Below are 206,974 nucleotides of genomic sequence, written 5' to 3'. Positions count from 1 at the left end.
CTGTTCCTAGAGGCTTAGGCAGGACTGACTGACTTCCTGGAGTGTTCGCTGGTTGTTCAACAACTTCACTGTGACAACAACACTCCTGAAAGTCACGGCACCTAGCCAAGAAATAGTCCAGCAAATAACCCCCATAAAACCACAACATCTGGTACTTTAGAGTTGCTGGTCGGGGGATTTTGTTACGTTTGAACAGATAAGCCAGGCTAGTTGTTTCCTCCTGTTTCCAGCCTTTGTGCTATGCTAAAATCTGTCCTATCTAACAGACACAGATGAGACTGATCTCGATCGCTCCACCTTGCTCTCAGCAAGAAATCAAAATGTCAAATTAAAAATACTGTTGTCTTCCTCCTCCAGGATGTCCTGTCTCCTCATGTATCCCACCACTCTGCAAATTCACCCCCATCCACCATTTAATCAGCACACTCATCACCCACTCCTCACCCCCAACACCATCCTCCTCCCGTTTCTTCCATATTTCCCCGGCTCCTCATCCCAGATAATCTGGGACACATGATGCAGAGTGTGTGGTTCAAGCCGGTCTGCAGCAACATGGAACCCCCCACAGACTCTCAGCTGCACACATATAGAGGCACTTCACCAAAACATGAATTATGGATCATATGAAAATGAATAATGAAGGAAAGATAATATACATAGCCGGTACTGGAAGTTTGCAACTAGGAAAAAGCAGTGAGAGACGAATCATTCCAGAGAGGTCATGATTAGATTCAACACAATGTTTGCGACAGCAACGTATTGACCAACAGACGCACACCATGTTCAGTAAAGAAATTACAAGAGGAATAATATTTCTCACTTCTCTGAAGCCCCGTCTGTTGAGCAAGACACTGATCATGATTCAGAGGCCACTGTGGCAATTATGCTGTCATTCTCAAAGCAAAACGCTCTCTTTAATCCTCAATATCAATTTAGAAAGTCACGTAAGTTTCTGCTTTGCGCAGAACCAAACTGAGAGCGTAGCTTTAGCCTATGGAGAACTGCCCCAATTTTCAAAGAATGAATTTTGGCTCAGTCGCTTTAGAATATGTGAATAATACTTTGTTTTTTCTCTTGAACTCATAAATTATGAGGGTGGAGTTGGGTCCCTTTGTCAGAACAAAGTGAGATTATGCAATGATCTTTGCCGCTCAACATACACCCAACATGAATGTGTCTTCACCATACTGAAACTGCAGGGGTGTGCACCATGTAGACAAGAGCTGTAGGACGTGCCAAAGCCGAAATTAAAGACATGTGTGCACATTAGACAAAAGTTTGGCCCTGAATCATATGATAGATCTTGTTTAACTTAAAGTCAAAGATATGTAGTTTGACTGTTGAGAGCTGCTGTCCTCCTCTTTAGGTTGGTTGATTCAAAAATATCCAGGTAACCAGGTAACCAATTGCATGATCTATGTGGTTTGGATGACGTGGACAGTGAGTCTGACTTTCTTTTGTACTTCTCAAATTATGATGATTTAGCAGAATTAATGTTCCATGAAATGGCTCAACAACATCCTGAAATATTCTGGTTTACAGATGAGCCAAATTGGAATGGCTGTCTTTAATTTTGCCAAATTTGACCTATAATCCCAGAACAGAAGGCGCGATAGACCAATTAGTATCATACCAATTGGTACAATAGTACCAATTAGTCAGAAATGTTTTTGTCACTGATTTATGAGTTCTGTTGCACTCAGTGATGGTCTGAAGATTTGATAGCAAAAGACGCTTTTGCTGTTTTTCTGCTTCTGGATTGAAATAGAAAATGTGTAAGCTGCCCTCTGGTCTTGGCTTGAATTAATTTATGGTGTCCTGTAAGCCCATGGGCTTGGCATAGCTATGCACATTTCACTCTAATAAAAATTTCATTCATTCATTCATTCATTCATTCATTCATTCATACATCTGACATCGTGCATTGCTTTCATCTATGTCTGCCAGCTTGCAGTCTTCGTCTTCACTTCACATTTTGACATTTTGTGGCACATTTTTGCCAGCTGCTGATGGAATACCATGAAACCAGCCACAGGAATGTGTCTGATGTCGCCTGTATGCTTATATATGTGCATGTGCATATGTGCACAAATACAATGGGGACCCACTTCTAAAAACAATGCTGCATAGTGCCACTACTGGTCAAAAACTCCACAGGGTAACTTACTGCTCAAACAACCTTAGGCAGGTCCATCCTTCACTTTTGGTGCTCTGTGGGTCACCTGATTGGATACCAGGCTTGGATGGCACTCCTTTCCAGAGTTCCTGGTTCTTTTCCCAGGGTGGGTGAGTGCCAGCATGTTTCTGTCTGCGTTGAAAACCATGGATTAGGAGCTTTTTCTGTCTCTCTGTTGCTGCACGCATTGCCATCTTACCAGGATATGACTGCAATGCAAACATGTAAAACATGAAATATGAAGTCTTCGCAGGCAGTTGTTGAAATGTGCGATTGTGCAAGTTGGCTAAACATGCATTTATGAGTACACTTTAAACTGTGTCAACAGAAACCTGATTAAACACTGACATGCTCTGCAAGGGGTCCTGCCCTGTAGCACGTTTGTCTTCCAACTGACAAAACTGTAAAGGTACATGTCCTCTCTGTCTCCACATGGCTGTGTTTGAATGACTCATATCAAGCATATTGTTCCAGCAGTGACTTGTTGCTTGATACAGATCAAGGAGCACATTCGTTTTCCTTTGAATTTCCCCTGAAGTAGCTTTAACCTCTGGTTAACTTATTTCCACGCCTACTTTCCTCATTCCAAAAATTTACTGCTACTAGTTAAGACTCACTGTTCAGGGTTTTTACATGTTGAAACCCAGTGTAGATAATTCAGTTTTTGCCTGATTCAGCTGTCCCTATGCACCCAAAAGTGTGTGTTCATGGCAATGTCATCTTGCAATTCAGTGTACTGACTTTGAGCACAGCATAGAATGTCTTACTGGTAATGAAAAATGCTATGAATGGCTCAGGCCCATCCTACATCCAGGACATGAAACCATACACGCCTGTCTGCTACACTGACGCTGCCAATTGGCTTGTTACTCCTTCACTACCAGCAAGGCCCAGCTTAACAAAATCATGACTGTTAGCTCCACAATGGCAGAATGAGCTCCCCATTGACATCAGGACAGCAGGAAGTCTACACATCTTCTGTCACAAAGTGAAAGCTCATCTGTTCAAACTGCACCTCGGCCCAAAAACAGCCTTTCTTTGTTATTTTCGAATTGTTCTAAATGTTGCACTTGAAGCAGCTTAGCATATCAAATATGCTAACATGAGTTCATGTCCTTGCATGATTTTTGCAATATCCTCCTGACTACCACTAGTTCAAATTTGTCGTCTGTGGAGGACATTTGTAAACCTGAGTATCTCCCACCCACTGCATACTACTGAATGAACTCCTTCGCTATCTACAGAGGACATGTAGGGCTTTTCAATGATACCAAATGTGAAGGGGTGGGGCTTTGGTACCTTTCTCTTTCTCTATATATTTGTATATAATTCTTGGGGATGTGTGGAACAATGCTGACAGAAAAGGTTGTCAGTGCTGATCACAAAATATGGAATCTAACAGTACAAAATGTTAGAAGTGAATGTGGAAATGTGATCTAATAGTTGAGTTGGTAGAGAATAGAGGCCTGTATCAAGGAGTAAGTTCACCTTAGTCTGACTCTCTTTGGGTTGCCTGGTTTCACTGAACCAAACGCTGGTTATTCTAAATAATAATGACACTTATCTACCTTTACAACTCAAAGAAATACGTGTGCCCTGCGACATGAATACAGTTGAATAACTGATAACAAACCAGCATTCCCCTCTTTGTCTATAGAAGAAAAATCATTAGCACCAATTAGATTAGGAGCTGACTCATTCCTGTCACGTTTGCATGAGGCCCCGGGCGATTTTGGCCCCTGAGCAAAATAGACAGAGGTGACACAAGAGAACACAGTCTTGTAGATAAATTGGTATTAAGTTAATTAGGGCGTAGCTGGGAACCCCATTGGGTCGGGACCCTGGTATTGTATCCACAGGTGATCCATCATGGGAACTGAACCCTTGCTGACACACAGAGGAAGGCTCACAGCTTTCAGGGCATTGACGAAACAGACCCTTCACTGCCACGGTAACCAACCAACACAACAGAGCTAAAACGGACCGCACAGGCATACTAACAGAGCCAGGACAACGTCTAACTAAACCCAGTGAGGGTTGAACTCGAGCTTGCGAGATGTTGCAGAATTTGCTTTCATCTGTCAGCAGTAACAAGATTTTCCTGATTTCTTCATCACAAAATGATAAACTTGCTTAATCAGGGTAAAGGTTTAAGAGAGGCTTTGTTTATAGGGATAGATTTCTTCAAAGTGACAAATTTAAAGGAAAACCTGAATAAATGAGTGGAGAACTAATGAGTACAGATTCTCTCGTACATGAGGGGCTTACTTCAATGAAGTCAGACAAAAGAGCGGCCTGATTATCAGCACTATGGACCAACGAGCTGCACTGAATAGACAATAAGTTAGTCATCTACATCATCGCACTTGTGTGATTATGTGGCTGTGGAAGCACTTGAGTTTTGAAAGGATTGTGTACATGTATATGAGGAAGATCTAAGGACGTAGCAAAGATGAATAATTGCAGTGGTAGGTTCTTGTATCCAAAAAGTTAATTCACAGTCTGACTAAACCTGAAATGGACAAATACACATAAACTGGTTTATTTCCACCTGAACAGCTATTATTAAAATTCAAACACATTCTCACAGTTATCTGATTGTCTTGTGTGTATATAAACGAGTGACTGAAGAGCAGTGTTGTTGTTCTTCTTCATCACAAGGACACAACTTTCCTGGATGAGGGGAAATACTACAACTGCAAACTGAGGGCAAGACATCGTGCCCAGTGGAAACAGGACAGAGCCGAGCCTGCGACAACAGACGGTGTTATCAAGGAGACGAGGGGAGAGAAAGAAAACAAGGAGAGCTGATGAGGCACTGAGTTATCCAGGTCAGCATCAGAAAAACAAACAGTGAAAGTCGTTCCTTGGATGAATATATGGAGGGTAGCATAGTACATATAATGAGTGACACTGAACAACCTACTGAAGACCATGCCTTCTGATCTGCCGCTCCAATCTGGAAAGTTGCATGTTTGTCCAAAATAAAATTCCTATGAATGTTCTTCATTCCCAACTTCATGATATGTAGCTGTTCCCTGAGGAGGCTTATGTGAGGGTGCTGGAAAGGAGACTTGTGCCTACTGACAAACCTTGTTTCCGTCCTGGTGATCGACCAGCTGTTTACCTCTGCAAGGATACTGGAGGGGACAGCAGGCTCGTGGGAGTTTGCCCTTCCAGTCCGTATATGTTTTATGTACAGTACTTGTGTAAATTAATGTGTTAATGTGTAAATTCAACAACAACAACACACAACACTGTCCAGCAGTTAACGTCACCATGACAAAGATGTCAACAACAGGGAAATAAGCGACATTAAAACCACATTCATCTGGAGACAGGGCATGCTGAAGGACCGTCACTCTCAGGGCGTACTGGGTCTACATGCATTCTGTGAATTCATTAAAATTCTGCGGGCCCGATGGTAATGTGGGGGGCTGGATGTGAAAACATTTAAACAGGAGGAAAGCGGTGGAGAAGGGTAGAAAACACGAGAATCCAGAAAAATGGAGGGTTGGCATGTGTGGCCAGGGCTGTTACTATGAGCTGTTTGGTCTTTGTACAGCTGGAGTGAGAGGTGTGTCTGCATTCTTGGCAGGAGGTCAAGTGCATTCTTAGTGGGCGTTGGGATCTGCCAGGGTTCTGACGTGTCACCAGTTCATGGACAGAATCTCCCGGCACAGCTGAGGCATGGACACGGTGCAGCATGGAGGCCTCAGGATAACATCTCTGCTTTCTGCACGTGGCTCTGCTGACTTCATCGAACCACGACTTTCCCAGTGCGCACTGGGAAAGCAGCAGGGATGAGCGTCACCTCCAAGTCCGAGGCCATGGTACTCTGGAAAGCATGTTGGACACGAGTCAGTATTTTGGGGTCTTGCTCATGAGTCAGAGTAAAATGGAGTGTGACAGCGTCAATGTAATGTGGATGCTGTACCAGACTGCCATAGTGAAGAGGGAGCTGAGCCTAAAGGCAAAGCTTTCCACTTACCAGTCCATGTATGTTCTAACTCTCACCTGACTGACTGGGTTCATCCCGACTGTATGTTCAGACAGAACCTCTGAGCAAATTCTAGAAGTGGCACAATTGCATACAAAGTCAATGGAAAGGCGCAATTAGATATGAATTCTCAATGAGCGGCATGAATCAACATTTGCATGGGTCCTGTGGCTTCATGACTCTACCTCATAAACATACAGAGAGGAAAAAGAAGAGAAACTGCAGAGAGATAACAGAGTAACAGGCACGACGCGACAGACACAGTCAGTGCATTTGTTGCTTGCTGGCTTGCAGTAAACGTCTGGCAGTTGGTACATTGGCTGTTTGGGGTGAATAAGCACAAATGGTTCACTGGTCAAATTTGCCCAAAGGACGCAAGGCGAAAACTCACTTCACTTTCTGTCTGAATACACAGGGTGAGGAGCTCAGATGTCCAAAGGGAGCTCTGAGGAGAACTGCTGCTCCCTTCAGCTGAAGAGAGTCAGTTTGAGCATCTGATTAGGATGCGTACTGGATGCCTTCCTGCGGAGGTATTCTGAACATGTCCAACACAACGAAAATGTTGAAGGGATTACATATCCAATCTGGCATGGAAACACTTCTGGATCCCCCAGGAGGAGGTGGAGGATGTGCACAGGGAGTAGGATGTATGGGCTACTTCACTCAGCCTGCTGTCACCACAACCAGAGCACAGTTAGCAAAAAATGGATGAACGATATATATAATTAAACATACTGAAATGATGAGTATTCAACATACACTGCAGTAAATAATCAAATATTGAAATGTAGGCTGTATGTTTGGCTACTGTTGTGGATTATGCATGCAGAGCAGGAATTCAATCACAGCCAATTCCCAATGCTTTTCATCCTTAGTCATGCATCGGTGTTCTCTTTGAGGGGATGCCAGTAAGGGGGTGAGGGCAAAGGGCCCACCAACACAACACAAAGCAAGCAAAGCAGAATGTGGCAGGAGCGATTGAGAAGAGGAATGGTGAGGAAGAGGAGGAGGAAGAGGAGCAACATCGTTAGCATCGGAGGCTATGGGATGGGATGGCAGTATGACCCAGTTATGCACAATGCCTCAAGGGTGGAAGCAAAGGGGACAGATAATTGTGCAAACTCATGTGTTGATGCGCACGTGCATGCACACACACACACACACACACACACACACACACACACACACACACACACACAAGATCATATTCTGCCAAGGTCCAGACAAGTTCCACAGCAAAAGGGCAAGGCCAACTACAACAAGCCTGGACATGCTGAGGTTAGGCAGTAACAGATAGAGCCAGGCACGAGTCTGAGGCTTACACACACACAAACACACACACACACACACACACACACACACACAGAGAGAGAGAGAGAGTACAACAGAGCGAAGCAGTGACAGAAAGATCTGAGGCCACACACCATCAGACTGGGTTTTTGCTTTCCGTGACCTACATTCACCATGTTAGTGGAATTAAGGGTTGCTGTAGACTCATTCTCATGACTGACAAGCAGACACTCAGTCCTCTCCTTCTGTTTCTCTGCCCTGCGGTTTCCCCTCAGCTGAGTAAGCTGTAGCACTGTTATGTATGCTGTATATGAAGAGATGAAAGAGAAACTTGAGAGAAAAAAAACTTGCAAAGCAGAGTGGAATCACAAGAAACGAGTCACCCTCAGAATCACTTTCCTGCAGGGTAAACCGAATTGAATTCATTAAAACAATGTGACGAAGCGTTGATCTCGACTAAAGGAGATGGCGAGGATGACAAAGCACCGGCGCTTTCTCTCTCATCAATAGCAAAGTGTCACTGTCAGCAAGTGGTGGGCTGAATCTGTCTTTTGTCAGGATGTCAGATGGGAAAGATGCTCGAGTAGGCTGCAGAGATCTGCCGTTAGGGCTGTTTAAATATCTGTGTGAGAGGGTGCCTATGCATGTGTGCGTGTGTGTGTGTGTGTGTGTGTTGGTTGGTTAACGTGCCAGATTGACTCCAAGCTGACACTCGGAGGGCCGAGTCTTTCCCTTCAATCTTAATTTCTGCTGCTTTATTGTTCTAAAAAGGGACAATGGATGAGCAGTGAACAAAGGGGAGAAGAGGGATGACTGATGGCAAGCGTTTCCTCCAGAGGGATAGAGAGAGAGAAACATCTCCAATTCTAATGGGACAGGAGAGGGCCGTTGGGTCGACGTGGGGAGAAGCCCTGCAGGGGGATAAAGGACAAAGTGTGTGCGGAAGAAGGGGAGAAGGGGGTTTAGGGTTATTTGCACCGTCACAGTCCTCACCTCATTTCCATAAATGAATCAGGGGACGCGTGCCCTGCTGTGTCTCTGTTGTACTGGCAGCTGCTGTCATGTTTTACGAACGCAGTATCTTTGCTGCATGTCAACAAGCTTCAGCACGTTTATTTCTGTCTGGGGAGCTAAATGCATTTTATCAAGCCTGACAGGTCGCTGAATCTTCTGCGAGCTTGCTCTGGACGTATTTCTGGAAAATCTGCTGCACAGCAATCATGTTTGTGTTTCTTCTGTTGCTTCAGATGCTTTTCCAAAAAATGAAAACTGAAACTCAACTGGTCGGGCAGAATGTGGCTCCTTAATGGTATTGACAGACAAGAAACTGGAGCGCTCGCTGATGCATCTGTCTTAACCATTAAACCATCAAGGAAATACTTGAGTATCATTAGTTCATGAATGATCAAACAATAACATTTGTCTCAACTATCCACTGGAAGGTTATTTACTTTGATAGACAATTTAAGCAATTGCATGTATTTCCACTCTGAATCATTGTGCAAGTGGTAATAATTTCAAAACGGATACGCTGTAGGACTGAAAGCGAATGACAGCTTTAGACACCAATTGTTATTCACTGCTTCAGAGAAGTTGTTTGTCCTGTTTCTAATTTTGCATTAGTTCAGCACTGTTGAAACACACAGCACCTGTTTGGGCCGTTGCACCACCCTTAACTGTAAGACATTGCAGAGAGTGGTGAAGACTGGTCAGCACACCTCTAGGACAGAGCTGCCATCCATGAGGAGCTCTTACTGGTGCTGTACAGACGTATTCTATTACACTGGCTCCACCTGCTGACTTAGCTGGTTACTTACTGTTTACAACCTGTTACCGTCTCAGTTTATGTATTTATTACTGCCTGTTCATACCTGTGCACATCACAGCATATATTCCTTTGAAAAAGATGAACTTGAACATGAATGCTGGTAATTACTCTGCACATCTGGGCAAGTGTTAGTCAGAGGCTGAAAAAGAATGCAAACGTTCCAACCCGGTGAAATATGGTCAGGATCAGATCCACCAAGGTGATCACATGGCTTTGTTTCAGTTTCCACTGACAGACGTGTCACTGTGCTGCTATTCAAAACGCTTTCGGTTTCAAATGTTTTGCATCCAAGGAGATTTCATGTCTGCTACTGCCTCAAATGTTTGTGTGCTGCTGCTATCTAGTGGACATATATGGTCTTTAAGCAACATTCAGTATCCATAGGAAAGGATCAGTTCATAGTTTCTCATTTAACTGTAATATTGAGCTGTGCAGATAGTTTTGTGTAGCCAGGTTTGGAGAATCCCATCTCTTAAAAGTCTGCCTCCAGCCCAACACAATAGAGGTGTATGGAATTCTTTTGTGCACTGAAACAGCAAAGTGTATCTGTCACTCTGGAGAACAAACCATCAACAGTTTTCAAGTGTAAGTAGCAGTACCACATTGTAAAAATAAGCTTACTCCATTAAGTGCATGTAATGCATTCAAACACTGAATTAAGACTAAAATTCCCTTTTTTATTCACAGTGGCTCGAATGACTATGTGAAATGTGAAAGTTGCTTGTGGTGAAGCATCCGCAGAGAATTATCACCTGACCCTGCAGATGGGGCCTGATGGCATGCAAATGAAATGCTATGGCTCAATCTCACCTCTCTACTAGTTGTAAAAGTGCATATGAATGGCAGAATGGCCCCTGTCATTGTTACATGACATTACACTCGACTGCTCTTGCATGGTGTGGGAGCCAGCATGGTGAGCCGGCTAACGACAGCCAGCAAAGTGTTTATTTATACTGTGTTACACTTGGCTGTCATGAACTTCTGCCATTGTCCTTGCACTTGCTACAGACAATCAGTATCCCCTTGTCGCTGCTCCTTTTATTATTTCACCACACAGTTATAAAAAATGAATATAAACTACATTTCCTGAATGAGAGGTCAGTCCCTCCTCCTCACTCAAGCCTGTTGGACACTGATGAGCCTGATGTGGTGTCACACTTAAATCAGATTGAAGTGAGCTGACCTTCTGAGCGGCCAGAGGCAAGTGTGTCACGTCCAGTTCCACAAATAAACGAATGGGAGGTGAATTTCAGTCTGACTGCTCCAAAATATGTCTGCAAAGGACAAAAATAGAACAAAACATTATGAAATACATCACACAACACATGCCATCTATGACAAAGAGTCTGTAAAATACAATACACAAATCACATGAATCATCCACAATACAAAAATGGAAAATAGAAAATAATAATATAGTTGTCCAAAAGGGTTTCCAAAAGCAAGTAGACACTAGCAATGGTGCTTTCTGAGCGTGTGTCTGGATGCTCTGCTCTACAGTCTTCATCAATGAGGAAACACCGCTAAAGCAGTTTCAACAAGAAGTTCACATCATAACCTCCAGCGCAGGGCAGTTAGACTACATTCAGTTTAACTAGGTGTGCCAGAAAACTGCGACTGAGTGAATGTTTTGATGTAGAATCTGCTTATGCAAACCAAGCTGTACTTGCCTAGATAAGCATAAAGAATTATACATGGGATAATAATTCATAAGGACTTGCCCGTTGCTGCCAAATGGCACTGTGACTCTGAATGTACTTTGGCCTCGCTGGTGGAGGAGCAGCAGCTGAATCTGCAGACTGTGAATCCAGGCAGGGCTAGTGAGCCACAGCACGTATTCCTACTGTTATATGACACAACACTTGTGTTGAACAATGACACAGAGGCACCTGACTGACAGCTACATTCCCTGCTATCTATCTGATAATACAAGCTTAACAATGTCTAAAAGCAATAAAGAGTCAAAGAACATTAGTTTGAGTCTAGTTTGAGTTTCTGAAGTTTAGTCAGAGTTGCTGAATTAAGTTTAAACTCATCAGAGATTCAAGCATGATTAATAGCTGTTTTTCTCTGTTATCATAAGGTTTATTGTCCATTTCAGCTCGAGCTAAGCTGTGTTTTGGGACCCTTACACAGCAGCAGTGTGGGGTTACTATGAACAGGCCTGTCCTTATCCGACCCCTTATCCCTCCCCTTCTCCCCGTCTCTGTGTTGACTGTTGGCTGCCTTGTGCTCCACACTCCACCTACAGGCAGTCAGCCGCCGGGCTCCCCGCCAGGCGACTATGGGATAATGGTGGCATGGTGCCAAGCTGCACTTGAGGAGGCTCTAGTTCGGGTAAAATCTCACAACTTATCCCTTGTTGTGTCTGTCTGCCTTTACTCTCTCTTATGTCCACAAACTTGTGTCACACTTTCTCATGCATATGCACACACTCATGTGCACTCCCATTTCCTGCCCACTGTAAAATATAGTCCCCTCTGTGTCCTAATGTAACCTCACCTAAAGTGACCCCACAGCCTCTGCTCTGTCTGGAGAAGAGTGAGAGGTGTGTATGAGAGGGAAGAGTGAGAATAAGTATCTCTGCGCCATGATCTGCGCCTAAACTCGACCCACTTTCTCTTTATCGCATACTTTTCAGGATTGTTTACTCGGCCTGGTTCTCTTTCCTTTCTGAGCTCCCTCCCTCTCTCTCTCTCTCCCTCTCTCTCTCTCTCTCTCTCTCTCTCTCTCTCTCTCTCCCTCTCTCCTTCCCATACAGTCTCTGTCACCCGCCCACCAGTTGGTTCCTGCTTGGTGATATGTGGTGATAAGAGCAGAGAAGAAACTAAAGAACGAAGGCCTAAACTGCCCTTTTCTCTCAAGATTTGCATCGTCTAATTCTGCAGTTTTATTCCCTTACGACGACCGTGAGTATCTGTCTTTGCCAGATTAAATAAACAGACTGCAATGGTGTTTGGCAAGGAGGACTTGAGGGGATGACAGAGGGCTAGTCTCCCCCTCCTCTAACCCCACACAGCTAGAGAGAGTGGCGGACGTGCAGAAAAGAGAGTAAACCATGCCACAGATCGAGATGAGAGATTTCTAGAGCTGCATGAAAGTGCAGCAGCAGCTGTGCTAATATGGGAAAGTAAAAATGCTCTGGAGACAGGCAGAAGTAAGTCAAGTCTAATGGTGCTATATTTAAGCCAAAATAAAAGCAATATCTAGTGTTTAGGAAGAGTGCTGCATTCAATTGCATGCCATTTTACACCCTGCAAGCATTTAACAATTGGTGTGTCTTCGCAATGTTTAAAAAAGCATGCAACATGAAGGTAAACACTGCTCCTTCCAGTGCCTTTTCTCATACAGTACAAATAAATTAGAGGAAAGACTGTTTTATAACTCACTTATTTTTCTCTAAATAGGTGTTAGAAAAAGGTTTGATGTTTCTGTTTACGTCTGTGTCCCTCTCAGAAGGTCAGCTCGGACTCTGAAATTGAGCCTCTGCCAATTTCCGCCATTTTAATTTGCTCTGTGTGTGTGTGTATGTGTGTTAAGCACAACTACAAGTGAAAGTACACACACAAAAGCAACATGTGAGAAACTTTTTGAAGATAAAATGAACTGTTGCATGTCACCAACCCTCAAATTCTTCTGGAAATTTCACATAGGACACAATCCTCCTTTTATAAGTAAATGTGCTGAATCTTAGAGTACTGCCAGATCATCAGACTGATGATCTGTGTAAAGCCCTGAACACATCACCTGGTAACTGTCACTGTGACCCAAAGCATCCCCTTTTCATTGGAGCATCAATAATCAGGCTGGATTAAATATTTTGTGGAAGAACCGAAAGATCATATCCAAACATTTAAAGGTCACAACCTTGAGTTCTGTTTCAGCGGCTGTGTTTTCATTTTACGTTACGCCTCAGTGTATTTAACAGAAAAGGCTAATGAGCTAACCAGACTGGCAAAGAAGGGATTTGGCATTCATACTGACCAGCATGCGTGTACTTAATTAGATCTTCTGATTCACAACACATAGGGATAATTATGTCCACTGTTTGTTTTTAAAATAGAATCAATGGCCAATTAAATGTTCAGAGTACTGCAACATAAAACATGATGGTCAACAGACAGATTTAGAGTAGAATAAATGAAGGCCATGCATGCGTCTGTGTGTGTGTATGTGTATGTGTGACCAGGTATTTATCACATTGTGGGGACAAAAATCTGTTTACACAGTCACATTGTGGAGACTCACCTGCCTTATGGGGACAAAATGCAGGTCCCCTTAATGTAAATCATTACATTTTAGGGTAAAGACTGAGGATAGGGTTACGGGTTAGGTAAGGTATAGGGTTAGGAATAGGCAGATAGTGGTTATGGTTAGGGTAAGTCTCCAGGAAATGAGTGTAAGTCTGTGTAATGTCCCCACAAATGATGAAAACACAATGTGTGTGTGTGTGTGTGTGTGTGTGTGTGTGTACACAGTAGTGAAATTCCTTCCAGCCTTAATGAACTGTTGGTTGTACTTACATCTTCCTCTAGCTGCTCTTCTGTGAGACATAAAGTGGCCCAACATGAACTGTATTTCAATGCTTTTGTCCTGCTTACAACATGATTTACTTTGTCACAAAATGGTACTGTGTGTGTGGGCTTGCTAATCACTGTCCAAACTTAGTTGTTGCACATGTAAACAAAATTAATAGTCAAACAGAGAGTGAAACAAAATGAGAAATACTTTCAGCAGTCCGGTGTATAAATGTCAAATTCAGCACGACTACCTTTATTTGGATGATGGTGGTGTTGTCCTTGAAACAGGCCCTCCTTAATATGGACATATTAAACACATGTTCCAAAGAAGGCTTCATGTCATGAGAGAATGTACAAGCTACAATATTACTTTTTAAGAGATTTCCTACAGGACCTGAAGGCATTAGTGTCAGCCAGCAGCTTAATCTAATGACATAATTATATATATATGTAAAGGGTTTTGGTTTTTTTGTCTTTAACACCTAATTCAGTCACCCTCATCTAAAAATAGGTCACTCCTCTTTTACCACTCATTCTGTATGCAGCCCCAGTTATTTCCTAACTAGGCCTGCTAACTAATTAGCAGTTTCTAAGATGCTTACAGGCAGTTATGTCAAAGCAAAGCCTGTGCTGTTGAAATATGTAATAAACTTTGCTGTCACTGTGTCCAGATGCTCCACCTGACTGCAGGGCGTATGGGAAGCTTCATGGCCAGGCGCGCCACAGTGGCTTTGACCAGTGGTGGCGTGAGGATGGCGAGCCACGGCCACGGTACCGTGACACCTATGTGTTGTTCATAGCTGACATTTCACTCACTGACTCTGAAGCAGAACAGCATCAGCTCGTCGTGCAGGAACAGTCTTTGCTGTGGAAGAAAGAGCTGTGCTGCTCAAAGGTCTCCATAAGGCCTACAGGTGCTCCGTGACCCAGTTAGTCATTTCAGCTTTATTGATACTGCAAACGTTTTATCCTTCTGAATACCTTACTTTGATAGCTGCTGTCACTGAAGACTTGCCTCATTTATGCAGAGGATCAGAAACGTTGAGAGCAGACACTGGAGTGTTCAGCTCCACCTGTCCACACCTGCTCCAGCCTTATGGGTCATTTTTGTGTCGTTAATCCTAAAGCATCACAGAATCTGAGGGGTTTCAGAATTTGGTGGAACAACATAATATATTATTCCAGAAAGCTTGGTATGAGCTTGTTAGTGTGGCCATTTCCTGAAATTGGTACAAACCTGGAGAACACAGCAAAGTCTGAATCAGAATCAGAGACAGTGGTAGGTTAAGCTGCATGAAAGCAGATGTAAATAATCTAAAGTCAATTAATAAATCATTCTCAGAGTTTTAATTTAATGCACCTTTTTTCCATTATTCATGAAGCTGATGCATCAGAGGAGGCTGCCAGTGTCTGAAGTGGGCTGACACCAGCAGATGGCGCTGCTGCACCAGCATGAATGGACAGCCATGTAGACTGGGCTGTTCAGTTTAATATGTGTATCCACACAAGCCTGTTTTCTTAAATCCTGACTGTAAATCGGTTTAGCAGTTCGTTCCAAAAGTGACCCTTCTTGTCTCTGTCCATCCAGAGGTGGCAGAGTCGGTGGACATGTCCCAGCCAATGTACTGGGACCGCCGGGACACCCCTCTGCCTGACAGAGCCTACAAAGATGTCCTGACTGCTGCTGACAAGAGCCTGAAACAGAAGGAGAAAGGACCATGGAGCCAGCTGACCAAAGAGGAGAAGATCGCCTGTAGGTTCTCCGTCACTCACAGGCTGAGACGGCGCACAGTGCAGCCAAAACTACACAGCACAACAACAAAGACTGTTAGATATCAAGTATTATTTCTAAAATATAACTTAGAGGGGCCATGCATAGTGGGTACATTTTGCTGATCAAACTGATGCTGCACTTTTACTTCAGTAAGTCAGTAAAGGTAACTAAAGGATCTGGAAACTTCTCCTCTTGTGGGTAACATCATAATACAATGTGTAATGTCATAAATTATCTTCAACCACCTGACTGCTGAGGTGCTGAAAATGACACTATGGCGACATTTTTAGGTTCTAAATCCAACAGTTAGTGTGCAGGCTGAAGTGTTCGAGAGACCCACTGCTGAGGCAAGAGTCCAAGTTCAAAATGCACATTTGTTATGTTCATATGTTTCTGCGTGAGGTTTAAACTCTGCAAAGAGGGAACAGATCTATTTGCGTTAATTAGGAGTTGACCTGTCACAAAACATGTCTGGGCTCATATCCAGTTTCTTGTTTTTCTCTCATTTGATAGTGACAGTAGAGTTTCAGACAGGAAACATGAATCTTACCATAGTGACACAATACAGAGCAAGAGAAAGGAAAAATACAGTAATGGCACACTTCCCTAATTTCTTTTGTTGACCTCTATCCCATCCCACCCGTCCTTCACTTCCTTTCTTTGCCCCCCCGCAGTGTACCGGCTGTCGTTCCATCAGACCTTCCCAGAGATGAAGCAGCCGTCAGCAGAGTGGAAGACTGTGATGGGGGGTATCTTCATCTTCCTGGGCTTCACTGGCCTGTTGGTCTGGTGGCAGAGAGTCTATGGTAAGTCCCAGACCTCTTTTTGCCTCAGTGTCACACACATGGTGCCACAGTCTCTTACAGAGCTGTTTCACAGCAGACAGTTTGACTCAAAGCACAGCTGTAACTAACAGCGTTAGAGACGGCTCTGTTCCTTTTATGTATCCCAGTAAGCCGTAACCAGCAGTAATCTTATGAGTTATACCAATGTCTGAATGGTGAAAATGACCACTGTGAGGTCCATTACCAGAATAAAATGTCAATCAAATGTTTTTTTTTGTGTGAGTGAACTGACTAGTCCGCAGACATGTGACTCTATCCCTGGTTTGCTCTAGTCTACCCTGAGCGGCCCAGGACCTTTGACGAGGAGTGGCAGGCCAAGCAGGTGAAGAGGATGCTGGACATGAGGATCAACCCCGTCGAGGGCTTCTCAGCCAAGTGGGACTACGAGAAGGGCCGGTGGAAGTAGAGAGGCGGTGGCTGAGGTGGCACAGAGCTCGGACCCGTCACCTCAGAGACACGTCTGTGAAGCTGCTGTTGAAGTTTGAATGTTGCATCACAGCTGTCTCAACCACTACAGAGGTGGAGCCCATCCGCTCTCAGCATCTCTGGGGTCATTGCGCTCTGTGCCACCTGTGGCTCTCAGTCAGTCGCCTCCTCTTCAGCCACCGCAGCCCTCTGTCATGGTGATGACTGTGTCCGTCCTGTTGTAACCACATGCAGTAACAATAAATGCTTCTTTGTGCCGAGGTCATGTTTATTCAAATGCAAAGCACAAAAACATTATTAAATCTAATAATCTGACCATCAGGTGCTCCAGTGGTGGAAAATAATTTAATAACTTTACTCAAGTGCTATTTAAGTACAAGCACTTATGCGTTTATATACTTGTACTTGAGCGTTTTCATTTTACGACCTTCATAGTGCCACTTCACAGTTTCACTCCACTCCGCTTATTTGATAGCTGCACTTTGCAAGTTATATTTCATACAAAAGACCTCAGCTTCTAGAAAATTATCTATTATTCAGTGATGATATAATAATTTATGTTATTTTAATCTGCAATTAGAGTCTAAGGTAGACATATTTCAACCTGTTTTCAATGCAACATATTTGTATCAAGTACTTTTAAAATCAGAGTTTTCATAATTCTACTTCAGCTGCATTATTTTCATTTTTTAGATTTATTTAGAATAAAAGCAAAATTGTAAACTAAACTACTACATTTTTACTACTCATTTATAGACAGGAAAAGCTTTATATATTTTTTCTTTTCCACATATTGAGTACTTTTATGAACAGATTTTGCTGATGGTACTTTTTGCTTGAAATGAAGTATTTGACACATTTTTTCCTTTTAGTTCAGTAGTAGCAGGATCTGTGTATTTCTTCAGCCACTGCATTTCACCAGGTACTGGGATGTGCTTTAAATATTAATATGAATTCATGGAATTGCCTTCTGGCATCTAAACATCGATAAAGAGCCTCACACATATCACAATCTACATGAACTATTGTAGGCAACATTTAAAGGTGACTGTGGGACTTCACACAATATCAGCATCATTTCCACTTCGGTCCAGAGATCGATTGCCTTGAAACGTTCAGCCGATGTTCAGGGTCCAAAGAAGATGATTTCTGTTGACTCTGGTGACTTTTCTTCTGGTGCCATCATGAGGTTGACATCTGTGGATTTGAGTGAACTTTCTCTCTATTCCATCTAACGAATGGTTTGCTATGAAATTTGGTTGACAAATTCATGTTTTCAATACTTAGTTTCATGACTAAATACCTCAAAAACTAATAACAGTCCCATCAGCCTCAGCTCCTCTTTGTGTTTAGTGCTAATTAGCAAATGTTAGCATGCACAACAAAAGCAACACGTCGCTGTGGCACCACTGTGCCGACTGCACAGAGCTGCCAGTGTTACTGTAGCCCCTCAGCGTTTTTAAATGGTAAGCAATAGATATTAAGTTTATTAGAGTATAGATCTTATTCTTGGAACTTGAAAGTAAACTAACAAATGGATAAAATAAGTACTTTTTATCTGCATTTCCTCTTCACGTTAACCGCAAAGGTTAACCTTTCTTTACAATTCCATTTCCTCAAACTGACTTCAGCAGTGATTTTGGGCCTAAAATGAACCTCGTTCTGGCTGATTTCGTCTTCTGGAAATACCTTGAATATTTAACGACGTGTCTTAATATTAATAGCCAACTCTTCATGCATGCATGCTTTAACACACCCACCCACTGTCCAAGACAAAGACTCAGTCCATCTTTCAGCATGGGCTTTATTAGGTTCAATGTAATTTAAGATTTTACAATGGCATCCTAAGACACAAACAGACCATTGGACATGGTTGTTATCTTTAACTCTGTGTTATTTATGACTATCGAGAATGCATCAGGGACCTAACTTTTTGAAAATATGCTTTTACTTTGCATTTTCTTGTCTAGTGGCAGTCCAATAATCCTAAAAAAAAAAAAAAAAAAAAAAAAACACAACAAATGACAATTCACATCAATGTAAAGATGGAGTTTAAGGCCATTTGAAGGGGCACAATTACACTTTTTACACCATATATAAATAATGTTTCAAAGCCGTCAGTTCTGTTTTTCTTAAATATGTTACTAAGCTAACGTACTATTCTAATCAGTTTAAATAACTAGCATATATATAGGATCGTGCCAATGCTGCCACACTTCCTTCATTTGTGCCTCCTTCAAGAACATTTTGCCACACAGAAATTCACACACATGCACACGCGCGCGCGCGCGCGCACGCACACACACACACACACACACACACACACACACACACACACACAAACACGCTCACATATGTGTAGGAAGGGAATTTATTTCAGTGAGGGCCAAGACAGCAGAGAAAAGCCTGCGAGCAGCTTCTTGTTGGGGCTTACACTAGAAAAATATATATATATATATACTGTACTGGAATGTATGAGAGCAGACCTTGGCTAATAAGATACTCATCAATGGTCAATGCGCTTTGTTTGGTGAAACGTTTGTTCCAATGGTAATCAGGACTTTTGAAAGAGAATTCCATGTATGTGAGTGATTGATGATATGACGATGGAGAGGAGCAGAAGTCGACATGGGTGAAGAGAGATGAGTCCTGCTTTGAAGATGGAGGGGCAGCTGATCGCTGGCACTTGCACTGACAAATCGTGATGGAGGTTTCATGTGTAAATCCGGATATTTTTCTTTTACAGTGTTTACTCTCTGGGTTCCACTCGGCTGAATCTCCAGTTGAACCCTTGGCGCCTGTCTGTCCTGCACCAAAGCTGTTTTGTGCTTAATGGAGCTGCTATGACACACGTGAAGAGAACCAGGTTGTTGCCGTTACCTGCAGACAGTATTTAGAATAAGATCCAGATTAAAGCACCTTCCCTTCTCTCCCAGTAAATAAATGGAGCAGCCATTTGTTGGTGCGTGAAATACCAGGCGACAAACATCCGTCTGACTTCAGCTTTAAATTAAAGATAGAAGATGTTTAGAAACAAAGGCGAGGTCTTCCTCTTCCCGTCTCTTGAGGACTACATCTGACTGGCAGGTGTGTACGTTACAAATGTGTGTGTGTGAGTGTGTGCAGCAGCAGGTGGGCCAGCTGTGACTGACACACGTGACTAGGTGCAGTGACAGCCGGGGGACTGCAGAGGAAGAGGTGGAGCTGGATGAAGAGGGAAAGAGGAGGAGAGACGGATGGAGATTTGACAGATTTGAGGTGTCTGGGGAGGACGGAGGAGGACGAGACGGGGTGGGGGGCAATGCTTGGGTAACTTGGAGTGAGCGTGTGTGAGATGGGATATGAAGGTTTGGGTGTGTTGTTTTTACGGTCGTACAGCCAGTGACAGTTGCTGATTGGCTTAAGATGGTAAACAGACACATGATGACACATTTCTAATCAAAACTAACTCAAAGAACATCTGATGCAGAACTGCATTAGCTCGTCAAAGACAGCTGCTTCATCGCTTTGCTACATAAATCTTCAAAAGGCTTTGACGTTCACTCTGGTGTTGACATGAAGCATAACTGTGTCAATGGAAGATTCGACTAAAGGTTCGAAATAAGGACCGATTACTGAATTAGCACATAGAAGAGGAACTGGGGAGAGTCGTCTTCTGTTTGAGCACTGCAGCACACGGTTAGCATTTTATTACAAAATTATGACAGAAGTGACGCTTTATTTCAAACCTGGCTGCAACTACAGGGCACGTCTGTTGACATTATGTCTTGTTTTGTCAGATCAGCCAACTTTACGTGAACTCTATAACTATATGACATAAGACGAAAGGAGCAAATCCTCACATCTGAGAAACCGGAGCCAGTTTGTTTTTGACATTTCTGCTTGATGGTTATTGATCAATCGGCTAACTGTTGCAGCTCTATAAACAATAAATTCACAGTTTATGACACACTGTAATGTAAACTGATAGAAGAACATCATTAGACATTAATGGACTGTTTCAACCGTTTAACTTAGCATCTATAACTGGAATATGAACAGATGATTGATGAGTGACAATATAACACAGCTAGATCAATGTCAATGAGGGTTAAATGTCCAACTCAGTGTGTATGGTGGTCTCACACAAAAAAAAAACCTAGTTATCAGCCTAATATCACTGTCTAACATCACACTGTACGGATTTGTTCATGTGTACAATCATTCAATAAACATGATCCAAACAGTGTTATCATTCACTGACTGTCAATACATCAGTTATGGATGCTTTATAGACGTTAGAACTGTCGACAAATACATTAATGTCCTTACACCTGCTCACAACTATATTATAGTGCGTGTTTACCTTTAGTAAATGTTTATATACTGCTTGCAAATACTAAACTGGAGGTGGGGTGAGGGGTTTAAAATAAAGTGTTACTGAGATGAAAAGTTAAATCCAAATATCCAACCCTTCAGTGAAGCCTAGTCTTTGATGCTGAGTGTCTGTGACTGGTGCTGCTCGATCTATTGTTTGTGTTGCTACAGTATTTGCTGCATTCTTCAGCTACTGTGTAGTAAACATGGAGGGCCTGTGCCACGGCGCCCTGCTCGTATGAAGTGCAGTTGCACCGATTCTGAGAACTTGCCACACACAGTGGTCTGGCGCTCAGCAGGCTGACTGAAAACAAACAGGATAAAACCAAGGCCAAGTATGACCATGAAGCACAGATCAGCGGGAGCAGTGGGGTTTTAATGGTTCACAAATCCAAAACCGAACGCACCAACAAACACAAACAAGCAGGGGAGTTATTGTCCCGTTAGGTTTTAAGACTCCCATGTTTTATTAACTAAAATCTGCTCACCATTCATACAAAACCCAAGACAAAGACAAAACAATCGGTGTATGGAGCCATGGATTAGGATGTTATACTTTCTGTGTTGGTGATCAGGATGGTTGGCAGGAAATAGGAACTACAGAAGCTGTTCAGGGGCAGGTGCTACATCCTCCCCTGCTTTCACTCTCCATATGGCACATACAAAGCTATTGTAGAGCTGTCTGTGGGACGAGCAACAAAACAAGCTTCAAGACGAGACGTGTAGATCAGTCCAGGCCCCACGACACACTGACCCTATATATCAGACAGGTTCGGGTTAACTGTGAAGACTGGAGTCAGTTTCAGTTTCTTTTGAGAGCAAAAATGGGAAACCAAAATTTGTTAAAAACTAATACATACAAACATGGAGAAAGAGAAATAATACAGGAACCAGTGGAGGAAAGAACAGAAGGAACAACTGGTTCAGTGAATGAAAGAATAACATGTCTGTCCCTGTATAATCAGATTTTTCATCAGGGTGCAAGAAGGTGAACAAATGAATAAGAGTGACTCTTCTCTGTCCTTCACTCAAAAGTTCAACAACATGTGAGGATTCTTAGTTCACTGTGGGATGCGTGGAAAAAAAAAAAAAAAAAAAGAGTAAACATCATCAGCAGTTCTGACGACACAAACAGGACCTTCATTTGTACTTCCATGGTGTGTAGGTCGAGGGGAGTGAAGGAGGCAGGTCGGGGGAGAGTGTTGGGAAGGTTGTCGTGTGTCTCTCTTCACAGGCGTTTCTGGGCAATGAGCGATCCCACCACCACCCCGGTCACCAGGGTCATCCCCGCCAGCAGCCACTTCTTGAAACTCTCCTGAGACCTCCTGCCCTCTGCCGCTGCGTCCTGCCCGAAGATTTCGGCAAAGCGCTCCTGGCGGACGCGACAAAAGAGAGAGAAAAGGGAAAGGAAAGGGTTAACACCAGCACATTTGCTGCTGACTGTGTGAGATGTATTCAAATCTGAAAAAAACCCACAGACATTCCCTGAAACTCCCCGTAAAAGAAACCTGCCACCAGCAGGTTCACAGTCAGTCAGGTGGATTCCCTTCTGTAAAGGTCAAACTGCTGCCTGGCTGCCCACAGCTGGGTATCCATATGACTGGCACAGCCCACACAGTTACATGTGGAAATTTCCATGCACTGCAGTAATCATACAGGTGAGGCATCATCTCAACCGGCAAAAAGCCCCAAAAGCCACCTGCATCGATGCTGTGCACAGTAACAACAAGATCTTCTTGACTAAAGGAAAAAACCCACATCATTAAATTCAGCGATAGGACCTGGTCACGACAACTCTAGCTTTAAAAATGTTCCACCCCCCCACCCCCCCCTCCCCTCCCCTCTCCGGCATCCCATCGTGTTCTGCAGCAGATCCCTGTAGAACCGTTGTTGTTGCTGACATTCTTTCCCACTGTTGTACTCAGATTGCCAAGCCTACATTGCCGCCCACTGAAATCATTTCCTGGAAATGAGCTGCAGAGCACGCAGTTCTAATCTCTGGCCAGAAGGAGGCGCCAGTCAGAGCGAAATCTCATAAACAAATACAGCAGATCAGCTGAGCAGGACATGACCCACTGAGTCACTGCTGATGATGCTCATGTTGTCCATACTTCAAACCTGCGAGTGCTTCACCTCAGTAAGCGTGATTTGTGAGGATAAATGTTCCTTCTTAAGAGCACATCGTGAGCATTCTGTCTGAACAAATGTGAAAATGACTAATTCAGTTGTCTGATTCTTAGTCAGAGGTGGATTCAACAGGCCGGGTGGGACAGAAGGTGTTTCACTGAGGGAGGGGGGCTGTTACTGGAAACCCTGCTGAGAAAGGAGCCAGGAAGAAGAGGGTGAAAGAACAGAGAAGTAATAATCAGTACAGGGGGTGGTGGTGGGGGGGGTTACTGGAAACAGAGTAATGAAGCACAGAGGATATAGAGGACCTGGGACCTGTTCCAAAGAGCCTGTTTAACAAGCTCAGGACCTAACCCTGAACTCTGAGTTGACCAACCACAAGATGATGCAGTCGCACCCGTTAATCACGTGCATGGCTACTGGAAAAAAAGCCATCATCAATCCAGCTATAAGAAATTTCACCATGACAATGAGTGAATAGAGGGCACAACCTCTCTTTTAATCCTTCAGGTATTAAAGCCTGATGCATATCTTTAAAAACACAGTGAGACAGCAGCAAGTGAGTCAGTCGACAAGTCAACACTGAACTTTACATCAGTGCGGTCTCCTAATTCATCACTGACCAGACTTGGATTTGCTTAATGAGTGATGAAGTGATGAAATCTGACTGCAGATTACACATTCATTTGTCAGACCTATTTATTCAGGTGTAACGTGACAGGGACAGAACGCAGGTGGCAGCAACTGAGAGGAAAAACAAAAATATGACACTTATACGGAACAGTTTAGATATACTGTACTTACAGACCTGTGACTGCAACCTCGCCCAGTAATAATGGGTTAGGGCCAAGTTTTATGGCTGTTCATTGATCAGTGTGGCTATGTGTGTATGGCTTCACACTGAATCGTGTCGGTTCAAAACAACACAGCAAATGGCCCAGAGTTAATGACTGCTGGAAATGTAAACTCTGATATGAGGGGAAACTTGTGGTTTACAAACTCAAGTTTCCTCTGAACCCACTTTCTGGAACAGACCCCTGATGAATATGAGTGAAACAATACCAAGAGATAAAGGGGGAGTGGCACAGATCAGAGGTGGTGCACACACATAAAAGGCTTGAGAGACCAAGAGGAAGGTGGAGGCGTAGTGCTATCATTCCATCATTCCTGAGACATTCCAGGAGCTTTAGGTCAGTCTGATTTCTGCGGGATAACAGAACCGTGCAGCCGAGTTTCTTTCACGCCCCGGGTTCTCTTGCTGCCTGATACGGTGACATCACCATCACCAGTGAAGCACAGCAATACAGAGCCAAACCTGAACAATGAAACTGGCTGGCCCCTGAGTTCTCAGGAAACACACATACCATGAGATCACAGGTTATGGGATGACTTCTGCATAATATACATGTATGACAGGGCTGAGTAAGGATTCTGAGAAAACCATTTTGACTTTGTGGCTAATATTTCTAAGAATATGAGTCAATGTGTTGGAAGATAAGGGGCGAGATGGTGCGGTTGTGGCCTCGATTCCGTGTTGTGCGCTACCATGTCAACCAGAAATGAACTGGTGATACTAACATACATATGTCACGCTTACTTTGACGGTTTTAGAGCTCTTTACCACAAGATGTCTGAAAGTGTGGTGACATTTCATTTTGCAAAAGAATCCAATGAGAATCCAAAAATAAATGTATCCTGCTAACAAGTATTGTCTGAAGCCTGATGTATCTTATTCCTCTGTGCCACAGGCCTCCATTGTTGTCCAAAAAACACATCCGTGAGCCACGCTGCTGCACTGAATGACATGTTCCTTCATTATGACCAACGCTGACACTGTAGTTTATTTTGAGTCAATCCTAACTACACTGTCCTGCAGCTGGGAATACACACTCGAGCCCCAAAATGTGTATTAGTCTGCAGCTGAAAAAAGCCCAACACAAGCATAGGTTCATCCTGTCTGAGTAAAACTTGCTAAAAACTGCAGTGTCCAGCTGTTTTAGGGAATCACTGAGCCAATTTTAGCAGGAGCAAGCCGGCTTTGGGCTGAGCGCCATAGACGGCGTCAGAAAACACTGAGAGACAGACTTATCTGACAGTATGAAAATGTCAGGCCGTGCTAGATTAAAACGATCAGTTCACCAGAATTACAAAATGATCAAATACAGTAGATACAAAGTATAAGCACAAAAAACTTTCTGATGAAGTCAAACTAGCCACCCTTTCTACCTTTGAGTGAGTGGAGTCAGTGGCTCTAGTCAATGAGTAGACATTTCTAAAATATTTGGCTGAGTGCACAGAGGGAGGTTTGGAAGTTTCACTGGAGGCAAAGTTGACTCAAGGTGAGAATTTCACCTTCAACTCGATGATCGTTCCTCATCTCTCACTCAATAAACAGTGTGGTCCTGCACACTGACCCTCTGATCCACTTGACCAAGGTCTTGTTAATGACTGTGAGGAATCAAAGAGCCTCTCTTTACTGTACGCTTGGGAGGAAGAAGGGGAGGAAGGAAGAGGATGAGTAAATATTAGTCTTCAACGTCCCCGTGACCTCCAACAGACCTTGATAAAGGACATGAACATTGTCAGAAAAGATAAACTGGCCTTCCAGCTGGCCATAAATCCAAAGTTCACTATCAATGTTACAAAGATGGAAACATGGAAGGAGCCTCATTATAACTGAGCTGCATTCAAGTAAAGCAGCTCAGATTAGCCACAAGAGGTTGATAAATGCTACTTAAGTAAATAATGACACCGTGTGATTGGACAGGGCTGTACATCCTGTAACATGAGTCAGTGCTTCACTGCAGCCTGACCACTGCCTATCCCTTCCTGTGACAGATTTCAGAACAATGTGAGGAATGTGGGTGTAGAGAACAAACTGCAGCACCTTGTGATGGTGACTGACACCTGCAAAACTGACATGTCAAGACATGTAGGCTTTCATTCAGCAGCAGGAGCCAAAATAGAAATAAACATAAATAAAACTGAATGTGACAACTTGCTATTCCTTTTTGACATATGCTCACATTGAAAACAGTACAAAGACAGTATATTTAACGTTTGACCTCATCGGCTTCATGGATTTTTGTAAATATCTGCTGATTCTGAATGTGATGCAGCAACATGTTCTGAGTGCCAGCTGTTTTTGGTACTGGGGTTGTATATGATGACACAGTGTGTACAGATTACGTTGGTAGTGCCAATGAATGCAAAGGAAAGCTCCTTCATATGCTACACAAAGCTCTACATGACCTGTTCCTGCTTATATGTCTACTCTTATTGGGTGTGACAAGTATAGCATATACTGAATACATACTGACAAAGATTCTCTAGAGTTCATAGATCTCTTTTGTTTGATGTTAATATTCCACTGATTAAATACCAGATCTGCACAGCAGTATTAGTGATAAATATTTAACTGTTAAGTTTCAATGGGAGAGAATGTTGTCTGTTTGCTTAAACACACCTTAGCTCAACAGCAAAGGTCTACAATTACTTTATACAAGCCCCACAAATATATTCAAACATACACAGGCTGTTGGAAAAAATGTTTACGATGGTTCAAACAATCTCTACCACAATCCCCACAAATGTGTCCGTGAGGGGATGAATCTCTCGTGTCACCTGGGCTCACTGAGGCAGAGCTTGGAGCAGCAGTTACAGGTTTTACTGCAGCAGCCGGGCTCATTTGGTGTAATTGGAACAGCCCACATAGACCAGAGGCTGAGTAATGGCTCGAGGGGTTAGGCTGGTGATATTCCATTTTTTTTTGCTATTGTCAACAAATCTCATGTGAAGATCAAAGCTGACCATGTGTTAGTCTGTTTCTTGAATCTCAGACCTTCCTAGCCTGCGGCTCTCTACCCAAGCCCACTGTTTCCTACTAACTACGTCAATCTTTAAAAACAGGCGCAAATGAATACACATTTGGTGTTACGCTGAGTTTTTCAGACAGCAGGACAATGAATCAATATACCATCAAGAGAATACCTGAGGGGCTCCTGGCGTATTTTACCAGCATTACCAGTCAGCTCACTATGCACATGTCAAGGCAGCACCGTCGGTTTGATATGCTCAGTCTCCCCTGGCCCCACCTGGTAGGTAAAGCCAGTCTTTATCTACTCTCCCTCTTTCCCTTTCACACGGTCACACCTTTATTTCTTTATCTCTGCTCCATTCCCACAGGAAATCAGGTGCTAGGCAGCGGCCTGCGGAGCTCTTTCAGGCCCCGTCTCCTGTTTCTTTTTTTTTTCTGCTTTTGCAAAGTCTTGAACTTTGTCTTTCTTCGTCAGCCAGAGAGAAAAGAAAAAGGATGAGGGAAGGATTAGCTCATGAAAGCAAAGGGCTGGATATAAGAGAGAAAGGGAGAGGAATAGCGAAGGGGCACAGGGAAGGCGATTCTGCAGTTGGTTGCCACGGCTACTGGAAAGCAGCTGATTAGCGTGTGTGATGTGTGCGAGTGTGTCTGGGCCTGCCGGTCCATCCTGTGGCTGATAAATGGCCCAATGCTACATGTGGAGAAAGCAGCGTTTTAACGATCATTAGCAGCAGCTTCCCATTCATCAGCTCTGACTTGTCGGTTGCTCCGGTGTTGCACCATAACAAGCTGCAACACTCAAATCCCCTGATTGTGAAACCCCCTGACCACGACACGCACACATATACACACACACACACACACACGCACCTCACATAACACCTCACATCCTTTTCCTTTTAGGCAAAATGGGGATGGAGATGAATTGAAATTCAATAAGTTGGGGACACTCTGAAAAGGCACGCTGCGTTAATGTTAGTAATCGTATGAGTAATCATGATGTCAGGCTGTGTGAGCAGGTATTGGAACACGTGTTTAGCTGCTCAAGTATTTCAGGAAATTGCAATGGCCAAAGGTTGACACACCATAAACAATTCTGAACGACTGGTAGTATTTATAAATGCTTAAACAACCACTGATTGATGGACAAAAGTGGTCGATAATTGATGAATTCACATAATTTATGAAGCAGAAATGCCAAATACAGTATTTGTAAGGCCAGTTTTTTGCGACCTGCTGAAGAATACCAATTAGTTGTAGCTCTGATATTCATGTCATTGGATTAGTACTACAATTTAAAGTTCAGCTGTACATGTAAACACAAGCCCTCAATACAACAGATAAACAGGTGTCTTTTAAAAAGGTCAGAGCCCCTCTGTCTCTTTGCGTGCAACATCTGATCTAGACAGCTTGCTTTCAACAGACACGGGCGCTTTCTAGCAACCCGCAGAGCACATGACGCCCAGGCCATGCCGGCCACAAGCAGTGGCTGGAAACCTGTTGAAAGACGTAGAGATGGTGGCTGTTACAAAACTGTGCTGACGTTAGGAAGGAAGCCCAAGGTCTCATTCACACAATTCCAGACTGTTCAGCGTGGCTCGCTGTTAAGTGCTCTACGGTGATAGAAAGCTGACAAAGGCGCTTCCCCTTGGACACACACATGCGCTCTCACACATAAGAGCCACTCTGAGTGTATGTGTGTGTAGGTGTGCGCGTGTGTATGCATGCAACACTCCCTCTGAATAGCAATGACTTTACAAAAGCAATCTAGATGAACCAGCTTTGAACCAGTCCCATGCAGAGAGAGGGGACAATGATCACATGAGGGACAGTGACTGGAGCCGCTGGGGGTCATGCTCAACGGGGAGCTGGCCATTGTGGACAATCAAATCAATAATGGCTGAATTTTTCTCCGATGAGAAAGAGAGGTGTGGGAAAGGTTTTTTATTCTGGCTCTGAGACTAGAACTGATAACAAAGCAAACATTTGCACGGGGTTTAAAGGAATTCCCAGTTCTAATATATTTGGGACTCAGTTCAGAACCTTTCTCGACACCACAGCCTAACTCTGTGATACTGTTTCAGTCACCTGATACACATACATAACTCCAAACTACCAAGAGCATGTTTTGAATTCCATGTGCATGCGTTAAGAAGAGCATATCTGTGTGTGTGTGTGTGTGTGTGTGTGAGAGAGAGAGAGAGAGAGAGAGAGAGAGAGAGAGAGAGAGAGAGAGAGAGAGAGAGAGAGAGAGAGAGAGAGAGCAGTGTGTATGGCAGAAACAAATGTAAGGAAAGGGAACGCTTATACTGTCTGTTTCCCCTGTAGACTGAACCTCAGGCAGACTTTCAAACTAGCAGTGACTGACAACTTTTTATAGTGTACTGCAGACAAACCATCAAGTCTATTTCCAGGCCTCTGAGCAGGCTGTCTGGAACTGACGACTTATTATAGAAGAGCAGTTTTGTTCAACCCCTGTGAGTGATGGCTTTGTTACACTGATTCACAAAAACTCACAAGGAGAGACCCCTAATGAAAAGGATTAGAAAGCAGAGGTGAGCAGGGAAAGAGTCTGAACACACGGTCTGAGGGAGGGAAACATTCCCCGACAGTCGAGAGAAAAAGCAGGCTCTTAATGCACTTAAAAATGTCAACTGTCACGGCTGTAGCTGAGCAACACTTCCTGCAAGCTGCAACACTTGGGATGTGTACACGTGAACACTGAGCGGCCTTGTGCGCACACACACGCACTGCGGTGTCCCTGGGCCCAGAGTACAAGCGCGGAACACAACACACTTTGTGTTTTTGTTTATTGCGTAAAGTCGCTGTTGCATCTGTTTGACAAAACACAGTTTACAGGCCGACATGAGGAGGTGTCCTAGCGCTCAACAAGATGATGTCATTTAATAGGAGTGTGTACTGTGAGGGTGTGACAAGTGACTGAATGTGATGTGTGCTATGACCTCCGCCTTACACGGTGACAAACAGTCCATGAGCTGATCATAGGATCACAGTGACTTGGCAAGGCCAAAAGAAAGAGCAGATTAACTTCCAAGGTTTAGATAAAGCACCTGAGGAAATACAGGCACACTGTAATGACTAGTTTCATCCTGGATGCCATACTGTGTCCGACAAATCCAATGAGATCATCCACATTTTAGCACAAAGGCTCAAACGCACATGAGAAACAATCTCTTGTTTTGGCATTATGTGGACATACCAGTGTGACGCTTGCATTGGCTGCCCCGCTACCTCAACACAGTGGTCACTGAAATGAATGGGGGGGCTGCCCTTTGTCACACAGCACTTATATCAGTGTCAACGGTCTCATAATGAAACACAATGATCTTACAGTTTAAGTGCAGCACAGCCTCATAACCCTCATCCTCATCAACACTGTCGTCACCATCATGTGATTAGCGTTTCTGAATTCATCACTGCTGCTAGTACTGCTATCATTCTCCAACACTCGTGGTTGCATGACAATGTGAATGTCTGTTCCATCTTCCTTATCAATGTCCTCATCATCTTCAGAAGTGCCCTCTCTTCCTCCTCCCCCTCCTCAGATTTACACCCCTGACCACAACTCAAGAAGAGTCACTTGGGTTTATTTTCAATGGCCAGCTGTTGCGCTGATTCTCGTGTATTTTTGTTGACTTCCTGGGATCCCGAAGAGGAGTTTTCGGTTGAGATGAGGACTCACTGACTGGTAGCTGAACTGTGGATTTTGATTGCCGCATTGGTGGAGATGTGACAGCATTTTCTCATTAAGTATCTACCTGTCAGTATGGCTTTTTAGGAGTCTGTTCACACAGATATAGACTAATAAAAACACTTTTGAAGAAAGTGAAAATATTACACAATAACAGGCTCATTAGCCCTAAACACTTTTTTATATTTGGTCTCTGGACAAATGAAGTTGAGGAGTCCTGGTTTACAGATTCTACTCTGATGCCAGATAACATGAAGAAGGAAACAGTCAATGGGACAATGGGAATCAAGTCCAATCCAAACAGGCAGACTGCTCAAGCTAACAGATGAAAGCGAAAAACCGGTACTACACTTGCTGATGCCTGAAGAGGAGCGCATCCATTCGAATCGTGTTGCTTAAAATGTGCATATTTCACACAGCATGTTTCATATGTAGCTATTTTATATTTAAGCGTTCACTTGAATAAATAGGGCTGTTTTCACTGGATGTGGTTCCCCTCGAGTTATTTTTCTGATGCACTGCTAGGAATAAGAAAACATGACATTTAATCAACAAGCTGACAGGCAGCAGCTCTACGCACAAAAGGACCCAACTGTCACAGCTCTGAATCAAGTGGGAGAGTTTGAGAGAAAGTGTTATAATAATAACTAGACAACCTTTCTTCATTCTTCTTCTGTATGTCCCTTATAGAAAACACAGAACTTTCAAAAATGGCTCCAATTAGTGTGAGGAATGAGGATGAGCAGCACAACAGGAACCTGCATGGGAAATTACTGCCATCAGCCACTGAGCTATGTCACACTCCTGTTGACTTAACGTTCTGGGTTAGATCATTGCAACCTGAAGTATGTAGATCAATGCTGGTGTTGAGGGGGGGGTGGAGTGGGGACATCAGAACTGGTTTGAAGTGTGATGGATCATTTCCAAGGAGCAAGAGAGAAATGAGGAAACTGAATGATTAAACTTCGCCTCAGTGGTGACACTTGTGCCAGCATCGATGTGTCTGTATGTTCTCTTTCGTCCCCTTTTGGACTTTGGAGCTGGCTCTGCGTCTCTATGTGTGTGTCTGTGCCTGAGTGTGTGTGTGTGTGTGTGTGCGCGTCTCTGTGTGTGTGCACACGTTGAGCCGGCGGTGAGACCATGAATTAAAGAGGAGATTAATGAGTCAGGACATGGAGGCTCAGACTCCAATCTGTTCCCTGCCCGACTCTGGGGGCTGTCTTCTCTACAAAACCCCATTCTGTCAGCAAACACATACACACATACACATGCATACAGGCACAAACACACACGCACAAACATATATATATATATACATCACTGGAGCACAGTAGGAAGGCCAAGGACTCAGGACCGTGTGTGTATGTCTGGCAGAGAGAGCACATGGTTAGGAAGGTGTTAAGACAGAGAAGGAGAGAGAGGAGAGGGGTGGCTGAAGGAAAGAAGACGGGATTCTCTTTGAATGGATGTCATCCGCAGTATAACCCTCCACTCTGTAGGCCATCACCCCACCCAGACACCTCACCATGACCCTTAGACCTGCCATCTGTTTGGAAGGCACAGAAACAGGAATTAAGAGAGGAAACAGTGAGACTGAGACAGAACGAAGGACACAAAGAGAGGCAGGGAGTGAGACAAAATAAGAAAGAAAAATGAGAGGAAACAAGAACAAAAGAGCAAGGGTGAAGCAGGCTGCAGGGGGAGAGAAGGCTGACGAAAACCACTGGAAACTGAAAAGCGGGAAACCCATGAGGAGAAAAGTATGCGGAAAGAGGAGCAAGTGGCAGCAGTGGGGCTCACCGACACGTTTCCTTGAAACTACGCTTCCCATCGCTTACTGTACATTTCCAAAAAGTTCAACAACATGAAAAGAAAGCCATTCCCCAGAATCACTTCAGCACAGATGAATATCTATAAGCCCTGCACAAGTCTGTTTCTGTTCTATGTCTATTATCTCTTGTCTCTTATTGCAGAGCAACTGAAGACATCTTTTGTCTTTATTACTTTACCCCCTCGGCCATTCAAATAAGCCTGTGATGAATATAACCATGATGGCCTTGATGCTCTTTATCATCATTTAGTCCTCGTGCTATATGCGAGTGGGTGCCACATTACCATGAAATACTCATCAACCCTTGCTATCCATCCCTCAGCTCTCCCACTTTAATACATGCCATGAGACTCACTAATCCCATGATATGCCTCATAATCTGATCACAGATATGAGCATAGAGAGAGAAACAGGACAGGGTGAGACACATAGAGAGAGAAGGATGAGAGGGGTGAAATGCAATCAGAGAGGAGAGGGATGCAGGCAGATGCTCAGGCTTTGCACTCAGCTGCATGAAGACAGAAGATGGAAAAAACAGAAGAGAATCTGCAGTGGGAGGAAGGGTTGGGACGTGGGCTGGAGCAGAGAGGTAACGAACGAGGGGCCAAGCAGACAGAAGGAGAGGGGAGAATGGAGAGGAAGATGGAAGGAGGGGGAAAGACATGCTCGTGACCTGATTTCACCACTAAGCCTCGGAGAAGTGGAGCAGCACGTAGGCAACCAAATACAGTGTCTTCGCTCTGCTCCAAAAAACATCCAGCTGTTCTGTTCCTGCAACATGTAAGCTACACGTATAGAAATCTACACCACACACACACCGCAACATGCATGCAGTGTAACCTATTAACCCACATGCTGCACTCTCATCTAGCTGAGTCACTGGCCTCGTCTTCCTCTCTGTTTGCCTTCCTCGCCATCTGCATCTGCCCCTCTCTGCCCTTGTCTGATTCATTCTTGACTGCCGCACGTTTGCCAGAAACTTCCAACGGGGAGCGGTGCACAATGGTGCGCTACAGTGGAAGTCTAATGTCTACCAGTCTGGCAAAGTCGCTCTAATAGCTCCACGCTCTGCAGTGTGCTGGCAGTATAGACACACACGCTCATCTATTACACAGCTGGATATCTGTCCTGTATACATAAACAGCGTCTGGATGTGGAACATACGGGCGGCTGGCTGCTGTGACACCAGTGTGTGTGTTTCTAAATGAGAGAGAGACGAGACAGAGAGAGATTCTGATGCAGTCTAAACGTAGCAAATGTAATCGTTAGAGATTGTATTGATGTCCCACTGCTGTGTGCGTTTCCCTTTGTGTGTGTGATGCTCCAAGATTACAGGTCTTATCTTTCACATGACCAACTGATGTTCTGACAGAAGCTGTAAACACACACACACACACACACACACAGGGCAAAGTTGTTGTCTAAAGGCCTGCTCTACCAACAATTCCCTGCTATAGAAATGATCAGATGAGTGGTTATCGATGGACTGACTGTCAGATTGCTTGTTTCATAGGCTAAAATAACTATCACAATAAAGTGATTACAAATTTTTACTCAAGTCTGTCCACATCTGAAGTTGTGCTGTGCGTGCATTTGTTTGTCACCCTGGCTGTAATGCCCTTTGCACCAGTTTGTCACATCTAAAATAGAGCAAAAGGCAGATGGGATAATCCCGCAGGAATGGTACAGTCCTAATTTCCTCAAACGTGAGCATGAGGCTGCCCCCTGCAACCACATGAGAATGGTTTGGCCAAGAGCCTCTCCTTAAAGGCAAATAAGAGCCTCTAAACATGTAGGACGTACGTTTTCACATACTCACAGAAACACGACCAACACACACCTAAAATCATGTGACATGTCCCTGATGTTCTTGTCATGGAGCTGAAGGCAACTGAATGAAACAATCTGTTTGCTGCCATTTTCAAGCTGTGACTCTGACACACACCATTGACTACAAACACACACGCACACAATACACATGTCGGATCTCACAGATCATGAACCACTGAGTGAGCTGATGCACATGCATACAAAAACAATAGACACATCCATGGCTGAGCAGCTACATTCATACAAAAACGTTCAGAGATCCATCTGCATAGAGCAACAGACCACAAAGAGGCGGTTATTGATGGCGCTCGAACAAAAGTGTCTGCCATTGATCCAATGCAAAAAGGGTTTACGGGAGAACCGTCTGTGTGTGTAGTTCTATACGTTACAAAGTTGAAGAATGAGGCAGTGAAAAAGTCGCTTTGAGATCAGCGATGGCTTTGTCTGCGAAGCGACAACACACCTGTGGGCACAACTAAAAAGCCAGTAGAGCAAATTCCTGTGCATGTGTATGTGGCCACAGGTCCTTTGTTTGAGATAGTCACATGACCAGTCTGACTTGGCGCCGTCCCCTCCCCTCTGCAGCGCTCTACTATACAATAAAACGGGCAAATGTATGAGACAACAACAACCCGCACCACGTGTCTGATTATGAACAAACACAAAATCAGTTCATGGAAACTTTGCTGGCTTAGCAAAATACTATCCTTCAAACAAAATCCAGAAAAAAACATCTCTCCTAATTAGCCGCATGTGAGCCGTAAGCAATTAAGGGAAGGGGAGGTTGATGAGATGGAGGGAGTAACAGAGGGATGAAGGGACAGATGAAGGGATGATGGCAGCAAGACAGGTGGGAGTGGAGGTGTGGGGGTGGTGAGTGGGGATCAAGTCTGTGGAAATCAATAGCGCTTATGATGATGTTATGGGAGATGTATGTGTGTGTGTGTGTGTGTGTGTGTGTGTGTGTGTGTGTGTGTGGTGACAAACATGGGAAAAAGCATTGGAACATGGGTACACAGGGTTAACGGCAAGATTGATGGGGCGTGTGGTAGCATGTCTTCTCTGCAATATGTTGTGCCACTGTAGTTTGTGGGGTAGAAGAGAGAAAGAGGCAGGAAAGGGATGGAAAGGAGGAGGCAAAGGAGAGGATGTGCAGACAAGGGGGGAAATAAAGGAGCTCAAAAATGATGAATAGAGGAGGAGGGGGGAGGAGGTACAGATAGAAAAATAAGGGACAGAAATCGATCAGTGGCAGGGGGAGGAGCACTTGTAGAGGAGATGGGAGGACACAGGAGAGAAACAGAGGGAGAGACGTGTAGAAGATGAAGGGTGGGGGGGTGATGGTGAGAGGGCGAGAGAGAGAGAGAGAGAGAGAGAGAGAGAGAGAGAGGGAGAGGCGGAGAGGGGCGGGCTGGATAGGTCCCAAGGGTGACATTTCCTTCTCTTCCCTGGTAGGATAGTCTGACAGACGACACGGTGGATCTTAACTGCCTATCCTATGTGCATGTTAATTACAGAGAGAGAGAGAGAGAGAGAGAGAGAGAGAGAGAGAGAGAGAGAGAGGGAGAGAGAGAGAGAGAGAGAGAGAGAGAGAGAAAGTCTGCTAAGGAGAATGGCACAAAGGAAGCTCAGGTGTTTCCGTTGTCAAAACAAGTCAATGGACTCAGCCTGCACAGGCCTTTAATTACAGCCTCAGAATCAGTATAGATAGTCTTACATTCCCAATCACACATATAGATCAACATACTGTTTATGTTGCAATATTGTATATCTGTGTTACTGTCGATGTGTTGTAGGCCAAAACAGCAAAACAACATCTCTGGATACATTCGGACTTCCCCAGCCCGCCTGAGGCTCTGAGGCCAAAGCCCGCTGGTTCCTACTGCAGATGTGAGCCTTTGAATATATATAGTTAGATTTTTTTCAAAAGGATCAGTAATTTCACTTCAAAAACAAGTAAGTGGTATTTGTTGGGGACTTTCTGGCTGCGGAAACACACACATTTGGTGCTCTTGCATTTCTAACAATGGAGCTCTGTGGCACTGAGGGATGACATACGTCAGATACACAAACAGTACTTGTTAGTAGATATAGTACATTCATTAGAGTCGCCATTTCAATGGATTTGTTGACGACAAGAAAAACACAGAACATCAGCGGACTTTTCATTGAAATGCTCCTGTTGAAAATGGCATAACAACGTGTTCCATATAGAGCCATAGGCAGCAGCGGTGATGAAAAAAACCAAGGCATTATGGATAGACTTTCACTGCTTGAGGACATTTTTCTTGTAGTTAACTTCTCCTTGACCTTACCAAGACCGTCAACAGCACAAAGCAGAACAATTGGGATAATGGTCTCTATTTCTCCACTAGAACAAGCCCCCGACCCAACAGCCCCGTCCAGCTCCAGCCAAGCTTCCCCAGACCGTGGCAGTGTGGCTCTTCTAATGAGTTTAGCCTTTATTAGTCTGTCAGAGGGAAAAAAAAAAAAACATTGTTTCCGCCAGTAGCAGGTCGAGATATTATTCATCTATAATTGGTAATAACCCTGTACCCCCACCCTGAGGCGGCTCAATCTCCACTGAGTAATCACTGCCATCGCCTGCTCTGCTGGAAACAGCATTATTAGGTCGATGGCGGTGTCTCTACCTCTGCTGTCTGCCAAGGTTTATTATCTGACAATATATGGCTTAAGTCCTGCGCTTCTTTTAAAACCACAGGCTGTGGAGGGAGAATCTGGCTGAGCGTATTTATCGCACATCAAATATCTCAGCATTCTGGACAGCGGAGGCTCCAAAATAAGCTCCGGCGGGATCATTTAGGCTGAGGCTTTATCAGTTTTTATGACAGCGAGGCTGGCTCTGTAGTGCAAAACACCTTTCACTTTTCAATATTTAACTGTCACCCCAACAGCTTCACCAGTTCAACAGACTGCCTCGCTTTGTCTTTGGATTCATATATTGAAAATCTACAGGAACACTGAGATTTTGTCTACGCACTGTCATATTGAAAAATGCCAATTATAATTTCACAGAGTCAAAGAGTCATATTTAATACAATTTTTTATTTTATTAATTAATCGCTTTTCTCGTGTAGGAGGTGTATTCAAATAGCTTGTTTTATCTGAGCAAAACCCAAAGACATTGAGTTAAATACCATATATTTTACAAGTGATTTTGTCAATCCACTCATAACCAACTAGACAGAATGGAGCATTCTTGGGCAGTAACATTGGAAAATTACTGCTTCCCTGATGACCTGACCTTAGCTTGCAAATGCGATGTTAAGTGTCAGATAATGGAGCTTAGACAACCACAAATTCTGTAAACTCTCAACTTTTGGGAAACACCCCCAAGCGCAATCAGGAAGTTATGCCAATACTGATTACCTCCAGATTACCTTCATAAGATTGACTTAGATCATCCATTCACACACAGAGAGAGAGAGAAAGAGAGAGAGAGAGAGAGAGAGAGAGAGAGAGAGAGAGAGAGAGAGAGAGAGAGAGAGAGTGACCTTGCTGCTGCTTAGAGCAGACTTATATTTCATCAGCTAACACTAAGAGCACACCTGCCTCACAGCTTTGCTCAGGTTCCCACATCTGCCAACGGCTATGTGCTTCATCCCTGTGAGGAGGCGTCAGGGGAGAGGAGGAAGGAAGAAAGAGGGAAATAAAAGACAGAAAGGAAGAGAAACAACAGAGTCTCGTGTGGGTTTACTCGGAGACTCTGGTACATTTCAGGGAAAGTGTAGGTGGCTTTGAACAGAAAAACCACAAAAAAGTAATGATATTGTGACAAAGAGTGGGAAAGCTCTAGACTCTACTGGTAAACCCCCTACCGAATGTAGATTTTAATTTAACACTGCAGCTTGATGCTACCCCCTGTGGCAAGTAGAGGTCGACTGACTATCAGCTTCTTCCTGCTCCAAACTTATTATACTGGATTTAAAAATCCACTATCGCCACCTCTAGTGGCAAATGTATAAACTGGTGACACGGGACTCATGTTGAGCCAACGCTCTGTCCCCATCGCCATCCAACAGTCAACCATACAAAACCTGGTGCGGAAGGAAATGGCATCATGTGCTCAAGACAATGTTATCCGCTGACAGGAGAAGTGAAACCACACCAGTGGATACTCTCAACATGCTGATCCATTCAACATTTCAGACGAAGTCATTCACTTCTGCAAGCCAAGGTTAGACTGACACACGAGCCACTGACCACGAGCCGTTACAGCATGCTAACTGATGTCGTTGGTCTAACGATGCTAAGCAAACTGTGCTGTGCGAATGTGTGAACATGCTTGTGTTTGAGGGGGTGTGTGTGGGTGCCTCGATAATTCTGACTACATGAGATCATGGATCACCCACACATGACAGATGTGTTGATTATACCGTGTTGATGACAGTGATGGTAAAAATATCTATTAGTGGTCAGGAGGAGGAATTAGATTAACCATTAGATCAACCTCCTCATCACTGATCTATTCTCACCGTGAATGCCCCTCCAGTTTGTGAAGTTGGTAGAGGAATTCTACCATGGTGCTGTGGACGCGTTGTACCTTTAATAGAAAGTGGCTGAGTTCCTCATTTAAAACGACATCCGCCACAGCAAATAAACACACTCACATTTCCCAGAGTCTCCGTCATCCCAGTTTACAACTTGCTGTGAGATCTGACTTGCCACTCATCTGCATACAGCATTCAGTAAGGCTCAGTTTGCAGTGATGTTGTTAGGTATGCTTCCTGCGTAAGTGTAGGATAAATAAAAACGCTGACAACATGGCAGTGCTGGACGACAAGTTAGAGAATGACCAAAGCTACCAATTCATCCTGAAGGGATATGAATGTGTGTTCAAACTGTCATGGCAATACATCAAATAGTTGTTGAGCCATTTCACTCTAAACCAAAAATGTCAACATCATGGTGGCAGGAGAGGAAAAGTCAGAGAATCAGATCATAGAATATTCACCCTCTGGGGAACATGAATGTCTGTACAAATTTTGATAGCAATCCATTCAGGAATTGTTGCGATATTTCAGTCTGAAGTGGAGGACTGAAAACCAACAGCACAGCACTGTCATCCATGGTAATGACACTAACACGGCTAAAAACAGCAGCACCAGAAATAGGGTCGTATTGCATTTATGAGAACATACCTCTGGGAGCTGCTAAGGAGGATGCTGCAGCATCCCTTCAACAAAGGAACAAGAAACATCAGTATGCTGGAAAGCTCTCGTCTGCACAATCACATACCGTTTCCTCAGGTTTCTATAACCTCATCCTCACCACCCGCCTCTCCTCTGTGTCTACAGGTTTCAATCCAACGTGGAAATAAATAAAGAAATTCTATGTGTGCAGTGCAAACATCACCAAGTCACTTTCTGCCCAGTGGGATTTTCTTTTAGGCATGCTGTTCAGCCGCTATAGGATCGACCTTCGACCTGGTGTTGTGCAGCACGGGAGAAAATATAAACAGCCCCTCCCTTCCCCTCGCTCTCCTTCATACCATCAAATGGCCGCCACAAAGGAAAAGAGCTGACCTTAACTGTCCTGGAGGTGTTCACACACACACACACACACACACACACACACACACACACGCACGCACACACACGCACACACAAGGATTGTCAGTACCAGGATGGCCCACTCTCCAGCTAACCCCAGAAAAAAAAAACCTATAGCTTTCATCTGCATGCAGCTGCCTTGGTGAAGAACATAACAGAAGAGAGGACAAGGCAGGGGGGACAGAATGGACAGATAGTGGAAGAAGAAAAAAAGCAAAGCACAGAGCCAATCGACTGACCGGAGTAAAACAAAGGGCTATCTGTAAAAGCCCTGGACTTCAGCCCACCCTGTGATGAGAGAACTTCGATCCCCAGGCAGGCGGGCTGCAGAGAGCTACAAAGCCCTGATGTAGCCTGTTAAGCTCCCACTTCGATTCAGCTCATTGAGCTCCATGCTGCTGATCAATTAGAGAACAGCTGAGCCAGCTGCTGACCACAAAAAACATTCTGTTTTTACTGTTTTTAAGCACAAACAGGTTCTTTTAAGACCGTGCGTGCTGCCTGTTTTCTAGGTCTTTCCATTCTATCTAATCTGAAGTCTTTCTCCTCCGTCAGTCACAGAGCCAACCCCACCCCTCCGCCATGTCACAATCTCATGGAGGCTGATGCAGCTGAAATGTTGGCATCCTGACTTATCTGGGCCCATCTGCATTAGATAAGTATGAAGCAATAAAGACTATGCTCTGGGTTTTCTTTTCCCATGGAGATACAACTCATCACCAGTGATACAGTATCACTGGAGGTCAGGCCACTGTTAGAAACGCAGCTGACAAACAGGCACATGATGCACACAACATGCCAGAACACTGAAGCAAATCTAGTCTTTTCACTATTTACCAGAGACAGAGAACCACATCTGAAACCGCACATACAACCAAAAATGCTAAAAGCCGTTAGCATCCACACACATTTTCCAGGACTAGTTGGAAAAATACGGACAGGATTAATCTGAATTTTCCAACTGGTGGCTGCTCGGTGCTGCAGCCAGCCGTGGTGTGTAGGAAAAGTGTCAACATGGAAATTTTTCCATACAGGCAACCTCAGCTTACCGTGAAAGGAGCTACACAAGCAAACAGCATCATATGGCAAGCGCTTGAATACACTTCTCATCTCTGTGTATGTTTGTGTGTTTCTGTGTGCCTCTATGAGAGACTCACCCATCCTCCTTGGGTCTGGATCCAGGGCTGGATGTGGATGTCCAGGTAGACCGTCATCCACTCTATGATCCTGCCCACCAGCGGACTCATCTCCTTCTCCACGCACTCTACGCACAGCGCCCCTCCGAAAGCAAAAAGCCCTACTATGCGGCCCCAGTTGACTCCATCCCGGAACACCTCATCCATCACGTTCTCGAAGCTTTGGTAGGCTGTGGCCGGCGTGATGTGCAGCTGGTTGTGCAGATCGCTGAAGGCGCGGGCATATCGCAGCTCAAACTCGTTGGCCGAGTCACGGAGGGCTTCTTTGACCGAGTCCAGGCTTGTCGTGGATGGCAACCGTTCCTGCCGCAGCGGGGACGCTGGAGGGGTCCCAGGGCTCATGCCGTTAAAAGTCCCGTTGGCGTGCGTTGCTACCTGCTGTTCCTCTCCCAGTCCTGCCTCCTCCCCTCCATCAGTCCTGTTTGGAGGCTCTATGAGTCCCATGTGGTAGAGAGGATAGTTTCTCTGGGAGAGTTTATAATTTATGTAGAAAACCACCAGTTCTCTGTTTTGAGACATTTTGTGTTTAAATAGGTTTTTCCTCTTTACCCCGGTCCGTCTCTGCTCCCCTCTTGGTTGAGCCTTGCTGTGTTAGAGTGAACACACTGTGCGAGGCTTTCTCCTTGCTTCTCCTCTGTTCAGACCACCATGGTCAGCTGATATCCAGAGGACACGTGGGGGGTGAAAACCAAACCTACACAAGGCTGACAAATCAGCTCAGGTCCTGTAGAGAGACAATGAAACAACAATGAAAGGTCAAAATCTGGACGGACTAGAGAATGCTGTGATTGTGTGTGTGTGTGTGTGTGTGTGTGTGTGTGTGTGAGGAAAGGGGCGTGTGCAGGGATGGCTGTAGACTTTCAAATTAAATTTGGACAGGTAGGGTCAAAGTGCATTTCTCTAATTGGGCTGCTACATATGGAACAGATGGCAGTGATATTAATGAGAAAATAGCAGAGCGAGTGTGTGTGTGAGAGGAGTGGGGGGGGGTGGGGAGGGTGGAGACAGTAAGGAAAGACAAAGGGCGGTGTTAGGAAGGTGAGGTTTTGGTGAGGAGAGATCAAAGGGACAGTCTGAGCTTTAAGGTCCACACAGTCGCCCTGTCCTAATCAGTGACCTCTGACCTTCAGTCTGGACTTTTAGGCACTGTGTGTGTCTCATCTCTCAGCTGTCTCTGTTACTGACACACTGATCTGCACCACCATATATCACCATACAAGACTGCCTTTAAAGCTGATGACTTATTATCTCAGTATTGGTTTGAACGTATTAATACTCATTATCTACATTGGCCTCATCACTGCTTCATTATGAAGGTGTGAACGCAGGTGTCTGAAACACTAAATAAACTCTAAGATGACTCGAACCTGACAGCAGTTGCTGGTTGCCACTGCCAACCCTCTCAACGATAAATTTTGCTCTTCATCTGCCCTACTGTAGCGTTAGTTGTTGCACTAAAATTAAACTACTTTGCTTGCAACATTATTGAATTTCCAGTGTACATAATGCAGTGAACTCTTACTGAACTCCGAGCTGAAAACTCTATTAGCAAACATATTTCAGGATATCTTGAGTAATACTGTGGTTTAGCATTGATGTATGGCAACAACTACAGTCCTGCTTTAACACACACACATGAATTTACCCTTGACAGCAGTCTGGTATGAACGGGTCAAATGCAGGTTGAATATTTGATACCTTTGTTAAAAACTGTCTGTGTGCAAATGTATTGGAAACAATGATGGATATAAGAACCCCCATATTGGTACTGTAAATAAAAATCAATGTAAATCCACTACTGCTTGAAAATAAAAGCGTGATTAAGTATGCAGCTGCTGAAAAAGAGGAAACATGATGGTTAAAAAGCTGAATATCTATATCTACAAACACATTCATGTTAGAGGTGCAACGATTATCGCTTCGTCAACAGACAGGAAATCCAACTGGCAACTATTCTGATAAGTAATAAATTAAGTCTGTCATTTTTCAAGCAGAAATAACAAAAACATTGTCTGGTTCGCCCTCTTGACTTGAAAGGATTTGATGCTTTTCTTTGCCATACATGATGAGGAAACTGCGTATCTTTGGCTTTGAACTGTCGGTCAAATAAAACAAGGAATGTTTCTCCTTTGGGCGTGGAAACTATAAGAGACATTTTACACAATTTTCTTCCCTTTTTTTTTATTTAAAAAAAGAATCATGAAAACAATGTGTAGATTAATTCACTAAGAAAAGAACTGTTCAGCCCTCAAATGTTTAAAAAGTAGTTTGTTTTAATTATTCTAAAAAGCATGTATATGTTAATTAGTAGTTATATGCAATCTGTGTCTATCAACACAAGTCTCCCATCTGCCTTCTGACACGATCTTCAAATATTCTGGCTTTGAGCCCAGTGATAAAAGCCTTTCCATCATCCTCTGCTGTCACTCATCATTCTCTGTGAATGTCGCCATGAAGAGGTGTATGCAGGTATACAGAGACGAGGGAGGACCATGACCGACCGATGATCCCAAACTGTCAGCCTATCATCATGTGAGAACCTGACCTTTCCGACAACAATATTGACATTTAAGATGATAAAAAGGTTGGACCTAATACTTGGTGTGTGAGACAGACGGAAGGAGAGCTCCATGCAAATTGAGTCATTATTACATAACGCATGAACTATTCTTCCTGACAGCACAATGGACGCCCGATACAGTCTCTGCTGGTTCCTGGCCGATCAAGCGCTTCCAACCAAGTTTCATCAAGTCCAAAAACTCCAACTTCTTACACACATAACGTCTGCAAACTATTTGGGCCATAACTAGTAGTCAAAGACGCAGAAAGAGCCTGATCCAGCGGATGAAGAGCCACAAGGCACCAGTGTTTACAATGGCCACATGGTCCCAAGCTCCCAACACGTGGCTCGTGCTTAAACAGCACTGATGTAAACACCACACAGCTCCTACAGGAACACCACCGAGTCACGACGAAATGTAGCACCTAAACGCAACATTTGCAGCAACAGTGGCTCAAATATTAACTCAAATAAAGCAAAGTGAACGCTGTGTCCGTGTTTATTACGGTGGAATCTGGACTGTCACTTACAGATAAAGAAAGCTATGCGCGTGAGGGAGTCTGTGCTGCCTCTGTGGGCTGTAGATGTTGGTCGTGTCAGCCCCATCTGTGTTTCGATATATATCTCCATATTAAACATTTATTCCCATTTCGATCGCCGTCTCTGGTGTGTAGACTATGTAAAATGTGAACATAAGCGCCTTACCAGCAATCCTGAATAAAATGACATGGAGTAATCCTCGGCTCGCTCTCCGTTTCCCTCAGTCAAAACGTCCCGAAGCTGTCTGTCAATCAGTCTGTCTGTCTGTCGCTCTGTCTTTACAAACGCTGTCAAAATCCAAGTGTGTAAAGCAACCACTTTGTGTAAGGAGTGTGTACGTTCGCACGTCGTCTCCTCCTCCTCCTCCTCCTCCTCCTCCTCCTCATCCGTCCCCCCGCCTCTCCGTTCTCTGCATGCCCAGCCCTCCTCTATTACGTAACACGACGCCTTCGGAAATGTCTGAATCTCTGGATCACGGTCGTGTGGAGAATCCTCGCCGATGCTGGCCTTTAAATCCAGGACTGCACAGATGATTTAACTCGATCTAGTGCTCCAACCCGGGACGAAATTATAGCGTTTCCTATGCTATGCTGCAACCCGACAAACAGCGTGCGGCACAGTCTCCCACACTGATGTTTCGATTCTGTGTACATAACTAATGGGGGTCGTATGTCTTTGTGTCATTATAACATTTTAATTGTTGCACAGTTTACCAGTTATTTTGCTTATCACATTAAGTAAAATATAAAGGACACCTCTCTTGTCTGTACTGTCTCTGCGCATCAAATGAACTGTGCGCCTCATCGCTTTATCCAACCAGCATTTTGATATTTGCAGTCAAAAGCACACCTCACAAATTGAATTTACTAACGGATGAACGGGCTTCGTAGGAGCCCCTGAAGGCAGCACATTGGGCTAAAGACCTTTAATCACAACGCATAAAAAAGCGACACCACCCTCTGTTCCTGCTCTCAATAGACGTGAACGCATAAGCGATAAGCATTTCAGAACTACTTCTTAAGCAAAGCCGTACAGACAGAACAGCTCCGCCTGGACGAGCGGACCGTAGGCGATTCCCTGACTGTCTACCCCAACGCGGGACTATCCCCGGTCGGCACTCTCCCGCTAGCCAGACTATCGAGCCCACCGACATATAACGGAGCTAGTTATCTTTTTTTATGTTAGTTTTTTGTTACGTACAAGTGTATTTGACATATAATTAGTGACATATTGTTTCAAATACACCTACAGTATGACCATTAGCCTATGAATTGACTTTGTCGTTACGTTTTAACAAGTGGTGGATAAATCCTCTTTCCGTTTCCGTTAACAACATTGCTAACTTGTACCGCAGAGCTAACGAAAACTCCGGACCATTCTATAACTCCCGACCATTTATGCGTGTAGATTCTATAACTCCCGACAATTTATGCGTGTAGAAAAGAGCGAACAACAACTCCGGACTAGCAAACCAGTCCTATTACTGGCCAAGAACGTCCTGTTACTGGCATTACTGCCGCTTCGACTGGCATACTCCGCCGTCGTTTTATCCAGTAGTGTTATTCTTACTGGAGTGGTGTTAAGAAATAATACGTGTGCCAATACATAATATATGCTATAAATGACACGAATACGTGAAATATAATCAGGGGGCAGTGTATATATATGATAATACGTGAAATATAATCCGGCGGGATAGATCGTCTAAACCACCTGGGGCTACGCGTCCGTGAGCGAACTCAGTTGGGAGTCTCCGTCTATCTACCCCGTAGGCAGCTAACGCTACAGGCTACTGAAGATGGCTGTCACTGTCATGCACAGGCTTCATTCGTCAACTGTAAACCTACAAAGGTGTATTTACAGTGGCAAAAACATTTAGTGCCGTTTTCGAATATGCTTTGCATTAAATAGAGTGACATTTAGCGGGGAGAGCTAGCAGGAAACACAATGATAGCTACGCATTCTTCCAAATGTGTCGACCTCCTTCCTGAGTATAGCTGGATTCAGACAGGAAAATCCACCCTCTCTACCATCCTTTCTCCCATAATTCCGCCAACGCAACAAACACAGTCATTAGAATCACATTCGCAGACTGACCAGAAACTCTTACTTGTAGGATGGTCTCCATGAAATCATGTCTGCTGGCTCACAATCCAGACCCCGGCAGGAATAATCCTATCCGTCATTGCTAGCCTGTCTGGCTAACGCCGACGGAGATCACCCAGCCAGCTACTGGCTACCACAGATCCGCCCACAGCTACGTTCCTGACGTAAGTTCACGCCAGAAAGATGACAGGTTTCATCCAGCGTGGAGTCTGCAACAAATGCATTAGGGATAAATGTTCTCCTTCACCAGAGAATGGTATTTCTGAGTCACTCCCCGACTTTTTATGAGGGCTAGCTAGGCCGGCTAGCAGCAGGGAAGTTCCAGCTAGCGTTAGTGGGAAATGTTACCAGGCTAATGGTAGCGCTAGCTGGCTAGAAGTGAGCCAGTGTATTTGTTGGGGGTCTGACCAACTGACTCACATGAATTGTGTAAGTTGATAGTTGAGTTAAAATGTCACACTCCCCATTGTTTACCCATGTAGTCCCTGGTTTATAGATTAATAACATGGCGTTCATATGATTTGTCTTGAAAACAAAGGATGTGAGAGGTCTCCATGGTAACCTTTGTTACCCCAAAATGTAGCGCGCCTCAGGCCAACCACCAGTTTGAGCACAGTGCCACCCTGTGGACATCTTTATATAGACACACTGGAAATCCCTCTCAAATGCCACAAGGAAATTAATTAACAGCCAAATGACTTACTTTAAACACACACGAGGCATTGTGAAGCAGACTTATGGTTAAAGAAAGCAGGTTAAATCCAAGCATCAGCAAACATGCCGGGCTTAAGTTGGCTTTAGGACCCTTGGCCAAATCACATCTTGTCTTGTCATAGCAGGAAAAGCACAAGTAACAACATTTATGATGGCTCCATTTCGTTCAGTTGCCCAGATTAACCACAATGTTCATAGCCACAGCTCTGGAACTGGAAAACCTTGATCGCAATGTGTTTGCCAAGTCAAAATGTTCCACATGAGACAGCTCTAAACCACTTTAAAACTGAATCCATAGTCACTGGAGTGGATTAGAATTCAGATTTATTGATACTTCACCAAATGCTTGGAAGATTACATCACAATATTATGTATAGAACCGTATAGCACTTTCATTTCTATGTATCTTACATTGAAAACTTTACAGTCTGCATTTTTTCATTTACTGTATATATATATTTATATATTCCCTAGCTTTAGGGAAGAAAAGTAGACATCCATAGTTGCGAGGGAAGGAATGCTTCTCAAAAAATATTTAAATGCACTTTAAATAATTACATACATCCTTCTTTAAAAAAGAGGCATGGAATAAACTACGAAGGAGCCAGGATACAGCGATTCCAGTATCTCCGTGGATGCGAGTTTTGGTTTCGCCTCCGTTCCTGAACCTTACGGTTGAACTCTACTGTTGAATGTGACACAACACTGATGGGCATTCCAACCACGCAGAGCAGGCTGGCACACTGGGCGGTGTTAATGCACGAGCAAACTGTTGGTAACAAATGTGCAAAAGAGTGTGGGAAATAGACAACCACTGTGTCGGAGGGCCAATTGATGGATAGGCGGAGGATTTTATGAGCCTGCAATTCTAAAGCCAGGAGGGGTTGACTCCATGTTAAGTCCTTCAGTGTAAGGCTTACTGGGTCAACACACAAGGGAATGCATGATAGAGGGAAGTAATCAGCCTTTCAACCAACCTTTCATTGTAAACCTGCAATCAACCTGAAAAAATAATCATAAAAGAAATTAAAGCATGTGAGCAAAATAAATAAGTAAAATCTCATCGACAGGCAAGAAATGATAAAGATGACGGGGCGGTTGTGTCACAGAGAGCAGAGACCTCACAAACACAGCTGCATTGATCTTTGATAGTGTTGTAAGAGATGCAGGTTGTTTTCACCTGCAGCTGAGAGTTTCAGTCTCCCCAACAATGGCAACAGCCGCGTCCATATAACACAGACATGAGAGGGAACATAAACATTAAAGTGACGAACAACGCTTTGGGATGGGCACTGATACATGAGGGTTCAGATATTACAACATATTTTGATTAGATCACCAAACTCACAATAAGGGTGACACTGACAGTGTCGTCATTTTTCTAACAGGCACAGGCGGCCAAAGGAGATTTTCAAAAAGGAAACAAAAGCTTCATCAAATTCAGTGGTATCGTTCATTTGCTTTCAGCATGTAGATATATTCTTTTTCTGTTAAGTATTAAAAAAACAAAACAAACAGAAAAACAAAATCCGGTACAGGGTTTGCAACAATATCAATAAATTATGCGTTTATAGTTCCTTTCTAGTCATTACAGTTTGAGATGAGAGTCGGGGGATGTTGAATGACTACAGTCAGCAGAGAGTGCTGGTCACAGTGCTGTTCATCCCCGAGAGAAAGAAGGGAGGGAGGGAGGGAGGACCGGTAAAGACTTTTCCACAAGCTGAGTGCCGTAGAAAAGCTGAACACTTAAATGCAGAGTCCTGAACTGAGACAGAAAAGCTACAGTCTTTGTCGTCGTCCTCCTGACATTGCAGCCCCTCTGTAATCCTTCCCCATCCAAAAGAGGGGAAAGCTTCTCACGTGTCCACTTGTGATCAACTCATCAATGTCCCCGGTTATGTCCATTTCTCCATCTGTCCCTCCACCTGACCCTGCACCCCACTCATTCTAGGACATCAGAGTCCGGGCGTGTGCCGCCTCGGGAGCGGCGATGCGGAAGACGGAGCCGATGCGCAGGAAGAAACGCCTGAGAACGGCCCGCAGCTCGGGGATCAGGTCAAACTGCATCATTTCACACAGGTGGGGGTAGTAGCAGGAAGCATGGGGCTTGAACTGGAAAAGAAGGAGGAAGAGGAAAAAATGGAAATGAGCATCACAATTCAACCAAGACACATACTGCAGGTGCTTTAATCCCTGCTCACCTGACTGTCTGCCAAAGCTGTGAGCTGTATATTTGGAAATATCAAGACTATAGATGACAGAGAAAGGATGGGCGGTGTGGGCGCTGCCGGGAGGCCGCAGAGCTCACAGCAGGGCGTTACTTTAATGTGTCGAGAGGCCATTTGTATCTTCACTGATGTGTTTTTGCTGCTTTTTGGAGCAATTTCATTGAGTTACGAAATTGCATTCAGGCAAATAAACACAATTTGTAGCACAAAGATTTGTTTTAACAACTTGAAGAAAAACCCCAAATTCACAGCAGCTCTTGCACAAGATAACGGTGCCGGCCAGTCCACTCTAACAATACTGCTTTAATTCTTGTTGATGCAGTGGTTTGCGTGGTATTGGCACTTTCCTCTAAAGCTGGCTGCGAGGCATCAACATTTCCTGCTGCTTCAAGCTGTGTGCTGGGTTGTTTTCTAGCAAAAAACTGCCATAGTTTTGGCCTAAATGCCTTGGAAAGAAACCCTGAATCATGGGCTGCCATGAATCATCAGTGAATCATGCGCTCACACAGAGAGGGCATGATTCATAGGTGACAGCTTACAAAAGTGTTTATAATCACAACAATATGAAATAAATAAAAAAAAGGAGATATAAACAGGTTACATACATTTTGACCCTGTCACCTTTAACATATGGACATTTTTTTTTTTTTAGCCCAGGCCTCTCTTTAATCTGATCCTGGTTCAGATTTAATCAAATGTTTAATGTTTGCAAATACAGGTTTGAGTCCTGCTTTTTCAAGCTCGTCCTTTCCATGCACTAAATATAGTAGACCTCCAACTAATGTACACTGTGTAGTTAGAAGAACAGTGTGTGTGTGTGTGTGTGCGTGTTTGTGTGTTCCTGCCTTGTCATCGGGCAGCCGTAGCGTCCTGGTGAGCAGCAGCATCAGCAGGCTGTTCCAAGCCTCTCTGTGGCTCTCTGAGGTCAGACTGATGAAGTAGGCCAGAGCTTCATTGCACACCCTGAGAGACCACCCAGCACACACACACAGCGTTACGACCAACACAACACTGATGCACCTCCAACACTGCACAGGCAGAGGGCTTCAGTCTGTGCGGGAGAGCGGGCCAATGCTACACATCCTGAATTAAGCCCCCACTTAATTAATGATTAACACCACACATAAGTATTGTTGATGTAAGACATGAGTCAGCTGCTCCAGCACAGCTGCTCAGTGACGGTCACGACAAGGTGATTTGTACCATGCCGATATATACACGCACGGTGTACACCTCATAAATATATAATGAGATATGAGCTATGTGTCAAAACAGCTCACTGAACACGGAGCAAACACCAGTACTGCACTTTCTGTGACACGGTTGGTGCTTACTTATCCAATACTCAATGTTTAACCAGGAAATCGCACTCTGGCATTATTTTGAGGTCGTGGACGTGAGCCACTGCAGTAACACTTGCGTCAACTATGCTTTTTACAAGGCATTTAAAGGGCAAGTCTGGTGATATTCCATATTTTTCTTACTGACACATCAAAACCAACAACCAATGATGACCATTAAACACAGCCACATGATGCGCTGGGTGACATGTTCCTTCATTACAGTGAACACACACATCCACCATCCTGCTGCTGGAAAAGCTCACAGAATGCATCAAATCTGTGAAACAAATATACTTTCTGTTCTTGTTTGAGGAAGCAGCCTGTTGCTGTGTGAAAAACTGAATGATCACGTCGTATGTTGTACTCACAGCAGCAGGCGTGTCTGGATGTCAGGCCATGAGTCCTGCAGCTGGGGGTCAGAGTACATCCTGAACAAAATCCTCAGGCTGCAGGCAAGACTGCTGGTCTCCTGCTTCAATAAGTTGGGCTTGGATTTCCCTTTAAAGCCTGAGGGCGGAAGAGAGAGACATTCAGTGGTTTCACAAAAACAAAACCAAAGCAGAAGCTACTGCAGCGTCCCTGGATGATTGTGGCCTTTGCTGCATGTCTCGCTCCTCTCTCTCGTCCCTCATTTCCTCTCTGGATCTCTGTTGTTTCGATCAGATTCACAGACAAAAATGCCACAATCCCCCTGGTCCAAGTCTGGCCAGGGACCTTTGTTGCATGTCTTTATCTGTCTCTTTCCCGATTTCCCATCATCTCTCCACCATCAACTCTAATCAAGGCTAAAAATGTCCAAAAAACACCAAACAACAACAGGAGGAGGGACCGAATGTGCAAAAACAGATGTAACTTATTACCAAAATGATCATCCTCTGTGAATGAGCTGAATACTCACAGCACAAAGAATGGATTTTTAGAGGACCTTGTAAACATTAATCATTTTAGAACCAGAAGACTTCTTAAGATGGTGAGGTCAGACAATTTATTCTAAAACCCCGTAAGACTGTTTCAGGACCTGGTTTGAGCAGATGATGGTCTGATAACTTTGACATTTCCTACACAAAGTTACATGTCACATATGTACAGAACAAGTGCATACAATTTACTGAACTGAAACACCATGGAGGATTTGTTTTGTAGTTACCTGCCCTCCAGAGCGCTGTCCTCTGTTCGTTGTTGGAGTTGAAGTCCTTGGCGAAGGTGTGCGACTCCAGCAGACAGTCGAGCAGCTTGAAGAGGTGTGCAGAAGTCATGTGTCTGTACATACCCTGATCTGGAGCCAGCTCGCCTCCCTCAGCCTCCGACTCCTCCAGAGCATCTCGCTGACAGGACGACATTTTTACACTTTACTTTAGCTCGGTATATCTGATTACTTAAGATTACACAGAGCTGTGGCTTGGTCTGATCTCACATATGATCACTTCCCCATAGTTCAGATTAGTAAGCAGCATTTCAGAGAAGGCCAAGAGCAAAGAGAACCCTCTTTGTTCCTCTATTTCACTCTTTCTGTAACTCATTTTCCTTAAATACTGTCTAAACAAATGCTGTGAGTTAAAGGCAACGTTGGGATAAAGATCAGTCCATGTGGTAGCTGCTGGAGCCTACCTGTGCAGCAGCCATGTTCTCAGCATCCTCTTTCTTGCTGGTTGCTGGGTAGAAGACAATGTTGTCTATGGTCTGGATGAGTTCGAGCTGTACCACACATTTAATCAGCAGCCCTGCAAACAGCTTCTGGTCTGACACTCCTACAGAACAGACAAACCCGAGAGGGTGTAGAGATGTGAGCAGGTAAGGGGAAAACTGACTGTGGCACTCAGACTTAACAGAGGCAGTCAGTAAAAATGTTTTTCATGTAGATTTTCAGGTTGAATTTGAGTCTGCAGTGGGTGTGAGTGTGTGTGTACTCACTCGCATTGGACTTGCCCTTCCAGGTGTCGTCGCTGGACATCTGGCTGTGCCCCCTCTCAGACAGAGCTCTGTCGTAGCTGCTCTGGGACTGGCTGTCAAAATCAGCATCCTGGAGACGTTAAGCGACAAACATTGAGGACATTCACAGGTTAGTGAGGAGCATGAAGCATCTGCTGAGCTGCTGCTGTGCATACTGTGATTACTGCTAACAGGTGTATTTGTTTATGTTCTTACAAAATGTTTGCCATCTCCAGTTTCCTCTTCCTGTCCAGTCGGTCGCCAAGTCAACAAACTGATGAGCAAAGCAAAGAGAAGGGCAATCAGGTGTTGTGATAACTTCCATCCCGTCTCTGCAACACTAAAGCACTTTGATTTACATTAGCCTTAATTCGTTTCCCATTAACTTCCCGCTGAGAATACTGTCTTCAGAACAGTTAGGATGAATTAAATAACAGGCTGAATGAGATGTTAACATGCAGTTTCATTACCCCTTTCGAGCTGAGTGAATTGAAACCGAATGAGCCGAATCCCTGCGTGACAGTTCAGCAGTTCAGGACTTACGCGTGAGGGCTGGTGTTCTGGAAGATCTCCAGCATGCAGGAGCAGGTGATGTTCCAGACCTCGGGGCTGAACTTCTCCCCGTTCAGAATCACCAGATTCTCCAGACAGTTGGTCCCCGACCGAGCCAGCTGCTCGTTGTCTGCAGAGGAGAAGTGAGAGCTTGAAAACACGTCTGCCACAGAATCCTGTTACCACAGCTGAACGCTTGGACTGTGATACCGAACACCCACCTTGCCTCACACACCACTGTAGCTGTGTGAAAATGTCAGCCAGCAGGATTTCACTGAGAGGCTCATAAAACTGGGTGAACACGTCGCAGATGGCATACAGTGCATGGTTACACGTTGTCGTCATCCACTCTGTTTTCTGGAAGCAAACATGAAGCAAACAGAAGTTGATGTAAGACAGGCTTTTAAAACGCCCTGCCTTTCAGTCTGTATGTGTGCATCAATTGTTGACAGATCTTCTGACTATCTCCAAATCACAAAAGAGGATATCCTTCAAATGTTTAAAACATAAACAGCCATGGGCCCTGACGGCCTGCTGCCAGTGACCTCTGACCTCTGTCTGCTGCTCGGGGAGCTTCATGTTGTCGAAGATGCGGAAGACGATTCTGAAGAGGTCGTGCCACCAGTGCTTCTCGAAAGTGTGACCGTAACTCTTCATGATCTCAAACATGACTGTGAGACCTCTGTCAGAAGAAGACAAACAGTTCATGCATCAGTCTGGATGCTCAGAGCTCTGCAAACAGCAAGATCAACGGGGACACAAAGAGACGAGACGCTTCCATCCTGCTTCTTTCCACTGCACCCCTGTCGTCTTTTTAACTGATATCCCAACACACTTTAGTCTTAATTCATGTATTTAAAAGCCTAAATGCCAGGTTCCAAGCTAAATACAGGTGTTTGAGAGAACTAGAGAACAAAACAGGTGTAACAATGTGCACAGTCAAAATTCAATCAAGAAAAAAATCATAGACATGGTTCTTTTCATTTAAATGCTTTCTATGTGTAGAGTCCAAAATGTGGAACAGCTCACTGAGTGTTTCTAAAGAGAAGTTTAAACTTCTTATTAGAGGAAATAGAGGCGGGTGAATGTACTTTGTATTTCAGTGAAAATGAAACGACCTTTAAAAAGCCAAACGTGTCCTCCTCAGGACCGAAGGTGACACCTTCAAATGTCTTATTTTGTCAAAGATATTCCATTTCTAATATTATAAAACACAGAAAAGAAGCAAATGATTATATTTAAGGAGCAGCTGGACCCAGCAGAGATTTGGCAGTTTTTCCTTATTAAATGAAAGAAACAATTACTCAAAATGATCAAAATTGTTGCAGATCAATGTTGTTCTAATAGATGAATACATATAATAACACCAACAACACTGACATCTGCATGTTAACTGTCACTTACTGTAAGTCTGAGAACAACTTCTCTTAACTTTTTATCCAGTCATGCTTCAGTTTTATGCAAAACAGCCTGTTTGTGTTACATCCTACTATTTAGTTTGTCTTCTTTAATTTATTTTTATATGTCTTGTCTTTGCAGATGGGAGCAGGTCAAGCACTAGAGGAGACAAAGTTTTGGAGGACGTGTCCATGTAGCAGTGAAATGACAGCATGAGCTTCACTCTGCGGCGAGCTGTTTTTCTACCTGGTCCGAACATCCAACTTGCAGCGGTTGATGATACAAGAGAGCTCGAACAGAATGGGAAACCAGCCGCGAACCCACACCCGATCACCAGGGGCAACATTCATGTCATCACTGGTGTATTCCCTCAGGGTCTGGACAGGGACACAGCAGGACACAATTTCATGAAGTGTAATATCGCATAATCATGTTTGAAGACAGCACATAACACAAAGATGGACAGGCGCCATTACTGCGTCACACAATTGCCTTTTTATTGAACCAGTAAAGTCTCAGCTGAGTCGCTCCCACCTGTGGCCTTTCGGAGACGTATTTAGCACAGTGTCGGATGAGTCGGATGGCCTCCATGCTGGTGTCAGGAAAAGCTGCGTTACACACAAACTCTGACAGGCACTTCACAGCATCCTGGAACGAATCAATAGCAGCTGCAAAGTGCTCCTGGAAGGTGTTCACTGAGGACAGAGAGTAAGAAAACCAGGATCAGCTCGTTGCTGATTTGATTTGTTGTAGCCTGGTGCACACTGGAGGAGTTTCAAATCTTAGCAGCTTTTAGAAACACCAGAAAAATCAGGATGTAGGACCACACACTTGGTGTTTATACTAAGGGATTTCAGAGTGGTGATTCCAAAATCTGCCCAATTATCTTCGAATGTGGGGCCAGCTTAACGGTATGAAACCTTCATTCTCACACTCTCATAAAGCTATGCAGGACTGAGGATCCAGTTTGGCACAAACCGCCTCCGTCGCCTGTTCTGCATCACCTGAGCAGACAGCTGCAGTCATACTCACTGACAATGTGCCCCGTGGTCTGGAAGGCCAGCTCCACTATGGTCTCATCGTGATCGGAGGCTGCCTGGTGAAACACTGAGAAGATGTTCTTCCACCCTGAACGGATGTTGGCCGCCTGGGAGTTTACCATCTGAGCCACACACCTGATCACCATGTCCTTGATAGTGGGGGACCTGTGGTGGGGGGAGGGGGGATTATTAAACACTCACTACAATGCGTACTGCATCTAATAACCACTATGCTACTCTATATATCTACTGGATATAACTCATTAGTGCCCAACCACTGTCACTCCTATGACCCTGTAGCTTTTTACTATACATACCTATAGACGACTTATGTACTAAGAAAGAACAGACCCTCAATATTCTCAATATTCTTTACCTGTTCTTCTTCATGATGTGCTCAAAAGGCCTGAGGAAGTCCTTCTGGAAGCGGAAGTTGGCCAGCTCTCCTTTCTCCAAGAACTTCATGGAGAGCTGCCTCAGTGAGTCCACAGCAAAGATGGCGACATCCTCATTGGGGTTACAGCCCACCTACAGGAAGCCAGTCATCAGAGGAGCTCAGCGATGCATCGTTTGGTCAGTACGTGAACTGGACAATCCTGATTAAACCTGCATTTCCTGATTCTTTCTGGCCATTTAGGGGAAGCACCACAAGCTATATTCTTCTGTATTCACAGTATTCTTTCTCCCTTTATGCCTGTTTTTGGTCTCCACCAATTCCTCTCTGGCTGCTTTAGCTGCTAGATGGAGCACTTTATTCATAAGCTAATAACTAGCTTTGCATGTCTGCTGTCTGGTGCTGAGCAGGTAGTACAGTGGGGGTTTTTTTTTTTAGCTGAAAAAGATGAGATGAGCTGTAAGACTGAACCAAAACAAGGAAAATCGCGATTGATAAAAGCTAAGCGCTAAAATGCTACAAACAGCTGGGAAAAACGTCTCTGGGGTTTGTTAATATGAGCGACCTCTTCCACATTACACAGTCATTCTTAGTATTTAAAAATATCGATTAGAGTAGCTTCAAGTCTGATACAAGAGATTCTAGTAAATGTCAATATTTCAGCAATAATTATTGAGTGACAGATTGTCTTTGTATGTTTCATGTACTTAAAGCTGGGTGTTCAATCTCAGGCCCAAAACATGCTCCACTTAAGAACACTAAACTAACTGAGAGTGTCTGGCTTGCAATAGCAAACACACAAACTCTGCAGACATAATTAGCACTGTGTCATCCCGCTGCTGCCTCCCACACCACCCCTCACTGACACACATGAGATCGTGGCTCACGCTTCTGCCTGCTGAAGAATTTTCAGCTGACACGCTTTTAAAACCCAAACTGTGCAAACCCTCTGCTCCACCGACCTTATTGAAGTGGTCTCCGATGACCTGCCAAATTCGAGACCACTGCAGCCTGATCCGGTTCATGTTGTAGTAGGAGATTTCTACAATCTTTTGTAAACTGAACATGCGCGGCTGGTGTGTCGAGGCCAGCTCATCCATGGATACTGCACACAGCCACCGCACAAAGTCCACTGGAAACAAAGGAACAGTCACACACAATGAATTATTTCCCTTTCTTTGTAACACACTCAAACGGAGATGCCGGACATAAGGACGAACACACGCTCACCGATCGCATTCCCGTCTAGTCTGGTGGAGCCAGTGAAGATCCTGCAAATAAAAAAGCAACTTTATTATCTGTAGGGAACAGAGATCTTCATCATGTGTTCAGTATGTTACTCATGTCCAGTATCTGACCACAGTCTCTTTTCTTACCTGTCCACAGCGACCACCACACTCTGAGAGCTGGTCTCTCCTACTGACTCCTGGATGTGAGCCATCTGTCTCTTGTCCTGACTTCCCACGAGGTTTCCTGCGTCACCAAACACGTTTAGCACAAGCTAATGTAAACATTCATCAGACATACAACAGGTGCATGAGATCTTTAAAAGCACACACACATTCCCAGTGTGTGTGTGTAAGTGTATCTTACCCAGCCCCAGGGGCATGAACTCCTCTGTGCCAGAGGGTAAGCCCTTGATGCCAGCCTCCTTGTCCCGGACCACCCCTGAGATGTAGCGTGTCTTTACCCCTGTGCCGATCAACTGGGCCAGTTCCAACTGACTGATACACCTCAAGATCTACAACACAAATGTAAAAACCACAAATAACTTTCAGCCTTAACTTTCAACTGCCTTAGTTTCATTTAGGTGTCCTGAATAAACTGGCCACTGTTGCTCGTTATCTGTAATCTTATCAATCCATAATAGATGAATATTTGTCTGTGTTACTAATGCTCATCAGTCCTTGGAGCAGGGAGTCACCTCATGCCAGGAGTTGCCCAGGTAGTTGCCGTCAGTGTGGGCCACGGTGATCAGGGTCTTGATGGTGTCGATGTTCTTCTGCTTCATCTCAGTGATGCTGGAACTGGCCGTCAGCAGCGTGAATCTGGCCAAGGCTTGGACATACGCATCTCGCTCCAACTACAGACAGGAAAGCCGGTTACTGCACGGTCACATTCTCATGCTGTTTTAAACACTAGGAACACTGAGCCAATTACACATGATGAACACCGCTTCTATATTAGGCTCCATTTGTGTGTTAAAGAGCACCAGACCTGCATGCTGAAGATGCAGGCGATCCTGATGGCACATCGAATGCCCTCCAGACACAGTGAGGCCACCTCTGGGTCGTCACAGTCCTGCAGTCCCACACTGAACGCTGCCAGCAAGGGGGTCCACGCCAGCTGCAAAACACAGACGTTACAGGCAGCTGTACATTTCCAGTACATCCACATCTGATATTTCACTTGCTGTAACAGTTTGCCTCTATTCATCGCACAGTGTAAAGCTCTGGTTCAAGCGAGTTGGGAATGTAAAGTAAAAAACCACAAAGTAACACCTTGAACATGGGCCTGACATGCTCCAGGTGTGTGGCGCTGAAGAAGGGGGCCTGGGCGTGGCTGACTGCCTCCATCAGAGCTTTAGCCGTCTTCGCCATCTGCTCCATCTCCATGTTGTACAGCAGACGACGCTGCTTCTCACTGGCTACACCTGGAGGGAGGAGAACATACATGTCTCTGATGTTTGAGTTTGAGTAGTGCCAGGTGCAGAGCCTGGAGGACACCTGTTCAGAAAACACACTTCAGAGAAAACCGTTTTCTCTGAGTAATCCTGACAGAAAGTGTTTGAAAGGTGACAAGTACTCACTCTGCTTGGTGGACTTTGGGGTGATTGAGAACTCTTTGCTTTCCTTCATGGCAATCTTCTTGCCCGCAATCTCATCGTATATGGAAGATAGATACTCTTCAGGCAGGTCCTTACTGTCGTTAATACCGCGATTCATCTTGATGTACTGCTCCTTCGTCATCTTGTTCTTCACCTACATGAATGAAAACAATCAGGGGAGGCATTCAGGGTGATTAATTAAAAAGAGGAAATTGAGAGTGTGAGAATGGAACACAGTGGATGACTCTTCCCATCAAGCTACTCGAGCACTGCATATGTTTGAATTAATGAACACAAAATTAGCTACCTGATGTCTTGCCATTATCAGGTGTTAGCTTCTATCATGTTTGGTCTTTATACACAGGGGAATATTTACTAAGTCTGCTGCACACGACTGCCAGGGTTGCTAAATTTTTTGGCACTGCAACTGCAGACATAACTGAACCAAGCCAACCAGTTCAGCTGACTGGCTGTTCTGATGCATACTGCACGTCTGGAAAGCAGAGGAGATAAAGCAAGTGTGTTTTCTGCAGCTGAATCTTTAGTATTGGGCTAAAAACAGACACCTTTGGATCTGCAGCCATGTATTCATCCAGCAAGTGGAAGACAATATGTGAGAGAAAAAAAATGAATTAAAGTCAGATAGTCAGCTGAACAAAGACGTCAGAGACTGAAGAAAATGAATGCATGTGATTTTTGATTTAACTCCTTTGTTATTTGTGTAAACTTTATTACAGGCTGTCAGACTGCACTGGTCTGGATCTGTTATGAGCCATTAAAAGTTAGGAAAAAAAACAGATTCAAGCAGAAAACCACTGAAGGGAACAGAAGATAAACATTGTATGGACTGCTGCTGTTGCTCTGGAGTATAACACATCCTTCAATTTACTTTCCCTTACAGCTAAAGTGTTGAAGTGCTTACTGAAGTGTTTTCATTGTCTGACATTGTCTCGTCGTCTCTCTCTGTGCCACATTTTATACCTTCTAGTCCCACACTTTAAATTTCAGATGTAATTTCCTCTCTCACAGTGGTGTGTCAGCAGTGATAAATCAGAGGCTCCTTGTAGAAGACAGATACAGGCCACACGGTGGTCAACACAGCCAATGAGGAGGACTTTGGAAAAGACACGCAGGGTCATCCAGCAAAAAAGCCAAACCTCGTTCAGCTTTTGGCGAAATGCAACGCATCATCACGCAGCAAGGCACTGCTGTGGACTATCTAATTCATACAAGCACTAGCAGATACATTTGTGCTGTTTATACTGTCTACTTTGCAATTAGAGTGCCAAAAAGTAAAACAGCTGTCACCGTAGTAATTTTCCCAGAGTTGTAAAACCATGTCTTAGAGTGTTATAGACTTTGGTGACGTCCTTTAGTAAATAATGACAAATGCAAGGTGACCCTTTACTGCGAAAAGACCGACTGACGAGGCTTAATGAACGCTCCACAGAGAGAAATGACACCGTTGTGTCCTTGATGATACATGGCTGACGTATGGTGATCATGGTGAGGACGGTGACAGGACATAAAACAATGCACAGTTCTCACCTGAGGACTGTGCAGGTCTGTGGTGAGCATAATGATGGAGTATGCCAGCACGTAGGCAGTGTCTGCACTGGCAAACAGAGTCTGTCTGTAAAGAGGACATATGAGGACAACAGTTAGCAGCTGCACTGTTCTAATGTTTGTTTGTTTTTAATCAAACGTAGACTCTCATAGTGATTAAAATCAAACACACTTCACAAGTAGCAGTAAATCTCCCCAAGCCCTCGTGTTTTAATAGGTGACCTAAGATGGGCCTTACCCCTGGTTGCACTCCAGGTATCGAGCAGCGAACTTCTCCATCAGCCTGTCAATCTTCTGGGCCTCACCAGGCAGCCTGAAGCCTTCCAGGAACGCTCTGAGAGCAGAGACAAAGTCCCGCCCGCAAAAGTCCAACTGGTCCACGTAGCAGTACATCACTTCTTTGTTGAACTTGATGTTCTCACCCAAGAACTCTCCCACCTGGGTCTGTGGGTGCAGAGGTAAAGTGGTTGGGGCATTATTAACTGGAATGAACATTTTTGCTGCTGGAGAACTTTGTATAATTTGAGTGCCAGCCTCACAGTGTCCAGCCTATCCTCCTGATGGAGGAACTGGGAGATGTCCTCGGCTGTGGCACCCAGCATGCCCTGGTCCTGCAGGTACTGGATACCTCGCTTTGGCTTCTTGTTGAAGCTGGGGGCAGATGAGAGGAAAACGTCAGCGCTCGTCTTCTTTAAACGAGAATTAAAAGCATCAAGGCCGACATTACCACACTGAGGGATTGTTCCATCAATAAAAGTTGATCCTAATTAATCCTAAAGTAAATCCAAACCAGGCTGAGAAAAGCTGCTCACAGTTCGATGCCGTGCTCGATGATGTCCTTCTGCTGTTTGATAACCTCGTACTGCTCCGGATGGTCCGCCTGGGAAACCGGGACGCTGGAGGAGACGGTGGAGTCCAGCGAACTGATGCTGTCTCGACGTCCCACCAGCTGCTCTGTAAGCTTCAACTCTCCACCGTCACTGTCAGACGGATGCTCCTGGCCTGCAAACAAATCACACACACAGACGCAGCGATCACATACATGCACACTTCCCCCGTCTCCCGTGCATTGCTCACACATGTACGGTCCACTACACACTTACCCAGGTTAGCTTGAAGGTTTGGATTGACATACATGTCTTTGCTCCACTCCACCATACATTTGAGGATGGACACCAGACACTCTAAACCCTTTTTACGAAGGCTCAGCTCCTGTGGATATTATAGAACATACAATCACACATGTAAGTGGTGTTACACACTAAACACGACAAGGAAGCTACGGCCAGAAGGGTCCTGCCTCCTTTGACCAAATTACAACTGGGTTTTTAAAATTTTGGTCATGTATGTTGTGAACAGCTTAATAACTAGGATGTAAATCCTAAACATGAAACACTGAGGAGACAGAAGAGGAGAAGCCTTACAACATATTAGACAGTGCACTGAATCCCTGAGTGTATGTGTACCTGCAGAGGAGTCATCCCAAGCTCCTGACCACTCCTGCCCTGAGCAATCTTGGACAGGTCGTTGACAAGGCGCTCAAAGATGTTGGCTGCATTCAAGTCACAGTCGTAATTCACGTAGATATCAACCACGCACTGGGCATCTGGTCGGGAAAGAAATGTATTACAAGAGCCTTTCACTTATTTTCTCCAGGGTGATAACATACTGTAATCTTAAGAAAACAGTAAATACAATAATTCTAGGAAAAACCTGACTGTGCTGTTCAATGCATCACTACCAACTGACAGAACAGCAGCAGAATCCTTTCAGGGCTGCACTCGTAGAAAAGATAACAAGGCAGGATGATACACTAGCCGATGCATGTCACTATCAACCAATGTTTGCAAAGCATTTTTCAACTGTCATCTGTTTGTGGGCCCATTTACTGCTACTAACTGTTACTGCCCTCTGCAGTCAGCAGTCGCTCAGGCTACCAGAGCAAAAGAACATGCAAGGCAATCAGCGCCAGGAATGGTGACAACTGCAGCATAGTCATGAGACGCAGCTCCAACTGGGACTGTTCAGGCCCCCTTCAGTCACGCACCTTGTAATGGAAATGTGACAGCATGTTGGTCCCATGTCTGAATAAGCGCCTGAGTCACTCTGACATTTAAGTTCCAACAGCAGTCTTACTCGGTCTGACCTGTAACACTTCTGTAACACTCCCAACATGGTACATGTCTCAGTCTAATGCTGTCAGAGTAACATACAGGCTGAAGCTGCACAAGTTTACACCGAGCGATTAAACACAAATTTTGTCCCATCATATTACAATCAGAACATTCTCAAATAAGTATCGTGTCCTTTGCTCAAAGGAAATAAACTGAGTGAATGAGCCGATGACAATTTCTTGAGGAGATTATTCTCATGTCAGATCAGTGTATAAAAAGCATTTCTTCCTCTTGTCATGCAGGACAAAACGAGATAAAAATAACCCTCATACAACCTCAGTCATCTTCAGATCATGTGTCTCCCTCCTCATGTTTATAATCTATTAAACCATGCCAACTGCATGGATGAATAAATGAGTCCCACATCTTGGTATTCTTTCCATAAATGACTTCTCATGTGTAAATAAAGCTGTAAAAGTCATCAGCTTGATATATTTCTTGTCTGCAAAGGGCTTTAGTTTGACTGTATGTTTCATTTCTTAGTTGTTAATTAGGCGTTATTTAAAATTTTGGTTTAAGAAAAACTTGTACAGTATCAGCGGTACCTGCACAGATGCGTGTTAGTGTCTGGATAACCATCCACTTGTGCTCAAAGGAGCTGGTCGATGTCTCCAGGATGGTCAGAAAAATCTCCCGGAAAAATACCTGAAGCATGGCGGAGCAGACGGGATAATCAAACAAGCTGCACCAACATGAATATTAAAACAAATGTCTGAGACAAACTAACTCAGCACAGATGACACAGTCTGTCACTGTTACTCTGCGCTCTGTACCTCGATCTGCATCTTCAGGTGGACCTTGAAGTGGGACAGCAAGGTGAGGAAGATGGCCAGTGAGAGCTCAAAGACCTCAGGCACAGAGGAGACGCCGTTTTTGGACAGCGCCACGCACAGATACTGTTTGATGGCGTTGACAAACATCTCATGAGTGCGAAACACAGGCCCAGCACCCTGCAGCACAGAGAGCAGCAGCTGCAGAGAGACAATCTTAGAGCGCAGCTCATGGGACCTGCAGAGAGGGATCAGACAAGCGCCAGTTAAACCATGTGCATTCAGTGTGAATATAAATGAAATAAATCTGAGGAAGTGTTTCAATATATCAGTAAAAATGACTCCAGTTTACTCTAAGTTGATGGAAACACAAGATACTTTTGTATAATGGTGTTTCATTATGGTATTTATTGAATGTAGGCCAGACTGACTTCTTTGTGAGCTTCTTCTGGGCTCAGTTTACGCTGCCCTATTCACACTGACTGGCTCAGAGTCTAACGTTACAGTAACTGGAGATGACAGAGCCACACCGGAATGGAAAAGGACAAGGTAACCTGTGGAGACTGAGGTGAGGCTCTGTGCGCAGACCGAAGGCATCTACATTTATTTTGGCAAACTGTAGCATGACGAAAATAAATATGTAAAGAAATGTTGACCAGCTGAGATAAGGTCAGACTGAAAAGGCCTGGTGATGCAAGTTGGAAAGCATTAGGAGGAAGATACACCTCACTCACTTTGGGTCTGGGGGTCCATCAGCAAGGGGCTTCATGGAGAGTTTGCACAGAGAGCGGAACACCAGAAAGGCATCTTTCTGCAGGATGTGAGAGAAACGGGCGGCGTTGTGCGGTCCCTGCAGGGCCTCCGCATCCTGAAACAGACCAACAAAATCAGTCTTACCTTTAATGTAAACAACTGAAAACAAAGGAAAAGAACAGCTCTGATTGGTCTAGTCCGAAGCCATTTCCACACTGGGACACACATTGATTGAGGCTTGTGGTCAAGCTCCAGATGTGTCCTGAGGCTGGAGTTAAGGATCTTACCAGCAGGATCAACATGCTCCCTTTCATTTCACTTTAAATCCACTTTAATCATCATCCTCACAGCAGTAATTCATTCAACTATTTTACCATAATTTCAAACAAACTAGAGTTGGAGTTGTCTCTAGCCATTACAAACCCTCAACTTGCCTTGGCTGTGACTGAGAGGAACTAAACTGTGCTGATGCTCAGTGCAGTAGAACATTTCTAAGCAAATGAAGTCAGCTTTCTGAGCTGCTATGCTTTCAACATACAAGAAAAAAAAATTTAAAATCAATCAAATTCCCTAAACTTTAATCTGAAACGTAAGTGTGATCATTATCGCAGCTGAGGATAAATAATGTAAGAAATGTCACACACATATTATGTCACTTGATCCATTTTTGAGCAGTTCAAATGTCATCCACCCTGTTTCACTCAGCAGTCCCTCACTACACTACTGATCAACAGTAATAATATTGCTGTTAACTCACCAGCATATCTGTGGAGGAGACAGAAGAGCGGTCCTCAATGATGCCATTCATCTGCTGAGCCTCTGCTCTGACTCTGGGGGGCTCTGACTGCTCACTGACAGGGTGGGCTGGGTTTTGACCCCCTGCAAGACAGGTTAGGATGGACACTTTCAGGTCAGGGTCACAAGAGAAAAACACGGACGAGCGTACTGACATTGATCAGTAGAAAAAGAGACAGAAAACATGAAAGAGATAAGAAAAGACAAGCACATGCCGACCTGTCCCGCTGTGCGTCTGTGTCGACCGAAGCTCTCCATCCTCTCCTTCAGTGGCCTCTGACTCTGCTGGATTTGGACTGCTCTTTGGTTTGTCCCCTTCCTCAGCCGACTGAGCTGCTGTAGGAGGCGTCTCAGCACCTTCGTCTTCAAAAACCGAATCTGATGGAAACAAATGAAGAGTATGAAGAGCCATGAAAGACTCATGAAGATTGAGGAGGCTGTTATATAAAAGCTGTACAATCCACAGTTCAGATTTTCAAGCTCCAACTGAACTGTAACTTCATATTCAAACAGAGCTGGAGGCCCAGGTTGACACATGCCTCTTGATGGCGTGACCGGTTCCGCTCCTCCATTTATCGGAGCGCTGCCGCCCTCAGGTTCTCCATTCATTGATGGTGTGTTTGCTGCTTGGTCTTGGTCCTGGTCCAAGGCTGGTGGTGGCGGCACAGAGCTGGTGGGGTTGGTCGCAGTGAGGTCTGGAGAACTGGCCGCTGGAGACGGGGAGCTCTGGGGCTCCGGAGTAGGTGTCCGGTCAGACCGTGGGGAGCCGGACCTCCGATTACCTGGGACCGGGGACGGGTTCTGCTGGGGTAGACGCAGCCGCTCCTTCTCCTGCTCCTGAGCCTCCAGAGCCTGTGGAGGCAGCAGCAGGACAAGAGAAGAATTGTTTTTATACAAGGGAAAGTGGCTGTTAGGGAATATAAACAGAAACTGGAAGAAAATAAATTGGTCCTCATTAAACAGATTATTCAAATCCGAAATTCTGACTTTGATTCATAACAAAGAAACAGCGACGCACCTGTGATTCCACAATAGTTCAATTCAAACTTGACGGAATCACCAAACTCTCAGCAGGGCCGAGCTCTGACTGCTGCCACAGCTGCTGGCTGTGACCACAGCAGAGTGGACGCGCCTGGCTATGGCTGGAGGGATGATGCCGAGGGCTGTGATGATTAGACCCCTGAAGTTTTAATGGATGTCACATGCGGTGAACTAACATGGCTAAATCTGATGAGCATCCGTCATATAAATATATATATAGAAGAATACAAAAGCACCAGTTTAAATCCTGGCATGAGCTTTCCTGGCAAAGGTTCCTGTGTTACATGCTGAAGTAAGCAGCCAGCCAGGAATAATCCCATCCACAGCCACAGACAGAGCTTGGCCCTTATGTTGCTGCATTTGTGCAGCCAAGAAAAGTCTTTGTTTGCTTTTGTTGGTGAAGTATATTGCTCAACAGAAAGGTTATATTATGTTCACTTTAATTAAAACTTCAAATGCACTGAAATCTCTTTGGGGCCATTCAATTGAATTCAAAAACAGTGCAGAGGAGAAGGCAATACATTTCCCATGTTTTGCTAAAAAGTGGCATCAGTTGTGCAGGTAGATGTATCACAGCAGTGCGTGGTAACAATGCCAAACTGCACTCACAGCCTGGTTTTCCATGCGTGTGAAGATAACGTTGAGCATCTGCGTGAGTGTGGCCTTAGCGGTGGTCTGGTTGATGAGGTTACGACTGGCCAGGTAGATGTTGTAGCAGGTCCTGACTGTGAGGAGCACCGTGCCCTCATGAATCTCTATGTGCGGGGAGGTCACAGTCGTCAGCAGGGCCTGGACAGAGAAAAGGAAGTCAAGAGTTATCAGACAACATATCCTGTTGAGAAGATGCTGCGGCTGAACCTGCTGAATCACCACTCCACTTCCCTACTCATGTGGCAAATTTAAGTCACAAATGTTTGGTTCTGATACTCCGCTATGCTGCGTTTGGTGTAGAATTCACCTGTTTGTTGTCTTTTTTTGATGTTGTGCAAAAGATCGGTTTCAAATTAATGAAAAATGTCCACATGACTGATTCTTTGACATTATATTTTGTGTTGAGGTATGTTTAAACAGACTGTAGCAACATTCAGGTCTCCTTCAGTGGTAAATGCACTCAAAAACAGTTAAGTCATTAATCTATCCAGCAAATCTTTTGTCAACAGTGAAAAAACTGTGCTCCTTCTGACAGCAAAGACTTTGCCCTTCAACAACCAGGATGTGTTTCACTGCAAGAGGAGCCGTCGGTGAGCGGCAGGTATGAATCACACCTACTGCACAAACACAAGGCAGGTTACCAAGGAAAACAAATGAGCAGGAAGTGCGAGCCAAATGTCAGAACAACCGGAATGCATGAAAGGGCTAAACGTTGCAGAAAGTTGATCCTTTCTCATAAATCCAAATGACAGTACTGGCAACTGCTTTTCTGGTCTTTAGATTCTTTATGAAGTAAATAAAATATGGATGTCACAGAACTGGATCGCAAACAAAGGAGGCTTTTTGTAACAGACTGTGCTCTTAGTTTACGCTAGAAAATGTTTGTATGATCATAGAATCAAATATTGCATGATGGGTTCAAATGGCTGACTGCGACAAAGGCATCCAGTACATAAATACATAATACTTACATCTAATATTACATGATATACTTTAATCACTCAACACATGCAGAAACTGAATGTTTTCCACGACTGATGAACCGTGACTGAAAGCCTGTCAGTCCTCAATGTTTGACCTGATCGGGGAAAAAAGTAAACACCGACAGCTGGAGGATCTGAAGGCTGCCAGGCGTACAGAGAGGCGCTGCGTGTACCTTGATGATCTGGAGCTGCACTCCCTCATCGGTCTGTGGGCCCTGGAAGCAGTTGCAGATGGTTTCCACCAGCCGGTCGATCAGCCTCTTGCCCGGGGTCCTGCTGTCCGGGGCGTTGCCCGTGATGTGACCGTACGCGATCAGCTTCTAAACAGCGCACAGGTTGGAGAAGCAGAGGCAGACTCGCTTTGTAATTCACTGAGCAGTTTTGGGTCTTCGTGTCATTCAGGAGTGATTTTGTGGAGTGTAATGCACAGGATTCACTGCACGCGTGTCAGTGTTTGCACTGAGGTGTATGTGTGTTCATGTAGGGTTTATTTGAGTAGTGCTTGTGTGTTTGCTCTGCTCATTTGTGAGGATGGGAGAGCCAAAAATTCAGGTTCATTTTTGTGTGTCCACAAGTCGTATTTGGGCTCATTTGACCAAAAAATTGAGTGAATTTTTGAACAGATGCTTCAGCAATGTAATATTGCACTTAGAAAGTTGGTGGATTTACAAGAGACAGATTAAAAAATGTGAAGGTGCAGCGTCTGATCCTGAATCTGAGAGTGAAGTTTAGTTCAAAACCAGAAAAACAGGATCCTACATTTCCCATAATGCAGCTCACTAGGATCCTTTGTTAGACTGACACTGTAATGTCCATGTGTTTCAAACTGCTGCTCCCAGTCTGTAACAGACTGTCTACTAAACATAACAAATAATAATAATAATAATAATAATAATAATAATAAAGCACCATTCTTTCCAAATTTACAATTAATTAAAACATAACAGGTGTGCAAGATGTTAAAAAAAGTGCAGCTACTAGGAGATTAAAGGATGGAGTGTGTGTGTGTGTGTGTGTGTGTGTGTGTGTGTGTGTGTGTGTGTGTGTGGAATGCAGAGCCATCGTTCTAAGTGCAAATCAGACGAGTGAAACAGGTGGAGCAAGGTGGGTAACACAAGCAAAACAAAAAAGAAAAAAAAAGAAAAAAACTGCTGAGAGGAAATGAAATTCATGTGACGGAAGCAGAAGATGTTGACTTTAATGCATTCATGTGCACAAGCCAGTGTGTGTGTGTCTGTGTGTGTGTGTGAGTGAAGATTTACCTGCAGACAGTCCAGAGAGGTGCTAACTATCCGGGGGGACTTTGACTGACAGGCCAACTCAAAGGGCAGCACATATTTGTCAGCCTCGATGTAGTTGGCTCTGGGTGGGACCACTGTTCCATCCCTGCAGGTGGGAGAGGACAGCAAACAGCTGTGTGAGCTGGAAAACACTCAGTGACAGCAGGCTGCTATAAACGCAATGTTGGCTCATGTAAAAAAAAAAAAAAAACACTCGAAATCCCACTGATGTGAACAGATGTGAAACTATCTTTCCACAGCAAACAATTTTACCGAGCATTTAATATTTATGTTTAAACAATAGAAAAGCATGATGGCATATTGTTCAGATAACTGCTTTCCTACAGCTACAGATGATTACCTGCAGGCTGTTTGAGGGGCTGCTGATAAACTCCAAAGAAGCAGTTATAAAAGCAGCAAATCACCTAAGTCACAAAGCAGAGTGAGCAGCTGGGGTTTACTGCAGACTGCTTCAGGGCTAACGTTACCTCGGCTCCGTGCCTCACATCACAGGAAAGGGAAAAAAGCGCTCATTCATTCATTCATTCATTCAGGGGACAAGGTGTGTGCATACCAATACTTACTTTTGTTTTTCAAGCTCTGACTTGATTTCATCTGTGGAGGGAGAAACAGAAGGTTAAACGTTACTGAAGTCTGAACTCTGACCTTCCAGCACACAGCACCGGGTTTTGATTCTACACCTGGGGGTCACTCGGCCAATCACAACAATCTGCAGTAGGACGTGTTGCCGTTTCCCTTATATTGTAGTTGGTGGACAAGTGATGCTACTGGTCAAAGTGTACTGCTGTGTATTGATTACTGCATTGTTGTATTGCAGGATTTTACCTGAGACTACCTCTATGTTTTATTGTTAATCACATTTGGTTCAACTGGTCTTTCTCATATTTCCCACATAAATTCCCATCTGCGCTGCTACCGAAGTTACGCTCCCTAAATTTCCATTTCTTCAATATTTTTACAGCCCATATTGATCTATCCAAAGCTAGACACACACACACACACACACACACACACACACACACACACACACACACTTCTCAGCAAGCCAGCTTTGCGACTTTGGCTGCACGATGAGTAATGTAAAGCAATGACAAACTCTCCATATCACAGGGCTGCAGAGAGGAAACTCGCTTGTGTAATATTCACCAGAAGTGTCACAATCGCAGTTACTGTCATGACAGACTTTAAACAACTACCAGCACTCTATGACGTGTCATTCTTTGGCCACTGTGTATAAATTAGAGCGGGACTAAAATAAAGAGAACCATTAATACTACTCAAGAGTTATCTACTTAGTCACCAGGCTCAGCTGTGGTGTTCCACTTAAAAACAGCCATTAACGACTAATCGCTCTTTCAACTGAATGCCTAATTAAGCATGGATGCAACAGATGAAAAAGTCTGCAGTCCACAACATCACAACTTAAGAAATCTGAACAGAGACACAAGGAGTTTGTGGCATTGAGAAAGATGAGCTGTTCACGGTGCCTGCATGGAGTTTAACAAAATACCATGCAGACAGTCAGTATGACGACGAGACTCACACATAATAGCCAACATTAGTAGTGTGAGCAGGGCAGTGAGAGTGTTGTGTTCTGCTGGTATCATGAATAATGAGAGAGTGTCACCGGCAGACGGGAACAGAGAGCAGACAATGCAGCTTGAATGCACAGACCTGTTTGACCACCCCTCTCTGTCTTTGCAGTCAATCCTGTGGTCCCACAACCTAACTGTGTCTTCACAATGAAGCACAACTTCTTGGGGCACTGTGCAAAAAAAAACACCCTCAACGAACAACTACCTGTACGTGATTGGTACCAGACTACTGTCAATGCCACCGAGCTGTTGTGCACACATTCTTTCAGTAACCACAACAGTAGACAAGGAGGTGGGTGCACACAAATGGGCAGGGCGGGTGAGCTGAAATATAAACGCAGGAACACGATTAAGCGAACAGCCTGGTGTGTGAAACACTATCCGTGATTGTGTTGAATGGAAAAGCACGGACGTCAGAGTATCCTGGAGTTAGATAGCCTGTGTGTCTGGGTGCAGAGCAGGACTGGGCTGTCTGGCTGAGTGACAGTGCTACGTACAACACGGGGATTGGTCTGTTTAGTTAGCTAACCTAGCGCTAACTAGCTACCGACGGCTATATGTTAGTCTGTTTACCTGTCAACGTTCACGGGGGTGACGGTGTAGCGAAGGCAGGTTGTTAGCACTGCAGAAGTTCAATAAGACACTAATGTGACGCCCACACGCACCACCTAACGCCATCTGTAAACGTCAACGGACAGCTGAACAGGCGATGAAGGCCATCCACATGCTAACGCTAACGCTGGCTAACTGGGTAGCTCTGCCCTGTCTCTGTAATAAGCCACACACGACCGAAATGTTTCAGTCAGGCACGACATAAAACACGGGGCTCGGCAAACCAGTGAACGGAGCAAAGCCACTTACCAAGTGCCACTTGACAGGCTTTGCGCAGCTGGCTGTGCTGGCTCCTCTTCACCTCCTTATCCGAGAGGATTTTCTCCAGCGCCCTAGACAGAAACATGCTCTTCGTTTTACTGTTTTCTGCCTTCGACTGCGAGTGCTGTTGCTGCTGTGGTGGCCGGTGTTGTTGTTGCTGCATCTCTCGGTCTTGCTCCCGCTGCTTTCTCAGGCCGTCATCTTCGGCCTGGCCCTGCGGATAAGCAGGTGACAAGGGAAGCTAACGAAAGCCAGGCTATCGGTGTCAGTCCAGTGGAGTTGCTACCTCAGCTCAGCGCCGCCATGCTGGTTACACGTCATGTCACGTGATTCTCAGCTGTCTGGTTTTGATTACAGCACCTTAAGGGGTAGGTAACCTCCCAAATGGGGTTAAATAGTAAATTAGTTACCTCACAGAGATCCATTCATCGCTTGAGGACGACCTGATAAAATTTGTCCCATTTAATATATCATTAGAAGGCTTGACTGTTTCAACCGTGGCAGCGTGACGCGAGTTGGTCAACAGTTCGCCGTTTTCACCGCTGTAGCAAATCAAGCGCTCCCAAAGAAAAACAACTTCCTGAATTGTCCTGCAGATGGCGCCAAAACACCACAATGAAGCTAAAGGAACACCTGTTCAGTTTATACGCTATGTACAACACTAAGGTACAATAGCCTTTACGTGGTGTTTCTACGCATTGAAAGACATCAAACAATGAAGGCTGCTACACATTAGTTTATTTTATCCAGCTCCTCCAATCAGCAATTACAGGTGTACATCAATTTATTCATATATCTCCAGTTGAATCTTCAAACATTTTCATTAAATGTGATAAAAATGTACATCATATATAGCATCGATATGAAAATACTGACAATCTTCATTACAAATCTATACCATAGGATTTATCTGGCAAGCAAAAATCATTGCTCGATCACTTAAAAAAAATAAAATAAAAATTGGACACAAAGTAAAACATGTAGCCTGTTTTAAGGTTGTTTCTCTCCCACAATATAACATTGGTAATTCACAGTATGGAAAAAAAATAATAGTGTCATGTCTTGCACACGCATTCTCCTGTTGCTTTAGCCAGAACAGTAAAACCTCCTACTAAAATCATCTTTTGGGCGATCTACCATGAGATTTATAACCAAAACAATCATGAATAAACAAGCACATATCAGTTATAAAAATAAAGTCATAAAATGTGTACAAAGGAAGAGAATACGCAGACGCACGATTAGAGAATAAATAACAATGTCGCTGTGGTTACAATCCCAGTGTCCTGTGTAAAGTTAGAAATAAAGAAAATAAATTAACATCGATTTCTAAAAGTCTTCCATTCAGAGTACCATTCACTACTGTTTAATGTCAGGAATGAAAGAAGACAGACTCCCGCCAGCACTCAGTGTACCAGAAAAGGCCAAAAAGACAGTATTGTATGCAAATAACTTGAAATACACTAGTGAGTGCACATATGTGACCTGTGTGTTGGTTTCCAGTCAATGATATTCACTATTTGATTGGCCAATCAGACATTCAAACAATGACCAGAACGACAATTGATGAACATAATCTGTATGAATGTACCGTGTTTCAAGTGCACATCAGTTCACAAACCCATTTAAGACGACTGAGAGCACGTCAGCCATGTTTATGTGAGTGAGCTAAAAATCTATGTAAATGTTTCACTTTTAATGGGAGTTAAAACTGCTGAAAATCAATAAGGGAAATAATAGAGCCTCTGCTCTCACTTCAGGGAGACAGTAAGCAGCAGCATGCAGCGTTAATGGATATATGCTCCTATAAACATGATGGATCCGCTTCAAGAACAGGAAGTAAAACTGTGGCAGAATTATTACTTTCTGTGGAGAGCCTTTCGTGGGATATGATCAGGAGCACACATTTCTGAGTGATTTCACCAGCAAATGAATTGGAGACAGGTGCGAAAACCCCACAAGTACAATTTAAAGCTGCATTATGAAACTTTGCCGGTGAATACGACTTCACTTGTATTTATACAGCTGAAAACCACAAATTTGCCTCGGGGGCTTTTGATTTTTTTAACAAGTGGAAATTAAAACAATGCGTATAAGTGCAGCTTTGAGGGGAAAAAAACTGAACCATGATTTCAGAAGATTTTCTTAAGTTCAGGCCTGATCTGTCAGAGAGGAAGTTCATTACAGCCTTTTTAAGGAAAACAACAGCTTCAATGGAAATAGCACATACATAGCAGAGCCAAGACATCCTGTACCTCAGACAGACCTCACCTTTATCAAATACAGAAAGCGTTTGTGCCCAGTGTGCCTGCGTGTGTGTTTGTTTAAATATGACTCAGTCTGACCAGGAATTATTTTGAGATACATGCAGTTTCTCCGCCATCACTGTACGTATTACGCACTTCAACGCACCTCTGTGGTTGTTTTTGCTAATAATGTTACAGTACAGCTATTATACAGTACAGCCAATATTGACTATAGGCCATTTAGGCTACTCTGAAACCAGTTGTCTTAACATTCTCCCATAGTGTGTCATTAATTGAACAAACTGAGAATGAAGACACGAAAGAAAATGTACTGGAGAGAACACTTTTCATATGTGAATGCCTCAAGACACATCCAAGTGAACTCAGGTCCAACAGAGATGAATAAACTTCACAGCACTCAGATCAGATATATAGAGTTATGGACCAGAGAGAACCAAGAGGGAGAAAACAAAACAAAACAAATGAAAGCACATTCACATTTTGTCATTTGTACACATGCAGCAGGGGATATAGCCCTTGTCATGGAAAGGAGAGAGTGCAATATGAAGGAAATCTGAGAGGGAGATTCATCTAAAATGTCCCATTCCCAGGAAGGAGCAATTTTCTAGAGTGACCCACACACTCCAAAGGGTCAGGTGGAAACTGGTCATACAGTCACTTGTATCTAGTATTGCTAGTATTTTCTCTTTTTTACAAAAAGAAGAAACTGAAACAAACATTAAAATGATATAAAACACAGGGCTAATAGTAAAGGGATTTTCAAAAGACAAGTTGCTCCCAGGAATAATCAAAATCATCAGCCGTTCATTATCAGTCAGTCATGATCACAGCAGGTAGAGAAAGGGAAAGCAGCTAATAACAGTGGTTAAAAGCATCTGAGCAAACACAACGAACCCAGACTTGTTTTTTAGGCGGTTTCTCTTCAATAAAAACTACAGTATTATTGCAGATCTCAGCACTTGGTCGATTGTTGTGGCACTGCATTGTGTGGAAAGTACCGCAACCGTGTACCAATCGCATGCTGTGGTCAACAGGAGGAAGGGAGTGATCATACTGAGGAGCAGGGGTGGGGTGTCGGATGACACTGCACAAAAAAAACAAAAAACAGATTGTCAAGAAATGCTTGAGCTAAAATCCTGCTTCAGTGTGTTTTCGTTATGGTAAGAATGAACAGGACCTTCATCTATTCATGGGGCTGTTAGGAAGAAATGGGGAGGATGGGGCTTCTCATCGCTGCCCTCTAGTGGAAGCTCAGCATAACAACCGCTTTAGGGGTAAAAACAAGTGCGTCCAGTGATTTATAAACAATGTGGAGGGTAGGGAGGGCACCAAATTATACTTTTTTTTTTTACACTTCTTTCTCTGTCATTTTTGAGCCTGCAGAAGCAGGGAGGGCGTCACCACTATGGCACACACATGCGTCATTGGCATGTAAAGGAGCAAAGTATGGGGTGCAGTGTTTGACGTGTAAATGTCAGGGATGAACAAACATTTAGGTGTCAGTGTCGCGTTGAGACTTAGTATGTACACATTTCATTGTGCTTCTCATGTACAATCACCGAGCGATGGTACAGTATTTTCCTGTGTTTGATTTTCTGATCCATGACTCCCAGAAGTGTGTGTAGTAGTATTTGGGTGTTTGTCTCTCTGGTTTCCAGTGTATGATTCCAAGTCTACAGAGTTATAACAGTGCCATCCTCCTCCAGACTCCGCCTCTCCAGCGCTCTGTCTGGTGATGGTGTGGTCAAAGTGGCATTGGCGTTGCTTAGTGATCCACTGCTGCCGCTGGCTGGCAGGGTCCCATTGGCGTTGATGGAAAGGGCGGAGGTGGTGGCAGAGCGGAGGTTGAGGTGTGGTTCATAGCGAGGCAGCGAGGGCATGCTATAGTTGGATGGGGCACGTCTGATGGGCTCAGCCTCGCCTCCTGCCTCGATCACCAGGTCCTCATCGTCCTCGTCGCTCTCCAGCTCTCCGACAGGGAAGTTCTGGATGATGTGCGATGGCATGGAGGCCGCGGCACTGACCCCACCGTGCGATGAGTAGCCATAGTAGCTGGCACCGCTGTCCGACGAACGCCCTGAGCTGCCGGACGCCGCGCCTCCTCCTCCTCCACTGCGAACGACATTGTTCCGCTGGTTGGCAGGCTTGACAGTGATGATGAGGTTGTGGCTGTTGGCAATCATCATGTCTGTCACCTGGTCCAGAGACTTTCCAGCCACCTCGATACCATTGACCTCCAGCACCTCATCGTTGACTGCCAGCAGGCCGGTGCTCTCTGCCAGGCCGCCGGGCACCATGCGAGAGATGAATATCCCTGGGACCTTCTCCAGGCCCTGTGGAGTGACCCGTACGCTGGAGCCGTCACGGATATAGAAGCCCAGAGGTTTTTCTTGGCCGTGCTTGTACAGGCGAACACGTCGGTGCGTCTCAGGGAGGATGTCCACATCTATGATGGAGGAGACAGGACGGAAGTCCCTTGGTAGGCTGATGATCACTGGTGGTTTTTTCCTGTTGGTGTCGGGCCGCAAAAGAACTGCAGAAAGCACTGTGTTTTTCTTTCTGGTCAGTGAGTCGGTGCCAAATGTCGTGTAATCAGCTTCCTCTGCAAAATGAAAGATAGAGGAAGTAGAGAAAGAGAAGTGCAGAAGAGGAAGAGAGGACAAAGATGTGACATGGTGACAAAAAGGGGGAAGGGAGGCAGGGAGAAGGGAGGAGAGGAACAAAGAGGACACACGTTAACAAAAGCTGGTTAATTTTCCTCATACCAGGCTCATTACAGATCAAGTCATTATTCAGGCTGACATTCTGTTGCATCATGTGTTTTCAGTGAAATGAATAATGTTTTGCAATGGAGCAGCTCTCAGCCTGAGGCATCCCTGCAGCTAGTCTGTGCTGAACACACATAAGACGTTGATCCCCAGAACTTCCCTCAGGTCATACTGATGCAAAATGTTACATTCGCCAACCAGGTGCTCAGTCCAAGCCCTTCATCAGCACTCTGCTCCCACCCACCTTTGTGGGAGGGCAGAACGTGCATCTGGTGAGATGCTGTATGATAGAGTTAATGAGCATATGGTTGGTGTCAGACATTATCCTGAATGACTGAAGTGCATCCTCTTTTCTCAGCCTGGGATACAAATTCAAGAAATACATCTAGACCCAAGGAAGGCATTATTACTGACCAAAGGGGCTGTCCTAAGTCCTAAGTCATGCTCCTGACCAACAGTTTTACGGGGCTTGGCTTAGCATAGCATGAAGACAGGAAGTTTTAGAGGTGCCAACAAGCACCTCTAAAACCGACTAATTGAGACATTATATAGGTTTTTGTTTCATTGATAAAAAACAAAAGTTTGAAAACGATTAGCCAAGTAGTTCCACAGGGCGTTACACTCCTTGTGGCTGGCATAGTGACTTATGGCAGCCTCGTCACCTGCAGGTCGTTTTCAAGTTTCAGTACAGACTTCAAAGCTAAACTAACTGTCCCCTGGCTGTAGCTTCATATTTTATGAACAGATATGAGACTGGTATCATCTCATCACGAAACTATCTGCAAGAAAATGGATAAGTGCATTCCTCCAAATGCCGAAGTACTCTTTAAAAAGATTTTTGGCATCTGTTTCAGATGACAGAGTAGGTTTGAATGCCAAAGAGGTCACATCTGAACCAAGAATATTACTGTCACGTTTTAACTGCATGAGTCACTGGGATGCCACCCTGCCCTTTGTTAAAAAGGAAGTGTGCATGCTGTCGAGCTACTATAGACTTTAACCCAACATGGCTGCTATTTAACACTAGACCACAGGCTGGCCGAGTGAGGGAGAGAAAAACTGGACCTTGGCTCTGTAATAGTTAACCAGCATAATGCAAGCCGCTAAACATTAACATTATCTTTGTGACTTTCGTTCTCTTTTTTGCCTGAGAAACTCAAGTTTTTGTCTATTTCTGGAGTTATTTTTAACATGTTTCTTTAGATGTCCTGAACTTTTTCACCTTTTCCATATTCATCACTTTTTGCTGTTTTTACAACACTCGGTTTTTAGATCAAAGTGCTCTATAAATAAAACTCTGGCAGTCTTACACTGAATACTTCTCTCCTTGATGTTTGTCTCTCCCTCTGAGAGTGTGTGTGTGTGTGTGTGTGTGTGTGTGTGTGTGTGTGTGTGAGTCATCTGGGAAAATATCCATTCACGTGGCTGATAAAGATTCCAGCTCTCAGGTTCAGGTACGCACCCCACCACTCCCCTCTCCATCCCCAAAACCTAAACAAAGGATCAACTGTCTCGAGAAAGAGCGTCAGTCTCGCGTTTCAGTTCCCATGAGGCACGAGTCTAGTGTATACACATTTACTATATCTTTGCCAGCCCTGACATCAGGGGCCAACTCCACACGAGAAAAAAAAATAGAGCCAGAATAGCTTCATGTGTGAGGTCAAAATCCTGAAACAGTAGTTTCATCATCCGAGCTCTGTTCCTGCTCAAACTGTTCCTCCAAAATGCCTTTCCCTTGGCATGCATGTAAACAGTGCCATAAAGAGGAGCACTATGCAAAAAGGGTGTACAGGTGGGGGTTTCAAAGCACTTCCACACACACACACACACACACACACACACACACACACACACACACACACACACACACACACACACACACACACACACGCACACACACCTCTCTCTCCCTATCACGTGTTCTTGCAGTGCAGTCACGCAGATGAGGAGGCAGCACTTCACATCTCATTTCACTCTTTCTCGACTTCTTTTCATCTCAACCATCGCTCTATCTCCAGCATACGAAAGGCCAGCCTTGACAATAGAGTGATAGTTGAGGAAAGAGAATAGGACAGTCCCTCAGGGCCACTCACTGGCGCGTGCACACACACAAACGCACACACATGCACGACAAAGACATGCTGTGCAGGTGGCAAATAGCATATGCATGCAGCTTCCTGTCTCACCACAGTACGTGTAAGTCTGCAAGCACATGAAGGCATCATATGCATGCACACACAAGCAGGCGTTAATTTAAACACACACACACAGAGCACACATGCGTCTGTAAGGTTTATCTCTGGTTAGTGGTGATGCCAGAGCACTAATGAACAGCAGCACTGTGAAACCCAATACTCTGAAAAAACATTGCTACATTATAGCACATTAGAGCACAGGAGTAAAGCTCTCAGTCTAATTGGCTACAAAGGCCTATAGGCAATATAAACACACACTGCTCTTCATTTGTTCGAGCACAAATTACCTTCTTTTGTTTCCATTTCTATTTGCACACAGGGCTCGAGAATAATACTACTCCAATCGTCCCAGTGACACTGAAAACAATTTGCTGGAGGATACAACAAAATATTTGGTTGTCATGTGTAAATAGACAACTAAAGGACTTGTACATGGCTGGTACACAGCAAAGACAAGGTGTCTTCCTTTTTTTCACCTTGATGGCAGGTGAGGACAGCTGGCATACACAGACTGCAACAAGGAAGCACAAACACTTAAGTGTCGTCTCATGTGAGGCAGTTGTTTTTGTTTGTGTGGGAGTTCCAAATAAAAGACGACAATAATAAAAATGTGAAGTATTGTGCAGTCTGGCTATTTTAGACAACTTCTTCATTGAATGTACAGAACAATTACTGTACTGTGATATATACTGTTACGTGATATAAAAATACATAGATGGAAGATTTTACCCATATCGCTCACCCTGAGTATATAGGTATTCTATACATGTTTGTCAAAGTTACCTGTTATATACATGAGGAAAAAAATATTCTTCACAAAAATGTGACTTAGAGCCAGTTCCATCAAATATCGTGCTACTGATGCATGCACACCATGTGTTTGACCTTTGGCTTTATGGGAATAAATGAGAACCATCAAGGAAAGCAGAAGTGCAACAATCACAACTGACTACCGCATACTGGGTGCTCGTCGTTTTACGGCGAATGGGCAACAACCCGCTAACCCAATGTGAATTTATCATTCATGTAAACATTAGAGAGCAGGTTGGCACTTTTTTCTCCAGACAATCTGACCTGAGCAAGCCAGCTGGACAGACACATCATGAGCCCCTGAAAAGCTGCTTGGCTAATGGCTGAAGGTACAACCTCTAACATGAAAGTGTCCATCCTTTCTTTGAGCAGCAGAGACCTTATTTGGTGTCTGCTGTTTGGTTTGCATATATAGCACATACATAAGTTCAGTTTTTACCCTTTGTGCTCTGTAAATATGTGACACATGACTGAGGTTTGCTGCAGCCTCAGATTGTACAGGTATGCAGCTGGTATGGCTAATGATTCATTGAAAAACAAGAGGTCAACTATGGGGGGGGGGCGCAGGAAGGTTTTATCCTGCCATGATTTGAGAGGACATTTCACACAAGGCTGCTGTTTAAACTGTATTAACATTTATGGACCAATTTGCAACAATTCAACGCACACATCAAGAACTTGTCCACCAGTTTTTCTAATAGTTCCACTTTTTCTATTCAAAAGCGACAAGTCTTCCTAAGTTCCCTCCACATGAGCTTATTACCCACATGCAGAAAAGGGACATTTCACTGATTTTAGACATATAGATCTGTTTTTGCTAAACCCCACCCCCCGTAATTACTGCTGCTACACTTGCATGCCATATGCAGTTTATTATCTGAGTATTTTACATATGATAAGGAAAAATGTAAGAATTGCTGGACTGTTAAAATAAAAAAGAGCAGAATGGGGCCTGCACTCTAATATAGTAGCATCTTGTGGATGTGCTATTGTGTAGGGATTTTTTAGCATAGCCTGTAATTTAGCATGAAATTCTACTTGCCTTTGGAAGTAACAATTGGTTAGCTTACTAGTGTGAACAGTAAGCTAGTTATACAAATACGCTAATAATCATCAGGGCAGACAAACACATCGTTTAATGCATTCTTAAACTTTTGCTCTTCTATTTTGACAAAACAAAACAAAACGTAAAATCTTTAACATGTAAAAAAAATTCTAATGATTTACGGACCTGCCGAGGACAGCACATTTGGACAACCGCTGTTTGGGGTAGTAGGGATTTAGCTAATGGTCAATTTAATAGACATGGACAGTAGTACACAACAACTGTTTAATGTCTTCAGTGGCTCTGGAGGAGCTTGGTCAAGTCTGAGAAAATAACCCTCGATTATGTCATAATGATGTCTTCAGGGTTAACTCAGCTCGGGCTTGACAGCTAGAAATTCTTAAGGAAAGTCTGTGAAACAAAGGGGGCACTGCATTTGAAAGGTGCTGGTGTTTACTAGGCAAAGAGGGTCTAATGAAAAGATGCTGCTGACTGCAGTGCGGGAATTGTAGTATCAGGTGTTAACCCACACTACAGTCTTTTATGCTTTTAATCGGTCTCTTGTGAGTCAAGTCCCCTACCTTTAATGAAGTGCAGTACCCCTTTAACTAATGCAGACCAACTCTCTGTCACCAGCCCATGATGAATATGTCTGAACATAGCCCTGTTGGCTGTCTTCTCATCTCCTCAGGCGATAACCATGACAGAAGACACACCTGCAGTGTATCAGTATCACAATTAAGGCATAATTCACAAACCCTGAAAAAAACATAATCCCGAGCCCTGCACTTGCCATGGCTCTGTGCAGGTTAGGTATTCCAACTATGCAGAGGCTGCTCTGATTTCCCACACTTTGAATGGAGTCAGTGAGGAGCAAAGGAAGCGAGGCAATGGAGGAGAAAATGACAACCCAACACACATCGTCACAAGTGAGGACACATGCAGTGATGCTTAGTCATTCTCCTCTGTAGTATGGAACACACACACACACACACACACACACACACACACACACACATTTCTATACTGGCATTGAAGGGACTGAGACCACTCTGCCTAAGGAGAGGAAAGCACTTGTGCAAACTGGCACGCATTGCTTGAACACATCCTCTTCCTCAGTGCTCTATTCTTCACACAGTCTGGATGCATCACGCTCCAACTCTGGACTCTGGCTTTATAAGGGCCCCTGTCAGCGGCTCAGGATACGTGGGATGTGCAGGCACGCAGAACATGTTACAGGTATTGACATCATTATCCACCGTGACCGACAGGAGCAAAGGCGCTGCACCAGCCCAGAACATTTCCATACAGAAACTCATACAAATCAAATGCAACAGAAAAACACTGAATACTGAATACTAAATATAGATTTTTGACCTGAGCGAGAGAGAGAGAGAGAGAGAGAGAGAGAGAGAGAGAGAGAGACCAGACCAGAGTGGAAAAGTGGAGTAAAGAGGTGACATGACACGAAATGTGTTTGCTGTTAATGTATTTGGCATCGTTTCTGAGGGTACTGCACATTTCCAATGTAAATATTTTGGGCCTTTGCAGCATGTTTGTCCTGACCGGCCATCCTAACCTTCACTGTCCATTACACAAACTACTTATCTCCACCAAAACATATTACAGAAAATATGTTTTTTACTCACAGAAAAGGTTTTGTGTGCTATGAAAATTGAAATCAAAAAAGCTACGAGACTGTGTCGAACCGCACCTTTTTCAGCAGACATTAATACACTCTGGTACCACTCATGCATACACCCACTCCGACACAGTCATTACACCCACTTCTTCAGTGGCTACAGCTTCTCCCCTGGTTACACACCATTACAATTATGATGATGCAGGATGACAAGGCCATGGCTCTCCCTGTAACATAATGATCCCTGACGACAACAATGACGGTAACAATCCATTACTTCCCTGTGCTTCTCATGCTGGGTGCTGTGTCAGTGAAACCTGATTCCGTGTCCAGGTGACACAATAAGATCAGGAAGGAGCTACACCACAGTCATAAGTACCACCGCTATCACTATCACTACTACTACTGCTGCAACTGTTACTGTTAGTCTTTATGTGTTTATAATCAATACAAGCTGCCCATGACCAGCCTTCAGTATCCAAGCATAACATGTCTCAAGGATCAGAGTAAGAAAAACAAAGAAAAAGACAAGCACTTGAAGGTTGTAGTGTTCTGGAAACACTCAGGTTTGTTGATGGACGAGTCTGGACGTTCACCACACAGCCAGTACCACAGTGTTCCTGACACAGAACGATACAAGAGGGAGAGAGGAAGGGGGGGTGTATGTGTGTCGATGAGAAAAAAACGGGGATGGTGTCAAACAAAAGACACAAATAAAGCAAATACACACAGTGGAGGGAGAGGGAGAGGGAGGGAGGGAGGGAGAGAGAGAGAGCGAGAGAGAGGGAGGAGGAGGAGGAGGTGATAAAAAACTTTCAAAGGAGTAAATTCCCAGAGGGTTACTATTCCTGGTGTGGTGAGCATACCTCCCTGGCACAGCCCAGATAAAGTGCCTTAATGCTGCTGATAAGACAAGGAGAAAGAAATGGAAGGAGGGAGGCCAACGGCAGAGTGCTGAGAGGAAAGGACGGAAAGAAGAAAACAAGAAGAAAACAGAAAAGCAGACGACACAGTGAACTGATAGAAGTGAGGAGTTTGGCAAAGGAAGACGCTGTAGAGACCTGCAGAGGTCTGAGGCAAGCTGGAGCAAAGACAAAGTCTTGATGAGAAACTGAGCTGACAATGAGGAATTACATATTAAATCCATAATTCAAAAGACCCCAGTCATGAACATTATCCTGCTTCTTGGCCTCCTCATATAATCTCACTGGATTCTCCCTTACTCTCATCGGTCCTGTTTTATTACTCCGTCTTGACAGGAGTCATTTATTAAAAAACACCAAAACTAAAATCTACACTGCAAGGTAAACCAGCTGTGATGCGGCAGTATGCTGCTGCTTACTAAAGGCTGCGATGGGGTAACATCACATTTTCTTTGCCAGTCTGCACTCATACTGTACAGAACTTTTCTGTCCGTCGTCACTGCATTATGAAGCACTTCCATCAACTTCTTTTGTGCTGACAAAGACACCTCTCTCTTTCCAGGAATACCTCCTCTCCTCCTTACCCTCCCATTTTTCTTCCCTGTGCCCTTCAGTCAATCTGTCCCTCAGTCACCCTGGTCCATCTCTCAGCAGGAGCCTTTTTTATGTGTCCACCTCTGCCTGTCCCTCTTGGTCTCACAGACTGTCCTCTTTCTGCCTCCACTATCCCTCTCTTTCATTGTAGCTCTGTGGCTGAACTGATCTCTCTGTCAGTCTGTGATTTTTAAAGCTACTGCTGTGACTACAAGTAAATAAAGCACAGGGCTCAATGGTCCTTTGAGGCCAGCATTGGGACAATAGATGTAGCACCTGGTGTGGAAACAAGGGTTTATCTAGGTCAGTGATTAGATGACCGGGAATGGGACAGGTAAGTGTGGATCTGATGAGGGGCTGAGACACACTGCTCAGAGTCAGCATGGGGCATGCAAACTGGACTGGTAGTGGAGGGAATAGAGTTGGCGCTTGGACTTGGGCTGGTGCTCAGGGTAGCTAGGAGTAGGGGTGTCCATGGGACTGAGGCTGGATCTGATCTTGGGATAGGGCGGGGCAGGGGACAGGGCCAAGTCACATGCGATGTAGCTTTCAGTACCAGGTTACAGGAAGGAGGGTGAAGTCTGGGGTGAGGTGGCTAGATCTGGGTCTGATGAACTTAGCCTTCTGTGCAGACCTGCTATATGTAGCCTTCAGGAGAAGTAGGGAGAGAAAGGACTACACCTCAGGGAGGATGGAGGAGCAGCCACACAGGCTAGGGAAATCCAAGTCAAGCCTCACAATCCTGTCTCTCATTCGTCTGCATAGGGACTTAACTGGGGTGGGATGAGCAAGGGGCCTCTGTGCTTCTGGCTATGGAAGACAACACAGCCAGCCTGCAGGTGGATCTGGCCACTGAGTCCAATTTTTCATGGCCAAGATGAACCTTTTGCCAACTGCACCGCAGCAAACACAACAAAAGATGTAACAGCATCACAAATTTGACTAAATGCACCAGTGCCATTAAAACAACACTGACTTCCCCATATGTGTATTGAAAGGGATATTGTTGATATTGTATTCAACTTGATGTTGGAGCCTCATTATCTTAGTATGAACAGGAAAACATTACAGCAACCAATAAGCTTTTCAATGTACATATGGGCATGTGAGTGTTGTTTTGTGATTCTTTCCCGCTGTCAGTTTTTATACGGCTTCTTAGAGGTGGACAGACTGTATAATGAATGTAGAAGGGATAAGGAGCAAATAAAGTACAAACAGTGACAGTAGTTAAGCAACAGTGGAGCTGCATGTCAAAGCCTGCTGACTATGGCGCACAGCTAGCCAGAGTAAATACACGGGAATGGAGTTCTGAAAGAAACTCACAGATAAGCATATCAGTTATCACGCTTCACATCATCATCGCATTAACGTCAACCCCAGGGGACAGAAAGAATGCTTTTTAATTAAAAACCACTAAGAAATACATCTGTCCGCTTGCGAGCCAAAATGAAAAGATACCAATAATTATCAATGTATTCTAATATGTCCAACTCCAGTCTTTATATTTGTTTTATCACCTTCAACTTCCATCCATGAGTTTCATCTTTAATTGCAAATAAATGATGACACGCTCCTCTCTGTTGCACAGCACCTTCAAAACCAGTGACATGAACTAAAATGGCCCAAAACAAGGCTTCTTGTTTCAACGCTTGAGTCTGTATGAGGATTTCTCCAACAGCAATGCATCAGCTGGCATTTATAACATGTTTCTGAGTCCCAGCTGACAAAGTTCAACAATCCGTTCCAGCATGTCACACATTTACCTGACACATTCAGCAGATGCTCCTTCCTGTTTCTTAGCTGCATTTGTGCAAAGTACAGCTCACTTACTACCATCTTTACTGTTTTTCAGTTTCTCCCTTCTAGTTTGCAGCGAACAGTTCACGTTTTTTTCTTCCTGTCACTTTGCCAGTTTGCCCACTGCCTCTCCCTCACTCCCCCCTTCTCTTTCCACGTTGGTCCAAAGTGACGTTTCTCCCTCCTTCATGTTTCTCATCCAGGATGTTTTTTTTTTTTTTTTTCAGTTCCCCACTTCCTTTCCTCCCTCTATCCATTCATCTTTCCTAACTGAGCCTGAGCTGTGAATTTCTGACTGTCTGCATAACAGAGCCTGGACTCCCACTGTCTCCCCCCAACTCTTCTTCCAACTTCCAAGCCACCCCCCCTCCATCTTCTTGCATCCTGCACAGTCTCATCCAGAAAGGGTAGAGAATGAGGTTTTATCCTGCCAGGCTGCATGCCCTCTCGCTTTAATTGTTCTCTGGCTCTTTAACTTTTTCTCCTTCATTTTCTCGACTATTCACTATCTCTTTTTCCGTCCATCTATATACCCCTCGTTGGTCGAGCCGGGCTGTTTACCCGAGGGTCCAGTCTGGCCTGCTGTCCTGTCTAATCTAGCCAACAGACGTGATCAGAGGCTGGCCACATTCCACCCAAAATGCCCCCTCCCTCCCTTCCGTCTTCATCCATCTCTCTCCCTCTCTTTACTTCTTTCTCTCTCTCTCTCTCCCACCCTCCCCAGCTTGGGCCTCACTCTGCATTCCTCCTGCACTAATACTATTCCCACTATCCTCCTCTCTCTCTCTCTCTCTCTCTCTCTCTCTCTCTCTCTCTCTCTCGTTGCATTCCAATCACACTTGTACTACTCCCTCTCCTTTCCCCACATCTCTAATTACATGCCTTGCCTAAACAATGCCTTATACATTACTCCCTCTTTAATACTGTTTACTCTCTCCCCCTTTCATCCTTCCATCTTTCTAATTAGGCCTAAGATATGTTCCTCCTTCACACATTCCTCCTCCCATGCTATGAATCCACCGTTCCTTCATTCATTACATACATCATCCTCGGGAATAATTCATGCTCTGTGGAAAACTTGGATCCAAAGTCGGGGTGGCTGGTTTCTATTATTTTCACAGACTGCGCTCCTAAACTTCTCTCCTGTGTGCTCGTTGGGGAAAATGGCACTGATTACACCTGCCAGCACTTTGGCTCTCTCACTTCAGTCCTTTCATCTCAGGTTCACAGTATAACTCTCTCCCTCCTAACAAGTTGTGGCATCTTCGCTCATTCAACTTTTTCTTCCATCCAAGTCTTTTTCTCCACCACACTTCATGTGGCTCTCTGACGCTGTCACATTTTCACTCCATCTCTCCCTTTCATTACTTCACAGACTCAGTACACTGCTTATCACACCCAGAGGTGCTGCTCTTATCCTACTCTAATGCTTGCTTTGCAAGGTGTGTAGACTTTGTCTGTGTTGCACTTTCACACTGTACATTTCCTTTTGGATGACTCATGCACTAGTTACTAATTACTAAGGCAGTCCCTGCTGGGATACGCAAATAAAAGCATTCCTGTTTCTCTCCATACCCTTCCCCTGTACCTGGCTGCTGAACAGTTACAAGCTATTTAGGACTGAAACTGTATGAGAAATGAGTAATGTAACCAAACAAAACCACACCCTGAAGAAACTGCTTGGAAAGCTTCTACCTCTACATGGATGACAATCTGGAAAACGTACGTTGTGTGAGCACAACTGCAAAGAGCGTTCTGGATGACTGAAACAGGTAAACATGGTGTGATTCAAAAGGTTTCCGAGCCAATCAAACATCATCGTGGGCGTGTTCTATGAATGTACGAACATAGAATTATTTGAGAAGTACTCGAATCACACACACTGCAATAATTCTAATAATTCTAATAATAACAGAATAGTTTGGTGGGTTATAAATGTCAGCTACATCTAGATGGATAAATCATCCTGATATCAACCGATATTAGCATTTTGCACATATATTTACCAAAAACTTCCAAAAGGATAAAAACAATAAGACAAAACAAGGTGATCACACCTAAAAAACGGCCTACTTCTGTCATATGGACATGGTTGGTCATCCTATATGAACTACTTATACACTGAATTTATAAAAAATGTGCAATATCATGATATATATCATTATCTGGATATGAGCTTTTGGTCATATCGCACAGCCCTCGGAGGACACACCCTCTTTTATTGGATTTTAGTGCTTCTTCCATTTTATTCTTTTATTTATTTGTTTTTTTTCCCCCGAATAGCTGCCACATCTTGTGACTCACCTGTTGGTATCTGTTCTCTGGTCCCAATGGAAAACTCTCTTCTACATAATTGTTGTCTTCACATTTTCATTCAGGCTCTGTGCCCTTTTCTGTCATTTTTCTTTATCTGTGCTAAAGTTGGGAAGCAAAATGTGGAATCATGAGTTTTTCACTCCAGCGCACAGAGCTCTAAAAGATGCGCAACAAACGGTGTACACTGCGAATGCCACACATGCTCACCAGTCTTAGCCACCTGTCTGAAAAAAATCCAGGGAAAACCTACCTTAAGCTCAAGTAGGAGCATTTAATAAGATGCTTCACCCATGTGCTCCAGATCTAAACTTTACAAGACCTTCTGACTGTATCACATTATCATAGTACTGATTCCCTCCAGTCCAAGCTACACAGAAGACAAGGAGTTATTACAAACAACAACTGACAGAATGACTGGAGCTTAGCAAAAGGCAAGATGCAAACAGCCATGTCTCCAAGCAGCTGGCAAAAGCTTCTCTTTGTCAGCATCTACGACATCAGTCACTGATAAGTCAAGAAGAGAGGAACTAACATCAACGTAATTCGTTTTGTATTTGACAGCTGACGAATAACCACAGTGCTCTCCATTTACAGAGAGCTCAGCAAAAACAGTGAGGAACAGGAAACAGCTCATCTGTACGGTCTGTGAATCATAGTCTGCTATCATTACCAGTATCACTTAGATTTATTAATTCTGGTTATTCATTCACATGGTCTGTGTAGTATCTGTGACACATACACAACTCACAGTAGCTACAACTACAACCCCAGTTTTCCAAAAGTGTTCCTGAGCCCATGCTGCAATATCCTTTATCCAATCATGTGTTCACGAAGTGGTGAACCTCACCTTTGGAGGATGCTCCTTTCATACCGAATCTTGATACTATCACCCGTTACAATGAACCTGTTTACCTGTGGAATGTTCCAAACAGGTGTTTTTGGAGCATTCCACATCTAAATCAATGAAGCCGATGAGGTCAAACATTAAATATATTGTCTTTGTACGATTTTCAATTGAGTATACATCAAAAAGGATTAGCAAATTATTCCATTCTGTTATATTCATGTTTTACACAGCATCCCAATTTTTGGGGAATCAGGTTTTATGTGAGATTATCACACACATCCAAATGACAAATGAAGGTGTACAAAGACAGATTAGACAGACTTCAGCAGTTTGTGTTTTCAAATGATAGCAGGACTGCTCCTCCCAGAATGCTTTGCAGGCCCCATCACCATTAAAGACACTCCCGCACTGTTAACCCTCCTATGAACGGGCCTCTCCGCTGCTCCCATGACAACCGCTAAACAGTGAAGTCCTCAGTGCCAGCTCAATGGTCATCGCCACATTGTTCAGACATGGGGGTGAGGTGTAGGGGATACCCGCTGCTGCTGAGTCCGACTGGTTTGTGTTGAAGCCATTTCTAAAATGCCTGGCAAAGACAGAGTCCAGCCGTCCACACAGAGGCACAAACACTTACCCCATTTTTCAGCAGTGAACAATACAACACTAATGGCTGGTCAGTGATGTAGCGTTGATGCAGAAACAACAACAATGTGGGCATTATTCAAGAAGCAGACTACAACAACAACAGACACTCACAGCCAACATCCATCCGTTTATCCATCCATCGAATCATCTGCACAGTCATGAATGAACAAAACCCACAGAGCACCTAGCCCAGGACAGCTTGGATTTAGTCTTCCAGACTAATAAAATGCAGTGCCAAAAAAAACTTCTCATGACAAGCATGGACTGAACTGTGCACAGACTAGATACCTTCTGTTTTTTTTTACACACACACACACACACACACACACACACACACACACACACAGACACACACAAATCAAATCAAGCACATTTTCCAGATATCTGTAAAAATAGGATTTCACTGCACTATTCCATGGAGGCCAACATGTAAGAAACGCTGGCCCACACTGCTGCCTTGTCTGATGTCCTGCTCTTATGCAATAATCACCAATCACATCGCATTTGACCACTGACTATCTCAAAAATACATTTGCATAACTGCTCAGTTGCAGTCTCAAAGCACAAAGTAGTCATCTAATGGCATTACAAGCCAGCGGATGGCTGTAAACCTGAAACTCTAGCCTGATATGCTGCGGTGCACTAAACGCAAACTGGTTTAGTGAAATTACTCAGTAGTCAGGGTCTGAAAACTGTGGTAAGGTTTGCACAGTTTTGACTAAGTGTGGCCCACCTGCTATGACCCCATGAAACTACACTATGACCTTCCTCCTATGCTGCCGATAACATGAAAGAGTTTGGCATTGACTCACCGGATTAATTGAAGGTTTTAAAAAAAGGCCTGTCTCCGTTTGCCGTAGGACCAATTGTGCAGATACCACCATAACAACAAACAAGGTCATGAAGGGCTTTCTATCACTGAAACAATTTCTCCAAATTAAAATCATTTGTCATCTGGTCAATTTGACATGGCAACCAAGAGAGTAAATTTTAAAGATGTAAGATACTTTCCAGATAAACAAACAGTGCTTAGTGTTCAGTGTTGGCCCTTGGCCTTACATACCTGACTTGGCCTCAAAATAGAGACGCCACTAACTCACTATAGAGCCATAACTCGAGATAATAGCTGGTGTCAGCAGATGTATAATAAATTATCTATAAGCTGCCAATTTGCTGCATCCGCACACTGATGAGCCTTTTAAGCTGGGACCAACTGGTGCTTAGTACTAAGGTGAAGGGGGGGCAGACAAATCAGGAGGGAAACCAGGGTCTGAGTGTAATGGGGTCTGGAGGGGGTTGTGGCTGCATTTGTGTGTGTGTGTGTGTGTGTGTGTGTGTGTGTGTGTGTGTGTGTGTGTGTGTGTGTGTGTGTGTGCATCTTCTATCTTTGTTTCCTCAGCAGCAGTGTTTGTGTGAGTGCACGACTGATGTGTGATGCCTGCTTGCCTGCATGACTGTGTTTTTCATGTGTTTTTGTGCGAGTGTGTGGCCAGCAGTGAGCCCAGCGTGGGGCTAGTGTCTGGAGCGTGTAATTGAAACATGGTCCCATGCAGCGCTACACAGTGACCCCACTAATCTCCTCCTGACAAAGTGGCTTAGCTTCTATAGGGTCATATGGCACACCGAGACAGCTTAAACACAACAGAGCGCGAGGCCAGACCTGCACACCCTGGGGTCTTCCCTGCATTCAACAGGTCACTCTCAGCAACTCATTAACTAGGGGTCTACTTCAAATATTCATATATATATACCAGAAGCAGGAACAGTAAGAAACAGGAGTATTGTATGCAAAATGTGTTTGGGTGGAACTTGCCAGCCTCACACAGTAAAAACACACCTCTGGTGTGACTGTCATACCAAAAACATGGACATCCTAATAGGACAAGTACGCCTTTGGTCAGAGAGAAGTCAAAAAAAAAACCCCAGCAAATATAGATCAGCTCTTTAATGCACTTTATGTTGACTTCTTGTTTTGTTTTGTTTTGTCCAGCTCTTGCAGAGAGATTGTTTTTGGAAACAAACACTGCATCTCAGCAAGGTCACTGACCTTTAGCTATGTGGGTCAAAAAGAGACACCAAAAGACATAGCTAGAGGACACGCATGTTGAGAGGTTTGTTTGAAATGACAACTCAATGAGGACAAAACACGTGGGAAACATGCATCCTAAACAATTGAAAAGGTAAGGTGATATAACATACTTTCCTGCTCTTATGTCAATGCCCCATATGTCTATGCAGTACTATTCAAAGGTAACACAAGACCTTTGTTTACATTTTCCATTGGAAAATAGATCTGGCAAACAGATGGAAACTAGGACTCTTTGTCCAAACACTTAGGCTGTGCTTACCTTTCCTCTGCAGGAACAGCCTGAGTAGGGGGCTGGCAGTGGAGATGGCTTTGTGGTAGTTGTCATCATTGTTGATGGGCAGCAGGTCGCCATGCACATCGGCATAGCCCACCAACAACTCCACATTGGGGATGCGGTGAACATGCTGCAAGAGGCCGTAGAACTCATCAAAGCGACCCGGCTTCGACCGATCCAGCGAGAACCGACGAAACTCTGCACCAAACTGGGATGGAGCAGACAGGCACGCACATGAGAGCACAATCGTATAATGCACATGGGTGTGAGGGAGAAACTGACTATTCAAGAGCCAAAAATACTGCAAAGAAGCTCCTTAAATGATCTGAGATGTGGGCTGTGAGTGATAAGCATAGGCTCTATGTAAGCCTGTCATCCATGTGAGACAAGCTAACACAGCACACGTGATTAATTATTTAATACTGTAGACTCTGTGATCTGTGCATCTCTATATTTCTGCGTTCATGGATGCGATCTGTTCAAGAATGAACAGCACTGTGTAATAAAGCCGCCTGACTGAATGTTTGGTATGCAGTTGTAAGAACGACTACGTGTTTTCAGTAAAAAGGCATTCCCACAAAATACATTGCTGGTGTATGAGTAACAGTAATCAGTGTGGTCTCACTGGATCAATGGCTGCAGATGCCTAATCTTTAGGCAACTGTTAGCTGAGACAGAGCACAATGTCCCTTTGGCGGTGTTGATGAGAGGTACCAAGTGTTGTGGTTACTGTTGCCCAGCACTGACAAAAGATGATCTACAATTCACTGCCAACCTGGACACTCATCAACTTATTCATTGGTACAAAGCAGGATTATAGTAGTAATAGACAGGGAAACAACACAGGCCCCCCGCATGACGACAATCTGAGATAAATGAGCCTGGACTGCTTGTATTAGCAAAGAACTGAACAAAGTCAAACAAAAAGTACACTATTTCTCTGAGTAAAGTGTTTGGAGGCAAACTCAACTGTAACTGTTAACCAAAGAGATAGTGGCACCAATAAATAGGCCACATTTTATGTCAACATACAGTGTAAAAACTAGTTTTGACGAGCAGAAATCGCCCTGAGGCCCCGTTCCTCTGCATGTGCGTATGATCGCAGGCCTGACGCAGGCCGTGTGACACCTGTGCGCACAGGAAAATGACACAACAAGCTCCAGCCACCAACGAGCCATACTGGACACATTTCACAGAGCTAAACGTCTTCAAACTTATGGAAACTTCCTCTGTGTTTGAGCTAACATGAAAGCTTGACTCAAACTTGGAGTCATTGTTTGATAAATGAGCAGAGGTGAGCGACGGAGGACGCTGTGACAGGTGACACTGGCTCACTGCGGCGTCAGCTGACATAACCCCCGCCTTCAAACTTACTAGCTAGCTATTAAACTTATGTGAAAAATCGACCTACAACATCATTAAAAACACAGTTTTAACTATGGCGGGCGACAAGCGAGGTAGCAGCAACACCTGCGTCGGCTGGTTAAGCTTTAGCTTGTATCTGTGCAATTTGCGCGACATTATAACTTGCTATCAAGCCACTTAGCAGGCTAAATTAGCCAGAGTAGTCATCACGGGGGGGAGTTAAGACTACAACTACAGCTAGTACACAGCTAAAGAAGAAGTCGTCCTGCGCAGCGTTACCTTGCTCTTCACCTCCACGGCACTCAGAGAACGGCTGCTCGGCACTCGGTGGTTCTTGTTCATGTTTCGCTAGCAGCGGGACGGCCGCCAAAGCACACTGCGCTGCTCCTGCTGCCGCTGCCGCCGCCGCCACAGCCGCTCTGTGTCCAACAATCTTATGTGTCCACCACTTATTGTCCAGTAACACACACCGTCCCACGACTTCTCGACGTCCAGCGGCTTGCTTTGTCTCTCCAAGAACGCGACAGCGGCTGCCAATCAGCCTAGCTCACCCTGTAAACTTATCTCCTCTCATACTTGCCACTGCCAGTGAAGCTGTGCTGTGAACGACTACAATGTGTCGGTCTACATCTGACCATGAGAGAGTCTCTCTCTCTCTCTCGCTCTCTCTCTGCCTGGTGAGTTGCCGCCACGAGACTTCAAAATAAAAGGCTCAGCTCTGTCTGTCTCTCAGCCTCGACTTCAAAATAAGAGCCCTCTACTTTGGAGGTCTGTCAGAAGGACTGACCTGTCAGGGGCTCCCAACCTTACTCCGAATAGCTAGAGCAACACTAGACGAGAACAATAAATATTTTTACATTTTATTTATCCAGCAAACCCTATCTGAATGGACAATTGTTATGATTTGGTAATTGATTTCCACCATCAGTGATTAAAGTACAGGTGTTCACACATTAAGCTATGTCACTGGGTTAAATTCAAGCTAAACAATCCAAATTTCGCTGGATATTCTAAAACCCCCTTTTAATGTCCCTTTTAGAAACTATTCTCTAAGCAGTTCAAATAAATACCTTGTAGCCTGTAAATCACATACCTCATTAATAATTTCCCTGATAAAGTATATAAATTATCATAACAGTCTTATTTGGTGGGCTATCCTCTACTTCTTTCTCCTTTTATTCCTCACTGCAAATTATTGCAGTGGTGTGCAAAAATCTAAAACTGCAACAAAAATACATTTGGCATCATATTATACCTTGTGTGATATAATTTGCATATTGATTACACATGATGTAGGGGAAGTGGTGTAGTAAGCGCTTTTGATTAATCGGTATGATGTCAAGTATAGAGATGAAATTTATGTGGGTGCTAAATGTTAGAGATGACTGCACCTTGTTTCTTAGTGTATAGTGACATCTTCTGGACAGAAGTCATATCGGTCCACTGCAGCTGGCTATCAGCCCGGTGTGCATGTACTCAAAAGTGTATGCACTAAACTGTGTATGCATAACACTGTGTATACATAAAGTTGTTAGTACAGTCTGTGCCACCATTATAGGCAGTGATAAAGTGGTGCTCAAAAAGATTTTTGAGCTATGCCCTAAAGGCGATGGTCATCATACAGCACTGATATCAAGGAGAAAACCACTTCAGTGGATTAATGTCATATTTTCCTGAACAAAATAGCATCATAAATTAGATCAGTGTTTTATCTGTGAGATGAATTACTGGCAGGTCTTCTGAAACTTCATGTGAGGGCCAGTAAGATGATACTAGAAAGTCCAAACAACCATATTTGATAAGATGTTGATTTGTGGCATCATCGCGTGCAAAAAGTGACTGAAGGCCATTCTTGTTTCATTAGACAACAGTCTATGGATTGAAATATTATTGAATTATTGAAAAGTCAATCTACACAGGGGTTTTCACTTATGTGCCTGATTAGACCTCAAACTGTGCTTGATTGACATCTCCCACATCCATCCGTTAGTTCTGTTGCACAAATTACCTTTATCCATAAAAATGGGATTAATAAAATTCTGACTACAGTATACAAAGGGCAGCAAGAGTGTGACATGATCCAGCAAAAATCAAAAAACATACAACTGATCAGAGAGAAAGAGAATGAACATGAAAAGATTAAGAGAAAAAAATATTAGATATTGTCTGTGCTTCATAACTAGCATGCACTGAGGCCCACTGTAACTATACCGCTGGCTGCAACGCAAGCCCAAAGCATGACCCCCATGCTTGTCAGTTGGAGAGGTGTTTTTTCATGAAAATCTGATTTTCTCTCCAAACATACCTTTACTGACTGTGGCCATAAAGTTCTATTTTAAATGTGTCAGTCCACAGGATCTGTTTCTAACATGCATCAGGCTTTCTAGGTGATCCTCTACAAACATTTTGTGGTGAGGATGCAGGAAAGGTTTTCTTCTGATGACTCCTCCATGAAGGTCGTATCTGTGCAGGTGTTGCTGCACAGTAGAACAGTGCACCATCACTGCAGAGTCTGCTAAATCTTCCTGAAGGTCTTTTGCAGTCAAACGGAGCTTTGATTTACCCCTCTGGCAATCCTACAAGCAATTCTCTCTGAATGTTTTCTTGGTCTTCCAGACCTCTACTTGACCTCCACTCTTCCTCTTAATGGCCATTTTTTAATTAATTACAGTACATTATGAACTGATGTAATACCTGAAAACTCTTCGCTGTCTTCTTTTAGCCTTCTCATGAGCATCCATTAGAGTGGTGGGCAGCTGCTCAGAGGAGCCCACGGCTGCTCTTAAATTTGCATCACCTGGCCTTTCCATACAATGATCGTGAACAAGCCACAGCACTATCAAGCTAATAAAGGTCTGAGACCTTCGTAAAAGTTATCGGAGAGCTTAAGTCTGTTGAGGTGCCCAAACTTTTGTATAGTGCTCATTTCCTTTTCTTTTTTCTCTAAAATTATACAAAACAAAAATAATGCACTAATTTTGATTGAAATGTTGAAGATGCTTCATCTTTGGTAACAGCAATATCTATAGATATATGAGAGAGAGAGAGAGAGAGAGAGAGAGAGAGAGAGTTAGATCAGAGTTAAATTCATGAACAGTCAGGAATTTTAAGACGTTTGACATGTCCCAGCAGGAAAAATAAAACAAATGATGGCTGAATTCCACTGAGCTGCTTTGGTTTCAGACTTTGGTTTTGTGCATTGTGGTTCACTGTCACACTGTCAGAATTTACGACACCTGAAGAACAGAACCATTGTTAATGTTATTAACGGAAAAACCGCTTCACTGTTTAAAAAGTAAAGAAAACCAAGTGAACCCCTACTAACCACTGATTTCCCAACAACCACAAAGTAAGCCTCTCAGGTAAGGTTGGAGTGAGCAAACCTGTTGATTCTTGGTTGAGGCTGAGCACCTGTGCTTTTCCTACTATTACATGTTTTCTTTTTTTCTTTCTCTTATTTTACAAGGTTGAGGCCTATTTGAGATTAGATTTTTCTTTTTTCTCACACCTTGCCAAGAGGGCAGCGTGAAAACACTGTCAACAGTAACTCTAACATGAGCAGGTTAAGCGAGAGAGGGGCAGCATATTCAAAAGCTTCTTTCTCCAGCTCTGTCCTCTTTGTGCCATCTGGAGAGGTGTATTTTTCACATTCTGATGTGTATTACACATTTGTTTGCTTGTTTTTAATGTGCCAATACTAATTTTAGGGCCACGTCACTGTCCTGGCTGCATAAAATAATTGATATTTTTGGCTACTTAGGGGCAGCAATGATTTGATATGGCAAACTGAAACACATCCAGCAGACATGGAGCAACATCAGCACTCATTTGTGTTTCTGGCCTTCAGGCATTTGTAAGTCTTTCGCTGCTAAATGCTCCACTGTGTTCACAAGCTATTTGCTCACTTTGTTTGCTGTTTGGTGATGATGAGTTATGGGTTTTCACTGAAGACAGCTGCCCGCTGCAGACAAAAACAACAATATGGTGACCCAAACAGCAAAGTTATAGGCTAGAAAATCAAAAGATGGAGCTGAAAGTCACCAAAACACTCTCCCAGGGAAGAACCTCTGTGAGTTCATCACTTCGCGCGACTCCTTCCACATGCAAGTAGTTATGTGATCATCAATATATCTTTTAATGTCAGTTACACAGCATCAATCCAGAGTCTGCAAACAGCCACCATGACATAACTGGTCATATCAGACCAACCAGGCCAGAGCAGCAAAGCTGAATTCAAATTTTTTTCTAAGTTTATTTTCTCCTCCTCCCAAACAGCCATTGTTTCCATATATTTTGCATACAGACATAGAGCCTCATCATCATGTTCATCGTCTTCTTATATTTATTTATTCATTGTCATAGTGACATTATTCTGTAGAAATGCAGCGTGCACTACTAAAAAACACTGAGTAAGTACAGGATTTCAGGAGCTTGAGGCTGTGATGCAGAACGTCCAGTTATTCTACTGAAAAAGTACAGGAGAGAACACCAAGGGCAACGAACTAATTCACTCCTTTTGCACTAAAAATATTTTGTCACAGCAGCAGGGTCATACGGTGACTGAGGATACCGTCCTTCAGCTGCACAGAACAGGTTCAGGTGACGCGCTGGCAAATATCTGTCTACCTGAAATGATCTTGAAGAAGACTCAGCACCAGAGCTGCTGTTTGGTATCACAACATGACTTCTGACCGAGGCTACGTTTCTTTTTAAATGTATTTAAACACCAACAGATCATATACATTGTTTTATCAGGTCAACAAATTCATGTATTTGTCAATTACCAGAAAAACTATTTTTTCATGTTCACCAAGTAAATGACACATCACTCCCCGGTAGGTTGTTGCCCCATTTCCTCACTGCCCTCCTTTCCAGTCTCCCTCTCCCGTACCTGCTTTGTCCACAGCTCTGTAGATAAAGTGTCTGACCTCCCAGCACACCTCCTCCCTCCCTTGTGCCTCACCCCTCCCACCAGTCCCTCTGCAATATGTGCAATGTGACCAGCAGACATCTGCTTTCCAGCTACGAGGGGTGCCAGTGGCTGCCTCATTGTCACCATGCAAAGCTTCTCTCTGCTCTCTGTCCATGGAAATATTGCTGTTTGTTCCCCTGATGCGCACACACACAGTCATACTCCCCCTCATGCTTGGGCCCTTCCCTCTTTCTACCACCAGTGCGCACACTACTGCAAAGTAGCCTGCTGGGTCTCTCTCTCTGTCTCACCAATGAGATGATGATTATGTCACCAGCTGAGTTTCTGCAGCCCTATTCATGCAACATCATGGAAAGTTTGATTCACATGTTGACAGGCATATTGGAGGCTGTTTGCACAGTATTGGCTGTCAGTTAAGGTTAAGATGAAAAAATAGCCATCAATCTGCCCAAAGCAAAACACTTCCACTGTCCCCAACATGAGAAAAAGAAGAAGAAAAAACAGGCTGTATTCTTTGTAGGTGATGTGGTTCTGTAAGCTTCATGAGAACATGACCCTCAGTGTGCGCTGGCATGGTTTGCAGTTGAGTGTGAAGTGTTAGGGATGGGATTTAGCGCCTCCAGGTCTGAGGCCATGGTTCACCGCCTGAAAACGATGGATTGCTCCTAACAGGTTGGGAGTTCATGGCAGTATCTCTGGATCTTGTTCAGATACCTGCTAATTTTGGGGGCTTTTTTTTAAGCTGTATTTGACACATGAGATGGGGGAGAAGGCACACAGCAAGAGGCCACCGGTTGGAATCGAACCTCCTGAAGACTCAGCCTCCTCAGTGGGGTGCAGCTCTACCAGGTGAGCTACTCAGGGGCCCCTGCAGAGATTGTATATCTAGTTTGGCTTGCAATCCCCATGAAGGATCTGGAAAATGTTTCTGCGTGAGCAATACCTGGAATACGTTGCTTAGTCTGCTCCCGCGCTGGCAAGGCCAAGGCAAGATAAGCTGCAGAAAAAGGATGGATGGATGGATCATAGATGGTATTATTCACATTCTTAAGAACTCATTGAACGTCAATGCAGAGTTGTCTGATGCAGGGTGTGTGTGCGATTGTGATCTTATTGCCTTTAACAATTCAGTTTAAGTATCTAGATGGATCCAGCATGAAAGAGCTGTGTAGTCTCTGGGGTTTTCTCTCCTGAGTGAAACAGATTAACCTTGTGGGACAGTTTTCACTGTAGACTGGTTTTAATGTTTGTAAAATGACTTTGGTAGTGTTTATCATTGTTTCACAAGCTAGGGTATCATGTGGTGATGTGGTAGCTTTTGTGCTTTATGATACAGTGTGAGGGCCCTGGGTCATATGCCTCTGCTTCCCTCTCTCAGGCCCTCCCTGATTGCCTGACCCGCACTAACTCACTGAGGGATTGGCCCTGCCTGGTTGGGAGTCTACATAAGTCAGCCCGCTTCCAAGGCGGCTCGCTTTCCCTAACTCGAGAAGACGTTTGCATTTCAGACAGCTGACTTGGTTTTTTTGGTTTGATTGTGTTTATCCTTTGCTTTTGTCACATGCAGACCTGTAAGCAGCTCCAGCTTCACAGCACCCAACACACCCTCTCTTCACCACTGACTGTTTCACACATCACGCTTTGCTTGTTTAGAGTTATTTTAATGTATGACTTTATGAAACTGTTAGTCTGGGGACCTTTCTTCTCTGTTATGGCCTGAACCAGCAGACTCAATGGATTAAATAAACAAGATATAATGTGTTAATTACTTTAGGTGGCTTCAGGCAGCGAGCGGTTGCCACCACTGCCTCCATTTTTTCAATGTAAACACAGCAGCAGAGAGAAGGAGGGCAAATGGCACTCTCATAAATGCACACTGGCATTTTCAGCATCAGCTTCAGAGTTTGATTATCCGGTCTGGGACAATAAACAGCACGCGTTAGCAAAACTTGTTAACCATTTCATGTGTTCTTAACTACAATCTGATCCTTTTAGCTATGTGATGAGGTTACAGCGGTTAGCTGCAGCCCCTGATGTATAGTGTAGGTTGTTAGTAGGATTAAAGTTTCCTGGACCGCACTAAGCACATAACCATTGCCTCATTTTTCGGGGACCCTCTACTCTGACCCTGTCCACGTCTGTCACAGGGGGACCTGGCCACTCTGCACTCATGTACTGTGAATTGCTGGGTTGCAATTGTCCACCAAAATGGCAGAAGTAGTTTCTTGTCACCTCTTTCTCCCTCTTGTGACTTCCTTTCTTCCTCTATGTCTCATCCGTATTCTTTTGTCATCTCCCATTTCCTCTTCTTTTCAGTCTCGGGAAACTCTCCCCATCACAAAATAATTTCTCTCTCTTACAATTGCCCACAGGTCTTGGTCTCTTACTCGTGTCCCTTCTCTTTTTTCATTATCTCTCTTTTCTCTGGCCATGAATGATTCAATTTCACCATATTCTTTCATGAATCATTTGCTCTGTGAGTCTGTGCAGCAAGGCCATTCTAACTGCAGGAGGCGCTAGTAGAGGGATAGGTCAGCAATCATCTCTCTCTGCCCCCCCCCACTGCTCTCTCTCCAGTCCACCTCCCCCCCCCCACCTCTGCTGTGTCCCTCAGCCACCCACTCGCACCCCCCTCCTCCCCCCACAGCTCCATCACCCAGCACTGCAGAAGAGGCCTCTTGTCTCCCCCGCAGTCTGCAAGGCCTTTCTTTAGCCCGACCCCCTCTCTCCTCTCTCCTCTCTCCTCTCTCCTCGTCTCTCTTTCCTCTCTTTGCTGGTCTTATTGTTCGGGTTTGCGTGGCACCCTGATCTAGATGACCTCTAGCGACATGCAATACTCAGAGGATGCCAACTACATGGTGAAATTTTGTAGCCACAACATCACGAGTGGCTCTTCCACTGGCACACTAATCTGTTATTATTTATTTTTTCCTCCTTTGCAAAAAGGAATCTCACACCGGCTCCTGCCAGCTTCCTACAGGGGGCGCCATCAATGACTCCGCCGCAGCCGTTGTTACATTACAACCTGCTCACGACCTCCTCTACATGTCCCTTCTCCTCTGCTCCTCTATTCCACCTCCCCTCCTCTCCTCCCTTTCCCCCTCTCTTGCCCTGATTAGCAAGCCATCACCACTCAGGTGGATGCAAGCTGCAGGTCAGGTGGGGGCAAATGCTAAACTGACCTGTGGCCAGTTCAACCAATTAGCCTCCCTCCTGTTAAGCACAAGGGCTGTTTTGTCTCGCAGGCTGCACCTCTTTGTGTCTGACGGCACACACACCAGGGCCTCTCTGTCTCTCTCCTCCAGCTACAGGGGGCGCCAGTCCCTTCAGCACCACCACCTCCCCTCCCCCCGCTCCTCCTCTCCCCTTTTTGTCTCTCCTCGTCCTCCTCCTTCTCCCTTCCCCCTACACCCTCCTCTGTCTGCCCCTACCACTTCCTCCCCTCTTTCTACCTTGCCACTCTCCCTTGTCCTCCTCTCCTCTCCCCTCCTCTTTGCTTCTCCTCCCTTGTGCTCCTGTCCCTCTCTGACTCCCCATTTCTTCTCCTCCCCTCCCCCCAACTCCTATATCCCCACCCCTTCCCTTCGTCTCCCTCGCTCTTGCCTCCCCTCCCCTCCCCTCCCCCCTTTGAAAGGCTGTTAAGCGCTCCTTCTACACAGCACTGCAGATGAGGCCTCCGCCTCCCCCACAGTCAGCCAGGCCTCTCTCTCTCTCTCTCTCTCTCCTTCAGCCTCCCCCACCACTCCTTCCCTCCCTCCCTCCATCCTTCCCTTCCTCCCTCTCTCTCGCTCCTTATAACAGCATAGCAACACTGACTAGCCAGCCAAGGAGAGCCTTGCCTCACTCTCCCTCCCTCTTGCACTGGGGTAATTTCCCTCCATTTTAGATTCCTCATCCCAGGGTGGCAAAGGATGGGATATTAATGAAATACTTGGAGGTAAAAATATATATAGTGAATGCAACCATCTGATGTCACTCAATTTACCTGGTTTGGTAGAACTGTGTGACTCACGAGATGAATCTCAGTCACATCTGATTGATCGCTACTCTGGGAGAGTACCTTTCATCCAATGGTATGCCTCAGAAAAAGGGTTAATAATGTAGTGTTCTATTTCTAACCAAGGCCTTTCCACATGTAATCACTGGTAACATGCAGGCAGGGTCCAATCTGGTATAGCTGTAAAACCAGAACACAGGAGGACATATTGTAGCTCTCTGACAAACACATCACATATTCCCTTTCATGTTTTCTTGCAACACCTCATTGTGCACGCAGAAAAGAGGATGTTCAAACGAGGTTTACTTAAAATGTGGAGCTTGTCACAGATTTAAGGCAACCAACTGGTTGTGGAAACTGGGCAGCCGTGTTATCTGCGCTGAATTTTGAGGATGACCACGTTAAAGGCAAAATGATTCAACCATCAGCATACAAAACACAGGAGGACAATCTCTTTCTCTTATCAAGATGATGTCATTGACTCCTTTACCAGTAATTTCTATGGTTGAAAACATACAGATGAGGCTTTATCTGACAGTGAGATCATTGTTTTGCATGGTTCATCTAAGGAAACCCTCACTCTTCAATACACCAGACATATAATAACACTCCAGCAAGGCTAAACTGGGGGCCAACTCAATTTTGGTCACCAAGAAATGTTCCGACTATCTTTAGCTTTTCAAAGATGAAGGAGTGATGGAGCACCGTGTTGGGATGGAAGGAGAATATTTCATTTAGAAATGTAAAGAACTGGGAATACATCCCATCCTGGGTTGATATTCCCCACTGTATCGTCAAATTACAAAGCGATGGAAAATCTCATTAAGACGTGCTGATGGATATGCATATGTCTTGACTTCATCTCAGACCTGATTGGGAAATTAAATATTCAATTAGACAATTTTAACAGTTCCTTAAATAAGATCCCATTAATTTAGAGGAAAAGATCATTTTTATACCTGGGAATTGCATGCTTTACTTTCTTGCAGAATGCCATCACATCGATGCCACAGACTGACTCAACATTACATCGAGCCGACAGAGACATTGAGCTCAAGAACGCAGACAAACAGAGCACCACATGACAGGTACCTGCTGATGCCACTGTATCTGACCATATGAGATACATTTTCTCCTGGCTGCTGGTGGTTAAGGTAGTCGTTAGGTCGTAGGAAACCTGCAACAACAAAGCTGCTAAAGTCACACTAAACTGGCGTTCACATTAGAAACTACATTTATCCATTAACTTTGTCAATATAGTTTTAAAATATTCTTGTTTTTGTGCCAAAAATCTGTCTTAAAAAGGAGACTCACATTTTTGATCAGTCTGCCCTTCAATAGTATCAAACAAACGGTCAGCCTCCCTGATTGGTTTACACTTTTGAATGATCCCTCTCTACCTACATCACTGCCCACTCAATGTAAAATAAATAAATAAATAAATAAATAAAAAAAATAAAAAAAATATATATATATATGTATACGTGTGTGTGTATATGTATATGGATTTTTTGAAATGCTTTTCAAACACAATACTTCTCAACAGTTTGCTCACTGTTGTTTTTACAATATTAAAGCATTTGGTTCATGTTTTGGAGATTAAAACCTCCAAAATCTTTGTGGCTTGTGATCGAACATGTATCTGTGACCTCTCATTACACGTTATGGCCTTAGTGTGGTCATGAGCTTGAAGTGGTGAATAAATCCAGTATTTACAATTTTGCTATCTCTCTCCTTCAGTGTCAGGTGACATTTCAGATTTATATCTTGGGACTGCTTGGGCTTGTGTGTGTGTGTGTGTGGTCTGTATTTCAGTATTTCAAACAGGCACCAAAATATCAAAGAGTTCACTTTGCACCATTAGGCACACAGTCTTTACCTCTACTGAGAAGTACACTATAGTCCATTTCAAACCAAAAACAGGACACTTCATTCACTGCTGTACAAGTTAACTAGTAGCACCACTCTGGAACAGAATGTGTAACCACTCCTGTATAAAAAGTTCTATGAGCCCTTGAGTATTGAGTGTGCTGCTTTAGCATGACATGTATACTGCAGTTTTAAGGAGCAAGTTTAAGGAGAAAGTTTAAGTTTGAACAGCTGCAGACAAAAGCACATTTACAATGCTCATAATCTAAAAATAAACAAACACACTCAAAGCATTTCTAACTATTGCTGCGCATCAGCAAGTAAGAAGAATCATTTTTGTGCACAATCCTTCTGCTCCATACTTCAAACAAAGGAGCCGACATGGCCATAATTTCTGTGAGAAGCACAATTACAGCACTTTATTGTTCATAAATGTTTAAGTGAAAAATGAAAACATAAAACAAATACGCACATTTCAAAGAACACAACTCTTTTTGGGGGGAAAAAAAAAAAAAGCTTTGTGGATGTCAGTATGGTGGTTACTGTCCAGTCTTGTGGGGTAAAGAAACATCAAGTTCAAATTGTGAAAATTGAAAGCAAGTTCAGTCCAGCCATGTAGAGCTGATGAGCATAAGGCTGCAAACATTGATGAAATGCTCCTTTACACTGTCAGAGGATGAGAATAGGTCAGCGCCACTATTCTCTCAGAACAGAAACCATAAAAAGGTCAACTTAAAAAAATAAAATCTAATCAAATTAAAAGCAAAAACAAGTCAATTGTTATTTCATTTATATATAGATATATTATTTTGCAAAAAAACTAGGTTTTTGTTAAAAAATAAACTTAAACATACAAGAAAATACCAGCCACCAAAGCGACACCTATTGTTAAGCATACCAATGTTGAACATATGAGGCTACCTTACACACAGGTAATAGCAAATATTTAAGGGTACATGTACGGCAACATGTGTCTAAAAGACTGTACAAATGTACACTACCCATCTCAGAATAACTACCATGAAAAATTATGGATTATCCGGTCAGCTTAAAAGCTTTAACTTGCAACAACTCAATATTTTAAGCCACACTTACAACTTCAGTGGCTAAATCAACATTAATAACTCCTTATCTCAATGTAATAAAGTATATAGAAGGCAAAAAACTTTTTCTATTTGTTTGGTGTAACTTCACTGTCGTCTTTGCACATCCCCTCCCACTCGGGGAAGAAACATTAAAACTTTGTTTACAAATCTTTACATCAATCCTAGCTGCTCGTTGAGTCCTGCCTTTGAATGTCATTGGATGGCTTGTTTTGAGATTTCACTCAAGTAGAGTTCTCTCCTTATCACTCGCTCCTTCACAGATACCCGATGTAACCGGGCAGCGTCCTTCCATTCAGGCGAGGCAGATTTGTTGGCGTGGATCAAATCTAAAGTGTCTCTGACTGTTTGAGTCTTTCTGATTTTATCAGTCAGACCTGCTGTTTGCCCAGCTGGGCTCTGTCTCTCCCGCCTCTCGCAGATGATGGTACAAACTTGGGAATAATGATTGGTAGAGTGTCTCTTCCTTTAGCAGCATGTCTTCCTGTGCCCTCTGTGGGCCCGAAGCCATTCTCTACATGCTCCTCCTCATCCTCATCTTCGTCATCATCTTCGTCGTCCTCATCGTCATCATCATCGTCCGACATGTCGTCTAGATCTGAAATAATCTTGGACTCTGTCCTCGGCTCTATTCTCTCCTTAGCTCCAGTAAGCTGTTTGTTACCATGGGGACGTACCTCTTCCTCCCGTTCTTTGTTATCCCTCTGCTGCTCTTCCTCATCACTGTCAGAGTCAATGGCAATGGGCTCAGAAAGGTCTAGAGGCATTTTCTGTGGTAAGGTGCTGTTGATTGTCTTGGTTTGGTCTCTGCTGGCACTGTTGGATTTGGGGGCAGTTGGCTTTGCTTTAGTACCTTCCACAGTTCCAGCTGGCTTTCCCTTTCGTGGCAGGGCCACACCACCATTAGCAGCTACAAGTTCCCTGTGCCTTCGGAGAGCCTGCTCTGACACCCCCATATGCGTCCTAGATGTCCGCCTCTTGCCATTTCTGCCCTCGTACGTGCCATCCTGCTCAAATGCCAGCTCGTGATTCACTTTGCAGAGCTCGTGCATACTGAACCCCAGCAACACACTGGCATTCTGGGTTTCACAGTCCTGTACGCACTTCCGCCTTCTGTTGACAAAGTGACTGGAAATGTCCGACTTCCACAGCCATAGGCTGGCTGCCAGCTTCTCCACTTCCCGTTGAGTGGGATATGGCGCTCGGTTGAAATACTGGGTTAGAAATGCCTTTCTGGATTCATAGGACTCATTTTCGTGACCCTTGGGGTCAAGAGCCATAACTACAGGTTCATCAGGATTTTCTACAAATGTAGATGGACCGTTGCTATCCCGTGGGTGGGCCCTTTCTCCAGGAGGTCCTGGCCTCCTTCGTTTTGGCGCACTAGTGTCAGAGCAATCAAAACTGGCCCGTTTGAGAGCGCTGCTCTGGGCCTGGCCCACCCGAGAAGAGTGAGCTGCCCGACTGTCCTGGCCATTCTGGGATTTCCCTACACCTCGACAGTGAACCAAGTGTAGAGTGATGGTGGAGGCAGTCATGTTACTAGTATAAACCCCCAAGCAGTGAATGCACTTGTAGGTCAGTTTCTTTTCTACAGGGTGGACTGTCTGAATCACCTGGTGCCTCTCTCTCAGGTGGTGGGCCAGTGAGTCTGAGATTGGACCCTTGAGGATAGAGAAGCAAAGAGGACACAGTGTCTTGCCTACATCCCTCTTGTAGGGCACAGAAGCCTGTGGGGTACTCTTGGTTGGTGCACTGTCAGTGGCCCCTGAAGGAGGTTTGAGAGGAGGCTGAGGCATTAACCTCTTGCCTGATATTAAGGAGGCAGACAAGGCTGATGAGACAGAGGTGTTGTTGTTCTGAGCATGAAACGCCACCGACTCCTCTGGGGCATCTCTCATGTTGTAGGTAGTGACAATCAGCTGAACATTCTTGGGATTGCCCTGCTGCAGAGTGAGGTCAAAAGTCAAAGGAGAATCTGTGCGTGGGCCAACGCTCTCATCTGGGTGCGACATCCGCATGTGAGCCACCATCTTCTCAACATCATTGAAGGTTGCACGGCAGTGTGGGCAAGACAGACCATGTATCAACATGTGGTTTAACAATGTGTCACTGGGGAGATAGCGGTTGCAGTAGAGACACTTGCTGGTGAAGTTGTGGATCTTCATAATGTAATTGGCTACGGCAGGCACCTTCTCTGCTTTGTGCTCTTTCTCAAAATGAGAACTGTATACATTCTCTGGGAAGAGCTCATTGCAGATAGTGCAGATTTTCCACTTCTGGGTATAGGATGTGCCGAGCACTGAGGAGCCGCTTTTCTTGGCCGTGACAGACGCTACAGTAGTAGCTGCTGCCTGGACACGTGAACCCAGGGGGTTGGATCTAAGTGAGGAAGAGGCACTGCCCACAACTGGATTCCTCAGGCCACCACCAGAAATAAGCTGCTTTGCTGCATGTGACTGCTGGGGCACAGAAACCTGGGCATTCCCTGGTAAGGAAACCCTCACCTGCTGACTGCCAACAGAGAATGAGTGGGTGCCCCCGGCCTTTAATCGTACTGCATCATGTTTCATCCCAGATAGAAGACCTGAGCTCAAGCCTGTCTTTGATGCGATGACCACTCGACCCAGCTGCTGTGAGCCAGGAGACCTGGTAGTGGCCATTACTGCCCCTTTAGGGCCCATCCCAATGATGGTCTTGTCTCCTTGAGTTTTAGGGGGGATCATGATGATCGGTTTGGGACGGGGGACTATCACACTGGTGTGCCCAATCATGGCAGTCACCTGGTAGCCAATCCTCTCATGGTCCTCAATGACGTGTTGAACAAGTGCCTCGTAGGTCCTTGGAACAAACAGACACTTCTTGCAATGAATCTGGTTAATGTTAACATTGTTTGTGTTATTACTCTCTGTGTTCCCTGTGGGTCCTGCTGTGCCACCATTCTGAGCATTTGTCTTCTCTCCTGGTTTCACGATGTAGGGCTGGGCCACTTGCTGGAAGTGTTCCCGGTAGATATGCTTTCGCACTACATTGTACAAAGGGTCCCTGTAGGTGCACTTCTTGCAGTAGTACACTGCCTGTTCCACACTGTCCCCGGTCCTCTTCAGCACCCCATCCTTCATCATGATCCCACCAGCTCCCGCCACCATTCCACCGGGACCCTGCCGCACAGTGTTGTTAGGCATGTGGAAAAGTTTGATGTGCGTTTCCAGAGTCTTTTTGTTGCCATTGTAAGTGCAGTAGGGGCAGTTGAGGAGAATGTTGTTCTCAAAGTCCTCACTGTGGACATTGCGGAAGTGGCTCTTGTATGCGGAGAAGTACTTGGATGAAAAGAGGCAGCCGGAGCAGCAGAAAGGCTTTGATCTGTAGTCCTGGAGACAGAGAGGTGAGAAAAAGCTTAAACTTGACAAGTTCTTTGTCTCAGAGAGTTAAAAACTATTGTATTGTACTGTTGTTGTTTTTTTTTCTGCTTTTCGCGGTGTGAACAGAAGTCAGAATTTAAAACAACTGATTAAAATATCACAGTGCACATCTGTGTGTGTCACACACCTGGACTTTGGTATGTGATGGTTCCCACATGCACACATCTTCCCATGTAGTGTGCTTGATATAAACCTCTGGAGGAGTGAAGTCTTTATAGTCCTAAACAACAAGGAGATTTAGATTAATACTTCATGATGATAAAACAAGGGCACAATCAGTCAGGAGAATATCATATGAAACATTCACGAGGCACAAACTGCCTCTATGGAGACGCGTATAAATGGTGGAATTATTTCAGTTTTCTGGCTTTTGAATGACGGCAAGCTGAAGTGTGTTTCAGTGATGAGACATGTTACATTGGGACAAAAAGAAGAACTTTCTAGTTAACTGTAGCAAACAGATTTGTTGATGTGCGCAAATCTAAAATCAGCCTCTGCTGTCCTGCATGTCAAACAAACACTGATTTGCACAAAACAACAGTGACAAATAATTGACTTCTCTATTTTTTCTATGCATGAGAAATACTTCACACTCATACCTCTGTTGCCAGCTTTACTGTCCTCTGGGACACTTGTTTACTTTATGTAAGGGCTGGAAAATAAGTCAATATTTTCAATTATGGACTCTATATAAGCTTATTGTGTAAAACAAATCATATGGAGTCTGGCTCACGGTTCTCACATCTAAATGAATAACAATAAAATGTTACAGATGTGTCAAACATTAGGAAATGTGATACAATTCAGAAAGTCCCCCACCTAACCCCACCAAATCTGACCAAATTTGACTCCTCAGAATTGTGCACAGAATTGGATGCTGGATACTAAGTCCTTGGTTTCTACTGTCAAGCCTCAAGAGCAACTTTGTCCTACATTAAGTGAGACACACCAGAATAAGGGCATCATGTCAATAGGGTAATCACATGCTGTATGCATAATGTTATGTGTCCAGCTCATACATTCCTATCATCATACATTCTCTACATTTATTCAGCAGTGCCAGGCACCCCACTGCTGAACCCTTACTTCCTGCAGTGAGCCAAATGGAAGCGCAATCGCAACTCCTAAACTGGCCTTATTATTAAATCAAAACAAATTTCCCACGTGTACACCAGGGCTACATGGATCCAAACAAGAACCATTCGTCAAAGCTATCAACACGCGGGTATAGTCGAATGTGCGGCCATCAGTATGAAAATACCAAAGGCTGAGCATACTCACCTCTAGGTGATCTCTACAGAACTCCAAGCCGATGTCTCCCAGGACCTTCTTGACATTTTTCCTTGCTTTCCGCAGACTGCCTAGGTTATTGACAGGGAGCTGGAACATTCTGCCCACCTGAATAGAGAAGACACATACAGCATGTTATCAGCAGGTGGAAGGTAAAATGTAGACAGGTGGCTGTTAACTGAATCCCAAGTCAGGAAATGAACAGCTCACTGAAAAGGACCTTTTACTTAACTCAGTATAACACCTGAACACCTATACCACATGAAATACACAATAGTGATGACTTCAACTGTCTGTTAAAGTAATGTCTTTTTGCCATTAAGACACAGCTGTCTTTAACATACATGCTCATTATAACTTCATTCACTCAATAGGTGTGACAACTACTGACTGTCATATCTGTAGCAAGAGATAAATGACTAAAAGTGCTAAAATTGTTCCCAAATAGATTACTAAGCCAACGAGCACCCTCTTTATGGGGACACAGACTGAAAAAAGCCCTGTATTGAACCACCACAGGGGGCATGTTGTTTTATGCACCCCTGAGACAACGACAAAGACCCATCAGATGCTAAAACACTGCAAAAAGGTTTGTAATGCTCATGGACTCGGTTTCACAACTCTGTGACGTTATCACAGCAGCAACTATTTTATCTTTGCTGTGACAATCGTGAGGTAAACACTAGCAATATAGATATATAATTCATATTACAAAGTAATCTACCAGAAATATGCACTTCTATGTATGTGATTGGCCAACACGGTGCATTGCTGGATAGCTCTGTGTTTCAGCAAAAGTTGAGCTTGGTGTTTTTGCTGTACAACGCTGTGTTGTTTTGCCAAAGGCCTCTGCATTGGCCGGCTGACGGACCAGCTCACAGTGTGACAGAGAGCCTGGAACCAGAATCCTGATCCTGTACAACATGTAGTTAACATCTGCGCTTTTCCAACTCTAACATGCTGGCAAAGCTTCAATTCCCTAACAGAGTTTAACAGTCTGGTGAGGCTTTAACAAGCAAACATGTTTCCATAATACCTTTAAGACCCCATGACAATGAAACGTAAAAAGTTATAATGTAGTTTTTGACCTCATGCACAAGGACACACCTACTCACAGATGACCAGACACATTCCTGCCAACGGCTTAGAACTATCCCACTGACTGATGGGTGGTAACATACCAAGATACAGGGTCATGTGCCAGGAAACTGCTGGCTCGTAAACATTGATGTAAACAATGCAGTTTTCAAATTATTAACAAAAAAAAAAAAAAACAGCTTTAGAAATATTCTAAGGAGGTAACGCACTCAGTTTCATGGACCTCAGGGATACACACAATGCCTTTTGGTGAGAAACACTTAATGGAAACAGTTTACAAGAAACCACTAAAGTCACAAGCCAGCGCTCAATGGTTAGCAGCAAGTTGTTTTTGTTTTGTTTTTTAAACATAGCTTTTTTGGGGGTATTTCTGCTATATTTTTGATGGTGACAGCAAAGAGACAGGGAAGGCAGGGGAGCGAGAGGAGGGGGGTGACATGCAGCAAAGGGCCTGGGATGGTATCAAACCCAGTCCGCTGCTGTAGGGACTCAGCCTTGATACATGGTACGCACTCCACCAGACTAAGCTACAGGAGTGCCCCGGTGGCTTAGTTTTTACACTGTGTGCTTGTCCAGTGACAAAACTATTGTTTTTTGTTACAGCCTATCAAACTTTTGATTCAACTTGGGTAAACCTCACTTCGCTGTCTGGAGTAGAAAGTAAGCTTCCCTACATGAAGATAGACACACAAAACTGTTCCAGACAAAATACAATTAAAATACCATCCACTCGTCTGTGTGACTATGACTGACATTAAGTCCAGAGGATGTGAGAGCTGTTAAACTCACTGTCCAAAGTACCCGGTTAAATGTCTCTATTCAAATCAGAGCTCCATGCAGCGAAAGTCAAAGGTCACGGATGCACAGTGACATAAAGGCAGCTCAGTGACAACAACAGCACCGTCCCAAACAATTCCTGTGAACATCTAAGCTCATTTCCCTTCTAGAAAACACACTCTGTGTTTGTGTGTGTGTGTGTGTGTGTGTGTGTGTGTGTGTGTGTGTGTGTGTAGTTCCACTGACTATTGGCCAAGTGAAGAGCTGAGAGAACCGGAGACATTTGTGTCCATCCGCCTGTCTACTGTCTGTCTTCCATTCAGAAATGTGCAAGTCCAAGAGTGAGTGAAAGAGACACACATCCTTGCACACTTCCCCTCTCTGTCTCCCTTTCCTGCTTCCTCCCATTACTTGTAGATGGCGCTAGAGAGGAGCTCCATTATGTAAGCCTCCCTATACTCTGCCTGCCCCCTTTTTCTCCCTGCCTCGCAATACCATCACAGAATGGCGCCTCCTATTGAGTCAGCAGCAGCCTCTACAATATGTCTGCAGTGGAGGGGGAGGGGAGGGGAGGGGAGGGAGTGAGGAAGGGAGGGAAGGGAGGGAAGGGAGGAGAGGAGGGAGGGATGTTGGAAGGGGAGGGACAGAAGGAGCCAGAGAGATCAGTGAAGGGGGAGGGTGAGTGTGTGTGTGTGTGTGTGTGTGTGTGTGGGGAGGGGGGGCAGTTGGGAGGAAGAGGAGGGAGAGAGAGGGGAGGGGAAGTGAGCAAGTGAGTGAGGGTAGAAGGAGTGTGAGGGGAGAGATGAGAGGAAAGGAGAGAGGACAGAGTGGAAGTGGAGGGGGGAGGGGAGGGGATGGGGAGGCAGGGAGGTCAGACAGACAGGATCTGAGAGGGGAGGGAGGGAGGGTGAGGGAAGGAGGGGAAGAGGCTGACGGGGGAGAGAGAAAATGGGAAAGGGTGAGGGAAAGAGGGGGCGACGGACAGGCAAGGAGGGGAGGGGGGTGGGAGGAAGAAAAGGAGAAACAAAAAGCCAAGGAGACGCTGAGCAGGAGGGAAGGGAGGGAGAGAAGGAAGAGGAGAGGGAGGAAAGGCGATAGGAGGCTCTGCTCTGCTGAAGGCTGCTGGCAGAAAACAGGTTTCCCCCTTCTACTATGTTGTGAAAAAGAAACAACAAGAGGCCCACAAACCTTCAGCCACACATTTCCTCACACTCACTCAGTCCTCTACTGGGACAATGATAACCTATGATCTGGCTGACTGCTGCCTCTGTCAATGTGCAGATGTTCAGTGAGGAGAGACGCTCCTGGTGACGTCCACATTCACACCAACAGCAGAAAAGTTTGGGATGCTTAAAATCCACTGGGGTTAATAGGCTAAACACCTGTCTGCAGCCCTAAGCAATGAAGGTGGAGGGCTGTTTGTGAGGCTGGTTTGGGGGGGGGGGGGACGATGGTAGTGACCATGATCATAATCTGACACTTTGCCTGAGCAAGTGACAGCCCCCCAGGATCAAACACGAGGTGTGAGTGAATCACCAGCCTGGTGTCACCTGTGAACTTGGATCATGCTCTGATCACCTTTGAGGGTTTGATTAGTCAAAGGAAAACTTAGAGGATATAAGAAACATGAATTACATAAATTTTCTGTCACACACTGTCTGTGAATATGTAGCCTGTCGTGTGTCCCCAACACAAAACTCTGTCCAGTGATGTAGACACACTTTCAATATTCATAGCATTCCTCGCTCTGACCACGTTAACTCGCAAGATCTGTCGTGGTAGCTTCAGCTGAGCGTATCACAACCCAATCGTGCGGTGTGGTGACATTCAGTGTCAGTGAATCTAATCTCTGATCAACATCTGGCAGCCTCCTGATCGATGGCTTTGGCAGGGAGCTGCCGCCACCGACAAAGAATCGGGGACACACCGCGCTAAGTTAGCATGCTAAGCTAGCCAACTCGCACCAACAACACGGGCTGTTCACAAACTAATGCTGCCATTTCTGCCCTTAAATTTCCCACACGGGATATTCGCTTGCATTTTCCCGAGGCTGCTCTAAACAAACCCGCGGGAGAAGTCATTCAACTCGAGGCTTCCGCTGAATCCTCATGACTTATAGAAACATAACGTTGGCCATATCGACAGCCAAGTTACCTTAGCTATAGTTCAGCAGCACCCGTCGCATCTCCGCAGGTAGCCACGGCTAACAGCGAACTGTCGAGCTTTGACGGAGGTGTCCAACATTATGACAGACAACTTTACCTGCTTTCACATCCACTGCTCCCCTCTGAGCGAAATGTGTCGCCTCAGGATGGCTGAGGCGATGGACAGACACTTTCACTTCGTTCAGATATCTCGGTAATATCCTCTCTGGTGACAACTAGCTTCGTGGGGGAGAACCAGCCACCCCCGGCCGTCGGTCTATCCTCCAAACCCGATTCTCCCTCGCCGACTGGGGTTATCCTCTTCCCTCTGGTCGGCAAACGGGAACAGAAAGCCTCCGAGACTCATTACAGAATGAAAGCCTCCATTCTCCGTAGTGGTGCAGGCAGGCGCATGTGCTATTGTTGGGAACAACTACCGGCGTATCCACTCTTTCAGATAAATTGCCTAAGTGTGCCTATGATTGCCTGGCAGCCGATAACGCTTTGCCCATTCTCTTCTCTGACAGACAATACACATCCAGCCTAGAAACTGCCCTATCCAAAATGGCGCAAATAAAAGGGGCGGAAGTGACATCTACTTGATTAGCATAAATAATCTCATTGTGAGCTCCTCGCGAGTCCGGCTCATTAAAAGTCTTGATTGGTCTGTCAATCACTTTGGCCAATTAAGCAAACGTCTCTTTAAAAAAAAAAAGCACCTACCTCGTCCCTCAAAAGCCAAGCGTGTCTTTGGTGTCTGGGTTCGAGTCTGTGGGTGTAAACAACCCGGCGCAGTAGTTGCGGGATCTGGCCGACAGCGGGCGTCCTTTTGGAATGGGCCGCTCCGATTTATGCGCATGCGCGGCATGTCTGCATCTGGGCCCCCCTCCTCTCCCCTCCCCTGCGGAGGGTCGGATGCACACGGAGCCTCAGCACTCAGCTGATGTGGTGTTAACAGCTCGATCGCCGGTAGGTGGCGCTGTACTGTGCTGTGTTGGTAACCGCACTATTCCACCAAACTGGCCGGGACTACTTTCCTATATTATGCCTGCTGAAGGGCAGAACAGCATGTCAGCACCAAACCCACTGTGAGGCTGCATTGAAATGGTTGATGGTAAAAGTTCTCCATCAGCTGGGGTTCATTCTTGCCCTCCTCCCCCCTCCTCCCATCATCACTTATCAAATGTCCCCCCGAACTCCTGCCACTTTCTGTGCTTCTCCATTTGCCTGTGGTCATGTGATTAAACATGTTCATTTAGGTATATGCAACATATGGCTTGATTTGGCTCAGGGCTCCTCTCCACGCAGGGCCTGAAGATCAGGATGAAGCAGGATTCACCTTCAGGTGTCACTTGATGCTTTCAAGATGCATGTTCTCCAACTAGCCTTCAAATAAAGCAGTCCAGACCACAATGAGTCTGGAGCATTCAGTGCCCCCTGGGGCATTTGCCTACTTGGTTAGCTAGCTCTGCACAGGATGCTTCCAATGGTGCAAGGAGACAAGTGGGATGTTAAATGTCTCTACTATGCAACTTTTTAAATCCATTCATGTATCCATGCTGCTGTATCCCCATGCTGGATCCATTAGTGTATATGAGAGACATAAGCTGATACCTGTCAACACCCACTGCCATAGGACAGAGTATACCCCACCAAGACCTGTGGCTGAAAGCTCAAAAAGAAGCTGGTGCTCTTTGAGTTAAACATTTTTGCGTCAAACCACTGTTTCAAGGTCAAGAATGAACACTTTCTTTGTGTTTGGGTGAACCTCAGGTGAGTTGGGACCTTTGCCTTTCATTTTGATGTTTACATGAGTGGTAGACGTTATCATAACCACCCAGGATGGGCCTGAGGTCATCTTTAGAGAGCACTGTGTGAGCTGACCTGCCTGTGTTCAGGAAATCAACAGTGCCTTGCACTTCAGGTTTGACCTCATTCAATGAACAGCAATAAGAAACAACAGAGCCAACAATAGAAAGAGTTTAATTTTATACAAACAATCACAGGTGTAGCAGGTAAGCATGTACTTAAACCCATCTGACAATCATGTTGATGCAGAGTTCACTCAGCTGTCTGGACCGGGAATGATGCGACACCAAGTGCTTTGCTCAAATTTATTAAAGAGGATGACGAGAATGTAGAGCACTAAGTTCTTTCAGTATTCAGGGTGGCGAGTGACAGGGAATTGATTTACAGTTAATGCTAACAGGAGAGAGACGTCTCCCTCGTCATTTGCCATCATGTCACTGGCGAGTGGAGCTTTCCCCACCACAGCAATTCTGACAACTACTGTATTAAAGACAGCAACTTTAAGAGTGAAAGGAATACCAAATGACCGTGGCACGTCCAAACGGAATGCATCACTGATCATGTCGTGGCAAAGAGTGTGAGCAGTCCTTTTGCATATGACACAATCTCATTCCCTCCAAGTTTGGACTCTCCATAAACTCGATCCACAAAGGAAATGGGCACCTGTTGTTTGGAAGAAGAGAAAAAAAGCATTTATCTGAAAAATATATGCACACTCAGTAAATAACCCTCCCCCCACCACCACCACCACCACCAAAAAACCCATAAATATATGAATAAATGACTCAGGGCCTCACTTCTCCAATTGTGTAGTGGAGCTGTCTGGCGCGGACGATCATCTCCATCTGAAAGACGTACCCTTTGGACACGCACCGCTCAACTAGACTCTCCAACACCTTCCTCTTGTACAGCCTGACATCAGAGAGCCAAAACAGCAGGAATGTGACAAAACACAGCCCCACGAACGCACAATTCAAAAGTCAGCGGCACTTATTTCACAACGCTCACACCACTTACCTGAAGCTGCCTGTGAGGTCTGAAGCACCGGGTCTCAGTAACACTTGAGCCAAAAAGTTGGCCCCCCGACTGTGAATGAGAGAAAGGGGGCAAAAGACAGAAAAGAAAATCAAACTTCAGCCTCTTGCCTGCTGAAATCAGAGTCAGTGGAAGACGGGTGAGTGGAAATTGAAGAGAAGAAGTACTGTTGTTGACTTGCAGATACCTGATGAGCTTCCTGCGCAGATCCCAGCCGTACACGCCTCCGTCCCCTCGGTATCGAGTACCAGACACCAGGTCGTAATCACCCTCCTTCTGCTTTCTGACAATCAAGACGATTTTAACTAAAGGACATGTGCAGAAGTTTTCTTCCAGCTGTCATCTGATGCACTGGAACTACATATTATTATATTATAACAGCTGAACAAGCAAAATCATGCGATAGGAAATTTGAAGACACTTACTCAATAAATTCTGGGATAAATTTGGGCTGAAATAATAAAATGACAAAGAACAATCAAACACCATGCTGTAATATTTCACACATTGTAATTACATAAAGGACTCATTAAAAAACGTGGGCTTGAAGAAACTGTGTTCTAGAGATTTGATTATTTTCTATGGACCAAATGATTCATTGGTGAAACAAAAAAACTCACTGGCAGACTGATCAATATTAAAGATGATTGTTAGATACAGCCTTGGAGTGTTCACGTGAACCTTCTGTAGAAACACACAGTTTAACGAGCTCCACTCACATGATGAGAAAGATCTGCATCCATGATGAAGATGAAGTTCCCGGTGGCGTGCTTCATGCCGTGGATGTAGGCAGTGCCTGTGGAAGGAAACAGAGCTCATCAGTAGTTCGCAAAGGTGACTAGAGTGAACACACCAATTGTTTTTTGTTTTTTTTTTACAGTTTCGAACTTACCCAGGCCTAACTTTTTCGCTCTTGGTCGTAGAAGCTGAGCCACAGAAAAGAGAAATTAAGCGTCTGCAGAAAGACCCTGTACACTGTTCATTTACTCCAGCCACCTGTTACATGGCACGGTGGCTAAACATTGTAAAACACTCCTAAACAATCAGCTGTAGGCTCTATGAGCACACCGCATGTTAATTCATCTGAATGCATCCTCACTCGCTGTGAGGACGGGGATTAGTAGCGATTCTTCACTTACTATTTTATCTTCTCCATAAATCTTTTGCAGCTGCTCAGCCACCTCCAGTGTCCCATCTGGGCTTCCATCGTCGATGACAATGATCTCGTAGTTAAACCCACTGGAAACACAGTAAGTGAGCTGAAGGTTGGAACTTGGTTGGGTTAATGTTGTATCTCTGACTGACACACATACACGTTGACAAGTACATCACGCTACATGATGTAGCTAGAGCAAGCTAGTTTAACTTTAACATAACCCTTTTATATTGTAGCCATGACACAACAACTATCAGAAGCCAATGTTAAGAGCGCTGAGCAGAGCTGTCACTTTGTCGCTGGTTTAGAGACAGCTCATCACTGACCGGCATTACCACGTTAGCTAGCATTAGCCGAGAAGCTTTGCTGGCTTCCCGGAACTCACCTTTCACCGAGATATTTCACCAAAAGCCACACTATCAAAGGTAGATTTTCCCTTTCGTTGTAGGTAGGTAACAGTATCGAGTACTTGTCCCCATTGTCTCGGTTTTGGTGCGACGTTTTTCGGCTTGCCATGGCGACGTCTGTCTACTACGGCCACACTGCGTAAAGTTGCGAGAAAGTGCCACACAATATCCTGTTTATTATTTTCAAAATAAACGGCCCTATTCGTCTTTATACATCAGCTACACCGAAACATCACGGATAAAAATGTGGAGACATTATATCATACAGCATAGTTAGCCAAAGTTTGCTCCCCTCTTGTCTTCTTAGTATTACACTTCATGTTAACACATAATCGTGCATAATGTAGTGTATAGCATATTAACATTGTCTAACCTCACAACCATAACAGACAACGTTGCTCAGTGGTTTCTTCACAATCTCATTGCAGCTATGCTTTTTTGGTTTTTATGTTGAGTAAATAACAATGCTCTACTGATTCTGTCATACGATATTATTCCCCAGGGCAGTGAAGAAACATGGCTGGCTTTTGTTTTGAAAAACGAACATTTCTCACAAAAACGGAAAGTGGACGTACTAATGAGGCTACCTTGACTAAGCTGTGGTAAGCGTCTGCTGACAGGTTGGAACTTCCACTGTGCTCTTCAAAATAGACCCCACTGGAAACAAATCTCTCTTCACCACGGTTCCGACAAACTACTGTGGCATTACTATCAATTTTCCTGCTGGCTGATCGAGTTGGTAGTCAATTTCAGCCTCTGGGCTTGTTTGCATACATTCAGGGTCCAGGAATAAAACACTCCACTGAATTGTATTGTACTGTATCCAGGTCTACCAGGTCTCCCCCTTGAGCCAACGTTCCCTTGGATGCCGCTGGTGCCTGGTGGGCCCTTGAGCCCTGGTATACCAGGCTCCCCAGGGGGCCCCACTGGTTCCTCAATAGGAGCTGGCTTACGATTGATCTCATTAAAAGAACATGTCGAGCTTCAACCCCTCCTCTGAAAAATACACACAACTCTGGCTTGTTTGCGTACATTCAGGGTCCAGGAATAAAACACTCCATTGAACTGACCCTTTCACTGAGACAGTCAAGTTATTTTGGGAACAAAAAACACATCACACTTCATTAGACACATAATAATGGTATTTTATTAACAAGATAAAAAAAAACATACATACATACAAAAAACCCAAACATCTCTCTGACACACACACACACACACACACACACACACACACACACATCATGTTTATTACCCTAACCCCCAAGAAAACAGAAACTGTAAACCTGAATTTTCAATAGGTGCAGTATAAAATATCATACGTGAACTGTATGCAGTAAATATAATAAACAATATACAAACGATCGTACACATGACGACAGACATTCTCACAGTATCATTTATACCATGGAACAAAAAGAGGCTTTTACACCATGGATTATGCATTTTCATTATCATTGAGGCAGTTAAGGTTAGAATAGCAAATGAAATAGGTAGAAATGTAGCACAGATGTCTAAACTACTTGGCATTGATACAGTGCATGAATACATAAACATAGAAACAAAAGGTTTCAGTGCGCATATAGTGTACATTAATAAGACAGCACTTGACTGATCCCAGTGGGAAAATATTTTCCTTTATGATGCTATCTATTCAGCAAAACACTATTCTATATTAGAAAGCTTCCTACTTATTCTTAGTTCATTTCTCTGCCTTATCTTATGTCTAAGAACACTGTAACAAGAGGACAGAGAGAGATCCTTCCTGTATTGATTCCTTTTCTCACACTTGATGAAGCTTGTCAAGCTTCCACGTCAGTCAGTGGCAAGTTCAACACAGCAAACCTCTTAAGCGGTGCTTCTTTAGCTCCATTTCCAGTCTGTCACTGAGCTCCAAAGGAACCACCGTCTTTCCCAACAGTCACCTGACCATTGCTGCATGCTTGTTCATATCCACTCAAGGCTGGTAGCCATAATACGGGTCTTCTGGGTGAACAGAGCACACACAAGAAAGAGTCAACAAGCAAGACCACTTTCACACTGTCAAGCCACACTCGTGACAACGTGCATTTTGCAGTTACAGCTTGTTGAGCTGCCTCAAAGTGACCAAAAATCAATTGGTTGCCCATAACGTAGAAAAAAATCAACAGTAAATATAAAAGTAATTTACCCTTTTTGTGTCATTTAAGCTAGATGACTTTTCCTTGTAGCTAACCTGTTTGCTGGGGGGCTCTGTGGCAGCCTCCACTGCTGTCACACACACCCGGTGGTCCAATCTCGCCTGGCTGTCCAGGAGGTCCAGGGATCCCCGGGGGTCCTGGCTTACCATCATCTCCTTTGGAGCCTGCAATTCCCAGCTTGGACTCACCTGGAGGTCCTGCAGACACACATCAGTACAGAGTTACGCACTGATGATTCATGGGACAGATTAAGGATTATGTGAAAATGATATATGATATATATATGATATATGAAACAAATTACTCCTAAAGAGGTACCTGCGAATCCTTTGACCCCTGTGGGCCCTTGGACATTGGCCCCTGCATCACCTTTGGCCCCTGAAAAACCTCTCCGTCCTGTAGAGAAGGACTAGACAACTCAGCATCACCAAAAGCTTAGAGTATTATCAAACTAGACCCTTAAAATCAGAGTAAGGAGACACATTTATAATTTCTCAGACTTGTTTCTAACAGTTGCTTTCCAGTTGGATTGTTTCAATTTCAACAAACTGAGATGGAGTCTTACCCTGTTCTCCTGGGTATCCAGGTCTACCAGGTCTCCCCCTTGAGCCAACGTCCCCTTGGGTGCCCCTGGTGCCTGGTGGGCCCTTGGGCCCTGGTATACCAGGCTCCCCAGGGGGCCCCACTGGTTCCTCAATAGGAGCTGGCTTACGATTGATCTCATTAATGAACATGTCGAGCTTCAACACCTCCTCTGAAAAATACACACAACTCTGGATTAAGTATGCTGAAGAGCAAGTGTTTGGACCTTTCAAAAGTTACATGGAGTGAATTAAACATGCAGACATCAGCATCTTTTTTCACATGCTTGCTAACAGAGTGCTTACTGTGCACTAGTTGCTCACAGGCCTGTGTGACCAGCTGGTAGATCATGGCCATAGACTGAGGTTCCCCCTGTAAAACAAAAGCAGATTCATCAACCGGGGTTTCAGTGAGAACCAAATTATTACTTTGGAATGAGACATACAGTAAAAAGTAATGACAAAATGTGTCCCACTGCTGTCGTAAAATGTCACTATTACAATAAGTAAAAGACTGTGAAGTTAAACCCACCTTCTCTCCTCGTTCCCCTTTACTCCCTGGCAGACCCTGTTAAGCAAAAGATCAATGAAGGTAAAGTTAAATAACCAGCACAGCCTCCTCGCTCCCCCTAAACCACATCTCTAACCTCCATTCTTCTCCCACTCAGCTCATACGTTAAGAGAGTGACGACAGGATGCTGGAGTGTGTTAAAGAGGAGCTACAATTACGCACAGCAGATTTGTTGGTGACACTTGGTGCAACCAGCAGACAGATGTAAAATAACTACAAACCTCTGTGCTCATGTGCACATCAGACTTGTCTTATGATTGACTATTTGACACAGTTTCACAGTAAATCAATGAGCACGTTGGAGACAGATACATTGACCAATTGGAGATCAATTAAAACGTCTCTTTCGGCAAGTAACTCCCTCAGGACCATGCGCTCCTGCAAGTGCCCATTGTGTTTTTAACGACTGTATGATTGTCAGCAATTATTTTGCACTCAAAACAATCAAATGAAATTCAAAAATAATTTCAGAAATAAAAAAAATAAAAAAAACATGCACAAAAGTATACTGCATTACAAATTCTACTTTCACTTCACGCATGGCACAGCAATGGCACCTCACACCAGATGCTGACTGCATGGATCACTGCGACGACAAATAAAGTCACTCACTGTTATGCACTGAAAAACATGGTGATTGTCGGACTCTCTTGCTCTCCCACCTTGATTATTAATAATCATTCTTGACTACACAAGCCAACATATTTTGCTAGTCAATTTCCTTCTTTATTATTAGACATGGTAATCCTTATCAAAGCCCACAAGGGACTATGCATCACAACTGATCTTCTCTTTGTGTTCATTATATGTGTAAATACATTTCTGACCTCTGTTCACTGTGAATACAATGTTCACTACATAACCAAGAAGACGGAGATGACTAATTGACACTGTTTGTCCCTCTGGTCTCACCGTAGGTCCCACAGGTCCTGAGGGGCCTCTTTCCCCTAAAGGCCCTGGGTATCCTGGCATTCCTTGGAAACCCTGTAAAATACAAAAAGTGACCACATTGGGAGAAGAGGCTTTGCTGGCTACACACACAATACAGGTACATGGTAACATCACAGGACAGACAGGAGAGTCTTTAACAAAAAAAAAATAAAATCACACTTGTTGCTATTAACATTATTACAACATGGCCTTATAATACAGAATCACATCAAGGCTGTAATATGAATTCTCTGAGTCTGAATGTTACTCTAGAAAAAAAAAGACATTTTAGCCTGAAGGTGGTGCTAGAGGAAAGCTCAAAATGTCTTCAAAATGGATTTGGTTCATTCTCAGTGAACACAAGGTCCATCATCTCAGTAGACTTGGATATTTTGTGTGTGTGTGTAAGGCTACACTGAGCCCTAATGGATTCATCCTCTGAGGACAAGTATCCACAGTATATCTCATGGCCATAAATATATTAGTTTTTCAAATTCCACTTCATGGACCAAACACTGGTGGCCAAAAAAAAAGTCAAAAGTGTTCAAATTCTACACCTTGTAGCTTTAAAATGAAATTCAACTTTACCCTGAGTCCAGTGATGCCGGGTGCACCGATACCACCCTCAAGCCCTCGAATGCCCTGTAAAACACGTCGCAGAAAGATGAGGACACATGAAGATGGAGGGAGGATCACTACTTCGGCTAAATTGTACGAAGAACTGCTAACATCTGCTGCTCTGTATTGGATCACGCAGCTCACCTTGGGGCCTGGAATCCCCTCCTCCCCTTTTGGACCTGGAGGTCCCGGTGAACCCTTCAGGGAAAAACAACAAGGAGGTTGGAGAGAGGGCGATGAGAGGCGGATGGATGGGTTTACAGACAACAAGGCAGATGATTAAAAAGTGAGTGTTTTCTCTTCTCCAGCTGTATTTTTGTTCACCTGCAGTCCTGGTCGTCCAGGATCTCCCTTTTCCCCTCTTGCACCAGGTGGACCCTGAATGGAAAAATATGGAAACAGAAAACAAGTCAATTTTATAGAATATGCTAGATTCTCTAGTCCTTAGAAAACAATTTAACAACATATGTACTATGGTTACTGCCATGATACACAGATAGGATGTGTTAGGAAAGCTACTCACCGCTTTGCCCTGCACAGTCATTCCTCGGGGCCCTATGTTGCCCAGGGGTCCAAGACCTCCTTCAAATCCAGGCTTTCCTGGAGGACCCACCTCCCCCTGAAACCCAGGGAAACTAGCTTGAAGACATCCATTTGTTGCTTTAAGTCATGTTTCGAAATAAAACATGCACTGTAGTATATAAATGCCCTGGCAACTTTCAACAGGATTTCAATTATTCGCCTCGGCCTTCAAATCCAGCTTTGACTCTGAAGCTAGACCTGACCTCTCGTCTTCACCGGCCTGTGTCAGCTTTGAGGTCCAGATTTGATTGAGCCATAACTGCAGGAGACAGAACTTAAATCTAAACAAGCCTGAATAAATACTTTCATCTCACCTTTTCGCCTTGATCCCCCTTCTCACCTTTCTCACCACGAGGACCTGGCTTTCCCTGAGAAAAAGACAGCAAACATGTTATTAAACAATTGGATCGCACAAAAAATGAGTCAGCAGTCAGCCAGCACTCAAGGTCTCATGGTGTCATACAGTTGGTCCAGGGGAACCAGGAGCCCCAGGGATGTCGGAGGAACAGGTACAGGAGTATGCCGGGGCAGGACAGCTCTCCTCATCTCTCTGACGCACACAAACACACAAGCAATAAACAGTAAGTCAGCCCTTGAAGCCAATAGTACATTTACTGTGCTCTCATATAGTATCTCTCACTATTGTATAACCACCGGGAAAAAAGTGAGTCACTTTGACACATGTTATGAAACGGTTTTTGAAGACAGAATTAGTTTAAATTTCAGTAAACTGTCAAGAGCTACCTTCACAGAAAGCACTGAGCTCACTGCAAGTCAAACACAGTTTGCCGACAAGGTAACAGAGTTGACGAGGGGTAAATGTAAACAGCAACAGACTGACCACTCCAGGCAGATCACAGCATGTATCCTCTGAAGGCCACGTGGTGTTACAGACGATCTCAAAGGACTGCAGCCCGAACTGGAAACAATGAAGAACACAGGATACAGGCTGAGCACAGGACAGGGACAGAGCCAATCAGAAGAGAAGAGAACAGAAGGAAAAGTACCGGTGCTGATCCACTATTGGGTCCTCTGGTCTTCACCAGTTTTCCCAGCATCTCAAATCCGTCAGTGGGCAGGTTGCCTAGTGGGCGGGCAGGCCTCTCACCCACATGCTGGCAGTCCACAGACAGGGACACACTCACCTGGCTGACAGACAGGTGAACCTGCCAATCAAAGAAGACAGAGGACTGATCAAATGGAACCATGAGAGATAAAGCACGAGCTGAAATCCCACATTATTTTGTCATATTAGGCCAGGTAGGCCTGGAGTTATGATCCTTTCTTCTATGATTTATAGGCAGATTCATGGATGTCTTTTTGCAATGGACATCAGTGATAATGAGATCCTCAGGAAGTGTAAGTCACCCTGAACCAAAAAACACAGCTTGCACAAAATATGTAGAAGTCTTGATGCAAACTGTGGCAATCAGGTGCTAAAGGGTTGTTAAGTATCTGAATTAACCAAACACCAAACACAGTCTGGAAATCTCTGCATGAGGTCAGCAGTTACTGAGGAGCAAATAACTTCTTCACTGCCTGTCAAGAATGTGAAATATTCATCAAGTGACTTAGTCCTACTTACAGTGAAGTGTAGGAGCAATCATTAGGAGCAGCTCAAGAGTCTAACACATGATTAATCACATGGGCTCAGAGCAGGAATAGGTAAGTAGAGACAAGGACTCATTGTCACGTTATTCATCATGGAGAAAATCTCACGTTCAATTTTCCTGTGATTGCAAATCTTGATATTTCTTTTGTTTTAGTGAGTGCTCAAAAGTGAATGAGTGACAAGGTGAGTAGATGGAAACAAGGATATTTAAAATGATTTGAAAACACAGCATCCATGTTTAATGTTCTGCTGAATGACAGTGAAGCTCTGACTGTCTCCTCACACATGCTCAGTGTGTATCATCTCACCTTGTGAAAGCTGCCATAGAACAGCCTGTGGACCTGTGGCTGGTCAAAGGTCAGTTCCTGCACCTCTCCCCTGTAGTCCAGACTGAAGTACACCAGATGCTTGGTGGTAGCTGTACAAAGCACAAAAACAGAGCGAGCTATTCAGTGATCAAATGATTAAATACAAATGTAATCATTACAATTAAAATTTCAATTCTTATAATAAAACAGTATTTCCTAACCTCTAGTGGGTTTTCACACTACTGGCTTTCTTAAAATTACTTCTTAAAATGTGTCAGTCTGCATTTCAATAATCTTCAACAGTGAAAGAAGCAATCTCAGTTTGCCATAAATCCTTACAGAGAGAGGCAGAGACAACACAGGTCGCTGAGGACATCTTGTGATTCCCAGAAAAAAAGCTAAATTCAGCTAAATCTTCACTTCTTTAAGAATGAGTCTGGCAATACTTTAGTATGTTGTTGTGAATAAATCCTACAAAACAAAACAAAACAAAACAAAACAAAACCAGCTTTTCCTCCCCTGACAGTAGCTCTCAGCCACAAGTCCACTGTCCAATATAGAATACCACCAACCTCATGCTTTAATTCATTTGCATCTATCTATTTAGGGTTTTGGCTGTTCACAAAGCAGTAACAGATGTTACTCACGGTCCAGCACTACCCCCATCCTGGGCTGGAAGTCGTTGTCAGTGAGCTGCCAGAGGGCGAAGGGCTCCCTCGGTGTGTCCTGCAACATACGGAAGGTGATGCTGATGGTGTGCTCTGGAGAGAAGCCTGCAGGGTGGATGAACCTGGAAAGAGAGAGGGAAAGATGGATATATTTAATAAAATGTAAAGGGACCTACTTCATTCTTTTTTTGTTAGAACATTTATTTTAATATTAATATTACTGCATTATTACAATACTGTAGCTACACTAACCATATAAACTGTATAAAACGTCTAAATTCCAATCATAGCTGTTTTTATTCCTCCTTTAATCCAAAAATATACAAGTTGAAAATGTCAGTTGGTGTGATTTCAGCCACACTCTGTGACACCCTGACATAGCAACAGATCTGTACTTGGTATTGCAGCAGAAGTTATCAGGAGTTAGCCCGTGCTATTCTTTAAAACTGTCACTTCATTATTAGAGTTAAGAAGCTGGGTATCATGAGTCAATTCCATCTCCTAAAAATGATGCTGGAGTGAGCGAAGACATCCCTCTCCCGCAACCCTGATAGGTGAAGGCGTGAGGCGTGAGAAGCGATGCAAGTGAGGGAAGCCAGGAGCCATGCTGCGGAGAGCAACCTTTGTAGATTTGCCCGTCTTCTTCTTCTTCTAATGAATTTTTGGTATGCAATGCTCACTCTTCACCGGATAGGGATTAGATTGTTCTGGCCATATTAGGAAGTTGTCCCAAAGGACTGTTTGTTCAACTTGCAGTATGCATATAGCACGACACACCTCCCACACACGACTGGACACAGCTGAACAAACAGCATGGAGGACGTATTGATGTCGACATTGAACGGAGGGTTCAGAACACTGCAATCTTTATTACCCGATACATGGCAAAGTGATAAGACCAAGTCAAGTATTTATTCAAATATGTAGTTTTTGTAGAGGGTCAATTCAAAGCAGCAAAAGAGATGCACTCACTTGGTGCTCTGTGTCAGCTGGATGTCTCTGTACAGGGTGTAGGTGGGGAGGGTGTTGAAGACAAAAGGCTCGGCTGCCACGCCCTCCACAGATGAGTGAGCTCTCTGAGTCAGACCAAACGCTTCCATCATGTCAAATCCTGAGAAAACAAACACATGACAGCAACAGAAGGAGCTTTTTAAATCTGATCTTTCAGTTTATTCGTAAGAGAGGGAGTTTGTAGTTACATCTGAGGACCTCACCTTTAACAATGCTGTTTCTGATGGTGACTTCAGGACACACTGAAACACAACAGGGCGGTGTTGAATCATACAAGCAAAGCAAAGCTGAGAAACCAACAGTAGAGGGTTTTTCCAGCATTTTCAGTCCAGACAAAAATACCAGAGTCTCAATGTGAGCTCCAGGTACGCTAAAACAAGTCTGCAATTTAAGTATTCTGATGGTCTGATTTCATGATTACGATGAAACAAATTTCAAGCACATCACCAAAACCAAGTGCTACCCGCTCTCTCACTGGGTTAATGTCATGACGATGAAAGAAACATAAATGCTTACTTGTCTAAAAGACATAAACCCATGGATAAAAATGGCAATTAGGATTTGGAACAGGGTAGTCAATGAAAACAAGGCCAAAGAACCATACTGGATCATAAGATGGATAGGACAGGACTCAGATTTCTTACCAAACAGGATGGATTTAAACAGTGGGCCGATAAAGAGTTAATAGAACACAGTGACCTCTATGAGGGAGGCACACTGCGACAGTTCCAGGATCTTAAAAATGGATTTGGTTTTATCAATCAAAAGTTTTATAGATTTTTGCAACTTAGACATTACCTAGAGAAAACAATGAAAAAGGGAGAATTGCAACAAACTAATTTTGGTATAGTGAAGATATTCCTACTCAGCTACAGGTCAGACCCTGGACGTGGAATCATATCGAAGATATTTAAGATGTCTCTGTTTCTGTTCAGCAATTACAATATTATTATTCAGTGTTATACATGTATGCAGCAATCTATCTTTATTTAATTTATTATTACTATCATTTGTGTTGCTGTTGCTCTTGTCATTGCTGTTATTACCTCACAGTAAGATACTGTTCACAGGAGAAATCATGGATAAAGGAAGGTCCACATGGGGCAGACAAACTCTTTATTATTACGGCTGTTATTGTTCTTTTCTAGTTATCATTATAATTTCCCACTCTTTGGATACTTAAGTTGCCCATCAGTTTACCTGTATAGGAGCACGGTGATAGAGAGTGTAGACACATTTGTAATTATGTGTTTTTTTTTAATTCTTTATATTCATTTATATATTTATTTTTCTTTTCTTTTTCTTTTTAACCTATTTGTCTCTCCTTATCTGCTTTGATGATAAGACTTGATGATGGCTGTTTCTTCTTCAAATAAAAAGTTTAATAACAAAAGAAAGAAAATTTAAATTTAAATTTAAAGATTTAAGAATACAACAAGTCTGCTCAGCCTGAACTGAAATACTAATAATAATCCCTAAGACATGCGAAAAACAATTAATGAGCTAATCCGATGCACTTCTACAGAACAACGTAACTGCGATATGAGTCACCTTCGTTGTGGATCGGGTACATGCGGGGGTGGATGGGAATTCTTGCTGGAGCTGTGGCTGAAAAAGAAACAAGTAAAACCAATCATGACACATTTAACAAGCGGCAAAAATGTTAAGACATTTACAGATTTTTGTCTAAGGATAATGTACTGCATGTATCAATGTATGCAATTACTTCCACAAATACTGAATGATTTGATTACATTTTATGGAAGCAAGCAGCCTAAAAATGACTTACTTCTAAGGAAATTTATAAAAACCAGGCAGAGGTTGGCCTTTGTTTTAAGGCACCTAACTTCAACATCTGACACTCTTTCTGTGTAACCCAGGTAAGGTCAGACCTGTTGGATGGAGAATGGAGACGGCAGCGCCCTCTGCTGAGCCGAGAAGAGAGTGCACACTGATGCGATACAAAGTCTCCGGCTCCAGATCAGTGAAACAGTGACTGCTGCTGGACTCATCGACAGTTTCCTCCTTTGTTTGCTTGTCTATACACAATGCACACATTGACAGGACACATACGCACACCAATGGGTAAATTAAGAGTCGTTTCCCAGAGCTGGCAGTTACTATAGATTATATAATAGGTTACCTTTGACAGACTGAATGACAATACGATATCCATCGACAGCAGACACAGGTCGCCAGGACACACAGATACTGGAGTGGTCTGACCTGACCACACTCACACTGCTGACCCGCAGACTGGCTGGAGAGAGAGAGAGAGTGAGTGAGAGAGAGAGAGAGAGAGAGAGAGAGAGAGAGTGAGTGAGAGAGAGAGAGAGAGAGAGAGAGAGAGAGAGAGAGAGAGAGAGAGAGAGAGAGAGAGAGAGAGAGAGAGAGATAGGTCTGGCAAGCTCACTCACTGACTCAAGTGACATCAGCCGAGGCCATCTATCAGACTACACACAGCTCCCTCTGGAGACACTTCAAACAGCTATTTCTACATGTGCAATAGTACTCCCCAACACCTATAAGCAGACTTTGGTGTGTTCCCCTTTAAGACGAACCACCGGTCTATGTACCCAACATGAATATGCTTCAAGATACCAAAACATAAAAGACTCTGTATCTTATATCCATACATAAGATATTTCCTCTGCAGTTATATTGACAATATCAATAAAGATACAGCACAGTGTCAACCATCTTAAGTGCAAACTATCTGTGAAGGCCTTACAAATGTTTGCATGCATCAAATACATACATAATAATACATATGTATAGGATAATGTCTCATGCCTCTGTGCATGTCATGCAGCCATCCGTCAGTGACTCCTCACTGACTGAGGAGGCCTCTGGAGCCCTCTTAAATAATGTGGGCACATTTCAGAACATAATATCAACATCCATCTTCTGTCTTCCTGTGCTGCAAGCTAAAATGCAGATATAATGTTGAGTGATATGATGGCCAATGATATTAATAATTAAAGTAAGGTAAGTTTTAATTAATTACTAATTTAACGCTAAACACATCTACATTTTTATTGAGGCTACATGTAGTGTATCAAGTCTCTACTCTCAAGTGAGGTCAGGGGTGAGGAACGTTCAGGTTGGGAGACACGTCTGTCTGGGTGGTCCCTGAACGCAACATGTCTGTAGCAGTGGCATGCACCATGATGACTTCTAAGAGAAATAGATGCAGAATGTTGTGCTGTCCAAGAGAAATGGACAAACTACACAAGCCACAAGTTCAAATTCAATCACTTTTAAGTTTTCCAGTAGGTGTGTATTATTTTAGTGTGTTTGACTCACTGGTTTTGCCCTGAGCTGAACCGCTGCCTCCTTCTCTGTTGCGGTACTCGGCGGTGACCAGGATGCTGTAACGTGTATCTGGCTGTAATGACTCGAGCACAACCTGCTTTTCACCACCTGGGACCAACACCTGTAGATGACAAACCCACCTTTCAAAGCAAAGTGTCAAGTATAATGTTCATCTGTCGCCAAAGAGCTAATTTGCAGTATTTGGAAGTCTCTGTGACTTCTGTGAAGCACTATGATTTACTGTCTAGCAGGATGAAGCACAAAGCAGCTGAAGAGGTGACTATTACAGCCCACTCACAGTGATGTCCTGGCTTTCAGTTCCAGTCAGCGCAGTGTAAGACACGCGATACTGGAGGACGTGAGCGTTGGGAGGTACCCAGCTGACCACCATGCTGACTGCAGTCTCCTCTGAGACTGAAACGCTGGATGGGCCTCCACCAGACACTGTAGAGACAAAACACAAAGAGCAGATATTTAGACTCACTACAAGGAAGATTCAGTTCAGTTTAAATCGATATTGTCTGCTTTTTGCATCAAGACAACATAAAAAACATAAGTGCAATACAGTATACAGTAAAAGGTTCAGTGATCAAGCAAAGAAAAGCTACAACAATAAGAATGTGGATTAGATAAAGTGTACAGGAAACGAAGGGGCAGTTTATGGTGTACCAGATTAAGAGTGTTAATTATAAACATTTAACCTTTTTGACAATATTAAAACGGAAAATCAAGAAATAGAATTCCTGCTGGAGTTTCTGTTGTACCACCAAGGTCCCTAAAGAACAGACACCAGACTATCTGCCAAGCTATGATCAGGACCCAAGGTGGACTGAGGAGTTACCATATGACATGAATAATATAATATCCAACCCAGAACTGGGCAGTGTATTCAGTACTATGTCTTTTTCTGAGATTTCCTCTTCACATCTTCAAGTCTTTATTTATATTTAGTGACACAAACTACCTTCCTGCGTTGCTGTTAATATTTCACTTCTTACTTATGGATGTGTGTGACTCACAGGTGCTGTAGCGTATGGCCACAGCTTCACTCTGAGCTCCATCTCCATAAAGTGCAGACAGAGAGATCTGGTATTCCTTATCATCCACCACACCCTCCAGGATCGCCCCTTCACTCTCACCACTCACCCTCAGCTAAAAAAACAGACAGGGGAAAAAGAGCAACATTAACATAAGACACTATACATTCCACCCACCCGTTAATCCAGCCCACCTGTCTCAGGTCTCCTCCACTGAGAGAGATCCACTTGATGAGGTAGGACACAACATCATCAGCTGCAGCCTCCCAGCGCACGGTGATTTCACTGCCTGAGAAATTAGTCACCCTGAGGTCTGAAGGAGAAGGCACCTTCACTACGAGAGAAGGAAAGAAAAGCAGATACACTTTCTGATGTTTCTTCATTTAATTTAATGTTTCTTCTCTGCTGTCCTGTTATATGAGACAACTCCCTTTACACATCAAAGGAAATGATGATGATGCCTTCAGGCACAAAAGTCTTGGTGTGTGCGTATGTGTGTCTTACGTGTAGTGATGTTACTGGTGAGTGCTGCAGACAGGCCTTGTGGGTAATGAGACTGGACTGAAACCAGGTATCTGGACAGAGAGGAGAGGTTCTCCACCAGCACCGAGTTCAGTCCTGTTACCTCCACCTGGAAAGATCTTTAACATGAACAACTGACACAAAAAATGAAAGACCGACACTTTCCTCCTATATGACTGACTGAAGCACAACAGTAACCTCCCTTAGTCAAAGACACGTAAAAGTCACTCATAAGAAATTAATATCTAATAATATCTGAGTTATGGGGATGTTTTTTGAGACAGACGGTTTGTAAGTGGACACCGGTGTGTTTGGGACATTACCTGCTTGACGTCACTGCCGTGGTTGGTGCTGTAGATGATTCTGTGACCAGGAACGTCCATGGCTCCAGGCACCCAGCTCACCCTCAGCATACTGTGTGTAACCACTGGGAACTGAACACTTACTGGTGGTGGGAGGGGGACTGTGAGGAGAAGACAAATGGTAATAATTGTTTTATCAGTGCCATTGAGACGTTATTGTGCTAGAGAGGAAGCTCTGTCATAAAATGATAGAAGGAACTATGGCAGAAAAGGGGAATGAGAAAGAAATAGAAAAAGGTGGAGGAAAATTAAAGAAGGAAAATGTGAAAATAGGTGATGAGAATGTTTGGGGAATGTCTTACATGTAGTGGCAACAGCAGTGACAGGGTCACTGGGCTCCTCATCATAGAGGGCATAGAGAGTGACAGAGTAGTCTGTTGCCGGCAGTAACTCTGCCAGCTCCACCACTGTCTGCTCTGCACTGAATTTCTCCTGCATGAATACAAAAACAAAAAGCAGACGTGGAGTTACAGGTTTGTTTGCAGGACTTGACGTTAAATTCAGACAGAGGGCTAGAAGTGAAAACTGCAATGAATGAGATGAAGGAGAGTTCTTACTGGGCTAGTTTAGATGAAATTATGAGAAAGGAACTAGCAGAAAGCCAGAACATATGTTGGATGTGAAACTGTTAACGCTGGTTTAACAAGTGTAAGCTGTGTTGCTGGTAGCCATTACTTTTAATCTATCACCACAGATTTAAAACAAAAGCTGATGTTACGACCATTTCCACCCTTAGCTGACTCAGCTCCTCCCGACCGCGGACAGTTAACAAGCCATTTTTTTTCTGGCGTTTTTCAGTCAATTTTCTGCATTTTTCACCCTTATGAGCAACAACATTTGTTATGCAATAATAGCTCCCATGTTTTCTTGGTTTGAGCGATCTGCGCAACCATAAACAAAAACACTGGCATTTTGAGAGTGTGTTATAGTGCTTCCTATCACTTCTGGCACTTTATCTGCAGTACATGCCCCAATGAAACAGTGACATGACATCATCTGCAAACAACCTGTTAGGATGCTCTCTGCCCACAAATCATGTGGTAATAAGCCTTCTATCACACCTTACAGTAAGATTATATCACAGAGAGTAAATGGAGCTGAGAGCTTACATACAATGGAATTGAAGAAGTGAGAAGCCAATGACTGAACAGAACATTTTTATCAATGCAAGGATCAGACATGAGGAAAGAGGAATTGAGGGAGAGACTCTGCACTATCACCATATATCGACACTATTACTATAATTTCTCCACGATCACTACGTATGCACTATCACTATATAACTACACGAGCACTGTGTCATATTATGTTTTCACCCGCCGGCTTACCTGTTGCCGATGCCCTTGTCCTGTCTGATGACTAGGCTGGATACTGTTGGCTTGCATATATTTGCTTGTAATTAAAATCACGCACACACACAGCAGAGAGATCCAGTTCTCACCTCCTTGGCGTCATCAGGTTCTCCATGGTTGAGAGCTGAGTACAGGATCATGTACTGTGTTGCACCAAGTGCTGCACCCCAACTCACTGTCAGTGTGCTACAAGACGAAGGAGTTACCTCCAGGTTGGCAGGCATGGCCAGGGGCACTTAGTGAGAGGGACAGGAAGAGACAGGAAGGACAGGGGAGAAAAGGATAGGGAGAATAAGAGGAGAAATGTTACAAGTAGTTTGTAGTATACAAACACGGTTTTACAAACAAGCCTGTAAACTAATGATGGGTAAATTGAGTACATTGCGTGATTTAGTGATGATTGAACACTCTATAGACACTGTGTGTATACAGTTTGAGGGCTGGGCAGGAGAAGGGGGAGGATATACTGTACTGTCCATAATGGTGATTTGTTTTTAGTCACACTAAAAACAAAAAAGAGTCATGCTAAATGATATTCTGTAAAGTGTAAAGTGTTCACAACAGGACACACTCCCACCGCAGACAACACTGTAGGATAGTGAAAAGAGATATCACAATAAAATATGATGCTGACAGAATTGTAGCAGGTCTTCACTACTCACTCTAAAATGTTAAAATGTTAGCCGAAAATACCATATGATATTGTGTAAAGAAGCTAATAAAACATGCAACCTACTATCTGCTTCTGTGAAACTGTAACCAGGAAATGTTTGGTATTTGAATCGGATAAATAGGTTAAAGTATGGGGCAGATTTTGATGCAGTAGTAGGAAGTGGGATTAAGTATAAGCTATGGTGATTTATGGACAATAAAAAAATGGAATATTATCATACTTATTTTTGAAATGTAGCGTATCATTCAGATGGGACAAAAGTGCTGAGATGTATTTCAAGTTTTCTTTCAGTACTGACTGAAATCCTGGAAGTGACAGAGTGATAAACAAGAGCGTATGACTGATCACCATCCAAATGAATCCCTTTACATACAATATATTTAGCAGTGATGTACACTGTCACTTACATGTAGTGACAGTTCCTCTGAGTGCCAGGCCAACACTGTCTTCATACACAGGGAAGATGGACACATGGTAGAGGGTCTGAGAGGAGAGGCCTTCCAGCAGCACAGTGGACTCTGAGCCGGCCAATACCACCTAGAGACAAAGCATCGCTTACAGTCAGACAAAGACGTGAAAAAAATACTCACATTTTCACATTATAACATTCTCTTAAAATATGTGGCACATTTTATATGAAAACACTATTTTCCCATCGCACACAGGACCACCGTTTTTCAATAGCTACACAAAAATTGCGACATCAAAGTTACATACTTCTCACATAAAGTACAATCCCTGATTAATGGAAACTGCTTCTACGAGATATTTAAACCCAATATCTTATTGTAAAATTATGGGTTTAACTGGTTGAGAACCACAGCTATTATCAAGCTGTCAGGTGAATAGAAATATGAATATATATATATATATATATATTTCACCCTTTATTTTGAAGACAAAGGGGATGCTTTACTGAGGAGGGTACACAAGTTTTAGCACTGTCTGTGCTGAAAGAACAGCGTTTTTCCTGCTGAATGTGGGGGCTGCTGGAATGCTGGTCTTACTTTGCTTATGCAACAAACCTAACCCGGTTTATTGATTTATTATTGATGTAAAGTAAGGCTGCATTTCTGACCTCCTGTGGACTCTGACCCTCGGCGCTGTGGTAGACCACTCTGTACTGTTGGACTGGCTTTGCAGGATTGATCCAGTGAAGCTTCACTTCTCTGGAGCTCAGTTCAGAAAACCGAAGATCAGTAGGACTTGGGTAGGAGAGGGCTGGGTCTGCTGTGGGCCCTGGCTCCATTCCTGGAAGTACAGCAACAAGGAATCAGGACATTAGACCTCAACAAGTTATTCATAGTTTGAAAAACTTGATGCATGGCATGAAAATAATGTAAGTTTGTATTCAAGCACATGTCTGATGAGTTGGCAAGGAAAGACATATGGACAGACAGATAGCCTACGTTTTGAGATGCCACGATCCTCTATCCTCCCACACAGGATGTGGACCAGCCGTGCCACCAGCTTGCTGAGCAAAGGAAAGTCATTGACATTGTAGACATTCAGATCCACCGGCTCTGACGCCACTTGTCTCAACTCCGCTTCATCAGCATTCTTTACACCTGAATAATACAAAGTTATATAATGGTTCAACCCACTTAGTGCAAAAAGCATTTAGAGATTAGAGAACAAAGAGCCTCTGAGCCTCTAAAAGAAACTGTATTGCATAATAATAAAACCACATCAGACTACAATTGATTATGCTCCTCTGCAGTCACAGAGTCTGAATAAACAAAATGACTCCAGACTGCTCAGTCCTGTGGTGCACAGAACTGCCGAGTATGGATGTGACTGGATCACACAAAACTTAAGCCCTAAGACACTGCTAAAAGGTAAAGGTAGTTAGTCTCTACATCACCTGAGCCTCTATTCAGTCTCACCTACAGCGATGATCTCCACACCGGCATTCTTCAGCCGGTTTGCCGCAGCAATGGCATCATCCTGAGATTTCCCATCGGTCAGCAAGATGACGAAAAATGGTGTGTCCGACCTGGCTCCTGCCTCAACCCTCATGTTCTCCTCCATGACATGGAGGAGCGCCTGGCCTGTGGGATGGATGCATGGTTACACACTGACAGACTTTTCTAAAGGCATATGTAAGGTCTCAAACACTGAAACACATGAACACTAACAGTATCGAAGAGTGTCAGCGGTGATGTGTGTTTACCTGTAAATGTGTTTCCTCCCTTATATCTGAAATTCCTTACTGCCTCCAAAAGCTGGTCTTTAGTGGTGAAGTTGTTGAGCTGCCATTCTGTGCGGGGATCTCCACTGTACTGGGTTAGACCTGTCAATAGACAAGATATTATCAGTTTTTGAGGGATGGGCCATTAAAGTTAAATCCATTTAATTCTAAGAGATTAGAATTTCAATATCCTTTCTTAGCTTTCTTCATCTTGTGTTGCCACTGCAAAGCCATCCATTGACTATAAATTGAGAGTATTATATCACCCTCTGAGAGCAGCACAGTGAACATTTCTTCACAAGCAAACAATGCAGACTATTTCTTAAAGATGAACAATGTTCTATTACAACCTATACAAAAATAACAATGTTATTTCGACCGCCATTTAAAGACCCACAGATCAGGCAAATTAACCCAGTGACGTATGAAAAAGCAGCAGCTGTTTCTACATGTCATTTTTGCATCCAACTATACAATAAAAATGACATCTGTGAATATTCCCTCCATCTGTCGTATGTTTCTACTGTAACTCCATGTTGATGTGTCATAGAAAGATGAACGAAAACCAAACGTGGGGACTCATTCAATGAGAAATGTTCAGCGCTGCATGCCCCGCCCCTAAAGTTCCTTTACTTCTGGAAATTACTACCCCCTGAGTAAGGAGTTTCTGAGGGGTAAAATGATTTAAAAACTTGATTTAGACCCTGGTCCCTTGTTTTGGAGTTCATCCAAAAGGGTCATATTCCCTGCTGCAACATGCGTGTCTGGGCAAGAAAATCCCAAAACATACCCATCCTTATATCATCACTTCTGGTATACCCCTTACACCTCTGTAACATGCAGTATAAATGATGATGTGATTGGGACAGAGACCCACTGTGTGGCACTGTCTCTCCATGAATACAACTCACAGAGGAGAAGAGAGATGGCTTCACCACCACTCCCTGACCCTCACCGATCTGAATGTGGTTCGGGCCGATGTGGAAGGGTGTCATCAGGCCCTCCAAGAAATCTCTGACCCGTCTGAAGTTGGTGCGGCCGATGCTCCAGGATCCATCCACCAACAACATGATGTCTGCTGCTGCATCGCTGTCACATTCAAATGGTTTCCTGGGAGACATACCTTAATAAAAGGAAGCATGAAACAAATAGCCTTGAACTGATAAGAGTTCCAGAGACTTGCTGAATATATGCCAAAGAGCACTGAAGCTGTTTTGGATGCTTATGGTGGACCAATACCTTACTAAGTCACTTTTTCCATTCACTTGTCACCCATCTGTATATTAGTGAGTACATGCAGAAATTCATGGTTTTACACCAGGAAACAGATGCCTCTATGCATTTAGGGACATAAATGCTATGTGTACGTGTGTCGACATGGTGCATACATGAACATGAGTGAGTTTCCATGCATGTGAATGTGTGTGTTTCCTCGGATTAAGAAGGAGAGGACACATGAGCCCTGCAGCCAAACAGGGCGGCCTGTCATTATCCTTTCCTCTACCTGACCCTCCCCTGTGTAAAAACTGTCATCAAATTTCAAACCAACACTTGGTTTGCTGCTCTCAAGCCTCTTGTTCCTTAACTCATCCCTTAAAGACACATTTTAGACCAGGGTTAATATCACGTTTTTCTGATACTGGGGAGCACGGGTTACCTGTCACCGGCTGGGTAGGGAAGGACGTCTTCCGAGGTTTCTCCTCCGCTGCTTTGCCCTGTGTTGTCCCCTGCTCTTCCTTATTCTCCCCTTTAAAACGCTCTTTTTCCTTCTTCCTCTTTCTCTTCTCTTTGGCACTTTTCTCTGGGGCCTCATCAGGGAGCCGAGAGGGGGTTTCTGTAGCTGGGAGCTCTGGATGAGTGAGGTAATGGCAAGCACAAGAATGGAGTTTTAGTAAGATAAACAAGGACTGTTTTAGGGACAGGCAGGAAATATACTGCTGACATTAGAGCCATCATACTTCAGAAGTGTCAAAGGGAAAAGTGAAAGAAAACATTAATTATCCATTAACACAAACGTTATTACTTTATGGTTCATAGGCTACATCTTTTGCTTTTGCTTGACAGAGGCAGCATCAACCACTACTACAAGCCTCTGGGCCCATCTTTTCTTTCCTTTCTTACATTTTGTTTCAACTTTTGTTTCCTGCGTCCCACCTACTGTTGCTGGGCTGTCATTATCCTTTGTACATTTGTTTAAAAGCATTTTTGTGGAGGCATGTGCAAATACAGTATACTGTACACGTGTGTACCTGGCTGGCTTGTGTGTGTGAGTTGCTAACATTTCCGTGCCTTGCCCCCTCTCAAGCACTGCTCTAATGACAGGCCATGGAAGATCAGAGCAAAGAAATCAACTCTTAAAAATGTGCTCCAGAGAGTTCTGTTTTATGTACAATACTAAACATCCTAAAGCAGTGGGTGGTTATTTTTGGATCAGCCCTACAGTGTTTCTCATCCTATCTATCAAACAGATAATGGGAACTGTTTGATGGATAGGACTGAACTCATTCATACTAATTGCAGAGATAATGTCCTGAAGATTATAAACACATCTCTGCAAACAGCTGCTGTAAAACCATTACTAAAGAAACCCAACCTAGATAGTAATGCACTCACTAACTACAGACTGATATCGATTCATCAGTGGGATACTGGAAAAGACAGTTTCAGTGCAAATTAACACCTTTCTTACAGAAAATAACATTCTGGAGGAATAATTAGTGACCTCAGACTAAATTCTGATGAAAATAAGGTCTCAGTTCTTGTTCTCAGAAGTACAGCATTTGATAAAATTGACCATGATATCTTAATCAGTTGTCCTGAACATTTGGTTGGCCTTTCTGACCGTGTGTTAAACTGGTTTAAAACATACAACAAAGAAGAGAGAAAGAGCTATACTACTAATATTATTATTACATGTAGTATTACTCAAGAATCATCCTGACCAAGACACAATTAATCTTGCCACATTATCAGTCCAGGTTCAAGTCAAAGGGTGATCAAAGTTTTGCTCCTACTGGCAACTGAAACAGTCTTCTAGCTGCAGTTCAGTCTGGTGGCACTGTCTGAGCCATGGTTTTAAAGAGGTGGCTGGTGTGCCCAGTGCCAGCCCTGCATCTGACTGGTCCTTATCACATACAGCGTCAGGTGTGAATTGCCTCTTATGTTGCCATCATACTGTAATAACACCAAGATGTGTGTGAGTGTGTGTGTATGTAGTGTTATCATCTACTAGCATGCACTACCTGTAGTAGGAGGTGCAGTGATGGTGGTGGGGTCGGGATACAGAATTGTTGGCAGGCCCAGGAGAGCCTCTGTGGCATCGTCCAGGTCTCCTGACCCTGAGCCACCTGGCAACATCTTCTTCTTCTGCTCTCGGCTACCGCTGCGGATCATTTCCTCCTCTCGCAGACCCTCCACTGGAAGAAAGAGAGTACAGCTCAGGGAATCACATCTAAGTGATCAATATCAATTCATATTAAAGTCAATGACATTACTGCCACTGGTGGAGGAACACTAATACCTTCCAGATGTCATAAAAAGAAGCTATATCAAAATGTATAGGCATGTTTCTGGGGAACATGAATGCCTGACACTCCTCTGACGATATTTTCACATCTAAATCAGTGAATGAAGGGGTTTTTTTCACCAAAACCTCATTTGAAATCAACTAAATTAGGAAGGCATTATGCTGGATGCCAATAATACAGTACACAAGCCCACTTTTTATGATGATGCAACAGCATGACTGGACTGTTGATTATCTGGAGAACGTATCTACTTGCATGTTGGATTTCAGTACAAGGCATGTTTGAGATCAGATAGATAAAACTGAACATGCTTGAGGTGAAGCCAGAGCATGTTTGCTGTATGCTCTATTACTTCTCTGAACTGACTACCTCACCATGAGGTTTTGGCAAATCCTTGCCTGGAGTTAAGACAAGGTCAGCAATAGCAAATTGAGGGTGAAATTTTAAGAACTGCGCTGACACTGTAACCTGCTATCACTGGCGCGGCTAGAAATAAGTACTTGGCCCAGAGGGGGTTAAAGCAGATGATAAAGGCGAAGACGCATCAGGAAGGAATTCCCAGACTACCATCATTCCAGCATGACAGCCGGTGTTACGATTTTCCAAGTTGACATGTTTCTCAGACCTGCCTTGACATGCCTGACTCGACACAGTAACCTATTATCACTAGCACTGTTCGCAAGCAACCACAGGCTAAATTCACATATTACACAATCCAATACGAGCACCAAGAGAATATCAATCACAATCTAAAAACAAACGTCAGAGGTAAAAGAGGGAATCAGCAGACAGAGAGCTTTGATGAGATTCACTGTAAATGTCGGAGGAAATAACAGCGCTGGAACCAGATACAGACATGCCTGAAATAACCTGGGGGACAAGAAGAGCGCAAACAGATTCCCATGCAGAGCCTAATCCTACAAACACGGGTGACACTTCGTCAAAATGTTCCTGATCCACAAATTTTCCCCTCAGACATTACTGCTGAACTCAACTTTAAGAAAAAGTACTCTCCTTTCTGCAAGCTGCTCGTCCTTAAATACAGTTGCTCAGTGTGGGTAGAAAGACTGCGCTGACCTTGTCATTTTGCTGGTCAGGCTGCCTATGTGAGCCTTAAAGTGTTGGTGGGTAGATTTACAACCCAGGAACACACTAAACTTCTGTAAGTATACACAGGAAGTTCAAAAGCAACCCACTTTTAGCTTGTAATCCAGCAAGAGTAGTATTTAAACCCACTCACTCTGCGTGTGCTTGGACACCAACTTGGTCAGAGGGGTTGGGGACTTGGAAGAACCACTGCACGCACCAAGAAAGTTTAAGAATGTCTTAAATGCATCACTTCCTATAATATATATATATTTTTTTTAATTATTTTTTTTAATCTCTAGTCAATGTTGTACTTCACATCATGCCTGTGGAGTTTTATGTCTCTTGTTCAACTTCACAAAGAACTAAAGTTTGTTTTGTGAGTTTCAGTTAATCAGAATTAAAATTCATGGAAAACAATGATTTAAATTAGCCTATATAGATCTGCAGTCATGCTGCCTCTCACTCACACACATACATACACATGACTGACTGGAACTCTCAAAACAAGCTAAAGATCTTTGTGGGGTTGAACAAGCGATAGCTTGTACCTCTTTATCATTCCAGGCCCTATGTCTTTTCCTTCCAATACTTCATGTTTCTCATGTCTATTTTTGGCAAGCTCACCTCCTCACCACATAAACTACCTACTGCCTCAATGTAAGTAAGCTAAGTACTGCCACTAACACTTACCATGATTGTCTGACATAGTCAAATCTGCTATTAAGGGTAATCAGGCATACAGGCATACATGAAGTACCTCAGCTGAGGTGTTATATGGTACACTTTCTCAAGAAGCTCTTAATGTCCATTAGTTCCCTTTATGCTTATCAACCTCCCTCCATCCTCTATGTTTTTCTCTCTTCTCAGCAGACTTTTCTAACTTCGGTTACAGTTACAATTAGTCATGGGGGGGGGGGGCGTCAGTATCTTGCCTAAGAATACTTTGGCATGTGGACTGCTGAGGCCAGGGATCGAACCACCAACCTCCCGATCGGTGGCCGGCTGCTCTACCTCCTGAGCTACAGCCGCCCCAATTTCTAACGCGATAATTTCTCCCGTCCACTTCACTGTGTTTCTTACTGGTAAATCGCCGCTTTGCCAGAAGTTTCTCTGTCGTCCCATTGAGCATGAGGACTTGGAGGGCATATTCCTGACTGGAGTCCAGTCCTGCCACCGTTGCCCGGCCCCGTGTGGTAGTCAGCATCAGCTCTGGCTGTGGCACCTCTGAAAGAGACAAGTGTTTTGGTGAGAAATGACTCCCTCAGTCTGCTTTAAAGTGCCAGAGCTTTTCCATTAAAAAGACCAACAGCCTCAGGGACTGTTCTTCTTTTGAATGACTCAGATTCAGACCTCCTGAAGATCAGCTGCTGGGTGAGGATCATCTCTAACAATGCTCTGAGCCTTTCAGTGAAGCCAGACTTTACAAACTGAAGACAGAGATGGGAGGGAGAGGCCAGTCATTTCAGATGCAGTCTTAGCTGTTTCCTCTAATGTATTTGTTCCAGTAGCATCAGACTATCAGATCAACCTGTGAGAAAGAAAGGTTAGCACACTTTCCACAACTTGACGAGTAAAACTGAACCACTGCTCCCCAAATTCTGCAAAAAATGTATTTTCTGATGAGCCACCTTTATGATTTTCGAAACTTTGCTTTCCCTTTTAAGGTTTTCAGCCATTACAGCACAAAGAATATTTAAACTCTTTCATATGTTCTGCTGCTTTGCTGGCAATGTCAAGAGGTAGTTTCCCACATTTCCCTCTCCTGAAGTCTGTGATCATCTGTTAGTTATTACAATATTGAGCTGAAGGCTATTCTTACTGCACAGGCTTAGAAGATCGGACACCTCCCACCTATATGCTGATTCATCTGATCCTGTTATTAAGGCAACCATTGCAGCATCATCAGCAAATCTAGATATTTCATAAATATTTTTACGAGTCATCGTAAGTAGTCAAAGCATTTGACAACAAGGAATAAAGCAGTGGAGATAGGTAAGTTATGTCATCTTATTGTAACAGAATATTTAGATTGTTACATATAGAAAAGACTTCCATGCGATGTCTGGGTCAGATCCGCCACTGCAAATGATTTTCCCAAGACAATAAGGTGCAAAAGTCAGCATGTAAGCAACAAATAGGTGAGCAAAAAAAGTTTCCAAAAAGCTCCAAGCATCATGATGGAGAACCAGTGTAGGTCTAACTCGACTGATTTGAAAAGTCTCGGCAGCAGTATTTTTTTTTTTTTTTTTTACAGTGGCATAGACAACACATCATAATGCACAACCAGCTTCAACATCCACTCAAGCTGATTATGCACATTATTTCCAGTTCTTCTCTGATCAGTCTCAATGAAATTAGGAATCTTCGCAGTGAAATATGGAATGCGTCCTTTACATCCATGCAGAAAAACCCAACATTAATTGAGCCTTGATCATTTCTCCTGAAGCTAAATCTTAGCAGGGGAGTTTTCTCTCTCTCTTTCTTCTCCATCTAGTCTTTAACATTTTTTCTTTACTATATGTGATACACCGCTTCCTCTTCTGTCCTCCAAATGGCATACATATGTTATAAGCTGCAGTTCTTTTTAATGCAATCTCCAGAGTGGTACCCTACACCTCGAGTCTCACTTTAGACTGAATTCTTCCTCTGAGCCCCCCTTTGTCTCTTTTTTTTTTGACGTGTCTGGGCTTAGCTGCACGGTGTGGAATGGGTGATAAGAGGGTGACAGTGAGAAAACAAATGTTAAGGAAGGGTTAGAGGGGCAGGAAGAATGTCAGATGTAGAGGAGCAGGGGAGGAGAAGGAGCTGCATTCTTATCCAAACCATCACCTGTGAAGCAAGCCAGCCAACAGGTTCAGCGCAGTGCTGAGATGAAAGACTCTTTCACACCACATTTAAAAGCTTGTTCTTCAGACACCATGCTGGTATAATGATCAGACCAGCACTTCAATGACTTATACAACTTATTGCATCTCTTTTGTATAGCATATGCAAAAGTATATTTTGGTCACTCTTTGAACTAGTTTTAACAAAACAACAGATTTCTCAGAAGATTCAGCCCAGCTTTCTCCAGAACTTGACAGATTATCATGTTTTAAGCATTTTATTTCTTCTGTTGTGATCAGCTGAGCCAGGGGGCAGAGATGCTCCTGCTTATTGTGGAAGCCATGGTTCCAAAACCACCTGACACTTCAGGGCTCATATTTATCAAATCTCTCATAGAGGGAAAGTTATTCTGTCTCATATTCTTAGAGTAACACATTTCTAGGATCCTGAGTAAATGCACTTCATCAACTGTCTTTGGAAATTAATCCTGTCTCCACCTTGATCTGCTGTAGGAGAGCTGCAGTGCTGTCTCATCCTGTTCTGAGAAGGTGGAATATAATCCAGAGGGTGTGAATGTATACAATGTAGAACACTGTATATAAATGACAACGGGCTTTTGAGTCACAAATTTGATATGATAATTAGGGTCCCACAAAACTGTGATTGCATTTGTGGCACATGAAAGCTCCAGTGTGTCACAATTTACTTATATGTGCTAAAACTAATAATAACAGCCTTTACTTACTTTGTTACCTCTCTTGCTTTTGTCAGTTTAATAAAGACGTAAGAAAAAGTATGAAATATCATCAATAGATAACTGGTTCTGGCTGCATGGTATCATGTTAGACCTGTAGATTTCACTCTGTTCTGTACATTGCACTGCATCTGTGAAATTTACATTGAACTTTCCTGCTGTGTTGGTCTTCGCATGCCCATTACAATACAATTACCTTTGCACTACCTCCATTCTCACAACTACCTCAAGTTTTTGCGCTATAATTTATCACTTATAATTTTTTCCAAGCTAAAAATACATGTGATAAAATGTATAATTACATTCTACATGTGGCATTTTGTGTTGGTCAATGGGTAAATGAAGTACTGAAGGTCTTTGAAAGACTTATAATTACAGACTAACTTATTATTCACAACCATTACACAGTAAGTGGGTTGCAGGAGGACGGATGCGTGGTACTTGTAATTTGCCGAACGACCTGTCACTTAAAAGGAACGTTAACTGGCTCTAGGAACAAATGTCCCTGACAAAAATGGAAGCAATTCAGTAATCAAATTGCACCTGGTGATATTTTTAACTGATACATATTTAAAATCGACTCATTATCTGAGTAGTTCCTGTGAAATGTCAGAAAAATTAATAAGACCATACTATAATAATAAGACTATAAAGGCCTGTGGGTCTACTCATAAGACTACTCCACTCTTTCTTAAAGGCATCATTATTATACTAAATTAAGTCCTTTCCCAAGATTTCACAACCTGCCTACAGAGATTTGCTATAGTGCCACGAAGTTTGACTATTATGCAGCCATGGTACTGTGTACCTGACCTCTGAATATATCTAACTTCAAAGCTTTCAAGTGTTAGGTGTTGTGGACTTTTGAGGCTACAAAGCCACCAAGGGGTCTCTTCAGTATTTCTCAGGATACCTGTTCAGGCCTGGCAATGCAATTCAAAATACTGAATCATTACTTTGCTTCAAAACCTGCTTCCTCAAATGTACAGAATACTTTCTTGTACTACTCCTATACCTTTACATATCTATCTATTGTAAATATACTATAGGTTCTATCGCAACTGTTTTGTTAATCCATGTCATCCAGTGAAAGCTTCACTCATGATTGCTTTCAATACTTCAGTGCCGGCAGGAAAGTCTCACCTGAGATAGGCCGCACTCGGACCTTGTAGCCCTGAACGGGACCATCAGCCTCCTTCCACTTCATCTGCAGTCTGTCCTCCGACAGGACTGTCAGCTTAAGACGACCTTGACATTCACAGAGACAAAAATTTTTGGTTTTAAAATGTATGTGTCTGCATGATGTCTATTCAAGGATTTGGGTCAAGACAGAGGAGAGCATGACATTCACAGGCTTTTCACAGATCAAAGAAACAAGCTCTGAAACTTTCCTCATTCCTCCCATTCTCCAGAACAGCCTAACCCCTCTCACTTCCTTCTCCAAAAATCAAATCCATCTCTTGTTTCCACTTCATCTACATAATTTCCAGCAGGGGTTTCCCAACAAGCAGGGTCTTTCATGTGTCTATCCTCCGGCCCTCCATCCATCCCTCTTTCCAGCTGCCCCTTCATCCATCAAAGCATGCCCTGTCCTCTCGTCTGGTATAGAAACAGGAACAGGACGCTAGTTGGGGACTGGAGGGTCAAAGGTCATGTCAGATGAACATCACAGAGTTACAGTGTGTCATGGGTTTGTATGTACTATGTGGCAGGGTAATAGATGGAGAGGAGGGGGGTGGGGAAAACGGAAGCAAAGAAGACAGAGGAGTGTAGACATGGACAGCATGAATCACAGAACTTTGTCTTTATCGCTTCTGTGGACGTATGACCCGCAGCACTCAACACATCCTTTTCTGACTAGCATGTATGTATGCATGTATGTATGTGTGCATGTGTGTGACTGTGTGTGTGAGCCAGGGGCCTCTGGAGGGTCCTCATCTTCTTGTGTGCCTGGCAGAGGATCAGATAGGGTCTGAGGGGGACTTAGAGAGACTGAGGTCAAGGTCTAACAGACCCACTAACAAAAACAACTTTTCCACACAAGCGGGCAGATATGCAGACAAGTAGAGTAGTTGTGTTGTACTCTCTGATTTGTGGGGTAAGAGCAGCTGGTGGTGGCCATCATTCTTTAGTTCAGCACTGAAATAATAAGCCCTTTGAGTCTTGCAGATTGTTTCTTTTGTGAAATGTTGTATGAAGCAACCATGAAATAAATATAGAAATTGCAAAATTCTACAAAAGCATTTCTTCGTCAAATACGGCACTAGAAAATCTATCTTAAAAATAAGCATATTAATAAATATGTATTATTAATCAGAAAAAACTCAAATTGTCATGATAATGAAACTTGATTCAATTGGCAAGTAGTACAGCCTGTGTATCAGTATGAGCGATTGTTTCAGTCGTTGCATATGTGCATTTTTCTGTGAGGTTTTCCCTGACAAGTAAAAACTAACCAAACTCTCTAAATACAAGAAAACTGGTGATTCTGGTGATAGGACTCTGTAGTTTACTCAATTGTGGGGAGTCAACAAACATTTTGGATACTTTTTCATCACTTTGTGTCATCATTGACAGCTGTTGAGTCACACATGAAATTTTCACATCTATAAAATGTGTGAGCATTATAGTATTACATTGCATATAGTGGATACATTTATTCAGACACTGGTGGAGGGTAAATATTGTGCATAGTACAGTAAACAGGGAGTGATTTCAGACACAGTTAGAGAACAATCTGCTTTATGAAAACTAGCAACTCTAATGTGATGCAACTGTAAACAATCTAATAAGCATAATGGCATGAAAGGCATTCTACCTTGGCCATGGACCTCAGAGGACAGCAGCAAGAGGACACAGATGACGAAACACAGCATTAGCCCAGAAGATGATGATGATGATGATGGTGATGATGATGACACAAGGAGGTGAGGAGAGTGGAGCCTAGAAATGATAAACAGTGCTGTGAATAGTGGATATACTTATTCATTTTTGTGTTAATGCATAATTCCGAAACTTTTATTTATGATATACACAGTGGTCAATTGACTCAGAGGCAAATAATCTGCATTTAACAGCTAAGAAAAACAAACAATGCCAAAACCAACTGAGAGACCGAAGTGCAGCAGCAAAGGTACTGTGAAGATGTGGCTAGGTTGTGTGTGAAAACTGTATATCTCCTGTCAGTCTGCAAAAATGACAATAACTGACTCGCTCCTGCTTCTCAAGCGTGTTCTGCTTTTCTTGCTTTTCCATTACAGCAAACTTAGTATCTCGGTCAGACCAAACAAGGGATGTGAATATGTCAAGTCGCAGCAGTATCTCCACTATATTCTGACATGTTATAGAACAAAACAAAACAAATGAATGGAGAAAATCATCTGCAGATTAATCATCCATGAAAATAATGGAATATTCTGACAGTTCTGAAAAGATCCACTGGCTTCTGAATAGCTTTCATGCCATCATAACAGATGGTAGATAAAGGTTTTTGTAAAATTTAATTTTGGTTAAAAACTGGCATAGACAAGTGTAACCTCCACTTTTTCCCATGGGAACTCTTTTATGGCTGACTGTGACTACAGGTGCTTCAGTACAGACCCTCAAACTTCACACAGTTAATGACACACACAGGGCTGTAATATTAACAAACACACAGCACTTTAACAGGCCATAAAACTAACATGCCTCTGTCTGAAAGAGCCAACATTTAACAGTAGACTAAGTGTCTGCTAAATTGCCTCAACTAATTATGGATCCTTTGGCTGAACATACAACATAATTATAATGCTTGATGCCCATTCTCTCTTTAAGAAAGCTATCTGTATACAGACATCATGATTCAGTAGCATTTGCATTTCATCAATCAAAAGTTTAAATGACCATCTTGTTTTCAGATTTCAAAGGCCTGACTCCAACAACATAAAGCTCAATGTACTGTATCATTCTGCAATACATAGGAAAACTGAAGGAAAATACTTATACATTGTGTAGGCAGATGCTCTTTTGAAAACAAGGGCAAAAACTCTGACATTTGCTCTTTGTCAATAAGAACATTGTTCAACAAAATGCGAGCAGAACAAAGCTACAGTTAACTGTCTGGTAGCTCAGCTATCGAGAGTTCACAGACCTGTGAACGAGCATGAGAGAAGTGTTCTGCACAAACGAAAAGCTCCAGGGGTGGTTTGGTGAAGCGAGGGCTCAGTGGTTTGAGTATGAAACTGATACACATGACAGCTTTACTGACAACTGAGCAGACCTGCAGAGGCCGAATGTGAAACACAATGCTCATTAAAACACCTTCATGTCATGTCACATTATAGAATAATTTCTGGTGTCGCTTCAATTCATATTTTCATCTGTTCCTGTCTGAGCATTACCTCATGAACACGGGCCACACCTGAAGAGAGCTGAAGACAAACTTCTAGCCTGCCTAAAGGCTTGTCAGACCACATGAAATGCAGCCATCATGTGCAGTAATGTGACGTGACTATGTTGCTCTTTCTGTATGTTTCCTCACGTTTCACATGTACCTGCTTGCCTGAAGGTTGCCAAGTCTGAGTTTAAACTTGAGCCGTATGTCGTGCGTGCCTATCTGGCCGCCTGTCAGTCAGACAGACAGGAAAAGACGGGTGTTGTTATGAAATGCCGGTGGATCTTCTAGCAGAGAGAATTGTAGAGTCTCCTCTTCCTTTCAAATTATGGGTGCATACAATGAAGTGACAGAAGCAGTAAAAATCAGGATAACAGCACTTTACTTCACTGCCTCTGCCAGTTTTACCACCCCTGACTTTTGAGTCATCTGAAGGCCCTGAATGAACTCAGAGTATATGCAATAGATATTTATTCCACAGTTCACTTTGCTGAACAACACAGTAACAGACCATCATGTTAGCATTATTGTGCCAAAATGAGACTCTATTTGGAGAGTCTGTTTGGCCTCTACGGATAACTTTGCACTTAAACTTGTGCTTCTATTTCTAACATTTGTACATGGTCTATGGAATTATAACATCCAACATGAAAAATGTTGTATTGATTATTTACAGGTGATGTTGGCGCAATTTCCCATACTGTGCATCTGTAGATTACAACACTACAGTGAGGTGAAAGTGGTGCACAAGTCTGCAACGAATAATTATTTTCACTGTTGAATAATATGTTGCTTATTTTCTCACTTAATTAATCAGTTGTTTGGTCTATAAAATGTCAGGAAATTGTTAAAAATGTCAATCAGTGCTTCCCAAAGCCCAAGATGACTTCTTCCAATGTCTTGTTTTGTCCACAACCCGAAGATACTCAGTTTACTGTCATAGAGTAATAAAGAACGAGAAACTATTAACATTTAAGAAGGTGGAATCAGAGAAATGTGACTTTTTTTCGTTAAATAAGTTACTTAAACCCTTTAACCTTATTATTAAATGTTGGCTAAACATCTGGAACCTCCTCATCTGGAAAAAGACACAAAGCGCTCAGGTGACCTGCTGATGAAGGCCAGAATAAGAACCGTACTGTCATGTGTCTGACATGAGCTGATACAGCTGATATCAGCATGTCCTCATTTCTATTTGTGCAACACTTGACCATATACAGTACACACGTGTGGGGTATGAAAGTGATGGTTTGCAGACACTCGTTGCTGTCTTAAGTGATTCATTAGCAGCTAAAGGCGGAGTGTTTAACGAACAAGGCGACGCTGACATTTAATAACTGCGCACATTAGCTTGTTGCTTATAGTTGACTACAAAGCGCTGAAGGCAAGATATTTTATTTTATGTTCATTTTAATCAATGGTTACTAAAACTGATAGTTATTTCAAGTATAGTACAGTTATTTTTAATGTGTATATACTTCTCAAACAGGCAGAAAATGAGCTGTCCCTTCCTCTGGCAGGCTAACGTTATTTTACAACCGTTTGGAACAATGGAGGCAGTTAGCTTAAAGTTACACTTTGTCAGTTTTAACGTTTCCGTCGTTCAACTGAGAGCACACACAGACGAGTGGACCTGTAACAAAAACTGTGCTCAAACACAGTGACAACTACTTTTTCTCGCTTTCTCCGAGGAGCCAGGTGAGGTCTTACCTGGCCGCTTGGTGAGTCCACGTTATTCCGTCAGAGAGGCTCCGCGCAGCATTCCAGAGGCGGGATGTCAACAAGCGGCAGTTCCGCTGAACTGAGAGCAGCTCAGCACATCAGGTTGGATCTGAACTCCCCCGCGTGAAACCCGAGAAGCGAGGCCCTCCTGCTGCCCCGGCATGGGCGTGGTGCTCCTCTGAGGAGCAAGCAAGGCCAGGGAGCACACCCGTATTAACCCACTGCTCTACCTGGACCCAGGGACTTACAGGATGTGGGCTGCATCTAACCGTAGCACCGGACTTCTGCTACAGTACATGTGATGGAAATAACATGGGCCTGTCAAAGTGTTCCTGCAGGTATTGGTTTTGCAGACCATGTTGCACTCCATCAGTGGCCATGGCTTGCAGATAACAGTCTTATTTTTCCATGAAGACTGCATTAGCGTATGCCTAAGTGATTTCCAAACAGCTGTGTTGGAACGTGACCATACTCTGAGGCTAAACTCTGAATGTGGCTGGCAGATGAGCCAGGTGCTGGGTTGGTAAGTAGGAAGTGATTTGTGTTACTTCACTGCAGTGAGCGCCAGCATGGCTGTGTAATACCAGCAGAGATACCAGCTGTTAGTCATGGACATCAAGTCCACAGTACACAGGTTTCAGTGCTCTTGAAAGCACCTCGCCCGGCCATAAAATGTAGGTGTATTTGAGTAGTAGAGTTTATTTGATTCAGACTGAGTGCTAGCTCATGTTAACATGTCATGTTGACCATGGGTAAACATAATCAATGTCATCTAATGGAATGCAATAAAATCAAAGCTGATGAGGAAGAGGGCAACAGATAAGACTATTTAACTAGTATTTGAAGACTATGTGCTTCACATCTTAGTTATCACGATTCTGAAATGCAAGATTTGTCACTTTATTTCTCAATGCAGTTAAACAAAGCTTCATTTTACTGAAAATCATGAGGAAAAACATTCACAAGTTGACTTTTAAGATGACTTTCAACTCAAGTACTTCAGCTACATTATAACTGATTCGATCATGATGGACTCTTTAAAAGCCATCCTCATGACTGCTGCAACGTTAACAAGGCACGTTAAGGTAAAGTCATTTCACGCCTCTTTAAATAAAGACTGCAACGGCTGGAGACCATTCATTTGATATTCATTTAATATGGTCTCCAACTCTGAATCTCATTACTTGATTAAAATCAATGCCTAATTTTCAGTTGGCAGAGCTCGCCTTTGAAGTAAATTTGAGTAAAAACGACTGTACTCTGACATGTCCCAGTATCACATAAAATCATGTTCAGACGGCCTCATTCTGACTTTTCCTGACGTCATTCATAGGTCAGACACAGTTTGTCAATTCATTAATTAGTCGATTAGCAGTCAATTAGTCAACAGCCAATTTGATAATTAACTTATTATTTAAGACATTTTTCAAGCAAAAACTGGCTTCTCAAAGCCTCTCAAAAGTAAAGGTTTGCTTTCCTTGTCGTACGTGAAAGCACCTAAATATCTTTAGGTTTTGGACTGTTCAGGAATCAAGAATAACAGAAAAAAAAATGCAGCATAGCCTGCAGATTTGCTGATACAAACTGTAAGCTGCAGCCCTACAGACCTCATTGATCTTTATGTATTAAATTATGAACTTTGATAAGAGCACAAAGGAGAACAGTACCGCCATCTGCAAAAATAGGAATCTGAGCCGCTATACTATACATGTATCATCATCTCATTTTCACTTAAAATAAGTTAAGAACATTCTTTTCTTGCGAATCAGGCTACACACTTGAGGGAAAGAAATAAGTTAGGTTACCACTGTTCCCACTCAGCGTTATGGGATACTAGGACACATCAAATTCTTGTTGATTTTTCCTAAGCCAGACACTCTTCATGAAGCCTCATGAAATAGTTTGTAAAATGATCCTTCAGTTCCCTCACAGTATTCTGTAGGGATCTGTGCCACCAGATTGCTGTTAATGTCATTTATACACACATCTACTGTATGTAAGTATATACAACAAAATAAAAAGATATTCCCACAGCATGACAAGCATCTAGCAAAGAATGAGCCACTACAATTCAAGGTGTCAAAGTATCCCTTTTAAAGCTGTTAGCACTCTCTCTCGCCATACATCATACTTGTTGACACTCAGATGTATTAGCTACATTTCTGAAGCTCCCCTAAGGCGAAAGACCATAACTTGTGTCAAGTCCACAGTTAATATACAGCTGACAATGAGGCTGGCCTGACGACGTGAGTGGTGCACGAAACAAGCTGAAGAGGCTGTTCCATCTTGTTGCAGTGTCCCAAGTGTAACAGTTTCTGGAAGCTCAAAGCATCACCGTTCAAACCATTCGAGGTGTAGGAGTGGTATGAAGACAGTCAAGCCTTCGTTGGTCCGTATCCTGTGATGTCAGTGCAGAGTGATTTCCTGTTCCTCGTCTTCGTACTCATCAGCTGTCGAATCCTCTCTTTCTTCTTCGTTCTGACGCAGTAATGGCAGCTCAAGCTCCGGGCTCTTGCTGTTGAGCTGCCTTAAAGATGGGCCCTTATCTGAGGGAAAATATCACATAATTAACACGTTAGCACCGCTTCTTAAAAGTCCCCCGCCACTCAAACAATTTTTTGTTTATTGCTACTTGATGTTTGAGCTTCATGGTACAGAATGATGTCTGTGCAGAGTTTGATGTCAGAAAACTATTTTCATATTCATCTGATGACAGGGGAATGATTCTCTGTTAACCTTAAGTCTGATTTTAACGTGTGTATGGGTAGGATTTTGTGACATCACAACTAGTTTTGAAGTTGTCCAGTATACAACTTATATAAGCATAATGTGGAAACTTAGAGCCTGAGAAGGACTTTCAGTGAGGTGGAAACCTCATGTACAGCACTTTGAAATGAAAAATATTTGCACATTCATAGATTCTGGATTTTTCAAGAAGGGAGGAAAGGAACAGATGTCATTTTTCTCTTATTTTTTGTGGAAAAACCACATCAGATACAAATTGTTATTCCAAGCAGAACATTCTACACATCATTAAAATGTCTGGAGGGTTTTGGTTTTTAAAATATTTTATTGACTTAATAAATTATTGTCACCACAAATTTTAACAGTGTATTGAACATTAACTATAAAATGAACACTTACTTTTGGAATAATATGTCTTGAGTCCCACATGCAATGAAATGCCACACAGACACACAACGAATCCCAGCCAATTAAGGGCACTCATTTTGTCTCCCATCAGAGATGCTGCCAAAAGCAGAGTACATACCTCCTACAGAGAAACAAGACAATGAGAGGACAACAGGAAGGGGTGTATTAGAAAGAGCAGAGCTGCTGACATTTCAAAATTTTCATAGATAAAATTCACATATGGTTTAAAATTTAGTAGCAACACAGTAAGCTCACATATTCATCAGTATGAGGCTCCCTGGCTTTGCTGGCTTCTTTTGACTGACTGATTCAAAAAGAAAATCACAATACACAAAGACTTAAAAAGGTACCTTAAAGATCCCTGATATGGATAAGGTGAGGCTAGAGGTCCGGGAGACAAGCAGGAACTCTGAGAAGCCTAAACCAAAGGCCAGTGAGCCGCCGATGCTCAGTGTGAGGAGCGAATACAGGAGAGGCGAGAGCTCCGTCACCCGGAATAACTTTTCTGAGGTGCTGAGGCTCAGCCCTGGAAACAGAACAGACAGGAGAATCTACAATGATGTTTCCATGGGTTGCTTATTGGACTTGTCCATTGATATCCCACTGCTTCAACCAGCAAAGCTTCACTTCTAAACTTGGGGGCATTTGTAACATTATTGAAAACAATAGTAATACTCAGTTATTAGAGTAATAATTGGATTAAGGTGTTCGTATGGAAAAACTGTGCTTTTGGTAGTCTGACTGTAATGGGACTAAGTGGCATATCTCAATTGAACTGTGTCTCACTCTGACTCTGGACATACTTGTATTAACACAGTCAGGGTACGGTGTTCACACAGGCTCCACCTCCCTCTCATAAGTGCCAAAAATAAAATTACCACCAGTGTAGAATATGGAACTAATACAACACTGGAACAATACTGTATCTGCAGCTACTTGTTACATTACAGGGCATAGTGAAACTATTGTGCAGTCCAAATACCCACAATTAAGGAAATCAGGTAGTAGGTAGGTGTTCAATATGTGCATATTGTATACGTTGAAAGTTGAAAGAGAACATAGTCTAAGTATTGTAATTAACTACGCCCTTTCATTTGTTTCTGTCTGCAGATGTCTGTTTTTCTATGACTCACTCTTGAGTATTTGTCAAACGGTTGTTTCTTCATGTCCTTCAGTGCATAGAGAGCTGTTGTTTCTCCTGCTCTGCTCTCTGCTGGACTGTTTCAGTGTATATCCTTTGTTTTCAGTTTCATTTCCTCATGAAGAATATCAGGGACCATTCTGTGTCTGTGCCATCTGTGCACATATGATGGATTGTGATGTGATACTACGCTGTGATACATTAATAAAATATGGACTGGTTATTGTCCCAGTAAGTCATGACATGACTCCTCTGCATGATTTCCAGATTTAAAAAAATGTACTCTGTATCTTTATTTATAGGTCATTTTCTCCTAAAAAGATGCTCCTAAAAAAGACAGACCATGACAGTGACGTAGACACAGTATATAAACTTAGACTTGGGCGCTGTAAGCAATTAATGCAAAGTAGGTGTGTGTGTTGGTGTTGGACAGACCCTATGTTGACATGGATTTATGAAGGAAGGAACAGCCATTGGTCTGTACAGAGGGCATCTAACAGGTTTCATTGAAAAAAACCTGAAATACCTAACTAGGGCTACATAGTGCAGTTCACTGCAGTGACGAGATAAGTGAGGATGACAAACAGTTCAAGACGATACTCACCTTCATTATACAGGAAGAGGGGAAAGAGGCCAAGGAACATGAGAGGCTGGAGGTGGTACAGGGCATCTATTGGGTTCTGAAGGCCTGGAGAAAAGAATGACATGAAAATGAAGTTTGAGGAGGAAAATGTGCTAATAAGCCTGGATGAGTCTGAACTTCTTAAAATCCATCTCTCACAATTGTGCAAAACATAAATAAACACAAATTTGGATGTACCCAATAGTCCCAACAGAGGTCACATTGTAAATCTTCTGATTCTTCTCTCAGCTGCGTGTTGAATACACTGTTTTGATGGGACGATATAGAGCCTCTTTAAAAGGTTTTCATAAGAAGGCTTATCTACTTATCATCAACGTATTAAAGTGGTGGGAAAGCCAATAGTCACATTTGTGTTTATTTAGCTAAAATGCCTACAAGCAATAGCAATAACTATAGCCGGACTGCTCCACATGTATCCATCATTTTCTCTCTGACAGTGACTCAACACTGACCCAGCTCTGCTTTCTGCATGAGGACCTGAGTGAGGGTCCAGCGGATCCCCCCTATGAAAGACGCCAGCAGCACCATGATGAAGCCCTCCAGGTTGAATTGGGTTGACTCAAATGTAAACATAAACAGACCACTGGAGATCAGCAGGACCACCAGGATCAGGAATGGGTTCTGCTCGAAAGGGAGAGAAGAGACAGTGATAAAACAGCAGGAGGAGAGATTGAGATGAGAAATCCAGGAAAAGAGACAAACAGACATAGAAGACAAAAAAAGAATGGAGGCTGATAGAAATAAAGATTAACCACAATGGATACAAACTGAGGATGTGCCAAAATGCATCATTAGCACCCTAAACTTTTTGAACCGCTGTTTACTATGACAATATGTGACCAGGTTAGGTTTTATTAGCTGCTTAATACATTCATCTAGCATTAATACAATAGTTATTATACACCATGGAAATGTTAAATACTTAGCTAGACTACATAGCTCACATATACAGCAAATATGTTTCTTGATGATGTAACTTTTTAACGTTAAAGTCATGCATCAGGAGACACTGAAATTCAAATGATAAAATGTGTATTTGGCAAATATTTAGCCTATCCAGAAGCGATGGAAGGGTTTTGCTCGTGGCTCTGTGAGGCTTTCCTCAAACACAGCAGTGGTTAGGCCTAAAGGCTAAGTCAGCATGCTAATGTGTACACAATGACAATGATAACATGCTGATGTTTGGCAGGAATAACATTCACAATGTTCACCATCTTAGCTTAGTGTGTTAGCATGCTAATATTTGCTGATTACGGCTAAACACAATTACACAGTTTGTGGTGTGTTACAATTACATGTAACACACCACAAACTGAAAGAGACTCACATCCTGAACTGAACATTGAGGATGTGAATCTCTTTCAAGCATCTTTCTTCTTTTTGTTCAGCAAGACATTATTTCAAAACAGCTCAACCTATGAAACATGCTGTCATTAGCTGTGGTTGCTAGGAGATTTGTGATTTGTGAAAAGTAAGATGATGTCCTGTCATTTAGAATGATTAGCACCTCCAGAAAGCTGGAAATGGTACCAAAAACATCGTTTTTCATCATAATCGTTGCTGCTGTCTGACCACTCACTTTCACTGTTGCTTATGCAAGAAAAGTATCTAATTAAAAGTTCCTTTGTTACAGCCATCATGCATTTTCCCAGAGTTGCTGAACTTCTATTGTATGACCGTAAAATCCAGAAAACAGAACAGCACTTCCTCTTGCATGCACACAGAGTCTGTATGATGACTGCACTTCATTCTCTTAAACTGTCAGTGTGACAACAGAACATGAATCACACACACACACACACAATTCTACCATTCAGCAATGATGGAAGTGTTTCTTTCATGCCACTGTAAAAACTGATATAGTTAGGTCACTCACCGACTCCTCTAGTTTAAAGACCAGGGAGAAAAAGAGGATAAAGAGCACTGCTGAAGACTTGGTCATGGTGTACCTTGAATGTCACAAAATAAGAGCCACACAATAGGATGGAACAATCCAATAACTCGGTAAATGCAATACTGGTAATCTTAAGCTTGACAGTTCATACTGAAATAGTAACTTCTATTGAAAAAGGCTGGGCCACAAACTTACAAGCTAATGGTGATGAAGAGGAAGCTCCAGTTGGAAAGTCCAATATCCAAGGCTGTTGCCAAAGCTGAGTAAGAGGGACAGAATTCAGGACTTTTAGGAGACAAACACCTTGCAATAAATGCTGTTCTTGTATCACCATGTTTGATATATAAAGCAAATCTGCTCATTTATGATGGTTATATTTTTATTAAAACCTTCAACAATCCCTTCAGGTGTGATGCAACGTTTGTATCAATTTGGACTTTAGTCGGAGAGCTACTCCAACTATTCTTCACTGAAGGCTTAGTCGATTAGTGAACATGATAAGAGCTGACTATCAGTCCCTGGGAACAATCCTCAAGACCAGTGAAATCTCACCTGTGGGAGCTACTTTATGGAGGTAGTCTGTCCAGGTCAGGGTGATGCGGGGTTTCCCTGTCCAGCACTGCATGGCCCGCCGCGTCAGAGCCGAGAGGCAGAAGTTGATGGTGAGGTGAACCAACGTCATGAAGAGGGGATAGTGGAAGCCCTGAGACAGAGACGGACAGGGTCATGGACAGTGGCCTGGTGGAGGTACATGGTCCAGTGTCTCAGGGTTTTCTCAGGGTCCTGAACCCTGAGACACTGTGTGATGAACTCATAAAGCCATCTTCCAAGATCTATGTAGGTTACCCTGAATGCCAAAACAATAGAAGAAATGGAGGACATGCATGGTTTCATTCCAAATAAAACCATGCATGTCCTCAGCAGAGGAACAGTGTCAGCTGATGGAAAACCAATAGTGCTTAATGAACTCCTCCACTTACCTTCATCAGCCATTTGTTATAGAAGGTTATTCCTATAGAGAAGACGTAGTAAAGGAGGACTAATGCAACAGTGCGGAGCCCCCGGCAAATGAACTGGACAGGGAACGCCATGTAGGACTGCCGGGGTCAGCGTCCAGGAGAGACAGCTACTGTGGAAAGGTCATCTCCAAACCGAATCCGCATCACTTCCCACACATAGTGGACGGAGAGGCAGACGGTGAGAGAGAAATAAGGTCAGGCTTAGGTTGCGCTTGTGTTCAGTAACTTTACAGATGATCAGGTAGTACATAGTTTGTACTGTACATAGATGTTACCTTGATCGCAACGTTCGTGTTAGCTCAAATTTGACAACCACCATCTGCTACCGCCAGCTGGTAAACCACGTCAGCTAGTGTTCAGCTACTTTCAAGATAATGTCAAGCACAGTTACCCTACACATTACTGAACAGGAGCTGAGTTAGTTTTCTATGAGTAACGTTAAATAGACAGACACGGCTAATGTTCGGTGGTGAACTCAGCACTAAGGTAACAGAGGCACTTACCAGTTGGTTGTTTGGTTAAGTTTGACAGGTCCAACTGTTTCCTAGGCTAATGTTCTATCCCATTGGCGTTAGCTCACATTAGCTTGCTATGTAGCTAAATCACTATCGTATTGTTAAGTTAACTATACTAGCTAACGCTACACAAAAATAAATAGTTACAGGTTATTTGTTGACGTAGAAAGTAACGGCAGGCTCCGTTACGCTTCCAACATCACATGCCTTCCGCAACTAGTAGCATGAATACCTAGTGTGTGCGGTCCGTGTCTGTCGACACCCTCATACTGAACTCCATTGATCAATTCCTATATTAACAGTGACCATGTTTATTTCCCGTGTATCACCCACATGCATCACAATCGAATACCTTTCTCGAGTCAGTGTAAGCCATTTTCAAATTCTGCATCTACACAGCCCACAACAAGTAGTTTGATTTAATATATTCGGACTTTCTGCTTTGGTTGTCATTGCTCGGTACCGCCGCCATAGAGATTTTCACTCAAGTAATACGCACAAAAAGCGCATGAAATGAAATTTTGTGTTAATGGAGTTTGTAACGTTACACTCGCGGACTTGGCTTGCCAGTTTACAATGTAGCTAAGACAACGTTAAGTGGGAACATTAATCCACACAGACACAGCTGTTTTAAATCGTCATATTTTTAAATGGAGTTTGGCCTTAGCCAGAATCCAACCAAACGACTCAGAAAATGCTCTTTGAAAGAAGCCTACCGTCAGTCATGTTGACTTTATAGCTGAATAAAATGTGTCCCCTCTCAAATTTTTTGGTGTAAGATAACGTTGCACAAATCGTTACTCGGGCGACATTAGCGTCGAAATGAAACTCACCGCAAGGGGCAGTGTTTTCTATAACGAGCGTTTTTCTCTGCGAATCACTTCCACAGTCGAAGAGCCAAAGGCGGAAGTCAACAGAGATCGCGGACTGTTGTGATCCTACGCTGAGCTCAAAGGTAGAGTTTTTTTGCTTGAGCATATGTGTTGAATTTAACTCAACATAATAACAAATTTGATTTAATGTGAATAAATTCACTGTTCAGCGGCGAGGTGCTTGCACTGCTCGTTAGTTAAAGCCTTGTATCCCTGTGTTCTTCAGCAGAATGGCGGATGAAGAGGACGAGACTGGCTTCGATGAGGAGGTGGAGGACGGATCCAGCGGAGTCGATGTCGGCCACGGGAAGAGAAAGAGGCTGTTCTCTAAAGAGCTCCGGTGTATGATGTACGGGTTTGGTGACGATCAGAACCCTTACACAGAGTCTGTGGATATTCTGGAGGACCTGGTGATCGAGTTCATCACGGAAATGACCCACAAAGCCATGTCTATAGGACGCCAGGGCCGCGTCCAGGTGGAGGACATCGTTTTCCTAATTCGCAAAGACCCCAGGAAGTTCGCCAGAGTAAAAGACCTGCTGACCATGAACGAAGAGCTGAAGAGAGCCCGGAAAGCTTTCGACGAAGCAAATTATGGCTCGTAACCTGACCGCGGGACACTTTTGGACCTTCATCTGATTTGGCGTTTTATTTCTTTTTGATGCCTGAAACGTTGACATGTTGAGTTTGTTCACACCTGACTTGCTGTCCAAAGTCAGTGGTTTTGTGATATGTGATATACATTATTTTATATGGAGTATGGCCGCGATGAGCAACGTCACACCGTTATATCCGATGTCATGCTGTGTGGAACTGTTTAAATAAAGTAACATACATATTGTCATTGATGTTGTGTGTGTAACCTCGTCGTTACACACGGCTGTACCTTTTTTTTTTTTTTTTTTTTAGCACCCACACCACTAATTCATCACTGTTAACAACCATATCTCATAACATCTATTATCATTTCAACCATCATTGTTAATGATGGACGATAAATGGGGAATTCATAGAGCCCACATTGAAACAGACTTTGCAAAGTGCTTTGCAATTGCTGACAAAAAAAGACCATCTAAACAGGGACGATGATGGCTCAAATGTAAGTAAAAAGAATGCTGAAATAGATCACTCATAAATTATACATGGCATTGTGGGACGCCACGTAGACACAGTGAGTGAAGTCAGCTAATAACCTAAACAGTGTTTTATTCTATGGTAACGTCTCCCATCTTGTTTCGAAAACTGAATGCCTGATCTGAAGTATGCCTGAGGTGTGCGCACAAGCGTGCGTATCATTTCTACATATAGCCTCAAGCGTGGCCCTAAAATTGGCATCATCTTGCACCCCACTGTGTCAGCAGCAGTGCCTTCAAACTCTGCAGTATGTTTAGCACAGACTCTGGTGAGAAAGCCAAAACGGCTGCACTTCAAACAAAATGGACAAAAAGAAGAAACAAACAGATTTTATTGATATTCCTCAAAACAAAATTTTTACACAGACCACAAATATGACAGACCAGCTACAAGTGAGCATGTGTTAGTTCATTTATTCAGTTCAAGCAAATTACTTATTTGTACAGTGAATTGGTTGATGCATTGGTCTAAGCAGCAGGTAACAGGCTGCCGTTCTTTCTAGACTAGATTCTAGATCAGAGCTTTTCCAGCATGACGGGGGATCGCTGATCACATGCACACCGCAACGTGCAGTTAATTTCCTCATGGCATTCATGGCCTGTCTGCATTCACAAGCGAGCTGGGGAAGAGTGGAGCCCAGCCAGCGACCCCCGCCGGGTGCCCTAGCTGTCTGTTGAGGATGTCTATAAGGATGGAGAAGAGAGGCTGTGAACCAGGTGGACAGGAGGGGGGAGCGGCTGTGTGGGGATGATTTGAGTGGATGAGTAGGAGGTCGGATGCGTCTAGAATGGGGATTCACAGAGGGGAGGAGGAATGTCCACGAGTCTTTCTGGTTTTACTGCACATTCTCCATCATCTTGAGGAATTCTGGAAAAGAGGAGAGATGGGACAGCATTGTTGAGATGGAAAGTTTCAGTTACCGTGGCCATCATCAGCAACGCACTTCATATGAGTTCAGCTAAAGCCTGTCTTTTCCTTTTCAGGTTGTGTCATTTGATCGTAAGATGCAGCTGAGAGGTTTCAACTCTGAATTAATTCGCAAATCTACAAATGTACAATCATGTAACCAACAGTAAGGTCTCTAAAACGTCACCATAATAGCATCAGATATGCTGTAGAGCACCAGAAACATAGAAATACTTGTGGAAAAAATGTTGATTAAAAATATTCGGTTTCTTTACATTACATTTTTACATTGACCAAACACGCTCATCATCATCTTCATCGTGCATGTACCGTCAAAGTCCAGCATGCCGTCGGCGTTTTTGTCTCCGTCCTTCATCAGCTCATCGATCTCGTCCTCTGTGATTGGCTCACCGGTGCTGCGGATGATGAGGGCGAACTCCTCTCTGTCGATGTAGCCGTCGCCGTTCCTGCGCAAAAGACAGAAGTGTGTGGAATTAAAAACATCAGCAAATAATTACAAAGGAAAAGAAATCACTACGAAACGTCTATACAATAATAGCATGCACGTACTTGTCGAACACACGGAAGCACTCTGCCAACTCTTCTTCGCTCTTGCCGGCCTGGTCCTCCTTTAGCAGCCTCACCATCATGACCAAGAACTCCTCGAAGTCAATGGTACCGCTACCTGAGGGTAACACAGAAGCCACATAACTAATTAACGATGGTCAGTCCGACCAAGGGCGCACGGTCCTGCGCTGCAAGTGAGACACGGCAGTGCGCTCATCTTTGCCTATAATTTTACGCATGAACCACAGTAAAAGAAAACACTGGAGTTCAATGAACCCCAATCTATATACTGTAATAATCTATAGAATTTAAAGCAAACCAAGAAAAATTACATTTTAGAAACAAATTCATGCCGGTGCAGCATTAAGGATCAACACTTTCTCCTTCCGCACCTGCGCCCAAACCTCCCCTGACTAACGCCTAATCACAGAGGGATTTGGTTCCAAATAATGTTAAAAAGTTTCTTGGTTTATTTGAGCTGATGTGGAAACATCAAGTGTCTGAGTCGTGCACTGCCTTTGCTTAAAACCACTCATTGCGCACAGTAGGCCTACGGTGTTGGAATCGCTGTTATCCATCGCTCACCGTCCTCATCGACCTCCTCGATGATCTCATCCAACTCCTCTCTTGTCGGGTTCTGGCCCAGCATCCTCATCACGGTACCCAACTCCTTGGTGCTGATATCACCGCCACCGTCGGTGTCAAACATGTCGAAGGCGGCCTTGAATTCTGGAGAAATCAGAGTTGACTGAATGTGACTCAAAAACTGGCCTTGCTTGAGCGTAATGTGTACTTGGCTGTTCGTACTCACTGGTGAATCGGCCTCCATCTTAGCCTACATAATAATACTGTGTGTCAGTCCATGCAGATGATCTATAATTGTGTGCCTTTTCTAGAAGTGTTCATTCCGACAGAAAAAGAATAGGAGGTGGAACTATTGGGACCCATCTCATCTTGAGTTTTTGGAGGTGTGGTAACTGAAAACACTTAAGGCCATTGATGAGAAATCTGTTACATTACTGGCTCCGGGGCAATGTAACGACATTACTCAGGTAACGCGTTACTATTGACTGTACTCACCAGCCAGCATTTCCTCGCTCAGGTAGGAGCGGGCCTCTTGTTGCGCGTCAGTCTGGAAGAAAACAGGACCCACTGTGTCACTCCATCATTCATCGCGGGCGTCATTGACACTCATTGATCATAACAGTTAAGCCTATTGACTTCAGGCCAAGTTGTCATGGTGACAGTAGCTATAATATAATACATAATAAAAAAAATTGCTTTAAAAAACACATAAATGTCTTTAGAATCAAACGACTAATGCCAGGGAATAGTAAAATATCATTACGCACAGTACATACGATACATTTTGGGAATTTCACGAGAATTCCAGGATTATTCTAAATATCCTGATATTTTTTTTTTACGTTACTGTATGATTCATCTTGTGACAATAACCAGCTCTCATTTGTCAAGTCTCGCATAGCGGCTGCGCCTCAGCTGAATTCTTGAGCTTGGTGAAAATTAGTCCGGCTATTTCAGGCTCGACACCTTAGGTTCTCTGTATATGGCTGCAGACATGCAATCCCCGGGAATCTGTCGCCTCAGCAGAATCCGCACCTTCCCTGCTGACACTCACCCAACTCCTCATCTTAACTTTCTACCAGGATTAGTAATATTTGCAATAGATGGCTGACCAAATATGAATCTCGAATTTATTAAGAGTTTTACTCAAATAAACCCAAACTATTTCAAATGCAGAAAAAAATAAAATGCAGAATTTAGAGGGGGGAAAAAAAAATCTAATTTTGAACTTTTAAGGGAAAACACCAGATAAACATCTAGACCTTAACAGAAGGAAACGCTTCCACAAGCCTTTCACACTTAATCACTTAACTTCGAATTCACATGCTGGCATCATTATGGATTAATAGCTAATGACTGTTTGACCGACCATCTTGGAATAGTTCAAAGGGTCATTTGCACAATTCATTTTTCTTACCATGTTTGTGGATTAGCTTTTCCCCCCAAATATCCAAGGAAAAAAGAAAAGCCCAAAGGAGTGGTCAATCCGTGTGCACCCCAACAGAGAGACTAGACGTCAAGTGAAGGGTCAGACACACTTTAAACGGGACAGCCAGGTCCCGCCCCCTGCCTCTCACAGGCCTCCAGATTTAGTACCCTGAACTTTTAGGGTTCTGGGCCACTGTGAGCCAATCACACTTTGGAGAAGAAAGCTCTCGTTTCTTGAAGATGCAGGGTTAAGAATGTAAAAGAGCTTAAAGCAGAGATTTTAGCACTTTTGTGTTCTGGGTCAAGGTAAAAGAAATGTATAAGATGGAAGATGGAAGATGCAAAAAAAAATTAGAAAAAAAAAAGCTGCAGAGCATTTCACTGTGTGATACCTGCTTTGGTAATACCGAGTTTATCAGAGGTAGGAACAGAAAGAAGTGTGACACACTGTGAAAGAATTCACATACTGAAAAGCAAAAATACACAAAAAAGGTCTAATTAATGTATTAGGTTTCCCTAGAAATGGCCCCATAGTAGCTTTCAGTGGTGATCTCCTAAAATAACTCCACTAACATTTGACTAAAATTCTAAAGAAGTAGCAGTAAGACTATAGATCTTACAGCTGGTCAGTAAATACTGTAGATTTCTATTGAGGGGGAGTCAAAGATTTCAAAGTAGGTTATGAGTTTTGTGATGGTGGCATTTCAATCTGAGCCTGAAACTCAAAACCAGGAGAAAAATGCAGTGGGACTGGAACCCATCTCACCCAACCCCCTCTCCTCTCTGCCTCCACCCCTTTAGCTGTGCCCTGAATAGCAGGCAGATATTAGGCTGAGAGGGGACAGGGACGCGAGGCGAGTGGCCACACAACCCGGTGCCGCGCTGCCTGATAAACACAACCTGATGCTCCATATACGGGGGTCGGTTCCTGCAGGGAGGGCCTGAGGTGAGACAACGGAAGGGAGGATATGATTCTCAGGAGGGGAGCAGCCATGAGGAAAGGGGAGGGATGTGGCTTTTGAGAAGTGGTGGGGGGCTTGCAGGCTATATACCCAGAGGGAGGACCTGCATTTTTCAAAGGGGGAATTAACTCATATGCTCTGTACAGCCTCGAGCCTCTGGTGCTGTCGCTGGCTTCATGTCTGACCGTGGGGATGAGCCAGTGGGGGCACTGATTTGTGTCCTGGGAGACCTCTGCGTGAAGATCGAGAGAGTTATGAGAGACTTAGGCCAAGAACAAATTGGACGAGATCAACTTAAACCAGATAACTGAACACTTACTCAGATGTGACAGATCTCTAGCATTGAATGAGACCGTGAGGTTGGTACACGGCACTGTCTGTGCACATAGAGGCATTTCAAAAGACGGCGAAGTTGGGACTGGAACAGGCAGACAAGACCAGTTGTAGTGGAACAAAGGTGTGTGTAAAAGACGGATGTGGTTGGCGGTGTAGAAAGCGCATGTGCTTGTGTGTCAGGGTGTGTGATCACTTCAAGTGTGGTCATCCATGTGTGGGTATCTGATAAGTGTGAGGCCAGAGAGGCAGCAATGATCTAAAGACCCCTTAAAGACTAACAAAAGAATGAAATCAGATTAGACGTGTCAGGCATGCGTGGCATAATAATTTGCAAAGATGAACAAGGAGATAGTGGATTTATTTAGAAAGCACAGAACAGGGTGGAGAAGATATTTAGTTTTGGGGGAGGAGGGTGGGGTTAAAGCTAGGAGGTGTAGCATTTCTGGACAAACAGCAGCTGCCAAGGGGACAGCTGGGTGGCAAGCTTAAGGAGGAGGCCGGGGGAAAGTGCCTTCGTCTTAAAAGGTTTGAACAGATATTTATAGATATCCTCAGCGAGCCCCAGGGTTTCACATGAGAAGGGGAAGGGGGCACGGGTGGGGGGGGTTAAAGGTATCTCACTTGTATCCATTTTGATGTCTCAGAAACGACATCATATTCGTAATTGTACGGGGTTTCATAGCATCTAGAGCTGACTCTGAGCAGATTTCCAGCAGACAGCAGGCTTTATATTCCCTCTGAGGAAGGGTCACCAAGGAATGTCAAGTCTCATCACTGGACGTTCTCCATCATCTTCAGAAATTCTGGAGAGAGAATGGGGCCAACAGTCAATCAAGCAACCCAACACTGGTCCATCAGACTGATTAATGAGCAAATGAGCGGATTCAAAGTCCGCTCACGAACCGAGCGTGAAGACAAAGTCAGAAAGTCTTTGGAAGAGCATTATTGGCGAACAAGTGGTTGTAATGCATAAATGTCATATATAATGAACAATTCTTCATCCCTGTCACTCCGTGTCTGCTTGTTTCAAATGAAATCATTTTTCATGTGCTCACAGACTCGTGTCATTTTCATCCTTATGTTAAGATGCCTCATATGTATTTATAAGGGGCACGCAGACTTGGGCCTTTTTTATAATCTGTAGCCCCCCCGAAGTCCACATTTTGTGGGATAACTGGTACCCGTTTTGTGGATAATGAAAGGGAAAGTACACACAATCAACCCTTCAACTTTACCTTTCTACCACCATCACAGGGGGGTGTGAAATTATATCAAGATTGATCTTACTCTGAATAGGTGGGAAAACTAAGATTTGATGAATTTACCCTCCACCTCACGCCTTATTACTATTAATATGTGTTATATTTAAAAGCAAAAACATTGTATTTACTTGTGTAATGGAATAGTTTGGTTGGCATTTTGGGAAATGTGCTTGTTTACTTTCTTACTGTATACATTTTACATCTTCTGTCATCTTCTTTTCTTTTTTGCTGTGTCTATGTTGTGGTGTTGCTGTATATAGTAATGTTCGTGTAACTTTTTGAGGTTACTTTTTGTAAAAAAAAAAAAAAAAAAAAAAAAAGGAGAAGAACAAATAGCTTGATACCACTCTTATATCTGACCCCTGATTATGAAGCTGGAGCCACCAGCTGGTTATCTTAATGAGATAAGATTAACGAAATTGTCCACCTCGGTGGAAATTTGTCTTTGGCTTTTCCAATACATTAAGTTACGAAAAACAAATCATTAGACACTCCACACCATAAATTGACAGACAAATTGTGCAAACGGACAGGAAAAAGCAGCAGCAGACAAAACATTAATCCCAAAATGTCAAACTCTTTCTTCACTCATGAGTGTCCACGACAGCAAACGCCTCTGATTATCAAATTAGATGTGCATTTTACAAAATCCTTTTACTCAATATATCAGGCTAAACCAGTGACAATGCTATTAGTGTTCAGTCCAGTCTGGTAGAAAACATTATGGAAAACACTGCATATTCCACATGAGTGAAGAAACTCTTATCTCCTTACAGCTTAATCTTACCATCAAAATCAATCTTTCCATCTTTGTTTGTGTCTGATTCCCCGAACATCTCATCAATATCATCCTCTGTGACCGCTTCACCAGTGAGATGGAGGATATCGCCAAACTCTTCGCGGTCAACGAAGCCATCTCCATTCCTGAGGATAAAAAGCAATATTAAATTAACAGTGAGAAAACAAATCTCTTCTCCCTTCTCTATTACATAATCACACACACACACACACACACACACACACACTTCAATGCACGTTTCAATGCAAATGTATCACAAATTTGAACAGAATGTCAAGAAAATCAACAAAGGAAAATATGAATGAATGTGTGTTTCCATCCTCTACCATTATTCAGCTTATAGGAGTCTTTTCACTGAGAGATAAGCAGTAGGTGGTGCCAGTCTTCCAGGTGCAATTAAACCATTGCAGAAGAAGTGGGTGCAACCTTCTTTCCATAATTACAAGCCCCATTTTGTAGCACATGAGATTTTTAATTTTTTTTGATTATGAAGCAGATCTATGTGCTAAATAAATACTGTGAAAGTATCAAAACACTGAATCCACTTAGAAATGCGCAGTTTCAGGAACTGGGCCCTGTCTGAGCTGTCCGGACCTTCGTATGGTAGTGATGTCACAACTATACAGCCACCACCCTCAACCAAACCTCCTGAAAGAGACAGGCACTGTGTTTCAGACAGAGGGTGACTAGAGGTGCTGTTGCAGTGGACACTATGATAAAGATAGTGTTTTTTGAAGATTGACGAATGTAAACATTTTCTAATAGACACAAATGACACAAATGAGCACGATACGGGACTTTTAAAGGCCTGCCAGTCAAACCTCAAACAGTGAAAAACTGTAGACAACATGATGGAACATTAAAGTCTCCCACCCGTACGTGCTGGTCAGGTCTGCTCCACCTTTAAGGAGCAGTATTTGTTTTCTGCTGCTGAGAATCAAGGCCATAGCCATGGAGTCTGAAAACAAATTTCATACCATGCTGCTGTATAGCATACACATGAAGAGCAACATAAATAAGTGACACTTACATGTGGGCTTTATGACAAATATGACATAATAAATACACTCGTGAGCACCATTGTTGCTTACTGGGTGAAGTAAGTCTAAGTAAGGTAAGTCTAAAATATTCTAATTTATAGGCTTTTCAATTTAGCCATAGCACAACATGAAAATCTTGAGCAGCATTGTGGTGTTTGTATTTGTCTTTCTGTCAGGATTGAGTGTCCTACTTGTCAAAAATACGGAAGCATTCTGAAAGCTCTTCTTCACTCTTTCCAGCCTGGTCTTCCTTTAACTGTTGCACCATCATGACCAAGAACTCCTCGAAGTCAATGGTACCACTGCCTGAGGAGAGGGGAGGTGAGGCAGTGAGGAGGGGGAGGGCGGAAACGAAGTGAAAGGTGAGGTCACAGGAAGGAAGCAACACATGCCATGCAGCCTGAATCCCATCTCCATCTTTTTAAGGGTGTTTTTGTTTGTTTTTATTGAACAATCATCCTTAAAAATGTCTATGCAGTAAGATGAAAGATCTGTCGTCCCTTTTCCATTTGTTGATCACACAATGATCTCACCGTCCTCATCGACCTCCTCAATGATGGCATCCAACTCCTCTCTTGATGGGTTCTGGCCCAGCATCCTCATCACAGTACCCAACTCCTTGGTGCTGATGTCACCTCCGCCGTCGGTGTCAAACATGTCGAAGGCGGCCTTGAACTCTGATCGGGAGACAGAAAACGTTCAAAGTCCAAATTGACAGAACAAAATGGAACAGAAAACTATTTCTGGATCTTTTGTATTCTACAATATAAGAGGCCAAAAGAAACAAAGATCTATCAACAATTTCCAAGACCAATTTTCAGAAAGCCATTTCAAGCTCCTCAACCAGTTCAAAGTGAAGACATACAGAGGCACTGACCTGCAATCATCTCCTCAGTCAGGAAGGAGCGGGCATCGCTTTGGGCGTCAGTGGGCTTCAAAGAGAGAAAGATGAAGAAAGGTGGGAAGAGTGGTGGTGGGAGAATGAAAGAGGAGGTGGACAGAGAGAGTTAAATTATCAGCTGTGTTCACCTGCAGCAGCATAATGGTGTCTCTGAACATGTATGTGATTAGCTTATTACCTGAACAGGATGTAAAATAGGCACACAGGCAACGCACACACACATGCTCATTTTCCAGCCCCTATGGTCTAACAAGCTGTAACTTGTTTTACAAGAGCGTCACACCAAGTAGGTGGTTTCCAGCAGAAACACAACATCTAGATATTTTAGCCTGTTTACTACTATTCAGGTGCTATAGATTACTGGTGACCACTTTTCAAGGCATACTAAAGTGTCTAAGGCTTTTTAAGTGTTTTGCAGACAGCCGTTGGTAAAGTGGCAAGTAGGTAATCCATCACAGTTAAACACTGCATCTGCTTCTTTGTTGCATTACATGGTTGGTGTCATTATTGGTTCATGGAGTCGTTTTAATGGATTACCTATTTCAAGGAGTATTCTAGTTTACTGGAACTAGAAAGTTTTGATTTTCATACTGAAAAGAAAAACACAGAATCTAAAAATCCAACTGCATACGTTGGACAGTCATTACAGGCAATAAAATATACCTGCATTGTAGTAAATATGTGCTAAAACATGTTATTTTTGCATGTTTTAGTGGGATAAAATGTACAAATGTCCATATGATCCTTCAGTGGTATGCTCTGGTCGCTCACACTTAAGCCCTGTTTCCCCATTGAGCCAGAGAAAACCAAAGCAGAAACCCAAAGCCAGAGACAGAAGTATCATTGACAAAGTGACAGCCAAGGCCTGGAAATAGCCTCATGACAGGTAAGAAGTCATGTTTAATCCTCTGCCAGCTGTCTGCACTTGTGAATGATGGCTCCAGAAGGGGGGGCGCCATAATGTAAAACATGTTATTCCCACATGTAAATCATTTTTGATCAGTAAGATGTGGGCGATGTTGACAGTTTACAATGAAACTGGTTTCAATCTCTGCTGTTCCAGTCTGATTCAACAATGTTTATCCATCCTGCATTTCTCCCAGTCTTACCATATTTGCAGTTTCTTATATCCAGACTTTAAACCTGATGGCATCACACGTTTACATTGCACTGTTGGCCTTTCATCCAATAGAAATCTCTCAAGCTCAGTTTTCATTTTGAACCACCATCAGTGCTGTCCCATGCAGTGAATAACAATACAGTGAATTATTATTTTCTCTATTTCCCTGTTTGCTTGACAGAACCTCCTTATATTACTACATATAGAAGGTCACACATCAGTGCTGCTGATCAGTTCGCTTAAAAGCTATTTTTAAGATTTGAGATTTGGAAGAGGATTTGAGAGGGATTTTCTCAAGGTGAATGTCCTAAGTTAGGACACTCAGAAAAGGCATCATGTCTTCTCACTTTACTCAGCTGTGAGTGTTCTATCTTTAGTATCCTGTACCCTTTAGTATCCCACCAATCTAAATATCAATCCTATTGAGTTTAGTTAGAAAATGATGGAACACAAAAGCTGAGTAAAATCCCATCAGCCTGTAAACACAGCAAAGAGTAGTTGTTGGAGTTGAACATGTAGATATGAAATAAAGTTTCAAATAAGTGTCCAGTATTATTTTGTCTGTAGCAAGAATCATAAAAACATGAACAGCCAAAACATTTGCCATAAATTAATTTCCCCCAAATATTAGGATTATCCAGAGATAAGACATCACTTGTATAGAAATCCAGCTGATGGCCCAGCTGTGCTGCAGGTGAGGACTTGCTGGTTGACTGTGGGTGAGCAGAGGAAGTTTGTTTTCGCTTCAGATAATAATCTCCATCTTCAGCCACTTGGTTTTTATCCTCATTAGAACACAAAAGCAAATCCTCAAAGATTCATTAAAACTACATTTCCTTGTCCTTGTCGTTCCCCTTGTGCTTCCTTCTCAGTTTTCGGTTTCTTACCATGGCGGCCGGTTGTCCTGAACAACAGACACCAGTAAAAACGGCAGACGTCTGGGACAGAAGGTCTCCCTGCTACACAGTGCTGGTGGCTTCACTCCCCTCCATAAGTACCCTCTCACTCCCCGACACTTTTTCTGAAAATGATCAGGATTGGGTAAGAGGCCCCCTCCTCAAACAAGAGACAGCCAATCAAATTCAACTTCAGATTGTGCCCTCTTACAATCTCCTGATGGACATCCCCTTGTGTGGCACACTCGCCGACCCCCCCCCCCCCAAATTTAGATAACAGACAAGCTCAGTGACATTTATTAAAAAAAAAGAAAACAGTGCAGGCATCAGGCAGCTGGAGGTTATTTTGGCAGAGGATCAACTGAGCATCTCAGCGCAAATGGACGCTTGATTTCACGTACTTGTCCAAGAACCAGAGTGTGTGCATGCACACGCTTGCACACACACACACACACACACACACACACACACACACACACGTATTAACACCTCCCTGCATGCATGCACAGATTCTCTACCCCTTCCACAGTGTCTCTTAACCCATCTGTCTGCCTTTCTCCCTGTCCTCACACTGCTAACTTGTCCTTGCACTTATGACATCTGTAACTTAAGAGGCGTGCAAATGGACCTGTGATCTCACACAGCTGTACCCATTCCTTACCCATTTTAGCTATTGGTTTCTCACATTATGAACAAGTAAACAAACAAAACCATTGCATATAGCCACAAACAGGCTACTTAGCATTAGTACATCAAGGCTTAATAGACAGCTAAAGTGAAGCTGAACTTCCGGGGTCTGTTCCATATGTAACTAAATCTCATGAAAATTTACACTGACATTTCCAGTAACTCATATTCTCATATTACTATGGTCTTAGACCATAACCTTGCTCAACACTATGTTGTGTGACTCACAACATACACTATATTACCAAAAGTATTGGCTCACCTGCCTTGACTCGCATATGAACTTAAGTGACATCCCATTCTTAATCTATAGGGTTTAATATGACGTTGGTCCACCCTTTGCAGCTATAACAGCTTCAACTCTTCTGGGAAGGCTTTCCACAAAGTTTAGGAGTGTGTTTATGGGAATTTTTGACCATTCTTCCAGAAGCGCGTTTGTGAGGTCACATACTGATGTTGGACAAGAAGGCCTGGCTCTCAGTCTCTGCTGTAATTCATCCTAGAGGTGTTCTATCGGGTTGTGGTCAGGACTCTGTGCAGGCCAGTCACGTTCATCCACACCAAACTCTCTCATCCATGTCTTTGTGCACTGGTGCACAGTCATGTTGGAACAGGAAGGGGTCATCCACAAACTGTTCCCACAGATCACCAGATGGTGAAGTGTGATTCGTCACTCCAGAGAACGCGTCTCCACTGCTCTAGAGTCCAGTGGCGGTGTGCTTTACACCACTGCATCCGATGCTTTGCACTGCACTTGGTGATGTATAGCTTGGATGCAGCTGCTCGGCCATGGAAACCCATTCCATGAAGCTCTCTACGGACTGTTCTTGAGATAATCTGAAGGCCCCATGAAGTTTGGAGGTCTGTACTGGTTGACTCTGCAGAAAGTTGGCGACCTCTGCACACTATGTGCCTCAGCATCCGCTGACCCCGCTCCGTCATTTTACGTGGCCTACCACTTCGTGGCTGAGTTGCTGTCGTTCCCAGTCACTTCCACATTGCTATAATACCACTGACAGTTGACTGTGGAATATTTAAGAGCAAGGAAATTTTACGACTGGACTTGTTGCACAGGTGCCATCCTATCACAGTACCACGCTGGAATTCACTGAGTTCCTGAGAGCAACCCACTCTTTCACAAATGTTTGTAGAAACAGTCTTCATGCCTTGGTGCTTGACTTAACACACCTGTGGCCATGGAAGTGATTGGAACACCTGATTTCAATTATTCGAATAGGTGAGTGAATACTTTTGGCAATATAGTGCATGTCAAGATCAGGACAACTGTTTTTTGAAAAATTAATTTTTACTCAATATTCCTATTCTTAGCTGCCTTTAACGAACGCCATTTCCCATAAGCCCTAGATCTTCACAGGTTAAATGTCACTGCTTTACAAAAGAGCCAAGCCCATGAAAAAGCTGTTGGGTCGTGGTTAGTTCAGCCATGTCTGTAATAACAGCAGGACAGAATGGAGCAGAGGCTGTAAAAGCTTTCGCACAGTTTTGACTCGGCTGGTATAGGTGGCACCATACAAAAATATAATAAATATAATAAAAGCTTCCATACTTATTTTTTTAAATCATCAAAAAAAAAAAAAGAAAGAAAGAAAGAAATTGTACCGACAAAAATAGGCTACATACAACAGAAAATGCACATTCAAAAATGCTCAGACTACGGTCCCACCTCTCACAGAGCAGATAGCCAATCATACTTTAGGATGATGGGGTGGCAGTTGGCGTGGTCAGTCAGATTTCATGAATAGCCAGCACCTCCCAAGGCTCATGTTCTGGACACGCGCCTGATTTTTTTTTTTCTGTGCTCACAAACTAATTGTTTAACTTTGTAAAAATCACATAGATTTCAGTTTCTAAGAGCAAGTGCAGTAGTGGAGTATTGATTCGTCTTAGAATACTGAAAGTGAACTTTTGTCATTGAGTTACAGAAGCTAGTGGAACGGAGGACAACCTGAATGTGACTGCATGATTTCACCTCTTTCGTGCAAATTAAGCACACTTACTATACCACAAAGATGTCGACAAAGCTATTCTGAATCCATCATGTGAAACTAGTCTACAGCCATGTTAGCGACTGAAATTGCACTTAGCAAACATCCACATGCTAACATGCACACAGCTAATAGGCTGATATTAAGCAGGTATCATTTGCAGTGCTCACTATCTGAGGTTAGTATGTGAGCATGCTAACATTTGATGATTAGCACCAAATGCAAAGTAGCTTACAGCTGAGGCTGTTGGGAATGTCATGAGTTTTGCTGGTGTTAGAGGACCATTAAAGTTCTCACAATTCATCCTGAGGGGATGTCTGTACAAATGTCTGTACCAAAGTCATGTCATGGCAATCCATCAACAGGTGTTGAGATATTTCAGTTTGTGGTGGATTCATGCTGCCATCCCTGGAGCCACACTACAGCAACAAAAGAAATACAAAGTTGATGAACAAATTTTATTTGTCTGATAGATGCAATCGAATATCAAATGCACAACCCTGCTGCTGCTTCAGACCACCGAGTCAGCTGACAGACAAGTCAATCCAGGAATCTCTGCTGATCTTGTGCACACTCTGGAATTCTAAGCAGTTAGGCTCTACAGTCTGTCAATTCTTTCACTGGTAATCTATTTATGCCTGAAGTACTGTCTCATTGGCATGAAAAAAAAACAAAAAAAAAACAGCAGCTGTGGTCACTCATCACTTCTATCAAGCCTCTTGTGCTACAGAAGACAGTCAATTAATGAGACACAAAGCTTATTATTATCATTATTATTATTATTATTATTATTATTATTATTGCTGTTGTTGTTGTTGTTGTTGTTGTTGTTAAAAGGCAATAGTCTTTTGAAAGATGTGGCAGATTGAGTATATCTTCAGTGCTCAGGGAGGCTTTTCCAGCAGCTAGGAGAATAAACATGAACTTCACCACAATATGAATTTACAGTGAAGGATCAGCACCGTAGGAGCTGAGTCTGGGTGGATCGTTGCTTTTAAGCAAACAAATTAGCCCATTCAGTAATTCATTGCTTTATAGAGTAGACAAGAAGAAAGAATCAAGTATCAGATTTGGTTTTCTTATGATCATGATCTAAATGTTACCTTAAAATAACAAATTCTTGATTTTTCCTGCAAAGTTCTCAGTGAGCTTATAAAGCAGTAGTCTGGCTGCTAATTGACCTTGATTAAAGCAAAAATTGATGCCTTGTTCAACCCTCTAACACTGTCAGTTCTACAAGGCTAAGATGACTTAGATATACTTTGATTAGCAATATCAATAGGACAAAAATACAACAGAATTTTTCAAAAGCCATACATTTGCTCCATCAAGGTATATGAAATATAGTTAAAGCCAAAGTGAAAGCCACAGTGAAGCCACTTCCTGTTTCCAGAGGTAAGAAAAATATATTCAAAGTCACACTGACATTTGTAATAATGCAAATAACTTGATATCCAGCTGTGAAAATAACTCTACTGAGCAGTAGGTCAAATGGTTCACTCAATAAGTCTACATAAGATTGGTAATTGAAAAACAAAACAAAACAAAAAATATAATATTGTTGTTTATCCAATATGTCTGTTTTTAGTGCCATTTATCATTAACATCAACACATTAACATCATTTGCCATAAGCCTGAGACATAAAAACAGTAGCTGTTTTTTTTTTTTTACTTAAAAATCACAAAGGTTTTTATTTTTAGGAGTAAGTGCCATAGCGGATGCTCATTTGTTTTAGAGTATGAAAAGTAAACCCCAGAAATATGTTTCATTTACATAGAAAGACAGATGACATAAATGCGAAATGAAAAGAGGCTAGCCCAGACATGATGTGAGAACTTTGGTTCTCTATATAACTACTATGACTAATATGAGTACTACAAATCCTAAATAGTTATCAGGAGATAATAAAGCAATTAAAGTTGCATTTACCTCTTTATGGCTGCTGGTGAAGAGAAAAATAAAAGAACCTGAAAGCAACCATCAAATCATAATGTTAGGAAGGTATTTTGGCTAATGTGTTAGCCACCAGTTGCCAAATTATATATCGAGCAGACACAGAGAGCAACATAAGCTTCTGTTTGGAGTTTTGTTTCTGGCACAGTCAACGTGAAGTCCTGTAATGGGAATTCTTATTATTCATCTTCTCTTTACTCAATCACAAGTATTCACTGTCTTAAAGCCAAATGAACAACCATGTCATATGATTAGGTGACCATGTTACCACGTACAGTATGTTATTATGCACTGATTAAGTGAACCTTGTGTCCTGATTGTACAACACATTATGACGTGCCTATTGTGCTGACATTGTTCTGATGATAGAACCAAGTCATCCTGTCTACAAAGATAATATATTGTATATAATCTATCAACTTCTCCTGCTCCAGGCTCTTTCTTGTCATCTCACACTCGAGACAGCAAGAAGGGAGTCCGTCTGCAGGCGTCAGAATAAACTCACAGAAAGACAACGAACGACTCTGTGCTTTTTAGTACAAAATTGCCAGAACAGTCCAATTTTCCCGCTCTGTTTTGCTTCCCACCAACTCCTGAGAAAAATATGTCAGTCCTCAGTTCCTAAATGCTTCACTATCTTGAGTGAAGTTACGTTCAGATGATCAGATTCTTTTCAATGGTTCATTGATACAATTGAAGGGTAAATTCACTGATAAAGCAGAGAAATATGGCATCAGCTTGTGTGATGTTTACAGTGCAGATCATTGACATTAGATCTGGCAACATGAGTAATTTCGTACTGCTAAACCTAGTCCACACATGCAAAATTAAATAATATTGTCGGGAAGTTGAGTGTGAATCTGACCCAAATTACCCGATCGTTATCATTAGGATCACTCGTCTGCCTGTTGTTGTGGAATTTCACAGAGCTTTTTTTCTTGAAACTGCTGCTGACAGGGACTTTGATAAATCACTACACGACTTTTCAGTTGCTAATCTTCAGGCTGGCTGATCAGAGCCTCACACAAATGTTCACAGCCAACACTTCTGTAAGTTCTTATGTACAACTCCATGAATGTCTTTAATGAGAGACAGAAAATGTGCAACATTAAGCCCATTTGTAAGAAGTGCTAATTAGCAAATGTTAGCGGGCAAGCACACTAAACTAAGACGGCGATCAATGTAGCATGTTGGCATTGTCACTGAGAGCATGTTAGCTTATTCGGGTCAAAACACCATTGTGCCCGAGCACATCCTTACAAAACTGTAAGTGTGTGTGAGCCTCTTGGCTTGTGGTCATATGTTTGATACTGTGTGTTGGTGATGTTTAAATACAGCGATTGGATGATATATATTTCTGATTTTTGAATTCTTTAACAGCACATCCATCTTTGCTGCATGTCTTATCTATCACAGCGAATATATTTAAGGGTGTTTAAGGCTGTTGTTGTTATACACTGTTCATAACAAATACTGTAGCAGTTATTTGAGCAGGATTCGCTTCCTCAAACCATTTCTGTTCGGTCATCTGCTCTTAAAGACAAACCAATTTACCATTTAATTAATGGGATAATACAGATGAAAGCTGCAGCATGGTTCATGTGCCCTCAGCATTCATTCATTCATTTTCAGTCCATTCCTGTTCTAATGACACGTGCTCTCCCAATCATCTACTTTATTTTCCTTCCACCCCCAACGTCTGCCATGACATCCATCACACTCCACAGCTTTTCTCCGCTTGTTTCTGCTCCTCTAGTCAAAACTCCTCTCATCTCACCACCCGTCCACTCCCATCTCAACCTCCTATATGCCTCTCGGTCATCATTCCTGCCTTCCCCTGTGGTTCACAGTACAAGTTCAGCTTCCATCCAACTTATGTCACCACCCTCACCGAGTGTCTGCTTGATGTATGACTGACAGCACCAGCTGATGCTCTGCCCGACTCAAGACTTTCCACAAGCGCTCCTCCTCTAGTGAGGTGAGAGTGTGGAAGGGTGAAGCACTTCTGGTTTGCAGAGGAAGAATGAAGACCAAGAGGAAATCCCTTGTCTTCTTTTTGTCATTTTCTTTGTCCTCCTTCTCCTTCTCTTTACACCTTCCTCTCTTCTACCTCCTTCTATTCCTGGACATTCCCTGGGGCAGCAGCTGAACCTCTAGACAAACACACCCTATATAAGGCTGGAGGTATGCCATCACTCCTCCCCCTCCAGCCCTCTATCCCTCCATCCTGACCCCTCCTTCGCTCCCCTTATGGCTCTCTCTGCCCTTCCTCTGTTCCTTTCCTTATCAAGATCAATATTCCTTTATTTGTCCCGCGAGGGGAAATTCCAGAATACAGCAGCATCAGTAAAGATTAATATAAGAAGTGCATGCAGATTAGAAACAAAAACAGTATATACAAAAGAGTGAGGATTTAAATAAAAATAAAAGAAAGAAATTGTAAAAAAAAATGTAAGAAATTATCATCCCTTCTAGTTACGCCCTCCTCAACACACATCACTCCCGAATGTACTCTCTCCCCAGTGCAGTGTTATATATAGGTAGACACAGAAATACAATTCTAATGAGGCCTGACAGTTTTTCATTTGTGTTGAGAGGTGTAGATTAAACCCTCTATTGGCGTTTTTCCCTATAGAGGCAAAAATTATTTATAGTATTTATATTTATATTATTATTTATAGAATTGCCCAGTGCAGGTCTGCTATTTCATCATTTCAGCAGCAGGGCCATTTGATGCTGTTTGATGCTTTTTTTTTTTTTGTAGCATTTAACAAGAAAGGAAAGCACATACATTGAAAAAAAAACAACCCCCCAAATTAAAACAGAAACAAAATAAGACAAAAGCTAAAAAGAAAGGAGACAGAAGAGGTAGTTCAAAAGTGAAAGAAATATAAAACGGCAGTGATGATGGAGGTCTGTGTGTCTGTGTGTGTGTGTGTGTGTGTGTGTGAACGCATCATGTACACAACATCTGTCGTACACCAGGCTAACAAAGCCTTCACCTTGTCAGTGTACCCGGAATATTCTCGATTCCACCTCTCCAAGCTGCCATTAGCTGCAGAGGTAAGCCTCTCTATTTCAAATACTTGTTCTATTGTTTCATACCACAGATGTATTTCTGGTGTTTTGGGTTGTTTCCATATCCTTGTCAGTTGTTTCAGTGCGATTAGGCGCAACATATTGAAGACCTTTCGCTCCTTTAATTTTGTCTTACAGTGCATGTTCATACTCAGCCAGTTTGCGAAGGTCAGGGAAGTCTTTCAATGCTGTCAATTTTTTGAGGGCATAAAGGCCAAATGCCAAACAGATGTTATGTCCAGTTGCATACAATGAAAAGATAACTGCTTGAGTTTGTTTTATTGAATTACCTCCATATTTCATGTTTAACCTGCACTTTCAATTAATAACAATCATGAGGGCAGGCATCAGTTTGAAAGTCTAGAATACTCAGATTACACTTAGTTTGTCAAGAGTATTGTTAAGGGCTGAGGAAATGGCTGGACTCCGAGTGCAGAACACAGACATTGATGATTTGAGTGATGAAAAGGATCTGTCATCACTCAGAAGATGTACTGTGTAGATCCAGAGAGAAGCCGGCAGGCAGGTGAGGTGAGTGAGCAGGTGTTTTGGTGGACTGGAACAGGGCAGACATGGCAGAGGGATGCACAGAGAGCAGAGTTAGTAACTCACAAACAAGGCAAACAAACTCGAGCATAGAACAAAGCACGACAACAACCTGGTGAAGACTGGTGGTGAGGAGATCGGGGTTTTTCACTACGTTTACACGTGGCTGGCCATTTTCATAAACGACATTTCACCCTCTCTGTTTTCAAAAATAACATCGTGCACACATGTCTGTTTTCAGAACTTTTCGTTTACACTAACCTGTGTATGTATGCCTTCGACGCTGGCGGTGACGTGGACTGGAGGGGGGAGAAGTTGTTGCAAAATGGCTGACCCCGAGCACTCATTGGTCTCTGCTCCTCGATATAATAGAGCACCTGTATTTGCAAATGCAAACATATGAAAAGGGTTTGCACCAACATAAATGCGACTGCTACTCTGAATGCATCCATGATCACCATAGCCTAATGAAAACGTAAACATAGGTCGCACTTTTGGCGCAGGTGCAAGTTCTGTTGACCTGCTAAAATGGCGAAGAGTAGAATCAAGAATGACACGTTAAAGTAGAGCAAATCATGGTTCCCCATGGGCTAAATTTACTGGATCTTTTAGAAGGTTGATATGCTGCCTATCTACAGAAATCAATTGTGTTATAATTATAATAAAAGAGTACCATTTTCTTGAAAACTGAACACTTTTTCTTGAGAATATCTTATCAGAACCAACATTCGATATATTAAATCTCATTAGAAACCACAGATCTTTAGTTAAAATGCATGGCAAAACCCAAAACCCTTAAATATTCTGATTATCAAAAATTGGAAAGGCTATTCATTTTTGATGTGTCTCAGTTGATCTCAAAAGCCTGAAAAAGTGAGATTGGCATTTCTTCTGATTTCCCTGCTGTTATACGTGTTACGTTTTGCCACAACATATTTTGTCAGTATGTCATTGTAGACATGAAAGTCTGAAAATATTGTTTAAATGGCTTTTCTTTTTGGACTTTTTATAGAATTGTTTGGAAATGCATATGCAGCATTCTGGATCTGGCATATATGAACTTGTGGCGTCTTGAAAGCCAGTGTGGGCTGGGTGTAGCTGTATGCACGACTCATTCATTCGGTCAATATCTGCTACATGGCTACATGGATGTTTGGCCTTGATGTCAGAACAATAAATAAACTAATATGATGGTCATAATGTTTCCTATTTATAATACAGAAATTGCATAGCATAAATCCTGCCTCAGATGTGTGACTGACCTCTGCACTGCAGTTACCAGTGTTTAACACCAGGAGTCACTTTTTAGTCACTTGGTCAAAAGACGATTTGCTTTTCAATAATTGAAGGCAGTACAGCACTTTTCTCTGTGGAGACTGGAACTCTTGCTTATCAATGAAGCATTGCACATAAAAGCCAGGCCTATTTGTTGGCGGTGTCAAACAGGATAGAGACAGGGACATGTGGGAAAGTTTTCAGATTTCACTACTTGATATCTTAATATAGAGCAGGGGTGTCAAACTCAAATACAAAGTGGGCCAAAATTTAAAAAAAAAATGTCAGACTGGTTCAGTGTTTATTGAAAACTGATTGAAATGACCTTATTACACATACTGAACCTGGAACTAACACAGTCTATAAGTTACTGCTTATAAAACAACATTAATTATTAAATAAATGAAAAATCAGTTGCACTTATTTCTTATGGCTTTACCTGCAGCTTTCCATAGCAATTTCACATGAAAACATTTTCCCACAGGCCAACAACAGCCAAAAAATAATTTCTTTCAAATAAAAACCAAAAATGCCCAAACAGTGCAAAAAGTCAACATAAATTAAACCTGAGTGTGCTGCTCTCTGATGCACACTAGTCTAAGCCAGATACTTGAGCCTGGAACTAACACAGCTTCTAAGACCGTTTTTATCTATAAACAACAACATTAAACATTAAATACAAGAAAAATCAGTTGCATTCATTTCTTCTGGCTCTTTAAGCAGCTTTTCCAGAGTAACTTACCTGTCACGGTGTTTCGTTTAGTGTCTTCTTACGTTATATTCTTTCATGACAGCCACACTGTCTCCGCACAGGAGACAAACAGCTTTGTCCTTCATACCCGTGAACACATACTCTGCCTCCCACCTGCCTTGAAAACCCCTGTTTTCAAAGTCCACCGTCCGTTTAGCCATTTTTCGGGGAGAGGGTAGCTGAAAGTTGTCCACAGGTAACGAGCTCCATCAGGCTGCTGATGAACGAGTGGGGCAGGGACTCGCGCTCGCGGTCCTTTGATTGACGTGCCAACGCACTGGCAGTGCATTGTGGGACTTGTAGTACTAGAGGTGCGTGCAATATACCGGCAGACCAGCTCTAAAAATAATTAGATACTATCATGCGGGCCAAAGATAATTCCATCGCGGGCCGGTTTTGGCCCGCGGGCCTTGAGTTTGACATATGTGATATAGAGCATCCTCAAACTGATGTTTGAATGTGCCCGGTAAACTTTGCAAAACAGCAAATAGGCAGGCAAGCCAGGCAGTTGCTTGGAGCCCCTGGTCACTGGAGGGGCCCCGGCCACTTATTTACAACAATGATTATTGATAGGCCTGGGCTTCCAGGGACCTCTGTTGGTCCCTGGACCTCACTTTGAGAACCACTAATATATTTTTTTAGGACCATTTCTGGACCATGAACAATTTGTGTCCATTTTTCGAGCTGTCAAACTGTCAAAACTCAAACCAGCTAACTTCTCTGTGAGGAAGAGGTCAAACATGCTTTAATATCACAAGGTACTCTGCGTACATCTTTCTCATGCTGGACTGTTTGAGCTGTCAATCACAAGTGTCACTGATAAGATTATTATTAACATCAATTATAAAGTCATTTAACTGTATCTGTAGGCATGCAAGTGAGCTAGGATCCACAATGCACTGATCTGATGTTTACCAGGAGTCTTGAAATGATTTGAATTATCAAATTCTGTGAATTATCAGTGGTTGCATACTCAGGAGTTTTGACTCAAGAAAAAACAAAACACGTTGAGTTGCATTAAGGAAAAATGTGTGATGTTTTTCTTTTTTTCTTTTTCTTTAAAGAAAAAAAAACACATTTCTGATTAATGATGATTTAACGACAAAGGAAATGTGACTAGATTTCTGGATCCAATCGATATTTTATTACTTAACAATGAGGACACTTCACGCGGTCCGGTAATTGACCACTTTGTAACATGGTGTCAGGATGCCTTTCTTGCACTGAATGCCTCAAAGTCTAAGGACATGTGTATTGACTTAAGGCATAATGTCAGTAACACTGTAAAACTAGTATAAATGGTCAGAAAATAGAGGTTGCTAAAGAGTACAGGGATTTAGGATCCATTATTGATGACAAGTTATGTTTTGAGCCGAATACTAGTTTGCTTTGCAAGAAAGGTCAGCAGCGCCTGTATTGCCTTAGGAAGCTGGCCAAGTTTAATGTGGACAAGACCCTGATGACCCTTTTCCATAGGTCCATTGTTGAGTAATGATTGTGCGTGTGATTTGTACTATACTATCTGCGGTGCAACAAATTGCTCCACTGGGGGAAATAATAAAGTAACTTGAACTTGAAGAAAAACTTAAATTAATTAGATTTTAGTTATTTTTTTCAGATATGGAAATAAATAAATATGAAAATAAATCAAGGCTCTTTCTCTCAGAGGATTTTCCTCCGTGTGTGTGTGTGTGTGTGTGTGTGTGTTGGGGGGGCGCTTTCAGGTTATAAATCGCGGTCAGTCTCAGTCACGTTCATAAGATAGAACAGCTCAAGCTACTAACAACATGTCAACGACACCTGTGATGACGGCCACGGATGCACACAACCTCACCGCGCAGTGCGACTGGCTCAGCGAGGAGAACCGCACTGACGCTGCCCGCTGCCTTTTTCTGTCTGTGCTGCCGTATGGACACATGGTTCCAGCGCTGATATGGACGTTTGTGTTGCTGACCGTTTTCTCTCTTCTGGTTAACGGGTTTACCCTGTTCGGTCTCGGACGCTCCGAGGACCTCTCCTGGGAGCCGCGCGTTGCTTTCTTTAAGAATCTGATTTTGAGCGACCTTATCCAGACTGTCACCTTTGCCCCGGCGATCATCCACTCACTAGTCCAACGCCGGACGATGGAGTTCAGCGTCTGGTGTAACGTCCAGTACTTTGTGGGGTGCACCAGCATTTTCTCCAGCCTCTTCACCGTCACATGCATGGCTCTGGAGCGCTACTTGTACGTGTGCCACGCCATCCACTACTTGGTCATCCTCACTCAGGTGCGCCTGCGGCTTGCCCTGAGCCTCATTTGGATCTACTCCATCACCATCAGCGCCATCAACATAACGTTGCTGCACACGGGGACAGAGCAAAAGAATGACCGTGTCACCAGGGGGTTACTGTGCGAGCCGGACACCGTGGAGCAACACATGGGTTTCCCCCGCGCCTCTGCTGTCTTTCGCAAAGTCACTGGCGCCTTCACTCTGCTGCTGTGCCTGGTGGTCTACGCTCTATCCTACCTGAGGATGTACCAGTACGCGCGCAAAGCGATGATCCCGTTCAACGCGGTCAACACAGCAGCGCGCAAGACTGTGCTGTTCTACTGCGGCATGCTGTTCCTGCAGCTGCTTCCGCTGCTGCTCAAATCCACCTCGGACGCGCTGTGGGAAGTTGAGGGGGCCGTGGCTATGACGACACTGTCATCTCACTCTCAAGGCGTCCTCAGTGCGAGAGCGGTCCCCACGGTCACGGCGACCGCACTCCACATGTCGCTGCTGGTAGTGCTTTTGGTGCCACCGTGCATCAACCCGCTCGTATATGGGCTGAGGAACGCGGAGATGAGGCAGGCGCTGCTCCGGCCGTTCCGGTGGTGGATGGTGGCGTTGCGCGCGGAGGAGCGGACAGGAGCTAGAACCGTGCGTCAAAACGGAGCTCAGGCAAGGAAGGCAGAGCTCAGCGGCCAGTGAGATGTTTTACAGGCAAGGCAAGGGAAAGGAAGTGTATACATAGAGCACATACAGTGATAGTACATTGTCAAAAAATATCCGTGAAGTTCACAGTGAAGTGCTGTGAAGTCATGACAGTAAAATAAGTGTTAATGGAAAAAAACAAAAACAAAAACACAGTGAAACAGTGTTTGTACAGCAATGGTTTGTACTGACCCAAACACAGCTGTTGTTTTTAAAGTAAAAACCATAGTTCTTTGGAGAATGTACGCATTGCTCTAGTTTAAACCCAGAAAACCTGTAATACAAAAAGCAGTACTATGCAGTTAAAATTACAATGGCAGTGTTAAAATAAGGTTTTCTGTCAGGTAGATTTTTTCCATACAGATGGAAACCGTATTACGCTTTAGAAATTAAATTGTCATACTTTGAAGATATATAGATACAACCTGAAATTGTTAATTGAAGGGTTTCAAACTGGATGAGCTCTGGCGGTCCAATGTAGGAGCAGTAGAGTTTGTTTCTGTTCTTTCACTGGACTACTGAAGTATTGTGGATGACCCATCTCAGCGAATTTCACGTTTCTGGCTGCCGGGCACTTGCTAAGAATGATTACCTGCAGCTTTTGCGGCAAAACGCCAGAGACACTGAGGGTTTACGTGCTGCGTTATAGACCTTACAGGGATCAACTTGCTGTTTTCGCTTTTGCTGTTTTCAAATGTGTTGGCACCGACTGCTAGCAGACTTCTTGCACTTATGCAGCTCTTAAAGCTTGTTTCTGTCAGGTACACTGCACCAGCTCCCTCTGTTAGTGCTACAGCCGTTGTAACAGATTTTAAATTTTTCATTTCACTGTGTGAGCACCAATGCCACACAGTGAAAGAACTTACATCTGTCACCGTACCTCTTACCTGTTGCCATTTCCTCCACCTGAGCAGCCGGTACTTCTCCACCCTCGCTCCCCTTGCCAGCCACGCCCACCTGCCTACTCACCTGATCCTCACCTGATTCTCATTTCCAATCAGCCCAGTATTTATGCTGCTCTCTCACACTCACTCATTGCCAGATTGTTCTTTGCATCATGCAAGAGTCTTCAGTGCTCATTATCAGACTGATCTGTCATTACTGGACCTGCCTGCCTCAGGCTTCACCTGATCTTCATTTCTCTGGTAAATACCTCTGCCTTGAATGCTTCGTTCGCCAAACATTTCAAGAGACTCTCAACAGTTCAGAACAGGACATTGATCTGTACTACGGCTTATCCGTCTCTGGCACGCCTGGTATCGAAGTCAGTGTAAGTGACTTCCGTGTACTGACTGGTGGCGCTGCATTTGGGTCCTAAATCAACAAGTTACTATATCCACTTAGAAGACAGTGGAGGGGCGATCTGTTGGATGTCCAATAACTGGCTGTAAAACTACATGGACTGTGAAATCGTCCATGCCTTGTTAACGGGCACTCATTCCATTGAATCAGTGTGTCACTCCTGGTCTGCCGTGGAGGAAGGACTGACCAAGGATGGGTTAAAAGCAGAGAACGAATTTCACATATGCATGGTGTGTGCAGTTTCCCCCCAACTCTGCGTGTTCTGTTGATTGTAACGAATAAGGATGCCTCCTCCTGAAATAAACATGATCTTGGACACTGGTGGAGAAACCATACAAAAAAACTGCACATGTATGCTTTGAAAAATGCTAAATTTAGCATAAATGCATCCACCACTGCTGCATTTTACGCCCTTCTTTCCTCCAAAGTTCTTGGCCATGTTTCCTGTCTGTGTCTCTACTGTCACAATTGAATAAAGGCCAAATGCCATAAACTTTAGATTTTCAAAATGGGAAAATAAAATTATAATAAAATGAGATCAAATGATAACCGACCCACTAAGGTGGTACCTTGAACAGCTAAAGCTGTAGAACATGGTCCTTATTCATAAATAAAGTTGTGCTCAACCTAACTGACACACAGGAAACCTCATTAAAACAATTTTATGACTATGCACAGCAAAAACTACTGTTATTGTACAAACCTTTGCAATTTGCATCCCATAAACATAATGAAAGTGGATCATTTTTATTGTCATTTCACCTATTTTGATATATAGCTTATCATCCACTATGAGCAGCTGCAATCAGGGAAATGTGAAGAGAGAAGGCCATGATGAATTCATCTTATTTCTTTTTTGTTTGCCTGTATTTCCCTCTTACTCAGCCCTGCAACCTCTTTGGTGCTTTGGAACACAGATATTTTAGTTTCCTCAATACTCAGCAACAAAGAGTGGGACAGGTTTATGGAAATCCAGCCATGACCCCTGACATCATTTTCAAAGTGCAATTAAAGACGTAGATGTTTAAACCAGGCCTAATAGTTCAATTTAATGGCAGTCTTGTGTGTGTGTGTGTGTGTGTGTGTGTGTGTGTGTGTGTGTGTGTGTGTTTTAAATACAGAGCTGGATGTGGCATTAGAAATGAAAACAATGGGAAAAAACACACTGAAACATTCTCTTCCTTAAATTATAGATGAGAAAAGATATGACTGGAATTGACTAAGGATACAAATGGACAGCAGAGAAGTAGTGTGAGAAGTTTATTTGGATCTTCAACATCTTCCAGCCTCTCTTCTCTGTGAAAGAGCATCTGCATATATTTTAAAGCCACCTCTCACCAAACAATGCATCTTGTATAAAGCATGGGCAACCATTCCCAGCTCAGGGGCCAACGAGAGCTAGCTGTACGCAAACATGGCTGGTGAAATGAGTCATAAATGTACACTTTTCTCTTCTCTAGTGGTCAGAAGGTGCTTAACACCTACCACCACTTCCTCAAATAAATTGCCCGTGCTTTTATCATGGTCAGAAAATGCTGACACTTGATCACCTGATAACTAGATCAGTGCCAATTAAGTGTCAGCTTATTTATGCTATCAGCCATGAGTCAGTATGTTTTCCTTACCCAGTTTGCTTTGACAGTTAATGTACAGCTGTTTATTGACCATTTTTTCATGGTTGCATAATGTTTCAGTGAGTTTTATGGGGAAATATTAATTTTCAACCAAAGTGGTAACCGATTGAAATTTGACATTGAAACACTTATGTCTTGCTGTATTGCTTATGTGCTCCAACACGCTACCTGTATGTGTAATTTGCCTTGACTGATTTATGTCTATTAATCGTTTGCCACGCTCCTCCTCAACTCTTGATGAAGGCCTTGTGATCATTTTTGATCAGTGGCAACAGCTCTTGATGTTATGCCTGTTCAGGACTGATGCCAGAACTGTCACTGAAGCAGCAGCCAGATTAATCAAAACATGCAGGGGTTACTTTCATACATGCTGTCTATTGCGTAAATACCGCAAACTTCAAGTGGTTACTGTAAAGAACATTTTTATGATGTCTGTCTATGTATTACGACGGAGGATTAGGGCCACATTAAGGGGAAAAAAAAAAAAATTATTTACGAGAAAAAGTCATTATTAACGAGAAAAAAGTCATTATTAACGAGATTAAACTCATTATTAACGAGAAAAAAGTCATTATTAACGAGATTAAACTCATTGTTAACGAGAAAAAAGTCATTATTTACGAGATTAAACTCATTATTAACGAGAAAAAAGTCATTATTAACGAGATTAAACTCATTATTAACGAGAAAAAAGTCATTATTAACGAGAATAAAGTAATTATTTATGAGAATAAAGTCATAATATTCAAACCTGCTACTTTTGGAGACACTTGGCAAAATGAGGGCTACAGAGGATTTGTTGAGTGCTATTTTAGGATAGGTTTCACAAACAAGGAGTCATATTTTACATTCCGACTCATAAATTTACGGGAGAAGTCGATGGGAGAAAACGCCAGAGACGGGTGAGGATGGTTGATGTACTACACAGGGCTCTCAAGTCTCACGCATTGAGCGTAACAGTCGGTCTTTTGTCACGCACTCCCACCACACATTGTATTTCTCACGCTGAGAAAAAATACTGGTAAATTTCTCTGGTGCACCGTTGCTATGGAACCGGGGGGAATCAAGCACGTCTGCTTTGGAGTCGAGCCTGTCACTTACATGTCAATCAAAAAGTAAAGGGGCGGGCTAAAACAACGCAACAACGAATAAAAAAGAGCATTATTATCACGTGATTCTGCTACAGCGGAAACTGATCAATACTGGCCCATTGATCAGAGCATGGAAATCTAGTTAATAATGACTTTTTTCTCGTTAATAATGAGTTTAATCTCGTTAATAATGACTTTTTTTCTCGTTAATAATGACTTTTTTCTCGTTAATAATGAGTTTAATCTCGTTAATAATGAGTTTAATCTCGTAAATAATGACTTTTTTCTCGTTAATAATGAGTTTAATCTCGTAAATAATGACTTTTTTCTCGATAATAATGAGTTTAATCTCGTAAATAATGACTTTTTTCTCGTTAATAATGAGTTTAATCTCGTTAATAATGACTTTTTTCTCGTTAATAATGAGTTTAATCTCGTTAATAATGACTTTTTTCTCGTAAATAATTAATTTTTTTTCCCTTAATGTGGCCCTAATCCTCCGTCGTAATGTATTCACTGTGATTCAATATTTAAAATGCTTCTGTTGAGTTGTTCAGTTGTTTGTTCTGTATTTAATATTGTGTATATTTTGGCATTATGTAAGGTCCATATGGAGATGTTAAAAGAATAGTTTAACATTAAGGAAATCAGGTTTTTCACTTTCTTACTCAGAGTTAGATGACTGGATGGATACCACTCTCATGTCTGTCTGAAAAATATGAAGCGGGAGCCAGCAGCCAACTAGCTTAGGACTGGAACAGGTGGAAGCGGTTAGTCTGGCTTTATCCAAAGGTAAAAAAATCCATTTACCAGCACCTCTAAAAGTGACTTATTAACATGCTGGTTTGTCATTATGAACGTTTGTACAGCCTGTTGTTCCAGTATAAATATTTGGCCGTCAGCAGCTGACCTATTAATTTCTCCTTTTTTTAGGTTAAGTAGAGGAGCTCACATTTTCTGCCATCTAACCTACCATGCAGGGTTTTTAGATTTGACTCGTACATTAGAAGAATTGATGTCTGATGCATTTCACGCTGGTACTTTTGTTCTTAAAAATGTTATGTCGTTGCTATTTTGCCCGCTGAGAAGCAGGCAAAGAAATCAACATCATCTTCACATTCAAGCTGGAGGACAGAACAGTAGACCAAACAGTATATACTTTACCTCCATCATCCACCTGTTGAATGCCAAAGACGGGACACAGGGGAGAGGAATCCAAATATCTTAGGCAAGTGTGAATATTTGAACTCTTATTTTATTTAAGGGACCATTTTCAACTGTAAACATCAATGTTGCACCAAAGTTAGTTTAAAAACTACATGCTGTGTACTCCCAGCCACCTCTCAGTGACTTTGATTACTTTGCCTGTTCTGACTGCTTACAAAGTGTTGACCTCTGTCTATTTCTTGATCCAAGTAAACGTGAAATTGATCTCGATGTCTACCTGTGAGTTGTGCTTTTGTTGTTCAAGCTTGCTGTATTTCTTCAGCCATTACAGATATACCCACAGGTAGAGTTCAGGTGTAGAGACACAGGCCATGCACAAGGCATGTTTTTACAGCAGAAGAATTCAAAGGAGAACTACAGTACTTCCGCTTCTGAGCCATACTTCTATGAGTTATTATACAGTACAAAGCCTCCAGTAACACTGCACTACCTACAGTATCCACTCTTATGACGCAGTATCTGCTCATAGCAACTAAGGCATGTACATGTACTGAGAGCTTGGTGGTTACATAACAACCCCATCATTACATCAGTGATGGCATTCATAAGCATCACTTGAAAATACCCCCTAATACATTATGGCTAATGTGCCCAGTAAAGTATCACTAATTGCACCTGTCATTTTAAGATACTGTAGGTGGGTTCAAGGCACACCCACATTCCAATGTGCAGCGACTACAGGGAATAGCAAGCCAAACAACCCAAACAGGTTTAGTGTATTCCTGTAAGTCACAAATGCATTTCTTGTAATGGTGTTAAAGTACCCTTTAGCCAGGCCTGTCGCGAAGCACCAACTGTGAAAATGTCAGAAAAGATAACTAATTTGTCATTCAAGTGTAAAAAGGGAAGAAGGAAGTCAGGTTCTTCACAATGTCAGTAAATGCTTCGTTAGTGTTTGTCTCTCCACTGGTGTTTGAGAACTGTGGTATACAGGAATGAGGAAGCAGAGCAGTTACAAAAAAGGAACACACAGTATTACACAGTCAAACAGGTACAGACTCACACGCAGTCCTCAGGATCTTAAGAAAGCATCACCTGCCAGGAGACGGTTTCTCTAGTTTTCTTAATCTTTTGCTTTGAGAGCACACTACATCTGGAATGCCATGTTAACAGCCTGTGAATCATAGTGCAGAAATAGGGAAAATAACCAGGCTTCGGTTCTGCTCTCCTGAAGTATCGATGGATCCAGCATTGCTCCTCAATCTGCCTGCCAGTCCACAGTGTCTGCCTGGGATGTTGACTCAAAGTTGCACTGAGGACAACCTGAAGTTTATCTGCCAGTTTAAGGCTGGGCCTGGTCCACCGCAGGTGTCTGGTGATGAGGATTACAATGTCAATATGGATTGTGAGTCAGTGTCAGTCATCCTCCCTGCACAGTGCAGTGTCTACCAGCTGCGGCTACGGATCTGTATGCAGGTAGGCAAACACCCACTGGATAGTCTGCTTTTTTGGCTTTCTTGGGGGTTTATGTATTCTTATATACACATTTACTGCAGAGTACATTCATGTACTAAGTCACATACAGTATACTGACATTTTGTTCAGGTGGTGCTGGTGATGGTGGTGGTCGGGTTAGAAATGGGGTAGAAAATCTGTGAGTGGAGTGGCTCTAAGGATGGTTAGAATGTCGGTCAGTCCACCACTCACCTCTCAATGTCTCAACAACCAACAGCTGAATTTTATTTAGATTTGGTACAAATATTCATGGTTTGCAGTGGGTGAATCCTAATGACTTGGCTGATCCCATAACTTTTCCTGTAGTGTCACCATGAGGTCCACATTTGTGGTTTTTGTGAAACGTCTCAACAGCCATTTAATGGATTTCCATGATATTTAGTTAATAAATTCATTTCCTCCTCAGGATGAATGGTCATTTTTATTCAGTTACTCAAAAGTTCAATTTGTTGAATAGCTTCTCAGTAAACACCTGGAAAACTAAAAACATTCCCATCAGCCTCAGCTGTAGGTTTAATTATCTGTTTTTGCAAATGTTAGCAAAGTGCTAACACAATAAATCAAGATGGTGAACATCTAAACCTGATACCTGTTAAACATCAGGATGTCAGCATCGTCATTGTAAGTGTGTTTGCATGCTGACAATGAAGTCAAGCCTAAAGCATCTATAGTTCAGCTCACAGAGCTGCTAGCGTAGCTGTAGATGTTTAGTCTAGTTTGACTCTATGATCAAGCTGCAACCATCAACATTTTCCCAATATTTCTCTTTATACCTTCAGGCCCAGGAACAAAACTGTCATCCAGACCCACTTGCAATACTGGACCCAGAGAAATACACTCTGCTTTATGCCAGAGGAGAAGACTGGTATGAGGTCTATGATGACTGTCAGGTTATCAGGACATTAGACATTCCATGGTCATGTGACAACACTGGGCGTCTGTTGGCACATGTAGTGGCAAAACCACTGGTGGCAGTTGATTCAGAGGAGAAGAAGAAACAGCAGCAGTGTCTGGCTTACCTGATTGGACACAACCTGGAGAAAGAAGAGTCTGACAGACTTGGTGAGCTCACATTCACCCGCAGAAAACTGGCATCTCCGAGAAGACAAGAGCTAAGGAATCGGGATGACGTGTTATATGCCACAGAGCCTTGGATAACATGTGCCCCTATTCCAAATGACCTACAGGACCAGCTAAACAGAAAGCTCCCTGTCACCCTCCATTACATGGGCAAGATCAGCTTCAGCATACATGTTGATTTTAGTACAACCCCAGAAGTTCTTCTTCAAGTTTTTAGAAGGGTGATAGCAGACCAGGGGGTTGAATATGACACCTCTGATAATGTGGTTTTTAAAGTCTGCGGGAGGGAGGAGTTTTTATCTGGAGACTACCCCCTCAGCGATTTCCTCTGGGTTCGACAGTGCTTGAAAACCAATCAAGACCTCCACCTTTCTGTGGTCCCTGTGTCACTGCTTGGCGATGAGAGCGTCAAATTTGAGGACTGGCCGCTTGTTGATGCTTCCAGTGGCCAGTTCACCTCCCACGATGATCTCCGCCTAGAAGGGAAGGATTTGAATGATATCTTCATGATATCTTTGTGGGACTGCAACAGAAGACTCAGAGTCAAATTACTTGGCTTTGACATCCCAAAACTTCCAAACAAATGCCCTGAGTCTGTCTATGTAAAAGCCTCTATACTTTATGGTAACAAGGTTCTGTCTTCAGTGTCCTCCGTTCCCAAGGCTTTTGCAGATGAAGTACTGTGGAATGAGTGGCTGGACTTTGATGTTCTCCTCAGGGATCTGCCACGTGGAGCAAAGCTAGGTTTCACCATTAATGCGTGTGGTGGTGACATCTCCCCAGTAACCAAAGACTCCAAGTCTCCATCGCCTTCAGTCAGTAAAGACCTACAGAAAGGGAAGGGGAAGGTGCTCTACTTTGTCAATCTTCTCCTCATAGATCACAGGTCAGGTTTTTAAAATCAATTACAACTTTGTGATGTATGAGTGTATTTTCAGTGTTGAAATGTCAAAAATAGCTATCACTGGAACATGAAATTTTACCATAGCTGATTAAAGAGCAACTTGTAGGTTGAATTTCCTACTGAATCTATTTCTACTGAAGATTTCATAACAATTCCTCTTGAAAAAGTTAATATATTGTATGATTTTACTAGAAATGTATGTTTAACGAGAGATCACACCAGTCGCAACACCCATCAACATGTTGATGTTCCAATCCCATCAGTCATTAGTACATTATTACATGAGTATTCAGTACTCATGGGTCGGACCACAATCATTCGATACCGGCCTTTTGATCTCAACCACAAACCTGTAAAGTTTCATGACTGAATCTTGGACATGGTGATGCAATCATGTTGACAAAATCTGTTTGCAGACAGACAGACATGTGCCATCTTTTGACATCTGTCAAAGTCCTGAAAATTGCCTCAGCAGTAGGTCTTACTACAGTAGGTGTCCTGGGACAAAATTTGATCATGATGACACACCCACACACACACACACACACACACCCACACACAGAGACTCACAAGGTGAGAAAAAAACAGCCCTTGCTTGGGTGCATTTTGTACAGGTGAGGAGATGGGACTTCACTCCTGCATCGTAAACAGCACATGCAATGCTCAGAAGCTGAGATAGCACATATGCTTGCAAACTTTGCAACATTATGAAGTGACACAACAAAAAATTGCATATCGTCAGCTAATACTAGTCACTCACCAAGCATCTGGGACAGACAGTAGCTTGTCTCGCGAGGGACCATCAGCTCAATCCCAAGATACGAGCTTTTTAACTGTAGCAACTTTGAGATTCAGTATTGCAGCTGGAATTGGCTGCTGGCACCAGACTTGACCTATCTCTATTAATTCCAAGTGTTTTCCTTGTTTGTTCCTACAGGTCCATCCTCAGTCAGGGCCCCTACACTCTGCACATGTGGTCCTACCCTGATCTGGAGGAAGAGGCCATCACCTACCAAGCAGACAAGCTGTCATCTGCTACTAACTCAGAAATAGCTGACTCCATGGCTATCAGCTTCCTTCTGGACCGCTACAGCTTCCCTGTGGTTCTCCCAAATAGCTGTAGCCCCTCAGAATGCTCAGACAGTACCACTTCCAGCCTCAACCTCACCAAATCTAGTGCTTCCTCTTATGCACTCTCCTCCTCTTCCTCCTCACCCCCCTCTACCTTACCTAACACAGATTCTCTTTCTCTGACTGTGAAACCTACTCAGGGTCCATTGACTGATAATATAGTTCTCAGATCCTCATTGCCATCCATCGGCACCAAGAGGGCTTGCCTGAAAAGGTTCCGGGAAGAGAGCGTCCGCTATGCCTCAAATTTACCCCATTATCTACGCAATATTAATTGGATGAACCGCAGAGTGGTTGAGGATGTCCACTGGCTGCTGGGAAACTGGGATCCTGGGGAACTGGATATAACAGTGGCCCTGGAGCTGCTAAGCATGGATTTTGCTGATGTGACGGTCAGGAGACTAGCAGTTCAGAGACTGGAGAGTCTGAGCAATGACGATGTATTGAAGTATCTGCTGCAGCTGGTGCAGGTATGTGTTTGGAACAAAATAGACACTGCAAAGCTTGTGCAGTTGATCTAAAAAAAAAATATATAGGTACATATGTGAACATTCTTTCCTACTGCATATGCGGTTCTATTGCCTTTGTGTAGATTTAGATACGTTAGTAGGCCGATTTATATGCACACCATTAATACCTAAATTATATAAATGACCAATTACAGAGAAACATCTAAACTAATAAATTTCAGCATAGTTCAATATTTGGTTGAACTTCTTATATATACCTTTGCTGTTTGCAGCAATAATGGTGGCAGAGTTACCACTTAGAATTAGTCATTTCCCTTCATTTCAGACAGAGGTGGGCAAAAACAGCTTTATTATTTCTAACCAGCGACTGCTGAGATTTTTTTTTTTTTTCAAACAAGGCCAGTCCTCCAGAAAAATCTTTCAAATTACACAGAATAAAGTTTCGAACTTGTACAAATTGAATGAAATCCCTATTGGTGACCCCATATTTGCTTTTCACTTGTTGAAATGTGAGGATTGAGCCTCCCTGAATCATGTCCCTAACAACTTTAATGACCTTGTGCTTCCAGCCAGCCAGGCCAGCCTGAAGGGACCACTGAGATTGATAACGAAATGACATTTGCCACTGTCAGATTTTATCAGCAGCAGCTTGCTAATTAATACTAAAATTAACTCTGTCAGTTGGTGGACAACACTGACCTTTTCATTTTTCCAGCTGGAATTAAAATGGGAACCCTCTAAAAAGAGTCTCAAGTATGTGCTGGCTACGTACATGTCATGACAAAAGACTGATGCTAAAGCTACATGACCCAGGCATTTTTGCTAGTTTTCTTTTCTTTTAAAGGGAATCAAATATAGTTGCTTCAAAATATATTTTTCGGACCTCCATTGTTTCAGTTAATATTGTGTTTAAAAAGAACATTTTACAAAGGTGCATTTAATCAAATTCCTGCAAAATAGCTGATACACGCAAAACCTGGTGCCTGGTTGTCTGGATCCCTGTTGTATTTACCAATGACCTCAAGTTTCCATTGTGATGGGTTGAGACTGCAGACTGGTGACACTGACTACAGTTTTTCCACACTGTGTATTCATACAGACCCTCAAAGTGGAACCTTACCATGACAGTTTTCTCGCTCGGTACCTCATACAAAGAGCTCTGCGGGTGAGTCACGCAGCATCCTGACACTCAGTGTACACAACACATCTTACCCCGTTAGGATTCATTTATAAGTATATATGTTAGTGGTACATTGTTTTGCCTTTTTTGTTTCAAACTGATACATAGCACATGTTTTTTCACCTATGGCTTACACAGAATGGATTATCCTCACAGCGGAGCATTTATTTTGTATTTTTCAATCTGTTTGGTTTGAGTTTTCATGGATAACTCTAACATTTTCTTTACTTTTTGGATGGATGTGATGTGATTGTCAGCAAATTCCAAACATGACCTCTTTTATTTCTTCATAAAGCGACTCAAGAGGATCCAGTTTTTTATTTATGCTGGACAGGACATGCTGGACAGGACACTAATCTCAGTCTCTGCTGTCTGTCGGTCATCTGTCTTTGTGTGAGGATTGTTTTTTCTTTTGGAAGGTTTAGTGGATGTGCGGCTGCTTCCATTGGAGTCCATTATTGCCTTTTGATGGTAGTGGCCATTGATAAAGGACTCCCATATAAATACTCCACTGTGAGGGTAAACTGTATTTCGAGTGCTACGGGAGAATAGTACAAAAAAAAAAAACAAAAAACAAAAAATGCAATCTGTGTTTTAAGGATAGGGTTTGGGTTTGATAGTATGAATTCCTGTTCACTGCAGAGCAAGAGAATCGGCCACTTCTTCTTCTGGTATGTCCGCAGTGAGGTGGCAGGGTGTCCATACTTCCGCCAGCGCATGGCTGTGATTCTTGAGGCCTACCTGCTGGGCTGTGGTCAGGCCATGCTTGACAGCTTCACCTGGCAGGTCCAGGCTGTGGAGGCCCTGCATGACATTGCTATAATGATTAAAAACCTCTATCCTGACAAGACAGACCTTTCTCCTACAGGTGAGACATGTCAAAGAAAGACATTTTCTATTACAGAATTATAGAATAAAGTCAATATTCTTTTTTTTTTTTTTTTTATTATTATTCCAATTAGTTTGACTCTTTTGTATTGTTTTTGTCAGCATTTTTTATGCTGCCATCTTGATTAGGTCTCCCATTCAAAAGAGATTTTCAGCATCTACAGGACTATAAATAAATAAGGAAAAGATTTAATGACATTTTTATTTTATATTGCACCCTCCATAGAATTGGGGAACATGTAAAGAGACATATTTTTTAAAAAAAAAAAGAAGAAAAAAAGAATTGATCCTACACATCCCATAATGCAACATAATAGTGAGGATCTGAGTTTTTTCCTCACATGCCATTTCTACCTCAGGTATCACTGAGTCAGTTAACCTGACAGTAGAAATATGGAATATATCATGTACCCTCGATCCCTGATTATTCTTAATTTAAGAGTTGCTTTTGAAAAATAATATTTATTAATATAAGAAAAAATATGTGGCAGGTGACCTGAAAATTTTCCCTTCCACAGCCAACATTTACGCTGTAATTGGCAGGTGGCAGATGCTAATTTCATTTCCTGAGCCTGAGCCTCTTTCATGAAAATCATGAAAATGCTAATGAGCGATGGGAAAGCATCAGCTTTCCCGAGAGTTTCAATACAAAGATATATTTTACAAATAAATTCAAACAGTCTTCTTCCTGTCAGTGGATGGCTGAATGGCGTTTGCCTTAATGTACACAAAGAAATCCAACCACAATGAGTTGTGCAAATGTGGATGCTTTTGTTTATGTATATTACGAGGTGCTGCACACCTGCTGCTCATTGGTCAATAATTAACACAACAGGTGTTTGTCTCTCCTCCAGCTTAGACAGAGACATCACATTTACACATAGTCATTGAGTTCATTCTGGGGAGTTGATTATTTTTTAATGGGCGTTTTATATTTAAAGACTTTTTGTTCTTGTTTGGGTCCCCCTATCATGGAAGAAGCCACCTGGCGCATTGCTAATCTAATTTGCCTCATCGTGCCTTTCTGTTTCTGTGTTGTTGTTGTTTTAGCTCCCCTCAAACTTCAGGAGCTTCTCACAAACTGTAATCTGCCAAACGAATTCCTGCTGCCCTTTGACCCCCGCATCAAAGCTGGAAGGATCCTGGTAAGCCTTGCTAATGTGTTCTGTGTGTGTGTGCACTGAATAGAAAATGTCATTTGTGTTTTTAATCAAACACAAAGTAATATGCATGTAAGCACAACACTGACATGAATGAATCAATGAAGTTTATGGCCAACATGCGTTTACTAGACATGGAGAAACATTAGCATGCATTTGAAGTTTTTGCCCACCTGGTGAATGTAATTCCAATGTTCACTCTATTTTTAGCTTTGTTTTGCTCCTGCGTCACTTTGCTTTCCTATTCTATCCATCTCCATTTCTTCCTCCTGCCCACTCTCAAGCAGATTACTTTTGTTGAAAGTGCAAATATCTGCACTTTTACCCTTCATTTTTGATCAGTAAGCTGATCTAACTAAACTCTGACTTATGGCAGTTAGAATGTGAAATTATTTCTTGGTTAACATTCATGTTGCACATTGCTGGAGCATTACATTCAAACACCCATATCAATAAAAATGTAACAGTGAGTGATATTAGACTGCCCAATGCAGTTATGACTACAGTGTGCCCAGTGAAGGATGTAGCTGCTGTTTGTGCCCAGACCGATGTGCTTAAATTGGATGTTAGAGGAAGGGCACTTCTAAATAAATGTATTTGCTGGTCAAATAAAATTAATCACAGTACTATACTGCAGTTTTAAGGCTAGTCCCATCAGACCTTTATTGAAACCCGTCGATCTTAACACCCCCTAAACGTGATTGAAAATTGAGATGTAATTTAACACCTTGTTAAACCTTGAATCACATTTAGAGATGAACTGAACTTAAGAGTTGAGGAACAAAAGTACCAACTATTTTTTAATATGATCTAGCCTTTCATACATTCATTAACAATTAACAAGGTGGTTTGAGTTAAACGTCACTCAGAGGAGCTGTGGCTTCACCTCCAGGTTTGTCACTCTATTTCTTGCCTGTCTTGCATTGGGGACATGATGGTGACTGAAAATTGCACCGTTTTCTCCTTCAGTCTTAGGAGCTAGAAAGCTTAGGGCAGCAGCAGCTGTGGACCACAGTAGAAGTGGCAGCAGCACCCCATATCCCTGTGTAGATCCGTCCCTGTAGTGTGCAGTGTAGTGTATCAGAGCTTTTTGCTGCCAACAGCTGCCTGTGAGAGTGGTGGATATTAACCTTTTAAAACATTAGTGTTTTAAAGGGTTATGTGGTGTCGTCGATGAGAGTGGACTTACACCCAAAGGATTACATTGTAGCCTTTGCAGCCCGTTGTGTGGCTGTCGGCTGTGGCGATCCATTGCACCAATTCCCAAACTTTTTGTACCCATTAGTCATTAAAACCGTAATATATGTAAAAATAAGGCCCAGGTTTAAAAATACCAGAATTACCCTTTCTCTATTACCTTAAATATTCAGGATTTAATAAGCAAAAATCAAAGTTAAAGCATGGAAAAAACATCCTTGGTTGATTATTGAAAGCGTGACTCGAAAGGTCTTCCTCAGTGTAGTGTGTGTGTGTGTGTGTGTGTGTGTGTGTGTGTGTGTGTGTGTGTGTGGCTTAAAAGTAGACTGACAACATAAACACGACCTCGTTCCTGAAGTTTTGCTGAAGCTGATTGAGAAAATTCATGTTCAGGCTCTTTAAAATTGAGTTACACAGTCAAATCAGTCCTCTTTGTACCCCCCTCATCCAGCTGGACAAATGCAAGGTGATGGCCTCAAAGAAGAAGCCACTGTGGCTGGAGTTCTCGCCCATGCCGTCACCCACTTCTGCTACACCTGTTGGAATAATCTTCAAACAGGGGGACGACCTCAGACAGGACATGCTGGTCATTCAGGTCAAGGAGGGTTTTTGTTTTTCCTTAATTACTCATCTTTCTGACAAAAGCACGTTGGTGTTTTATGTTGGTGAAAGTATTTCAACCTTTGGATTAAGTGACACCTGATTGTGTATCGTCCTGTTTAGACTCTGGTGGTGATGGACTCCATCTGGCAGGAGAAATCTCTGGACCTCAACCTTGTTCCATATGGCTGCATCTCCACAGGACACAACATAGGTAACAGCATGAGTATGGCTCAAACCAAGGCCATAGCCAGGAGTTTTAGAAATGCTGAGGCCATGTGTTGAGGGCCCCCTCCACTCTGATTCTGGAAAATGTATTTATTCAATTAGCTGTTTAAATGTGTTGTCTGGGATTTTCTCTCCACTGCTTGCAAAGTCAACACAACCCCTTACTCAGAATATTTTCTCTATTAGTGCATATTACGTAGTTTTTTTCAGGCGACCTCCACAGAAAGCACAACTGTAAAGGCTGTTTCAAAGCTCTCTCCAGATATAATGAATTTGTTGTTTATTTATTATGTTGGCATAGAAGCAAAATGTAAGTATAGTTTGTCTAGAAATACTGGAATCAAACTGTAGAATGTGAAATTATAATAAGGTTGCAAAACTCCCAAATTCCTAGAAAAAATACAACAGACGTGAACCCAGTGTCCACAATGGTTTTGGGACGTACGCTTCGTTTGCCTGTACATATATTAGTGTATCGATTTAAGATTTTTGTTTCCTTTAATCTTTGTTACATTCCTGTTTAAGCTCAACTCACTAGGTCAGTTTTCTGTTTGGGCTTCTTCAGAAGTATTAATATCTCCAAAGAATTCAAAGTGTTTAGCTCGTATCTTACAGAGCTTACACAGGAATTCTATGAAGGAAGAAAAGCTACTGAAATGAGTTTTTTTCCTGCTGTATTTATTGCTGTACTGTTCAGCTGAAATTCGTAATCGTACACTTGTAGTAAGCAGAGAGTGTGCAAAAAAACTGCACTAAATATCAACTACCTTCCTTATTAATGCTGAGTTTTTCTTCATACTACGAGTCGTTGTTTGTTTTGTATTTCCAGGTGGTTTTTGGTGGGCTTCTAGTGAAAGCCGGGACTTGACTGGTGGAGTGACCTCTGCATGTGTCCTTCTTTAGTTAGTCATTACAGGATGGCAAAATATGGTGGAGTGTAATTAGGAGATAATGAGGAGCTTAGTAGGAAAGGACATGCATGCTTAATGTACAAGTGCTGTAAAACACTGAATAATCTGGTGCTTCTTTTAAACCCCCAGGATATGACCAAGACGTCCTAGTGACATTAAAAAAAACAAAAAAACAAAAAACATAAATAAAGCATTCTCCTCATCAGGTATGATTGAGATTGTGAGGAATGCAGCAACCATCGCTGCAGTCCAGAGGAGCCATGGAGGAACGACTGGAGCCTTCAGAAACGATGCTCTGTTTGAGTGGCTCAAGTCCAAATGTCCACTGCAGGAGATTGTAAGTAATATGGAAAACTCAGACAACATTCAAACCCAGGTTTCATACAAGATTTGAACCCACATTAAGTTCTAATATTAGATCACAAAAGAAATGTATGCTCCATTCAGGCCATGCACCTTATTAAACGGCACACTGGATCGCACATGTACTGTTCTTGTTGTGCCATGCTACCAGTTATGTCACTGCCGTGATCTCATTTGGCTATAGCACTACAAGACTGTGGAGAGGTTTGTGAAGTCCTGTGCTGGCTACTGTGTGGCAACCTACGTACTGGGTATAGGGGATCGGCACAATGACAACATCATGATCACAGACCAAGGTATGCAGCACATAGTCTTATCACATCACACTGGCTATTAACTGAACTTAGTCCAGTAAACCTGTCTGCATTTGTGCAAATGTAAACAATCCATCTGTCTGTCAGTTAGTGAGAAACATGAGAGATCCTTTAAACCTCAGATAGTGAGAGACTGAACGATGGAAAGATGAATGATCGAATGAAACACTGAATTATGAATCCAGATGAGCTGATTAACAGAACTTAATGCTTCTGTATTTCCTCTCAGGGAACCTGTTTCACATCGACTTTGGTCACATCCTGGGCAACAGGAAGCACTTTCTGGGCGTGAGCAGGGAGCGTGTACCATTCGTCCTCACACCTGACTTCCTGTATGTCATGGGCAGGGTCAGAGGGCGCAACAGCCTCTACTTTCAGAGGTTCAGGGTGAGAAGACCTGATTACTTGTGTATAGATGTAATTGTGTATATTTGTGTGTGTCAATGGTAATTATATTTATTATTTTAGTAATTACACAACAATTATACTTTTATTTAACAGAGATGGCTGGAGTTGTTTCATCTTTTTCTATTGTTAGCAAATCCTGTCAAAAAACTGAAAAACTTTCCATTTTAAAGCTGTGGTAGGCAGTTTATTTTGCGGCATCACTCGATAAAAATGACATAACAACCTTTCAGCATATTGTAATCCACATCATCTGTGAGAAAGGAAACTCGAGCCCATGACAGTCACGGGCCGTTTCAGACAGAGGGTGTTCCTATTGGCTGTCCTACAAATGCGGATGTATCTGCACGTCCCTACAGATGGTGGAAGCTGAATCTTGCAAAGCCAGACCTGTCTTCACACTTTATTTTAGTGCTGTGCCACTGCTGGAAAAGTGAAAGTGAAAGCCTGATTCAGTGGTGGAGAATTCTGCGACTTGTGATAAATTTCCAATCCCTCCTTTGCCCACAACAATGTGTAGAACAAAACACATACGTCCAGGTCATCTCCAGTCATTCTTGAAACGCTGGCAGAGTGTCTTTGAGAGGACAGGTAGCAGCTGGGGGACAGGGCTCATGTGGCTCATCCCATGGAGAGCAGGCCCTACAAGCCATGAGGGGACCTGACCTTGTCTTGGGTTTGAGGGACTTATCATGGAGATATGAGGCAGCAGAGAGAGAAGAAGAAGGTTTTGTATTGCATTATGTTCAAATGACCCTTCACTGTTGCTGTGCCTGTAAAGCCTTCCATTCTCACACTGCTCATATGGAGTTGACGCTGATAATGATGAAAGATTTTACGGTCAAAAGTTGCAGTATTTTTTAAAATACCTGTTGTTCAATTGACTCACAGAAATAAACAAACGCCGGCTTCTCATTTCTAGCTGACTGCAGTGGATTTTGGCAGCTAAAATTATTTTAGAAGTGTACCTAGCTAATGTAAGCTGTTGCTAATGTTGTCTTCCTTTCCGTCTCTTGTCCATATCAGGACACTTGCACCCAAGCTTACCTCTCCCTGCGCTCGCACTCTCGTCTGCTGGTCACTCTTTTCTCCCTCATGCTGCTGACGGGCATCCCAGAGCTGAGCGCTGCAGAGGACATGCGCTACCTGCGGGAGGCACTCCAAGAGGAACAGGTTGAGGCAGAGGCCAAGGAGCATTTCCTCCAGCAAATCTCTGTGTGTGAGCAGCAGGGCTGGACCGTGCAGGCCAACTGGTGGATCCACATGGTGGCAGGCATCAAGTAGACTATTGGCGTGGAGGTGTTGAAATGCTCACATATGTGTGACATTGATTTTTTTTTGTTTGGTTCTTTGTTTTCATTTTTTAGTCTTATTTTTATGTATTATTATATCCATGTGTTGTCTAGCATCCCTCTCCACCAGTATGGGCCACCAGCAAGTGTGTGTATAGCAAAACATTCAGTCATGGCCAAAAATATTGGCACCCCTGCACTACTGTCAGATAATGCACCACTTCTCATAGAAAACTGTTCAAATTACAAATGCTTCAGTATTCACTTGTTTATTTCTTTTGTTTGCATTGAAACAGCACAAAAAAGCAGAAAAAAGTTAAATCTGATATCATTCTGCATAGAATTCCAAAAATGGACTGGACAAAATTGTTGGCACCTTTTCAGACTTGTAAGAAATCGTTGTATTTCAAGCATGTAATGCTCCTTTAATTTGTCATTAAACTCACCTGTGGCAAGTAACAAGTGCTGGCACAAGTCCATCTCCAGAGATCTAAATGTTCCTGTGTCCACTGTGCGCAATGTCATCAAGACGTTTACAGCCCATGGCACTGTAGCTAACCGCCCTGGACGTGAATGGAAGAGAAAAATTGATGAAAGATTGCAATGAGGAGTTGTTCAAATGGTGGATAAAGAACCTCGATCCACTTCCAAACACATTCAAGCTGACCTGCAGACACAGGGTACAACAGTGTCAGCTCGAACTATCCGTTGCCATCTGAATGAAAAGGGACTCTATGGTAGGAGACCCAGCAGGACCCCACTGCTGAAACAGAGACATAAAAAAGCCAGACTGGAGTTTGCCAAAACTTACCTGAGGAAGCCAAAATCCTTCTGGGAGAACATCCTGTGGACAGATGAGACCAAAGTAGAGCTTTTTGGTAAAGCACATCATTGTACTGTTTACAGAAAACAAAATTAGGCCTTGAAAGAACACGGTCCCTATGGTCAAACATGGTGGAGGTTCACAGATGTTTTGGGGTTGCTTTGCTGCTTCTGACACTGGATGCCTTGACTGTGTGCATGGCATCATGAAATCTGAAGACTACCAAAGTCCACTACCACAGTCAGAGGTCATGGGTCTTGCAGCAGGACAATGATCCAAATCATACTTCAAAAAGCACTCAGACATGGCTTGAGACAAAGCGCTGGAGAGTTCTGAAGTGGCCAGCAATGAGTCCAGATCTAAATCCCAGAGAAAACCTGTGGAGAGATCTCAAAACAGCAGTTGGGAGAAGGCACCCTTTTGTCCAGTCCATTTGTGGAATTCTATGTAGAATGATATCAGATTTGGCCTTTTTTCTCTGCTTTTTTGTGTTGTTCCAATGCAAACAAAAGAAATAAACATGTAAAGTCCCTGTTCACCTCAAATTCACCCTGAAAAAAAAAAAAAAAACAAGACAAAAACACCCACAGTCAAAATATCCTCACACTTACATCCATACATAAGTTATGTACACGGTACACTGTCCAAATTACTAACAGCCTACAAGAGACAAGAAGTTTGTCTTCATTGTCATAATTCAACAATCATAACTTGTGAAATTTTATGTCACTTAACAATTTCTAAGTGCTTCCAAAGCTTCCTTTCTAGAAGATGTTTCTCCTCTCCAGTTTGACATGGATAGCTTCTTTTGCTCCATTATTATTCTCAAATGAATGTCCCTTGTCCTTGAGATGTAGGTGGACTGCTGAGTCTTGACCTGAGGTGTTGGTTCTCCTGTGTTGTGCCTTGTGCTTTGCTTTATTTCCTCAATGTACAAGTGCATTCCTCTCTGCATTACACTGCATAAACAACATTGCTCTGTTTACGTTTGGGTGTTCTTTCCTTGGGGTGGACAAGCTTCTGCCTCAGGGTTACTGGCCTTGAACTGAACAGGGATGACAATCACGAGACTTCTAAGTGCCGGTACTTCTAAGTGCTTCCAAAGGCGTGACCTGGATGAATGAGAATCTCCGCATACATGTCAATTAACAATAATTGAATTTTAATTGTTTGGTTCTATAGTGTGGGTAATGTAGGTACAAGGCTCCGACAAGGAGGAAAAATACACGGAATAAAAAAGACTCTGCTGCATTGATTTTATCCTTTCAGTTGGTGAAATACTCTTTTAAGGGTAGAAACACAACAAGCTGGGCAGAACTGCTGGCTCTCATTCATTTCTTAGCAAAGTAGCAAATCCCTTGTGAGCAGCATAATAGGCAGAAACAGCGCAGGGTGACATTCAATAAGTGAACAGACGTCCTGATGTGGATTTCAGGTCTTTGCCTTTTTTTATTCAGGTAGGTTTGATGTGCAGGACTGATAAATCATTTTAGTTTAGATATTTTAGTTAAGATATTTATACAGGCATACATCCCACCATAGTGGTGGGCAGGCACGGAAATGACATGGAAAATATCACACAACCTCCAACTACTTTGCATCATGGCTTGAGCACATATTCATATGTTATTGTGTATGACCTCATTTTGTGAGATAAAAGTTACATTTTCCCATAATTTGTACAGTATGAAGTCATTTGCATGTTCAAAGGGACACACCATCAATTGTACTTGTCAAGTCATTTTAGTCATTTTACTCATCATGACGAGTGCTGCTCACCCCAGTAAAAGGTGACATGGAAAAGTCTGACTTCATTTGTGTTCATATTCTCAAAAGTAGTACCTAATGGTCTCAGAACATCTCTCTTTGTGATACAATTAAGGTCACGGGGGGGCCGGGGGAGTAACACACACACATGCTGCACATACATGCATGCACAGTATTGGAGCAGAAGGAGGACAGCATATGAGGAGAAATGTAGGCAAAGGAGGGGGCAGGAGATGAGTATAGGGGGTATAAGGGTGGGGTTGGTATGGG

General features: G+C 43.2%; 13 protein-coding genes across 22 annotated transcripts; 4 read left to right on the top strand and 9 right to left on the bottom strand.

Annotated features, from left to right (window-relative positions):
• Window positions 1-12,065: 12,065 nt before the first annotated feature.
• On the top strand, window positions 12,066-17,180 carry cox4i2 (cytochrome c oxidase subunit 4I2). Its single transcript, XM_076740009.1, has 5 exons — window positions 12,066-12,203; window positions 14,486-14,585; window positions 15,403-15,567; window positions 16,263-16,394; window positions 16,706-17,180. The coding sequence occupies exons 2-5, from the start codon at window positions 14,486-14,488 to the stop codon at window positions 16,837-16,839; spliced, it is 531 nt and encodes a 176-aa protein (XP_076596124.1). The 5' UTR covers window positions 12,066-12,203; the 3' UTR covers window positions 16,840-17,180.
• A 1,465-nt stretch (window positions 17,181-18,645) lies between these two features.
• On the bottom strand, window positions 18,646-46,653 carry bcl2l1 (BCL2 like 1). 2 transcript variants are annotated; one of them, XM_076740990.1, is made up of 3 exons: window positions 46,512-46,653; window positions 41,263-42,025; window positions 18,646-22,587 (listed from the first exon to the last, which is right to left on the bottom strand). In XM_076740990.1, exons 2-3 carry the CDS (start codon window positions 41,818-41,820, stop codon window positions 22,444-22,446), a joined length of 702 nt encoding a protein of 233 aa, XP_076597105.1. In that variant the 5' UTR covers window positions 41,821-42,025; window positions 46,512-46,653; the 3' UTR covers window positions 18,646-22,443. The 2 variants fall into 2 exon arrangements, with proteins under 2 accessions (XP_076597105.1, XP_076597106.1); XM_076740991.1 differs by lacking the exon at window positions 46,512-46,653 and adding an exon at window positions 44,567-44,774.
• Window positions 46,654-47,524: 871 nt separating this feature from the next.
• arfgef2 (ADP-ribosylation factor guanine nucleotide-exchange factor 2 (brefeldin A-inhibited)) lies at window positions 47,525-71,758 on the bottom strand. The gene is made up of 39 exons (XM_076740905.1): window positions 71,423-71,758; window positions 69,530-69,560; window positions 68,928-69,051; window positions 67,839-67,985; window positions 66,641-66,820; window positions 65,530-65,842; window positions 65,210-65,368; window positions 64,953-65,074; window positions 64,177-64,310; window positions 63,446-63,680; window positions 63,218-63,317; window positions 61,965-62,104; window positions 61,602-61,710; window positions 61,311-61,500; window positions 61,038-61,149; window positions 60,737-60,942; window positions 60,481-60,565; window positions 58,915-59,086; window positions 58,607-58,758; window positions 58,323-58,451; window positions 58,030-58,188; window positions 57,699-57,846; window positions 57,482-57,578; window positions 57,336-57,376; window positions 57,068-57,237; window positions 56,088-56,239; window positions 55,704-55,876; window positions 55,206-55,366; window positions 54,918-55,048; window positions 53,826-53,955; window positions 53,495-53,630; window positions 53,265-53,403; window positions 52,938-52,995; window positions 52,704-52,812; window positions 52,401-52,540; window positions 51,940-52,117; window positions 51,161-51,299; window positions 50,295-50,412; window positions 47,525-49,333 (listed from the first exon to the last, which is right to left on the bottom strand). The coding sequence occupies exons 1-39, from the start codon at window positions 71,595-71,597 to the stop codon at window positions 49,169-49,171; spliced, it is 5,559 nt and encodes a 1,852-aa protein (XP_076597020.1). The 5' UTR covers window positions 71,598-71,758; the 3' UTR covers window positions 47,525-49,168.
• Window positions 71,759-72,159: 401 nt separating this feature from the next.
• pard6b (par-6 partitioning defective 6 homolog beta (C. elegans)) lies at window positions 72,160-93,735 on the bottom strand. Its single transcript, XM_076740986.1, has 3 exons — window positions 93,291-93,735; window positions 91,632-91,854; window positions 72,160-76,303 (listed from the first exon to the last, which is right to left on the bottom strand). Exons 1-3 carry the CDS (start codon window positions 93,351-93,353, stop codon window positions 75,375-75,377), a joined length of 1,215 nt encoding a protein of 404 aa, XP_076597101.1. The 5' UTR covers window positions 93,354-93,735; the 3' UTR covers window positions 72,160-75,374.
• Window positions 93,736-103,311: 9,576 nt separating this feature from the next.
• Window positions 103,312-114,411, bottom strand: adnpb (activity-dependent neuroprotector homeobox b). 2 transcript variants are annotated; one of them, XM_076741643.1, is made up of 4 exons: window positions 114,368-114,411; window positions 109,617-109,733; window positions 108,463-108,555; window positions 103,312-108,284 (listed from the first exon to the last, which is right to left on the bottom strand). In XM_076741643.1, the coding sequence occupies exons 2-4, from the start codon at window positions 109,722-109,724 to the stop codon at window positions 105,285-105,287; spliced, it is 3,201 nt and encodes a 1,066-aa protein (XP_076597758.1). In that variant the 5' UTR covers window positions 109,725-109,733; window positions 114,368-114,411; the 3' UTR covers window positions 103,312-105,284. The 2 variants fall into 2 exon arrangements, with proteins under 2 accessions (XP_076597758.1, XP_076597757.1); XM_076741642.1 differs by lacking the exon at window positions 114,368-114,411 and adding an exon at window positions 113,763-114,213.
• Window positions 114,412-115,608: 1,197 nt separating this feature from the next.
• dpm1 (dolichyl-phosphate mannosyltransferase subunit 1, catalytic) lies at window positions 115,609-118,654 on the bottom strand. 2 transcript variants are annotated; one of them, XM_076741077.1, is made up of 10 exons: window positions 118,639-118,654; window positions 118,030-118,186; window positions 117,628-117,727; window positions 117,381-117,414; window positions 117,208-117,284; window positions 116,914-116,939; window positions 116,676-116,771; window positions 116,471-116,539; window positions 116,251-116,365; window positions 115,609-116,116 (listed from the first exon to the last, which is right to left on the bottom strand). In XM_076741077.1, exons 2-10 carry the CDS (start codon window positions 118,158-118,160, stop codon window positions 116,012-116,014), a joined length of 753 nt encoding a protein of 250 aa, XP_076597192.1. In that variant the 5' UTR covers window positions 118,161-118,186; window positions 118,639-118,654; the 3' UTR covers window positions 115,609-116,011. The 2 variants fall into 2 exon arrangements, with proteins under 2 accessions (XP_076597192.1, XP_076597191.1); XM_076741076.1 differs by lacking the exon at window positions 118,639-118,654 and having other exon boundaries at window positions 118,030-118,211.
• Window positions 118,655-119,281: 627 nt separating this feature from the next.
• On the bottom strand, window positions 119,282-147,684 carry LOC143326932 (collagen alpha-1(XX) chain-like). The gene is made up of 41 exons (XM_076740985.1): window positions 147,579-147,684; window positions 145,904-146,008; window positions 142,261-142,404; window positions 139,807-139,980; window positions 138,222-138,413; window positions 137,520-137,687; window positions 136,547-136,666; window positions 136,260-136,424; window positions 135,783-135,941; window positions 135,452-135,624; window positions 134,781-134,910; window positions 133,790-133,935; window positions 132,651-132,780; window positions 132,310-132,449; window positions 131,969-132,095; window positions 131,659-131,798; window positions 131,447-131,579; window positions 130,726-130,871; window positions 130,419-130,548; window positions 129,256-129,372; window positions 129,005-129,151; window positions 128,664-128,720; window positions 127,316-127,354; window positions 127,074-127,212; window positions 126,081-126,223; window positions 125,434-125,543; window positions 124,521-124,679; window positions 124,355-124,432; window positions 123,977-124,063; window positions 123,828-123,881; window positions 123,455-123,550; window positions 123,256-123,309; window positions 123,076-123,129; window positions 122,902-122,955; window positions 122,296-122,367; window positions 121,345-121,380; window positions 121,119-121,185; window positions 120,797-120,985; window positions 120,550-120,627; window positions 120,267-120,428; window positions 119,282-120,037 (listed from the first exon to the last, which is right to left on the bottom strand). The coding sequence occupies exons 1-41, from the start codon at window positions 147,634-147,636 to the stop codon at window positions 120,009-120,011; spliced, it is 4,701 nt and encodes a 1,566-aa protein (XP_076597100.1). The 5' UTR covers window positions 147,637-147,684; the 3' UTR covers window positions 119,282-120,008.
• Window positions 147,685-151,734: 4,050 nt separating this feature from the next.
• LOC143326934 (solute carrier family 35 member C2-like) lies at window positions 151,735-160,060 on the bottom strand. 3 transcript variants are annotated; one of them, XM_076740987.1, is made up of 10 exons: window positions 159,936-160,060; window positions 158,666-158,850; window positions 158,238-158,388; window positions 157,881-157,944; window positions 157,668-157,740; window positions 156,244-156,412; window positions 155,753-155,836; window positions 154,358-154,533; window positions 153,999-154,128; window positions 151,735-153,400 (listed from the first exon to the last, which is right to left on the bottom strand). In XM_076740987.1, exons 2-10 carry the CDS (start codon window positions 158,774-158,776, stop codon window positions 153,261-153,263), a joined length of 1,098 nt encoding a protein of 365 aa, XP_076597102.1. In that variant the 5' UTR covers window positions 158,777-158,850; window positions 159,936-160,060; the 3' UTR covers window positions 151,735-153,260. The 3 variants fall into 3 exon arrangements, with proteins under 3 accessions (XP_076597102.1, XP_076597103.1, XP_076597104.1); XM_076740988.1 differs by lacking the exon at window positions 159,936-160,060 and adding an exon at window positions 159,208-159,919; XM_076740989.1 differs by lacking the exon at window positions 159,936-160,060 and having other exon boundaries at window positions 158,666-158,982.
• taf13 (TATA-box binding protein associated factor 13) lies at window positions 158,856-160,943 on the top strand. Of its 5 annotated transcripts, none has more exons than XM_076740996.1 (3): window positions 158,856-159,190; window positions 160,109-160,174; window positions 160,318-160,943. In XM_076740996.1, the coding sequence occupies exon 3, from the start codon at window positions 160,322-160,324 to the stop codon at window positions 160,694-160,696; it is 375 nt and encodes a 124-aa protein (XP_076597111.1). In that variant the 5' UTR covers window positions 158,856-159,190; window positions 160,109-160,174; window positions 160,318-160,321; the 3' UTR covers window positions 160,697-160,943. The 5 variants fall into 5 exon arrangements, with proteins under 5 accessions (XP_076597111.1, XP_076597113.1, XP_076597112.1 ...); XM_076740998.1 differs by having other exon boundaries at window positions 158,865-158,882; window positions 160,321-160,943; XM_076740997.1 differs by having other exon boundaries at window positions 158,865-158,882.
• A 645-nt stretch (window positions 160,944-161,588) lies between these two features.
• On the bottom strand, window positions 161,589-164,885 carry tnnc2.2 (troponin C2, fast skeletal type, tandem duplicate 2). Its single transcript, XM_076740994.1, has 6 exons — window positions 164,701-164,885; window positions 163,779-163,830; window positions 163,284-163,427; window positions 162,702-162,816; window positions 162,462-162,598; window positions 161,589-162,092 (listed from the first exon to the last, which is right to left on the bottom strand). The coding sequence occupies exons 1-6, from the start codon at window positions 164,701-164,703 to the stop codon at window positions 162,061-162,063; spliced, it is 483 nt and encodes a 160-aa protein (XP_076597109.1). The 5' UTR covers window positions 164,704-164,885; the 3' UTR covers window positions 161,589-162,060.
• Window positions 164,886-166,355: 1,470 nt separating this feature from the next.
• tnnc2.1 (troponin C2, fast skeletal type, tandem duplicate 1) lies at window positions 166,356-172,113 on the bottom strand. Its single transcript, XM_076740993.1, has 6 exons — window positions 172,019-172,113; window positions 169,988-170,042; window positions 169,644-169,787; window positions 169,302-169,416; window positions 168,059-168,195; window positions 166,356-166,812 (listed from the first exon to the last, which is right to left on the bottom strand). The coding sequence occupies exons 1-6, from the start codon at window positions 172,019-172,021 to the stop codon at window positions 166,781-166,783; spliced, it is 486 nt and encodes a 161-aa protein (XP_076597108.1). The 5' UTR covers window positions 172,022-172,113; the 3' UTR covers window positions 166,356-166,780.
• An 11,999-nt stretch (window positions 172,114-184,112) lies between these two features.
• On the top strand, window positions 184,113-185,279 carry LOC143327329 (olfactory receptor 2G3). The gene has a single exon (XM_076741612.1). It carries the CDS (start codon window positions 184,113-184,115, stop codon window positions 185,277-185,279), a length of 1,167 nt encoding a protein of 388 aa, XP_076597727.1.
• Window positions 185,280-191,540: 6,261 nt separating this feature from the next.
• Window positions 191,541-205,159, top strand: LOC143327320 (phosphatidylinositol 4,5-bisphosphate 3-kinase catalytic subunit gamma isoform). The gene is made up of 12 exons (XM_076741599.1): window positions 191,541-191,952; window positions 192,771-193,957; window positions 194,913-195,576; window positions 196,676-196,741; window positions 197,399-197,624; window positions 198,695-198,789; window positions 200,453-200,596; window positions 200,725-200,815; window positions 201,947-202,077; window positions 202,288-202,399; window positions 202,647-202,804; window positions 203,849-205,159. The coding sequence occupies exons 1-12, from the start codon at window positions 191,716-191,718 to the stop codon at window positions 204,104-204,106; spliced, it is 3,369 nt and encodes a 1,122-aa protein (XP_076597714.1). The 5' UTR covers window positions 191,541-191,715; the 3' UTR covers window positions 204,107-205,159.
• The last annotated feature ends 1,815 nt before the right edge of the window (window positions 205,160-206,974 follow it).

This window comes from Chaetodon auriga, chromosome 10 (assembly GCF_051107435.1).
Source record: "Chaetodon auriga isolate fChaAug3 chromosome 10, fChaAug3.hap1, whole genome shotgun sequence".
Classification (NCBI taxonomy): domain Eukaryota; kingdom Metazoa; phylum Chordata; class Actinopteri; order Chaetodontiformes; family Chaetodontidae; genus Chaetodon; species Chaetodon auriga.
Note: the sequence above shows the minus strand (reverse complement) of the source record. Positions and strands in the feature narration are given on the sequence as shown.

Excerpts from the sequence above, each read along its gene's own strand:
- pard6b (XM_076740986.1), bottom strand. The coding sequence starts at position 93,353 with ATGAACAAGAACCACCGAGTGCCGAGCAGCCGTTCTCTGAGTGCCGTG. Across the intron at positions 91,855-93,290 it reads CCGTGGAGGTGAAGAGCAAG|TTTGGTGCAGAGTTTCGTCG; the intron begins GTAACGCTGCGC and ends GCTCCATCCCAG. Across the intron at positions 76,304-91,631 it reads GCTGTTCCTGCAGAGGAAAG|AGGAAGCTGATTACACGACA; the intron begins GTAAGCACAGCC and ends TTCATTTTGCAG.
- adnpb (XM_076741643.1), bottom strand. The coding sequence starts at position 109,724 with ATGTTCCAGCTCCCTGTCAATAACCTAGGCAGTCTGCGGAAAGCAAGG. Across the intron at positions 108,556-109,616 it reads TCTGTAGAGATCACCTAGAG|GACTATAAAGACTTCACTCC; the intron begins GTGAGTATGCTC and ends CTTGTTGTTTAG. Across the intron at positions 108,285-108,462 it reads CATCACATACCAAAGTCCAG|GACTACAGATCAAAGCCTTT; the intron begins GTGTGTGACACA and ends CTCTGTCTCCAG.
- bcl2l1 (XM_076740990.1), bottom strand. The coding sequence starts at position 41,820 with ATGTCTCAAAACAGAGAACTGGTGGTTTTCTACATAAATTATAAACTC. Across the intron at positions 22,588-41,262 it reads TCCAGACCCAAGGAGGATGG|GAGCGCTTTGCCGAAATCTT; the intron begins GTGAGTCTCTCA and ends CGCGTCCGCCAG.
- taf13 (XM_076740996.1), top strand. The coding sequence starts at position 160,322 with ATGGCGGATGAAGAGGACGAGACTGGCTTCGATGAGGAGGTGGAGGAC.
- tnnc2.1 (XM_076740993.1), bottom strand. Across the intron at positions 169,417-169,643 it reads TGAGGAGGTCGATGAGGACG|GCAGTGGTACCATTGACTTC; the intron begins GTGAGATCATTG and ends CCCTCTCCTCAG. Across the intron at positions 166,813-168,058 it reads TGGAAAGATTGATTTTGATG|AATTTCTGAAGATGATGGAG; the intron begins GTAAGATTAAGC and ends TTCTCTCTCCAG.
- LOC143326932 (XM_076740985.1), bottom strand. The coding sequence starts at position 147,636 with ATGCTGTGTTTCGTCATCTGTGTCCTCTTGCTGCTGTCCTCTGAGGTC. Across the intron at positions 127,213-127,315 it reads CAGAAACAGCATTGTTAAAG|GATTTGACATGATGGAAGCG; the intron begins GTGAGGTCCTCA and ends TTGTTTTCTCAG. Across the intron at positions 124,680-125,433 it reads TCTATGGCAGCTTTCACAAG|GTTCACCTGTCTGTCAGCCA; the intron begins GTGAGATGATAC and ends TTTGATTGGCAG.
- LOC143326934 (XM_076740987.1), bottom strand. The coding sequence starts at position 158,776 with ATGGCGTTCCCTGTCCAGTTCATTTGCCGGGGGCTCCGCACTGTTGCA. Across the intron at positions 157,741-157,880 it reads CTCTTCATCACCATTAGCTT|GTACACCATGACCAAGTCTT; the intron begins GTAAGTTTGTGG and ends GTGACATTCAAG. Across the intron at positions 154,534-155,752 it reads CCTCTTCCTGTATAATGAAG|GGCTGAGCCTCAGCACCTCA; the intron begins GTGAGTATCGTC and ends TTCTGTTTCCAG.
- LOC143327329 (XM_076741612.1), top strand. The coding sequence starts at position 184,113 with ATGTCAACGACACCTGTGATGACGGCCACGGATGCACACAACCTCACC.
- dpm1 (XM_076741077.1), bottom strand. The coding sequence starts at position 118,160 with ATGGCAAGCCGAAAAACGTCGCACCAAAACCGAGACAATGGGGACAAG. Across the intron at positions 117,415-117,627 it reads TTTATGGAGAAGATAAAATA|CTTCTACGACCAAGAGCGAA; the intron begins GTAAGTGAAGAA and ends TCTGTGGCTCAG. Across the intron at positions 116,772-116,913 it reads TTTATCCCAGAATTTATTGA|AAAGCAGAAGGAGGGTGATT; the intron begins GTAAGTGTCTTC and ends CTTGATTGTCAG.
- arfgef2 (XM_076740905.1), bottom strand. The coding sequence starts at position 71,597 with ATGCAGCAACAACAACACCGGCCACCACAGCAGCAACAGCACTCGCAG. Across the intron at positions 57,579-57,698 it reads GTTCATGCCCCTGGGGCTGG|GAAACCTCGTGGGAAGTCAG; the intron begins GTAAGATACACT and ends TTGGTGACGCAG. Across the intron at positions 55,877-56,087 it reads CACATCATGAAGAAGAACAG|GTCCCCCACTATCAAGGACA; the intron begins GTAAAGAATATT and ends CCCCCACCACAG.
- cox4i2 (XM_076740009.1), top strand. The coding sequence starts at position 14,486 with ATGCTCCACCTGACTGCAGGGCGTATGGGAAGCTTCATGGCCAGGCGC. Across the intron at positions 15,568-16,262 it reads CAAAGAGGAGAAGATCGCCT|TGTACCGGCTGTCGTTCCAT; the intron begins GTAGGTTCTCCG and ends GCCCCCCCGCAG. Across the intron at positions 16,395-16,705 it reads CTGGTGGCAGAGAGTCTATG|TCTACCCTGAGCGGCCCAGG; the intron begins GTAAGTCCCAGA and ends GGTTTGCTCTAG.
- LOC143327320 (XM_076741599.1), top strand. The coding sequence starts at position 191,716 with ATGGATCCAGCATTGCTCCTCAATCTGCCTGCCAGTCCACAGTGTCTG. Across the intron at positions 198,790-200,452 it reads TCAAAGCTGGAAGGATCCTG|CTGGACAAATGCAAGGTGAT; the intron begins GTAAGCCTTGCT and ends CCCCTCATCCAG. Across the intron at positions 200,597-200,724 it reads AGGACATGCTGGTCATTCAG|ACTCTGGTGGTGATGGACTC; the intron begins GTCAAGGAGGGT and ends CGTCCTGTTTAG.
- tnnc2.2 (XM_076740994.1), bottom strand. Across the intron at positions 163,428-163,778 it reads GAGCGAGGAAATGCTGGCTG|AATTCAAGGCCGCCTTCGAC; the intron begins GTGAGTACAGTC and ends TGATTTCTCCAG. Across the intron at positions 162,599-162,701 it reads TGCTTCCGTGTGTTCGACAA|GAACGGCGACGGCTACATCG; the intron begins GTACGTGCATGC and ends TCTTTTGCGCAG.